General features: G+C 48.6%; 4 protein-coding genes across 9 annotated transcripts; 1 reads left to right on the top strand and 3 right to left on the bottom strand.

Moving 5' to 3' along the window:
• Window positions 1-94136: 94136 nt before the first annotated feature.
• On the bottom strand, window positions 94137-109284 carry CUNH16orf95 (chromosome unknown C16orf95 homolog). 2 transcript variants are annotated; one of them, XM_055305550.1, is made up of 7 exons: window positions 109038-109284; window positions 107471-107522; window positions 106403-106543; window positions 100510-100656; window positions 99759-99795; window positions 96429-96633; window positions 94137-94398 (listed from the first exon to the last, which is right to left on the bottom strand). In XM_055305550.1, the coding sequence occupies exons 1-7, from the start codon at window positions 109160-109162 to the stop codon at window positions 94380-94382; spliced, it is 726 nt and encodes a 241-aa protein (XP_055161525.1). In that variant the 5' UTR covers window positions 109163-109284; the 3' UTR covers window positions 94137-94379. The 2 variants fall into 2 exon arrangements, with proteins under 2 accessions (XP_055161525.1, XP_055161526.1); XM_055305551.1 differs by lacking the exon at window positions 100510-100656 and having other exon boundaries at window positions 109038-109282.
• Window positions 109285-120442: 11158 nt separating this feature from the next.
• Window positions 120443-162651, bottom strand: FBXO31 (F-box protein 31). Of its 2 annotated transcripts, XM_055305547.1 has the most exons (10): window positions 162289-162651; window positions 149502-149573; window positions 146504-146590; window positions 139338-139414; window positions 133841-134008; window positions 133086-133160; window positions 127161-127270; window positions 126360-126513; window positions 124666-125066; window positions 120443-122099 (listed from the first exon to the last, which is right to left on the bottom strand). In XM_055305547.1, the coding sequence occupies exons 1-10, from the start codon at window positions 162632-162634 to the stop codon at window positions 121877-121879; spliced, it is 1713 nt and encodes a 570-aa protein (XP_055161522.1). In that variant the 5' UTR covers window positions 162635-162651; the 3' UTR covers window positions 120443-121876. The 2 variants fall into 2 exon arrangements, with proteins under 2 accessions (XP_055161522.1, XP_055161524.1); XM_055305549.1 differs by lacking the exon at window positions 146504-146590.
• A 6547-nt stretch (window positions 162652-169198) lies between these two features.
• On the top strand, window positions 169199-183686 carry MAP1LC3B (microtubule associated protein 1 light chain 3 beta). Its single transcript, XM_055306432.1, has 4 exons — window positions 169199-169372; window positions 177776-177831; window positions 180785-180891; window positions 181922-183686. Exons 1-4 carry the CDS (start codon window positions 169333-169335, stop codon window positions 182094-182096), a joined length of 378 nt encoding a protein of 125 aa, XP_055162407.1. The 5' UTR covers window positions 169199-169332; the 3' UTR covers window positions 182097-183686.
• Window positions 183687-185072: 1386 nt separating this feature from the next.
• On the bottom strand, window positions 185073-242493 carry ZCCHC14 (zinc finger CCHC-type containing 14). 4 transcript variants are annotated; one of them, XM_055305151.1, is made up of 13 exons: window positions 241866-242493; window positions 218757-218880; window positions 208797-208870; window positions 200277-200348; window positions 197429-197538; window positions 196609-196703; window positions 196472-196526; window positions 195286-195565; window positions 193470-193561; window positions 192678-192805; window positions 191684-191824; window positions 190130-191599; window positions 185074-189046 (listed from the first exon to the last, which is right to left on the bottom strand). In XM_055305151.1, exons 1-13 carry the CDS (start codon window positions 242451-242453, stop codon window positions 188991-188993), a joined length of 3285 nt encoding a protein of 1094 aa, XP_055161126.1. In that variant the 5' UTR covers window positions 242454-242493; the 3' UTR covers window positions 185074-188990. The 4 variants fall into 4 exon arrangements, with proteins under 4 accessions (XP_055161128.1, XP_055161124.1, XP_055161125.1 ...); XM_055305153.1 differs by having other exon boundaries at window positions 185073-189046; window positions 190130-191824; window positions 242001-242493; XM_055305149.1 differs by having other exon boundaries at window positions 185073-189046; window positions 190130-191824.
• Window positions 242494-285731: the final 43238 nt, after the last annotated feature.

The following is a 285731-nucleotide window of genomic DNA, read 5'->3' on the forward strand; positions in this document are numbered from 1 at the left end:
TCTAAGCCAGCGCATTTAGTCCTTATTTCAAAATCTAAAGTATGAAAAGATGGGCCTGACAATATGCCAAAAAGTAACTTTAAAATCCAATTTCATTCATGATGAGGGGAGAGAAACATTTGACCACATGGTATAAGCTAGCTGGGCATTTACTTATTGAAGCACATATTATGAATAATATTTTATTTCTCCCTTATATAAGGGCTACAGTCTCATTCCTGAAATTGTGTCTGCTGGCCGATTACGTTTTGTGAATTCTATTCCAGCACACCCCAGGAGGTGTGGTAAAACAGCTGTTATAAAAAGGAAACATGGGGTCTGACAAAGTGGACACTGAGCCACACGGACTCGGGGCCCTGGTGCTATCCAGGATAAGCCCAAGTTTCCTGAAAGAGCCACAGGGCCCTGTTGATGCTGTAATCCTCTTTTGCTCACCCCTCCTAGTAAAGGATTGTGATGATGACAAGGTTCACATCCAGAAATCATTAGAAGACAGAAACAACACTTTGCTGGAGAGTAAGGACTAGCAAGATGAGCAAAGATCTTTATGCACAGGTCAACCTTCTCTGGCATGATGCTGCTCTGACTCCCCCAGAGCAGACCTAGCTGTAATCCCCACTGCCCAGCTCCTGTGGGACCCAGGGCAAGTCAGGCCCCTCTCTGAGTGAGGTGATATAAAAACACCTCCCAGGGGACAGAATCCCAGCAAGAAGGGAGCATGCTCCTCTGCTTGGGGAACCCCTGAAAGATGGCCCATCTGCCATCACCTCCCTCAGCTGGTGGCTGGCCCTTCCATACGGGGCCAGAGTGAGGAACAAACAGTCCAGGGATCAAGCAGGGAAGGCAGCAATGTCCCTCTTCATCCTCAAAGTCAAAAAGCACCATTTCAAACTGACCAATATTAATGACAGAAAAGAAAAAAAAAATCCCACAACATATTAATGGTTCAGAACACACATGGCAAGGTCACTTCTGGAGAGAAAAAGTGAAAAAAAAAAAAATAGGGCTTTTCAGCCTGTGAATAAAAAGTGTCCTTTAACAGGCGATAATTATATACAGGAAGGCAATTAAAGTTTTAATAATTTAATTACCTTCCTGCAAACCCATCAAGGGAAAATATGGAGTGAAAACATTTTTGAGGGCCCGCAGCCATGACGAGGTGCGATCAAAGGCCTCTGAGATAGCTCAGCTCTGAGGCAGTTGACACATTAATTTTTACGGGCTGACCGCCGTTATTAATAGAAGAAACTAGATGGAAGTATTTTTCCACAGTGAGGGGGCCACATCATCATTTGATGCCTGATGTTACAGCAAACATAGTTTTGGCTTCTCTCTGGAAATAAATCTTGTTTTCTTTGACCTTCATTTGGCTTGAGGCAGGGCCAACTTTCAAGACCGGGCTTCACAGAGAGGGCTCCCCACTCAGGGCTGCCATTTGGGAACATCAACAAGACCGTGAAAGCAGATCAAAGGGGTCCGGCTAGGAACCCAGGGCAGGGCTGGCACAGCCACACGGTGATGGGAGACACTGTGGGTGCACACCCACCAGGGATGGGCTGCGGGTCCAGCCAGCGCCCGCCACGCATTCACCCCACCAGGATCACACCCCCGAGGCCCTTGCTGTTATTTACCCAACATCTCTAAACACTTCAGTCACCACTTTGTTGTCGTCGTTGTTTTTATTATTGTAGAATCAATGTAAAATGTACTGTTTTTACCATTTTAAGGTGTATAGTTGGGTAGGATTTGGGACATGTGAGATATTCAGGACATTCATGATGTTGTGTAACCATCCCCTCCTGTCACCCTAAAAGGAACCCCCAGGCCCATGAGCTCTCACTCGTGCTCCCCCTGGCCCCAGCCCCACACAACTGCTCATCTGCCCTCTGTCTCTGGATTTCCTATCCTGGACATGTTACATAAATACACTACGTGGTCCTTTGTGACTGGCTGCTTTCACCCGTTGCTCTTTCAAGTGAAGGCAGTGTATCCTCAAAGGAAGCTCTGTGTTATCATCACCAGTGGAACACCTGCATGAGAAATACAGACATGTCGTCATACCGCTCAGTAGAGCAGCCACGAGCTGAGCTCCTCCTGTGAACCCATCACTGAGCTGTCTCTCTGGGCAGTGGGGACTCAATCCAACTAGGGGTTCCTGAGGACCTTTTTGGCTTCCCTGAGTTTTTCCCCACATGACAGGTGGCAGAACTGACCCCCACCCCCAAGTTGAGGGAGACCTCCTGGGGAGCCCATCCTACGCATCCCTCCTGGCTGCAGCTTTGGAGAAGCCCCTGAGGTAGAGTGTGAAGGGATGCGGTGGGCACACAGGGGACCGTCCACCAAAACCACAGGTGTGTCTGCAGGATGTGGCGCGACGCCCTCAAACGGTCTGCTCCAAGGAAATCACCATACGGCGTAGGTAAAGTTCTGCTCCGTCCTACTTTGCAGCCACATGGTATTCTATCATATGACAGAGCCATCAGTTATTCCCTAATATATTTTCTATTGATATTTTTTATTTTTTTTTATTGGAGTTCGATTTGCCAACATATAGCATATCACCCAGTGCTCATCCCATCTCAGTGCCAGTCACCCAGTCACCCCATCCCCCCGCCCACCTCCCCTTCCACTACCCCTTGTTCGTTTCCCAGAGTTAGGAGTCTCTCATGTTTTGTCTCCCTCTCTGATATCTTCACTCATTTTTCTCTCCTTTCCCCTTTATTCCCTGTCACTATTTTTTATATTCCCTGTATGAGTGAAACCGTGTAATGATTGTCCTTCTCCGATTGACTTACTTCACTCAGCATAATACCCTCCAGTTCCATCCACGTTGAAGCAAATGGTGGGTATTTGTCGTTTCTAATGGCTGAGGAATATTCCATTGTATACATAAACCACATCTTCTTTATCCATTCATCTTTCGATGGACACCAAGGCTCCTTCCACAGTTTGGCTATTGTGGACATTGCTGCTATAAACATTGGGCTGGGAACCCTCCTGCACTGTTGGTGGGAATGTGAACTGGTGCAACCACTCTGGAAAACTGTGTGGAGGGTCCTCAAAGAGTTAAAAATAGACCTGCCCTACGACCCAGCAATTGCACTGCTGGGGATTTACCCCAAAGATACAGATGCAATGAAATGCTGGGACACCTGCACCTACCATTTGCTTCAACGTGGATGGAACTGGAGGGTATTATGCTGAGTGAAATAAGTCAATCGGAGAAGGACAAACATTATATGGTCTCATTCATTTGGGGAATATAAATAATAGTGAAAGGGAATAGAAGGGAAGGGAGAAGAAATGGATAGGAAATATCAGAAAGGGAGACAGAACATGAAGACTCCTAACTCTGGGAAACGAACTAGGGGTGATGGAAGGGGAGGAGGGCGGGGGGTGGGGGTGAATGGGTGACGGGCACTGAGGGGGGCACTTGACAGGATGAGCACTGGGTGTTATTCTGTATGTTGGCAAATTGAACACCAATAAAAAATAAATTTATTATTAAAAAAAAAACAAAACAGTGGGCTGCAGGTGTCCTGGCATTTCACTGCATCTGTATCTTTGGGGTAAATATATTTATCATGTTTCCTTTTTTTTTTTTTTTTTGCTATTACCAACACTGAAATTTGTTCCTTTGTAATCATTCCATCTATTATTGAGTATGATCTTAATATAAATTTCTAGGACTGAAATTGCTGGAGCAAGGGATTTGTGTATTTTACACTTCAATTGGTATTTACAAAGTGCTTTCTTGAGAGGTGGTCTCCATTCACCCTTGTAGCAGCAATGTATGAAAATATCCATTTCTACATTTAATCACCAACATGGTGAGTTATCTGATTTCTGGATCTTAGCTAATCTGATAGGTAAAGAAATGCATACACCTACCTCACTGTGGTTTTAGTTTGCATGTGATATAAGTATTCCTATTTCTATCAGACAGGTGAGGAAATAGACTCAGAGAGGTTAGGTAATTTGCCCAAGGTTACACAGCAAGTAAGGGCAAAACCAGGATTTTAACTCAGGTCGTGCTGCCTCCATTTTCAGGGCTTGTCCCTTTCCTACAGCCTCTCATAGCTCTGATGGGTTCTGTCACTTGTGGATGTGGCTTGTTGACAAACAGAGTGGAAGCTCCTAGTTGGCAGGTTCACTATCCCTTCCATAAGCTCCGCTATGCCTGGTTTGACGCACAGGACATGAACACCCCACAAACATTTCTGCTGGATTGGGTTCTCACACCTGCGTGCCCACCTTGCAGCCTGGCATCAATGAAGCCATGCAAAGAAAGGGGAACCATCAGGAGAAAACAGTAAGTCACCCTGGGGATACCCCTGAGACTTCACGGTTGCTGCTATATTCCCAGAGTTCCCTATGGGCCAGGGAGGGCACAGCGGGGCTAAAGGGTGATTTACACCAGTGCTCATGGGCATCCCCAAGGAAGGCACGAGCACTTCAATAGATAGAATTTGGAGAAATAACTAGAACTATCTTCCACCAACTATACACTCAGAGCTGCTGGGTTTTATATCCCTCTGGTTCTGGCAAAAGTGAGCCTGGATTTCTTTCAGGGTATCAGATGCTTATTACAACTTATGTAAGCACTCGTAAAGCTCCAGTGATCCAAGTGTTCCAAAGCGATGTGAGCAGACTGCACAGCCCCAAGGACACAGAGGAGGGCAGAGGGGAGCAGGTCGTCACACTGTGTGTTTGAGGGGCTCCTGACAGTCCTGTGTAGCACACACTTCTATTCTGTGCCTCTTGGCACAGATGAAAAAACAGAGTTTCAGAGTGACGATGTAGTTTGCTTGAGGCCCCACGGCTAGTACTGGCTATACCAGAAGTGGCCTGGAATGGATTCAATGCTCAGCAAGTATTCCCAAAAGGCCCCTTCTCAATACCTTTTCCTGCAGACTGGGGGTCCCCCAGGGCTTTCTATTTCAGCGACAGCTCCAGGTCCTGACCCCTATTCCCACTGGGCCTCTTCTTGCCACTTCTCATGTTGAAGAGAACATCTCCCATGTCCTGGAATGCAATTTGGCGGCAGGGGGCTCAGAGGCTGCCAGGACCTCCCTCAGCACCCCTGCCCCCTCCCAGCCCTGAGGTCTGACCCACACCATGGGCTGGGCGTTGGTGGGCGGGTGGGACTGCACACCACTTCCTCCCCTCCTGGGCTCAGCAGGTGCTGGGCGTGGGCCTGACAGCATGGATTCTGAGAGATGCTCCGTCAGCCCCAGCCCTGACCCCAGGCACAGCTGGGCGGGTCTGGGATGAGGGGCCATAGTACCAAGTCTGGGCCCCATGTGGTCTCAGCCCTTATGTGACCTCACAGATCACTGTGAATGTCTGGGCCCGGCTCCAAACACCCCCTTCACAGTCTCAGGGGCAGGCTGCGATTTGAATCTATATCTGAAAGACTTTAACAGGGATGAGCCCCCCTCCCCTTCCCCGACCTCAGGGCCCTCCTGACAAGATGGAGGGCCCCAGAGAGCCACCAGTGGGAGGTGGGCCCATTAGTGGAGCAAAACCCACTGAGTCTGAGGTCTCCTTAGCAGCCACACCCCTCTTCTCTCCAGTTTTCTAACGCACCACCCTTCTTTCAGGGGTTCATCCCCAACAGGTGGCAGGAATGCCAGTCAGCCCCCGACCCCAGCTGTCATGGGATTTTTCTAGAGAAGCAGAGACACCGGGACCAGCGGCAGTAGGGACCAAGGCCAGGATGTGGACCCAGGCCTCCAAGCTACCCTGACAGTTGGCAAAGCCTCGCAGTAGGCATCACTACAGTAGGCATCACTACATAAGGCGCAGAATAAATGGGGCCATGAAATCCACAGTGGCGACAGAACAGGAGTGGAGGTGCCGAACTCCCTGTAGGAGGAAGCAATTCGTGTGCGCTCTTCAGTGCTCCTCTGCCGAGCCTCAGGGTAGTGGAAACACATGCTAATGTGCCAGCGCCTCCAGACCAAGGCAGCCAGGATGTTGAGCAGACTCACGGGGGGGGGGGGGGGGGGGGGGGGGGGGGGGGCAATCCTCAGGAGCCAGAGCCACCCACGGTCACCTTTGCATCAGCAAGACATCAACACTTGTCATCCTTTGCCACCAACAAACAATTCAAGCATTGTTTCCAACTGCAGAAGAGCCTAAGCCATTCTGACCAATAAAGAGTTTGTCTGATTTGCAAACAAAAAGTCCTGCATAACCACTTCAGGGCAGCAGTAGCTCCTGTCCCTCCCCAGTAAGCTGGAATGCCCATCCAGTCCAGTTTGTTTTAGGAATTACATCAGTCTCATAAAGGAAGGCTTCCCCCCCAACCCCCTGCCACCACTCAGGGTGGGGACAAGGCCTCCTCAGTGCGCAGCAGCATCCCTATGCTGCGGGCTGCCTGTCAGGACCCAAGTGAGGGGAGCCTCCTGTTTCTTACCTCTCCAAGGCCACTGCAGCAGTCATGGTGACTGGGAACGGAGCCCCAATTACAGGCTCAGCTACTACAGAGAATGGCCCCTTCGGAAGCCTAACAGTCTTTCATTAGTACAATCACTACCAGAAAATGACTCCTCAAAACCTTGAGGTGGAAGTGACTAGAAGGAACCATGGTGGGGGCACCCAAAACTATGAGATAGGCTTAAAATGCAGGTGTCAACCACGTGGACCCACAAACACCACGGAGCATCCAGTTTCAGTGAGGGATAGTCCATCCCTACAAACACACACATGCCACTTTGCATACAGTGTGAGGGGCTCCCAGACATCCCAAGTAGTATCCTTGGACTCATGTTACTGCAAGTCCTTCCTCAGGACCACTCTCAGTAATAAAGCCTCAGATGCCCAGGGTAGTTCCATCCAACCTTCACAACATCAGAACTCACCTCACTAAACCACTGTGGTCAGTAATTCAACAGGTATTAGGCACATCCTGTGTGCCCGGCGGGGCTCTAAGCATTAGGAGCACATCAGTGAACAGAAACCAGCCCTCAAAGAAGTCATGGTGTGGAGGGGAGGGAGACCAAGTCATGTACACATACAACAACAGGATGGGGGGATCCACACTGCAGGCTGCATCAGAACAGGGTTCCTGGTCCATGTGCCTGGGTCTCTGAGCCAGAACCATCAGGAGGGAATCCTGGAGGAAGGGACATTGGAGCTACAACCTAAAGAGGAGATAAGCTGGGGTGCCTGAGCCGCCTATCACAGAGGCTCTGCATCTCCCGATGCCACTCTGGGCCAAGTATGGGCTAAGACAAGAGAAAGGTAAGCTTGTTCATTAAGAATTTGGACACCAGATGGATTAGAGAATAATTCCAACTATCACTGCACTAGTAGAAAGCCTCCCACCTTTTCCTCCAGCATCCCCAGTCTGGACCCAAAGTGTCCTGAAAACTGGACATAGGTACGAGGTTCAGAGAGGGTGGAGGAGCACCAGCACTCCAGGCTCAAAGGGTGGGGAAGCACCAGCACTCCAGGCTCAGAGAGGGTGAGGGGAGCATCAGCACTCCAGGCTCAGAGGGTGGAGGAGCATCAGGACTCCAGGCTCAGAGGGTGGGGGACCATCAGCACTCCAGGCTCAGAGGGTGGGGGAGCACCAGGGCTCCAGGAGAGGAGGAAGAGAGTGGTAGAATCCTGTTGTTCTTCTATTCTCTTCTCCTGAGTTCTCAGACAGCCCCGTGGCTTAGGAAAGACAGCAGCCACCACAGTAACCTATGAGACCCTAGAACTTCACAGGGTGCAGAACCTTCCTCACTGATCAGAAAAGCTATAGTTCCAAGAGATGGGATGCATCCCAAGCACTTTTTATCTCTTCGTCTTCCTGCCTCCTGGCCTGAACCCAGGCACTGTTATGAACAGTGTGTATTGCACAGCAGGGTAACTGAAGTCCCGGCTCTCTGAATGGAGCACCCATAGGGAGCCCTGAGCACTGAAAGATACTAGGTCACACAGTGAGGGGAGGTTGGGAAAGGGACATTGGGTTCACCTGAAACATGCTCATGAGCTCCTGGGCCTATCTCTAAGCTGCATGCAGGTATATGTATCTGACATGCCTAAGACTCTGAGAACTGAACACAGTATGATCATTCCTCTGGTCCCAGACTGACCACTGGGTGGTGCACACTGAGGGCAGCTTTGACTAGCAAGGCAGAGGCTTTGGAAACTGACCTTCTATTAGAACCATAGCTCACGAAGGCTGGTGGGAACTTGCTGCCTAAACCCAACCAGGTCGATCGCCTGATAAACAAAACTGGCAAAATCTTTTGTGCCATTCAAACAGGACCTAACACTCCACAATATAATATTCAGAATGTCATCATGGATACAGATGAAATTACTCAGCACAAGGAAACAGGAATATCTCAACTTCTAGCAGCAAAGGCAAGGGTCAGGCCCCCACACCAAGATGACACAGATGTTAGAATGATCGGAAAGAAACTTTGGAGCAACTACTATAAAAAAGGATCCACAAAGTAAGGGTTAAACACTCTTCACGTGAATGGAAAGATAGGAAGTCTCAAAAAAGAAAGATTTAAAGAGCCCAACTGACATTTTACAACTCAAAAGTACAATAACCAAAGTGTTAAAACTCACTGGATGGGTTCAATAAAAGAACTGAGATAACAGAGGAATGAGTCATTAAACATGAAGACAGATGAATAGAAATCATCCAATCTGAACAACAAAAAGAAAAGGAAATAAAAATTTTAATACAGATAAAACCCCAAATGAGCAAGAACTCAGGACCTGTGCCAGAAAGTCTCGCGTGCATGTCCTAGGAATCCCAGGAGGAGAGAAAGAACACAGAACAGAAAAATATCTGAGGAACAGCTGCTGAAAGCTCACATTTGTCAAAAAGCAAAACTTACAGATTGAAGATCAGTAAATCCTAAAAAGGATAAATTCAAAGAAACCCACGGCTAGATATAATATAATTGAATGCTCAACACCAAAGGCAAAGTACAGATCTTGAAAGCAGCCAGGGAGTAACAACATGTTACTTCTAGGAAAACAATGAAGCAAAGCCTGACAGAACTGAAAGGAGAAACAAACAAATCCACAACGATAGTGGAAAAAGTCAACAGTCCTCTCTCTGTGCAAGGGAACACACGACCCAGAAATCAACAAGGATATAAAACACAACCCCAGCATCCAGCAGCGGGGCCTAATTTATAAAACACCAACAGCAAAATGAACTTTCTTTTCCAGTGCATGCAGATCAGAACTCAAAGGTAGACAGCCATTTCCTGGCTCATAAAACAAACCTTAATAAACACAAAAGAACTGAAATCACACACAGTACATTCTCCGATAATAATAAAATTAAACTGGAAATCAATTACAGAACATTAACAGGAATACATCCCCAAAACATGGAAACTAACACATTTCTAAATAATCCATGGGTCAAAGAGGAACTCTCAAGAGAAATCAATAAACAGTTTTAATTGGATGAGAATGACAGTATGATGTGATGGTGCTTTGTGGAATTGTGCTAATGCAATGCTGGGAGAGGCATGTGTATCCTCCAATGCCTGTGTTAGTGAAGAGAAGGCTTAAACCAAGGATGTAAGTTTCCATTGTTAGGAACTAGAAAAATAATAACAAAATGCATCAAAGAAAGCAGAAAATAAATAAAGAACAGAAATCCATGAAATTGAAGAGAAAAAATAATAGAGAATGTCAATAAAATGAAAAGATGGCTCTTTAAAATAATAAAATTTACAAAACCCTAGCGAGAGTGACAAGAAAACACAGAGGGGGACATAAATTACTAACATCAGGACACCAGAAAGTACATCACTGCAGACACTCAGACATCAAAGGTATAATAAAGGAATACTATTAAAAACTCTATGCCCATAAATTAAAAAATTTAGATAATAAGGAAAAATTTCACAAAAACTAGAAACTACCAAAACTCACCCAAGAGGAAATAAATAACATGGATGTTTTTAAGACTATTTTAAAATTTTAATTCATGGCTTAAGACCTTTCAAAAAAGAAGTTTCCAGGTGCAGGTAGTCTCCCTGATAAGTCTACCTAACATTAGCACCATTCTACACAATTTCTTCCAGAAAACAGAGGAGGAGAAAACACTTACCAATTAATTGTATGAGACCAGTATTACCCTGATATCAAACCGAAGACAGAGGAAGTAAATCAAGAAAAAAACTACAGACCAATATCCTTCATCAGAGACACAAAAATCCTTAACAAAATACTAGAAAATTGAAGCTATCAATATACAGAAGAACCAATATACTAGAACCTAGTGGAGTTTACCCCAGGAATGCAAGGCTGGTTCACTGGTCAAAAGTCAACATAACCTACCTTATTAATAGCCTGATGAAGAAAAATCCCATGATCACATGAATCAACACAGGCATATCTTTTGATGAAATTCAATATCCATTCCCAATTAAAAAAAAAAAAACTCTCTGCAAACCAGAAATACGAGAGAACTTATTCAATCTGATAAAGGGGATCTAAAGACTGGACACTCTTCCTACAATAGAAAATAATCCAAAAATGTCTATCTACTCTCAACACTTGTATTAAGTATCATCCTAGAATCATCAGCCAGTGTGACCAAACAAGACAGAACAATATAAGGCATACACGCATTGTAAAGAAAGAATGAAAATGGTCCCCATTTCCATTATGGCTAAGATAGAAGGTGTGACCACACCAAGTGTTGTGAGGATGCGGAGAAACTGGAATCCCCACTACACTGGTGGTGGAGACACAGAACAAGGCAAGTTCTTCAAGAAACAGTTTGGTGCTTTCTTAAAAAATAAACATTAATCTACCATATGATCCACTGTACGAGTCCTGGGTGTTCGCCCAAGAGAAAGGAAAACGTACATCTGCACAGGACATATACACAAATGGCAACAGTAGCTTTCCCTGTCACAGCCCCCAGCTGAAGACAACCCAAATATTCATGAGCAGAGGAACAACATGTTGGAATCCGCACGCTAGAGCACTACTCAGTGACCTGGACATGCACCAATCTTGAATAATCCCGCTGAGTAATGTAAGCCAGTCAAAGAAAATGAGCACATTAATATAGAAGGAGGAAGTAAATACACAAGTGATACCTGAGGAAAGGCAGGTCAGTAGTTGCCTAAGAATGAGGTAGAGGGAGAGTGAGGGATCAGAAAGGATATAGGAAGCAGGGCTGGGGAGCCGATGTCATGAACTTAATTTTGACTGTGGTGATGGTTTCACAGAAGGATGTGTCATGTCAAAACATCAGATTGTAGGATATAAATGTATGCGACTCATTATATATCAATTATGCTCAAGTTGAATTTTAAGTCTTTAAATTATAGTTAGTTAACATACAGTGTGGTATTAATTTCAGGTGTAGGTAGTGATTCAGCAACTTCCGAATATCACCCAGCACTCCTCACAACACATGCTCTCCTTCATCCCCAATACCTGTTCCCCCTTCACCCATACCTCCTAGGAGGTTCCTCTGTTACATTCAGCCGATTATCAGAGTAAAATAAATTAGCTGAAAGATTGTGATCCCTCTGACTATTCCCTCGCCCACCTGGGATCTTCAGGGGTGGGTGAGGGACATCAGGAGCACCACCGAAGCCCTGGACCCAGGTTACTACAGCAGTGAGGAGACATACCTCCTATCCTCTGGTGACCTGCACTGTGTTTGCTATAGTTAAGAGTCTGTTTCTTGGTTTCTCTCTCTCTCTCTCTCTCTCTCTCTCTCTCTCATTTGTTTTGTTTCTTAAATTCCAGTATGAGTGAAATTATATGGTATTTGTCGTTCTCTGCCTGACTTAGTTCACTTAGCATCAAACTCTAGCTCCATCCATGTTATTCCAAATAGACATATTTTTTAAACTCAATAAGAATGAAAACAAATAACCTTATTCAAAATGAATAAAAAGACTTTATTTTTTTAAAGACTTCAACAATACTTCACAAAAGAGGGTACATGATGACAAATAAACACATGATAAGGTATCTAGCATCGTTACCCATTAGGAATCTGCAAATCAAGACTGAGATGAGGCACCACTACATACTCACCAAAACAGTTAAAATTTAAAATACAGACAATGCCAAGTGCTGGTGGGGATGTGAGGAAGCAGGAGCTCTTGCCCACTGCTGGTGGGACTATGAAGTGGTACAGCCATGCCAGAAAACACTTGGGCAGTTTCTTAACAAATGAAACATTCCCCTACCGTAAATGACGCAGCAATCTCACTGCTCGTATTTTACCCAAGAGAAATAAAGACATATATTCATGCAGAAACACACAAATGTTCACAGGCACTTTATTCATAATCCACACAAGCTGGAAATAACCCAAGTATTCTCGACTTGCTGAATGGACAAACTGTGGTGCATCCAAACAATGGAGTACTACTCACAAAGGAAAAAGCATACACACTGACATACACAACAACTTGATTAGATCTCAAAGGCAGGATGCTGAGTGAAAGAAGTCATGCTCTAACGGTTACTTGCTCTATGATTCCACTGGTACGAGAGTCTGCAGGAGACAAAGTGATTGTGAGGAGGAGCTGATCAGGAGTTTGCAGGGGCTAGCGACGAGGAAAGGCATGACTGTGTAGGGGTAGCATGAAGGAGGGTTCTGAAGCAACATGGCGCTTCCCTATCCAGAGGGCAATGATGCTGAAAAAGCGACACATGTGTAACATTCACAGAACCATACGAAAAAAAGAAAATCCATGAGAATCAGCTCTCATCATTCTCTCAATACAGGCACCAAGCCTGGGGCTCCATGCTTGAGCTTAAAATATGTTTGGACACTCAGCTTAGCGCTCAAAATGTATGTTAATTTCTTATTAATTTATTAAAACTTATTGTTTATTTAAATTATTAATATTTTAGATAATAATGTAGGGAAAAGTGGTCAGTGTCAGACCTCTGTAGCCCTCCACCCTAGACTCTATGCTGATGAAGAAAAATGTCCCGAGACCATGTGACTCCAACTCAGAGCAGTATGATGTTGCCTCCTCATCGATCCAGGAAAGGAGGAACCATCCTCCCTGTGCAAAATGGAGAAAATTCATATTTGCTGGAAATTGCATAACCGTAATTCTCCTGTTCAGTCAATTTAGTCCTGAACCTCGAATGAGGTAATAATTACAGAGCCTGAGGAATCTTAACAGCATGGAGGAAAAACCCAAGCAAAGCCAATGAGGGAGAAGTTCTATCAGAGACGGGAAATCTGAGCCTGACCAGAGGGCTCGTGGTTGCCCTCCCCCCGGAGGATGTGAGTTCTCAGCCAGGGCACTGTCAAACCCCTGGAGGCAGGCTCTGAGCCACCAAGTCCGCAGCAGACATGTGCTGCAGAGGCCGACATTGTGGGTAAAATCTCCAACGAACTGTCTCTCATCAAGCACCCCCAGCATTGTGGGTGGGACAGTTCTCAACTGCGCAGAGTTGCCTCCCACAGCAGGACATTTTGCATTCCTGGCCCCAATCCCTAAACGCAGTAGCTCCTCCCAGGCACTATGACAGCCAAAAACACCCATCCCTTTGGAAGTCCAAACAACCCTCAGGGTGGTGCCACCCCCAATTAACCACTGCTCAAGTGGTCGGAAAAGACAGTGACATCCAGTTGGAAGCAACTGCTCCCCTCATTGATACGGCAGCATCCCCAAATCCTTGGGCACGATGCCATTTTCTGCAATGAGCTGAAAACCACTCATGTACAAATGCCCTCAGCAGTTGTGTCCCATCTGTGAGAAAGGATGCTCGTTCTGACCAAGAAGCCCCTTCCCTTTCTTGGTGCCCTATGCGGAGTGGTCTGTAACCATCAGGATCCACATGGTGGAGCCTCTAGTAGGGTTGCATGTGGGCCTTAACACCTGCAATCCAGACCACTGGCAAGAATGCCCTAGATTTGGAAACACAAAACCTGAGTCCAAGCATAGACCTCACCATCGTACTCTCTGAGCCTGTTTCCTGATGTGTGAAGGGGGTAACAGGTCACGCTCTTTCCCACATCACAATGTTTTGCACATTCTATTCCCTCTTCTGGGAATGCTCCTTCCAGCCTGCCCTATGGCTGGTTCCTTCCCATCCCAGAAGTTTTCTTCCAAGTGCTGTCTCCTCAGACAGACCTTTCCCAACCAAAGCAAGCCCCCACCCCTGTCACTTGGTATCACAGTGTACTGTCAGCTCCCACCAGGCATCCATCACTCCCAACCCAGCTCTGTCTCCTTCCTGACTGTCCTGTTCCAGACAATAGGTGAGCCTTATCAGGGTGGCACCCTGGTGTCAACTGTGCTCCATGCACCAGTGCCCACTATCCAGTGCCTTCTCACTGCATTCTGGCTGGAGAAAGGCCTCATCTCTAACTTCTGGGCTGCTTCAAGAGTTGGCAGAGAGCCAGTGGGAGCAAACCCTGCATCCCTAAGCTGGTCTCACTAGGTAGACCCTGAAGAGACCCATCCAACCCTCCCTTGGAAACCAATAGCAGGAGTTTTGTGTAAAAATCCCCAGACCATAAGATTCAGAATGCTGCATTCTGCAAGATTGGCAGAGTACAGTCTTGCTAGGAAATAAAAAGGGACAACGTTGCCACAAAATTCAGAACCAGTAAGAGCCCCAGTTCATCAGTCAGACCAGATGCACCCCTCCCTCCAGGTCAATTATGTTCACCAAACACTTGAGAATCAGCTCTCATCATTCTTTCAATACAGGCACTAAGCCTGGGGTTCCATGTTTGAGCTTAAAATATATTTGGACACTCAGCTTAGCACTCAAAATGAGACTGAGCCTCTCCATGGTGTCTCAACATCCACCCTCCCAAGAGTGATCTATCAGCTGGCATGCGAGCTGTGAGAACAGAGTTCCTGCTCTGTATCAGCTAGACTCCTGGTGCTACACTCTCAGTGCCTTAATGGGACCCATCAGTAAAGTGGAGCGAGTTCTCACTGCGGAAATAACTAAGGGGAGACCAATGCTTACAACAGCACCTTGCACACAGTAGGCACTCAGTAAATGTTACTTATGACTAGATTTCTCACTGGGGGGCTTTGAGCAAGCCATTTCACCATTTGAGCCTCATTTCCTAGTCTGCAAAATGAACACAAAAATCCCTTCCTGCCTGCAAGGTTGTTGAGACAGTCCAATTAGGTCATGTCCAAGGATGTGGTGGTTCTCTTGGGATGTCCAGCTCTCCCTTTGCAGGGGAATTAGAGAGAGGCTAATAATATTTTTTAAACATTTCTTCTTTAAGAAAAGCTATTAAGATGGAACCTCTCTCAAACTTTAATCAGAGCTATGAACCAAGTTCTAAAGGAAATATGGAGGAAACGTACGATTATAGTCATCACCATGGGAGTATTGGGCCAGCAAGATGAAGTGGTGGCTAAGGGTGCAGGCTCCAGGCCAGCTGGAGTCGGAGGGATGGAGTTACGGATTTAGGGAGTCTAGCTGCATAGCACCAGAGCTACCTTACATGCCATCCCTGTGCAAATCTGTAAAAGACACCTAATTCCCCAAGACACTTTGCTGCCACTTTATATAATCTATAAATATTATTATATTTATATAATATGCAAATCTCCACTAACTGTTATATGAATGGTGCCTAGGATTGTGCAGTACACAACCTGCACAACTGTATTCAGCAACCCAAGGAGTTCACACACTCAGTAAGGCTTAAGGAAAGCAATAGACTATAGATATATGGATTTAAAATGGTTACAAAATAGAGTATGCAAAATGACCTCAGAAGATACGGAGAAATCGGAACCCTTATGCATTGCTCATGGGAATGTAATATGACTCAGTAACTATGGAAAAGTTTGGCAGTCCCTCAAAAAGTTAAACAGAGAAGTACCATATAACCCAGTAATTCACTCCTAGGAATATAACAACAACAAAAAAAAAAACCACAACAAAAAGTTGTACATGATCGCTTCTCAGCATTTTGGCTAAGATAAGTGAAAAGCTGTGCACGAATGTTCACAGGCGCATTGTTCACAGTAGCTAAAAGGTGGCAGCAGGCCAACTGTCCATTAGCATAAAAATGGATGCGTAATATGTGGTTTAGCTATACAATGGAACATTAATCAGTCATAAAAAGCAATGGAGTAATAAGCCATGCTAAAATGCAGACGAGGGCAGCCCGGGTGGCTCAGAGGTTTAGTGCCACCTTCAGCCCAGGGCTTGATCCTGGAGACCCGGGATCGAGTCCCACGTCGGGCTCCCTGCATGGAGCCTGCTTCTCCCTCTGCCTGTCTCTCTCTCTCTCTCTCTCTCTCCTTTCTGTGTCTCTCAATAATAAATAAAGTATTTAAATATAATAATAATAAAAATAAATAAATAAAATGCAGACGAGCCTAAAGGATATTATGGTAAATGACGGGAGCTAGTCACAAATAACCACATGATTCCATTTCTATAAAATGTCCAGAATCAGTGAATCCAAAGAGACAGAAAGCAGACTGGTGATTGCCAGAGCCTGGGGGAGGAGGCTAGAGTGACTGCTTAGAGGTTATTAGATCTCCTCTTGGAGTGACAAAAATGTTTGGGGACTAAACAGAGGTGACAGTAGGATAACACTGTGAACGTACTAGATCCCACAGAATTGAACAATTCAAAGTGGTTAATTTTGGGTTATCAGAATGCTGTCACTTCAATTTTTGAAATACTCAGCAGTTATATTTAGGAAAAACATACAATGACAAAGAACACATGGACCAGGTACTCACCCCTTATGCTGGGAGGACACATAAGCTCTGGCAGGAATTTAGATGCCCCCTGGGGGTAAGGGAAGGATGAGGGCTGCAGAGGAAACTGACCCGCCAAGCCCAGAGTCTTAATTCAGATGTAACTCAGTTCCTTGGAATTGGCAGATTGGATATTCCTGCACTCAGGGGAAATGGAATCTCAAGAAATAAGTGTGATTAGACAGAAGAAATAAGGAAAGGCACAGTTGTGCACACCTCACTTCATAATTGTGAAAGTCAATGTTTACACGTGGACTAGGATCCTGTTGTATTCTCACTATAAGGATAAGGACACCAAGGCCCGGGGAGGCCAAACCATTTGTCCAGGGGACACAGCTAATACCTAATACATGAATCTGGGCAGCCTAACTTCGGAGTATCAACTCACTCCCACTACCTTCTCTAATGTGAAGAGATGTCACCAAGCTAAATACAATGCATGCTTATGGGAATATGCAAAGCTTAATTCATGGAGATGATGATGGTGGTGATGGTAGTGGTGATGATGATGATGATGACGGTGATGGTGATGATGATGGTGGTGATGGTGGTGATGGTGGTGATAATTGTGGTGATGGTGGTAACGACAGTGATGGTGGTGGTGATGGCGGTGATGGGAATGATGGGAGTGATGGTGGTGATGACCATGGTAATGATGAGGTTTTTTATAATGATGGAGACGGTGACAGTCTCAGACAGTTTGGGCTGGTATAACAAAATACTTAAACAACAGACATTTATTTCTCATGGTTCTGGAGGCAGGGAAATCTGAGATCAGGGTGCCAGTAGGTCAGGTTGTTGCTAAGGACCCTCTTCCTGGCCTGCAGATACCTGCCTTCTTGGGTGTCCTCACCTGGTGGAGAAAGAGAGAGTTCTTATCTCTTCATCTTCTTTTAAGGACACTGATCCCATTATGGAGGCCTCACACTCATGACCTCATCCAACCCTAATTTCTTCCCACCTCCTAATAGCATAACACTGCAGATTTGGGCTTCAACATATGAATTTAGGGGTAAAAACACAAACATTAGGCTCATAAAAGTTATGATGATGGCAATCATGACACTGATGACAATGACAGAGGTGGGAACAGGGTATACATTACAGGAGAGTTTTAATGATTTATTCCAGAAAAAATTTTTTTTAATTTTATTTATTTATTCATGAGAGACAGAGAGAGAGAGAGAGAGAGAGAGAGAGAGGCAGAGACACAGGCAGAGGAAGAAGCAGGCTCCATGCAGGGAGTCCGATGTGGGACTCGATCCCGGGACTCCAGGATCACACCCTGGGCTGAAGGCAAGAGCTAAACCACTGAGCCACCCAGGGATCCCCAGAAAATGTTTAAAACCCTGTGCATAATTTCTGGCATATGATAAAGACCTCCATGAATGCCAGCTATTATGAATTTGTTGCTATTATTATAAAGTTCTAGATTTAAATCTGACTTTCTAAGCAATTTTAAGCAGATTTGTAAGCGTCCCTCAGTCTGAAACCTGTATTAATTAAGAGTTCAGGTTATAGATTACAAAGGCCTACTTCAAGCTGGTGCACACCCTACCAAGGAATTAACTGTTTGTCCTGGCTACATGAGACTCTGTGTTGCTGTTAATATGGACCAAAGACTTAGACAGTATCTCCAGGTCCTGGACTCTCTTCTTCCTTCTGCTTCTTATCTTTGCACCAGTTTAATTTTGGGTAGGATCTTGCATGAGGGTGTTCAAATTCTCACATTCAAATCCTCACAGGACAAAGAGGCATCTCTTTTACTGTGTTCCAGCCAAAGACCCTATCAAGGGCTCTCACTGGATTTGTCTGGATCACAGGACACCTCCAAATCAATCACTGTGGTCAGAAAGGATGGACCTGTGTCTCGTGCTCACCAGAACCAGATGGACCAGGAGGGAGAAGGAAGGAACAAAGGAGACATGGATGCAGAGTGGGTAAAATCAGCAGATGAGCCCTTTATGCCTAAGAATTTGGGAGGTCCAGGTGTGGAGCAGCCTCCTCAGTTGGGGAAAACATCTATTCATTTGTATATACTGAGGGCTGGCAATACAGCATGCAAGTTTACTGTGCTGACTGCTCCCTACAGGAGACCCAGTCAGAGCTACAGAAACTGCATCCCTCACCCAGCCCCCAGGAGAGAGGCTGGGGTCCTCTGAAGCCTTGGATGAGAGAAGACACCCCTGCCTTGGCTCTCCCATCACAAGAAAGAGTTAACAGTGACCGGGAGGACCACCAGTCCGGCAGTCCAAGGGGAGGGAGCCCACCCACAGGCTTCCTGCAGGGGAGGGAGAAACTGGGTGGCCTACAAGCAAGGTATGCTGGGTGGGTCTGCTTCCTAAGAAGGCCCAGAGCCAGCAAGCTGTCGGGTCAGAGTTTGGCCCCCAAGAGCCACTGGGTTGAGTTCATTCCTCTCAACTGATATCATGAGGCATCTTCTGGAGGAGGAAGGAAATTATTTCCCAGATCACAAGTAAAGATGATCTAGGGGGTGTTTCAGGGATCAGGCAGTGGTGTTGGAGAGAGAGTGTATGTGAGAGCGAGTTGTGAGAGTGTGTGGTGTGTGTGTGTGTCAGGGTGTGCATATGGATGTGTAAGAGTGCCTGTGGTGAGTAAATGTGGGGGGGTGATCATGTGCATGAGTGTTTGAGAGTGTGTGAGGGTGTACATGCACTGACGTGTGAGTGTGTAAGCTTATGCTGGTGTGTGGTGTGTGTGGAGTGAACAGCAGGACAAAGGCTGCAGACACTTCCCCTGCTCTCAGCAGCTCACCCTCTGAAACCAGCCAGGACCACAGCAAGGCCACAGTGAGTGCACCTCACCTGTGCAGGCACTGATTCCAGCCTGGGGGCTCAGGGAGTCAGGGAATGGCCCCTGCTCTCTTTGGAGAAGGGGACTGGGGCTCTGAAAAGCTAAGCAACACAGTCAAAGGTGCACATCTGTGACTCAAACTCAAATGTGCCCAATTCCAAAACCGCAGCCTCCCCACAAGGGCCTGTGGCCTCTCCACCCCTGACAAATGGCCATTCTATGTCTCCCTCTCCAGGAATAGGAAGCTCCCCGAATCTGAGGAAAACAATCATCCAGGCCAAACTGGGGGCCCTTGGGCTGGATGTACCCCTCATGTTAGCCATTGTCTTGTTTCGCAAAACTTTGGATTTCATTATCTTTAGGCAGTTCATCATAGTCTCACAGGCCCTGTCTCTTTATACACCAAATTCCACTCATTTTTATAAAGATTTTATTTATTTATTCTTGAGAGACACACAGAGAGAGAGAGAGAGAGGCAGAGACACAGGCAGAGGGAGAAGTAGGCTCCATGCAAGGAGTCTGACATGGGACTTAATCCCAGGTCTCCAGAATCACGCCCTGGACTGAAGGCAGCACCAAACCACTGAGCCACCGGGGCTGCCCCCAAATTCCACTCATTGATGCCATCTGCCCAGCCACTCCAGGCTTGGGACCAACTGTTACTTCCAAGTGTGAGACAGCTCTTGTCAGAGCAAGCTGGGACTTCATCATCCTCCACCACTCCACCCACCTTCACAGAGGTGGCCTGATCCATCTTCCCGTGACCATGGTGATAGTGAGATGGAGTGATGAAGAGGATGGTGATGGTGGGGGGGGGGGGGATGAGGAGTTGGATGGGCATCCAGGCCCTTTGTTAAAATGGTTAAGGCAGACTTCTCAGGACCATCACAATAGGTGTAGGGTGCACTGCAGTGAGGTTATTGGGATGCAGAGACTGGGATCCACTTTGAATTCAGCAAGAAAAAGGGAGAATTTACAGCCAAGAAGCAGGTGGGTCAGTGGCTGGGAAAGTAATAGGAGGGAACATTAGCGGGGCAGGTCTGGCTAAACTGACCTGATAGGATGTTTACGGAAGGCAGGCCAGGAGGTCAGAGTCCACCCCCAGGGGATAATGGGGCTGAAGCATTTGGTCATCTATCAGGGGCAATCAGATGCCCAGGGTGGGGGATACTGGCTTAACTGACTTAGCAGGGTTCTTGCTAAAACTGTGCTCTTGAGGACATGCCCAAGCATAGAGCCTCATTGGAAATGAGGTCAGAATTTGGTCAAGGAGAGAGTGGTTCAGTGACAGGCCCCAAGTCCCACAGCTACAGAACTTTGGGACCTACCCTCTGCACACCCACCATCCTAGACCATTCAGGTCTAATCCAAGACAAGGACAGCTTTGGGTTGTGCCTGGATTTCAGTTAGAAAGACATAGTTTCAACATTGAAAGCATGCACAGGCCCTTCTTCGGCACCTCTGCAGAATCCCTGGGGTCCTAGGGCGCCACTGGGACATGCTAGCCCAGAATGAAATTCTGTTCTGGACACCAGCGGCGGGGAGCATGTCCACTGGCTGTCTGCCCCTCGGGGACAGTCCCAGCCACACAAGGATGCCTGGCCCAAGCCACTAGGGCCTGGACACTGATGGGCTGTCTTCACTGCAAGCAGCCCACACACTGGCCTAGGCTTTGTGAGGCTGAATCCTCACAATCCTCACTGAAATTTGACTTCTTCCACCCAATCTTGCTCAAACTCCGTGCCAGGATCTAGTTGCAGAGACCCCATCCTGTGACAGAGGCAGTGGAGAACTTTGACCTTGCCTCCCCCATCATACAACCACAAGGCTGGGGTCCTGGGCACATCTGCCAGACCCCACAGAGCCTATATCTGAAGCCCTCAGTTCTGAGAGCCAGAGCAGTGGGCCTGAGGATGGAGGCGGGAGGGAGGGGGCCTCTGATGCCCCGACACCCTCCTGGCTGAACACACTGTGGGAAATCAGAGTTCCCCATGGCTTTCCTCAACAGAAAAGAAAAGCCTTAAAGACCAGAAAAAGACATTAACACGGAGGTCTTTAGTCTGTGCCTGGCAGCCAGTCAGCTTGCCGCAAATCTCAGCTCCATGTGCCCCTCAAGAGGAGCTCTCCAGACTTATTTCCATGGCTCGACAAAAACAAATCAGACTCAAGCCTCGTATCTATAAAGTTTCACTGAGAATGATTGTTTTCTCGCACAGACAGCTCTTTCTGCAGGCGTGGGGGTGGGGAGACCAGTCCTCTGTTGCGGGACTTGACTTCCGAGTCCAGGTTGCTGCTGTATCAACAAATCCAACTTTGTTCAGCAGTGACAAGACCCTCACCCTTCCTACTTTATTAACCTGCTCACTGGAGACTTGGCACAAAAGGCCTTTAGACTCCACACTCTCTGATGAAGGAGAAAAACATCCTAAATCTCTGGTGGCTTTCAGGCCCTGTGTCCTCTGCAGAGGTTGAATGGCAGACATTGTCAGCCTCAAACTGGAGTTTCAGACAGAAACAGCTCCAAGATCCTGGAACAGGTGGACAGGGTAGAAAGGCAGGCACAGCCTTGTAACAGGTAAGTCACCAGAGTGGTGAGACGCGGTCCTGTGGGTGCGTCTCACCCACAGGGACCATGTTTCCCATCTTCCAAGGGAAGAACCATCTGCATCATCATTCCACGCATAGTCCAGAGACCCCATAGCTTTTCCCTGGGTGTCTCCTCAGGCAAGCGTGGTGGCTGTTCCATAAAGCACTTGAGTGCACAGAAACTGAAACTATCAAGAGTCTGCACCAGAAGGCGGGTGTGCTTGTATACACACACACACACACACGTCCAATTCACACTTAAACTTCCCCTTGGTGTCAGCCAAAGAGGGTGGGTGGAGAGGTGACACTCAAGGTTGGAGGGTGATTGACCCGAGAATGCAAGGAGCAAACATCCTAAAGCAGCACAGAGAGCCTCTGGAAACTGATTGGAACCATTTGTGTGGTCAACAAGGAGGGCCGCAGAGAGCGGGAAGGCCAGGACAATATCTGCTCTGTTCTGAGGCATGGAACAGATGCCAGTGTTCCTTCTGACTTTACAGCTTTTTCTTGGCCTGTGCGGGTGAGAGAGGCTGATTGAGTCGGGCCCGCACTGGCTGTGGAGCAGGCTGCCAGAATGCGGCACAGAACATGGGCTGGAACCCTCCATCGGAGCCGCCTCCAAGGCCCAGAGGCTCCTGGGGTTCTTCCTCATGCTCCCACCCCTATGCCAGGAGGCAAGCCCAGGCTAGGAGCAGAGCAATACCCATACCCCTCAGCCTTCCTCCAATTAACGAACCCCCTTAGAAAAGGACAGAAAGACACTCAGCCCCCAAACCCGTTTCTTCCTGCACTGATATCTTAGGTAAAAACCGAGTAAGCCCCGGGCATTGAGTTTCACTGGGCAAGTCACTGTGTGGTCTGCTCTGAGAGCCAAGACTTTCCAACCATACATTTCAACGGCGGTTACTCAAGTTTGGGTAAGAAAACACTTACCCAATTTCCGAGCAGACGGTGAACCGCGGGGCCTGTAACAGATACGGAGGAATCGAGTGCGCGTTTCCCGGCAGCGCTCGGCTCCCGGGCCCAGGGCACACGTCTGCAGGGCTGATACAGGATGCAGCGGGCCTGCCAATTAGCCTCTGGCCCCTTCCCTGGGAGACAGGGCAAGGTTCCTCGCGTGCGATTCGGAGAGTTTCACACGGTGCCCACTCCCCTGCTGCAGGGGTCAGGGCCCAGGGGAGGAAGCTAGAATGTGGACTGGAAAAGGAAAATACTCTGTTAATGAGGAGCCAGAAAAGACTAGAAATGCCAGAGCTGGAAGGGGCTTAGAGAAGGGTAGACTCGGGTCTCAGGGCCTCGGTGGCCTTGCCCATAAAATGAGGAGTGGGGGTGGAGGGAGGGTGACTGAGGCCCACCTTTCAAGGCCACCCAAGGTATTCGTGGCTCAGCTATACCCAGACCCCTGACCCCGATCCAGGGCTCTCTCAGCCATGGCATGCTCCAGTCCAGAATGGAGCCCAGTGAGAGCACTCAGCAGGAGGCAGCATCCCTGCAAGTATTCCTTCTGCTACACCCAGGGGGTTCCCTGTCCAGAGGATCATCTAACCATCCTTTCACATAAACCCTCTGAGATGGGTGTGATGCCCCAGAGCCACATCTGACTGAGTCTCCTCCATTCATTCCACAGTGTTTGGAGTTGTCCATGCTGGGGGGAGGGGGGGAGGGGCAGTGCACACTATTTACTGAATGCCCCTCTCCCAGCCAGTGACGTGCTGCTTCTGCACTGGGCTCCAGGGACACAAGGAGGACCAAGGCATATCCCCACCCTAGCCAAGTTCCAATCCAGATGGAGAGGCAGATGCTGAACAAATCATTGGAATGTAATGTGATCCTCACTTTCCCATGGACCAGCAGTTCTCTGAGGATAGAACAACATGCTATCTCCTTCAGATGACTGATAGCAATGCACATTGTTGTTTAGACAGGGGCTGGTTGTTGATTAGCTGATTGGTTGGTTGGCTGATTCACTAATTAGTAATTGGTGGTTACTGGTTGAGTGGATAACCATTCACTAACTAGTTGGTTAGTTGTTTGGTTGGATGATTAGTTGATTACCTATTACCTATTGGCTGCTTGATATTGATTGGGTGAGTAGTCATTAACAGTGGTTGGATGGTTGATTAGATGGTTACTTGATTAACTAATTATTAGTTGTTTGTTATAGGTTGGGTAGAAAGTTGTTCATCAGTTGGTTGGTTAGTTGATTGGTAGGCTGGATGAAACAAAAAACCAGCTCTAAACCACCCTTTAGCATGTCTAAAGGAAACATGGACTTTGGGGTCGGAGAACATGGATCTCACTCCCAAGTCTGCCACTTCCAAACTTTGTGACCCACAAAAAGTCTCTTCTCATTGACATTTCCAAAACATAATAGTATCTACTTTTGTACCTAACATATGTAAAGTAACTAGCACTGGGCACCCAGCAAATGGAAGCTATTATCATTATAATTATTTACTGTGGAACTGAAGGATCAGATTATGTAACTTGTAAGGCATCTTTCCCACAGTCTCCAACATGATGACACCCTGAGATTTTGCATACTATCACACAGGCCTAGCCCCTGTAATGAATGATGAACCTGTGTGAAGAGCCCAAAAAGAAATAGAGTTTATCATAGCCATTGCATAATAAAAGCCAACCTATAACTTACAAAGTACACAGAACCCTTGAAGGAGTTTCAAATCCCACCAGCAACCGAGGCTCCCCTCCACTGGCCATTTGGGATTAAAATGTGCTAGCCAGCACAAACACAAGCCCCTGAATAGAGAGAGGACTCCCCAAAGCTCACCTACACTTAACTTATAAGCATCCAAAACAGCTCACAAGTTTGCAATGCATATTCACATCTATTATATCATGTGATCCTCAGTATACTCCTGAAAGGTAGTCAAAGCTCAATTAGTTTCCTCAGCCTACAGATGAGAAAACTGAGGTTCAGTGAGTTTGAGTTACCCAAAGAAGTCACACAGCAGAGCCCAGAAGTCCTATGCCTTTTCTACACTAGGGCACATGGGTAAGGTCTTAGGGCACAAATGGGTACACACAAGCAGGAATCCTTGTTCCCAAAACATCTCTGATGCTGAGTTCCCACAGTTTGGAATCCAAGCCAGGTGCTTTCGTCAACATGTTTTCCAAGGAAAACCCACTACTCAAACACACAAATGTTCTAAAACCAGCATTTTAAAATTTTTTCCATGAAAATCACGAAGAGTTGGAAATAAAAAATAAACACTGAATATTAACACTAAGTCAAATATCATACAATCCGGTAAAATACCAGGGTAACCAGATGCCTCAAGTGGAATTGGCTCAGGTCACATCACACGTGTGACAGGGAATCCCTGTCCCACCCTCTCTCTACAGGACTCCAAGAAATGGGTGTGGCTTCCCTCTCTTTCTATCTGGCTCCAAACTCTCGTTTGCACTGAAGTCTTTCATTTATGCCTCATCTAGTCAGCCCACATGAGACCAGCCCTGTTCTGCTAGCCTAGTAGATTAGACTCAGTGAAGAAGAAAACTAAGGGACGCCTGAGTGGCTCAGTGGTTGAGCATCTGACTTTGGCTCAACCTGGCGTGATCCTGGGAACCAGGATCAAGTCTCACATAGGGCTCTTTGCAGGGAGCCTGCCTCTTCCTCTTCCTCTGCCTATGTTTCTGCCTCTCTCTGTGTCTCTCATGAATAAATAAAAAAAATATTTAAAAAAAGAAGAAAACTAGTAAATTAGAAGAAAGGCTGAAAGATCACATAGAATGCTAAGAAGTGGAAACCAAGAAGGGGAGCTCAGAGACCTAGAAGACAGAAAGAGTAGCTCCATCAAATATTTAATCATGTTCTTAAAGAAGAAAACAGAAAGAGAGAGAAGTAATTTTACATAAAATAACACCTAAAGTTTTTCCAAAATCAAAAAAGGACACATATTCAGACTGAAAAAGCATACCAACTTGCAAGCAACTTGGAATGAATAGATGAGTAGATAGATGGATGGATGGATGGATAGATGGATAAAAGGAAGAATAGATGGATGGATGGATGGATGAATATCCTAATGGTGGACTTGAATAATGACATATCTATGAAAACACTCTCTTAGCTTAAAATCAAATGATAAATTCCTAACTTACTTGCTGCCATGTACATCTCCCAGAGAGTTAAAGAGATCTAATGCCCTGAAAATCACTCTGACCAACAAAGAGGAACTAAAGGATTTCTTAGAGATGCAGCAATGTAAGAATTCCATTACATTACAGACTAACAAAGATGAAATCCCTGCAACGTCTCATAGGCAAAGTAAATTCCAGATGTGCTAAATAGTTAAATATGAAAACTCAAATATTAAAATGTTTAGAATAAAATATAGGAAAACAGCTTTATGAATTTTGAGAAGGATTTCTTACCAACAGGTAAAGACACAGATCATAAAGGAAAAATTATAAATTTGGGGATGCTGGAGAAGGTTCAAGCCTGAATTCCAATGAACAACTCACCAATGGTGGGACTTCAGTGATAAGCGAACATCTAAGAGTTGCTTAGTTCCTTCAAATCATCCTAGAAAACAATCATCTATTCAAAGTATCCATACCAGCAAAGAATGCTTATTGTCATCACCATCATCACTATCACCATCACCATCATCATCACTATCACCATGATCATCATTATAATCATCATCACCATCATTAATTACCATAATCATCATCATCCCTGTATCATTACCATCACTATCATCATCACCATTACCACCACCATCACCATCATCACTGTCCTCATCACCATCATCATCTATATCACCATCATCACTGTCACCACCATCACCACCACCATCATCATCACCATTACCACAATCATCATCACCATCATCAATATCACCATTATATCATCATTAGTATCAACAACTAATGTGTATTGAATGCTAATCATGCACATTTAATCTTACATTCTACCTGCATTCACTCATTTAATTCTTTTTTTTATAATAAATTTATTTTTTATTGGTGTTCAATTTACCAACATACAGAATAACACCCAATGCTCATCCCATCAAGTGCCCCCCTCAGTGCCCGTCACCCATTCACCCCCACCCCCCGGCCTCCTCCCCCTCCACCACCCCTAGTTCGTTTCCCAGAGTTAGGAGTCTTTATGTTCTGTCTCCCTTTCTGATATTTCCCACACATTTCTTCTCCCTTCCCTTATATTCCCTTTCACTATTATTTATATTCCCCAAATGAATGAGAACATATAATGTCTGTCCTTCGATTGACTTACTTCACTCAGCATAATACCCTCCAGTTCCATCCACGTTGAAGCAAATAGTGGGTATTTGTCGTTTCTAATGGCTGAGTAATATTCCATTGTATACATAAACCACATCTTCTTTATCCATTCATCTTTCGATGGACACCGAGGCTCCTTCCACTGTTTGGATATTGTGGACATTGCTGCTAGAAACATCGGGGTACAGGTGTCCTGGGGTTTCTCTTCAATAAATGGTACTGGGAAAATTGGACATCCACATGCAGAAGAATGAAACTAGACCACTTTCACCATACACAAAGATAAACTCAAAATGGATGAAAGATCTAAATGTGAGACAAGATTCCATCAAAATCCTAGAGGAGGGATCCCTGGGTGGCGCAGCGGTTTGGCGCCTGCCTTTGGCCCAGGGCGCGATCCTGGAGACCCGGGATCGAATCCCACATCGGGCTCCCGGTGCATGGAGCCTGCTTCTCCCTCTGCCTGTGTCTCTGCCTCTCTCTCTCTCTCTGTGACTATCATAAATAAATAAAAATTAAAAAAAAATAATAATAATGTTTAAAAAAAAAAAAAAAAAACAAAATCCTAGAGGAGAACACAGGCAACACCCTTTTTGAACTCAGCCACAGTAACTTCTTGCAAGATACATCCACAAAGGCAAAAGAAACAAAAGCAAAAATGAACTATTGGGACTTATAAGAAGCTTTTGCACAGCAAAGGATACAGTCAACAAAACTCAAAGACAACCTACAGAGTGGGAGAAGATATTTGCAAATGACGTATCAGATAAAGGGCTAGTTTCCAAGATCTATAAAGAACTTATTAAACTCAACACCAAAGAAACAAACAATCCAATCATGAAATGGGCAAAAGACATGAAGAGAAATCTCACCGAGGAAGACATAGACATGGCCAAGATGCACATGAGAAAATGCTCTGCATCACTTGCCATCAGGGAAATACAAATCAAAACCACAATGAGATACCACCTCACACCAGTGAGAATGGGGAAAATTAACAAGGCAGGAAACCACAAATGTTGGAGAGGATGTGGTGAAAAGGGAACCCTCTTACTCTGTTGGTGGGAATGTGAACTGGTGCAGCCACTCTGGAAAACTGTGTGGAGGTTCCTCAAAGAGTTAAAAATAGACCTGCCCTACGACCCAGCAACTGCACTCTTGGGGATTTACCCCAAAGATACAGATGCACTCATTTAATTCTTATGGAGACCTTCAGAGGCATAGGGTAAGATCATTGTTCCCATTTTGCAGATGAGAAAGCTAAACTCAGAGAGGTTATGAGACCTGTTTATTGTCCCATGGCTGGGAAATCATGGCACTGATGCCAGGATTGGCATCAAGCCTGCTGTCCTGCCTCTTTAGGTCCTGGCTCATGCCTCTCATGGTGTGGCCTCCACCATTTGTCTTCAATCTGACATCTGGAAGTCCACCTTCCACATGCACCAGCCAATATATATTCATCTATAGATTTCACAGAGTTTGTTAAGACCGACCAGATCCCAGAGGTTCTGCAAGACCCCAAATATGCTGAATTCAATTCCACATGGCTCATTTAATCATAGACTGATGAGAACTAGCAGGGTAAACACTTTTTTTAAGTTTAGAAACACAAACAAACATACTGAATATTTTCCAAGGGTTCCGTCATGAAAGCATCTATGTGGGGGCATTGAGCCTAATGCAAAGTGAAAGATCCATGATGGAGAGGGTAGGAGTGAATAAACCCTCTCCCCATCCCCAGGTTTGCTGGAGAAAACTGTTTTTGCAGGTGGAGAAATGACTGCATTTCAATCAGGATCAAATTCCGAAGGCCTTGCCAGTGCTCACAAGTGCCCACATGGTACAGAGTGCTGGCCTGGCCAACTTCCTACTCAATAACTTATTTCTACAGCTCTTTGGATATTAAAAAAAAAATACAAGATAAATTCAGCTGAAACCCAAATGAATGGATTCATTCCAATTTTAATGCCATTTGAGGGTGTTTTATAGCCTGTACTGTGTATCTTTTACACATCTATTTTTAAATACTGCAAACTTAATGATCACTATAGAATATATAAAACCCTTTATGAAATTCCATCTACAAAATTAAAACAAAATCTAGGTAGTAAAAATGTGCAGTCGACACTGTTAGGCCATGGTGGCAGGGCCCAGGTTGGACTGAATCAACCCTCTTTTGAACAAAGGGCACAAGCTAAACATTTTGGCCTTCTCCTGATGGCCACCCCAGCTGTAGACCCACCTCTTCCATGAAAATGCAGGAACTTACTAGTCATGAGCCACCAACGAGTGATGGGCACTCTATGGAAACTAGGGTCAGTTCATGTTCTCAAAACCACCTTTCAGCCATTTTAATAAAATCAGCTAACACTGCAGGCCAGGTGCTGTTCTAGATGCTTTACATATACTAACTCATTTAAGACTCATGGGATGGCTACTGTCATTGTCACTATTGTACAGATATGAAAACTAAGGCACAGAGAGTTTAAGCAAGTTGCTCAAAAACATACAGTGAATAGGTGGCAGAGCTGGAATATGAAGCCAGGCCAACTGGCAGTGATCCCTCCTCTTAATCACCATGCTTCCTGCCTCTTGTGGATGCCCGCCAACAAGGTCACACTTGATTGTAGATACTTTGCTACCAGATGTACAGAAAATATAATGATCCCAGCTTCCCCATTAGAATGTGGATTCCCTCCCAACCAATAATTGTGCTACTACCATTCCATATAGAACATTGGTGTGAATTAGAAAATTATGCCCCTTCTTCAACCTTCTTCAATCCATCAGAAAATGGTCATTTTTGCTGGAACAAGTCACTTTACTAGCATCTGCCCAAAAATTATGATAGCAAGCATCCATAACTATGATATCTGTGATGTGAATGGAGCCCCTAGGGTTGGGCAGTGCACAATTTAAGGAACAGCATATAATGGCCCTACTATCCATCCCTAGCCAAGTCAAATCATATGCAGTTTGGACAGTGTTCCTGCAAAGTCAGCTGGCACCAAAGCAGCGAGGAAGAGTGTGGTCTCTGAAGTCACACCTCTCATCTGGTCACTGTTAGGATTCTGTGAAGTAACAGAATTAAAGTGTTACTAGAAAGTGCCCAGCAGATGTTAGTTATTGCTCTCATTCATCCATGCCATCTTCAGTTGTAGCCCCAAATAGCATTAGAGAGGCTTCAAATTTCTCCTCCGGGGGAGCTTCTCCACCCAGGCTAGCAATGCTTGAAAGAACTTGCTCCATAAGGAGGCTCTCAACCACGTTTCCTTACATGTTTGGTTAAAAGCTCATCAAGATGTTTCTTCCCCATTTACCCTTCAGGGAAATGCTGGTCTGTTGAGAGTAAAATGACCTAATATCTGCCTTGATTCTGCCTCCCCAAGCACAGTGGGCATACAATCTTGCTAATCCTCCAGGCAACCCTCCAAGGGAGGTATCTTTATCTCCATTTCCCAGATAAGAAAAGTGAGGACCAGACAGAGGAGGTGCCTTACCCAGAGTCACAAACCGTGTAGGGAGCTGGGCTGATGACTCCAACCTGATACATTTGGACATCATAGCTATTACTTTTACCCAAGTCAAAATTCAGCCAGAATAAAGCCATTTTGTACATTTTACAGATTAAGCTGACAGCGGTCAAGTCATGGTCCTGACATGCGTACCTGCAGATGAAGTCGTTCTCTCTGGACAAAAAGCACTTCTACTTTCCATTGAAAGAAATAATGAGGGATCCCTGGGTGGCGCAGCGGTTTGGCGCCTGCCTTTGGCTCAGGGCGCGATCCTGGAGACCCGGGATCGAATCCCATATCGGGCTCCCGGTGCATGGAGCCTGCTTCTCCCTCTGCCTGTGTCTCTGCCTCTCTCTCTCTCTCTCTCTCTGTGACTATCATAAATAAATAAATTTTAAAAAATTTAAAAAAAGGAAAGAAATAATGAGAAACAGAATAGCTGCCCACCACTCATGGCATTTGGTTTCTCATGGAAACACAGCCTAGGACTCATGGTGCTCTGAGCATTTTATCACGTGGTCAACTCAAACCACCGACAGAGGGCATGTCATATGTAAGGAAACCTGCTTTTCCACTAGGTGTTTCCCCCTAAAGCAGGACTCCATCACCCCTTTTTTAAATACAGCCTTATTGAGATCCAGTCCACACCCTGCTGGACTTTTTTGTAGCTGTCAGCTCCCCTAGCCCATATCATCATCCCACGGCACAGACTTGGAAATCAAGGCTTGCAGGGGTAAGTGTTCCAAGGCCACCCTGTTGCTCCATGGCAGGACTAGGATTTGAACCTAGGTTCTGCCTGAGTCTGACTCCAATGCCCTCCCCACTCCTCCACATTCTTTCTGTAACAGGGATGAGGCTGAGGGTGCCGTGGACAGCACTGCCCTGTTATCACCGCTCTGTGATGCCCTTTGGAGACAGTGACAGCATTGCACTTTTGTTGGATTTACATAAACTCAAATGCAGGCAATTTATCACTTCATTCATGCCTGTCCTTGAGGTGGAGATGTGCCCACATCTAGGGAACCCCTAGGAACAGGACATAAACTTTGTTCCCTACATTTCGCTCTGATTCTTGGAGCTGCTGAGACGGCACACCAATAATGCTATAATTTTTTAAATCCCACATAAGGAAGTCAGTGTAGAACACAACCCTCTGTGGTTTCCAGCTACATCCTAATCTTCTCGCCAAACTTCTGAACGGATGGGGCGGTCTGCCCGAGCACACCAGTTAGGACAGCTTACCCTAAAACAGAAGGCAAGCCAGGGACAGGAGTGGAAAACGAGGGAGACAGGAAATCTCAGCAAACGTCCATCGTGTGCCTGACGTCCCAACCAAAGTGGGGATACATACAAACCATTATTAAAACCAATCACTTAAGCCAGTAAAATACCGCTAGTTTATGTTAAATTAATTCAATGCCTTAAAGCCAATTAATTTGTTTTACAACAAATTAGAGCCAATAAAACACCTTTAAAACCAAAAAATTAATTACCTTCGGCACAATCACAAAACACCTAGAGTGTGGTCTAGATACAGAGTTCTTAAGTGGGGGGGTTCGTGCCTCCATCCCCACCCCAAGCCACCCACCAGTCTTCTCGTGGATACCACGGGACATGGAGTGTGGGCAAGGCTGTGTAAGCAGCACCACACCTTTCAGATACACGTCATCATTTCGAGAGAACACTACAAATCTAAAATGTCGCTTCATATGCTGCAGTGAACGTGGGACTGTGGAATCCAGGGATGGCGTGAGGGTCTCCACACTACTTGGCTGATGAGAAATGGATGCTGTGCTGAGGACTGAGGCCAGATCAGGGCCCATGGGACTGAGCTCAGACCTCGAAGCACGCTCTGCAAGAGTTGGGGTGGGGTGCATGCATCAAACAAATGATGTCAGCTCCTTACAAAGAACAAGACATGACCGTTCTCCCCAAACTGGGGTGATTTTCTTTATAAAAACCTCCAAAGAGTGAGGCTTTGAGAACATATTACAGGCATTAGCCATTCTCCACAGGGCATGTCCTGTAAACTAGTTTAATTCTTGTGAACTCTCCGAGGAAGGCCCAGATTCCTCTTCCTCTGCTCCAGACCTGGCGCCCTCGTGGAGCAGGCGGCTGGCATCTCTCAGGCCTCCTACCTTTCCAAACAGGACACAGAGATGAGCTGTTTTCAAAGAATTTTTCATATCCGTACAAAAAGAGCAGATTTTCCCATCTGTCTGGAGGTTGCTTTTGGGCTGCAGCCACGGGAATCACAGGGAGCACAGTGACATTCCTATGAGTGCCCCCACCATAGCAGCTTCACCCTAGCCAGGGGGGAGGGACCCCCACTCTGCATCTGCAGGGGCCACTGCCCCAAGGCAGCTCGGTTCTACTCTCAGCCCCATGCCCCACGGGCCCCAGCAGGCCGGCAGTTCCCCAGGCCGCCTCCTCCTGCATGTGGGGCTGGCGCTGCTCGGAAGGCCCACATCTGCTGCCCTGGCCACAAGCGACTCACGCTCCCTACCGCCAAGGCCTGCGGTGCCAGCCCCACATCGAGAGCCGGGTTGGATTGTGGTGGTCTGTCTGTGTTTGTTGAAGTTGGGCCGGGAGAAAGGGCCTCGCAGTCAAGACGGCCTGGAATGCACGCCCGAGCGCTGCACAGACGGCTCTGTCAGCAAGCTCAGGAAACAGGCTGGAAGGGCTGGGACGAGGCCCAGGTCTGGAGCAGCGTGGCTTGCCCAGGAACACGCTGTTGGAGGGGGGAAACCAAGGAGTTGCCTCCAGGACAGAGGTCTCTTCTGTGCGGGGCTGTCCTGCCCTCTCTTGGTTTGCAGCAGGAGGCCCTAATCCCCTTGACCAGGAAGAAACCGAGTAGGAAGCACTGGTTTTCTTGTTTGATGACTAGGGCCTTCTCCAAAAGGAAAGCTGAATTGTGGTGATTTTCTGGAGACTGATTGCACATCATTTTTTTCTCAAAGGCACAAACCCTGGGTGCCGCCCCCCCTTAAAATAATAGCAAAAGCAAACAAACAAATCCATTAGTAATAATGAAAGAAGTTCCCACAATTGAACACTGACAAGGCAGGAGAATACCTTGCAGAGTGATATGCAAAATATTTAGCAACCAGTCAATATGTAGCCACAGACATCAGTAGGTAAGAATACACAGGACAGGTCTCAGGACCCCTGCTATGCCAAATGCTAGCTCTCAGCTGCTGGATCACAAGGAGGTCAGGAGGGGGTGGTCCCCAAGGCACAGCAGAAGCAACTGGCTGGTGCCTGGCGCCTCTGGGCAGCAATTCTGTACAAACAAGTGTGACCAAACTCCAGTGTTTAACCAGTCAGAGTCCAGCACCTGAGTGCCAGCCCAGTGCAAACCCCTGTGCAAGGTGATCTCCAAAATGGCCCTAAACACTTCTGCCCTGACCTCTATTCCCATGACTGGCCGAGGCCATGTCTGCTTGGCCAACCAAGTGTGGAGGATGTGATGTGTGGCTTGTTCAGCCCCAGGTGTTAGGAAGACCTGGCACCAGGGGCCCTGAGTCTCCTGCAGGAGAGCCCTGTGGCTGGAGGGGATGGCTGGGGGCAGGGAGCCCTGGAGAATGACAGCTACACTATTGGGCCACAGTCCAGCCACCATCCCAGTGCGTGACTGTGAGATGCTGGAAGAGCCGCCCAGCTGAGCCCCAGCTGGCCCAGAGAAGCATGGGCCTCCACACGAGGCTGCTTTGTTAAGTCCCCATGTCTTGGGACAGTATGCTCTGTAGCACTAGACACCCAGAATGGCACGTTCCCTTATTTGTTTATCGTCACTGTGAAGTGGGTATTATGAGACCCAGTTCACAGACTCCAAGGGGTTAAGGAGTTTGTCCAAAACACAATAAATCCCAGAGACCATCTCAGTCCAAAGAGGCAAGCCACAGCCCCTTGCCCTCCAATGCCCATGCTCAGTGACCCTCCACAAGCATCTGCGAGCCCTGTGATTGCTACTCAGGACCTGTCAGCTTACCGCTCTGCCCATCAGGGCCTCTCAGCCCCTGTGCTGGGAGAGCCAGCAGGCCTGCCATCCGCCTGCCCTCTGGGAGGCTGTATGGCCTCTGCCCGAACCTCTTGGGAAAGCCACCCAGCCACAGGACAAGTTCTGTGGTACATTTAGCTGCCCGAAACTCCTCAGGATGGCACAGTAGATCCTGGCCCCTGCTCCTCCCAGTGAGGGAGCTGTCACTGCCCACTCCTCATGTTTTACACCACGAGTGTCCCTGAGAAACACAGATGTTATATAACATTTATGAGCTTTATTCCTGTCAGCACTGATGGAACTGAAAAAAACAGAAAATTCTCATTTTCCCCCTCTGGAAAGTACTTTTCCACATTTTTCTGTCTTTGTCATGAAATCTTCCCAGCTATGTTAGTTAATTATTCAAAACACAAGTGCCCCATGAGAATGAGACTGCTCTGCTGCACAGCTGTCCCTCTCTGGGCCCCACACTCCCCAGGCCTCAGGACAGTCACTCTGCCCAATGAAAGTAATTATGAGCTGAAGGAGAGAGAAGCATCCCTCGTGTTCCTGCCTGACTCTTCTGCTGTCCTGTGCTTGTCCTTCTAGGCTCTGTTCAACTGCTGCCACCACCAGAAAGCCCTCAGGGAATGCTAGTCAGAAGACTTCATCCACCATGTTCCTACTGGCACCTCAGATGCAACCCTAAATTCCAGCGTCTAATTTAACCTCCCCTTTTAGGCCGCATCTCTTCAGCTGCATCCTCCGTGATTCCAGTCTCATGTTCTCTTGAACACGGCATTATGGTCATCACAGCTCAGCACGCACTTTGTGCTCAGAGCTGGGCCCTGTACTTCCTGTGGACTATCTTATCTCATAACAGATGCAGTAACAAACCCAGTTTGCAGAGGAGAAACCGGGGCTTCAGAAAGGTGAGCTATAAGGCAAAACGAGGATGTGAGCCCAGGCAGCTTGAAGTCAGGCTCTGTGTTACTCCTGCTGTCTGAGTATCTCCCAAGGAAATGAGCAAATGTGGCTAATGGTCTACAAAGCAGTGGTCACCCTGGCAGGACAGCTTGCTGCATGGGCTGGGAAACAATGTGGCTAAGCAACAGTAGGGACGGACTGTGGAAATCTGGTTGATGCTCACTTCCTTCTTTCATTTCTCAGTATTTCCAAATTTCTTCAAAATGCAGGCACTGCTTCCATGATTGGGGGGGGGGGGGGACTTTGAAGACACTGCATTCCTGGCAGCAGAGGACAACCTTTTGAGGACATTTTAGCAACCCATGTCCCATCCCTGTGGTTCTCCCACTAGGAATCCATCGTACACACCCTCACACAGATGCACCACAGCACACGAGTAAGCAGAGTCTCTGAGGCATGGGCTCAAAAGTTTGCCCAAAGGGGATGTTTGAATCAGCTATGGGACAGCAGTACCAAGGAATATAGTGTGGTTCGAGAAAGACTAGGGGCTCCAGCGTGGAGCACAGGTCACGATACACTGCTGAGTGAAGCAGGCAGGTCACAGACCTGTGTGTATAGCATCATCCCATTTGTGGTTGTTTATGCAGGCGCTGGAAGTCTAGAAGAATCTAGACTACATGCAGAGCCAGCGGTTAGTTACCTGGACGGGCAACAACGGGAAGAATGAGGAACTTTCATGTTTTACTTAGCTTTTATATTGCTTGAATTGTTTTCAAAAGCCGCACTGCTAAAAAAAAAAAAAAGCCGCACTGCTTCAGGCAAGTAAACATATTCTTTACTTTCTGTTATGGAAAAATTTAAACATACGCAAAAATAGAACCTGTCACTCAGCTTCCAGCTTCCAAAAGGATCAGCAACTGTCTGCTCTTACTTTCCCCTGACCTTGTTCCTCCAGTTCGAGTACTATTGCCCCAGCTCAAAAACAGCCATTGTTCAATCTCATCAAATAGCCAGCCAGTGTCTGCATTCTTCATCTCCCGTCATGTTAGGAATCATTTTTTAACAGTTTGTATCAGGTCCAAATCAGGGCCACAGATTATGGTCATTTGATAGGACTTTTAAGCATTTTTATACAATGATTTTCCCTCTCTCTCACTAACACAGATACACACACATGTACATACATGTATGCATGTCTGTGAATATGTGAGTAGGAAGAGGGAACCTGAGCCACAGAGAGGCCAGGTTACTTGCTCTGTGTAGACCCAGGGGCCAAGAGGGGAAGAGGGGAAGACAGAGATGCTGCAGACCCCAGGAGCTCGCCTCAGAGACTCCCTACAGTCTGGGTTCAGCCAGTTGTGCCCCTGTGGTGTCATTTCACCTATTCTTCTGTCCTTTAGTTCCTGTAAATCGTGGTTGGATCAGAGGGCCTGATGGAGCTCAGGTCTGAGGTCTGGAGCAAGACTGCTTCTGAGCAATGCTGTGCTCTGCCATCGAGGGTTTCCTTGTCTCATTCTATGATGTGAGCGGCACTGACACTCTGAGCCAGTAAAGCACTGGCTTGTCCTGGTGCATGAGACATCCCTCCCATGCTCTGTCACGCACATATCGGCCTCCCTGCTCTGATCAATGGTTGAGGGAGCAGACACATATAGTCCTTGTAATCATAGGAAGCTTTTGTCAACCTTAGTTCTCTGCTTCTGGCTCCCCTGAGTTTGGTTACATGACCCCCAGAAGCATGGGGAAACGGCACATACCCCACACTACCCATGTGCCCTGTTGCCAGTACCCGTATGAGCCATGGGGATAGCACCTTCCCATCGTGTTTACCTTGTGGGGGTGCCTGGGAGGCTGAGGCATGGTGGGGAAATGAGGCAGGGGGCTTGTTTGTACAGGTGCTTCATTCTACCCTCTGATGCAGCTCCGTGAAAGGGATGAACTCACAGACCCTGAGGAGAAACTGAAGACCTCTAATCAAGGCTGCCTTGCTTCCTGGCTGTGTGACCCAAGACAAGTTACCTAACTTCTCTGTGCCCCAGTTTCCTGCCATTGAATGGGAATAAGATCACCCACTTCCTAGCGTGGTGGCAAGAACTGGGCTTGGTAACACGGATAAAGTGCTGAACAGCATGCTGGCACATGAATGCTAGCTCTGATTCCATGACCTCTGAAGGGGGTAGGGAGGAGCCAAGCAAGCACATGATGAGTTGGCAGTCCCTAGGACACTGCACAGCAGGGCAGGTTGCATCTGGAGCAGCCAATCATGGCTGTGCTGCTTCCCAGCTTGGTGATATGAGCCAAGCTATGTCAGCTTTTGTATCCGTGAGAGGAGGCTGTGATAAAGCCCAGGCGTAAGAGAGGGTAGAAAAGGTCTGACCATGTAACACTGAGAACTGGTGTATGTAGGAGGATTATTTGGCTCTGGGCACGCTGTCCCAAGCTTGCTGTCTTACTGCATTCAGTGTCACAACTTCCCTAGAAGAAATGGTCAATCTTTACTCCTTAGAAAGTTTCCAGCACTATGACAAGGATGCAGGACAATCACTGGCCCACTATCCCTTATCTGCAAGCTCTGGGGTTGGATGTGCTTCAGAGCTCAGAGTTTTGGGGATTTTAGGAAGGCCGTGAGTTATACACCATGCGCTGTCTGAACACTGCCATGTCTGGAGCAGCAGGTGTGATCAATGCCATTGCTACTTCTGCAGCAAAACATATAAACGTGCTCCGCTAAGTGAAATAAAGACATAAACAGACTCATGTCAGTCCATGTCAAGTTTTGCCACCCACTTAATTTGCAGGAAACTTAGGGAAAAATGTTTTTGAAATTTTGGCACTGCATATAAAAGTGTGTACACCAGCAGTGTGTCAGAGAGACCACACGTGGGTGTACTGGCAGCAAGGACAGCTCACACAGGACTTGGTGACAAGCAGTAAAGTCAATACGAGGCTTTATGGACCCCTGGGGACTTTCACAGACAATCCTGGGGACCCAAGATTAGCTAATTCTTTGGACTGTGTGGAGGGCTGGCAGTAATGGTGTCCAAGAAGGCAGAGATGAGGATGTGGACAGTTCTTTACCACCCTTGGTCTCCTGGTCCCTGCCCTCATTGCCAGGGGTGTGGAGGGGGGGCGGTCAAAGGACTGGGGTCCTTGAGCTGCTAAGTGGCCAGCCAGAGGTGCTGTGGGCTCATTGGCTTGAGCCCCTAGGAACCAGATAGTAGCAGGACCTTGTCAGAGACACACAGTAGGGTCTCTAGGCTGTTGCCCTGGCATCCTTCCTTTCTGCCAGGACTCTGACTCAATGGCCATGGCTGATTGGCCCAGGGACGACCCCATGACCCAATCAGACTGCGTCCCTAAGGCTGTGCATAGCAATAAAAAGGAGCAGAGATTCCTCTAGTGCATAACCTCTGAGAGCCTGAGATGAAGGCTTGCAGGTCCCTCTCATCTATGGCCCCTGGGAGCCTGAGATGAAGGAGCAGATGCTGTCTCTTGTGCCCCCATGTGGAGGAAGCAGTTTTGGAGAGTGAGAGAAGAGACTGGAGTGCAGAGAGAGATGGAGGAGAGAGAAAGCCATTTTCACACTGCCCTGGCTGAGCTAACAGAGGTGCAGGTCCATGCCTGCCCTCTTCATGGCTTGGATTTCCTCCTTTCAATAATCTCCCATGTTTACCATGGAGCTGGGGTAGGAACAGGGTGTAGGGGAAAAGGGGTCCAAGCAGCTGGCCATGAGCAGCTACCTGGCTTGTAAATGGGTGCTGTGGTGGAAAGCAAATTCCCCCATCCATATTTGTTCAGGAGGTGGGGGTGTGGGGTGGGTACATCCCACCCTAAACCCACTCAGCACCTGTTGAGAAACAACAACCCCACTGCGGAGTTTGGATTTACGCAGACTCTGCATAACACCTTATAAAGAAAGCCACTGGTGGGGAAGATCACAGAGCACCTTTAAGTCTGTGGTTTTATTTCTTCTGAGACCAAACAAAAGCTGAAAGCGGGCAAGGAAACATTGTGGAGTTATTGACTCTCTGTTACCAGGGGCATGTACCACCCCACACCCCATGTAAGCAGCCCCAGTCAGGTCATGGCAGTGGTTTATAAGGTGCAAATATTGAGGGGGAGCCAGCGCCATCCTGGAGGGAAGATGGGAGCAGTTGTGAGGGTCCAAATGGAAAGTGCCTAAAAAAGCTCATGGGGCCAGCCTGGCATCCTGGACCTGGTGGGACCATAAAGGTGGCCTGCTCAGTTCCATGGTGTCCCTCTCATTCCTGAGTGGAATGTGTGGCAGGCCCTGCCTGTTTCAGCTAGCTGGCTTCTTTATGAGTTCTGCAAATCCCTGTCTGGAGCCTGAGGCATGCATTTCAGGGAGAAAGCAGACTCTTACTCTGCTGGCTGCTGTGCAGTGTGTCCTCGAGGAAGGAGGAATTGTGCTCCAGGATCAAAGCATGCTCATCCTACGCCCATGTGTGTGGCTATCTGGGCTTGTGGCCTCCCCTTCTGCTTGCTCCCTGGTTATCTGGATTTGGGGAGCTACATGGATCTTGATAAAGCCCCTGGGAGTAGCAGGTCACAGAAAGTGACTTGAGCCAAAGGGAGAGATTTGTTGTAAGGTGACACAGGCAGGTCAGGAGACACTCAGGACTCAGAGGACAAGAACTGGGAACAAGAGGCCTTCAGAAATTAGGGCAGACACTCTCAGCCTGTCTCTGCTCTCCGACTAGATTATTCACATATGCTTCTCACACTCTTGTGTGCTGTCTTTAGCTCTGTGACTCCAGCCATCTTTCTCTGGCTCTCTGTGTGCACAGCAGGAAGGAAATGCCCCGTGGCTCACAAGTGATACACTCACCAAGCAAGCCACCCCCAGGGAGCAGTGTCTCCAAATCCCAAATTTCTAAGTGAGAGAATCTGGCCAACCTGCAGCCAAGTGTCCATTCCCTGGCCCAAATACTCATGGCCAGAGAGGGTCCCACAAAAAAAGGTACCACCCAGGGCACCTGGGAGGCTCAGTGGTTGAGCATCTGCCTTCTGCTCAGGGCATGATCTCGGAGTCCTGGGATCAAGTCTCTGGGTCCTGGGATCAAGGCTCCCTAAAGGGAGCCTGCTTCTCCCTCTATCTATGTCTCTGCCTCTCTCTGTGTGTGTGTCTCTCATGAATAAATAAATAAAATATATATTTTTTAAAAAAGGAACACCCTGGGCAGCCCAGGTAGCTCAATGGTTTAGCACTGCCTTCAGCCCAGGGTCTGATCCTGGAGACCCAGGATCGAGTCCCACATCAGGCTCCCTGCATGGAGCCTGCTTCTCCCTCTGCCTGTGTCTCTGTCTCTGTCTCTGTCTCTGTCTCTCTCTCTCTCTCTCTCTCTGTCTCTCATGAATAAATAAATAAAATAATTTTAAAAAGGGACCACCCTGTTCCTTTTTCTTTTCCTAGAAGCCATTCCCACATCTGGTCAGTTAAGAAATACACCCTGAGCCCCTTTTGCATGCTAGTCATGATGCTGGGGGTGGGGGAGGACATCATGATCAACAAGAGATCTGGTCTTTGGCCAATGATGCCACTGTCCCAACTACAGAGGTAGATGGGAATTTAACAAGCATACCAAAGGAATTCCAGCCTGTGGAAAGGGCCATGATGAAGAGAAAACCTATAAGTGAGGAGGGGTCAGGGGAACTGACCTGAGACCTAAAGTGACATGTGAGTTAAAATCTAAACACTGTAGAAGTTAATCAGGCAAATGATGGAGAAAAAGTCCCCAGGCAGAGGAAAGAGCTCAACCAAAGGCCCGCAGGTGGAGGGGCCAGGCTGCTGGGAGTGTTGCTGGGCGACTAGAATAGCAGGAACAGAGTGAGGGTACGGTAGTGATGGGGAAGGGTGCTCAGCAATGCTGTCAAGGAAGGCCTGGCAGGAATCTCAGTGTTCACACTCACAGCAGTGGGCACCACTGGGAGGCTTTTGGCAGAGAAGCATCAGGTGGATGATGCTGGAAGGATATGAGGAGTCTACCTGAATCCTGTCTATATGAGCTAAACCCCCTCTATGCCTTCATTCTCAATCCCAGAGCTTGCCAGTCCACCATCTACCCAGAGCTCTCTGCTCCAGGATCCAAAACTCTTCCTGGCTCTCAGCACCACCCATGGTGTTCCTGTCCCTGGGTCTGGGAAACTCACCAGCACAGAGAACAATATTTATCTTATATTTAGCCACATCCCCACCAGATGACTAATATCCGGTCCCCACGCCACAGTGAAACACAAGACTCAGCACAAGGACTGCGGGACAGCAGGGCTGCCACAACCACAGGGACAGGGTGGAGGAGGAGTGCTGGGCATTTGTCACGATACATCACTGGCCAACCCCCCACTCTGCCTGTGAGGACACAACTTCAAATCTGCTTCTCCAAGCCCTTCCAAGGAAAACCGTGATAACAGTGTGACACCACCTCCTACAGCATACACCACAGGTCAGAAGCTGCTCAGGGCACTTGGGGAGAGGTAGCTCACAGCCATAAACTGCAACATGGAGGGGCCTATTACACTGCTCAATGTATTGATGATGAATCAAAAGGCACAGGTAGGTCACACAGCCAATGGGTGATACAGCCAGTCTGAACCCATGATGGGGCCTCCAGAGCCCCTATTTGCACCACTACAGTCTACTGCCTCCTACAAGACACCCCACAAATGCAGCCCAGATAGACGAGGTTGCTGTTTTGTTAATTATGTCCCTCCTGAACATCCAATCAAATCCACACTTGTGATGGAGGCCTCCAGGGCCTGCATGACCTGCCCATCCTGCCCTCACTGGCTCCTTTCTACTTTGTGGCCAGGTGACCATGCCTGCCCTGCTCACCCTCAAGTCTCCTACTGAAACTCACTGCCAAAGACAGGTCCCCAGCCCAGAGCCCTGCTTCCACCTCTCACCACCCTTTACATTCCCTCTGGGACACCAACCTGCACCTGTAATATTACATTTACACGGGTGCTTAATTCTTTCATATGACCCAGAAGTTCCAAAAGGCAGAGTGTGGTTCTGTTCCACTCACTGCTGACTTCTCGAACCTACTGCATGGCTTGTGGCACAGAATCATTTATGGGGGAATCCCTGGGTGGCGCAGCGGTTTAGCGCCTGCCTTTGGCCCAGGGCGCGATCCTGGAGACCCGGGATCGAATCCCACATCGGGCTCCCGGTGCATGGAGCCTGCTTCTCCCTCTGTCTATGTCTCTGCCTCTCTCTCTCTCTGTGTGACTATCATAAATTAAAAAAAAAAATTTAAAAAGAATCATTTATGGACAGAAGTGGGGGAGAGGGAGGGAAGGAGGACAGGAAGAGAAACCCAGTGCCCCAGGAGCACATGGTGTACGTGAGCATGCACAAAGCATTCGCTTCTAACTGTCTCCCTGACTGATGAGTCGTCAACACATATTTAACATGGTTTTAACTTCTTGAAAATTATACTTGAACAACTGTCATCATGAATGGCTTCTTAAGGAAGATCAATAGTGACCTGGGCTTTGAAAGATGGCTTCGGGGCATGGGTGGGAGAGGAGTACTGGCAGAGACAGGGCAATGTGCACCAGTCCCCATGGGGACAGCCACCACACATAGGGCATCCCCCCCCCACTTGGGTGGTACCTACATTTTCCATGTTGGTACAATGAATGGGAAGATACTTTAGAGGAATGGTGTAGATGTTTCTATAGAAAGACATAGGATTAATCTGGCTCCAATGGGAAAGATCGTTTAGTGGGAAAGTAAACTGGAAGAATTTGTAGTGGTTAAGTAAGTATCAGTGCATCTGGAGAATGGGTGCTCTGCAGCATGGGCCAGAGTGAGGAGACTTGCACATGATGATGCTTTGGGCCCTAAGATGCCATAGATACATTGCATACCTCACAATACCTGGGACACAGGTCTTAATGTAAAAAACAAAAAAGGAAAAAAAAAAAAGCATTGACAAAGGGAAAATGGTATGGGTGGAAATGATACCATTTATGCTTAAAATTACATAGATGTAGATGTAAATATAAATGTGATTTTATACATCAAGAAAACTGCTACAGAGATAGTAATGAAAAGCTGCCCCAAACCTGGTCTTAGACAGAACCCTCTCAGGTGTCATTTGCAACCTCCTGAGAAGAAATGGGCATTTCTGACAAAATGCTTACAGAATTTTCAAATAAATGTCAAGCTGACCCTCAGTGAAGAATTGATGATTATCCACCCATTATTTGTTATTCCAGGGTCCACGTTAAAGGCTCAAGAGATGAAGAAGGCTGATGGCCTTCATGACCTATGCTTCTCTAATCTCTGCCTTGTATTGTTTTAACAAATGCTTTTGAAGATTTAAACATGTATCATGGCCAGGTAGTAGAGGAGCTTAAATGCCACATGGGAGTATCTAAGAATTATCACACAAACACTAGGGAGCCATGGAAAAACTGAGCCAAGAACTTCCTGGACAAAAGTGTCATTTTGGGAAGATTTATACTGAACTGGTGAGGGCCCCCCTTCCCTGCCTGTGTTCTCCTAAACTTCTCCTGAAATGAGGTTTTAGCCCTGTTGAAGTCTCATTGAAATGAGGAAACTGCAGTCCTCACATGTGAATATTCTGAGTAGATTTAAATAGAAAGTGTTTAGAGAAACTAGGAAACACTTTGAACTAGGCTGAAAGCATCAGTGGGTCTTACCAAATCGGTGACACTGGCTGAACAGAAAACAGAAACAGCACCTTGCCAGGAGGCAGACAGCAGACTAGGAGCCAGGAGAAGGCTGGGCCACAAGCCCTGGGTGTTGAAGGACACAGAGCCACACCGACGATTCTCACCCACGGAAGTGCAAACTCTGTCCTGTGGAGACACGGCTTGCTCACCCTGTCGGGAAGCTGGTTCCAAACACACATGTTCTGCCCAATAGACATAAACAGGCGTGTGCCTGGGAGAGCGCCACTGCAGTTTCCTGATTGCCTACAGACACATCTGTTCTTCACATTCTCCCCTCGACAGGCTTTACCGTCCTATGAATTTATTAGTGACCTCAATAAAACCTCTTTCGTGTGTTCATTTTATCTTTGCAGGAGGGTCACAATTTTGTCTCCTGAAAATGAGACTTCAACAGGACCAAATCCGAATGGAAGGAATGAGGCGATGGTTCTGCTCCACGCTTATCATCTGAGCAGAGAGGAATCAGGGAGGACCACAGGTTGGGAGTTGAGTGCTTCACCACTGAGCATATCAGGCAGCCAGCACCGGAAAGGGAGATGTGATTTGGAAATAGCTCAACAGTCAGTTGGGCATGGAGTGGCAGGGGACTGCTCCAGGTGTGGCACAATGGGAATGGAGTGGGGAGCAGATGGAGGAAGAGCTGGGGACAAGGGAAATCTGATTATCAGATGTGCAAGGCACTTACAGACATGTTTCTGTAATTAGACGATGCTGAACAGGACAGAGAGAGAGAAAGGAAATAAATGAAGGTTTGAGGGGGCTGCATGTGGGGAAACTTGTTATTCTTGAATCTGAACAATGAAGTGCTTTCTTAAAAGGTAATCAGATAAGAGAGTGAAAGGGAGAGTTGTTCCAAATTGCACCCGAGCCCATGATCACACAGTATTTACATTAAATTTAAAAGCTAATGAAATTCCAGGTCAGTGATCAGCAGAGCTGTGTTTGCCTGCCAGTGTACTGCACACTCAGGGACAAATGGGCAGGCTGTGTTTTGAATAATAATAGCCCAGAACAGAACAGGGAAGGGGTGAGCCTTTGAGAGATGATCCAGTCTCTGAGGGTCTTTTCAGGGCTACAGTAATGGGAGGTCTTTTCTTCGGGGAGGAAGAATGGGGAAGCACTCCAGACTCAAGTCCTCTCCTGGACTAGAAGAGGCTCTAGGGTCCTGATTCCCTGTAATGTCACCAACTGTCATACTCTTGGTGGGGTGTGCCAGTGGGGGTGAGGGAGGAGGAGAGGAACACCATTCCTGCACCCCTCAACCAGAGTGCTTCAAATGAAAACCTCCTGTTTTTTTTTTTTTTTTTTCACATAATACAACAACTCTCTCAGTTCAAAGCCCACATCCAAGGGACAGAAAGACAGCACTTTGGCTAAGCCCAGAGGTTTTCACATCAAGGCTCAAATTCTTGCAGTTTCTGCATGGTGGGCCTGGGTGGGCTCATCTGTCTGTCCTTCGGGGTCACACCCGCAGAGAGCTTTGTGTGGCACACAGGTGTGTGCTGCACGCTCAACGGATGTCAATGATCACTAGTAGCCATCGCAGTGAAGTCGAAACATGCCAGCTGAACATAATGGTTGCATTAGGTTAGTGGGAGATGACCAATTATTGCTTCTTTACATTTGTCTTGAGTTTTGTCACAGGGTGTCTTCAGTTGTAAAATGCAGTGAGACTTGGACTTGGCAGAGAGGGTAGGAATAACACATACAGTCTTTTCCGTGGGCCGGCCTGGCACTGTTGTAGTTCACCCTCACAACAAACCCGTGCAGGTGGCACTGTCCCTTCCCCATCTGACACACGGCGAAGCCAAGGCCCAGAAGGCATGCCGAGCCTGCCAGGGGGACACAGAGAGCAAGTGGGCTATGAATCCAGTGGTCCTGCTCCAGGGATGGAATTTCCCTGCATGGGGAAGGCACACCCATAGATAGACCATGAAGGTGGAACCCCGCACAGAGGGAGACATAGATGGAGGGCCATGAACCTGCCCCTCGGCACACCAGGCCCCCATGCCCACCTCAGAGCTGAGTTAGGGATCCCCCAAAGATGACCCCAAGAGGACTCTCTTTCCTATTCCTTCCAACTGGCATTAAGACCAGTTCTGTTCTGGTGGCCAGAAGCCCACAGCCTCTCTGTGGCACCAGAGAACTCCCCAGGTGCCTTTACTAAGAACTGAACACTATGTGAAGGTAGTGGCACCCTGGCCCAGCTGGGCAGAGAGAAAGACAGATTTCATCTGGGACAGACAGCTTGTGTCCTGCCCCGAGGACAGCCCATGCCAGCCACCAGGTAGGGGAGCAGTTAACTTATGAAGTCACCTTTCGGGACCCCCACTGGTGAGACCAACATCTACACACACAATTTTCCATTTGTGCAGGAAGTGGCTGCCACGCAGAAAGAGCCGAGCCAGGAAGTCAAGTCAGGTTCAGTGATTTTATTGAGCACCCAAGAACGCTCACCAGCTTCGCAAAAGCCATGGCTCCCTCGGGACTTGGGAAGACTTAGGGCAGTGTCCGCAGATCGGAGCATGAAGACATCCCCAAAAAGCAGTGTTTGGGCACAAAAATTATGCTTCTGTGTGAAGCTTCGGAACGCCCGGGCTCAGCTCAGCCAAGCTAACAGAAAGACCTTTCATGAGGCTCTCAGGAGATGTTTCAAAAAAAGAAAAGTAAAGTAGGGCCTTTCAAAGAAGAAAGTTCAGCCCTCAGCAAAAACTGGGCTTTTTAAAAAATTAATCAATTTTTGTGGTTTCAATAAAAGCAAAGGGTTTTGTGGTTTTCCCTCAAAGTTTTCACCATTTTCCATAAAAACAAAAGCCAATATTTGAAACCATTTTCCCCCAATGAAAGTGGCAATGTTTTTGCTCAGGGACAATTTCTTGGAAAAACATCTCTGCAGTATTTCCGCCTTGCGACAGCTCGGCTTGAGCCCCAGCAAGCCGCCACTGCGCCTGTCCACCCAGAGCACTTCACCAGTAGCCAAGCTCAAACCTCAGCTCATAGACATGCACTTCCACTGGCAAAACCCCACATCATGAGAAAAGATCTTTTCTCTCTCAAGAAGTTAGATTGAATGGGGTCATTTTGCTTTCCAAAGGGATCAAACCTGAAGATCTAGGATGGTTTCTGATACACGGGGGTGGTACCGTAAGCAGGTCTGATGGCAGATGTCCCTCTGATAACCATTAGAATCTTACCAGTAGAACCATCAAACCTAGGACCTCAAAGGAAACCAGTCTGAGCCCTGTGGTCTTACAGGTGAAGAAACTGAGGCCCAGAGAGGCTGTGGGGCCTTCCCTAAGACATAGATTACTGGCAGAGCTGTGATTCAAATCCAAGGCTCTTGACCTCCACCCAGTGGTTTTTTTTTTTTTTTTGTCTTGGTTTGTGGGTGGCTTTTTTTTTTTTTTTTTCCATATCACACATTCTCTCAGTAAATTTACTTATTTTCAGTTCTTAATTCCTGGAACAAATATCATCTACACATCGGCCAGCAAATTTTAGTATTTCTTGACCACTTGGAATGGAAAGTCAGTAACTTTCAGACTCTTGGATGATTCCAAACTCTCACACAAATCTTTCTCTCGGGGTGGGATCCAGAATTTTCCAAGAAATCTGAAGGGCTCATCTTGGTTAGAGAACCAGGACTATCAAACCCCTCTTGAATTCCTGCCTCCCTACATTTAACATTGATAATAATGCTCTCCTGATTTTGTTTTTTGCCTTGGCTTCTATGAAACTCAGAGCTAATGTGTACACTTAGCTGCCAGAAGTTCCCTCAGTCTAGATTTTTTTTAATAATTTCTCTCTGAAAAAAAAATATATAATTTTTCTCTGTCTCTACACCTTTATTCTCTTCCCTTTTGCCTTTTATTCTGAGTTAATGATTTTTATGCTTTGTATTTTCAGCTTTAGTCAAAATGCCTTCTGAAAATGGATAAAGAATAAATACTAAAATAAATACTTGCTCTCTCAGATCTTAAACAAAATAACAAAATTATTCAACAACAGACAAAACATTGCAAGGGAAACACAAAAGTAAATATGAAAATAACTTTCTCCCAAAAAAAGCCACCAAGTGGCAATTGAAATGTTAATGGTCAATCTTTGAGAAACACCACGTTGTCATGGTGGGCATTCTATCCTGCTCTCGTTGTCACAGGCCACGCAGAGGCCGGGAAGCATATCTGCAGTTCTGAGTCTCAAGCCTGAAGACTTACTCTCCTTGTGGTGGCCCAGGTGTGAGAAGTGGTGGGACTGGAGAGGGCATCAACCTCAATTCCACCACTTCATAAATAAGGACCGAGGCCAAGGGACACCTGGGTGGCTCAGTGGTTGAGTCTCTGCTTTCAACTCAGGGTGTGATCCTGGGATCCAGGTTCGAGTCCCTGTATCAGGCTCCCTGCAGGGAGCCTGCTTCTTCTTCTGCCTATGTCTCTGCCTCTCTCTCTCTCTCTCTGTATCTCTCATGAATAAATAAATAAATAAATCAAATAAATAAATAAATAAATAAATAAATAAATAAATAAATAAATAAAGCTTTCTTTTAAAAAAAAAGGGGGGGGGGGAACTGAGGCCCAGAGAGGGTGAGTGACTTTCCCAAGGCCATACAAACTAAATAAGATAGGCTTAAAAATTTAATTCACTGGGCAGCCCGGGTCGCTCAGCCCGGGTGACTTTAGCACCGCCTTCAGTCCCGGGCCTGATCCTGGAGTCCCGGAATCGAGTCCCACACTGGGTTCCCTGCATGGAGCCTGCTTCTCCCTCTGCCTGTGTCTCTGCCTCCCTCTCTCTCTCTCTCTCTCTCTCTCTCTCTCTCTCTCTGTCTCTCATGAATAAATGAATAAAATCTTTTAAAAAAGAAAGAAGAATTTAATTCACCAACATGAGCTTTTTTGCTTTTTTTCAGGACAGCCTAAAAGCGAAATCAAAAGAAAAAAGGCTAAGTTTCTACTCACTGATTTATGACAGTCGACAAGCTGTGTGTTCATGGTGGGGGGCAGGAGGCGGGAGTCGTGTCTAGGTATCTTGGCTGGGGTAGAACAGATGATCTAAAATTCTGACAGGCTTAAAAACAATAATAAAACTAAACTAAACTAAAATAAAATAAATCAAAATAAAATAAAATTCTGACAGGCTTTTGGGATGCCCAGGTGCTAAGGTGGTCAAGTGTCCTACTCTTGATTTCAGCTCAGGTCCTGACTTCGGGGTCATAGGCTCAAGCATAGGCTCAAGCCCTGTATTGGGCTCTGCACTCAGCATGGAGTCTGCTAGGAATTCTCTCATTCTCTCTCTGCCCCACCCCCGCTCACACTCTTGCTCTCTCTCCAAAAAAATAAATAAATCTTTAAAAGAAATAATAAAATAAAATTCTGAGAAGCTTTATAGCTAAAATTTAGGAAACTATTAGTGAAACAAGCTCTTCTATCTATTCAACAGTTTTTTACTCTATAAATACTTGACAAGGGCCTCGTAGGTGCACTCAGACCCACAGAGGGGAGGGAAACAACAAACAGAGCAGAGCTGAAGTCAGCCCAAAAAGCTCACGGGTGAGAAGAAGCACTGATCTCCAGCCCAGTACCTCAAAATGAGCTCTGACCTGTGGGACAGTGAAGCAAAAGGAAACCCACAGCCTTTCCACGAGGCTGGCCTCTTTGTGAACACAGAGAAGAAAAGTTTCACTCTCCAAAAGGAGTTAGTTGCCTCTGTGAAGTGAATTAAAGCAATACAATCAGAAAGTGTGGTGGCCTGGGAGTATGTGTGTGTCTCCCAGAAAACCCGGGATGGCTGTGCCCACACAGTCTGCCCGCCATCTTCATGGGATCCCTGATTTTTTAGCATCTCCTGAAAATGTAATGTCGAATTAAACTGCTTCCCCAAAATGTGGGACCACAAATAGGCCTGGGATCTAGAACATTAGTTTTCTGTGTGCTCATGGAGAAGGATTGAATTAAATATATTGAGAACGTCTTAGTGGTAAAACCGAGTGGATTTTTTTTTTTTTAAGGAAAATTTTATTGGGAATATTTTTTCCCCTTAGGTGTGAAATTTGGCAGGTAACTGCATTCTCTGATGGACTGTTGAAGACTCAGTTAATTAGAAATAAGATTCAGATCCAAGGTAAACATCTTGAGCCTGCTAAGTCTTCTTAGGATGTTTGTCTGAAATACTTCTGAAAATAGTATAGCTTTCTATAAAGAAATATTAACCGGTGTTCATAAATGGAGTTGACTACGTTCTAACCCAACCCTTACTAAATTGGTATTAGACGAGGGATTAGTCTCTGATTTTATTTGAAAATCCCAAGAGGAAAGCAACTCCAACCACTGCTTTCTTATCCATTTTCCAGAAACAAGGCAAAGGAGCCTCCTCTTTCTTCAGTCAGAGCCATGGGAGACTGTGGAGCAGCCCAATGGCTCCATGCAGAAAATGAACACAGCTAATTGCCTGCTGTTTGTTGATACAATCAACCACACAGACAGAAGGCAAACAGCAGCACGTCCTCGGAGCTTCACTTGGGTTGGGATGCTCAATCTTCATTTGTGTGTCCGTTCATCTTGCAGTGGTGGCGGGGCAGGGGGGACGGGGGTGCCTTTGGGATCATCTCATCTTTCCCTCTCAGTTTCCCCCACTTGGTCTTTCAGCCGTCACACTACAAAGTGCTAGGAGGGATGTCAAGCCCCTCCCCGAACTTGCACGAGGTACCCATAGTGAGGACGGTCCCTCTGATTTGGGGGAACAGCACCCCAAGGCAGCTGTGGGATGTCCTGCCCTGCTTGGAGGCTGAGCCTCTGCTGGGCGCCCTCTAGAGGCCATACACCAGCAAGCACCATATTCCACATTTTCAGATGAGTAAACCCCAGGTGCAGAAAAGTTCTGCAAATGTCCTCCGGACCAATAGGGTTCAAGTGGGAATCTGAATCCAGACATTTGAAGAAAAGACAAGATAATACAGAGGATGAAGGGGTGCTTGTGGACACAAGTCTGGAGTGAGCTGAGAACACAGCTGGAAGTCCAGAGTGAGAGCAGAGGGTTCCTGCAGCCACTGAGCTGAGTAGGCTCCCTGCCCGCTGCTCTGATGATCAGGAGGTTCTGGGGAACCTTCGTCCACACTTGTGCTCAGCCAAGAAGTCCCCTCCTTCCCTCTGACAGATGCCAGTGCTTCTCCCATCTCCTTTCCTGACATTTACCAAACTGTGTGAAGATAAATGAGTGAACACCCACAAAAATTCCATTTCCGTGTGAGCCATTATTAATCACTAAGCGTCAGCCCCACACAGGCGGGGATCTGGGTTCATTCAACCCTCTGTACTAATGATGCCCAGCACATAGTGTTTCGTAAATACATATGGGACAAATGCATTATGCAAAAAAACATTTAATACTAAGTCTTTGTTGAATGATAGGTTGAGGACCCAGGTCTCCTGGGTATCAGTGCTAGTTCCATGAGACTCTGTCATCTCCCTCGGCCCTGAGGGGAACACACTCCTGCATTTCAGTCTCCTGAGCCTCTCTGCCTCCTTCCCATTCAACCTCAAGGCTGCAGGAAAGAGGAGAAGCAGAGGTTGCTCCTAGTCTGTCCCCAAACTCCACACTCAGCTGGAGTTTCTGTGAGAGGCTGCCACACCTGGCAGGCAAGGACTGGAGGTCACAGCCTCCTGACAGATGAGGCCCAGGACTATGCTTTACATCTGGCCTGGGTGAAAGGGTCCAGTCCCCAGGGCCCACACATGGCCTGCTGTCTGCCTGCTTCTGGGGTGCCCCCAGCTGCCCAGAACACATACTTGTCCATCTCCCACAACACACTGTTCTGTGAATGGGGAAGGCTCCCTCCTGCCCACAGGAAGCTCACAGCCTGATCACACTTGTGGGTAAAAAGAATGAGGCATCATGCCCCCTGGGATCTTGGTATCTTTGTTTTCAAGTATTTTGCTCCTCTTGATGCATCACAAAAACTCTTCCATCACCTCCTTTTCCTGTGTATCTCTCCTCCCTCTTCTCTCTCTGGGACTGCTCAGGCACAAATGCATAATCTGGAGTGATGAGTGAAAAGCAGGGCAGGGAGAAAAGTTTAAAAAGAAAGAAAAAGAAAAGCAAGAAGAGCTGCCTGCACCCTCTCTGCAAGCTCGCACGCCCGCAGGCAAGGTGCGGCTGGTATTCCAGGTGGAGGAGTTGTCAGGGGCTAATGTGTGACATGTCTAGTGGTGCAAGGATTCTGATGGGGGGTATGACAGCCTCCTCTTGATGTTGCTTCAAGACCCCCCAAATCCAACTTCAAGAGGACCCCCCAGGTTGCTCCACCAATCCCTGAGAATTCATTCACTCGACAAGTAGTTACTGAGGGCCTACTATGTGCCCGGCACACGCAGTCCAGCAGTGACCACAGGGACATGAGCCCTATTCACCCACAGGTGGGGTGAGGAGGCAGGCCCCAAACACCAGGAATAAATGGTTTGATGTGTATGAATGTCCTACAGCTATCAAAAAGGTGCACGCAACAGGGCCTCACTGTATAGAAATCTGTTCTTTCAGTGTGCAGGCAGGCCCACCTCCCTCTGGGCCCTGAAGGGGAAAACTTAACCGTAGACCTGTTGCTCAGCTGGCTGTCCTGGACACTCCCTGGCTTGCAGACACATCATTCCAAGCTCTGACTATGATGTCACACAGACTCTCCCCTGTATCCTGTGTTTCCCTCTTCTTAGAAGGATACCTGTCATTGGATTAAGGCCACTCTAAAGACCTCACCTTAACTGATCATCTGCAAAGACCCTATTTCCAAATAGGGTCCCACTCATAGGTACCAGGGGCTAGAACTTGAATACATCTTTTCAGAGAACATAATTCAACCCACAGTTGCGTTTGGAGAAAATAAAACAGAGAAAGGAAGAGCCAGAATCAGGGGACAAGGACAAGGTGTGGCTGTGTGTCCAAACAGTGACACTGCCAGCATCAGTGGTCTTAGTGGGCCAGGACAAGAGTGACCTCATCCCCTTCAGACCCTGGGGACTCTGCAGCCACTCTCATCCCCCTTTCTTTTCACTTGGCCCATTCGAAAGGGAGATGAAAGTCACCACGAGTGAGCACCATTTGGTCACCAAGACCCCTGGCGCCAATTTTCTCGACCCTTCTCTGTGCCCAGGGCATTTGTCTGGCTTAGCAGAGTAGGGCTCTTTCCAGCCTGTGCTTCAGGCGAGAAGTTGACACATCTCCACTAAAGCTGCCTCATAAAAGCTGGAAATATATTGAGCAAAGGATTCCATTTCCTGTCCTCGGCCAGCAGGCGCATGTACCAGGCTTTCATTCTCCGCCAAGTTCTCCAGGGAGGTAACACTGCAAACCATTTTTCTGCATAAATGTTTACACTGTATAATTTTCCTTTGGTGCAAAGCATTTCATATATGTAGGGAAAACAAGATACAAACCAGCACAGTGGAGATTCCTGAAGACAGGGGTCTCGGGATCTGAGGAGAGAGGACAGACTTTAGGCCTGCTTCCTCACACAGAAACTGCAAGCAGGCCTCACCATCTTGGCTTTTGGAAGAGTGGAGAACTTCACACACTCGTCCCGCGTCCCCTGGGCCTAAGGGTTGCAAACATCTTAGATAAACTTCTCTTTCATTAATGCCATCTCTGTTTGAGTTCTGAACTGGATCATAATTGTCTCAGGTCCTGAACAGATCAGGAAAAATAATTTTTTTTTTTTTAGGAAAAATAATTTCTTAAATTAACAGACTGTGTTCTTTAGAGCAGTCTGAGATTTACAGAATCTTATAGAGCAGAGTTCCCACATGTTCAGGCCATGGGGCTCAGAGCTCAGGCTGGTGCCCCATACAAGGTAAAGATGGCTGAGGATGTCCGAAAGGGTCAGGTCCACAGGACCTGCCCCTCAGCATTTCCATTTGAGAGGACAGCACACAAGCAAGCAAGAGAAGTTGTGGTTAATGAGTGTGGCAGAAAGGAGATGACCAGGACGGTGTGGTAGAGACTAAGACGAGACACCTGCTTTGACTGGGTGTTCAGGAGCAAAATTTTTACACATTGCTGTTCATGGCCGTGTTTTATTAGTAATGCTGAAAAGTGAGAAACAACCTCAAGGTTCAAATATAGCAGTGTGGTTCATTAACCTCAATAGTCAATGGATGAAATAGTATGTGGCCACCAAAAACAATATAAAGAGCATGTAACAAATGGGGAAATGCTTACAATATAATTTCAAGGAAAAAAACCACAACAGAAGATAAAATTGTACTTTCATGTATTAACCTGGAACATATAAAAATATACATACATTAGAAAGAAACACATCACATATTAGTGGGGTTTGTCTTTTGCAGCTAAAGGGATGGAAGTGCATTTCTTTATCAAATACAAATCCTTATGTAGTAAGTGAGAAGTTTAAAACAAAGAAATGATCTGAAAGTTCAAATCAATCCATACGTCAATTGGAGGTTATGATTAAATGGTCAGTATTTAAACCAGTATTACTGTCTTTGACATTCAGCAATTTCGATCACTCAGTACAAACTAGCTGAGAAATGACTTCAGGATAATTTGCATGTATATTCATATGTATACCATACATCTATATTCATATATACATACGAGTGTATTCACACATGGATAGTATGTATACAAACATACACACACACACACACAGATACCCATATATGTGTGTGTATATGTGTGTGTGTGTGTATATATATATATATATTATATAATATATATATATATTTCCATCAGGATTTTCTTCCCCAAGGAAAAATTACAAATCTTGTTTGGCCAAAAAAAAAAGAAAATAAATCCCTGAAGGTGGGCCCCACATGGTCTTATAAAAACAGATGGCCAGTTGGGATTTATGAATACATGATAGAGAGGAATAATTTTACACATGACATGTTCCTGGCAGAGTGTCAGCCATACATGTTCAAAATTATTTTTTAATTAATTTCAATAGTTTAAAAAAAGTCATTGAGTAAATCCCCTGCCTCTAAGCATTTTTACTTAAATAGATCCATTTGTTTTTTAACTGACTCAATAGAAATTCATAGGCCAAAAATATGAGGTCTGAGCGAGTAGCCTTGGCCTCAGACCATAAACCTGGCTGCTCGGAGCGCTAATCCAGGCCCGGTTTTAAACTCTCCCTGTGGTCCTGGGTGAGCTACTCAGGTCTGGCTTTCCAGTTCTTTGCAGAGAGTTAAAATCACCATGCATTCTGCAAGGTGGGTCCCTGGCTAGGGGGCTGGGACTGGCCATAGGGTGAGGCTTCAGAGAACCAGCTAAGCACTCTGGGGAGTACCTGAGGCCACTGGTCTGCCAGCCCCTCTCCCAGCCTCACACTCCCCATCAGAAGGACAGACATAACAAAGCACCCCTCATCAAGGCTGACCAAGATAAAGCCCTCAAGTGCCCCAGGTCTGCCCCCAGACTGGATGCCACACTGTGGTGTTTACTCCTCTCAGGCCCTTTATAATAACCAACTCCCCAAGCAACTCCCCATTATGTTTTTCCCTTCAGCAAAGGCTGTACTGAGCATTTACTAGGTACCAGGCACTTCCCCAGACAATCAGCTACTATGTTATTTTCCACTGAGACAATCAGCAGAACTGGGATTTCTGCACAGGCAGCTGGACCCCAAGTCCACAAGCTTGACCCCTCCCCTCTGTGCTACACGTGAATGGACAGGAACAGAGATGTGGATACCAAGTAGGATCCGAGATCCAAAGGAACCCATACAGCTGCCCTCTCCCACCAGGCCCAGACTCAGAGGCCACCATTTTCAGGCTGTGTGGTCCTGGGTAGGTTACTGGACATCTCTGTTCCTCCTTTTCCTCAGTTTCAAGATAACAACAGCACTTAATTATATGAAGTGAAAGAAAGCACCTAAAGTGTTCACAGTGACAGGTCAGAAACTGAGATGCAGAGATGCTGCACAATTTGCTCACGATCCACAAACAAGCAAGCCCCCACCCCTCACCACCTGCAGGGGACGCTGGGCAATGAAGACACAGGGTCACCGGGTTTAACTTGGACCTGTGGTTGGCAAAAAAAAAAAAAAAACAACAACAACAAAAAAAAAAACCTGTGGTTGGCAAACCTTTTTCACAAAGGACCAGGTAATAAATACCTTTGGCTCTTGACCCATACAGTCCCTGCTGCCACTACTCCACTCTGTCACAGACAACCATCAATGAATAGATGTGGCTGTGTTCCAATAAAATTTTATTTACACAAAGAGGCCCTGGCCCTCAGTTGTAGTTTGCAGACCCCTGCCGCAGATGGGGATGAGTCAGAGTTCTGGTAGGAAGGATGCAGAGAGGGACAGATGCAGAATGTGCCACAATCGCTAAGCTAAATCTATGCAGCAAGAGCTGTCAAGTGCAATAGAAATGAAGGGCTGGGAAACTGTCAAATGGAGAAAGAGCTCTGACCCAAGTTTTGGTGTTTCTAGAAGAGGCCCTCCTGCCTTGCAGCTCTCAGGAGTGTCCCACAGACCCCAGCTCCAGGTCTGCTCTCTGGGGTAGAGACTCAGCTGGTTTCTAACATGGATGTGGATGGCTGGAGGGGGGATGCCACTCCTTTCTAGCTGGGGTCTCCCACTGAGGGCCGGCCTCCTGGGCCAGTTTACACCTGTGGCACGGATATGAGTCCAAATCCCCATGCTCCTTCAGATGCAGGGCCTTTGCACATGCTGTTCCCTCTGCCTGCAACATCCCTGCCCACCTACTTTCCACCTGGCCAACTCCCTCCTCCTCCAGGCCTCAGCAGAAGCACCAGTTCCCAGGGACAACTTTCCCCAGCCAGACACCACCTCCTTCTGGCTTGGGGCCCCCCATATGCAAAGTCCCATGCACTTGCACCTCCTCTTGTAACTGTAACCACACTGTGGCTCTACAATATTTACTTGTCTCCCCCACTGGACTGGGTGGAGCACTGGGCGAGGATGGCCCGCACTGGTCTTATTCTCCATGCTTTCCTCAGTTCCTAGCTCAGGATCTGTCTCAAACATTTGTTGAAGAAATTAATAAACAGAAAGAAAACTAAATGTGCAAATAGAAATCTCTCCTTCCAAGTAAGATGTTAAACTCAGTGGCATTACGTCACTGAAATGAGTATGTTTTAATTCTTTTTTCCCTCTTCTAACATTTTCCCACTTTCTTGCTTTCCAAATTTATAAACTGGGGTAAAGTGAGTTCACATAAAGGACTAAGCTCTGTGTTAAAAAGTGCTTCACTGACTGATGTATTTCATTAGCATTGAAAACAGTGCAGTTATTTTATATGTTTCATACAAACTACTAATCCACATGTGTGCAAATTTGCCTCTAAGGACAGCTTAGTATTTTTATGATTTGCTTTCAATATTTCCCCATTGTTCCAATGTAATATTTTTTGCTATTAAAATTCATAATAAACTTCTGGAGGGGGAAAAAAACAGGGTCACTCCAAGCAAGTAAAAGCAAGAAACTAAGGACTCATAACCACTTTTTCTTTGTCTCCAATGAGGAAAGTTTCTGAAACTAACTTTACCTCCTCAGTTGTAAAAATACATGGAAATAGTCATTGACAACCCTCAAGATTAACTCAGACTCATCACACTGCTTGAGCTTTGTGCCCTCCTCCTGCTTTGCAAAGAGTGCTGTGCACTAAGTGCCTAAAAACCAAGGAACACTGACTAGTAGTGTTTACTGACTGCTTGCTGTGTCCTCACATGGTAGGGAAGCTCCAGTCTTTTTTTTTTTAATTGAAGTATAATTAATATTCAGTGTCTTATTAGTTTCAGGTGTACAATATAATGATGCCACACAGGTCTCGCCATCTTTTTAATTTTTTTATTTTATTTAAATTCAATTTGCCAACACATAATCTAACACTCAGTGCACATCTCATCAAGTGCCCTCAATGCCCATCACCCAGTTACCCCATCCCCCCACACATCTCCCCTTCTAAAGCCCTTTGCTTCCCAGAGCTTGGAGTCTATAATGGTTTGTCTTCCTCTCAAATTTTCCCCACTCAGTTACTCCCCTTCCCTTATGGTCCCTTGCACTATTTCCTATATTCCACATGAGTGAAACCATATAATTGTCTTTCTCTGATCGACTTATTTCACTCAGCATAATATCCTCCAGTTTCATTCATATCAATGTAAATGGTAGGCATTTATCCTTTCTGATGGCTGAGTAACATTCCACTGTATATATTTTATATATAGACCACATCTTCTTTATCCATTCATCTGTTGAAGGACATCTCAGCTCCTTCCACAGTTTGACTATTGTGGACGTTGCTGGTATGAACATTAGGGTGCAGGTGTCCCGGCATTTCACAACATCAGTAACTTTGGGTTAAATACCCAGGAGTGCAGACGCTGGATTGTAGGGTAGCTTTATTTTTAACTTCTTGAGGAACCTCCACACTGTTTTCCAGAGTGGCTGCACCAGCTTGTATTCTCACCAACAGGGCAAGAGGATTCCCCTTTCTCCACATCCTCACCAACATCTGTCATTTACTGACTTGTTAATTTTAGCCATTCTGTTATGAGGTGGTATCCCATCGTGGTTTTGATTTGTATTTCCCTGATAGCAAATGATGTGGAGCATTTTTTCATGTGTCTGTTAGCCATGTGTAGGTCTTCTTTGGAGAAATGTCTGTTCATGTCTCCTGTCCATTTCTTGACTGGACTGTTTGTTTTTTGGGGTGTTGAGTTTGCTTAGTTCTTTATAATCTTGGATACTAGCCCTTTATCTGATATGCCATTTCCAAAAACCATCTCCCATTCTGTAGGTTACCTTTTAGTTTTGTTGAGTGTTTCCTTTGCTATGCAGAAGCTTTTTATCTTGATGAAGTCCCAATAGTTCATTTTTGCTTTTGTTTCCCTTGCCTTTATACACGTCTTGCAAGAAGTTGCTGTGGCTGAGTTCAAAAAGGTTGCTGCCTGTGTTCTCCTCTAGGATTTTTTTTCCTCTAGGATTTTAATGGATTCTTGTCTCACATTTATATCTTTAAACTATTTTGAGTTTATCTTTGTGCATGGTGTAAGAGAATGGTCTAGTTTCATTCTTCCGCATGTGGCTGTCCAATTTTCCCAACACCATTTATTGAAGAAATTGTCTTTTTTCTAATGGATAATTTTTCCTGCTTTGTCAAAGATTAGTTGATGGTCCATTTCTGGGTTCTCTATTCTGTTACATTGATCCATGTGTCTGTTTTTGTGCCAGTACCATACGGTCTTGATGATCACATCTTTGTAATACAGCTTGAAGTCAGGCATTGTGATGCCCCCAGCTTTGGTTTTCTTTTTCAACATTCTTCTGGCTATTTGGGGTCTTTACTGGCTCCATACAAATATTAGAATTATTTGTTCCAATTCTGTGAAGAAAGTCCATGGTATTTTGAAAGAGATTACATTGAATGTGTAAATTGCTCTAGGTAGCATAGACATTTTCACAATATTTATTCTTCTAATCTATGAGCATGAAGTGTTTTATCATCTCTTTGTGTCTTCCTCATTTTCTTTCATAAGTGTTCCGTAGTTATTAGAGGACAGATCCTTTACCTCCTTGGTTAGATTTATTCCTAAGTATCTTATGGTTTTTGGCACAATTGTAAATGGGATTAATTCCTTAATTTCTTTTTCTTCAGTTTCATTGTTTGTGCACAGAAACGCAACTGATTTCTGTGCATTGATTTTGTATCCTGCCACATTGCTGAATTGCTGTATGAGTTCTATCAATTTTGGGATGAAGTCATTTGGGTTTTCAATATAGAGTATCATGTCATCTGCAAAGAGGGAAAGTTTGACTTCTTTGCCAACTTGAATGCCTTTAATTTCTTTTTGTTATCTGATTGCTGAGGCTAGGACTTCTAGTACTATGTTGAACAAAAGTGGTGAGGGTGGGCATCCCTGTCGTGTTCCTGATCTTAGGGGAGAAGCTCTGTTTTTCCCCATTGAGAATGATATTTGCTGTGGGCTCTCATAGATGGCTCTAATGATATTGGGATATGTTCCCTTTATCCCTACACTTTGAAGAGTTTTAATCAGGAAAGGATGCTGTATTTTGTCAAATGCTTTCTCTGCCATTAGTTGAGGGGATCATATTGTTCTTGTCCTTTTTTTTTCTTAATGTGATCTATCAATGTTCATTGATTTACAAATGTTGAACCACCCTTGCATCCCAGGGATAAATCCCACTTGGTCGTGGTGAATAATCCTTTTAGTGGACTGTTGGATCCTATTGGCTAGTATCTTGGTGATGATTTTTGTATCCATATTCATCAGGGATATTGGTCTGTAATTCTCCTTTTCTGGTTTTGGGATCAAGGTAATTCTGGCCTCAGAGAGTGAGTTTGGAAGTTTTCTTTCCCATTTCTATCTTTTGAAACAGCTTTAGTAGAATAAGTATTGTTTTTTCTTTAAATATTTGGTAGAATTCCCCTGGAAAGCCATCTGGTCCTAGACTTTTGTTTCTTGGGAGGTTTTTGATGACTGCTTCAATTTCCTTGCTGGTTATGGGTCTGTCTCCATCTTCTTATAAGGACACTGATCCCATCAAGGAAGACCTGACCCCATGACCTCATCTAATCACCTCCCAAAAGACCTGATCACCTCCAAATACGCGTTGCACTGGGAGCTAGGGCTTCAACACAGGCACTTGGGGGACATATATATTCAGTCCATAATACTCACTAGCATTTTTAATATTGATTACAAGTTCAAAGGATGCTATTTTGGATATATTGAGTTAAATAAAGTATATTAAATTAATTTCACTTTCACTATTTATAAGGTACCTATTGGAAAATTTTGGATTATACATGCAGCTCAAATGATATTTCCGTTGGACAGACCTAGTTCACAGACTGTGGATGTGAACTCCATCTGCATGATGGCTGTACGACCTTGAGCAACCAACTGCACCTCAAGTTCCTAATCCACAAAATGGAAGTTGTTCTGGCACAGAAATGTGAGCTGGGCTTATCTGCACCATCACCTGGCAAACAGGTCTTCCAAATGGGCCGTTTTCCCCAAAAGCAGGTGTGTCTGCTGGAAACCTTTCCCTAGTAGAAAGTACTGCCCTGCTCCCTTTAGTCCTAGCAGAGCCTGGGGGATCACATGGGCTTTGTTTGGGGAAGAACTGTTTGCCAGGAGGCTCTAGGCAAGAAAAACAAACAGGGCCCCCTCTCTGTGTGGTTATTCAAGAGAAATGCTTGAAAACAAGCAGGCAAAGAAAGAAGTAGCCAAGGGAGAGAAATCACAGCCATTCAGGAGATGCCCTTACAGCTCACTCTAAACCCCAGACAGAAGTGGGCAAAGCAGAAAAGAGCTGCACAAGGTGAAGAGCACACCGGGCAGGAGATGGCAAATGGCAAACGGAGCACCCCACTCAAACTAAGCTGAGTCCGACAGAAGGAGAAAGTTGATGGGAGTTCAGGTGAGGGGAGGAAGGAGGTCCCCACATGTGGAAGTAATTACTGAAATATTCTGCACCTTTCCAAACAGCAGACTGCCTCTCCAGCTCAAAACATCTTTGCATCCCCCAGTAGAGCCTCCTGAATCCAGCTGGCAGAGGGGCACTTTTGACATCAGCTCTGGAAGCCAGAGGAAAACATCCCAGCTTAGGCTCAGGGAAAGGGGCATTCTGCTGGGGCCCTTCTGTGTGCTGTCCCAGGCTAGGGGCACGGAACAAAAATGCAAGGACGGTTTGTCTGCTGCCACTGGGATGGAACCAGCTGGAACCTGCTCACATCCTGCACCAGCTGACAGTCACATTGTGATGGATGAGGGTTAAGAACCCGCCCCTGACCTGTGTCCTGAGGACTGCAGCTTTCCTTAGTAGTTCTGAGCCCTCTGCAGGGAGAGGGATGAAACTGGCAGAGCCACACAGCAGCAGCTCCTGAGCCACTAAGAGGCCTCTGTCTGCGGCACTCTATGGATATTACAGTGAGCAGGTGAGAGCCACTGGTTCTGCAGAAATAAGAGTCCTACATCCTACAGTTCCAGGAGGACTCCTGCCCATTCACCACCTAGAAACACAAAACTGCTGAGCGACCAGGCCCAATGGGATCATTCACATGGCATGCCTTTTTGAGAGGTTCTGATTAAGAACCTGCCCAGGTCAAGCTAACCAAGTGCAGGCTGCTCTCTGCCTCCACTCACCTCCCAGAGAGCTTCCCAGAAGACACTGTATATGCCATTCTCTCCACCCTGAGGGCACCCCACCATCACATCTTCCCAGCAAAACCCCCATCCTCCCACTGCTGAGCCCCTGGAGGAAGCTTCCCTGACACTGTCCTCCTTCCATCAAAGTGACATGTGCCTCCTCACCTCCTTGGCCCTTCTGCAGTCCTACTGCACATCCTGGTCATTTGTAGATGTACTCATTCCCATGTCTGGCTGCCATGAAGGACCTCTATCTCTATCACCTTGGCATTCACTGGTGAGGCAGACAGTTCAGAGCCATTCTGAGCCCTTCCCCTGTAATGGGGAGCAGAGGAGAGCCACTGGCATGAGTCTGAATCCCAGCCCAACCCTTCTCCTCACTGTGACCCCAAGCAAATGACTTAACAGCTCAGTGCATAATAACAGCACTCACCTCCTAGGAGCAACCAGGTTCCTCTAGTTAAAGCGCTGAGAGCAGTGCCACACACAGCAGGACCCAGGACACTGCAGTGTCAGCTGCAATTTCTCCCCTGGCACAGAGCACAAAACCAAACACTTTTATAAAATTCTGGTGTCAACTCCAACAACCCACTTGAAGCCTTAAAACAGGAGGCTGGGGTTGAAGCCTCCAGCCTCAGGACAGAGGGATTAGCAGCACTGTGTCTGCTTAGTTACTCAGCTCCTGCCTCTCCAGAGGACAATCCCCTTGAAAGAGGAGATTATGCAGTGCAGAGAAGAGCACAGCTCAGTCACCTCCCAGCTGAGCTCGGGGCTTAGGCTAATTTCCCGCAGGTGGTCCGGGCCAGGTTTCCTGGAGGCCCAGGGACAGAACAAACAGCCTTTCCTGTCCCCCGGGGATTACAGCGTGAAAACACATTTTAAACCTTAAGAAGCTAAAATGCCACATCCGTGTAGGACACTCCACATACTTAAATTTTAAAACAGCAGCATGCCAAGAGCTCTCACAAGTGATGGGCCCCTGCTTTGAACTATTGAAAAGTATTCACCTTCCAGAAAAACAATTCAAGCAGAATGACACGTGCCTAACAAAATCACTCAAAGGGTACCTTCCCTCCTCTGGAACAGTCCTCCCTTCCCTGGGTGTCAGGGTTGTGCGAGATGTCGGTGACGGACATCTGGAAATAGTTCCTACTGTGATACAAAGTTCCAAAGAAGTCATGGCTTAGCAACCCTGCGACAGGAAAATGCCTTGTTCCAGGTATGAAATCTACCACTGCATGTGAGGAGAAAGGGCCCATCTTCCCAGGGAAGTTTGGAGATGCTCACGTGCTTGCTCTTCAGATTTAATGGCACAGAAGCCAAATGCCAGATACAGTTCAACTGGAGAGTGCTCAGGCACCCATCACAAGGCCTGAATTCAAAGCTCTGCCCCTACTGCTTCCAAGCCGTGTTGACCCTAGACCAGTTTCTTGATCTCTCTGAGCTTCAGTTTTCTCATCCACAATATGGTAGAGATATCAGTACCTGCTTCCCAAGCTAGTAGTGAAGACTTAGTGAGACCTGGTACTTGAAGGCTCTGCTTCGGAAATTGCAGTAACACAGTATTCAAATACAACTTTCATCTATCCGAAGGCCAGTGTGTTTGGTCTTCCCATCCAAACAATCTTTAAATCTTATAAAACACCCAGGTGTTCAAAGAGATGGAAAGAAAAGACCTTTGCTGCTTTGTTTTTCATGATAGCATGTCAACTGGAACTCAGTTTGTATGCATCAAGATTTAGTGTGACCCACAGACATTGAAGAGCACAGGGAAGATGAATAATCAGAGCCTTGGAGAGGACATCCAGATGTTTTGTTATGTGGGAGGGAACTACACCCCAACACAATGCAGCCACAGCCTGTGTGTGGTGTGATAGCAGGGCTATTTGTGCTCAGTATCGAATCTGCAGCTCCCAACATCATACCTGGCACACAGCAGGTGCTCAGAAACCTTGGGTGAATCAATGAATAGGCACAGTATTATTCAACACATTGAAAGCGGCATTGAACAACACAAGTCTTACTATCCATACACATATGTGAGTGCCAGGAAGGGACTGGGGAAGAGGCATCTAAACCACGCAGGGTGACTCACCGAGGACACAAGGGCAGAACATTTTGGTCTGAACTTCAGTAGCATTTGAATCCCATCCCGAAAATACAGTTGACCCTTGAACAACATGAGGGGTGGGGGCAATGACTCCCACACAGTCAAAAATCCATGTATAACTTAACTTCTGACTCCTCCAAATTTATCTACTGATGGTCTACTGTTGATCAGAAGCCTTACTGATAACAGACGGTCAGTTAACATGTATCATGTATGTCATATGCACTACATACTGCATTCTTACAGTACAGTCAGCTAGAGGGAAAAAATGTTAAGAAAATCTTAAGCTGGAGAAAATACAGCTACTAGACTGTATTTATTGAAAAAGTCAGGGGCACCTAGGTGGCTCTGTCAGTTGAGCATCAGACTTTTGGTATCAGCTCAGGTCATGATCTCGTGGTCATGGGACCAAGCTTTGTGTCAGGCTCTGCACTAAGCATGGAACCTGCTTGGGATCTCTCTCTCTCTCTCTCTCTCTCTCTCTCTCTCTCTCTCCCTCTGCCCCTTCCCACCTCGTACTCTCTCTAAAAATATATATAATCCACATATAAGTGGACCCACAGTTCAAACCCATGTAGTTCAAGAGTTAACTGTATATTCTTGCATAGCTAATATAATCTATAAAATAATCTATAAAGTAATAAACTCTCTAAATAAAAAGCAAAATAAAAAAGAAACTCGGGCAGCCCAGGTGGCTCAGTGGTTTAGTGCCGCCTTCAGCCCAGGGCATGATCCTGGAGACCCAGAATCCAGTCCCACGTCAGGCTCCCTGCGTGGAGCCTGCTTCTCCCTCTGCCTGTGTCTCTGCCTCTCTCTCTCTCTCTCATGAATAAACAAAATCTTTTTAATTAATTAATTAATAAGAAACTCATGTATAACTAATGCCCCCTATTATATCAGGAATCATTAGAAAAAGAGTCTGGTGACTCATAACTTAAAATTAAAATTAGTCAAATCAGAGGAGAAATTTGCACAGGGAGGTCCACCCGCCCCCAGGAGCAGGAAACTGGTGGAACATTTAGAACAGAAAGACACTGTGTCCAGATGAGTAATAATAAAGGGGCTGAAGCTGGAAGTCAGGGAGCTCCTAGCTCTTGCCTATGTATCTTTATTAACCAAGATCAGTTTGGGTTAAAAATAAAATCCTTAGGCAGCCCGGGTGACTCAGCAGTTTAGTGCCACCTTCGGCCCAGGGCCTGATCCTGGAGACCCGGCATCGAGTCCCACGTCAGGCTCCCTACATGGAGCCTGCTTCTCCCTCTGCCTGTGTCTCTGCCTCTCTATCTCTCTCTCTCTCTCTCTGTTAGTGTGTGTGTGTGTCTCATGAATAAATAAAATCTTTGAAAAATAAATAAATAAATAAAATGCTCAAGTCACACAGGTAAGGATGGCCCTGGTGTGGAGCCACTGCAGAAACAAGGTTCGGGGACTGTGCAGCTCTATACTCCTACTCTGAGGCCGCTTCAGGGGAGACGCAGAGGTCGGGGAGATACCCTTGGTCAGGCCATCCTCAAGATACAGAGAGAAAATGGCCGATAACCACAATCAGAGGAACAAGACAACACTTTCCTCTTGCACGCATGCTCACACGCACATACACACACGGACAGCAGCCAAGGAACTTCTAAAACAAATTAATCCCAAAATTAAGGTTGGGAAAGAAATCTCCCCCAGGACAGCAATCATATTTGAAGTTGGGTTTTCTGTTTGTTTATTTTAGAGTTCTCACAATCTCCTTCCTGAATAGTAGGTGAAACTATCTTTGGGGATCAGGCAAGGAGATCTCCCCCTGGCTCTCAGGCAAAAGCTGAACAGATGTTCCTGCAGCTGGAGACCCAGGTCCAACCAGGACCCATTATTTAGTCGGCACCTATGGACTTGCAGATCCATGTAGCTCTCTCTGCACACCTGTGGTATCATATCACTTCAGATGATTAAGACTACAAGCCCATGCGGCCCCAAGCCATCTGCTACTTGCCCCATTCTCCGAGGGACCCACTGGGCCATCAGGATCGTGCTGTGGAGACCTACCCCATGGTCTTGCCCCAGCATGAACACTCGGGCTTAATTCTAGAAGCACCTCCCCTTATGGCTGTCCCAAACTCTACCAGGCATGACTCTCCCAGGTGTGCCATGTCCTTATCTGCCTTCCCACCTCCCCCATGTCGGGGGTTCTACATCTTTGGTGAACTCTGCCAGCTGGTCCAGGTGTTTGTAGGTATTCAGGAGGCTTTGGAAGGGGATGGAAATAACAGTTGCTCTGAATAAGTCTGAAGAAGACACAAATGGAAAAGTCCCATGGAAAGTTGTGATGTTGCTGAGGAACCTTAATTCCAAAAGACAGTGGAGACAGGCACTCAGCCACCCATTGACCAGTGATGTGGGGCATGTGGCTCTGAAATGCTGCCCCCCACCCCCAAGCCCAGATACACACAGCTGTCTTCTAGGACTGCTCCCCCCAAAACTAAGTATGTAGTCCCATCAGAAGATTCCACAGCCTTATTTCCCAATGGGTGGCAGCTGGTGGTAGTGACAGATGAAAAGGACAGGGGCAGAAAAGCAGAAATAAAGGTCAAAAGGACTCAGGATTGTGCAGGAGCCCCTTGCTGTAGTTTGGTTGTCCAACCTCACCATCAACCCCACAGCCAACTATCTGACCTGACCTTGTGCCTCAATCTTGTTTCTGTCCCACACACCCAGAGTCCTGCCACATCTGGTCTGCATAGGAAGTGCAGTAAAATACACATAACATACAATTTACCATTTTAACCGTGTTTACAGTATACATTTGAGTGATATTTAGTACATTCACAGGATTGCAACTATCACCTCTGTTTCCAAGATACTTTCATCCTCCAAAAGGAAGCCCATGCATGCTGCCACTATTCCCTATTCCCCTTTTCTCCCCACCCTGGCAGCCCCTGGCTATCCCTGTACTACTACCTATTCCAGACATTCCATATAAATGGAACCATTCCATATGTGACCTTTTGTCCAAATCTGGTCTCAGGGTGACACAGTGGCACTCAGCCTCCCAACAAGGCTCTCTATTCCAAGGGGACGGCTTTGCAGCCTCTCCTCTCCATGCACCCTTGCTGATGGCAGCTTCCATCATGGAAACCAAGTCAGGGCTTGAGCCCTCCCTCTTGCCTTCATTCATTCCACATTTGTAAGCATTTATGTAGTACCTCCTGGGTGCCAAGTGCCGTGTGCAACTGCATGGCGGCCACTGCCTTCCAAGAGCCCACATAATCTGGGGTGCTGAGGCAGGGTTGCAATCTCTGTGACCTGGACCAGAGGCCCATACCTGGCAAAGCCAGTGTGGCACTCACAGGTAAAGTGAGGGTCAGGCTTAGGATAAAGAAGGCAGGCACCCAGGGTACCAGGTTTCAGGTTGCAATCACTCTCAGGGCCAAGCAAGTGCAGGCTCAGGTGGGTCACACTGGGTACCTGACTCTGTCCTCATCCAGGTCACACCCTAACAGTGCCCAGTGGAGCAGGTGTATTGACATTCAAGGGTTTCCTATGGGCTGGGCGGTGTACACAGTTTTCTATCTTTTAACTTACCCATTACCACAAGCCTAGGAAACAGTGTGGGCTCCTCACCTCCCTTCTCTACACCAGGCTCAGAGGTCAAGGAGCTGGCCTAAAGCCACAGAGCTGTGTGTGGTGTGGCAGTCAGAGCTTCAGCCCAAATCTAAAGAGTCACAAGGAAGGAAAGCGTCATGTTAATGATGAAAGTATGTGTCCTTACGCAGCATCTCAAAGTGGGTGAGCTTTTCTCAAGGCCTCATCCACATCAACATGTCCATTGCCCAGAACCCTAAAGGCAGGTTTGGCCCCTTTCTTACACCTGCAGCCCAGAAGGGCTAACCAGCTTGCTAGGTTTCAAGCTTGAGGAGGAGCTGGGGGCGGGCAACGTGGCTGCAAGTCCACCTGAACAACGTCTGTGTTTTGTTGCATGGCATGGCACTGCCTGCCTCTGATTTGTTTTGTGCTCATTGGTATTTATTTGGCCCTTGTCCATCAGAACTTCTCTGGTTCACCCAGAAGGCCACTGTCCAGGGCGTCCTCTCCTGGGCCCCTCTGTCCATGGCCCCAAATGCGGGTGTGGGAACTGGTTTCAGGTGAGGTGGGCAGTCGTGACTGTGGAGTACCCACGCACTGATGCATATCTTGAATATCTGTGTCACGGGTCAGTGCCCTGACCTCCCAGCACAAACACACAGGCTTGCTGGAAAACAACTCAAGATTCCTATGAGGTCCTAGAGAGGCACAGAGCAGCTCATTTCTGATTTTCACAACCTTCTGCAGCCTGAGACTGCTGCCCCTGTACACAGGCAAACCTGAAACCCCTCCTCTCAGTCTGCATCGGTCAGGCAGCTCTCCAAAGGAACAGAGTCAGCAAAAGATACATACAGTTGACCCTTGAATGACATGGCTTTGAACCATGTGCATCCACTTATACATGGATTTCTTTCTTTTTTTTTTTAAGATTTTATTTATTTATTCATGAGAGAGAGAGAGAGGCAGAGACATAGGCAGAGGGAGAAGCAGGCTCCACGCAGGAAGCCCAACGCCGGACTCAATCCTGGGTCTCCAGGATCATGTCCAGGGCCGAAGGCAGCGCTAAACCACTGAGCCACCCAGGCTGCCCGGATTTCTTGATAAAAATAATACAGACCGTAAATGTATTTTCTTTTCCTTGTGATTTTCTTAATATCATTTCCATTTCTCTAGTTTACTTAAGAATACGGGATGTTAATGCATAACAAAATAGGTATTAACTGTTTAGGTTATCAATGAGGATTCAGGTCAACAGTAGACTATTAGTAGTAAAGTGTCGAGGGAGTCAAAAATTATACATGGATTTTCAACTACATGGGGGGTCCACACCTCTAACCCCCATGATGTTCAAGGTTTGACTATATAGAGAGACACTGGTCTTGGGGTCTGACTCATAGGACTCTGGGGGCCAGCAAGCCTGAGACCTGTCTGGCTGACAGCAGGCTGGAAATTCAGGCAGGGGCTGAGGCTTCTGTCTTGAGGCTGAATTTCTTCATCTCAGGGAAACATCAGATTTTGTTCTTAAGCCCCTCACCTTATTGGAGGAGGCCCGCCCAGATTATCCAGGTTACTCAAAGCCTACTGACTGTAGAGGTTGACCGCATCTGCCAAAAGCCTTCTCAACAACAGATAGTTTGGTCAGAGAACTGGGTACTAGAGCCTACCCAACTCCACACATGAAACTGACCATCATGCACCTGCGGGGGGGGGGGGCAATTCTCAGCCAGGTATCAGATCCTGCTCAGGTGTCAGACCCACTCAGGTGCCAGATCCCAGAGCAACATAAACCAAGGAGCCGTAAAGGAGACACAAACAGGTACCACCCATGGAAGGAAGGGTGAAAGGATCCTGCTCCAATGTGTGCACTGCTTTCTTCCTACAAAATGTTATGTGGGGATACTCTAGCACACTAAACAAAATGTAAATGACGGCTTTGGACATATGTGGATGTGTGTCCTTAGAAAACACAGACACGACAGTGTGAGAACCTTCTAGGCACTGTCGGGTCACAAGGCTATCTTGCTAAGTAACTGCTTCTACAAAGTTACTAAACAACATAAAAAAGCTTCAAGTTTCCAAGTTTAGGTAGCAAATTGTCTCATCGAGGACATGTCATTTTTTAATAAAATGACTACAATGAAAACTCCCCTCTGCTAAATGACAGAAAAGCTGTCTGACTCAAAACATGGGAGGCATAAGCCCGGCCACATCAATAGAATAAAATGGCATGGAACCATCCCCACCAGATCTGGGCCCTGGCAATGAGATGTGTGTGACTCTCCCTATGACATAGGTTGGGGCAGGGGGAGAAGTCAGCAAAAAGATACTTAAACTAAAACCTAGGAAGTCAAGCTCTCCTAAGCAAGGCCCTTGGACATGTTCAGGAGGGCTTTGTAAGCTGAAAATACATGAGAGAAAAGCCATAAACACACTTTTCTTTATGGTTGGAGGAATGGAGGAATGGAAGTCTACTTTACCAATGGGGTGGGAGGCCAGGGAAGGGAAGGAAACATTTGGGATTAAATATTGTCATCTGAGTGGCGCAGCTGATGAAAGCCAGGAAATTTGAAATGTGCGCACCGACAATCTGCCACTCCAGCTTTACACTCTGGACCCCGAACAAAAGCTGCACTGTGAGACGCCTGGGGATGGCAGTGGGCGTGACTGTGGAGGGAAGGGGCACAGGTTTCCTCTCTGCTTAATGGCTTTTCAGTGCTGAGCATAAAAACCAAAACGTTTTCTGCAAGGCCAACACTGGGCCTCCGGCCCTCCCCTCGTGTTCCAATGAGACGGTTCGTGATGAGGGACAGGTCTTCCAGCCCCTTTCTTCACATCAAAACAGTTCACTTCAAGGGATGCTGTCTGTCCCCATCTGGACAGAGCCAGGCAGCCAGGACATCTCTGTCTGGAGCCCAAACACCACTGGCGCTGTCCCTGCCACAGTAAATCAAACCTGGTCATGGCTGCTGCCCGCCCCTTGACAACAAACCAAACACCAGCATGCAAAGAATCACCTCAGGAGGGACTCCAGGTCTGGACCGTGTGTGTGTGTGTGTGTGTGTGTGTGTGTGTGTGTGTGTGTGTGCGCGCATACATCCACAGAGAAAGAAAGAGCCCCTGAGAATGACAACCACCATTGGCAGACTCAAATTCTGGGGGAAATGACTGAGGGACCCCAGAGTTCCCACATCTGTTTACTGAGTTTAGCCAACAGTCTTTGAAACAATTTAGACAGCCCTCCAGATAAAAGCCTGAGAGATTCATAATGGGCTCTGACAAGCTTAACTTTGCTGGGTGGGGCCAGGAGGGTGAAGAGGCAAGGAGAGGCTGGGAGGCAGGGCAATGGGCCCAGGGGAGACAGGCCAGGCTTTTGCCTGAGTGAGGGGCCTGAGAGCTCCCTACAGGAGAAAGAGAAGACATGCCTTGAGAAGGAGGGAAGGCATCAAGTAAGGTGCAGGAGGCACAGTAAGTGTGAATAGTAGATTCACTGGATTGGATCATTCTTCCCCTTTCATACAATTTAAGGCTGAAATTCCTAGGTTCTGAGAAAAATCCGTGGGAACCTGAACTTCTCATCATGTTTCCAGAAAGCAAATGCTGAAGCAATGCAGCTTTGTCCCCAGCGCTAAGGGATTTCTTTGCCATGGTTTAAAAGTCCCTCCTGGAAAACAAAAGGTGTTGGTGAGGATGCAGAGAAAGGGAACCCTCCTAGTGCACTGTTGGTGGGAATACAAGCTGGTATGACCCTCTGAAGAACAGTGTGGAGGTTCCTCAAGAAGTTACAAACAGAGCTCAGACAACCATTGACAAATGAATGGATGAAGATGTGGTGTATATACACAATGGACTACTACTCAGCCATCAAAAAGAATGAAATCTTGCCATTTGCAACCATGTGGATGGAGCTAAAGGATATCATGCTGAGTGAAATATGTCAGTAAGAGAAATACAAATACCATATGATGTCACTCAAGTGTGGAATTTAAGAAACAAAACAGAAGATCATATGGGAAGGGTAGAAAAAAGGAGAGAGGGAAGCAAACCATAAGAGACTCTTAATGATAGAGAAGAAAGTGAAGGTTGATGGAAGGATGTGGGTGGGGGATGGGATAGATGAGGGATGGGCATGAAGAAGGGCACCTGTAAGGGTGAACACTGAGTGTTGTATGGAAGTGATGAATCACTGAATTCTACTCCTGAAACCAATACTGCACTGTATGTTAACTAACTAGAATTTAAATAAAAACTTGATAAATAAGTAAATAAAATAAATAAAAGTTCCTTCTGGAGGCCCTACCCCAAGCCAATGTACACATTCACATGGACCTTGGCTCATCTCGTGCCATGCCTGAAGCCTCCCCACTCCATGCAGCTCCTCCATGATGCCTATGAGAGCATACCCAGGAAGAACAGATTCCTCTCCCTGTCCCCCTAGCACCTCAGCCAGAATCCAGAAGGACTCACATACATCCCTCAGGTCTGAGAGGTGGGGCTGGGCCTTTCTTCCTTGGGAGCTCTGTAAGTGTTGGATCCTCCTCCCTGCAGCAATAAGGATGGTCTGCATTTACCAGCAAGGCCTCTTGGTAAAAGGAGCAAGTCAGAGGCGCTGATCACCACCAAGACTGCCCCCCCAGCCCCTGTGGTGGTGAGTGCTTTCTACCTTGCAGGCACAGGGTTAAGGCTTTACGCTCATATCTCACAAATTCTCAACAACCCACTGGCATCTGGACTTCTACCTCCACATCTCAGATGAGGAAACTGAGCCTCAGAGTGCTCTTATAACCTGCTCAGGGGCCTAAAGCAAGCCGACTTTCTCTATCATTCAGAAAACAGAAGTGAGTTCTCAGCCCCACCAGCCTTTCCTGAGGGATTTCCAGGCAGAACTGAAAAACAAAAAAACAAAGATACAAAACAGAACAAAAACTCTTGTAACCATAAAATAGGTTCTCGGGCAGCCCGGGTGGCTCAACGGTTTAGCGCCGCCTTCAGCCTAGGGCGTGATCCTGGAGACCCAGGATCGAGTCCCACGTCGGGCTCTCGGCAGGGAGCCTGCTTCTCCCTCTCCCTGTGTCTCTGCCTCTCTCTGTGTGTGGGTCTCTCATTAATAAATAAATAAAATCTTTTTAAAAAATAATAAAATAAAAAATAAAACAGGCTCTCATATGAACAGAACTCAAAACTCAGATATAGAATCTGAATGGAAGCTTTGACTCATTTTATTTTCAGGATTCTTTTTTTCCTCCAGATAACCAACCCAAATGCCCATAATATCCCCCTCATCTTAAAGTAGCATTTTGGGGATAAAACAAGGATTTCTCTGCTCTCCTTCCCCTTCAGGGACCATAAAGTGTGGGACAGCGCCACCTCCTGGTCAGCAGGCATGGGACAGCTAGTGTCCAGCATGGAGGTGTCCTGTGAACAGGCAGTCCTGGAGACCTCCTGAACAGTTTGACCTCTCAGTTCTGACTACGAAAGGAAATAAATGTGGATGTGAGATGCTCTAACTGGCCTTCCTGGACTCATCTGCTGCAGTAGCACAGGGCTTCCAGGGACACTTACCAGCATATTTTGCAGGTTAGCTGCCATGGACCCATGAGCCAGATACCGGTCCTCCTGGGGCCAGCACCCAGGAGAGCAGCCCAGGGCAGCCCCACACATGAGCCAGATTGGGGGCCCAGGGGAAGAAAATGGGGACATGGGGCAGGTGCTCGACATCTACTAAAATACCTGGCACAGAGGACAGCCCCAATAAATGTATGATGAAGCAGAACGAGGTAAGTCGATCAGGCAATAGGCCTGCCTCTCAATCAGCAACAGAGTCATAGCTGTGGGCATGCTGAGGGTACAGTGCTTACATTGGGCAGTGGGCAGGGCAGTGGGGGACATGAGAAACACACAAGTAAAAACACAGTAATATACTCCCACATAGTCTGTTATGGTAAGTTAAAGTTTTCAGTTAAGTCCCTTTATAGAGTTTCCAGGAAACACTTATAGGAGGAACTGGGGTCCTCCAGAGATAAAGGCCACCTGAAACTTTTATTCATTCATCCATTCATTCATTCATTCATTGAACATGGACTGAGCATCTATGCAACAGCAGGTACCACAATAAACACTTTATGTATATTGTGTCAGTACATTTTCACCACAATCCCATGAGGTAAGAATAGAATGTCATCTCATAGATTCAGAAATTGTGTTCCAGAGGTGCTAATTAATTTGTCCAAGGTCAACACAGCTTTTCAGCAGCAGGATCAGAATTTGAGCTAATGTTCCAACCCAATGCCCACGTATTAAGTGTGCTAAGTCCCACGATGGTCCTTCCTTCAGAAGATACGTAGTGAGTTCCTGTCATAGTGCAGGCACTGAGCCAGACTGTCAGGATCTGTCAGCAAAAAGAGCAGAATGAGGGTCCTACCCTCTAAGAGCTGCTGCACGGAAGACAGATCACAGATTGGTGAACAAGAGAATGAGGTGCAGGGGAGAAAGGCAGACAGCTCACAGGCAGAGCTGGACAGACCCACTGTCAAAACTTTGTCTCTTATTTCATCTCTCTGGGCCTGTTTTCTCATCTGTAGGACAAAAATAAGATCTAGTAGGTCAATGTGAAGATTATAAAATATCTGGCATCCAGGACATGCCCCACAGAAATGGTTGTTTTTGTGAGCAGCTCAGGGGAAAAAGGCAGCAAGCCCCAAGAGGCACCAACATGAGGCTTAGAGGCAGGTGATGCCAAGAGAGGAGGCACTTGCTTGGTGTTTAAGAGCAGTCTATTGGCTATGCTGGGAATACTGGGGCCAAAGTGACTAAAGCAGCCATGCAGCAAGGCCACCAGATGGCAACTGATGCATCAAATGCCCTGTCAATGACATTTGCTGAGATGCTCAGGTGTGCTGTGTTTTTTTTTTAAGACAGGGAAGATCCTTTCTTTCTTAGACTTCTTAGTTTGACACAATTTCAGATTTGTAGAAAAGTTCAGGACAGTATAAAAAATTCTCATATCCCCTTACCCTGGACAGCACCAATGTTAACATTTTCCCACATTTCTCTTATTTTCTTGTCTACGTGCATTTATTTTCAGAGCCATTTATGAGTAAGCTGTCACGCAGACATGATGACCCTTCAGCCTCTAAGGACATCAATGTATATGTTCTTGAAACAAGGACATTCTCTTTCTCAACTACGGTACTCAGTACATGGTGCCTCACTACTAGAAATTTGTCACAATACAATATCACTGTCTAACCTACCAAGTCTCAAGGGTTCTGACCCGTGTCCTTCACATGCAAGACAACCTCACACCACACACTTGCATTCCTTGGTCCTGCCTCTTTAGGCCTCCTCTCATCAGGAACATTCCTTAGTCATTCTCGTCTTTCTCAGGCCAGCTCTTGTGTACCATGTCCTTCAGTTTGGGTTTGTCTGATGTTTTGTCATGATTAGAGCCAGGGTACAAATTCTGGGAAGGAGCTCCAGAAAGTGATGTGTGGTCCTTCTATAGTCCTTGCAGCTCTGACTGCATGGCCAAAGAACAATCTGATAATGTTCTCAATGTTGACTAGATTCAGTGAAATCACAATCTTCTGATTCAAGTAAGTAGGAAACTACTGTTGTGCTGTCTATGAGAAATAATTTTTAAATATAAAGACATGGACATATTTTAAGTAAAAAGATAGCTCTGCCAATAATAATAGAGTACTGAGTTCCAGATTTCTCTTCATACTTTAGACAAAAAGGAGGAGGAGAAGTACATGAACAGTCATTAGTCCAGGAGAGTCACGCCTCAAACAGTGGAAACAAAGTGGGTGAGCCTTGTGAAATAAAATACATGGTACCCACAAAACAGAACATCTTCACTGAGATCATCATCAAACTATTACAGCTGGGAAAAGAATCAGTGAAGACAGGTTAACAGAAATTGTCCAAACTCTAATACAAAGAGGAAGAGAATGAGGAGGGAGAAGGAAGGGGCAAGGGAGACAATGCCCATGATGACAATGAGGAGTTTTAAATATACTTGGGACAATATGAATAATTAAACATATAACTAAAACCCCAGAAGGAGGAGGGATAAGATGGTGTAGAAGATATATCTGAGGAGGTGACAGCTGAGAATTTTACAAAAGTAATGAAAGATACCAAGTCACAAATCCAAGAAGATCAGAGAACCCTAAGCAAGATTATTTATTGGGGGAAAAAAAAAGACAAGAGACACATCATATACAAAATATTTTAAAAGAAAAAGAGAAAATCATTAAGGCGGACCAGAGAAATTAAGGAAATATAAGAATGACAATGGACTTCTCTGTTCAATCCAGAGGACAATGAAGTGCTATTGCTTAAGTGCTAAGAACAATGATCAACACAGAACTCTACCCTTAGCAAAAATATCTTTCATAAATGAAGGTAAAACAAAATTTTTTTTCAGAAAAAATCTGAGGTAGTTAACTACCAGAAAATCTCCACTATATTAAAGTCAAGTTTTTCAAGTACAAAGAACATAAAACAAGACAGAAACTTAGATCTACACAGAGAAATGAAACTGGAAACTGTTTAAATATAGGGAAGAGGGGTGCCTGGTGGCTCAGTTGGTTAAGCTTCTGCTTTCAGCTCAGGTCATGATTTCAGGGTCCTGGGATCCAGCCCCATGTCAGGCTCCCTGCTCAGGGGGAGCCTGCTTTTCCCTCTCCCTCTGCCTCGCCCCTAACTCATGCTCTCTCTCTCTCACTCACTATCCCAAATAAATAAATATTTTTAAAATAAAAATTAAGAAATATGGGACCCCTGGGTGGCGCAGTGGTTTGGCGCCTGCCTTTGGCCCAGGGCGCGATCCTGGAGACCCAGGATCAAATCCCACGTCAGGCTCCTGGTACATGGAACCTGCTTCTCCCTCTGCCTATGTCTCTGCCTCTCTCTCTCTCTCTCTCTCTCTCTCTGTATGACTATCATAAATAAAAATTAAAAAAAAATAAAATCCAGATGAATACGTTTTAAAAAAATAAAATAAAATAAAAATTAAGAAATAAACGAAGGGAAGACCTTCTTAGTTATTCTAAAATATTAAGTGTCTAAAGCAAAAACAGAAGCAAAGGACTATGGATATATAGCCTATGTAAAAGTAACATGACACCAATAGCACAGAGGGTGGGGGTCCATGCACTATACATGAAACGATGCATTATCTGAAGGTCTGCTCCAACAGTTTCAGCAGCAGCCAACTGTGCACAGATGCAGCCCAGGGGCACCTTGCCTCATTACACCGTGCACATCTTGCTTTCTGCTCAGCTTCTCTGCCACTGCCTGGGGCCGGAAGTCCATTCATCATAGACGTTCCAAAGATGCATCACCTCTGGGACTGCCCTTCACCAACAGGAGGTCAGAGCCAATGGGTGAGCACTCACCTCTTCCGTCTCTAGCAGATAAATTCTAGGTTCATTCTACACACTCTCTCAGAAAGTCCCCCAACAGAATCAAGTTCCCATTGCTCATGGCATGGGCTAACAGTAGCCCTAACTAGGTCAGCTGATCTCATACTACTTTCCCCAAAGAACCCATTTGCTCTACAACCAACTAACTTGCACAGTTTACTAAATTTCACAATGTACCAAAAATTTCCTTATTTTGTCTCTTTATAACATTGGTAACGTCCGGGCTGCTGATCCCAGATGGGTGGTGGGGAGACAAAGTGAAATGGGAAGGGAGGTTGCCTCAATTCCTGCAGCCCTGGTCCCACCACCCTCTTAAGCCCTTAGAGATTCTTCTAGGCTGGGAGCCTGTGCCCTGGGGCACTGCAAGGCTTCAGTATCAACAATAGTGCCTGACAGTTTTGGGCTCTGGAGAAGTAACTTGTTTCCATAACCTTCTCTATAAAAGGGTGACAAACTTCCCACTCCAAAGGATTACAGAGAGGGAGAACTAAGATGGCATTTGTTCAATCCACAGTGCAAGAGCACAATAAAATGGGAGTGTGCATCATTGCGTTGGCCACAAATATAGCCTAAGAAGCTCCTACAATTCTGAAGAAGGAGCTGGAAGACATAAAATTCCTCTGGGCTACAGACCTGATCATTTTTCAAGAGACACTGATTTACATACAAACTGGGTGAACCACTTATAGTCAAGCTCCAAGAACAGAGACACAGTGCAGTGTCCCTCCAAAGCAGTCTGCATGGTTGCATGGATTACTTGATTATGTGGATTACTTGATCAGGTGATCAGGTGATCAGGAGGAGGAGGGTGTGGGATGAGATGGAGAGCCTTGGCGAACTCTGCCTTGTCCAGAGAACATGGGGTTCTCTTCAAGGGAAGTAAACAGCTGTGGGAGCCAGAAAAAGTGCCTTATCTTATCTGAGTCCTCGTTTTGTCACCCATAAAATGGGCAGGGTAATTGCATACCATCTCACAGAGCTGCTGTAAGGAACAAGTGGAGCAGTCATGTGGGACAGTTAATACAGTGCCTGGTACATATAAAGCCCTTGACAAATGGTACCACCACCCATGGCTAAGCGGGGCTAGTGTAGTGGAAACACCCCATTTCATAACCCAACATTCAAATATGGGTGCCTCTCCTGGACATGTGGATGAAACACTCAGATGAGAAACATTCTGGGGTCCAATGGCAGACACTGAGTACACCCCTCTATTTCCATGCCTATGACAGACACTGCTGGCAGATCCTAGAGCTGAGACGTGCTCTCATCCTCATTCTTGACACAGGCTTCCAGGTAGACACATCAACAGATCAGAGCTGGCCCACTGAGACCTCCACGCCACCTGTGGAAATGGGCTTTTAAATTGCAAGAAGTAACGGGGTTGGTGTCAAAGGATGTGCTGAGGGGACTCCTGATTAGCAATCGAGACTTCAGCTCCAGGCCCAGGGTTTTAAGAGCAACTTCAGGTTCATTCAAAGAGGGTGAGAAATGTACTGTGGTATCCTGAATTGAATCCCGGAACAGAGAACAAAAAAACATCAGTGGAAAACTGGTGAAATCTGAATACTGCCCAGTCTAGCTAATGGCCATGCTTTTCAGTTTCTTAGTTTGGGCTCTTGCTGGGAATAGGTAAGCTACATTAGGGAAACTGGGTACACGGTACCCGGGAACTCTCCACTAAATCTAAAGTCATCACAAAATAAAAACTTCACTTAGAAAATTAGCCTGACTGACAGAATGGGCAGGCACTGAAGCCCAGCCAGCTACATTACCTGGAGGAAGGGGTGGCTGAAGCTCCAGTCCCCACAGCTCCCCTGGAATATGCAACTGTGACAGCCATAGGTGCCCAGTCTGACAGGGTCATCCCTAAGTCCAGTATTCAGATGTGGTCTTGATTAACATTGAGAGGTCCCCATCTTTCTCGGTAATTTGTGGTCTCCCTTCATGGAATCCTCTTCTTCCCAAAGCAGGCAATTTATTAAATGTAGGATTAAACACGATTCAATTTGACATTTTGCCAGTCTTATGTCTCGATCATACTTGTTTTTGAGAATATGATCACAGTCTGTGGAACCTCAGTGCCTTCAAGTTCTGAAATCCTGTCCCTTCCATATCTGTTCACTCCTTTGCAGAGACATCCCTGGGCTGAGCCCACACTCCCTCACTGCCTGGCTGTGTGACTCTGGGCAAGTCACTGCAGCTCCTGGGCCCCTAGGTGCCTCGCCTGTTAAAGGGAGGAAGAGGAAGATCATGCATGTTTTAAAGTCAATGGAGCAAGCAGAGGTAGCACATAGTGAATAGTAACTATTCTTATTAATGTGCTCAAAGAATACCCAGCTGTTTCCCTTCCCCTTTTCCATGGTAGAAAAGCAAAACATGTTGTCATAGTCGTCAGTAACCTCAGCAAAGGTGGCCCTCCAGTTCATTTCTTGGAAGCATCTTCTTAGACTTCTGAGCATGCATCTGATCATTCTCCCACATGGGGTGGGCGTTAAGTGAGAGAACATCTCTGGCTCTCACCGCATAAAAGATACTGTCCTGCAGAAACATCAGTGGAAAAACTGGTGAAATCTGAATACTGTCACCTAGTTACCTAGTGCTGCATAACAAATTCCCCAAAAGTCAGCAGTTTAAAGCACCAACTGTGGGGCATGTGAATGGGTCAGCCAGCGAAGTGTCTGCCTTCAGCTCGGATCATGATCCCAGGGTCCAGGGATCAGGCCCCACATCGGGCTCCCTGCTCAGTGGGGATCCTGCTTCTCCCTCTCCTCCCTACTTGCGCTTTCTCTCAATATCTCTCTCTCTCTCTCTCTCTCTCTCTCTCAAATAAATAATAAATTTTAAAAATAAATAAAATAAAATAAAGCAGTGAGTGTCTGTTATCTCACACAGTCTCTGAGAGTCAGGAATCCAGGGGCAGCTCACCTAAAAGAAGGAAAAGGAGCAGGGAGGGAGAACAGGGAGGAAAGGTGCCAAGATGGAAACCACAGTGTCTTTTATGACCTACCCTTGGAAGTGATATAGCAAATTCCATTAGTCACACAGACCAAGCTGGTACTGTGAAGGGACTACACAGGGGTGTGAATTCTAGGAGGTGGGACCACAGGGCATCATGGAGGCTGGCTGCCACAACCTATGGAGGTCTGTTTCCAAAAACACCACTTGGGAGCACAGGTAGGGGCAGCCACATCTCCCCAAAGTACACTGTCATGTGGCTGCCATCAATTAGGGCAGAGAGAAGGGCCAGCAGTCCCTGAAAGGCTGAGACCTGGTGGGTAATTTCTCTTCCCAGCTGCAAGACAACTGGTAGGGGGGTGACAAATGCATTAACACCTCCCTCTGGCCAGGGTAATCATTTCCACACATTAGCAGGCTCAGGCTTCACGTGCATGTCAGAAACTCAACCAAGAATCAAAATTGCCCTAAGTTCAATTCAGGAAGTCTCAATTTTATTTAAGAAGAAGAATTTGGGATTGCACAAACAAAGGCTATCTGTGCTGGATCGGGTCATAATCAGCTTCTCTCTCACCTGGCAGGACAGAAACAAGAGAGAAGCTTAGAAATCCCAAGCACACCTTGTTTGGAATGGTTTGAGGGGAGTGGGAAGCAAAGTAGCTATTTTAATAGGAAAATAAATGAAGTGATAATCTTTTTGTTTTTAATCTTTTCACTGTTTCCAGAAGTAGGCAATTACCACATCTGGTTTCCTCCCAGGCCAGCCCATGGAACCTGACCCTAAGGGTCCCCCAGGGATCTAAAAGAAGTCATAGTCACAAGGAGTAAAAGGCAGTTCCAGGGGTCCAGCCCAACTCCTGCACAATTCACATCTGCATTCTGAAAGAGTCACAGCACTCCACCTCAGTTTCCTCCTCTGTAAAATAGGGTGATAATCATGCCTATTTCAGAGTATACTATTATTATTGATGATGATGTCTGTCCTTGCTAACTATAGGCCAGGCATAGAGCTAAGCATGTCACTAACATGGTCTCATTTGACAGTTGAAGAAATGGAAACTCAGAAAAGTGACGCTACTGACTAGACACAACATTGACCCCGGGGCTGGTGAAATACAGCAGTCCTAGGCCTATGATAGCTGAGTGGATGTATGGAAGGAAGGAAGGAAGGAAGGAAGGAAGGAAGGAAGGAAGGAAGGAAGGAAGGAAGTTGGAAGGGAGGAAGGAAGGAAAGGAGGGAGGGAGGGAGGGAGGAAGGAAGGAAAGGAGGGAGGGAGGGAGGGAGGAAGGAAGAACGGATAAATAAATGGGTGAGTGGGTGGGTGGAGGGATGGAGGGATGAATGGGTAGATGGGCAGATGGCATGTGGATGGATGGATGAACAGGTGGATGGATAAATGGACAGAGGGAGGGATGAACAGATGAGTTGGTGGGTAGGTAGATGGACAGATGGGCAGATGAGTAGATGAGTGTGTGAATGGATGGATGAATGGATGGACAGACATTATAGATTTATCTATAAATGGAAAGATGGATGGAAGGATGATGGATGGATGGGTGGGTGGACTGATGAACAGATTAGCAAATGGGGGGATAGGACCATTGTTCTAGTTATGAAGAGTCCAACTCCTTCCTTTAGGAAAGCATTGGAAATTTCCATGTGTTTGCTTTCTACAGTCTCTGACAAATGTTCCACAGGAGAACAAGGTTTGGCTGCAAAATACCTCTTCTTTTCCTGAGGAAAAACAGCACCTCTTTTTTTTTTTTTCTTGGAAGTGACGCAAAACATTTCACATGGCCCCAAACATATCTAGCACCTAAGGGTCAGGAGCTGGGGACTCCACCAGACACATACATCATTAATGTTCCCCTAAAATGAACGTAACCACTGTTTTGTGCCCATGAATAAAGCATTGAACAAATATTGAGACTGAGACACCTCATTACCCAAGGTCGTTAAGTAACTCAGGAAGACCGCAACTACGTTTGAAGCCAATTAAGAGGCCTCACGCTGGGTGTTAGAACCACATGAGGGGCTGGCATATCCCCTAGCACATAGTAGGCACCTCATAAAATATGTAGAACAAGCCAACAGGATGCCCCTGCCCCAGAGATAAGCCAACTCCACCAGAATGCTCTTAGATCCCACCAATCAGGTTACCTACAACCAGAACACTCAGAGCTCATGACAGCTGTGCATGCAGAGCAAATGACCTATGCTAATGATAAATACCAATAATTCAGTTGTTTTCACTTTTTTGTGTGGTAAAATACACACACATAAAACTTACCACCTTAACCATTTTTAAGTATACAATTCAGAGGTATTTAAAATACATGCAGAATGTGCTAATGTCACCACCATCCATCTCCAGAACATTTTCCTCTTCCTCAACTGAAACTATTCGTGGTCCTTAAGGATTCCATATGAATTTTAGGATGGGTTTTTCCATTTCTGCAAAGACTTTATTGGGATTCTGATAGAGATTGTATTGAATCTATACATCACTTTGGGTAGTACTGACATCTTACGAATATTGTCTTTTAGTCCATGAACATGGGATGTCTTTCTAGTATATCTTCTTTAATTTCTTTCAGCAATGACTTGTAGTTTTCAGTGTTCATACTTTTCATCTCCTTGGTTATGTTTATTCCTAAGTATTTTATTTTTTTAAAGATTTTATTTATTTATTCATGATAGATAGATATATATATAGAGAGAGGCAGAGACACAGGCAGAGGGAGGAGCAGGCTCCATGCCGGGAGCCCGATGCGGGACTCAATCCCAGGACTCCAGGATCGCACCCTGGGCCAAAGGCAGGCGCTAAACCACTGAGCCACCCAGGGATCCCCCAGGATTTTTTTTTTGATGGTATTGTAAATGGACTGTTTTACTTCTTTCTTGTTAGTGTACAGAAATACAACTGATTTTTGTGTGCTGTGCATCCTGCTACTTTGCTGAAATAATTTTCCAGTTCTAACAATTTTTGTGAAATCTTTATGATGTCATACATATAAGAGATATCATCTGTGAACAGAGGTAAATTTACTGGACTCCCAGAAATACACTGAATAGAAGTAGTGAAAGGAAGCATCCTTGACAATGGAAAAGCTTTTAGTCTTTCACCAGTGGGTATGATGTTCATTGTGGGTTTTTCACACATGATTTTACTATGTTAAGATAGTTTCTTTGTACTTCTAGTTTGTGAGTGTTTTTATCGTGACAGTTATTTGTTTTTATTGAACAAACGTTTCCTTAGTAACACCTGACAGGTACTTTATAATTATTAACTCAGTGAATCTCCAAAGCAACCATATGAGGTACGAACTACAATTATCTCCATTTTACAGAGGAAGAAACTGAGGCATGGACTGGACATACGGGAAGCTGTGGAACCAGGTTTCAAACCAAATTATCCAGCTCAGAGTCCAAGTTTGAAACAACCAGGAAGCAGAGCAGAAACCAGAAGGATGAGTATAACTATTATGCTAAAGACAATTTATCACATTGTCTAATCCTTCCCCAAATCATATGATGTAGATATTTGTAGACCCATCTCATCACTGAGGAAACTGAGTTTACAGACACTTAGGAAACCTCCACAGGGCCAAACTATTAGTGATAGATGAAGGCTAGGTTTGAATTTAGAACTTTTAGACTGTTGGGGAATCCCTGGGTGGCTCAGTGGTTTAGCGCCTGCCTTTGGCCCAGCGCGCGATCCTGTGGCATGGAGTTCCAATAGCCACACCCACATATCCACATGCCCTCTATAGCACCTGCGCCTTCCTCTGCTTTCTCGGCTCAGTACCTGACAAATCTCGGGTTTCGAGGTGCCTACTCCTCCCCTGCTCTCCCACCCCCAGCCACCCATCAGCAAATCCTGTTGTCATCCTCAAGATACACCCAGACTTCAACCTCCTTCCAGGCTCATTCCTGAGTGGCAGGGAACCTCCCCAACATCCCCTATAGCCAATTCTCAGCACAACCACTAGAGGGAGTGTGTTATAATCCAAGACTGATCAGCCACTCTATCCAGGGGCTTCCTAGGTCTACCCTAATAAGAAAAAAGCTGAAGACTTTCCTGTGGTACCAGGCCTGAGCCGACCTCCAGACCTCCGCTCCTGGGCACTGACCACTTCTTTCTCCACTCCAGTCACACTGGCCTCCTGCTATTCTGCACATTCGCCACATGTCCACCTGCCACCCTCTGCCCAGCCCTCTCTCCCCCAGGCCCCCCATTCTATCCTCTGCAGGGTCACCTCATCTGAGAGCCCCCACCCTCTGCCATCACAACCAATCCCTCTACTCTGCTTCACCTTCCAAGCATCCTCACCATCCGACAGAGTTTATCTGCCTGGGATCTTGACCTCAGTCTCCACCATTTCATGCCACCTAATGGAAACACACTCTTACAGCACAATGGAGTCCAAGGACATTCCAGTTAAAGATAGTATCGCCCTCTTGTTTTGTTTTTCAGGATGTTGGCTGGCATTCTCAGCTGTCCTCAGATGGAACCATGAGACAAGGAAGGGACAGGTGAAGGTCATGGACAGACCATCTTAGCAGTGGCAGTACACCTGCTAACAAATATGTGGCAAACTGTGCATACCTTAATTAAATACTGCAAATTAAAATGACACAGCAACAGTGTCATTTTACCTGTCAGGCTGGCAAGGATTCATAAGAGGAACAAAGCCCAGTGTAGGTGTGGCGGAGAGAAAAACTCAAACATAGCTATTGGTTCACACCAACATGGTGCTCCTAGAAACAGCTGGGACACCCGTGTCTATACAGAGTGTGCTGCATGCAGCACAGAGTGAGAAACGCATCCCTCGCTGGATACCACATGACTCACAAGCCTGTGTGCACAGGTCCATTCAGACACATGCATACAGACACAGTCCCAAATGTATCTGATAGTGGAACCCTCCAAGTACACCAAACATGCTGAGTGTTCCATGGAATCCATTTTGACAAGAATTGCTATCTGGAAAACTTCTAGCAAGAGGGAAGCAAGATATAGGCAAAAAAGTGTCAGCATTAATAAGCAAAATAAGTCAGTTAGACAAAGACAAATACCATATGATTTCACTCATATATGGAACTTAAAACAGAGGATCACAGAGGAAGGGACAGTAAAATAAGACAAAATCATAGCGGGAGACAAACCATAAGAGACTCTTAACTCTAGGGAACAAACGGAGGATCACTTGGCGGGGTGAGGGATGGGTAACAGGGTGATGGGCATTAAGGAGGGCATGTGATGGAATGAGCACTGGATGTTACATGCAACTGACAAATTACTGAACTCTACCTCTGAAACTAATGATTCATTATATGTTAACTAACTTGAATTTAAATTTTAAAAAAAAGTCCAAAAAACAGAAAGTTAAAAAATAAAGAAATGTTTAAAAAAAGAAAGAAAAGAGAAGAAACAGGGTCCTAGAACAGATCCTGTTCCCATGTGGTCCCATGTAACCCCAGGTGATTCCATGGGGACCCATCTCACCCCAGGCAGCCACGTATGGCCCTGTGTGCAGCCACTGCCACAACAGACCCTCTCTTGGGATTTCCTGTTCTGCAAAAAAGAATGTAACAATAATCTTAGCTTTCAAGAATTAAATGTGAGAATTATAAGAATCAACTGAGGTCCCAGGGACAAAAGTACACAATTTCCTAAGTTCTAAACCCATATATTCCAAATCCCTCTCCTGATGAAATAGCAGATCTAGTCCTTGACTGTCAAGGGATGCTAAAGCTACTAGGTGGGGCTCTCCTGGACCAGGCTGGCCCCTCTGGGCTTCAGAGTCAACCAGTCATGATATATGAAGAGTGGGACGGCCAGCACCAGGGGTTTCCAGACACAATTCCACAGGGAGCACACAGCAGTGCCTAGGAAGCAATCGTGCAAAAATACTGCCCCCCAGTCTGTTAGGCCTCTAGATCAGGAAATGCAGCACAGAGCAAGGAGGCATTGTGTTTATGTTTTGAAAAATCTTCACCTTTCTACACTTTTTCAGAGTCCTATGCCTGTTTTTATTTTTTTTATTTTTATTTTTTAAAGATTTTATTTATTCATTCATGAGAGACACAGAGAGAAAGGCAGAGGCACAGGCAGAGGGAGGAGAAGCAGGCTCAAGGCAGGGAGCCTGATGGGGGAATCCATCCTGGGACTCCAGGATCACGCCCCAGGCCAAAGGCAGGCACTAAACCACTGTGCCACCCAGGGATCCCCTATGCCTGTTTTTATATGCAAAATGGTTTCTAGAAGGGAGAAAAGAGGGAGGGAGGGAAGGAGAGAGGGAAGGGAGGGAGAGAGAGGAGGGAGGGAAATTGAAGGGAGGGAGAGGAGAAAGAAAGGAGGGAGGGTAGAAGGGAGTGAAAGAGAGAGGTAGGGAGAGAAGGGACTGAGAGTGGGAGGGAGAGGAGAGAAGGGAAGGATAGAGAGGAGGGAGCAAAAGAGATAGAATGAGGAAGGGAAAGGGGGAAGGGAGGGAGAGAGGAGAGAAAGGAGGGAGGGAGGGGGGGACCAGAGGGAGAAAGAGGAGAGGGACAGAGGAGGGGAAGGAGGGAGGGACAGAGAGAGGGAGAGGAGGGAGAGAGGGAGAGGAGGGGTGGAGGAAGAGAGAAGGGAGGGAGGGACAGAAGGAGGGAGGAGAGGAGGGAGAGGGAGAGGAGGGACAGAGAGAAGGGAGGACGGAGAGGGAGGGAGTGCACTTGCTGGGAAGGAGAGGAGGGGTCAGATGAGGGCACAGGAGAGGCAGAAGCCAGGGAAGCACACACAGGCAAGAGCACAGGATGTGCACCCCTGAGACAACCTGCCCCACCTAGAAAGCACCTCGGAGCCCAGATACCTCGACCCCCCACAAAGCCCACACTGTTGGCAAGTGAGAGGCAAACCCAGGCAGCTCAGAGGCAGCACAGGCTCCCAGCCCCACCGTGCTCCCTACCTGTGAACAGGGAGTGGGTATGCTGCAATTTCTGGAATTTCCCCCCTTCAGATGTGGGATGTCTGGAAAGGATACACTTGCTCTGCTGGTGCTGAGACAACAAAATTCCCCAAACTCTGGAATGCCAGACTTGGCCTCCTCTGGAATGCCACCACCTTCCACTGCTCATGGATCAACCCTGAGGTTTGTTGTTTTAACATAAAAATGGTGCCCTCAGACAGAGCTGCTCTCTTGGAAACGGCAAAAGTGAAAAGTTCCCCATGACTCCTAAGGCCCCCAGACCCCACAGCGGGGCACCCAGCAGAGAAAACAGTGGATCCCTCAAAATCAACAAGGGCTTATGAAACATCTACTGTGCATCAAACACAGGGAGAGCTGCCGGATGGCACAAAAACCCACGAGGACCAAGAGGACCCATGGCCCGACCTGGGCCATGGCTGACATGCCTCACTGACTGCAGAGCTCTCTCATCAAGGGCCTACAGGACTTCTGTGTGGCTGCAGGGCCCTGACCACAAGACTGACCCCATGTGAAACCAAACCCAATGGCCATTCCTATAATGGAAAGGATTGGGAGGACACCATGCCTAAGGAGCTCCTCCATAGAAAAGAAGTGAATTGGAGACACCTGGAGGCAGGGAGTTTCTTGAGAGAGAGGTGACCTGCATTGGATGCAAGAGAGCTAAATTTAAGTCCTGCATCTGCCACCAACTTGCCGTGTGGCTTTGGATGTGGCACTGCCCTTTCTGGGTCTCAGTACCCCATCTATGAATGAGGTGGTCAGACTAGGTGTCCCCCATAGCCCCTGCCAACTCCCAGGTTCTCAGCACACGGGTACCCAAAGCTCTCTGAGAGTGGAGCCAGGCAGGGAGCTCACCCAGGACTGGAGGTGGGCTGGGCAGACAGCTGGGGCCTCCATCCAGCCACAGCAACCATACCAAGCCGTCAGGGCTCTCACCTTCTCCTAGGTAATCCCAGATGGGCCCATAAGTCCCAGGAAGCCAGATAGGAGGCTGGAGCAGGTGCAAGGTGGGATAATGTGGGCAGGCAGGACACCAGACCCCCACAAGACCCTTCCCCAGTCCCTCAGATGCAAGCTGACCTCCCAAGGCCACACAAGCACTCGGGTCTGAGGTATCCGGCCCCATCAACAGGTCATTTCCAAATAAGAGTGTGATGTGTCCTAACACATAGCTGGAGCTCTGTAATTCATTAATTTACTCATTTATTTAACACAACACCTACCGAGTACGCCATGTGAGCCAAGCTCTGTGTTAAGCACCGTACAAGGTACTGACTTGGTAAATTTGGTCCAGCTGGCAGAGAAGGTTAATCCCAACCAGTATTATCAGGAACCTGTAGCACATCTTCCATCTATGATGGAGACACAACCCCAGGCAAGGGCTGTACGAGTGGAAATCCCTCACAGCTGCCTGGCAAGAGCCCAGCACAGTGTTATTAGATATCTGGGGTGTGGGAAACAGGCTTACTATTAGTTGCAAAATTCACCCATATGGGCTTCCCGGAACTAGGACCCACAGGGCCATGTTAGGGGAACCAGGGTCAGATGGAATGGCTTTGAATCTCAGCTCTGCAATTACAGCTGTAGAACCCCAAACAAGTCACTACACCTCTCTGAGCTTGACACTCCTCACGTGACATGGATCTAACCCAGCCGGGTTGCTGCACATCTGACACAAAGGAGAAACAGTGCAGCTCAGTTACTGAATTACAGCTCTGCCTCTTAGCAGCTGGGTGACCAAGGAGAACTCAGCCTCTCTGAGGCTCAGCTGCCCCTTCTGTAAAACAGGCATGATGACATGGCAAGTGGTCTCCTCTGAGCCCAAAGTAAAGCAGGGGGCATCACTGCCGAAAAGGAAATCTGCATGCCCAGCCTCCCTCATCGGAGGTACAGCCACAGAGATGAAGGCCTGGCTTGAAGTGTAGGAACCTTCCAGAAGAGCCACATAAGTTAATATGCTATTCAAGGGAGCTGCAGTCAGAATACTGGCCCCCAAAAATGTCCAAGTCCTTCTCTCTGACACCTGAAGATGGAGATGACCACTGAGTGAGTAATGAATAATAAAGTAGATACACTGTTGAATTCGGGGGGGGGGGGGGGGGGGGCTGAGTGGGGGACAACCCTCAACCAGAAACACTCACCCCTTAAAGGAACCCTTCACACTCTGGATGTGAGGTCTCCAATCAGTGTTTTCCAAAGCCTGGACGCTGCACTCCCCATCCCACCCCTTGGCCGGCTCCCCCAGCGTGGCCCACTGTCGAGCAGTGGCATTTGTTCCTTGGATTCTGTAGCCATTGAGAGAACCAAGACAGCTCTCTTCAGAACGCTGCATTTCTTGGCTGAGGAGCACTATGTCACCACCACCCCCTGGGATCTCCTGTCTAACTGCACCTCCCAGAGCACATGGCTGCTCTACATGGTCCCCTGGGAGTGAGCCATTAGCTAGGCCACCATTCTCATGAGGGACCAGCCATGTACTCACCAGATGGGAAAGCCAGTCATCCCACCCCCCGAAACAACCTGTAGGTTCTGCTCTGTCCACGGCTAGGAAGAACTCATCACACACAGGAAGCTGACCATTGTTCCAGAAGCCAGGAGAAATGGGTTTACAGCAAAGGAACAGCTCTCAGTGGACTGTAAAAGACTTCTGGAAAGGGAATTCAGGGGATTTACCTCAGGTTGAAAGAGATTCTGTTACAGGATCCTTTAATGTCTTAGAAATCCAATGCTCATCTTTAGTTCAGGCCCTTCATTTACATTCTAAAGAGCCAGACACATTCCCAGGAGTTGTTTTTCCCTCTGCTCATTCTGCCCTGCTTGCTGAGTGCTTCTGTTCCCCCATTTCAGTGTTCCTGCCTCCTGAGACCTTGCCCTAGGCATGTCCCATTGTCCCCTAGGCTCCCCACCCCCACCCCCCACTCTGCATGCCTGTCCCACAGTACTGGAAGGCTTATTGTCCCACCTCCCCAATCACCAGGCTAGGACAGAAGTCTAGGATAAGGATGAGGACAGGGGCCAGAGCTCCAGGACGGGTGGAGAGAATTCCTTCCTGATAAAGGCTGAGGAGCTCTTCAGTTTCCTTGTCAGTTGGGTGTGGCTGCTTTGATGCATGGCAGTGGCTTGGCCACATTCTCCAGCACATTTTTTCAAAGGATGGATTCTCTGATGGCTTGGTATCCTTGGTCCCCCGGTGGGCAGCAGACAGGCTTCTTCCCAAAAAAACAGAGATAACCATTCCCCCGTTTCGAAGAGCTTCCAGGCCACAGAGGTCCCTGGGAGCTAGCTTGGTTCTGTGTGGCACAGGCAGGGTGGCAGATCACCTCTCTCTCAGGGTTCGGGCCTCTACACTTGTACCAGAAGTGAATGCTTGCTCCACCTGCCAGGCCATCAAGAGTCTTCAGCACACCTGGGAGCTACCAAGTTCTTGGGGTGGAAATGGGGTCCCAGGGAGCCTGTTGCCCTTACCCTCACAGCAGTAACAAGACTTAGGAAAGTGAGAAGCAGACCAGCATATCTAAAATAAACACTGTAACCAGGCTCAGGTAAACATTCTAGATGGCCACTATAGCTCAGGACTGGTCAAAGGCAACAGTCACAAGACCACATCTTTGCTGTCCAACATGCTAGCTGCTAGGCACACATGGCTATTTAAAGTTAAATTTAAGTAAATTAATTTAAACTATAATTCAGGTCATCAGTTGTAGTGGCCATATCTTAAGTGTTCAATAGCCACATGTGGCTTGTGGCTGCTGTACTGATCAGTGCAGATCTACAACATGCTATCACTGCAGAAACTTCTACTGGCTAGAGCTGAGCTACGTAACTACTCATAAGTGGTATGAGAAATGGAAAAGGATAGGAGGAGAGAGAGAGAGTGAAAAGGTAGGGAAATAGAGTAGTAGGGGGGTGGAAGAGAGGAAAGTGGGAGGGGCAGGAGATGGGGGGCAGCCGGGGAGGCAGGGGAAGGGGACTAGAAGAGAGAAGGTGGCAGCTAGAAGAGATGGGGAAGCAGAGGAAGCAGTTTCTCTGGACTCCCTGACTTGAATCTGAAGTGCCAAGGACCACAGGAATGTGTTTCTCAAAACTCCTTAAACTCCTTGGAACACATTCTGCCTGGAAGGTTGCAGATTTCCAGGCCTGGCCTAGACAAAGCAATCAGCAACAAGGGAGGCTGCAGGTCAAAGGAGGGCCTGACTAGGCTGGGCCCACACATCCTGACCTCCTCTGGCTTCTCCAGCATTTTTAAGAGGTTTCCAGGCGAGAGACTTTTGGACAGTGCCCTCTCGTGGTTCCTTATGTCCAGCTTCAGGACAACATGCATAGGCAGGAGTACCCAGGCTGGGCCAGCCCAGTGTCGCTGCTGCATTAACGACAAGTGCATGTCACCCCCTGGGAGTGTGTCTGGGGGATCTGTGAACAAAGGGGTCACATACTCTTCTACTACCTCGGCAGCAGGCTTAGGCACTCCCATCCCAGCGTCATTCCTGCTGTCTCTGGGCAGGACTCCATTCAACTTGCTTCAGCCAGGGTGGCTTTTCAAGAAATAATACAGAGAGACCCCATGTTAGCCCTCATCCAGTTTGCCCCAATTAGTAACATCTTGCAAAACTGCAGCATATCACAACCAGAAGATCAATAAAGTCAAGATACGGGATGTTTCCATCACCACAGAATGCTTCGTGTTGTCCTTGGGTGGTGGCACCTACTTCCCTCCCACCCACCCCCATCCCCACCCCTGAACCCCTGGCAACCACCAGTCTGTTCTCCATTTCTATAACTGTTATGTGGAACAACTGGATATCCACATGCAAAAGAACACCATATACATGTATCTCACGCCATATATGAAAGTTACAAAACTAACTCAAAATAGATCAAGGCCCCAAATGTATGAGCTAAACTATAAATCTCTTCAAAGAAAACATAGGTAAGTCTTTGGACACTGGATTAGGCCACAGTTTCTTAGACATGACCATCTGACCTAAAGCACAGCAACCTAAGAAAAAAAGAAAATTGGATTTCATCAAAATTAAAAACTTTTGTATTTTGAAGGTAATCAAGAGAGTGAAAAGGCAACCTGCAGGGAAAAATACCTGCAAATGATACATCTAATTAGGACCTACCATCTAGAACACAGAACACAAACTCAACAACAATGAAAAAAATGGGTGATCCAATTAAAACACAGGCAACGAGTCTGAACAAACATCTCTCCAAAGAAGACATGCAAACAGCCGATGAGCAAACAGAAAGATGTTCAACATCACAAGTCATTAGGGAAATGCAAATCAAAACCATGACGAGACAGTATTTCACACCCACAAGGATGGCCATCATCCAAACAAGGCTAATAATGAGTGTTGGCAAAGATGTGGAGAATCCAAACTAGTTTGCCTGGCTGGCAGGACTGTGAATATGAAATGGTGCCATTCTGCACTGCAGAGAAAAGAAGTGGCCTCACAAAACAGTAAACAGTTACTCTATGACCTAGCATTCACACATGCCGACCCAAGAGAAATGGAAACATGTCCACACAAAGGCAAATGTTCAAAGCAGCACTAGTCACCATAAGCCAATAGGTGTAAACAACCCAAAGGTCCAGCAAGCTGTGATGTATCCACATGACAGAGTGCCTTTGCCATAAAAAGGAATGCAGTGCTCACACACGCTACAACGCGGCTGTGCACCACAAACACTGCATATGTTGAGAAGTGTCAGACACAACAGACCCACATGCTACAGAACTGCATGCACATGAAATATCCAGAACAGGAAAAGTCAGAAAGTAGGCAAGTGGTTGCCAGAGGCTACGAAGAGGAGGAGGAGTGATGCATGATCAGTGCAGGGTTTGTTTTTTTTTTTTTTTTAACCAAGATTGTATGTATTTATTCATGAGAGACACAGAGAAAGAGGCAGAGACATAGACAGAGGGAGAAGCAGGCTCCCTGCGGGGAGCCCCATGCAGGACTCCATCCCAGGACCCTGGGATCACAACCTGAGCTAAAGGCAGACCTCAACCACTGAGCCACTCAGGCGTCCCCAGTGCAGGGTTTCTTTCTGGGGTGACCACATGGGTATGGAATGAGACACCAGGGGGAGGGTTGCACAACTGTGCAAATACACTGAAATCCACTGAATTGTATGCTATAAAAAGGTGAATTTTATGGTATGCAAATGACATCTCAGTTTAAAAAACTCAATTCACATAATTTTATGCTACTTACTAAAGTGTGAGCTACCTGACACTGGTGCCACCACCACCTTTGGCCCATCACTGGGGCAGAAGGAAGAGAGACCCAGAGGCCCTCCCCCCACCCAGTAATGCCAGCTGGAGAACATGCTCCCCACCCCCCTCTCCAAAGCAGAACCAGTGTCACCATCCAAATAGGGTCCACTTTGGAGTTTCACAAATAACATTTATTGGCCGCATTTACACCGGAGTCTCACCCGCACCCAGGGCAGCTGTGCACAACCAAGCACTGCCTGATGAGAAAGAACTTGGACTCTACCCCGGGTGTGAGCTAGATGACCTGAGAAAATGGCTGTTTATCACAGACTCCTCCTAATATGACAACTTTCCTTAAAGACCTTGATTATGACTGAAGTTCTCGTTGATGTTCTTGGCAGTGGCTGAAGATTCCAACTTCAAACCCAGAACAACTGTCTGGAAAACAAAGAATAGGCAGTTACACCGAACTGTGCCCCACACTTAAGCCCATGCTGCCCTGGCAGGACCTGTCAGGGAGCCTCCATGGGTTGGTAGTAAGGGGGACCCCCACCATGAGTTCCCAAGGAGCCCAGGCAGGAAAGATTGCAGTAAGGCAACACCAGGGTGTATTGTAACTGGCTCACTTCTAGCCATGGATCTTTTTTGTTTGTTTGTTTGTTTATTTATTCATGAGAGACACAGACAGAAAGAGAGGCAGAGACACAGGTAGAGGGAGAAGCAGGCTCCACGCAGGGAGCCCAACGTGGGACTCGATCCCGGGTCTCCAGGATCACACCCCAGGCTGCAGGCGGCGCTAAACCGCTGCGCCACCCAGGCTGCCCTAGCCATGGATCTTCTGATGAGGTATTCAGCCCCTAGAGCCCACTCTCCCTCTCAGGGTGGAGAGTCTCAGCCTTGCACAGCTGTGAAAGGGACCCAATTCAAGGAGGCTGCAGCAGGCCCCACCGAGAAGGTAAGTGTGACTGTCAGGGCCCTTCAAGGGTCCCTGTTGGGAAGGTCCTGAGCTTGCCTGTTCTACAGCCTTCACAATTCTAGCAAATCTCTGCCAGGCCAGCCCACAGGCAGCCTGCAGTTTCTCCTGAGATGTGCTGGTCGTGTAGTTTGGGGAATCTCACAGGCACCCCGCAGACACCCCAGCCAGACAAGATAGTTCTCTTGAACAGCTGGCACTTCGGCCCTAAGAGCCTGGCTCTGAGGCAAACGCCTCCTACACGATCATTTGCACTTCCCTTTAGCCTACCCTGACCATCTACCTCATGTGTTATCTGCAGCCAAGCTTCTTTCTTTGCTCTTCCCAGAGTGGGCACAGGAGAGTCTAATTCACTTTGACAGTCAAGTTGGCAAACACACAAGAACAGATGAATTTTCATGCAAAGCAAAGAAGGAACAATCTCACGGTTTCACAAACCCCCTCATACTCACAGATCACCCAAAGCTCCCAGACCCTTGCCTCAGCCCTCTTCTCAAAAGCACATGCCCCAGAGAGGCTATGGGTCCATGCAGGCACTCTCATACAGATGTGCCCCGTGGCGTTGTTTGTAATCACAGGATCAGAGGCAGCACAGGTGCCCAACACCAGGAAAGCAGACAAACAGGGTGCAGTGGGGAGGGCCTTCTGCTTCCCGCCAGGACCAGAGACAAAGACAGAGCTACCCCCCTGCTATGAACGACAATAACGAGGACACTGGACAGACATCTACAACCATTTTCAGATACTGGACACTTTCTAGAATATTCCTCTTACAATTACATGAAGACAGATGATTAAGAAGCAAACAATATATGTAAATTGATCTGCATGCATTCACACACCCAGTTTTGCACATCTTCTACCCACATACATTTGTGTGTCTGCATGTCCTTGCACACAGGTGTGATCAAAGAGCCTGAGTAGACCAAAGGAAGCAGCCCTGCCTGTCCCTGGGCAGGGGTGGGGAGCGTGCCCTGGAGGCTTCATGGGAGCAAGTCTGGGTGGTGTTCCAGGTGACAAGGCCTGGATGAAGCTAGTGGGTCGAGGCTGGGGCAAGGGTTTTCCCAGATGTAGCCTTGATGGCTGGGACCAGGCTGGGGGAGAGGTCACAGGTCTCCAGGCCTGAAGCTGTGCTTACTCCCCAGCAGGATGCCTGGGCAAACAGCAGCTACCTTCAATCTTGATGTGTTGGAAATGTGCATAAACTGGAACCAGTGGTAGGCCAACAGAGGACCTGGGGAAAGTGATGAGGTGAGGAAAGAAAGGCAGGCAGCCCCGAGATGCCCAGTGCCCCACTGTCAGCTCTGATATGCCTGGATTGCTCGTTCATGAAGCGTGTGGTAGAATAAGATCCCAGTGCAACTGTGTACAGTGAGAACAGCACCATGGTGATCCCACTGCAGCCATTCCTCACCCTTTCGTTCAGCCACAACCAACTGCTCCCAGCCCCTGACCAAAACAGTGCCCCCACTGCCCCCACTCCATGCCTGCTCACCGAATGGCCACCACGACCCTCAGGACAGCCTGCAGGAGGGTCAGGAGGCTGCGGGGCAGGAGGGAGGCCGGGATGCTTGCTCCCTTCCCTGGGGCCAGTGGTTCATGCTGGTGAAGGGCCTGGAGCTGCTGCCACTTGAGGAGAAGGTGCCCATCACAGCAGATCCGCCAACGGTTGTACCAGGAACGCAAGCCCAGGGCAGGTTCTAGGCAAGAAAGCAAGTCAGGCCCTGGGCAGAGTGGGGACAGAGTGCCGCATTTGCATACCACACATGAGAGAACCCTCCAGAACCCAGGGCAAGGACGCCAGGTGTCCCAGAGAAGCTGGTCACAGCCCCGAGCACATGGATGCTGGCCAACATCCATGGAGATACAACGAACACTGCTGTTTACTTATTTCTGGGCTGACTACGGGGCTCGTGCCAGTGTCTTTTGAATCTTTATCCCTGACAGCCGCATCATGAACTAGTTATGAATGAAAGAATACAGAATTTAGCTGCGACCTGTTTCCCATTAAGCTTTCTTTTTTTGTTGTTTTTTTGGAAGGGTGAACAAGTGGGTTAAGCTCAGATGAAACCAGACTGGCGAGAAGCTGATCAGTAGAACTTAGTGATGGAAACATGGGGTTTATTTGAGTATTTGAAAAAACCACAACTACAAATGGGACTCTACTGTTTCCATTTCCTTGATCCTGGCTTTTGAGATCCGCTTTGGTCAACATGTGACTATTCTGGTATCATATTTATATTATAGCACTAACATGCTACTACTACAAATTATGCTATATTTATACACTATGTAACATATCCTACACATATACTGCATTGTATTATACACTGTATTACTACTCTGATTATACCAATGTGTAAAAGCATGATTAATATAAAACATATTATTTTCTTTATTAAAAAATCCTGCTGCAAAGCATAGGGAAGAAAAGCAAATGAGCCCTCTCTTTACAAAAAAAAATACAAGATGAATATACAGATTTTCTCTTTAAAATGGAAATAATCTGGATTTGAGGGTATAGGAAATATTTTTAAGCCACTTTTCTTAAATCATATTTTTAAACCTCTCTCTACAAAGCTCAAGGGGAGACAGATCCCAATTGTCCTGATACTAGTGAGACCTGGGCTCTCAATCCTGTCCTGGGAACACCTTCTGGACTGAAAGGGTTAAGGCTAAATTGCCCAAACTATTAACAAGGACTGCAGTGAAAGCACAGCTTTTGAAAACGTATCAAATTGATGCATAGGATTCAACAACAAACTGAGCTTTTGGCTTTTCTTAAAGATGCAGAGTATTCGAAGCCAAAAACAACCAATAAAAATAATCCGTAAGTGTGTGGTTATACAGTTAAAAGAGCAGTTTCTCCAACTTTATTGTCCTACCACTATGGTTTCTTTCCTAAGGTGATTTCTGGCTCTTCTCTCCCAAACTTGAGCCAATGTGCTGCTTCGTGTTTTGTTTGTTATACAGCCCCTAGTCTTGCTCTTCTGGTTGTTTACCTCCTGTCTTCCCCCACCCACATGGGTAACCTGTGACTGTCAAGCTAGACACACTGCACCGAATCCACATCCACAACCAAACAGGGCTTTAGCTTTTCTCTGATGCACATGGATGGAGTACTACTGCACAGACTGAAGCCACTTGTTTTTCCATGCTGCAACGTGTCTGGGGCTCCCTCCCATCCTCCTAACAGCTGCACACTCTATGTTGGCAGGTGCCACATTTGAAACACATCTCCATATATGTCCATCCTCCCACTGGGAGACGCTTCAGCTGCTTCAGATACCTTGCCAAAGATACTGCTGCTGCATACAGGCATGTATGTAGGAGTGTCTACCAGACATTACCCGGACATGGGTTTGCTGGATTCAAGATCAAGTATATTACAAAAGTTGAAAGATGAGAGAAATGGATGAAGTGGTCAAAAGATACAAACTTCTAGTTATAAAATAAATAAGTCCTGGGGATCTAACATACAGCACAGTGATCATATTTAATAATACCATAATGTATATTTGAAAGTAGCTAAGAAAGTAGATCTTAAAGGTTCTCACCACAAAAAATAAAATGTGTAACTGCGAGGTGACAGATGTTAACTAGACTTAAGTTGGTCATTTTGCAATAAACACAAGTATCAAATTGTTACACCGTGCACCTGAAACTAATATGTTCTACGTCAATTATATCTCAACAAATATTTGATAAATGCCTCTAAACTGCCCCCACAAAGGCTACGTACATCTATGCAGCTTCTAATTATTTTTATTATCAGGGAAAATATGCATTTTTGCAGCATTAAGAGGTAGGCATGCTGGCTGTCAGCCACTCATTTCCTGGGCACTTTCCCACCCAGCCCTGTGCTCCTGGGCTCTGGGCAGGCCGCTCAAACTGCTCACCCATCACAAGAACCCAGCCCCAGCCAGGCATCCATCCATTCCCTCCATCACAGATTTCAGGGAGGGGTGCTCACCACACAGAGCATGGGCACAGCTGGGCCAGGGGAGGACCCCTGTTGCAAGCCACACAGCATGTCCACTCCTTTGCTCACACCAATGCAGAGGAAGCATACATGTTTGCTATCAGTGCCAGAAAACACCTTCAAGAGCAATCCAACCCACTTGTTTTAGAGACAGAGAAAGTAAAGGTGGGAATGGAGGTACCATCTCCTCAACTGCTGACATGAGTTCATGAGTATACACTGGCTCACAAATACATAAAGCCAAGAATACACTTTGTTACAGATATATACTGCATCATGAACAGATGAATATATGGTATGTACTACATCTGCCATAATTATATGAACATACATATCCTAGGTTTCAAGTATATAAATGTTTTACAAATATACTCCAAAATGAATATATGCCTAAATATTATGTCATGAAAATATAGTGTCCTGCATATGTACATGTAGGTATATGTGCCATATCGTTAGTAAATACATTTACTAGGTCATAAGTGTACGCGTGAGTGTATATACCAGACACACAGACATACACTATGTCATGAACTATACAAGACCAGAACTTAAAAGAAAATATACTTTAGATAACATCTAACTCCAGGCTGCAAATTGGCTTCACTTTGAAAGCTAATGCAGACAGACTGTAGAGTCTAAGGCTTCTCTAGGTTCACTGAGGAAAAATGGTAGGTAGCCAGTGATGCCTGGCAAGAGAAGGGAGTGAAGATGCGGGATGTGTGTCACATGTCCATCTTTCTTTTACAGACATCTCGGGATGAAAGAAGTCTCCCCATCCCCACCATGAGACCCCGCCTTCCTTGGGGAGTGGGAGAGGATGAGACGTGTATGGTCTGTTACCTTGGATGCCTGTAAAACTCTGTTGCCTTTTCACCACCTAAAAGAAAAGAATGGGGGCAAATGTGTAAGCCCGGCCTGGTGATTTACCAGAAGGGTGGGCCTAGTGATTTGGTCAGAAACAAGGAAAGGGCCAGCTCAGAATGCAAGCCATAGTCCCCTTTTAAAAGTCCTCTGAGTCTTAATTCTGGGGACAGTCTGCTACTTGATGAGAGAAAACTAGCAAATGATATGTAGGTGAAGGCAGAAAGGAAGCCTCTACTGACCACCCAGGACACCCATAAAGTATGAGAGAAGAGGGACCATGGGGCAGAGGAGCGTTGGACCTAGCCAACCACTCCAGCAGTCACTGCTCTGGAGTCCAGAGATATGGAGGGGCAGACAGAGCTGAAAATCCAGGACAGAAAGTCAGAGCAACGGTTCTTCCCAGGTCCTCCCTCTGCCTGCCAGGATGCCCAGAGAACTAGAAAGGGTGCTGAGGCAAGGTGAAGGGGGTGAAAGAAGAGGGGAGAGGAGCAGGAGGCAGGAGCGATAGCAATAAAGGTGGCAGCAGTGATGGGGGACCGCCTTCAGACAGCAGTGCGACCCACCCTCCCAGCACACCAAGCTGTCCCCGCCCCTGCACACACCCACCTCCTGCACTCTGCTACCCAAACTCCCTTCCAGTGGAGGCCACTGTGGGGAAAGAAACCAGCATCCTCCACCCCATCTCTGGATCCCTCTTGGACCTCACTGCTGTGAGCCTCCCTCTTACCTTCTTGTGAGGCCTCAGGACCTGAGGCACCCAGTAGGGCATCACTGCCTGATCCCTAGGCATCGGGAGGCGGCCCCCAAAGCGGTGGCATGGGCAGGGGCATGCCTCGGAGGTTTTAGGGATATAAAACTGGACCATCTTTTGGATCTAACAGAGAGGAAGGGAAGAGAAGGTCCAAAGGGGTTGTGCTCCAGAAACCTTCACCTTGGGACAGGGTCCTAGGGGGCTCCTCTTCTGTACCCTCCCACAGGCACACCCCAATCACCCAGCTGAGGAAGCTTTCTCCCCTCCATGACATTCCCAGGGGCACCTGCACCTCTGCAGTGTGAAGAAGTCAGGAGATGTGGCTATCCTAAGTCTGGAGGCCTCCAGGACTAGCCCAATAGGGGCACAATATCCAGCCCCTCTGAGCCTCAGTGTTCTAGGCTATAAAGCAGGCTCTGCCAGCTTTCTGAAAACATGGGTCAGAATCAACAGCGGACAGTGTTTGATCCACCAACTCCACTCTGGGATATGTGTGCATCTGCAAAACGACACTTGCAAAGAACATTAGCTACAGTGCTGGCTGTAGAGGCCCAAGAGCCCGAAACCTCGTCTGTAAGGGATAATAAACAGGGGATATGGGGACAAGGGAATACTGCAGCCTCTGAAAAGCATGAGGCAGACCCATCTGTCCGCGCAGAGATGTGAAGTTAAGTGGGAAACAGAGCGTGCAGTATGTACAGGTTTTTTTTAAAGATTTTATTTATTTATTCATGAGAGACACACACAGAGAGAGAGAGGGAGGCAGAGACACAGGCAGAGGGAGAAGCAGGCTCCATGCAGGGAGCCCGACGTGGGACTCGATCCCGGGTCTCCAGGATCACACCCTGGGCTGAAGGCAGCGCTAAACCACTGAGCCACCCAGGCTGCCCAGTATGTATAGGTTTTATACAGAATCTACATGCCATACTTTCTGTGCATGAGTTGTGGGGGGACCATGGCCTTGCCCCATTCTTTTTCCCCCCACACAGCCCTGCCCATTGTCCTGCAACCCCAGTTTCTTCCAGCAGAGGGGTAGCATGGAGCCCGTCCCTGGACTGGAGTTAGGCCATGCACTGGTTTGGCCCACAGAACGAGAAGGAAGTGACAACAGCCAGATCTGGCCAGGCAAAGAGGCCACACTGGCCTCTACAATGTCTGGGCTGGCACACTGGCCCCAAGATCAGGGACAGGTGGGGCTGGGCCACCCAGCTGAGCCCCTCAGACATCTGAGTGATGACATTGACTGCTGTTTCAAGCCAGGCATTCAGGCAATGTGTTACACATCGCTAGTGGAAGAGCACACACATAGCCCATCTCCAGGCCACGCAAGGAAGCCTCAGGGGAGGCGCAGGCAGGGTATTCTCTTTCTACCACCCTAAGTTCCTACCATACACTTGTGAGTGGACCTGCTGACTTCCCAAGGCCAAGGAGAACCAGACCAGAGTATGTATGTGACGTGCTACAAAGCACAGGATCCCAGAGGGGAGGGCCAAGGGGTTGAAGGCTCACCCAAAGGAGGAGATGGAACAGGTTCTGAAGAACCTGAGAACCTCCATCCACCACTACCTCCTTTGAGCATGGCCTTGCCCAGCAGGATAAGCACACTCCGGTCAGGTCTGCCCCCTCCGCCAAGCACCTGCTAATAAGCACATTCTCTGCAGCATGCGTGGTATTAGGAGCAAAGACCTGCCCTGCCCACAGCAGTTCATTATGCAGCACTGTCCAGCTGTAAGATAATGCCAGGATGTGGGGGAACAGCAGGAGCTGGGAGAAAGCTGCAGGCCAGAAAAATCTGTCTAGAAACATCACTGAGCCACATCACAGGGGGCAGGCTAGGTGAAGGCGGGACAGCAGCAGGTACCTGTCTGAGAGGCCTCAGGATGTGGACAGAACCAACGTCCCAGGCAGACCCTGTCAATTGCCCAGACAGCAATCATTTACCAACCCAAATCCCCTTCTTAAAAGAACCCAGCTTTATTCAAGGGGCAAAGTGCCCAGATCCAAGGGATCAGCATCAGTCAATCAGGGCTTTGCCAGGAATGAGTAAGAACGTGAGGATGAAGAGAGGAACAAGAAGTACGTCAAGGCTTCTGGGAATGTTTTATCCCTGATAAGAAGGGAACAGGAGGGTAAGCCTTCTATGCCACCCTGGAAAAAGGAGGACCCCAGAAATGCTCACTTTCTGTCATGTGTATCATGGTATAAAACAGAGACCCATGGCCACCATCTCGAAACACTAAAGGTGACAATGCCAACACTCTGAGTAAAGACTCTGGTCCTTAGACATGCTGGTCAGCATAAAACCAATCCTAGAAGAGTCCTCTCTCTACCAAAGACCTGGATGAACCCATGGTGGGTCCATTTTCTGTGATTTGCACCTAACACTCCCCTCCACTGGAACAGGAGCCTGAGCAGCAAGTGGAAAGGAGGCTGGAGATGGGGGTGGGGAGGCAAGATCAGGAAGGACCCCAGAGACTGTGTCAGGGACTCCAGTCCACACTCAGGAACTGGGAGCTTCAGAGGAGCAACAGGACCAGATACACAGTCTTCAAAGCTTATGGGGCTGCAGCTCAAACATGGACAGCCAGACTAGAGAGGATGGAGGCAGGGAGCCCAGGCGGAACACATGAGACAGGCTGGGCACACTGTCTTCTATAGTCCTTCCATCCTGCTTAGGGTCACCTCCTCCCTGAAGCCCACCAGCACAACTCAGTGAGGAGAGTCCTGGGTTCTAATCCCTCATCTGCTATGAACTGACACTGTGACCCCGGTAAAGCCTGTCCTTTCTAGACCTCAGTGTGCCCATTCTTTAAAGGGGTACAATAATACCTACCCTGCCTGACTCTCAAATGACACAGTGACCAACAGGAGGGACTGAGGCCATCATCACTGCCTAGGACAACATGACTCAGTCATCTTGAAGCCAATGACCCCTTTGAGAGTCTACTAAAAAACAAGAAACGAGAGAGAGGGCCTCATTTCAGATTCCACTGGTATTAAAAGAGTGATTAGAGAACATTATGAACAACATTGTGCCAATAAATTTGACAATGATGTAATTAACAAATTCCTTAAAGCTCACTAAAAAAGAAGCAAACAACCTGAATAACTCTGTTATCTATACAAGAAATTAAATTTGTAGTTAAAAAAACCTTCCCACAAGGAAGCTCTGTCCCACATGGCTTCAATGATAAATCCTACCAAATATTAAAGGAAGAAATAATACCAATTCTACACTAAGTCTTCCAGAAAAGTGAAAATGAGATAATACTTCTCAACTCCAGATCGGCGTCATCTGAATTCAAAGGCAAACAAGGACAATGCAGATCAGTAACCCTCATGAATATACAAGCAAAACTTCTAATCAAATATATGAAGGAGAATGCATCCTGATTAAAGGGGATTTCTCCCAGGAAGTGGTTTAACTTTGGAAAATCCATCAATGCAATCCGTCATATTAACAAACCAAAAAAAAAAAAAAAGATGCTCTGAATAGACACAGATAAAATCCAACATTTATTTTGGATAAAACCTCTCAGCAAACTAGGAATAGCCAGGAACACCCTTAGCCTGATGCAGGGCATCTAAACCAATGGCTAACATCATGCTTCATGATGAAAACCCGAGCTGTCCCTTGAAGATGAGAGAGAAGATAAGCACATCTTATCTCCCCACTCCACTCTACAGTACACCAGAAGTTCTAGCTAGAGTTCAGGCAAGAAAAATAAAGGCATCCAAACCAGAAAAGAAGGAATGAAATCATCTCTCCCTGCAGATGACATGATCATCTATGTAGAAAACTTGATGGACTCTACAAAAGAGCTCCTAGAATAAAGGAGGTAAGCATTACCGTAGGATGCAAGATCAAAATACAAAAATCAGTGGTATTTTTAGTACTAGCAATGAGCAATCATAAACTAAATTTTTAAAATGATGTCATCAAAACTATAAAACACTCACAGATCAGTGAGACAGAAGGTGTGCCAGACCTGTGCATTGCTGACTGCAAGACAACCCTGAGAAACACAAAAGGCCTACAGGGATATAGAGATCACCAAGTTCTCAGGTCAGAAGAGTCAGTGTCATTAAAAAAGATGATTCTCTTCACACTAATTTACACAAAAAATACCAACCAAAACCCCAGCAAGACGTTTCTTTAGAAACTGGCAGATGGGATTCTAAAATTCACATGGAAATGCAAGGAAACTAGAATAATCAACTTTAAAGAAGAAAACTGGCATTGGAGACACACACTATCTGATCTCCAAGTTCATTATAAAGCCACAGCAGTAGAGACAGCATGACATTGGCATGCAGACAATTAGAAGAGTGGGATGGAACAAAGCCTGGAAACAGACCCACAGCTACACAGCTGATTTCTGGCAAGGTGCAAAGGCAAGCCAGTGGAGAAAGCATGGTGTCTATGACATGTGGCATTACAACAACTGGACACCCACAACGGGGAAAAAAAAGAACTTCAGGCCATACCTTAAGCTACACACAAAAATTAACTTAAAATGGATCACAGACCTAAACACAAACTATAAACTATAAAACTTCTAGGAAAAAATACAGGAGAAACCTTTCTGATCTTGGCACCTTGGCTTACACAAAGATTTCTTAGGTATACTTAATACTGCTAAAAAAAAAAAAATACTGCTGTGCTGTGGTGGGGGGCAAGGGGCACACCTAAGCAAGATCCAGGAAAGGTCCAATTGATAAACTGGACTCCCTCAAAATGTAAAACTTATGCTAGTGAAAGATATTGATAAGAAAACAAAAGAACAAGTCAAAAACATGGACAAAATGTTTATAAATTGAGTATCTCATTATACCTAGAATATATAAAGAACTCTCAAAACTCAATAATTTAAAAAAAAAAAGCAAACAATCCAGTTTTTCTAAATGGGCAAAATATCTGAACAGATGCATACATATCAAGTAAGACATACAAAGCCAACAGCATAGGGAGGAGCCACTCGGCATCACCAGTTACTGTGGAAATATAAAGCCACAAGAGGACACACACCTATTAAGACGGCTAAGATCTGAAAGACTGACCAAACCACGTGTTACTGAGGATGTGGAGGACTAAAACTCTATACACTGCTAGTGCAAATGTAAAATGATACAACCACTTTGGAAAACAGTTGGCAGTTTTTTAAAAAGTTAAACATACACTTACCCCACGATCCAACAAGTCCACTCCTAGGTATTTGCCCAAGAGAAATGAAGGTGTGTTCATACAAAGATTTGTACACAAATGTCCACAATAGCTTTATTTGTGATAAACAAAACCTCTGAGATGGTGCAGATGTCCTTCAGTGGACAAATGGCTGCACTGTGGTCCAGTCATATGATGGATACCCAGTGCCACTCAGCAACAGCATGGATGAAGCTCAGAAATAATTACACTGAGTGAACGAAGCCAAAGAGGGCCTACTATACGATTCCATTTATATAAAATGCAAGGAAATGCAAACTGATCTAGGGTGACAAAAACAGGTCAGTGGTCACCTGGGCACAGCAGGGTGGGGAGGATGGGGGCAGTCACAAAGGGCCATAAGGAAACCTTTCAGGGTTGCATGAATGCACGTTAGCTCAGCAGCAGTGGTAGTTTCACAGATGGGTATGTATGTCAAGACTTAGCAAACTGTACATTTTACATATGTGCAGTTATCACGTCAGTCTTAACTCCACAGATCTGGTTTTTGAAAAAATATGAATCAAAAAAAAAAAAAAAAAAACACAAACTGTCCCCTAGAAATTTTAAGATACCACTCTATACCACCTATGACTTTGAGGGGTGACTGGTCCCCTGAAGTTCACTGTGGACTCAGATGAAGAAACCCTAGTTCAAGTCACCTACCTGCTTTCGGGGTCTCAGGGACAACGGGACCCAGTAAGGCAACGCCGCCTCAAACCTGGGCACCGGCAGGTAGCCCCTGCATTTGGCCTGGCACTCACAGCAGATGGGCTCTTGATGAACAGTACTGGGGACAGGACACATCTGAGCGAGAGTCAGAAAAGAGAATTAAATTTGCTGCTGCATTTGCGAATTAAGCCAAGGAACTCTCTGGAATAGTAAACCAATGCTTGGAGAGAGCCAAGGTTGAGGCAGGGTGTCCAGGGGCAGGGGCCCCAGCTCCTCCTGCAGCTCACAAAGAGGGAGGCTACCCTGGCTCACTCCAGACTCATCTAGAAGGGCACCACCAGAGCCTGTAGACCAGGTGTATTAGGATTCCCAGCCACTTACTGCTGCATCACCATGAGCAAGTCTGGGGAGCACAACCAAGTGCAGTGGGGAAAGGGTTGTTCTTTTCATGTACCAATCTGCCATCATGTTTTACATTTGCAAAGTCTTCCACATCCATCCCAGGGGATCCTTGCCATGCCCACAGGCAGGCAGGAGAAGGGAAGTCATCCTCCCCAGGGTCAGATGAAGAAACAGATGCCCAGAGCAGGTACTTCAGGGGGCAGTGTGGTACTCCCAGGCCTCCCGAGTCCCTGTCTTGAAGTGTCTTCAGGAACCAGGGGTGGGGGAGGCAGTGAGTGACCCTACACAGAGATATTGGGGGCCCAGTGATAGGCCCTATAACCGTAGACTCCCATTTCTTTCTTTTTTTTTTTTAATTTTTATTTATTTATTTATGATAGTCACAGAGAGAGAGAGAGAGAGAGGCAGAGACACAGGCAGAGGGAGAAGCAGGCTCCATGCACCGGGAGCCCGACGTGGGACTTGATCCGGGTATCCAGGATTGTGCCCCAGGCCAAAGGCAGGCGCCAAACTGCTGCGCCACCCAGGGATCCCTAGACTCCCATTTCTGACTCACCCTGATGAAGTGCTGTCTGAGGACCCACCCACATTCTCCACTCTCCCAAATTCCACAGGGTTGGTGGAGTTGGGGCAAAATAGCTGAGAGGTTGCTTTCCTTACCGACTGATCTATGAAGCACACTTCTTTCCCAAAGGTTTGAAATGTGCTCTTCCTAGAAAACAAGAACAGGAAGGCTTAGAAAGTTCTGAGCTTTGTGTAAATTGTGGTGGGGGCGGGGGGGGGGGAGGATAGGACTGTGGGGTGAGGATCCGGGCCAGCTTCCTCCTCACCTGGCATGTCACTAAGCCCCAGGGAGAGGGAGGTCATTGTCCTGACACTGAGAGAGGGAGGGGGCTGACCACAGAAGCAGGTGTATGCATGCTCCTCTATGTCCAGAACGTACTCACTTGCTGCACACTCCAGCTCAACACGCCCTGGGCCCTTTGGGAGTGAGAAGAAGGCTCCTGCCAGGGCCAAACCTTCCAACCACAATCCCCAGCACGCCCAGGGGCTTACTTGCAATACCCAAGGCAAAGACGGTGAAAGCCGTATGTTAAATGAAACTCCCTCCAGTAAAGAAGCTGTGGTCTGTGTGTACAGCGGAATATTCCTCAGCCATCAGAAACGACAAATACCCACCATTTGCTTCGACGTGGATGGAACTGGAGAGTATGATGCCGAGTGAAGTGAGTCGATCGGAGAAGGACAAACAGTGTATGTTCTCATTCATTTGGGGAATATGAATAACAGTGAAAGGGAATAAAGGGGAAAGGAGAGAAATGAGTGGGAAATATCAGAGAGGGTGACGGAACATGGGACTCCTAACTCTGGGAAACGAGCAAGGGGTGGTGGAAGGGGAGGAGGGCGGGGGTGGGGGTGACTGGGTGACGGGCACTGAGGGGGGCACTTGACGGGATGAGCACTGGGTGATAGGCTACACGTTGGCAAATCGAACTACAATAAAAAAAATATACTAAATAAATAAATGAATAGCAACCCCCTCCAGGACAGCACGGGTGCCTGGGGTGGGGTGACAGAGCATCTGAGGCCGTGCAGGCGGCCGCACCACCTGCCGCCACCACCCCAGGAGCTAACTGCCGGGGTGTGATACGGGGCCCCCAGGGGCACAACGCGAACACAACGCAGAGGCTGACGCGTCCGTGTTCTGTAACGTGGAAACCCTCGGCGCCGCACTGCGCTGCCTGTGCTGTGCGTCAGCGTCAGCGTCAGCGTCAGCGTCGCTGCTGCTTTATTCCAGCAAGAGCCTCGGGTCGTCGGCTCTGCGGGCGCAGCCGAGGCTGCGAAGAGCCGCGCAACCGCCCCCACGGCCCAGGGAGCCGGAACCCCCAGTCCCCACCCGCAGGCAGCCGCCCAGCTCTCTCCACAGACTGGCTGGGGGCGTGAGGCGGCGCTGGCGGGAGGAGGGGGAGCGGGCCACGACCCCTCCCGGGACTTCGGAGCCAGCGCCGAGGGGGAGGTCTGCGGTGGTGCGCGGAGGCGGTCAGCCCCAGAGGGAGGCCAGCGCCCCACAGCGCCCACGTCCTCGGGCCGGGAAGCACCACACGGCCCTCCGGCGCTTACGTCAGCGTGGGCGTGCCCTCTGCCCGCCTAGGTGCTCCAGCCTCCGCGGGGCCCAGGGACCCGGCGGCGGCGTCCGCGGCCCGGCGAGCGGGGCTCGGGCACGCACTTGCCTGCCACGACGCGCTCGGGAGAGTGCGCGCTGACTGACGGACCCAACGGACACCCGAGGGCCCCCGGAAGTGCCCGCCTTGGCTCCGGCAGGGCCGCCGCGGTGGAGGCGGTGGGGACCATCCTGAGGCGGGTGACGACAGCAGGGCCCGGCCTTACGCAACCGGCTGCTCCCGCGGCCGGCGCGCGCACGCACCGGCAGCCGCGCCCGGGCCACCCCGCCGGGCCCCTCCCCTTCCTCCCGTCCGCTGCCTCAGGCCCCGCCCTTCCGGCCGGAGGGCCCTGGCGCGCCACGGACTCGCCGAGCTTAGCCAATCAGGCGCGGCCTTCTAGGCATGTGCCCTTCTCTGGCGGCTGACTGGCCCCAGGCGTCGGGCTCCGTGGGTCACGGGGAGGCCTTGGGGCGGGGCCGGAAGCGCCCCCTCGCCGCCGTCCGCGGGAGCCGCTGGTCCCGGAAGCTCCGGCTCTGTGCGCGCCCCGCTTCAGCGCGCGGGTCGTGACGTGGAGGAGCTGCCCGGGGCTCGGGAGGCCGCGGAGCTGCCGCCGGCTGCCGTCCGGAGGGCCCCGTACACGCCTGGGCTCTGGCCCGCTTCCGTCTCCCTGTCGGCTCGGGCAGGACGCCCGGACGTGTGTTTGGATCGGAGGCCGTCGGCGCGGCCCCGCTCCCCGAGACTCCGGCCGTGGAGCCCGAACCCAACTTGCGGCCAGTGCCGGAGAAGCCAGGCACCACCCCGGCGTGTGTCTAAGTCGGGTCACCCGCCTCCTCCCAGCGAATGGCGGTCACCAGGAACCTCAGCACGACCCGAGCATTTCGTGCGCGGCCGTCCGGTCCCTGCCCGCCCGCCTCCTCCGCGCTCCTCCGCGCTCCTCCCGAGCCCACCGGAGCCCTGCTGTAGCCTCAGTCAGGCTGTGCGGCCGGACGCTGCGACACACTGACCCTGCGCCCCCTCCCAGGACGCTGGGGCACACTGACCCTCCGCCCCCTCCCAGGACGCTGCGGCACTCTGACCCTCCGCCCCCTCCCAGGACGCTGGGGCACACTGACCCTCCGCCCCCCTCCCAGGACGCCGGGGCACACTGACCCTCCGCCCCCTCCCAGGACGCCGGGGCACACTGACCCTCCGCCCCCTCCCAGGACGCTGCCGCACTCTGACCCTCCGCCCCCACTCCCCAGGACGCTGCGGCACACTGACCCTGCGCCCCCACTCCCCAGGACGCTGGGGCACACTGACCCTCCGCCCCCTCCCAGGACGCCGGGGCACACTGACCCTCCGCCCCCTCCCAGGACGCTGCCGCACTCTGACCCTCCGCCCCCACTCCCCAGGACGCTGCGGCACACTGACCCTGCGCCCCCACTCCCCAGGACGCTGGGGCACACTGACCCTCCGCCCCCACTCCCAGGACGCTGCGGCACACTGACCCTGCGCCCCCACTCCCCAGGACGCTGGGGCACACTGACCCTCCGCCCCCACTCCCAGGACGCTGCGGCACACTGACCCTGCGCCCCACTCCCAGGACGCTGGGGCACACTGACCCTCCGCCCCCTCCCAGGACGCTGGGGCACACTGACCCTCCGCCCCCTCCCAGGACGCCGGGGCACACTGACCCTCCGCCCCCTCCCAGGACGCTGCCGCACTCTGACCCTCCGCCCCCCTCCCAGGACGCCGGGGCACACTGACCCTCCGCTCCCTCCCAGGACGCCGGGGCACACTGACCCTCCGCCCCCTCCCAGGACGCTGCCGCACTCTGACCCTCCGCCCCCCTCCCAGGACGCCGGGGCACACTGACCCTCCGCCCCCTCCCAGGACGCCGGGGCACACTGACCCTCCGCCCCCTCCCAGGACGCTGCCGCACTCTGACCCTCCGCCCCCCTCCCAGGACGCCGGGGCACACTGACCCTCCGCCCCCTCCCAGGACGCTGCGGCACTCTGACCCTCCGCCCCCTCCCAGGACGCTGCCGCACTCTGACCCTCCGCCCCCTCCCAGGACGCTGGGGCACACTGACCCTCCGCCCCCTCCCAGGACGCCGGGGCACACTGACCCTCCGCCCCCTCCCAGGACGCTGCCGCACTCTGACCCTCCGCCCCCCTCCCAGGACGCCGGGGCACACTGACCCTCCGCCCCCTCCCAGGACGCCGGGGCACACTGACCCTCCACCCCCTCCCAGGACGCTGCCGCACTCTGACCCTCCGCCCCCACTCCCCAGGACGCTGCGGCACACTGACCCTGCGCCCCCACTCCCCAGGACGCTGGGGCACACTGACCCTCCGCCCCCACTCCCCAGGACGCTGCGGCACACTGACCCTGCGCCCCCACTCCCCAGGACGCCGGGGCACACTGACCCTCCACCCCCTCCCAGGACGCTGCCGCACTCTGACCCTCCGCCCCCACTCCCCAGGACGCTGCGGCACACTGACCCTGCGCCCCCACTACCCAGGACGCTGGGGCACACTGACCCTCCGCCCCCACTCCCCAGGACGCTGGGGCACACTGACCCTCCGCCCCCCTCCCAGGACGCCAGGGGACATTGACCCTCCGCTCCCCCTCCCAGGACGCTGCGGCACACTGACCCTGTCCCCTCCCCCTCCCAGGGGCACATTGACCCTCCCCTCCCAGGAATGGCCAAGAGGACTAAGGACCAAACACCAGGTTCATCGAGGGTGTGGCAGCTGGAGCTGGCACCTGTTGCTAACGAAGTTGGCATAGGTACATTGGCAACATTGACAAGACCTAAACCTGTGACCTAATACCCTCCAACTCAGTGGTTCCTGGGGCAGCCCCACACACCATAGAAATGAGAACTCAGTCCGCCAGAAGCATGTTAACAGCTCCAGACTGCAAGTGACCCAATGTCCATTCATAGCAGAAAAAGTGAAAGAAAGAACCTGTGGCATTTTCAGGTGGAGGAACACCACCTAAGGATGGAAAAGAACACACAGCTGCAAGACCCGAGACTCCAGAGCAGGCACATGATTCCACACGCAGAAGTTCCAGTGGGAAAGCAAACGCATCACCACAGTCCACTCTGCCCTGGGTGTTCAGAGTAACCAGGGCCTGCCTCCGACCCTGGCCCTGCCTCTCCCACACTGTGCATCCTTCTCCAGGCCTGGGCGCTGTCTGTAAAATAGTCATAACTACAGACCCAATTCCACAGGCAGTTGGGGAAGATAAGTAGGACGCAGCATACAGGAAGCCTTCCATGCAGGTTGGTTGTCATTAGGTGAGTGTGGTAGATCCTAGCTTTTCCCCTATATTTTCGCTTTCCCTGTCCTACTTCAGGCAGGGGGTTGGCTCACTGCCACTGCCTCAGAGGAGGTGCCTGTGGCCACCAAAGGTTTATGTCAGGCTTTTGTTTCCAAAGCCCTCAGGTAGGAGGAGGAGAAGCAGAAAGCTTGAGTCCTAGAGTCATGGTGCAGTGTGTTCACCAAACAAGGGTCCCTGGCTGAGAGCACGGCAAGTTGGGCTTGCATTCCACCTACATTGGGCCTGTGGCTGAGCCTGCCCCTGCTCCCAGTGGCCACCTTCTGTGACCTGCCCAGGAGCACTCTAGGCATCCCCCTCGTCCCAGCCCCCACAGCACTCACGTGCTGATGGCTGTCAACTCCTGTAACTGCCCAAAGATGACTCTCTGGACCCCTGTCTGGGGGCAGGCCAGGAGTGCCAGGGATTGATGCTCCTGGGAGCAGCCCTCAGCCGTGACAGGGAGGGTGGACAAGTGTCTGGGCTTCTGTGCCTGCGGGTGGGATGGTGCTCCGCACACCAATCCCCAGCATCCCTGCAGGCCTGAGCCCCAGCTGCCCCCTTGATGATGCTCTGCACCACCCCTCACTCCCTACACCGTAGCCAAAGTCATCTCCCCAATAGTGTATTTGCAGATCCTTGCTCAGGGCTGGCTTTTAGGGGAACCCAGCCAAGACAGCTATTTCCCACCACCCCCATGACTATCATCTGCAGCCTGGAACCCAACCAAGACTGCCCTTTCCCACCACCCCTGTGACCATCACCTGCAGCCTGGAGGGACTCTTTTCAGGTTGTCATGAAGCCTCGTGTCACCTCACTGGAGACAGAACCCAGGACTGGACCACCTGTGCCCTCCGAGAGCTGGTGGCAGAGGGGGACTCTCCCCAGTCACTCCTGCATGCAGTGAGGGTGGCAGGCTGCAGCAGCATGAGCCTGAGTGAGCGCTAACAAAGGCTTTAAAAACAAAACCTAGGCAGATGCAGGGAGACCAGCATTAGGAGGGCAGTGGCAGCCATGCTGGGGCTGCAGGCAAGACGAGGACGGGCCTCCAAATGCACAGAGATGGGCAAAAACCTCCTTCAGTCCCTCATTCCAGACTGGATTTCCCAGGGAGGAGAAAAGGGCCTATCATCTACTTGAAACCAGGACCTGACCCTACATAAGCAGGCTTTGGGGAGGCCGAGCCCCCAAGTGGGGACACCTCTCTGTAACCTGAGAGAGCTGGCAGCCAAGACACAGGGCCTGACGGCAGGTCACCCCTGCCCCTGTGGGTGGACAGAGCAAGTGAGAGGCCATCCAGCAGGAAGGGCACTGTCTCAGGGCCACCACCGCGCAGGTCCTGGGGACCATGGGTGGAGGACTGTCCTTCCCACATATACACATCCGTATCTTTGAGAACATTGCTACTACAAAAGCATGTATTACTGCTAACCCAGAAAAGAACCCAGAATTTGTGATTTTGTTTGGAGGTTTGTTAAAGGAAAACCTTGCCTGATGGACCTGTGACAGGTAGGGAGACAGAGCTCCACAATGCTAAATCTCGTGGGTTTGGTAAAAACATGATTTAAAAGAAAAGCCACTGGGTGCCTTCAGCTCAGGTAGTGCTCCCGGGGTCCTAGGATCAAGTTCTTTTTTTTTTTTTTTAAAGATTTTATTTTATTTAATCATGAGAGACACAGAGCAGGAGAGAGAGAGGCAGAGACACAGGCAGAGGGAGAAGCAGGCTCCATGCAGGGAGCCCAATGTGGGACTCAATCCTGGATCTCCAGGATCACGCCCTGGGCTGCAGGCGGCGCTAAACCTCTGCGCCACCCGGGCTGCCCCAGGACTCCCTTTTTCACCCAGCCTGGGGCCCTGCATAAGTGACCGGTCCCCACTGTGCAAGTTGGCTGCCCCAGACCCTTACCTTGTGAGATCGCAGGCTCCGTCGTCACCCCATATTCTCCCCATCTCTCCAACCACAACATTCTAGAGCTCTCTCTGATGTGCTATGGAACATCAGCATCTCAGTCTCCCTTTCCTTCTCCTTCACCATGTCCTGCACTCTGCCAGGGCACATGGCACCGCCACCACCACTATCCTTATTGTCAAGCACCATAAAAGGGATACAACCCGAGCCAGACAGCCAGGCTCAGGGAGACAGCCAGGCTCAGGGAGAGTTTGTTCACTTACAGATACCCGTCACTGTCTCACCCCAGCACTGAGGACCCACATCCCAGTGTTTTCCGTGAGATCACTGGGGCTTCTTCTAGAAGACGGGCTCCACACTGTATCTCCCCATGCCTGTGGTGCTGTGGGAGCCTGCCTCCCAACAGAACTGTGGAATGTAGAAGCATGAGAGAAGCTCCATGGTGATGAGGGCCATTCACCCAGGCTCCATAGCCTGTCCCCATCCCAGGTCCTGGGGGGAGACCAAGGAGAGGACAGGAATTGGGTCTAGGTCCTCATTGGCCTCCTGGGCCCTATCCATGGGTGTGCTCAGCAGCTTCTCTCTATGGCCTGACCTGCCCATCCACTGCAGGGCTCAGGGCTCCCCTCCTCTACCACCTGGACTCCCAGATGGGGATGGCAACAGTCCTGAGCCAGTTGTTTAGGCATCTGTTGTCCAAGTGGTCACAGAGGCTCTAATGAGGTGAGCCCCAGGGCTGAGCCACTAGCACGTGGGACCCCTGAGACTGCATTTGGCCCAGCACCCAGACAAGAATGGAATCAGATCTACACCCCACCTGTCCTGTCTCATGCCCCCACCCCATATCCAGCTATGTGTGACTCCTTATCCAGAATGTGGTCACTTCCCAGGCCATGCCAGTTCAAACTTGAATCCCCACGGAAGCTTCCCATGGGGTATCCCCCCATCTCCAGTTTCCTTACCAGCAGTCCCTTCTCAGCATGGCAGGAAGGACTCATGGGGGCGCTGAGCTAGAGCCCCAGGCCTCCCTCTGCCCACAGGACACTGTGTCATCTATGCCTGTGTAGATAAAAGCACACACGTGCACACACACACAGAGACCCACACAAATGCATACAGTCTATTTGTGGTATTAAAATGTCATGGGGAATATTACGGGAAAAAGAAGTCTAGAAAGGCTCCTTGGAGGGAGAGAATAGTGAAGGCTGGAAATCTGACATTCTAAGAAAGGCAAAGCTATAGGGATGGAGGCAGACCAGGGGCTGCGGGGTGGGGTGCTGGCTATGAAGATGGATGGAACACTCTATATCCTGACTGTGGTGCTTCTTCATAGCTCTATGGACAAAAGACACACTAAAGAGCAAGGGACAGCTGTTTGTTTAAAACCATGTTCCTCTGCATCTTCCTCCTAAAAGATGCTGGCAAAGGAGATGCTTGTTATGCAGCATGGAGGACAGCCACAGAAGGGCTGCCATGTTGCAGCATCAGAACCCTGGGGGGTTTTGGAAGCCACAAATGCTCAAATCCTCTACCCAGTGGCTATGGCTCAGCATCCCAGGGCCAGGCAGGCATCTCCCTCTCTCTAAGCTCCCTGGTGATGCTGAGCTTCACACCCAGCCAGCCAACAAGGAGCCATCCCCTTGGTCCAAGGGGCACCCAGCACTAGTGCTAACACAACGGCCATCACCTCCTCCTACCTACTAGGCACCAGGGCAAGTGCGCCAGGGAAGGCAGGCAGTCCCAGTACTGGGAGGAGCCAAAACTCTAGAGTACCACAGAGACCCAGCTCCTGGGCCCCTGCTGGATTGAGGGAGACAGGTGAGGACACAGCCCCTCACCTACCACCTGGCCCTGCAGATGCTGGATCAGGCACCACAGGTCCAAGTGCGCCCACTTCCATGATGGCCTTGGCCCCCCACTGCACTGGATATAGATCATACCCTAATATGGTGCCCCCAAGTGTCCAAAGGAGGCTACTAAGCTCATTTTGGGGACATTTCATGCTATGACCTGTGCAGGGCTGAGACTGCTGCTTGTTCACTGTTGTGTCTGTGACATGTGGCACCATGTTTGGGGCATGGAGGTGCAGGCACTAACCCAGTGTTTCTCCACAAGGTGACCAGCGCACCCTCCACCAAAGCAGATATCCGAGAGGGACAGCAACTACCCCCCACCTCACCTGTCAGCTATCAGGGCGTGGGATTTCAAGATCAAGCAGCATAAATGTGTTTCTTCTCCAAGTAGGCTGTGTGATCTCAAATAGCAACCGAAAGTAAAACTAGGCTGAAAAAGCAAAGGTTCTGACTCCTTCATATGTTTTGGTGGGTCTCCCTGTGAGCACAGAAAGGGCCCAGAAGACTGGCCATGTCCACAGATATTTTGGGTTGCCATGATAAGGGAGACCAAGAATGACGCTCAGTGCCTTACAGTATGGGATGGCCCCAGCACAGAATCCCATAGCCCCAAACACAGAAACTCAGTGCCCAGTAGAGAGTGTGCCAAACAAGCAGCCAGGGTATGGAGCAGCCCTAGGGGTCATGAGGTGCTGAGCCAGCAGGGGGGGCTGGTCCTGGTAAGGATCCTGGGTCTATGGCTGGGCCTGGGCCGCAGGCATGTGCCCACAGCAGGAGAGCAGGACCATCTGAGGAGGGAATGCTGGGTCACTTCTCAGGCCTACCTCTAGGGCTCCCTCCTTCCCTGGTTTTACTCCCCCCGAGAAGCACCTGTTCATCCCAGGACTGGGCATCTACATAAGGACCAGTGGGTGAGGGAAGGGACCGCAGATGCCACCTTCATGAGCAGAGCAACTGTCTCCTACAGCCATGTTTCCAAAAACCAGGTGCTGGGAAGGCAGCCTTCCAGCACTCCTGGATTTTCACATGCTAGCCGGGGTCATATGTGCATGCAGCAACCCTAAATTCTCACCAGAGCCCAGGCTACAGAAAGCGCCATGCGGGGGCCCAGGGAGATGAAGGGCACACAGGGTGCTTGGCCAGGGCCCTGCCAGCACAGCTTCCCATGGGGGAAGGACCAGGCAGCCTTTCTCCAAGGGGGGTAGCGGGGCTAAGCCACCACCCAGACAGAGGAGGGGAATTCTTTTGTCTGTGAATGGGTATATGAGGTACCTTTACTTCCTGTATTAAATTCTCACATGTCTTTACAAGAATATTACCTTTACAATCAAACAAACAGAAAAAAAAATCTCAGCTGTGTGCCCACCAAAGAACACAGCCCCTGTCCTCATCTATCCCATTCTTATCCTGTTCTCAGAAAAACACCCCTTGAATTTAGCCTGAGAAAATCCTACTGGGGCCCCCACTTCCTCAGGGCCACCACGTCAGTGATGGGGACACATATCAAGCCAAGGTCAGAGGGAGGAATTCAGGGACCTACCACTGCCTGGGTTCCAAGGGAGCACTTACCGCTTCATTCTACACCCGAGTAAATAAACACTTTTGTCAAGTCCAGGTGTGAGAGGCTCCCGGGGGGGGGGGGGGCACCCTCCCAGGATCCAGACCCTCCTTCAGACCTCACCCCCCACCTCCCGTAGCTCACGGCTCTGGTCTCCATCTGGATCACGTCCCCAAAGAAACAATTACAAAGAACACAACAGGGTTTCAAAAACTGATTTATGGAGAAACAGCCCCACACAGTGGTCCCATCTGGGTGACAACACTGGGCACAGGCTCACAGCAGCCACTTCCTCAGGTCCTGGCCCTGCCAGGGGTGCATCATCCCTGCTCCAGCCCACCTTGCACCAGAGCAGACACCCGAGAGGAACAGCAGCTCCCCCCACCTCACCTGTCAGGGCGTGGGATCTCAAGATCAAGCAGCATAAACTCGTTTCTTCTACAAGTAGGCTACATGATCTCAAATAGCAACCAAAAGTAAAATTAGGCTGAAAAAGCAAAGGTTCTGACCCCTTCATGTATTTTGGCGGGTTTCCCTGTGAGCACACAAAGGGCCCAGAAGACTGGACGTCCTCCAAGTCTCAGGGTCACTGCTGGCCACCCACACCTCCTGAAGGCTGGCCTACAGGCCACCACACCATGACATGGAACACTCAGTAATTTGGCACTGTCTTGTGCCCATTCACAGCTTCAGGCAAACTGATGGTATCATGGCTTATTTCTACTCTCTCAACACTTCTGAGAATGTACAGCCAGATTATATTCCAGACCTCACAAAAGTAAGAACAGGGAGATCAGCCTAGGTTACCTCTGGGATTGGCCAAGGACTAGGGTGCACGAGCCTCAAGCCAGGGGAGGGCTATATGAGAACACTCCCATAAAGGTTCTTAAAAGTTAGAGCACGAGGACAGAAGACAGAATGAGGGCTTCTGATGGAACAGGGCAGCTTCCTCAAAGTACCAGGTCTATATGGAGGTTCATTTTCAACACACTGACATTGTGGGCAGGAGTTAGAAATTCCCGTGACCGAGTTCACCAAATAAAGGGACTAAACAGGCTCCCCTCTGTCACCACTCAGGAGCACTACAGTGACCGCACTGCAGCAATGAGAGAACACATAGGCAACCCACAATGACCACTGCCGCTGCTGGAGCACAGATGATCGGCTGGCTGATGGGAGGGCCTTGCTCGACCAGGCCACAGCAGTAAATCCCAGGTTCTCAGGAAAAGAGAATGTCAGATGTGCCAACTCCAGCTCATAGCCTGTTCTCCAAGACATAGGAACAGAGGCCTGGCCTCCTCCTCAAGTAAGCCCACTGTGGGAGCTCTCCTACCTTCTGCCCTGGCCAAGAGGAATGCCAGGGTACAGGCATCCAGCCTAAGCTGCTTGTGTTGGGGGAGGAGGGGATGGAGGGGTGGAAGCTGCAGCCCTCAGCATCAGCCACAGTCCAGATGGCAGGACTAAGGGGTGATGCCAGGAAGGGAGGCCCAGTCTGGAACATGGGAGGAAGGATTCTGGAACTCCCACCACCATGAGGCCTCCAAACCTGCTCCCACCCAACAGCTGACCACTGCAGGTCTGAGGTGGTTAGGCCAACATAACCAGATAGCCCAAAAAAAAAAAAAAAAAAAAAAAAAGTCATTTACATCAGCCTCATGCAGTGAACATTCAGCCTCAATAGAGAAGACTCCAATGACTCACATTTGAAATCTCCAATCACATCATTCCCCATCAAGTAGCAGAACAGCACATGCCCAGGTACGCAGAGACACACCTGAGGCTCCTGCCACTCACACAACAGACTTATCCAACCTCACAGCAGCACAGTGGCAAATGAGGTGGTGCCAACCAGGGGAAGATGTCCAGACTGACCCAGGGCCCGGTAACCCCTTCCTGGAATCAAGCACAAGCAGACAGTCCCTAAATCAGGTCATTCTGGTTCCTTGTGGGGACCTGCTTTATCAAATCCCAGCTGTCTTCAAGCTTCCAACCACAACGGGAGCCATTCTGAATGCTCACCAGCCAGAAGTGGCTCCCAGAAGCCGGTTGCCCACTCTCCCCTAAGGCATGCCCGCTGGGGCTAGTTTTACATAGCTACCCACTCACCTACCAAACTGGAAACCAGAACTGGCCACAAATACACCAAGTGGGACACAACACGTACTCTGAATGACCAGCTGTGCAGGTGACAAGCCCTCACCCTCCACCACTGCAGGCCCTACCTGGCATCACCCAGGCCACAACCAGCTGTTCGGCCCCAAAGGTCCCTGGGGCCTGGCCTAAGACGGAGACCAATGTGAATGCAGCCAACAGTGGAAACCATGGGGCCCCTTTCTGATGAAAAGGCTCATCTTCAATCTGAGTGGGTGTCACAGACAAGGGGAGGCCTCGGGCCGAGTAGCCTTAAGAGCGAGCCTCAGGCTTGGGCGAAACATGAAGCACGGCAGCTGTCACATTGCTGGCCTTCATTCTGTTCTCCGTGAGGGTTCATGGCCGTGGCTACCCCATGCAGGAGCAGCCACACCTGGCACGGGTCAAACAGCAACAGCCACAAGGGGGTGGGGGTGACAGCACTTGAAAGCTCAGTCCCACAGAAGACACGCGGAAGACACAAAAACTGTGACCGCAACTCAGGTCCTACTAGAAAGATGTGGGAGGTGAGCTGTGGTGCCACCAACAGCCAGCCAGCGGGGACCCCGCCTTCTTGGCTTGCCTCCTTCCCGAGTCGGAGTCCGGAAAGAACCTCCTAGAAGGTCTGCCTTTTAGGGACCATGCCGCAGAGCTTATCAATCCTACAATTCTGGGAAGCAAAGGAAGTTCAAAGTTGCCAAAAGTACTGAAGCTAGAGCAATAGGGATTTTTTTTATTTTTTTTTTTTAAAAAGGCCAGTCAGGGAGAAATTCGTCAGGAAAACACATTTCATGGGACATCTCATGTTGGTCTCTACATGAAGGCACCACAAAGCTGCCCCCTTCCCTGGGGTCCCTTACCTCCCCCCTGCATGAGGGCTCAGCACAGTTCACCCAACAAGAGCAAGCCACACAGAGGGAGACAAAATCTGCATGCCTCCCAGGTGAAGCCGCAACCCATGGAAGGCGAACATGGTGACAGCTCTCTGCAGGCTGGAGACAGAGCTGCAACTAATTCTTGGGCGTCTACGTGCGTTTCGGGCTGTTCTCAGCAGAGACCTTACGGAGGGCCCCCAAATGCAGGTGTCAATGGGACACAGGCACACCACCAGCAGAAGCATCCATGCTCAGGGTCTCCATCCCAGAGGCTCCCAAGAGGCCCTGGTCTCCAAAGTGCATTCCATACATAAGGGGTGACTTTTCTAGAAAGCTGCCCTATTACCCACAAAGGGGCTCCAAAGTCATCTGTGCAACCACTCTGCTGCTTTGACACTTACAAAAACAGCACCTGTGTACAAATGGGCAATATAGGGCTGTTTGGGATGTAGCCCTGCCAAATCCTGGGGCAGGTTCTGGGACAAGTGGCTCAGCTCAGGGTTCTGACACCACAGCGTGTGCAGGAGGTGGGTAGGGGTGTGCAAACAGATGCCCTGTCTGGAACTGGCTGCAGCGAGGGTCTTAACTCTAAAGCTAGAGAGAGGCCAGGGCCCCTAAGCTGTTCAGAGGCCCACTGTGCCACTCCCTACTGGCCTGCATCACTGACCCCACCACACCGATGCACAAACATGTCAGAGGTGAAATACTTTTGTCCAAAATCCAAGCAGGTTAGTAGAGAAACAAGAATTCAGTCCAGGGTCCTGGCCCAGCATCCCCGACCCCCCAGGACTCCCTCTGAGCACTCACTGCCCCAGCCCCTTGCCAGCCTGCAGCCGTTTTCACTTGCCTCCTGCAAGGGAGCTGGCAAAAAGCTCATGCACAATCAATCCCCCCTAGTAGCCCAGAGGGTCGCTCAGCCTGTCCCATGAAAATTGCCTACAGGCCAAGGGGACACCCCATTTCTCCACTCAAGTTGTTCACAAGACTGTAGCCAGCCCTCTCCATCAGTCCTTTCAGCTTTTCTTCCTTCTTTTCTTTTCTTTTTCTTTTTTCTTTTTTTATAAGACATGCTCAGTCAGCCTTCCTATGAGCTCCTGACGAGGACCGGGGCAAATGTTGTACACTCTATACAAGAATCTTGGGGTGGCTAGGCCAAGACTCTTACAAGGTCGGTATTCTGATCAGAAGGCCAAATCTCCAAAGTGCATGCTGCTTCCTTTCGCAGGAGCAGGGTCCAGGGCCCTGGGAGCCACCCTACAGGGCACTGGCCCATCAGGAAGTCAGGGACTGGATGTTCTTGAGCATCTCCTCGAAGGCCTGTGGGGATGGCGCCTCTGCGTTCTGGAAGGTGGCCTGCACCCTGCTGTACAGGCTGAAGGATTTCAGCTCCAACCAGATGAACCCGAAGCGGTCCTCGTCGAACAAGATGAAGACCCCAGGTGTGCGCTCAGGGCTGGTGAAGCCATGGCCAGCGATGAGGCCTGTGCCATAAAAACTGCACAGAAACAAGAGGGACAGCACAGGGGAGGAAAGTGAGAGGAGCCTGGAAGGAGCAGGGAGGGCTCACCCCAGCCCCCGCAGCACTCCCACATCGCAGGCCCCCAGTCAGGCTCCCCCTGCTGCCCACTGCTCTCCACCAGCTCACCCAGCTAAAGGAAGAGGGTCTCTGGTAGCATCACTGCTTAACTGTCCCAAAATACACCTTTGTAAAGCTCTCAGGACACTTATGTCAGCATGTGAATGCCTCAAACAATCAATGAAGACTTACTGGCATGCAACTATCGTGAACTCCGAAAGCAGAAATTTCAAATCATTAAGGCCAAGTTTCAAATTTCAAGAACAAAGTGAGACGGAGATGCATTTACATCTTTCTTGCCAAGAAACTGGCACTCCTCCAGATAACAAGGAGCTGGGGGCTGGCTCGATCTCCCAGTGCACAGAGGCAGCCAGGACCCCCAACCTTCAGCCACCATGCCGAGGCTCTCCTGGGTAGGAGAGCAGAGCAGGCCTGTCCATGAGGGCACCTGGTTTGCAGGTATTCTCAGGTGGAAAAAGCACCAGAGCCTACAGGGAGGCAAAGTTATATCCACTGAGCTTAGTATTCCAGGGGGCCATATCCTGCATGCACACTGTGGCAAGCCCTCGCAGACACACAAACCAAACAGGGAAGGGACCACAGCATGTCCCTCCCAGTTCATGGACACCTATGTGGGGCGGGGCTGGCCTGAGAACACCCCCTAGGTGAGCCCACTGGGCTCTCGACCGGCCTCGAGACACTGTGAACTGTTAAGTTTCCTAAGGACAGCACAGTCCTTTCTTTTATGACCACTAAAAAGTTTGCAACAGTTGAAATTACACTGGAATACCACTTGTAGGTCTCCTCCAGGAAAACCAGAATTCTGCCACTTTTGTGGTAATTGTGTAACATGAAGAAAACGGAAATGGATTTTTCCCCAATGTGAGATAACAGAAGAATACACGCACTGATCTCTGTCCTGGTACCTGGCACAGAGCTCCTGAAACCCTTGTAAAACCCACTAGGAGGTGACACCCTCCCTTCTGGTGACCAGCCAGGAATAGAAGCTTAGAATCTTCAGCAGCCCCGCCATTCTCCAGACAGGAGAGGGGCTGGAAACAGAGCTAATGATCCACCGTGCCTATGTGAGGAAGCTCCACAACATCCCCAAGTATGGGGTTCAGGGAGCTCCAAAGTGGGGAAACCTACACCCCAGTTCCACGGGGGTGGGAGCTACTGGGCTCGGGACCCTACACATTTCTTCATCTGGCTGTCCACCTGCATCCTTTCTCACTTCCCTGAGTTCTATGAGCCACCCCAGCACCTCAATCAAACCTGGGGAGGGGATCACAGGAACCCCCCAACCCATAGCTGGTTGGTCAGAAGCACAGGTGGGATTGGTGTCTGAAGGGGCAGGGGCAGTCTTGCCGGGTCTGATAGCGTCTCTGGGGGACAGAGTCAGGAGAGAGTCAAGTGGCCCAACACCAAGCTGGTATTATGGAGAACTGCCTACTGGTGTGGGGGGCACCACCCCACCAATTGACACTGTGTGCTCAGAACCAATTAACCCGCCAAGCCCACAAAGATACCTAAATCCTCACTTCGGGTGAGGTGCTCTGCCCACACTTATTCTAACATGATGCACTGATTAGACCACCGCCGGCAGGAGACAGCAGTCAGCCTGGAAGTGAGGGAAACAGGTCTTTACATGTAACTGGATGAACATGGAGGCCAGGCAGCTGAGATGCCAAGAAATGGACAGGTCATCCCCTCAAGACATCCCCTGGACAACTAAGCAGAACTTTCTGCAATGATGGAATGTTCAACACCTGCACTGTCCAATACATGTGTGGCTGCTGACACCTGAACTGTGGCCAGTGTGATGGAGGACCTGAATCTGTAGTTTTATTGATTTTGGCTCATCTACACCTAAGAAGGCCTGAAGTGCAGAGAAGAGAGCTGGGGCAGGGAGGGCCTGAGTGGCTGTGGGCAGTGGCTCAAGACAAAATAGTAAGAATAGATGTCAAGTGAAAAGCAGGCTTTCTGAGCCAGGAGAGAAACCACAGGAGGAAAGGGAGGCTAATACTGGAGTGTGCTCAGACCTGCTCAGCAGGTACCTACAAGGACATCCAGGTAAACTCAAGCCGGCTTCTGGGGGACAGGTACAGGAAAGACATCTTCTCCCCAGCTGTTTTCAATGCCACCTGCAGACTCACCTGTCTCCCTTTCACCTAACGAGGCCACAGGAAGGCACTGGGAAGGAAGCCTCATGCCTGGAGGTTTAATAAGGCCCCCTCGAGGCTCACCTGGGGGTGAGAGGTTGGGAGCCTCCCAAGTCTGAGTTGTGGCTGTGCAGCCCAGAGAAGGGCACTGTTCATTGGGGGCCAAGCTGGGACTCCACCAGAGTTGTCAGGGTCTCCCCACCCGAGTGCAGGGAGCCCCCACACTGGCCAGCACTGAGCCTGGCCCCCACTGCCCATCTCTGTGCCAGGTGGTAAGGCAGGACTCCCTGGAAAGCCTGTCACGCCTGCCCGGGCATTCTTACCACATCCTGCAGGTGCGGGGATAGTCCTCGTTCCTCGAGCTCACGCCCACAGGCAACACGAACGGCTGCCCCTGCCCTGACTGGGCGGGCTGCTCAGGTGCAGGTGGAGCTGCAGCCTCGGCCTCTCCATCCCGAGACTCCCCGCCCTTCTCGGCAGGCAGCTCTGCGCTGGGCTGGACAGGGCCCCGCTGGGGCTCTCGGGGACTCTGCTGGCCTCGGCCCTCACCATCCTCGGGCCCGTTCTCCTGCTGCTGCTGCTCCTGACGGACCTGCTCCCGAACCTCCAGGACGATGCGCGAGAGCTCATTGAAGTTGCGGAGGCTCTCCACATCAGGCAGCTGAATACGGTGCATGAGGTCGATCTCCACTGTCTGCTGCCCAGCAGGGATGTTGGGGTCCCCCTGAGGAGCGAGCGTGTGGCTGTCAGCAGGGCTCAGGGACCAGCAGAGACACACTGTGCACAGTTTCCAGCCTAGATCACACTTCTGGACAAATCAGCTCACTCCAGCAATCCTACTGACTTAGCAGCAACCCCTCTGAAGTAAGACTATTTTAGAAGCCCTTAAAAGTAAGTGCCTACAGCAGGCACCCTCATCTGTGAAGGAATCTGTGAAAACAGGGGCTAAGATCTTGTACGTGAACTCGAGAAGGACACAAGCACCTGGCACAGTGGCTCACAGGCACTCAAGAACTCCAGATATAGGGCAGCCCGGGTGGCTCAGCGGTTTAGCGCCGTCTTCAGCCTGGGGCCTGATCCTGGAGACCTGGGATCGAGTCCCGTGTCGGGCTCCTTGCATGGAGCCTGCCCCTCTCTCTGTCTTTGTGTGTCTCTCATGAATAAATAAATAAAATCTTAAAAAAAAAAAAAAGACTCCAGATATAAAAACCTCCCCATTCTAGAAGACTGAGGGTAAGGGAAAGGCACAGACCCTTCCAGGGTCAGGCGGCAGCCCAGATCTGTTTGGAACACACACACACCTGAGCCCGAACCTAGGAAATGCTCCAGGCCTCAGTCCCACCAGGGGCCCCAGTACTGGGCTCTGCTCACCAGGAGCCTTCCCAGGGCACAGGGACCCTGGCCCATCAAGGTCTAAGAGCAAAGCTCCCTGAGAACAAAGGAGAGGCACTGCTCCCCAGGAGACTATAGTGCACCTGTGAGAAATGCACCCCAACTACGTGTAGGATGGGTGAGCACGGTGTGGATGGTGCCCATTTGTTCAAGACCCCCGTTCAGCTCAACAACCCTCCCACTGTTTGTGAGGTGCTGAGGCCAGGATGGGAGCCTGTGTAATAATGCAGGACATCTCCAATGTGGCCACACCTTACAGTCCCCAGGGAAGCTCATGAAGCCACATACCCAGCCCGCACTCGCCGCCCCCTCCGAATCAGAGGGCCCAGCATCAGGGTCTCAACATCCCCAGGGATTCGGTGTGTGGCCAGGACTGAGAACCATGTGGTAAAGCCACCTTAGAAATGCTGCAAATCCCTTGGAGGTCTTGTAAAAAGCAAAGCCTGGTTCAGTGGATCTGAGTGGGGCCCAACACTCTGCAGTCCCAACGACCTCCCCAGTGCAGGGGTGCCATGGGTCCAGAGCCCACTCTGAGGAGCCAGAGTGCAGCCCAAGTCCTGCTACCACAAGGCTAATAAGATGGAGTTCACAGAGGTGAGCCCACCAGGGCCACACCCAGACTCACCGTGATCTTCGTGCCCCTGGCACATTTTCCATGGAAGCTGAGCATAACAATCTCTAGGCCATGGCTGCCATAGGTGCCTTTGAAAAGGCCGGGTCTGATGAGGTCATCCGGGTGGCTGGGCGGGAGGTAGATGCGGCGGTAGGTCAGGCAGTTGCTGTGCGGGGAACAGGGGGCATGAGAGCAGCTTGGCGGGCAGGAAGGCCTAGTATAGCCAGGCTTAGGTTCCTCTAGGCCAGTGGGGAGCAGGGACACCCCACGTTCCTGAGCCACAATCACTCCCCTCAAAACACACGCAGGGTACATCTCACACCTCCTGATTCTGACAGGGCTTAAGAGCTCATGTTCGCTCCACCAGCACAAGGGAACTGCGGGGGTAGAGCTCTCTACAGAGGGGAAGGGGATACTACTCCCACTCCATCACCCTAGCATAGGAATCCCCAAAACTGCAAAGAGGATATTCACTGCACAAGGGGCCATTTAAATGCATCATGGGGACAGGGGCAGAGGCTGAGGTAGGGAGAGCAACTAAGAGCAGAGGCCTCCCCCAGTAGACGTGGGGAGGCTCTGGCACACAGGCCAGGCTTGTTAGAGCACACTGTTAGTAGATGATGATAAATCAGATAGCAAACAGACATGGAGGTAGGGCAGGGTGGTTGGACACTGTGTTCACAGTACCCAGAGAGAGCAAGACTGTGCTCACAGTATCCATAAAGGGGGAACTCAGTAACCATGAAAGAGCACTGGGCTGACAGTACCCAGAGAGACTGTGCTCACAGTACTCACAGGGCAGACTGCACTTACTCATACTGACTCGTGTAGATAAACTTCATCAGGATGAGCTCCTGCATGTGCTCATGGAAAATGTCCTCCAGTGTCCGCCCCCATTCTTCCCTCAGCCACGTTCGGAATTCCTTCCAAGAGAATACAGATCGTGAAAACCAACATTACTCGCATGGAGAACTCACTGTGGCACTAGGTAGATAAAAGCAGCATTCTTACAGCTGCAGGTGATGCCTTGGGTGCACCTGTGCCAGAGTACCAGGAGGGTGGACGGTATGGAGATAAAGGATGGGAAGGAGGAGGGGGCTGCCACACTTTGGTCTCCCAGTCCTTGACCTACTTCCTATGGAGGTCAGCCACCAATGAAAAGTGAGGGGCAGGGATCCCTGGGTGGCTCAGCAGTTTGGCGCCTCCCTTTGGCCCGGGGCGCGATCCTGGAGTCCCGGGATTGTGTCCCACGTCGGGCTCCCGACATGGAGCCTGCTTCTCCCTCCTCCTGTGTCTCTGCCTCTCTCTCTATGTCTATCATAAATAAATAAATAAATAAATCTTTAAAAAAAAAAAAGTGAGGGGCTCTGGTCCCCACCTTCCCAGAGCACTCAGGCCCAGACTTCAACAGGCAACAACCATGGGATCCCTCCAGGCAAGGCTAGGGCCACAGCCCACGTCCAGAGCTCCCAGGTAGCAGCCATGTAAGCCTCACAGCTGTGGCCACCTAAGGGGCATGTGGAATCTACACTGAACCTGGTTATGGGGCTGCTGGTCACACTGGCTGGCTGCTTTCTGCAGCTGCCGATAAAGAACAAGATAAGTATGGCCAGAGGAGAAGGCAGGTGCCTTCACAGTTGTTACACATTCAAAAGTTCATCTGTAAAAAGGAGTTTTTATAAACACTGCATCCTCAAAGTTCAGTCATTCATTACAGGATCAATGCAAAGAATGTTTAGTACTTAATAGCCTGATTCTGTGCATTTAACTTAATCCATAGCTCTGAGTTCTAGCTCAATATAGCATTCCTATTGACCATCCATAGTTAGCTCCACAAACAGAAGCAAAAGCAATTTAATAACAAAAAAACCAAGAGAGTTGTCATCTGTTGGTTGCTTTTGTTGTTGTTGTTTGCTTTAATATGTTCCTTGCCCAAACTCTGGCCAGACACAGAAACCCCTCCCTGCAGTGACTGGAGCACACAGCCAGTGAGCCACAAGCTCAATATCCGCAAATCAACTGAAAGTCTCTGTACTAGCAGAATGAAGTCGGAAAAGGAAAAGTTTTAAGTCCTATTTCCAGCAGGCTCAGACAACACATGACTTGGGAATACATATTAGAAAGTATGCACAGGACATTATGAATCACTCTAAAGCCACAGTAATCAAGACAGTGATATGAACATCAGAGCCAACAAATATGTCAATGGACTGTTTTGAAACAGTCCAAAAAACAGACCCATTTACCTGGTCAGTCTCTTTCCAACAAATACATCCAAGCCACCCAACAAGAAAGGAAAAGTCTCTTCCACAAATGACACTCCAATAACTAGACATCCATGTGGAGAAAAGAAACCACAATCCCTGCCTCACACCACACAGAGGAAGTCACTCTAGATGAGCCACAGACCCAGCGTGAAGCTACCAAACTTCTGAGGAGGGAGCCTCTCTGCAGCTTAGGGATAGGCAAAGTCTTTTAAGACACAGAAAACAATAACTATAAAAGAAAAAACTTGACAAATTAGACTTTACCAAAGTCAAAACCTTCCACTCAAATGGAATAAGGCCCTAAAAAAATCAAAACAGATAACAGATAAAAATGGAAGTGAACAAAGGTAATGAGCAAGGATTTTATGTCACCACGGTAAGTAATCAGACTTGAGCTAAATACTTGAAGCTGGGCTTGTGAAGAGTCATAATCTTGTTTACTTTGCATGAAAAGGTCAGAGTCATTAGAACCAGACCCAATTACTCAGAACAAAGACCTCTGAGATATGTTTATTATGAAATTACCTCATGAGATATGCATGCACAAGGAAAAACAGAGGGGCCCAGAGCATACATTACAAGAATAATCTTTATTCAGCGCTTGCTCACCAGGTGCTGGCACTACAGAATCATCACCTTCATTTACACAATGGCCCAGGCTACAGGTGCTCACACCTTCCCTGTACTACAGATGTGCGGGGGCTGGGAGAGTTTGAGAAAACTTTCTAAAGTCACCCAGCTAGGAAGCAGTAGAATCAGAGCTACTCTGAAGTTCACAAACTAACTGGCCTTGTTTCCACAAGGGCTAACTCAAAGGCCAGCAGGAGCACAGGAGTCAGGGGGCTCACCCAGCAAACTAACAACACATAATAAGAATTTAAAAAACCTTCAGGGCCTTTTACGTGGAAATCCCATTTCTGTATGATCCAAAATCCAGGGAAGGTTTTTGTATAGAGTTCAGGCAGCTATAGGAATAACACCTGGTGGCTCTGCCAGGTGGCTACGGCCAGCCAGGCACTAAGGCATTCCCATGAAGAGCCCTACTCAGTCCTCCAAACCACATCGGTGTCCACAGGTAATTCTATGGCCCTATTTCACAGATGAGGACTGAAGTTCTCAGAGAGCAGCAAGTCACTAGAGCAGGAGGTCAGGATGGCAGCACAAACCCCATGTCTGCAGTTACACTCATGCAGTCAATCACCCTACGGATGGAATGCTGTGTTAAAGTTTCTAAAGAATTATAATGAGACTGGAAAATATTTCTGGAAGAGCTAAAAAGCTTAAAAAAAAAAAAAGATCCAAATTAGATGGAGTTAGATCGCAGTTACATAAACAAAATTTGGAGAACAAGAAGGTATGACAGAGGATGGATGTGGGGCTGCTCCTGGGTAGGGCTCCCATGATTGCATGTTTGATGGTGAGAAGATACTTCAGTATATAAGACAAAGAAGCAAAAGCAACTTGTGTCCAGTCAAGGAGTCTAATGCCAGAGCCTCTCTACGGGACTAAGTGCAAAACGCACTGTGAGCAGGGCCAGCAGAAGCCCACGGCCTAGTCAGGAGGAACAAGAGATGCCCACAGCATCACAGGGGGTGGGGCCTGGCCATCCTCCCTCCTGCCTCTCTGCGCAGTCTCTCCTCCTCCAAGCAGCCTCTAGGTTTCTAGAAGCCTCAGGTTGGGGGTTGGACAGGCACAGGATGAACAGGGAAGATGGCGGCTGGGCCTTACCTCATCTGTGAAGAAGGCCAAGAGAGATGAGTTTGTGTAGGCCTGAGGGCCTGCCCTGCTCACAGGACCCCAGGAGAGGGACTGCAATGTGCAGAGCACACAGGAGGTCACCCAGGAGGTGTCATGAGGGGCAGGCTGAGGGCACCACAGCCTCAGCCATCAGAATACACCACGATAGTCTGGACCTGGCATTCAAAGGTGGACACAGCAGGTTTAGAAACCCGGGGACTGGAGCTGCGTGTGACAAGTGGGAGAGATGGTGAGCAAGACACAGTGTATCAGCCAGAGACCCACAGAGCAGCTGTGGCCTTCACAAGAAAATGGATGGACACTCACTGGTTCCTCTGTGGGCACAGGGCCACCAGGGCATCCCCAACAAGCTCTTGGTGCCACGGAGAATGGAGGAGATGCAGCATCAGGCCATCCCCTGGGGGTGTGAGAGGACTCCCTCCTCCCCTGGAGGAGATGGTTCTTGCCGCCCTAGTTCCCTCCTAGCCCTCCTGGCTGCCAGGAGCCCTCCGTTCCCTTGGGAGTACCACGTGGCCCTAGAATTTTAAATGACCATCAGCCATCCGAGCACAAGGCAGCCAGAGTGCAGGACTCAGCCTTTCATCTCAATGTCAGAGCTACTGGGACACATGGTGATGTCCTCCTACAGCCCATCATCTCTCCCTGGGGCCTGAAGCCATTCCCTGGATCAGAAAGATTCCACAAGAATGTGCAGACATTTCTGACTGACTCACAAATCCACAGAACCCATTCGCACATGGCCGAAGTGAGAGACAGGAGAGGGACAGAGAGAAAAGCAGCAGAGAGACCGCACGCAGCTGAGACAAAGTGACTGCAGGGCCAAACAGCAAGCTCTCCCACCACCTGCTGCAGGCAGCCCGGCCCTCTGCTCTGCCTGGAAACACAGCGTCTCCCTGCCCTTCCACTCTCCATGGGCAAGGCAGGGGAAGACGGACCTCTGACGACAAAAAAATTTCTGGATAAAAATATACCATGAATCAAAAAAAATAAAAAAAATATATATACCATGAATCAAACTAAAAGAGAGAAACATAAGAAAAAGTTATTTGGAACTCACACCAGAAGGACTGATGCTCTGATATGAAAAGAAAGCTCCTACAAATCAACTAGAAACCTACCAGCACCAGAGAGAGCAGTGAGAATGTTTACTAACGTCACAGAAAAGGAGCGACGTGGAGCCCTAACCATGCCCTAATCTCAGCCTCGGTCAGTCTGGATACCAGCAAAGTTTTGTTCCTACCCACAATCCATGTGTTCTTATAGTTTCCACAAAGGGCTAGTGTTATACTTTTATAACCAGAAAATATACCATTCCACTTCAAAATCAGTGAGCCCACACACAGAGGCAGCTTATAAGACCTCTTCCTGATGCCTGTGTGTTTCCAGAATTACACTACACTACATGGCCTTTTTAAGGTCAACGGCTGAGGAGTTTCTATTCTCAGAATACATGTTGACCTTTCTCGCTGAAACATGGACTGGAGCAGTCACCTGTATGCTATGTGTGTGACCATACAGGCAATCCTCAACGGCACTGTTGTAAAGTGAAAATGCATCTGCGTCACCTGTCACCTTCACACACTGTATATTTGAGCAAATAGGGCCTCATCTACCTGCAAAGGGTTCCAGCAAGCATTTGTGTGCACTCTTCAGACGCAGACATACATGCATATGATTTTTATGTTACACCTCCCTGCAATTCTCTGGCTAACAGGGAAACCGTCAGACTCAGAACCTAAGAAATGCACACCCAATAAATAAATATAAGCTCAATGAGCATCCTACACTTTATTTTTTTTTTAAAGATTTATTTATTTATTCATTCAGAGAGAGCGAGAGAGAGGCAGAGACACAGGCAGAGGGAGAAGCAGGCTCCATGCAGGAAGCCCGATGTGGGACTTGATCCCGGGTCTCCAGGATCACACCCCAGGCTGCTGGCGGCGCTAAACCACTGCGCCACCAGGGCTACCCCGCATCCTACACTTTAAAAGTTCAAGTTTCTGTTTTGTTTTTTAAAGATTTCATTTACTTATTTGAGAGAGCATGAGAGAGTGAGAGCACAAGCAAGGGGAAGGAGAGAGGGAGAAGCAGGCTCCTCAGTGAGCCAGGAGCCCAACAGGGGGCTCGATCCCACAACCCTGTGAGCCAAAGGCAGATGCTTAACCAACTGAGCCACCCCAGGTGCCCCTAAAAGTTCCAAGTTTTTCTTAAGAATGTTTTGAAAGGGCAGTATGACTTGGATCCTCAGAAAAGGAAAACTCAAAGGCAATGGAAAACTATCCATGCAAATAAAAGGAAGTACAAAGAAACTCAGAGGTGTGGCTCACAGGTGGCCTCCCGGCTGCAACGCCAAGACCTAGAAATCTCAGCCGCCAAGCCCAACCATGGGGAGAACACAGAGGCTCTAAAAAGCCCCCTGGTCTCCCTGCAGACTTACATCCAAAAAGACTTACATCCAAAAAGATGTGTCGCCAAAGGGGCAAAAGAGAGCCAATTGGAGGAAAGGATTTCTCTTGGGTTTATACATTCTAAGGAGTGACAGGGAAGAAAAGCCTGGGCGCAGATACACACACACAATCCTTTCTGATGGAAGGGTCAGACGCACATGTCAGGACGAGCCGGGGGAGACAGCCCTCTGCTGGGGGCACACTGGTGATGTCAAGGCGTTTAAATTCACATGTGCACCATGTGAACAGAAGGGGTACATGCTCACCTCTTGCCTCCCACCAGACATCCTGTGGTGGTCTGTCTGGTTGCACTTCGTGGAGAATTCGTCCTTCTTCACAATCTTGAGCATTCACAACAAAGGAGAGGGAAATGAATCAGTCACGGCACCCCCACCAGCCAGAGCAATACGGTCAACCGCTCCCACACCAACATAACCCACATGCACACAGAAGCCCAAGATGCCACTGAATCCTGGCCAGTCCAAAGAAGGGAGCTCAGAGCCACCTGAGCATGCACCTCCTCCTCAGGAGACAGTGCATGTACGTTTGCCCAGGAGGGCATCTTACAGCAAAAAAAAGGGACTGGTGCTTTCACAGTGTGTTAAGTAACACACATGCTTATTGGGGTGGCCGTCTACCAAACTTTTATCAGAGAGCACAGTGTCTTATTCCAAGTTCAAGTTCATATTCTTGCAAAAAAGAAACCAGGGAGCACTGACGAATCATGGCAAAAACAACAACCCATTTAAACTGAACACAGAATCCATGGAGAGTCCGAGCAAGTACGTCTCTGAGGGGCTGCATCACAGCACCTGCACATTGATAACGCACCCCAGGGTGGGGCTGAGCCCCCACTTCCTCCCATGATCACTACTCAGTGTGGACACAGGTTTGTAACTGGGAATACCACAGCCACTCAGCCAGCACTGTGCCCCGGCTGCCACTGAGACCAGGGAGGACAGAGGAGCCCTAGTTCCTTGTCTGCACACAGCTATACACCTAGGGAACCCCGAGCGCTCACCTGGATGTGGCCATTGTGGGGCCCTCTGTGGCCATACATGCACTCCACCGTGGCAGACTTTCTCTCCATCAGGTGGACTCTGAACAAGGGCTTGAATCTCATTGGGTCATCCACATGAGGGTCGTGAGGAGGCAGGTACATCCAGCCAATGATGAACAGGCCATCAACCTACAGTGAGGAGAAAGAGCACAAGTCCACGCAAGGTTCAGGAGGAGGTGCTGGGGCAGAAGGTCCCACCCTACTCTGTTCACAAGAACCATTCTCATCTCCATACTGCGGCCCCATGGAGGATCTCAGGGCTGGTGAGCATCATGGTGCCCCACCTAGCACACCACAGCAAGCATGGCCCACCTACCAAGTGTCTGTTCATTAAAAAGCAGCTCTCTACTGCAAACACGGGGACTGTCTTTGACAACACTGCAACCTAACTGAAATCTTCTAAGAGATTAGAACTTAAATGTTTTCACCAAAAAAGAAGTGGCCTATATGTTAACCCCAGATTTGTGCACAGTGTATAAATACCAACCACCGAGAAGTACTCGTCATGCGCCTTACACTTCTACCTGCCCAGTGTTTCTCAATTAAGCTGAAAATAAAGAGAAATGTACCTGCAGCATTATCCACAACAGCTAAGATATGGAAGCAGCCCAAGTGCCCACCAACACCGATGAGTGGATAAGGAGGATATGGTATATATACACAATGGACATAAAAAAAATGAAATCTTGCCATTTGTAACAACATGGATGGAGCTAGAGGGCACAGTGCTAAATGAAAGAAGTCAATCAACAAAGACTAGTACTGTATGATCTCACTCTTATGTGGAATTTAAGAAAGAAAACAAACCAAAGTAGCAGAAACAGATCAATAGAAAACAAAGGATATTTTCCAGGGTGGGGGGGGCACGGGCGAGATGGGCAAAGTGTGGGGAAGTACAGGCTTCCAGGTGTTTGAGGAACAGTCATAAAAGTAAGACAGTGAGAACAGGTAACAAGTCAGCAGCTCTTGTGAGCACAGCGTGCAGACTATGCCACACAGCTGAAACTCATATAGTACCATGTTCAGCTACACTTCAGTAAAAAGATAAATTTTTAAAGAAAAAAATAAGCAAATTTTGTTTTAAAAATTGAAAAAAAAGTAGTTTGACTTTTGGAGCAAAACATTTGCAAGTTTTAGAGAGAACGGCCAGGTCTGAAGTAGGGGACCAGGCCAGATGATGCTAGAAAAAGGCCAAATAACTCAGGATAGGAGGCACCTAGTCAGCATCTGACCCATCAGTGAAAATGGGGGGCTAGTTCTGGCAGCAGAGACCCACACAGCACCCACACAGATGTCACAGGGGGCTGCTGCAGACCCAGTTCCCAGCAAGCTCCTATGCCTAGGCAGTTCTCCTGGCCTCAGGGAGACAGATGCAGACTGGGCCTCAGGCCGCATCCACCTCTATACTGTGGTGTAAGGACAAGGCCCACGTGCAGGGAAACAGCCACATTCTGTAAAGATACACACGGTACAAACAGATGAAAGGGCATGGGCCTGGGATCTGCTTTAAAATGCCTGAAAACCAGAGGCAAGGGAGGAGACCAGTGCTGTGGGCTTGCCGTGCTCAACAAGGAGGGATTGTCAGCGCTGCTGTCACTACTCCAGTGAGCGCAATGCGGTGGCAGGCAGACAGTGGCGGAGATGAGGTCAGAGCAGGAGTGGTCCCCAGGACGGCAGGCCGCACGCTCCCCAAGGCCAGAGGCCCTGCAGTCGGGGGAGCCTGGGTGCCTGCGGCTCGCTCCAGCTCACCCACTTCTGCAGCGAGCCAACCTGACGAGGCTGAGCTGGCACTGGTCTGCCATCTCCCCCTAATTATCCTCTTTCAGAAGCTGAAAAAAATTTTTTTTTTCTTTTTTTACTCTATTAGTCATTGCCAGTAAGAAAAACAATTATCACTCTCCCTGCCTAAAGCATGGAAAGCAAAGCAGTCTGCCCACGCTGGGAGCAGTCTGGTTTGCCCTGTAAGAAACCTTTTAAATGCAAGGCTTTCCCCAGTGACGTTAAACATAAATACAAAGCGTGTTTCTTAATGGATGTTTCCACTGAATCATAAAGAATACGAAGCACTATTTATCTCTGTCCAAAACCCCACCTGGTGAGCGAAATACAGAGTGACAGAGCACCCAGAGCCTCCAGGTGGCCCATGTGAGGCAAGTTTTCAAGAGCCCACCCTGAGGCCATCCAGAGGCCCCAACATGCCATTTTTTAGATGCGCTTGTGAATGAGGCATGGACTCAAGCTTCCAGCCTACCACAGCTATATGCAACCAGAGGGAAGCAAGATCAGAACACCAGGGCTCCCTGAAGGCACAAGACTCCATTCACGCTACAGCATCAGCCGCAGCAACATGGGGGCTAGACACCTGGACACCCCCAGTCCCAGGGCTTCTGCTCAGAGAGCACACAGCAAGCTCGAGGAGTAAGGAAGAGCCACACTACAGAGACCCAGAAAAGTGACACATCCTATGATACAGACGCCCGTAAAGCACTAAAAATGAGCAGCTACATTTCAAAACATGACAGGCAAGCAACTGAGCAGCATATAAAAATGAGACTGCAAGACTTTCCGCCTGCCTTGGACCCAGGGTCTTAGACCGAGCAGCCCTGCTCTAACACCAGCTGTGAAGTCTGCACACATCACAGTTTAAGTGCTGCCTGAAGACACCAGGGAGCACACACAGTGGCCCCAAAACAAGGACCAAGAGCCTGAAAAGAAGGGACAGGCTTGAGATGAGCCGAAGGGTACAGAGTGTCCCACCCCTTTGCCCCAGGTCCCTGACTGCTGGTGGCTGGGCAGAGGGGCAGTGGGGCGCTGGAGTCCCCAGGGCTGCCACAGAGACCAGGGGTCTAGGCCAGGATCCCAAAGAAGCTGGGAACACAATGTATACAGCTCAGCCCTTGAGGCATCTTCTGGATCCTAACCCATGAGGGGCTATAGATAGAGAAGCCAACCAGCCATGAGAGTCATCAGCGGTGTCCCTTCCCTGATAGGGGAAATGCAGGCTCTGGAGAGCAGGTGGTGCCCAGGCTGTGGATGGGGACACCCTGTGGATGGGGCCACCAGGAATGAGATCAGCGCTCATTACACCTGGTCAGAGCAAGGCACTCTGTGACCCCAGGCCACAGAACAAGCACCTTCCTGGGGGCAGCATCCATGGCCAGATGTGCAGGCACCCTGGCAGCCCAACTGCCATGCCTGAAAATCCAGAGGAAAAAGGGAGACTGTAAACTGAACTGGAGGTCACAGACTCTAAAGGAACTTTGACTAATATTCAAGACAACTCAATACAAAGGAAAACATCATCAAAAAAAGAACAAAAAAATGAAGCCAGACTTACATCCTGGCCATCGTGGAGTAACGGGGACTGCTGTGATCACTAAAGTGACCCCGGACAGCAGGCCATGCAAGGCTAGGACCCCACAGAAGAGAAGAGGTGACCCTGCCAGAGGCACCTTCTAGACCAGGGCTCAGAGGGGGTCACGTGGAACTGGCAGTTCTGACCGGAGGGAACAGAGATCAGGGTCCCAGGTGGCTGGTGAGGCTGGAGCATGAGGGTCAAAGTCCCAGAAAGGAGGGAGCTGTGCGAAGACAGAGCCCCAGGACCTGCTGAGGGGCCCAAGGCTGGCTGAGCAGCATGAGGGTCAATCCAGCTCCACGAAGCCAAGGATGGGGGTCCTCAGAGAACTCCTGGGGTGGGTATAGAGGGGGGACCCCCAACACTAGGAACTTAAGACACAGAGCCATAGCACATCCCTACAAGACCTGGTGGTTGAGGACCATCTGACCAGCTTGACCTCATCTGAGGAAGAGAATCATCCAGCTGGTAACTCCTTAACAACGTCTACCACTGCAGGAAAGAATAGGCAGCGAGAGCAACCAGAAACTCTGCTCTCAGTAGCAGCCTGGCAGGGAGGGCCCCTCATGGGACTGCAGTCAGGCTACTGTCAGCACAGAGTGCTTGCCTCCAAAGCAGCCCCTGCTCCCGCCAGGCAGGCCGTCCCCTCTGGTCCTCTTCTGCTGGCCCTGACCCCCCTTGTTCCCGGTGCTCAGCTCATCAGCCCTTCTTGCCTTCGGTGAGCCTGATATTCAGAAGGCGGAGGGCAGTGCTTCTGGGGCTCAACCCTCAGGGTCAGTCTGTGTGAAGAGGTGCCTGTGATTGGATCCAGGCTGTGTATTTTTGGCAGGAGATCCAGAGAGGAGGGGCTGTGTCAGAGTCCCACTGCTGGTTAGTTAACATGGATCACCAGGATGGGCGCTGCTGGCCACATCTCTCCCCAATAAAGGCCCTTCTTCCTTCCCTGTCATCTGGATCGCTAAGTAACAACCCCCAAGGAAGTCCACATCCTCTCTGGAACCTATGAGCATCACCACTGTCCATGGCAAAAAGAGGGTTTTACAGATGTGAAGGAAAAGCTCTTCAGAGGCTTCTGGGTCACCCAGGCAGGCCCTAAACGCCATCACCTGCACCCCCATAACAGGGAGGCAGACAGGTCTGAGACACAGGAGGGGAGAGCAGAGGAGGACGGAGGCAGAGGCAGGAGGAGGGAGACCACAGCAGAGGGCCGCCTGAACCCCGCAGCTGCTAGAGGCAGAAGGATGCTCCCCTAGAGTCTTCAGAGGGAGAGCAGTAGCCCTGCAACCTTGATCTCAGCCCAGGAATGCCGACTGGGGACGTCAGGCTTCCAGAAGAGTGACAGAATACATTTCTGCTGCTTTAGGCCACCTGGTATGTGGTCTTTGGAATGTCGGCCCCTGGAAGCTAAGACAGTGAGTGTACAGGCTCTGTGGGGAGATGCTTCTAGATGGTAGAAACACGGTTTCCCACAAAGTGCTCACTGCTGTTTCTCCCACCCATCCGGGATGCTGACCTGACACCAGTATTATTGTGGTAGGTGAGAAAATATTTAAAACCAGGGCCTCACAGCCCCACTTTCTGACTTTGCTCTGAGGCTCCTGGTCCCGAGGCCAGGGTGCCTGCTGTGTAACTCACTCTGACACAACAGCACGTCAGCATGCCTCCCTGGCTGCTAGATATGTCTTACTCATAAGGTAAGTACTCATAAGCATTTGTGGAACAAAACAAGGCACACAGAGCGAGTCACAGCTGGGGTGTGCCTTGGGGCTCAGTGATGGGTCACCTGCTCCGATACCCCATGCGGCCCCGAGGGCCAGAGGGCCAGCATCCGAGGCTCCCAGGGCTCCTCATTTAGAACAATAAACCAGTGCACACCCCAAAACTAGAGTGTCCTGTGGGCGTGCACAAGGGCCTGAGGTGTCCAGGGAGCAGGGACCAGGATACAGGAGGAAAGACGCCCTTGTGCCAACTGGTGGCTCCTAACCACAAAGTCCAAGGATGCAATGAGAAGGCTAAGAACCAATTACAGAACAGCATGTGGCCCCTAATGATTGCCATGCCATCACATAGGCGACAGTGGGCTTGCCGCACTCCCAGACTTACCACCACATTCAACAATCCTCCGTAGGGCCCGATGTCCGGCTGCCACAATCCCAGAATGTGTCTGTATCGATGAAGCACTACAGGGAGACAGAGAAAAAAGAGAGAAAGACTTGACACTGAAGGCAGCCAGTCTGCACTTCACAGGAACCAAGGGAGAGGATGAGACACGGAGCAGGGAACTGTGCACAAGGGACTCCTGGAGGCCGGGAACATAGCCTTGAACAGAAAGGTGGATTTCAGCAGATCTTTAAAAGTTTCTAAAGAATTCTAAGAAGGAAAATGTCTCCTTGAAAACCGTAACAAGGGATCCCTGGGTGGCGCAATGGTTTGGTGCCTGCCTTTGGCCCAGGGCGCGATCCTGGAGACCCAGGATCGAATCCCACGTCGGGCTCCTGGTGCATGGAGCCTGCTTCTCCCTCTGCCTGTGTCTCTGCCTCTCTCTCATTCTGTGTGACTATCATAAATAAATAAAAAATAAAAAAAAAAAAAAGAAAACCGTAACAAAACAGACAACCAGGCTGCTTTGAAACCCAGCCCCTAAGTGATCAGTGCCAAAGACACTGTCTTGAAAAACAGAATGAGCACCCTTGTAAAGTAGTGAGCCCCCCATCAGTGATGGAATCAACAATTGAGACAGGTCCTTCCTAGGAATAAGGCAGACAGGGCCTAGATTCTTCTAATGCTGGGATACTGGCATCTGTATGTGACGTGTGTCTATAAAGCAACTGGACCAAAAACCACCACTACAGTGAAAAGCTTGCTCTGGGCACACAAACCCAACAGCCCTGTGTCAGTGACAGTACCACCTGTGACCTATGACAACACATTCAGTCAAATGTTATTCTTGGTGTATCTGTGAAGATGTTTCAGATTAAGATTAGTACTTAAGTCAGTGCAATGAGTAAAGCTGACTGCCCTCCCTAATGTGGTGGGCCTTGTCCAATCAGTTGACAGCCTGGAAAGAAAAGGCTTTTCCACAAACAAGGAAAGTCTGCCTGTGTGAACTTCAATATCAGTCTTCTTTAACTTGGAACTTGAAACAGAAAGGTAGGCTCTTACATGGCGCTGAGCCAGCCAGATTTCAGACTCTAACGACACCCTCAGCTCCCCTGGGTCCCCAGCTTACTGACAGCAGATCTTGGGACTTTTTAGTCTATATTAATTGTGGGATCCAATTCCTTACAATAAATTTATCTAAAGAAGCTGGCTCTGTTTGTCTGGCGAACCCTGGCAAATACATAGCAGGAGCCAGGGATGGGCTTGAGCACTGGAACTGCAGGATTACGCCATTCTGTGGGAAGGAAGCCCCAGCCAGCAGGGCCAAGTGGACACTGGAGACGGGACAGCGGCTACCAGGTCACCACTGGCTTTAGGGTACAGGGAATAGGATGCTGAGGCCAGAAGCAGGCCAGGCCTTTGAAGTATGCAGACATCTGGCTGGCAAATACTGCCACCTGAGGTTTCAGCCTAGGCACACAGGTTTCCAGATGAGCGTGTACGGTCTCCAACCACCTGCCGTGCATCCTGTGTGCAATCTGATTCGGTTTACAAGTGGCACAGCAGGCAATCTGGTTATCTTACTGGCATACGCTGATAGTTTTTGTGATTAATAAACAAGCAAAAAAAAAAAGGGGGCAGATCAGAAACCATAAGCAAATAGTGAACTCCAGACAGTGACAAGTACACTCAAGGATTTAGGGATAAAATAAGAGAGGATCTGGCACTTACTTCGAAATGTACCAAAAAGTGGAATGATAGAGACAGACGGATGGACAGCTGCGTGATAATAAAGTGCTGCTGAGGGCTGTAGAATCTGGTGATGGTAAGTGGGTGTTTGCTCTACAATCCCCTCTATTTTTTTAGTAGGTTTTCAAAGATTCATGATAGAATATTGGAGAGTAAATAAATGGGCCCATTCAGCATGACGACCATCCCCTCTTGTCTCCTCCTTCCCTAGTCCCCAGCTTGACTGCTTAGCAATGGTCTGGTTCTTTCCAAATCCATCTACCATCTTGGAGACCCTGGATGTTCAAAGAACATGAAAGATTCTTGGCAATTTTGAAGGGAGAGTTCCCTGTTTTGCTTTAAAAGCTACAGCTCTTTAAGGGTACCTAGGTGGCTCAGTTGGTTAGGCATTTGCCTTTGGCTCAGGTCATCATCTCAGGTCCTGGGATCCAGCCTTAATTTGGCTCCCTGCTCAGTGGGGAGCCTGCTTCTCCCTCTCCCTCTGACCCTCCCCATGCTTATGCTCTAATAAGTGATAAAAACTACAGCTTTTTTTTTTTAAGATGTATTTATTCATGAGAGACACACAGAGAGGCAGAGACACAGGCAGAGTGAGAAGCAGGCTCCATGCAGGGAGCCCGACATGGGACTCCAGGATCACGCCCTCTGTCGAAGGCAGGCACTCAACTGCTGAGCTGCCCAGGCATCCCTTTATTTTTTTTTAAAGATTTTATTTATTTATTCATGAGAAACACGGGGGGGGAGAGAGAGAGAGAGAGAGAGAGAGAGAGAGAGAGAGGCAGAGACACAGGCAGAGGGAGAAGCAGGCTCCATGCAGGGAGCCCGACGTGGGACTCGATCCTGGGTCTCCAGGATCACGCCCTGAGCCAAAGGCAGACGCTAAACCGCTGAGCCACCAGGGATCCCCAAGCTACAGCTCTTTGAAATAAAACACCACCTCCCAGATGTCTGCTTAGAGTGGCAGGGTCTCGATGTATAAGCTCTGCACGTGTTAGAAAAATCACTGTGCCCCTCATGACTCTTGCTGACACAACACTGGCTCACTCAGCCTGAGACCACCCTCCAGACCGTCCAAGAGAGAATCAGAGACCAGCACTACCCACCAGGCTATGAGCAGGCAACCTCTGCACTAACCTCTGGGCAGGACAAGCCATTTCCTAACAGTCTGTGTTTTAGGAGATATACTTTAAAAAATACAACCATCTAGAATCAAGTCCAGCTTGAGCCCAGGGTGCCTCCAGACTGAAAGTGTCCACCTGAATCACACACAAACACTCTGGGTGTCCACACCGGGAGAGGGGCCACGTTTGGAGTCATCTGCTAATGCCTGGAGCCCTGCTGGGAAGGCCAGCCTCTTAGCAATACAAGGAGTGTGCATGTGTTCATGCACTTTCCCTCATGCTCCCCGGGACCCTCAACCTGCCCCTGCACAGTCAGAGGACGAGCCTGGGATGAGATGTCCTGGTGCAAGGCACTCCCCAGACCCAAAGGGGCATCTCACCTGCAGGAAGACCCCCAGCTCGCACAGAGCCTCCCCACAATGCTTCCAAACAGCCGCTGACCATGGGTCAGGAGAGAACAGGATCAGGTTACAGTCTGGGCAGAACAGGATCAGGCCTGAGATGGGGAGGTGACTGCTTCAGACCCTTTGGGTGCTTTACTGTCATGGGCGTTAGGACACGGTAGAGCTTCAGTTCACATGCAGAAAGAGCCTCAACACGAGGGAATTCCATTACTCGTGAAAACCAAGAAAATGCTGCTGCTCCAGCCCCACAGAGCAGGACTCAGGTTTTTGTTTTTTTTTTGTTGTTGTTGTTCCCAAGGTCAATGTGGCCATCTTCAGAAAAAAACATAAGAAACCGTCCCCTGTTCCGCAAAATGGGAAACAATCTAAGCTGGCTAAGGGACCTCTCCACCCAAGCACTAACGGGAAGACACCCTGTCCTCATCAGTGCCAGCGATTCTCATCTGCTAACAGGAAGGCCGCTCAAGAAGGCAAGCGGGAAACTCCTGGCACAAGACAACACTAAATCCAAAAGATATGACTGTCCTGGGCGCAGCATGGGCTGGGAGCCGACTCTCTGCCGCACTGTCGCTATTGCACACGGCTGCCGTGGCCTCACATGGGACAGCTGGCTCTCCACCAGCACGGCCATTGGGCGTTCCTAGACCACCACTCCTGACACAGCAGAGTAGGGGTTCCAGGTGGGGGTGCTCCCATATGTCCCTCCTGTCCAAAGCATTATCATAAAGGCAACTAATGTATCTCCTGTCACTTGCTAGTAGCTTCTGGTAAATTAAAACAAAATCGGAGGAGGAAACATGTCCAAACTCATATCGTAAGGCCAGAATGACCCTGATACAAGAGGGCCACAAGAGGAAAGAGAATGAGAGGCCAATATCCCTGATGAATGGGATGCAGAAATCCTCAACAAAATACAAACAGATCACACTCAACAGTACATTAAAAGGATCACTAACCATAATCAAATGCAATTTATCTCAGGGATAAATAAATGGTTCAATGTCCCACAAATCAATGTGGTAACACCACATTAACAAAAAAACAGATAAAAATCCTGTATCTTCTCAGTAGATGAAGAGCATTTGATAAAATTCAACATCTACTCATGATTAAAAAACTCTCAACAAAGTGGGTCAAAAGAGGAAACATACCTCAACATAATAAAGGCCATATATGAGAAACCCCCAGCTAACACCATACTCGACAGAGAAAAGCTAAGAGCTTTCCTCTCCTAAGGCCAGGAAAAAGGCAGGGATGCCCATTCTCGTCACTTGTATTTAACACAGCACTGGAGGTTGTAGCCTCAATGACCAGGCAAGAAAAAGAAATAACAGGCATTCAAACTAGAAATGAACAAGTACAGCTGTCACTGCCTGCAGATGACTTGATACTGTATGTAGAAAACCCCAAAGACTTCATCAAAAACCCACCAAACTAATAAAGGAACAGTGTCAAGGTGCAGGACACAGAATCTACATTCAGACCAAGATGAGAAAGAACATTGCACAGGCTCTAAGAATTCGGCCAGGTGATGGGCAGGCTGCCGCCCTCTCTCAAAGGCACTTCCTGCTGGAGCCGCCTGCACTCTGGAGGAGGAGCACCTTCCTGTTGCTATACTTGCCAGTGGTCTCCCCCTTCCTGAGGATGCCCCGTGTGCTCTTGGCAGTCTGGACTCTGGAGGAGCCTTCCCGTCAGGCTCTACCTGTGCAGCCAGATGTCTTGTCATCCAAGCCCAAATGTTCAAAGTCGCCTACCCATCTCCTCCCCAAGGGGTGCACGATGTTCCATCAAACTTCTTTATCTACTAGAGCCATCTGGAGCACCGTGAGAATTCTAGGGGGGATCCTTAAAACCCAGAGCCCTGTGGTTACACAGTCACAATCAATTCACACACAAACACGTTAGCTATGTTGTGAACACAGTGCATCCCCGCAATGCTCCTAATGCCCTACATGGGACTTCCAAGAGTATCAGGCAACATGTGGCCTGATAGAATAAGCAAAAGTGATACAGCAAAAAGCAGCTCATGTGGGACCACAAAGCTCCTCAAAGGTTAGCCTAGGTAGGCTGACTTGCCTCTCCCCGGAGACAGTGTCTACACTCAGTCAACAGAGATCACAGAAACCAGGGGACCAGTGAACATGGGGTCTCAAGAGCTCCAGGAAAGGACAAGTGGATAAGGGAGACAGAAACAGTGTCAGGTCCCAAGGTCCTCACAAGCCAGCCGTCACAGTGGACATTTCTGGGAGGTTGGGCTGGATGAGGCACCGTTGCTCACTGACTGTTAAGTGGGAGGGTGGGTGTGGATTAATCTATGACAAAATATGCTAGAGGCGACCTCAGACAGGGTTCAGAAAGAACCCAATTCATGCCTCAGACTCCAGACCTGACCCATCCGACCCCCTTGACAGCCCAGCCAGCTCCTTACACCTGCTCTTATACACTGACAAGCGCCCTTGTTACTGGTCTCCATTTAAGCAGATGGGCTCTGGGCCTGATGATACGGAAGGAGGTGAGTGTTCTCAGGAGCTATGCACAGTTGTTGTACACACTCCAAAGGACGCTAACTAGGTCCAGGCATCTTCGCACTGGCACCAGGATGGTATCCGAGCACCACAAGACCAGCAAGCACACTTCAGCTAAATGTCCACAATCTGACAGGAGTTAGAAGAGATCCTGTAAGCAACTCTATTTCCTCTGCTCCCATAGGTTTTGTTAGAAATTGTGTATCTACAATGGAATATTACTCAGCCATTAGAAACGACAAATACCCACCATTTGCTTCAACGTGGATGGAACTGGAGGGTATTATGCTGAGTGAAGTAAGTCAATCAGAGAAGGACAAACAGTGTATGTTCTCATTCATTTGGGGAATATGAATTATAGTGAAAGGGAATATAAGGGAAGGGAGAAGAAATGTGTGGGAAATATCAGAAAGGGAGACAGAGCATAAAGACTTCTAACTCTGGGAAATGAACTAGGGGTGGTGGAGGGGGAGGAGGGCGGGGGGTGGGAGTGAATGGGTGACGGGCACTGAGGGGGACACTTGATGGGATGAGCACTGGGTGTTATTCTGTATGTTGGTAAACTGAACACCAATAAAAATTAATTTATTAAAAAAAAAAAAGAAATTGTGTATCTAAGACTCAGGAGCGGGTCTGCTCCAGCAGGCCCTCCACAGAGGGTGGAGGGTTCAGAGGGGTATGAGCAATAGCAGGGAGCAGTGTGCTTCTAGGAACATAAAAACGTCCTTTAGTGTTAGCAGACACATGTGATGTCTTCTTGACAACAGACACTCACTTTCCACCTGAGTTCAACCTAACAGAGCTAAGACTTGTGTAATACAGTTCAGGGAAATTTCCAGACTCAAGAAATGCCAATCAAGAGAGGAATCAGATTATTTGCCAATCAGCAAATAATCAATTGCTTCTACTCACTCCTGCCCAGTGTTGTGTATCTTGTATAACATTTTTTAATTCACATATGCTATTATAATGTGATGGACTAATGATATCTAGAAGCAAACCACTTACATTTAATTTTGGAGCAGAAGTGTTTTAAAGTTTCTACCCTGTCCTCTCCCCTTAGCCTCAATGAACGATAAGTATTAAAACGTGCATCAACAGAGTGGTCTTGTTGGTACTATCCAAAAACCCCAAAGCTTCTGTGCAATCCCGGCCTATGTGTGTAGCCGACCCAGGGCCACAGCTCAGGTGTGGCCTCAGCTGTGGCTGAGCCACAGAGAACAACAAAGGTAAGAAAACAGCAAAAGCCAAGGAGGGCAGCTTGCTCTTCACACCCAAGCAGTCCTTGTGCCCGGAGTTAGAGGTCCCTCTCCATGCAGCTTCTCGGCCGTGCTCACCCGCAAAAGCCAAAGCCAGCAGGAGGTACGTACGGCAGGTGTAAACATCTCTGTACTCCATGTGCTCGTAATCGGGAAGAATTTTCATGAAACGTCCCGACTTCACGCGAGGGTTTATACCTGAACAGACAGCAGGGAAAGGGTAAAGATGGCTCTGCTTCCAGGATGGTATGATCAGTTTCCATGACTTAACACCCTCCCTCACTGACAATGGACACTTCCCATTACATAAGCAGCCCCCAAAACCTCAGGATGCAAGTATTTGCCTGGGATGGCCTGTCTTCATTAACCAATGGAGCCACACCAGAAACTCATAATGGCGGGCAAGCTCAGGACCCTCCCTCTCAATGGCCACAGATCAAGGGAACAGATGGAGGTGGGAGACCCAAGGTTATGGCTGGGGGATACTTGGGGGACCATTTAGGGAACCCCTGTGCCTGACTGATCTCTCCCTTGTCTGGTCCACACCTGGCGTTCTCCTTGACCATGTGCTGTCTGTGTGTGTTTTGTTTCTGATTAAGGGGGATGTTTGCCTGCCTCCTAACTCAGGCCTACTCACTCTTGAACCTATCTCTGCCAGGTACCAACCTTGATTTCTTTCCATCACCCATTTCAGAAGCTAAGCAATCTTCTCCTCGATAAGGCCTTCAGAGCAAATTCTCACACACACACACACACACACACACACACACACACACACACACACACACACACACACAGTTCCTGCATTGTGAACACAAAAACTGAAGCCGCCAACGACTGGGGTGGATTCAGCACTTCCAGACACTGAATAAGGTAATCATTACCTGGATTTTGCAACCATTTTTAAGGGGTCAAGGTATCTCCAAATGTTCTTCTGTGCCTGTCCATGTGCCCAGTATACCAGACGCATGTGTGAGCGTGTTCACCTCACCCTGGCCTCGTCCCCTCTCCCTCACCCCACTCCAGCTCACCCCCAGCCACTGCCCACCTGCCTGCCCACCTGTGTTCTTCGGGACAGCATAACTGAGTTGAGTGAGCTTCATGGGGGCCTTAGTTCCCACATCTGCCCCCACACCCGGGAGGTATTGGCACCTGCCTTCTTCCAGATGCTGTCTTGAACGCTTACTCAACTCCTATATAGAGAACTGTGCCTTCAAACTATTTTCAGATGATATTGTCAAATGACCTAACAAATTCAAGCAGTCCAATGATAAAAACTTGAATAGTAGATACTTCTAGAAACCAGCTGACTGTCCAAAAAAGCCAGGATACCTTTGTTTCATGTCACACACAGAGACTGCTGTGGACAGAATGGGGTCCTGCCCCAGCACTAATGCTGATAGCCAGAGTTAGTCCCTCCAGTTCCACACTCTGGCTGGATTAAGATACTGAGCTCTGGGCAACCATAGAGGAACCAAGGGTGGAGCCAGGGCCATGTGGCACCCATAGAATGGAGGACAGGAGACAGGGGGCAGAACTGGCTTTCTGCTTCTGGAATCTGGGCTTTGCAAGGTTCAAAGCAGTATTGTTCTGGCTGCGGAGATGAGCAGACATGGAAGGGATAAGGCTTTCAGGATATATGACTGCTAGGGCCCCCTAGACCCACGTCCCATGACACGTGTCTTTCTAGGCTGGTAGAAAGTGAAGCAGAAGCAAAAGAAGAAAGCCAAGTCTGAGTACCCACAGAGAAGGAGGAGCTGGCAGGTCGTCAGCAGTGGGGGCCAAGGCCAGGGATCAGGAGGGTGGGGGGGGGGGTCAGAGGGCACAGCTGAGCTGTGCATGTCATGAGCACCCTGGCACCCCAGAGGAAGGTCCATGAAGAACCTCCAGCTTGCTGATGGAAAAGCTCCCCAATGTAAGCACAAATCCTAACTCAGAACACCAACCACCTCACAAACCCAAACTGCCACGGATCACAGTGTGGACAGAAGGAACTAACAGGACGACGACGACATCCACCACATCCAAGGAGGAAGCACTGCCAGTGCCTCCCACCGAGCCAGCTCTACATGGAAGCTCCATGCTCCCCTGCAGCCATGTGAACGAGGGACATCTCAGAGGAGAACCTGAGTGACAGACCCGCTAAGAACGGGGACATGGAAAGGCAGCAGCCCATGCCCCCGACCCTGGAGGAACTTCCAGGGCTTCCACTGGCTGTCAGCAACCTGCGTCCTTCCGAGTCCTGAACCAGACATGTTCCGTGTAGACTGTGGTCTCAGCTCCCAGGTCTGAGCACCCTCGAAGGAGCACTACCGGTTCTGCTTTCAATGGAGAACATTTCCAAAGAATGTGAATCTACCAAGAATCTAGCAAGATGGATTTAGGATGAAACCTTAAGGCCCTTTTAAGAGCAATAAACAGTCTACTTTAGGCCAAAGAGAACTGGGTCACCGTCTTACTCCCCTCTTTGATCCCCAGCCCTGGGGAGCTAATACTGCCCAAGGCAGCCACTGAGGGGTGAACCCACAAGCTTCTCCCTGCGGCTCAGTGCTGGGCCGCAGCTCCTGAGTGGTGTCAGGCCAACAGCGATCTTCACAGCCTCACAACAGGAAATGGGGTCTGAAGACTCTACCCCACTTGGCAATAGACTGCAGGGCAGACAGAGCCCCAGAAGGGGGACCTGGGGTGGGGCTGCAGGGAGGCAGGGTCTGAGGAGGCCAGCCTCGCTGGCCAAGGAAGCCTGCGGGAACGGCCAGACTTCTCAGTGAAGCTGCTGTCCACGTGCCCGGAATCCAGACAAAGGGATGCCTCTGAAGCACCCCAGGGTTGTTTTCCATACAGCCACGTTTCTCAGATCTAATGGTCTTCAGCACCTAACAGAAGACACCATTACCTGTGAAAAAGAAAGACGAGACACCCCCAGAGACAAAGAAAAGGCCTCCCACCCTTAGTGCTGCAGCTACCAGCACTGTCCATGGTGCATCAGCTACAACACCGGGGATCTGAGGAGGGAACGAGGGCTGGGGGTCCCATTCTTTGAACTCCTATCATGGGTGCTCGTTCTGCCTTTGGAACAAAGGGGACCACGGAGGGCAACAGGGTCACTTACGCTTGGCATAGACATCTCGACAAGACACGCCGGTGATGTCCAGCTTCCGCAGGTTCTCACAAACGCCATACTCTGCAACAAGAAACATTGCTGGAGATCAGAGTCAAAAAGTCACAAGACCACAGAAACAGACAGACCAACAGAAGGGAGGGAAGGAGAAGGGGAAGGCGCAAGCTGAAGTCTTGGCCCTGTCTTCCCAGAGTCTTTCCCTTGCTGGGGAGATTTTGTGGGACTTCCACATGCCGTCAGCACCCGCACTCACCAGGAAAGCCATTATTCTATGTTTAGACCACACGTGACAAAACAACTATCTGCACTGTCTATTCTGATAAGCTCTAGAAACCTAATCGCATAAAACCAGTCAGACAATCCCCAGCTTATGAAGATGGCACAGCACAAACTCAGCGGTCCAGAAACATGTTTCCGTGGAAATGAGATCATTCTCGGTGTCAGAGTCCCATGAAGTCCCCCTGAACCTGCACTGTGGCTCACCATGCTACTCGTTCCATTAAACAAAGCCACAGGCCCGTGATGGGAGACCAAGTGAGAGCCTGGAAGGAGGAGCTACACACTCACGTCCCTCTGGCACCAGGGCCCCTAGACCCCAGCCAGCAACAGAGATCCTTGATACCCTCTCTGCCTCCCCATCCTCACCTGGCTGACCGCACCGTCCTGCTTCTTCCTCCCCATCCCTACCCCAACCCACTTTTCTAAGTCACCCACCGCAGCTTTCCAGTGGAAACCTCAGGTCCTAAGGGTTGGGTCCAGCAGGCTTTGCAAGGAAAGCATGTACTGAACTAATCACCACAAATCCAAGACTGCCAGCAGGCCAAGAGCTACAGTGATGTCACATGCCTGGTACCAACCTTTGCATGGGCCAGGCACCATTGCATTTGACCCTACTGGCAAGCCTGAGAGAGCTGCTACTGTCTTGTCTGTTTCAGTGAGGAGAAATCACAAAGAGAGGCCTGTGGCTTGCACAAAGGACCAGAGTTTGTGGTGCAGGACCCCCAGCTGAAGCCTGGATGGGGTGCCTTATTGTGGTAGCACAGCCCTAGCATGGAGTGTGCTCAGCGCCCCCCTGCCCAGGCTCACACCATCCCCACCAGGACTCACACCATCCCCACCAGGACTCTCCCTGTGCTCCTCCGGGGTACAGGTGTTCAGCTGGGGCTTCACAGGACAGCCACCTCTGTGATCAGCACTACACCTCCATTACAGGAAGGGGCGCCAAGGCTGGGCAAGGCTGGCATCTTGGCAGTCCACCTGAAACGTGTACTGATGAGGTATGGCCAACAGTGGCCGAGGGTGGTCCCTTCATCACGTCTCTCCTAATGGTGCCTAAATCCTCCCACGGTCTAGTCTGTTTTTTTCCAACAGAATGGATGGTATTAGCCCAAATGCTTCTGTGAACTGACAGGTTTCCCACAATACACCAAGTAAAGCTCCAGATGCACACAGAGGGGAGAAGGTATTTGGGGCGAGGCACCTGCTCAGCAATGTCTCTCCCGACAGGGCCTGCCTGGAGGACACCTGCTTTTCTCTTCCTCCTCTGCTGATGAACAGACATGAAGTTAAAGACTCCTAAGCCATAAAATCACAGCCTTGCTCACTACTGGGCAGAAAAATAAAAAAGTATATGTTTTATCCTGCTGCCAAGAAGAATATGGACTCCATTGTGGAGGATAATGCAAGTGGTAGGAACCTGTGAGGACAGATGGATAAAATAGGCTGTGAATCTGGGGAAGGGACACAGCAACACCTGCCTGCAACACAAGTCTCAGCATCTGAGAGACCACCACTTATCAAAACCCCTACAGGACACCCCACGGACCAACTGAATGGGCCACCCCCCACCCAAATCAGTAGAACACACTGAAGCAACTGGTCTACCCTGCTCTCACTAAGGGCTCTGTTCATATTCTCTATCTTCACCATCTCCTGCTGGCTCTGTGATGTCCATGACGGCCACGTGGCTTCTCCTGAAAGTCCCTGGTCAGCGGTCACTACTTTGTCTGGCTCTCTTTATTTTTTTTTAAGATTTTATTTATTTATTCATGACAGACACAGAGAGAAAGAGGCAGAGACACAAGCAGAGGGAGAAGCAGGCTCCATGCAGGGAGCCTGACACAGGACTTGATCCCAGGTCTCCAGGATCACACCGCAGGCTGAAGGCAGCGCTAAACTGCTGGGCCACTGGGGCTTCCCTGCGTGGCTCTCTTTAAAGACACTTTGGCTTTCTCTTGTGCAAACAATGCACTTCAAAATTGTTACTGCATAACAAGGTAGAGGCTTCAGTTTGTTTCCAGGTGGTTTTGAAAGGATAGCTCCCCTTCTCGATTCCAGCATGCTACTGCTGCAGGCGCTGACAGACAAGGAAGAAAGAGTCTCTTACTATCTCGTTGACAAAGTACTATGACAGTGGGGAAGAGGTCTTCTCCTCTGAACTGCACTTTTTTAATATGTGTGATTCTCAGTGCCAGTGGTCAAGTATGGGGCACAGCCCTGAAAATGCATCCAGGCGTGCTCCTGAGGCTGATGCACCTGGAAGACCATAGCCAGGCCTTTGTGAGGCATTGGAATTGCTCCTTAGGCATTTCTCTGGGCCCAGGCTGCTGACCTGCCCTCTGATTTTTGTTATCAGAGTCCAATGCACACTCCAACCTGTCAGTAACAATGCTTCTAAGTGGCTATGAGGATTTTAGCCAGGATGGCTAGCTCATCATAAATTTCTGTCCACTGTGTCAAGAAATGGTATTGCTCATATGGCATAGGATGTGAAGTTGCACAGGCAGATAAAGCATCCACAAAAACACCATGAACAATCAGAAAAAGGCAAAATTAGGATGTAGTGCTAATAAATGGAGCAATTTTTAGTAGGTTTTCCTTAATGTTCCCAAAAGGTCACAATAAAGGCACCAAAGAAGAATAATGTCATTTTTACCCAACTGTTCCTACAAGAACTGTCTGGTATTTTCCACCTGACGGGAAAATCTTTTTTTTTTTTTTTTTAAATAGGGGCTAAGAACAGTGCCACATCCTCTAATGTTCTATAAACGTTCCCATAAGTCATCAAGGGAAACTGCTCTTAAAATAACTTTAAGGTGGGATGCCTGAGTGGCTCAGTGGTTGAGCGTCTGCCTTTGCTAGGGGTGTGGTCCCAGAGACCTGGGATCGAGTCCCACATCGGGCTCCCTGCATGGAACCTGCTTCTCTCTCTACCTGTCTCTCTGCCTCTCTCTCTCTGTCTCTCATGAATGAATAAACAAAATCTTTAAAAATAAATAAACATGTAACTTTAAGGCCGTACTCACCAGTACCACATATCTTTCCTTCTAGAAAAACCACCAAGTGTGAACTCTACCGTTTGGCACAGATCCTGTCTATGATGACTAAAAGCTAGCATACCACACTGTGCTGCCTACAGATGCTTCCCAAGTACTGGATTTGGTGTTACAGGCTGTCAATTCAAAAAGTTTCCTTGGGGGCGCCTGGGTGGCTGAATGGGTTGGGTGTCTGCTTTCAGTTCAGGTCATGATCCCAGGGTCCTGGTATCAGGTCCCACATAGGGCTCCCTGTGGGTACCCTGCTTCTCCCTTGGCCTCTGTTTCTCGTTAATAAATGAGTAAAATTAAAAAAAAAAAAAAAACGGTTCCTTGATGGGGCCCCTGGAAGCTCATTTGGTGGAGCATGTGACTCCTCATCTTAGGACTGTGTGTTCAAGCCCCATGACAGGTGCAGAGATTACCTAAATAAAAATTAAAAAAAAAAAATCCCCGCTAATCTATTATAAAAAAGAGCTTAAACAATTCTTTTTTGAAAGTGTTTACTCTAGGGATCCCTGGGTGGCGCAGCGGTTTTGCGCCTGCCTTTGGCCCAGGGCGCGATCCTGGAGACCCGGGATCGAATCCCACATTGGGCTCCCGGTGCATGGAGCCTGCTTCTCCCTCTGCCTGTGTCTCTGCCTCTCTCTCTCTGTGACTATCATAAATAAATAAAAATTAAAAAAAATTTAAAAAAAAGTGTTTACTCTAAAATGAAAAAAAAAAAAAGGCTGAGAAAGGAGAAAAATGAATAAGCTGGACTTGAGGAAATTTCTAAAACAAAACGGTCCCGCTGTGGAGAACAGTATGGGAACACAGAATTACCGTAGGACCCAGCTCTCATTCTGCTATGGCAGGGCTCCCAAGGAGTTGGAAGGGGGGACTCAGGTATTTCTGCACCCGTGCTCTTGGCAACAGCCTCCACAATATCCAAAAGGTGGAAGCAATCCCAAGTGTCTGCTGGCAGGTGAACCCATAAACACAACATAGTCCATCCACCTGATGGAATGTTATTCAGCCTTAAAAAGGAGGTAAACTCTGTTACCTGCTGCAGTATGGATGAACCTTCGGGACATCGTGCTCAGTGAAATAACTAGGACCCCACAAACAAATACACTGTGTCCTGACAATTCCATGAGGTCCTTGGAAGCTGGGGTGTAACCAGAACAGAGCTGTACGTGGGCAGGATGAACAAGTCCTAGAGGTGGACTGGGGGCAGGTGGGAAGGGAGAATGGTTGCACAAGTGAATGTACTCAATATCACAGGACTGTACATTTAAAGATACTCCACAGGGTTAATTTTTATTGTATGTATATCCTCATAAGAAAAAAATTAAATTACCACTTCAAATATTCCAATCAGAAAATTTCCAAAAAGCTATTTGAAAAATGTTTTGCCAAGAGGGAAGAACAGGGTAGTAGTTTGGCTCGAGTCAAGTCAACACGTAAGCCTCTTGTGATCTAACTGCCTGGGGCTGCCAAGTGCTCCTCTCCAAGGAGCCCGGGGATGTGTGAGGGGTTCTAGTGAAAACTGTCCTCACAGCACATTTCTGATCATGCATAACTCTGATTAGTTTCTATGGGGGGAGTCGGTTAGAAGTTTCCTCTCTCTCCCTCCCTGCTGCAGAACCCCACAGACACACCTCAGCTTGAGTCCCCTTCCCTGGAAGAGAAGGTGAAGACCCATGACTGACATATGCACACATGTCGGAGCAGAATGTGGCAAAGAAAGTAAGCACTAGTCTCCTGCACACTGCATCGGTACTGAGAGGCTGCCAGAGGGGACCTGGTCTCATTCTCCAGGTAAATGCGAAACTGGACAGGCACAGCACTAAGACGCTATCTACAGCAAGTTGGTGAGCATACAAGATAAATCTGGTTCTCTCTCAACCCTGGAGAGAGGTGGATGGCAGAGATGGGAGTCCACAGGCATCACGAAAGCATGGAAGAGTCTTAGGTAGAAAAGCAACATGGACAGAGACTCCACAGCAGACTTTTTTTTTTGTTTTTTTTTTTTTTAATGATTTGGGATGCCTGGGCGGCTCAGCAGTTGAGCCCGATGTGGGACTTGATCCCAGGACCCCGGGATCACGACCTAAGCCAAAGGCAGACGCTCAACCACTGAGCCACCCAGGTAACCCACACTTTTACTTTTGAGGCTTAAAAAAAGTCAAAGGAAGGGCAGGGGCTGGTGGGAGAGAGGACCTCCCCCTCCTTTAAAAAAAAATAATAATAATGTACCAGATCTGGAAAAACACTCTGCAGCAAGCTCATTTTAGGATGGGAAGACTGTAAAACCCAAAAATTGGACATAACTTACAGGTGTCTCCTATTAAACACCTGGACTATTTGGGAGGCTAAACAATTCTCCAGGATGGCTGAAACTGCCTACAGGATTAATGTGACTCATTCTCAACCAATTCAGTTCACACAAAGATAAACAGTTTCTGTGCCAGTGGATGCTGTGAGTAGCTGCACTCTTCCAGTGTGAAGACTCTGACCCCAGTCCAGCCCCCATGACATGCACCTGCTGGCCAAGGGACACCCACTCCAGCTAAGGCCCATCTGTCACCCTGAGACACCCACCCTTCCTGAGTGTGCGCACACCCACTGTCCCACCACCCACGTGTGAGACCAGGAAAGAAGCCTGGAGCCTGACTCTGCCATCATCCGCCCCTAGAACGTTGTCTAGTGTTTCTGACCCTTCCTGCTCCTTGGCTAATACTCCACACACAACACAGGCCTGGCCCTGCTCCGGTTTACCAGCCTCTCCGTCGCCACCAGGTGGACAGTGATGGGATCGCTGGCAAAGGATGCTGACTCATGGGTTCCAAACCCTGCCCATCTCAGGAAAGGGCCTTCATTTTCCAAGAGGACACTTGTTCCTCTGCAAAGTCCCAAAGACACCTTTGTGTTTACATGCCCTTTAGAGCCAGAAAGACAAACCCAGAGCCTCAAATGCATTACGTAATCATTTTATAAACACAGGAAAACAGTAACAATGGCAGTGCCTGGTCCTCTAACAACCAATCCATTCTTTTTGGCAAGGTACCAGTGTCTGTCTAATTAAATATGGTTGGGGGAAATCTTTACTGGATGTTCTCTGGGTACCAGGCTTACTTTCTAGCTTACTTTTTTAAGTTTGAAAAAAAGGAGATCTGAAAAATGCTCCCCTATGAGGCACCACTGTCTACCCTTTCCTCCTCGGTAAGGGAAAGGAAGAGGTTTCTCTATAAAGCAGCAAACGAGATTCATTTTGAAAAAAATATATATACAGAAAACTGCAGTCCTTTCAAGTGGCAAAGTAGAAGAAAAAGATAAAGGTTTTCCCTCAAGTTCTGAGATCCTGTTCCACATCCAGGAAGGGGCTGGCTTCCCCTTCTTGTGGTTAAGACACATGCATTACTACGATGTACAGTTTAACCACCTGCCAACCTGCCCACCCCACCATCAAAACCAGTGGGTTTAGCAAGGATCCGCTTTACAGGAATCATAAAAATCCCCAAAGCCAACCTTAAAACGAACAACTTGCCAAGTTCACTTCTTCCCAAGTCGACCTTCCAATTTCAGTTGTATTAACAAAAGCTTCATTTCTCACATTTCCCATCAGCATATCATATAGGACAGAAACTGTATTTCCCTCTGCTTGCAAAAACAGAATTAATACTGGTTTTTAATCCTACATTTCTGTCATAAAGATCACACATTATTGGAAAAGGATTATTCCTAATTATGAAGGAATTTAAACACATTTTAGACTTAGATCAAAATATTACACAAATATCATTCTATACATCAAAAAACTTAACACAAGGAAAGAAATGGGCAAATTATATATTATAAATTTAAAACCTGACACTGACAGATACTGACCCGAATATATGAATTCCTTGTCTGAGTACTTCTAAATATAGGGACACCTGGGTGACTCAGTGGTTGAGCATCTGCCTTTGGCTCAGGTCATGTCCCAGAGTCCTGGGATAGAGCCCCCCCACCTGTAGGGCACCTGCTTCTCCCTCAGCCTGTCTCTGCCTTTTTCTCTGTGTCTCTTGTGAATAAAATCTTTAAAAAATTTTAAATATTCCTAACTCAGTGTGGAAGGGGAAATACACATATGAGCGTTTCCTTTGTTTCTAAAATTGTCTTTTGTTATTATTTGAATATTTTTATTTAAAACCGTGGTCTGAACATAGATTTCAAAAATCACTGAGTAAATGGTGAAGTGTTAATGAAGAAAAGCCTCATCAGGGTCAAAGGCAAAATAACTCACTTGGCTTCTACCCTCAGAAGTCTGAGAAACGATGACTTATTTATAGCCCCACATGCAAGTAACTGCAGGCGGCCCGTTGCCAAAGGAGTGATGCATCAAAAAAAGTGTTTACCCTCACCCTGGCCTGCGCTTGTCCCAGAGGCTGGGCATGGTTCAGTTGGTTTCCTGTGAGAGGATAAATATCACCTAGTTGTTCTGTGCTCACCCCAAAATCAGAAGCACAGACTTAGCTTCTCACTAGCAACCTTTCACCTGTCCAGAGATATACCACTGGAAAATATTTAATCCAAAAGATCCAGCACACAGTGGGCTACAAAGGCCAAAGTTCTATAAAAATAACTGATTTATTGCTAGGACACTGGAAATTGTGAGCTTCTGACAACATATTATAAATAGAGCTACCCCGTTTTAAGTTTCTAGTGCTACCCCTCACACACCTTCGCCCCATGAAAAATCATCCAATCATTTTAGGAAGGGCTATTAAACATGCATACATTGGCTGCACCGTGAAAAGCCAATCATGGTCCCAAATTCTTTGAAGCGATAAAACACAGGTGTTATATTCTCTTTCCCACTCCCATTTTTGTAGCTTGTCTTTTGCTCTGGAAAATCCAATTATCAAAAGACAGAGAGCAAATATGTAAACATGCAATTCACTAGTTTTACTCCTCCTCCCAAGACACGAAAAACTGGAGCCACCATTATACCCATCAGGACTGGATGGGACACAGAGGTTCCAGTTCCAAGACACTTAAGAGGCTAGGACAACTCACCTCCTCAACCAGCCTGAGATTTGGCCTCCTGCTCACCAAGGCTGGGGGGGGCTTTGGTTCTTACCTAAAGGTACTTGGGGGCACTGGCCTTCTCAACATTCACCTTAACCCAATCTAGTTTAGGAAAGATGAAACTTGGAAGCTAAAAGAAGCTCAGACTCACCCCATATATGACTGTTCTTATACATAGAATGAGACAACCCTAAGGGACATCTATAAATACCATATGGGATCGTCAGCCAACCGATTTTTGACATAGATGAGCTAGAAATTGAAGCTACCAGAATGAACTACTGAAACTGAAGACCTAGCAACCATCTTCATAACCTTTGGATGAAAATCATTCCTTAGGGGCAGTGGCTCAGTGGTTGAGATCCTGTCTTCAGCTCAATTCATGATCCCAGAGTCCTGGGATCAAGTCCCACATTGGGCTCCCTGCAAGGAGCCTGCTTCTCCCTCTGCCTGCGTCTCTGCCTTTCTCTCTCTCTCTCTCATGAATAAATAAATAAAATCTTTTAATAAAATTAAAAAAAAAATAAAATGAATGAAAGAAAGAAAGAAAGAAAGAAAGAAAGAAAGAAAGAAAGAAAGAAAGAAAGAAAGAAAGAGGGATCCCTGGGTGGCACAGCGGTTTGGCGCCTGCCTTTAGCCCAGGGCGCGATCCTGGAGACCCGGGATCGAATCCCACGTCGGGCTCCCGGTGCATGGAGCCTGCTTCTCCCTCTGCCTATGTCTTTGCCTCTCTCTCTGTGTGTGTGTGTGACTATCATAAATAAAAATAAAAAAAAAATAAAAAAGAAAGAAGAAAGAAAGAAAGAAAGAAAGAAAGAAAGAAAGAAAGAAAGAAAGAAAGAAAGAAAAGAAAGAAAGAAAGGCAGCCCGCCCTGGTGGCTCAGTGGTTTAGCACCGCCTTCAGCCCAGGGGTGATCTTGGAGACCTGGGATCAAGTCCCACATCAGGCTTCCTGCATGGAGCCTGCCTCTCCCTCTCTCTGTGTCTCTCATGAATAAAAAAATATAAATCAGAAAGAAGAAAGAAGAAAGAAAGAAGAAAGAAAGAAAAGAAAGAAAGAAAGAAAGAAAGAAAGAAAGAAAGAAAGAAAGAAAGAAAATCATTCCTTAGATCCAAAATATGTAAATTTGACCAACATTGTAACTTTCAAAAAAGTCATTATAAATGAGGTTAAATTGTAAATCACTATAGGCTACTAAGGAAATGTCTTGCAACATATTAAATCTATCTGGACTAAATAAATAAAACCCACAAATCAGTAGAAAAAAATATAGGGTAGAAAGTGGGCAAAAGATTAAAGATAAACAAGGAAGAAAAATCCAAATTGCCAATAATGATATTTTTAATTTATTTTTTTAAAAGACTTTATTTATTTGACAGAGCACGCAAGCGGGGGGAGCTGCAGGCAGAGGGAGAGGGTGAAGCAGGCTCCCCACTAAGCAGGGAGCCCGACGCGGGCTCGATCTCAGGACCTGGAGATCATGACCTGAGCCTAAGGCAGATGCTCAACCGACTGAGCCACCCAGGCACCCCTAATAATGGTATTTTTTTAAATGTGCATCCTCACTAATTATCAGGCACATGCAAATTAAAATATATAAATATGGATCGTTTAGAGTAGAGAGAATTGAGCAGATACTGTATTAAAGGGAATAACCTAGAGTAGCTGGACCAGAAATGACAGCTGCTTTGTGATAACATGATGCATATTAAACATTTGCATGTCACCTTTTCTGACTTTCCTGTTCATGCTCCAGTATCAGGAGGGAAAGCAGCTAAAATCACTACCGGAATAACCAGGCAGTAAAAACTGCAGAGCTCACAGCCCACCACCCCGCAAGCACTACTTCTGCATGTATTCTATCTGCATTCAAACAGACATAGAGATTGTTCACTATACACTGTATTTAACAGAAAATAAAAATAAAAATAAAGGTAGGAACAAAGTGTGGTCTCTTCAAATTATGAACCACCACATAGCATTTAAAAAGACTGAACAAGGACAGCCCTGGTGGCTCAGCGGTTTAGCGCCGCCTTCAGCCCAGGGCATGATCCTGGAGACCCAGGATCGAGTCCCACGTTGGGCTCCTGCATGGAGCCTGCTTCTTCCTCTGCCTGTGTCTCTCCCTCTCTCTCTCTCTCTCTCTTATCATGAATAAATAAATAAAACATTTAAAAACATAAAAAAATTGAAAATTTTTTTAGAAACTAAAAAGGTAAAGGGATCAAGAGCAAATAGAATATTGGGGATGACTAGGAATATGTCTTTTTTACTACTTTTGTCTTTTTTTTTTTTTAAATTTCTCACAATTAAAATTTTCGTAGTATGTCTGCCTTGGCGGACAAGATCCATCACTTCTAATGTCACATCGTCTCTTGACTGGGGAAAGCTGAACTGAGAAGTGCCCCAGCAGGAAAGGACTGCAGTCTTGTTGTCTGTCCCCCAATTTCCTTCTACACCTTCATCAGGACTTTTTGTACTTCCATTAGCAACTCTAAGAAATCACCCTGACCTCTAACCCCAGGGAGTTTTATTCTATGCCATACCTTCAGATTTTTTGGATTACATAAATGTCTTCATTATTCTGTTCCTATAGTTGAGCTAGACGCGTTAGAATTCCCCAGAGACAAACCCACCAGAAACCATTACACAGGCTGGTTAACCAATGGAAAAACTTCTCAAAGCACAATGGAACACCTGCAACGAATCTGGGTCTTACAGGTGTACAAGAGGCAAAACAAAGCAAATGAAAAGGTAGAGTTCACAGAGAAAGTGGAACTTTCTTTGCCTCTATTTTATTTTTTTTAAGATTTTATCTATTTATTCATAAGAGACACACACAGAGAGGCAGAGACACCAGCAGAGGGAGAAGCAGGTTCCATGCAGGGAACCTGACATGGGACTCGATCCTGGGTCTCCAGGGTCACATCCTGGGCTGAAGGCGGCAGCCGAGCCACCCGGACTGCCCTCTTTACCTCTGTTTTAAAATGGCAAAAGAAATGCACTTGCTACATATATGACAAAAAGGTTAATACTGCTAATACTCAGAGTTCTTACAAATTTGTAAGATAAAAATAAACTCTCGTAGAGACATACAAATAAAGAATCACAAGAGATTAAATAAAATGGCCAAGAAGCCTCACGATAGGACATGACAATTCAGGGGATGAGCACATAACCTGCATGATCTTATTTAACCCCCAAGGTGAACCTACAAGAGTAGCACTTCCCAGAAATAGTTGGGAAGGTAAAGCAGCAATTCCAGGATTTCAAAGCACTAAACGGAGCCTGGCCTGTGGACTGACACTCTGGACTCTTGAACACTGAGCTTCACTGCAGAGATAGGATGACTGATCCACTTGCTGAGGAGGACGTGGGGGAAGAGGCCTTCTCATGTACCCCCTCTGGGGATGCAAATTCCAACAGCTGGGTAATGGGTATCTCTGAGCTATTATCGGTGTGCATACTCTACTAACAACAACCCTGCTCCGGCAGGAAGCGCACCCTAGGAGGATAACCTCAGGAGTCCTAGAAGGCACAAGTAGACACCACAAATTTCTACAAGACTGCACAAAGGCAGCCTTGACAGCACTGTTTAAGACAAGAAAAAGCTGCAAACTCTAAGGTCAATCAGTAAGGGACTAAGTGGTCAGGTGGCCTACGAATGCAGCAGAACCCCACCAAGCTGGCTTATACTACACCGTGTGGAGGGCGGTCTACATGGTATGATCCGGTCCAAGTAAACCTGTGTCCGGGAGTCTACGTGTGCATATCGAGACGTTTCCCAAAATCTTGAGAGTGGGTTATCTTTGACTGCAAGGGTCTCTGATGATTTTTGTACTTTCCTGCCGCTGCTGTTCTGCATTGTTTGGATCTGTTTCCCATCTGTCCTTTTTGCCAAAATAGGAGACCTCACGGAACACCTGGGATCAGGCAACGTTCACACGGAGAGAGCCCTGAACCCGGGATTAAGTAAACCTTTCCTCCTGGGAACTGCTACAAAACTATTCGGCACCGTCCCTCCGAGGGAAGTCAAGCCCTGTCGGCACTGCCCTGCTCCAACTGCCCCTGCACAAGCCCGCCCTCAGGGGACCCCCGCCCGCGCCTGGGCTCCGACTGCCCCCCCCAACCGTCCAGCCTCCCCCGTCGGCCGTCCCCGGCTACGCCCCCGAGGCCTGGGACCCGCCAGGATGCCCACCCGCGTCGGCGTCCGCCCCGGCCCAACCCCGCCGCAGCCCCAGGGTAAGCGCCCCCCGCCAGGCCGGCTCCCAGGGCCCCCGCCAGGCCGGCTCCCAGGGCCCGCAGAGCGCGGCGCCGCGGGGACTCCGCCTCTCCCGGAGTCGCGCCCCGGAGTCGCCGCGCCCCCGCGCCCGGACCCCCGCCAACCGCCCCCAGCCCGCGCGCTCACCCTCGCGGCAGCGCCGCCTCCAGATGGTGTCGGTGTGCAGGATGCGCCGGAACTTGGTGCACACTTGGGCCAGGCTGGGCAGGTCGGTGCCGGGCAGCGACGCGAAGATCTCCACCAGCAGCTCCGGCGGCAGCTCCAGGAGCGAGCAGCGCGGGGGCGGAGGGGGGCCGGCGCCCCGGCCGCCCGGCGCCCCGGACAGCGCCCCGCCCGCCTCGATGCGCTCCTCCTCGGGGTCCGTGTCCGGCTCGCTGTCGGCTGCCGCGGTCTCGGCCGGGCCCCGGCGCTGCTGGCGGCGCCGGCATCCCCGCGACGGGCCCACACCGCAGAGCCGAGCGCACACCGCCATGCCGGCGCAGGGGACCAGCCGCGCCGCCGCCGCCTCTGCGCACGCGCCGCCCCGGAGCCCGGCCCCGCCCCCGGAGCGGGGCGGGGAGCGCGGGCCACGCCCCCTGCGCCCTCGGCCACGCCCCCTGCGCCCTCGGCCACGCCTGCCGCGCGGGCCCCTTCCCGACCCAGGGCGTGCGCGAGGGCCCGACTGTCCACCTCCCGAGCGTGGGCCGCGCTAACCCGGGCCGCGGCGCTCTGGGACGCTGCGAGGACCCCCGAGGACCCCGCAGGTTGTCCCCCCATAACACTCCCAAGGGACCCCAGAGGTTGTCCCCCAAGTACTCCCGCAGGACAGTCCAAGGAACGCCCCCCCGGAAGTTCCGCCTCCCCGAGAGCCTCCCCAGAACAGCCCAAGGACCCCACAGAGGTCTCCCCCAGAACTCCTCGGTGTGGACTGAGGATTCCCCTGGAGTTCCCACCCCCCAGAACCCTCCAAGATGGCCCTAGGTTCCCACCCAAAATAGTACCAACGACACCCCCCCAGAAGCCCTCTCCCAAGCCCCTAGCATTCCTCTAGAGATGTCCCAAGAACACCACCACCACGGCCCTAACACCACCCCAGGATGCCCCCAGGCCCGCCTAAATCTGATTAGGTGGCCAGCAGAGCGCTGCAAACTTCTCTAGCGCTTGGAACCACTAACCACCTAAGCCAGATAGAACCCTGAGGTATGCCTATCAAACCCCTTCCTTTTATCTAAAATCTGACATTCACTCAATTCTACTCTTATTGCAATGAAAGGGGAGATCATGCTATCTGATAAATCAAAGCACCAACTCTGGCGTTGTCCATACCAAGCCTTGGGGTTCTGCCTTAGTTACCTTGTTTACTGTGCCCCAGGGCATGTGTGTTCTAGAAGGCGGAGAGTATATGTAAAGCCAGCTTGTGACAGTACCTTACCTTAAATAGCTCACAACAACAAGAAACTGTAGTTATTAGTTGTTTCCAGAGAGTCAGGGAACCGCTCTACAACAAAGCCCTAAAGTGCAGGAGGAATTGCCCAGAGTCTAAAGGGAAGTATCTAGCCCAGTGTTTGAGGGGAGCATGGAGGTCTTACTAAAAAGAAAATTAATGACCCTGCCAGTTCCCACAAATTCCTCACTACTACTCACTACTGCCTCTGTAGGGAGATCTCAAGGCAGGAAAAAGGGAATCCAGTAATCAGGGAAGCGCAACTCCTAACAAAAATAACAATACAGTGTGTCTTAGATTAAATCTTGACCCACTCAGGTCCACACAGCTGAAAACAACACCTAACTGATCTTTCTGCACCTAGTCAGTCGGCTTTCCAGTCCAGCCTCCACGCTGGTATCACAACTCTCTTCTTGCAAATAGTAACACATAAGCAGAAGCAGTCTTGTGGCACTCACCTATTTAAAGGTATTTAATGGCTCCAGTGACTCCTTATCACGTCACACAGGATTTCCCAGTCTGGCCTCTGGGCCTGTCCCCACACCCATCTCTCCGGGGGAGCCATCTGATAATCCAGAGGTCACCAGCTTAGTCACATCTCTGACTGCTCAAGCAATCTTCTCTGTCAGAAAGACCCAACTCCTTACTCTGTGCCCTTAAAGAGCCAGCCTCCTTCTTCTGTGTCCCCAGATGGGATCTCCTAGGAAGGATGTTCCCTTTTTTCTACAGCACCATCATTTTATGACAAACACTTGTTTCCTTTTGTACCAGTCTCCCTAGATGTATCTCTTGTCGTGTGATAGATATTCTAACACATGGGATGCCTGGTGGCTCAGCGATTGAGCATCTGCCTTCAGCTCAGGGCGTGATCCTGGAGTTCCAGGATCCAGTCCCACATTGGGCTCCCTGCATGGAGCCTACTTCTCCCTCTGCCTGTGTGTCTGCCTCTCTCTCTCTGTGTCTCTCATGAATAAATAAATAAAATCTTTAAAAATATATATGTGCTAACACGCATCTTGCAGTCAATGAATGGTTATTAAATGTTGAATGAAAAAAAAAGTAGCTAAAAGAGTAAAAGTGAGAAACATGAACCAAAGAGATTTAGAGAAGCCTGGTGGATCAGCATTTTAGTACAAGCTGGTATTTCTAAGCAGAAATGCATGAACTAATGTGATAAACTTTTGCAGAATGCCAGATTATCCTATGTGCCGTGTTCTGCTTCAATCCATAGGTTCGTTCTAAAGGATAATCTGCCACTGTTACATTTTAGTTTAGTTTTGTTTTTAATCTTTCTACCCTTCAGTAGGCAGTTTTCTCCCAGAGGAGCTTAGAGTTGTTGTCATATACAAAATAATGTTAAATTTCCATCAGAATGGTCAAAGTATTCTTTTTTATTTTATTTAGTAACAAGAGAGACAGAAAGTGCACACAAGCAGGGGGAAGGGCAGAGGGAGAGGGAGAAGCAGGCTCCCCAGGTGAGCAGGGAGCCAGACTCAGGGCTCAATCCCAGGACCCTGGGTTCAGGATCACAACCTGAGCTGAAGGCAGACACTTAAACCGATGGAGCCACCCAGGTGCCCCAAATGGTTAAACTATTGTGTTTATAGTTTGGATTGTGCACCTATACAGTTATGAAGACCTATCCATATCTGTATATCCTTGAGAGCAGGACTAACAGAAGGCTGTGTGTGATAAGCCACCCCAAGATCTAGAAGAATCAAATTAGTGCTAACCAGAATAGAAAGAAATATGTAGCTATGGGAACTTGGGTAACCCCTCTTGGCAGGAAGGAACTCAAGGGGAAAAGTTGAGGGTAGCAGATAACTATTACACATGGAACCCCAAAGCTTGGTGTATCTTGAACACTGTTATAGTCCCTTGTACAGAATGTATCCCATAGAGAACACTAAGGAGGTTGCGGTCATAGCAAAATGAGAAAAAAAAAACTAGATAAAAGAGATCATTTGTTTTAACGCTAGATGAGACTATAATAATGAACTCTTTGTTATGGAGAACTGATAGCATCTAAGGAGATGAGCGGATTATAGGGCAGGATATTTCTCAATTTGTTACCACAGAAGTCATAGAAACTAGTATTTCTTGGACCTGACTAAACTGTATTAACTTTACCCAGGCTGGTTCTCACAACCCAGAAGTAAAAAGTGGCATCTTTATCCACTGCTCAGAAGAAACAGCCAAGGCAATGGAATGAAAGGAAAATATCCAAAGGCCAAACAAGAGGGCCTGTAGTGTCTCAAGAGATCCCTCCCTTAATAGTCCCACATAAGGGCAAAAGTTGGAAAAACAGCAATCCTTGAGAATTTGCTTAGAATTAAACAGAAAAACCTGTGGAATGCTGAGTCAGCGATTCATGCTCATTTCAGAAATAATGTTAGATTGTGATTTGTGATGGCTTTCCTGCATGCACTCCCTTGCAGATTTCTAAAGTTGTTCATCAGACAGCTTCACGGGGAGAGGAAGCACTGCAGAACGGTGCCTGTCCCCGCTGCTGATAGTGACTCCGAGGAGCCAGTGAAGACACTTCTAAACACTGCACTCTATTGAGTGTCGACTTCAAAATCCTCCTGACTAAATCCTTTCTGAGAATAGCTCCTGCAGGTCCTCTTGAGCAACACTTGTTTGTTTACTTGTTCTAAAGAGCAGAGAGATGACACAGGAATGATAGGAGAGCAGGCCAATAGTTGCCCAGACACCCTCGAGCCTCAGATATCTCTTCCAATCAGAAAAAGGAGAGGCGGGCAGGGTCAGGCAGGCCTGTGGGGCTGAACAACTTCTTGGTGTGACTTGTCCTCCATGTTGTGTGTGTCAAAAATAATGTGTCCTGCACTGCAGGTTGATGTTCCATGCCACATTTAACAGATTCTTAGAAATAGCTAGGCAGCATGGTTTACAGCCATGTTGCATCACTAATGCTGGAGGCATCACATTCAATTTTTAACGGTTACCTTATTTTCTCCACAATTATGGTCATTTCATATTATGGAAAAGGGAAGAGGGTCGAGTTATATAAAACTGACACCATCTGGCTTTTGAGAATAGTAGTAGCTTAAAGGCATCATGAAATTTCTAGAGAAAACAAATTTGAATGAAAGATGTGTCTTGTTTTTCTACTTTATATGGGTTATTTTAAGGAACAGTAATATTTATGTTATTTATTTTATTTTTTTTAAAATTTATTTATGATAGTCACACACACACAGAGAGAGAGAGAGGGGCAGAGACATAGGCAGAGGGAGAAGCAGGCTCCATGCACCGGGAGCCCGATGTGGGATTCGATCCCGGGTCTCCAGGATCGCGCCCTGGGCCAAAGGCAGGCGCCAAACCGCTGCGCCACCCAGGGATCCCAATGTTATTTATTTTAAAATAAGTCATACTATGCTTATATTAACTGGCTTAAAATAATTCTTGAGTAATATTTATTTACCACTCTGAAAATTGTTCACATCAGACTTCTATTATACTGCAGTCTGAGGGCACATGAAATTTTTCATATGTACTCAAACGTTTGTTTTCATTTCTTTTTAAAATATTTTATTTATTTATTCATGAGAGACACAGCCTGAGAGAGAGAGGCAGAGACACAGGCAGAGGGAGAAGCAGGCTCCATGCAGGGAGCCCGACACGGGACTGGATCCTGGGACCCCAGAGTCACGCCCTGAGCCGAAGGCAGATGCTCAGCCGCTGAGCCACCCAGGGATCCCCGCATGCTTGTTTTCAAATGTTGCACTAAGTTACTTCTTTATCTGTATGTTAATATGAATCAATACATTTTAGATATTATTTATATATTATGAATATGCTATTCCTATATGGAGATTGAGACACTCTTACATGCCCACGCCCTTGTTTATGAGACACCCTGACATGTCCACAGTTTTCTGAGAAACATGTAGGGAGATGTGGTTTTAGATGCTAGTAGGAATTCAAAGTTAGGAGAAGACTTTAGCAGTCACTGTAAATGTGAACCTCAGTACTTGAAAATCACAGAGTGATCCTGTCCCATCACTAGCACAGCCCTTGAAGCCTGTCCCTCCGTCGCTGTAAACTCAAGGCCTGGGGTAATTTGGTAAAGCTTTATGGATGCCTAAGGGACTGGGGAAATATGAAACTCTCCTTCCCCTCCCCCAACCTCCATAGGCCAGATAATTGATTTTCTTCCTCTCTTGCATTTGGAACAGTTGTCCAACAAGAGAACGAAAAGTCCATTTCTTACAAAATAGCAATTAAGCCAAGAAAGCAGCTCACCAGTCAATACTTAATATACAAAAGAAATCCAGAAAAAAAAAAGCAGCATACAGTACACACTTTTTTTTTTAATGTTTATTGATTTATTTGAGAGAAATGGAGGAGGGGCAGTCAGAGATAGAATCGGAGAATCTCAAGCAGACTCCCCACTGAGCCTGACACTGGATTGCACAACCAGGGGATCTGATCTGAGCCAAAATCAACAGTTACAGGCCAACTGACTCAACCACCCAGATGCCCCGACACTCTCTTTAAGACTTCAATCCAGATCATTTTGTTTGGCAGAAGGTAGATAAAATAAACACTGAATTTTTTTTTTCCAATTTTCACAGAATAAATACAGAGCAATGAGGATAGTAAGTACACTTGTAGTCTGAAGCCTTCCTTTGGAACTTCGGAAACCAGAGAGAATGCGTAAATGCTGTTTAACTCAGGGTTTTCAAGGTAAAGAACTAACAAAAAGGGGGAAACACCTGACAGAGAGTGACACGTGGACAAATGCACCGTTGTCTAGTAAACAGTAGAACAGAATGGAGCTAATGTCATTGTTCGGGTCTTGGGAAATAACTATACAAGGAGCTGCAACATGTTTGGCTTCTCTGTAAAGAAATCCCAGCTACAAAAAAACCCACCGAGGAATATATCTTAGTATGTCTCGTATGTCTGCATAATAACGTATAGAGCACAATCCGAGGACTCTATCAAACCACCATATAAGAAAGGCTACGGCGCCGGACCTCGGGCGGGTTCCAGGGCGTCAGGCATTCCGCGGCAGCTCAGCGCGGGGCGGCCACGCGGCCCCCAGGTGCGCGTCCACGCACGGGCGGGCACGGCGAACCGGCCGGCTGCAGTCTGCAGGCGTCTCTCCATCTATGCGGCGCACCTGCGCGTTCCGAGGAGGACGGTCAGCGGCGGGAAGCCCGCGGGGGGTAAGCAGGTGGCCGCCGCGGGCGCAAGGGCGCAGGTCCCTAAACACAGCAGCGACAGGTGCCCCCCTATCTGGATGAGCAACCGGCAGCCCCCAGGCCCGCGGCGCTGTGGCGGGAGCACGGAAGGAATGTGCTTCCGGAGCGGAGCTTTCTCGGCCGTGGGCTCACGGAGGCGACACACAAGTGACGCGCGGTCCGCGGGAGCCGCTGGGCCACGCGGGATTTGGGCTCGAGAGGCTTACGCCTGGGGTCTTCCCCGCCCGGACGCGCGCTTCCTCCGGCCCGCGCGCCTGCGCATCGCGGGCTCTCCGCTGCGCACGCGCGCAACCCCGCTTCCGCCACGCCCACCATGGCGGCGGCGGCCGCCGGCCTTGGCCCCGCCCCCCCAGGACGCCGCGCCAGTCACCTGACGCGGCTGCGGGTTGAAGAGACACAAGGGAAGTCGCTGTCGCCACAGTCGGAGCCTCCGCAGCCGCCGCCGCCGCCACCGCCGCCACCACTTGTAGCAGCCAGGACCCTCCGCCTCGCCGCCTCCGTCTCGCCTCCCGCGCCATGCCGTCGGAGAAGACCTTCAAGCAGCGTCGCACCTTCGGTGGGTGCCGCGGCGGGTGGGGGGAGGGGGCGCGGGCTGGCGGAAGGGCTGAGGCGCGGACCCGGGGCCGCCAGGGTCGGTGACGGCCGGGGCACGGGCCGACGGCGGGCTGCGGGGGAACGGGGGCTGAAGTGGGGCTCGCGGGGTGGGACCTAGGAGGGGCGGAGGCGGGCACCCGGGGCCGTTGGGGTCCGCGGCGGCCGGGTGGGGGGCCGAGGGGGGGCTGAGGGGGGCCGAGAGGGGCTGAGGGGGCCGAGAGGGGCTGAGGGGGGGCTGAGGGGGCCGAGGGAGCTGAGGGGGCCGAGAGGGGCTGAGGGGGCCGAGAGGGGCTGGGGGGGGGCTGAGGGGGCCGAGGGGGTCGAGAGGGGCTGAGGGGGGGGCTGAGGGGGGGCTGAGGGGGGGTCGAGAGGGGCTGAGGGGGCCGAGAGGGGCTGAGGGGGGGCTGAGGGGGCCGAGAGGGGCTGGGGGGGGGCTGAGGGGGCCGAGGGGGTCGAGAGGGGCTGAGGGGGGGGCTGAGGGGGGGCTGAGGGGGGGTCGAGAGGGGCTGAGGGGGGGTCGAGAGGGGCTGAGGGGGCCGAGAGGGGCTGAGGGGGGGGCCGAGGGGGGGGCTGAGGGGGCCGAGGTGGGGCTGAGGAGGCTGAGGGGGCCGAGAGGCTGAGGGGGGGCCGAGGAGGCTGAGGGGGGCCCAGGGGCCGGGGACCGACGGCGTTTGGGGGCGGGGGTGGCCTGAGGGCGCCGGGGCCTGAGCGCGGTCGGACCCTGGGAGCCCCTTCCGCCCCCCCCCCCCCCGCACCCTACCCTACCCCGGGCCGGGTCTCGGGCGAGGGCGGCCGTCCGTCCGCTCGGGGTCGGGGTTCGGGGGCCGACGTGGGGCTGGGAGGCCGGGGCCTGAGCACGGTCGGACCCGGGGAGCCCCTTCCGCCTCCCCGCGCCCCGCCCCGGGTCGCGGGCGAGGGCGGCTATACGCCCGCCCGCTCGGGGGTCGGGATTCGGGGCCTGAGCGGGGTGGGACCCAGGAGGGCTGAGGGCGTCGGGGTCTGGGGTTGGGGGCCCGGGTCCTAAGCAGGGTGGGACCCGGGGAGCCCCCACCCCCCTTGGCCGGGTCGCGGGCGTCTGTCCGTCCATCCGTCCGCCGGTCCGCTCTGGGCCGCGGCCAACGTGGGGGTGGGGGACCCACGGAGCACCCCTTCCTCCTCTGGGCGGGGTTGCGGCAGACGGCGGCGATCTGCCTAGGGGGGTCGGGACCTGAGCTCTGTCGGACCCCCGAAGGTCCCCCATCCCCGCCCTGGCCCCGGCCGGGTCGCCGTCGAGGGCGGCCGTCCATCCAGGGGGCGCCGCAAGGGAGCTGCTGAATCACCTTTTGGTCTCCCGCGGTCATGGGCGGTCGGGTCAGCCCTGCAATCCTGGGGGTCTGTCCCTCTGGAGGTGCAGATTCGGTAAGGGTGCCTTGGGGAAGGCTGGCCAGGAGGCCAGGCGGTGACAGGTACTTTGAAGTAATGACACTAGTACGCGAGTGAATCATCTCCAGGTAAGTCGCGCTGGTCACACGTGGTCGCTTACAAATGTCCCTACCTTGCCTGAGGAGGAGTGTGCACACTGGTGAGCCCTGGAGGTGGAGCATTGTACGTATCCCTGCACCCTCCAGTGTAGACCTGGTGTGGCGAATCCTCTGGATCCTTTTTGCAGCAGAACTAGGGTCCGGTGGCTTTTCTTTTTGGTTTGTTATATCCATACTTTTCCCCAGCGGTAAATCAGTTCTTTTTCCCAGTTCAGGCTTAGAAACCCAGCTTGGGTTCCCTGGCATTTGGTGAAACTGAAAGTAACCATCAATATTTACGCCTCCACAAAAATGAGGACAAGGCAGTGACTGGTGCTCCGTTGAAGCAAGAAAGTTGTGCACTAGCAACGTGGACACCACACTGTGTTGGTGGGGGTGTTTATAGCAGCACAGGGGAGTTCCCAGGGTCATCTTCTTTAGGGTCTAAGGCAGCAACACTGTGCACTCCTTTTGTTTAGTTGCCTGAAGTCCACAAAGAGCCCAGCGTTCACACAGCTTCTAAATGGTGTCATAGATCACGTTACTGATAATTATTTGATTGCTTGGTCCTGAGAAGCTGCCAAGCATACCGTTTCAGTCTCTTGAGGGTTTGTTAGCAGACTTGGACGTGCATTTTTGTTGGAAATTTTCTCTTTAATGACCTCTGTGAACTCTCAATATTGTTTAGCTTTTATGCAGCCCTGAGAACAGCATCTGAATCAGATTTCCTCTTGTATCTGGCTTCAGTCCTCACTAACTCATGCATTTTATTATTATTTTTTTAATTTATGCATTTTAAAGTTAGCTGGGGGTTGCATGGCTGGCTCAGTGGATGGAGCGTGTGACTCTTGATCTCAGAGTCGTGAGTTCAAGTCCCATGTTAGATTTAGGGCTTACTTAAACAATAAAAGTTAACTGCGGACATCTGTGTGGGAAAGATGCTTATTTTCTTATGACTGAAACTAGTTACTTTTCTTTTGCTTATTTTTAGTTATTCTAGAAAAACCTCAGAGTAGGTGGTAAGAGTAGGAAAAGTGAGATTAACGTATTTTAATGAATTAGAAGGAATTCACCTGGAATCTTTGGCCCTGTGGGTAAATGGGGTTAGCCAAGAATGCCCCATTTCCCCCCCTGTAAGTACATGTTAAATATACCAGTTTTGGGCTTGCCCCTTATCTCACCTTTACTCTCCCTCCCCGCCCCCCCTTGTTAAAAGATCTCTTTAATAATCATTGCAGAAGAGGATCAGGTATCAGTTAATGGCTACTCTCCTTCCTTGCTCTAGCACTGACAATTTTCACTGATTTGTAGTACAGTGAATGAGGGAAATCAGTTCTTTTTTTTTTTTTAATTTTTTTGTTTATTTATGATAGTCACGGGGGGGGAGAGAGAGAGAGAGAGAGAGAGAGAGAGGCAGAGACACAGGCAGAGGGAGAAGCAGGCTCCATGCACCAGGAGCCCGACATGGGATTCGATCCCGGGTCTCCAGGATCGCGCCCTGGGCCAAAGGCAGGCGCCAAACCGCTGCGCCACCCAGGGATCCCTGGGAAATCAGTTCTTAGGAGAGAACCTCTTCATAGAAACTAAGAACAGACCCAGTTAGCTTGAGCAGTTCTTTCTCTTTCCAAGGGAATGAGTTTAGGTTAATTCAAAATTGAATATAGATCTGCTGATATCTTCTGCCAGGATTGAGAGGGTGGAAGTGGACCTTGGGGCTCACCCAAAACAACCCTCTACCTTTTGTAACTCAAGAAAGTGGGTGGGGCCCAGAGAGGTGAGATCATGGTCCACCTAGTGGCGGAGTCTGGACTTGCAGTTTATTTTCTGCGGTGTATTTTCCCAGCCTCCAGTAGGTAGCCATCATCTCGGTATAGGAGATGGGCCAGTGCTTAGTGAAAAGCATAGTGTGTCTTTGCAGGTATGTGGGAAAATATTATGAACTTCCAGCATTGTATTTGAGCAAATAATTCTGGATTTGGTCTTCTCAAATGTAATAATTTCGCTTCAGCTTCTGGAATTGCCAAGGAATCACACTATTCTCCTGCAGTTTAGTCATGAGCAGGTTTAAACTTGTCCATTAATATTCCAAAAGTTTGCATGTCTTGGGGGAAATTTATATGTTGGTCTAGAATAAACAGCTCCATCTACTCTTAATAGGTAGACTGTAGAGAACAGTTTATACCAAAACATAGGTAGCACTCCATGAACTGAAGCAGTGTTACTCATTAATGGATTGGGTATTACATTTATGATTTATAGATAGTGGCAATATTTATTATGCTTCCATTTCACTCAGTGAAATAAAGTTTTACTTTAAGTGCAGCAGGGAATCTCAAAGCAACTATGCAAATGATATGTTGGTAAAAATAAGACGCCTTAGATTCCTATCCTGCTTTTATGTTTGTAGGTCTTGTATGAGTTCTTAGAGACAGGAGAAAAGGAAGGAGTCTGGGAAGTGTATCTTGGTATGCATTTGGAAGAGTATTTCCATTTTACAACTTTAATTCGTTTATTAACCATTTTCTGTGCGCAAGGCTGAGCCCTTGGTGAATAAACAGGGCATTACAGTGTTTAAAAAAAAAAAACTTGATTAAAAGTGTTGTTCACGCGTGTCTTTGATCTGTGTTGGTAATGCTTTTGTTAAAATATACTGTTATCCTCTGAAAATAACTGTCTACTCAAAAAGAGTGAGGTATATACCATATTTGCTCACTCAGGTACACCACTGAGTTCATAGAACTGGCCAGGACACTCATGATGTTCCTGTGAGACTTTGGTACTACTTGTTTTTACCTTAAGGAAGTAACTTGTCTTCATACCTGTTTTCCCACCTTTAATAAAAATAATGATTTTTTTTTGTCTTTGGAGGGGGGCATATTTTGGGGATAAATCAAGATAAAGAAACTTGATACTATAGTATCGAAATTATAGTTTCTGATTTGAAGCCTTACATTTAAAGCATATTTTTTTTTCATTTTCCACATACCAGAACAAACCTATTTCCTTTATTAAAAAAGCTCCCCCTTCTCTCTGAATGTTTCCACTTTCAGATTTATTAGAATGAGCTTGCCTTTTTTAATTTGAGAGAGGTTCTTTTTTTTTTTAAGATTTTATTTATTTATTCATGAGAGACACTCAGGCTGAGGGAGAAGCAGGCTCCCTCTGGGAGCCTGATGTGGACTCAATTCAGGTCCCCAGGATCACGACCTGAGCCAAAGGCAGATGCTCAACCACTGAGCCACCCAAGTGCCGCAAGAGGATCTTAAGCAAACTTTGCACTGAGGGAAGAGCCCCAGATGGGGCTTGATATCATGACCAGAGCAGAAATTGAGTCATATTCTTAACCAACTGAGCCATTTGGGCACCCCAGTTAGGAGAAGCTTTTTCTTTTTTCTTTTTTTTTAAGATTGATTGATTGATTAATTGATTGATTGATTCATTCATTCATTCATTTATGAGGGGCAGAGACACAGGCAGAGGAAGAGGCAGGCTCCATGCGGGGAGCCCAGCCTGGGACTCAGATCCCAGATCTCCAGGATCACACCCCAGCCTGCAGGCGGCGCTAAACCGCTGCACCACCGGGGCTGAGGTTAAGCTTTTAAGTGTGAAGCATATTCCCAGGTATATTAAAGAATTATTAAAGAGCCACACCTGGGTGGCTCAGTGGTTGAGTGTCTGCCTTTCACTCAGGGTGTGATCCTGGGGTTGCATCCCACATCTGGCTCCCTGTGAGGAGCCTGCTTCTCACTCTGTGTCTCTGCCTATCTCTCATGAATAAATAAATCTTTAAAAAAAATTCATTTGATAGAGTGAATTGTGATTTCCTCTAATTTCTGAAATCTTCCCTGACACACGAGATTTTTATTGTGAAGCAGATTGATAGCTAAGTCTAGATGGTAGAGCACTTTCTCCTGGGGTAGGACAGACATATAGGGACGGGTCTTAGACCTGAGAGAGGCATCGAAGGGGAATCAGTGACACCCTCAGAAATAGAGAATGATTTAAAGGATGATGCAAGTGAAAAAAAATTCATCCTGTGTTTCCTCTACTCTCCGTATTCTACTAATCAACTGCTTCACTTTGGACCCTGTTTGGGTTTTCCACACATCAAGCAATTCAGCTGGCTGTTGTACAATTTTTAAACGGTGTGGGGTTGTTTTTGAGTAATCTCTACACGCATTGTGGGGCTTCAACTCAGGACCCTGAGATCAAGAGCCAGATGCTCAACAGACTGACAGCTGTCCTAAAATTTAACTCAATTCTAAATCACCTGGTGATAGCCTCAGATATGACAGTTTAAGTGTTCAGCCCCGCAATATTGCCCCTCCCCACCCACCACTTCGAACACTAATTGCAAGTGCAGCTTGTTACTTGTGCTTCTGACTGGCTATAAATCAGAGGTTTATAACGACCCCCTTATGTTTCATTGAATTGCTGGCGTAGCTCACAGGAAAACTTTTGTTTGCTAGACTATTGGCTTATTACAAGGGATATTAAAGCATACAGATGAACAGCTTGGTGAAAAGTACATAGGGTAAGGTTAGAAGAGTCCTGAGCACAGGAGCTTCTGTTGCTGTGGAGTTCGGTGTGTGCTACTCTCCCAGCACCTGGAATCAGCACCTGAGCCCCATCCTTTTTATAAATTTTTTTTTTTTTAAGATTTTACTTATTTATGAGACAGGCAGAAACATAGGCAGAGGGAGAAGCAGGCTTCCTGTGGGGAGCCCAGTGCAGGACTCAATCCCAGAACCCTGGGATCATGACCTGAGGCAGACCCTCAACCACTGAGCCACCCAGGCGTCCCAGAGCCCCATCCTTTTTTTTTTTTTTTAAGATTTTTATTTATTTATTCATAGAGATGCGGAGAGAGAGAGAGAGTAGCAGAGACACAGGCAGAGGGAAAAGCAGGCTCCATGCAGAGAGCCCAACGTGGGACTTGATCCAGGGTCTCCAGGATCACGCACTGGGCCGTAGGCGGCGCTAAACCGCTGCGCCACCAGGGCTGCCCTAAGCCCCATCCTTTTGATGGAGATTTCATTACATGGGCATAACTGGTTAAATCATTGGCCTTTGGTGATTAGTTCATCCTTCAAGCCTCTTTCCCCTCCCTGGTGGTTGGGGTGGGTCTGAACATTTCAAACCCCAAATCACTGTTGTTTTCCCCCCTGGCCACCAGTTCCCCATCCTTAGGAGCTTTCTAAAAGTTACAACATTAACATAAACTTGTATGGTTGATTGGGGTTTGTTTGAATAACAAGAGATAGCCCTTATCAATACCACTCTTAATCATTTAGAAAATTCTAAGTGTTTTGGAAGCTCTGACAGGACCAGCTACATATTTCTTGTTATTAATCACTATATTATAGATTGGGAACCACTAGGTTATGCTTACTAACGGTAACTAAATTAATCTTTATTCTCATATACTGATAGGAATGCACGCTGGTAGGAATCCCTGTGTTTGCCATCTTCTTAGTCTATGGCAGATATGTTTATATGTAGTAATTTTATCTTAGAAGCTGATTTAGATATGTTGGATGGGAAAATAGAATTTACTTTTTTTTTTTAAGATTTTATTTATTTATTCATGAGAGACACAGGCAGAGGGAGAAGCAGGCTCCATGCAGAGAGCCTGACGTGGGACTCGATCCTGGGTCCCTGGGATCAGGCCCTGGACTGAAGGCGGTGCTAAACCACTGAGCTGCCCAGGCTGCCCTGTTTTTGTTTTTTTTTTTTAAAGATTTTATTTATTCATTCATGAGAGGCACAGGCAGAAGCAGGCTTCTCGCAGGGAGCCCGATGTGGGACTCAATCCCAGACCAGGATCATGACCTGAGCCAAAGGCAGACGCCCAACCGCTGAGCCACCCAGGTGTCCCAGCACTTACTTACATGTTTGTATTTGAACATGAGAATGTTCAGTCATTTTTATGAAGAATGATACCAAATGTTTTTTTTAATCCAAAAAAATTGGCAATGGTAGAATATATGTAGATCAAAGCATCTTTTTAAAAATTTTATTTATGAGAGACACAGGCGGAGACATAGGCAGAGGGAGAATCAGGCTCCCTACAGGGAGCCCGATGCAGGACTTGATCTCCCGACCCCGGGATTATGCCCTGAGTGAAAAGCAGACACTCAGCTACTGAGACACCCAGGTGTCCCTACATCTTTTTTTTTCTGAAGCCACCAGGACTTCTCAGGAAGTCCATGACATTGATTATTCATGTATGATTATATTAAGGGAGAGAATAGAGATATTCTCAAAAAAAAAGTATTCAACAGTAGACTTAGTGCTTTAAAATTTTGTCTAGTGATGTTGGGCAGTGGTGGGCATTGAGAAAAACTGAAAGTCAAATAGGGCGTTCTTTTGGGTGTTTTCTCTTAACCAATGTGTCATTGAAAAGCAGGAAGTAATAAGAAAATCACATTGAAGAGCCTATGGTTTAACAGATTCCTGTATCAACTGAAGTTTTGGAAAATTGACACATAGTGGGAGTCCTTGGAGAAAAGATTGGTAATGCCATGCAGGTAATCTGCTGATTATATTTGACTGCAAGCCTGGGGTCTCAAATTCTTGAAACTAGGAATTCTGTACTCTTGGTCATATGTCGTAACACCTGCTAGAGCCATGTAATTACATGTTGGTTTACATGGAAGTTGCATTTGGCCTTATATATCAACTTGTGCCAGATATGAAGTGCCACTGTGTGCTTCCTCTCAGTTCTCGGGAACATGTCCTTACTGCTCTGCTCACCAAAGCTAGGGATAGGTGAATTTAAATATGGAAACCACCAGTAAAAGTGCAGGAAAGAAGCTACATTTTGGCCCTTAATAATGAATGCCTGTCTCTTCCTTTCGTTGCAGAACAAAGAGTAGAAGATGTCCGACTTATCCGAGAGCAGCATCCTACCAAAATCCCAGTAGGTAGTCTCCAGCACCTGTGTTTTATTATTATTAATATTAATAACATTATTAATGTATACAGAAGAGAGCACTGCTTAAGTATTTTAATACAGTGCTGCTATGTGTAACTGTGTGACAGGTGTTTCTACAGAGGTCCTCAGAAAGTAATCTCCAGTGTCAATTTCACGACCTAGAATTGAGATATCTTAATATACAGTTCTTGCATCTAATCACATTCTGTTTCCTCCTGAATGAGTTTTCTGCCTTAATGTTACACACTTCACAAGTCAAATCTATTTTGGGGGGAAAGAATAGAGGGGCTAGAACTGTTAGCATTTTATCAATGGAAGGAAATATCCACTCTGTTGAAGGAATCCTGCAGTAGGAAGATCAGTAGCTCTCAAGATTTTTTTTTTTTTAAGATTTTATTCATTTATTCATGAGAGACAGGCAGAGACATAGGAGGGAGAAGCAGGCTCCCTCTGGGGAGCCCAATGTGGGACTCAATTCTGGGATCACTCTCTGAGCCAAAGCAGACACTCAACCACTAAGCCACCCAGGCGTCCCAGTAGCTCTCAGGATTTAAGTGTAACTGTACATTCTAGGCCATCTTTTGATGCCCCAGAGAAGTCTGTTGTATTTGGCTTCTTTACAAGAGTTAGAGGAGACACTGCTCTTTCTTGTCATATGTAGGTACTTCAGATGCTTTTTGCTGTGCCCAGGCAGTAACACCCTCTACCCCAAATCCTTTGCTGGCAGACCCTAAAGAGTTTTCTGCTGAGGTACCAGTTGTAGAGAAATGTGGTTAAGAGGAACTTGTGGTTTCAGGTAGAGGCTGAGTTCAAGCCTTAGGCTTAAAGTTACTAAGTGATGTTGAGCTAGTTACTAAAGTTCTGAAAGGGACTTGCCACATCCTTATCTGTAAAATGGGAAGAGAATCCCATTCCATGTAATAGTTGGAAAGATTTGCCTAGTTTTGCATATGTGGTTGTTACCTCCTATGAATGCTACAGACCACTTAGAAAGACACTTCACTGTTAAAAATTTGGTAGAAGTTTTCATTCTTGGCTTTCTGAGCTGCCGTCTCAGACTAAACTAAGGTCAAAGGAGAGAAATGGTCCAGGGGGTTGGGTCTGTAAGGTACACAGAAAAGAGAAGATGGGTCTGCCCAGCAGTTTCCAACTGTAGGATTCTACAGTAAAAGATAGTCTCTTTTCCTTGGACTATTAAAAATTTTAGTCTTTCCTTATATTTGAGGTCAACATATGGCCTAGAGAATTCTCTTAATTTTAAGGTTTTCTTTACTTTTTGGTGCTAGCTGTTAGAAATGAATAGTTGAGCCGTCTGCCAGGATTTGTTCTGCAGCCTCCTTTTGAAACATGAATATCTGTGTACATTAGCAGTCCTCTTTTCTGCTAGTAGTTCTAAGGGTTTTTGCAGAAAACTTGTACTTTGTCATATGGGCTTGTAACCCCTGAATAAGTTTGAGAAATACTCTCACAGGCACTTCTTGATGGGAATAGGATGGATGGACTGAGAAGGCACAGGCAGCTTGCTTGCTCTCCACTTCCCAAGAACAGCTTTTCTCCTGCACTTCCGTCCATAGCACTGGTGTCTAAATGCAACACTCAGGAAGGCACTTTTCAGGTGTAGCCAAATGCCTTACTCATGACTTAAGTGTTGTCTTTCCCAAATGAGAAAAGTACAGGAAAAAGAGGAAATAACTGAAAAGTCAACCAGTAATTTGTAGTGGATTGCTTTCAGGGAAATTACCAGCACTGGGGAGTCAGGGGCACCTGAGAGCAGGAGGTGCCCAAGGCCATGCTGTCTGCATCCCCAAGCTGCTGCTATGTCCTCCTTATTGATGGGAGATTTTCTTCTCATTCTTACTGCTTTCTGCCTTGTCCTGGACCAGGAATTTAAGATTTCTGTATTGCCTCTGATCTCTGTTGTTAGTCAGAATCAGGCAAAAGTAGTCTGTCTATTGATTCTCCCTTGTGAATGCCATGTTCTAAACATACACTATGGATAAATGTCCTTGATCTTACCAAGGAAGGGAATAGCAGTTTGATTTGGCTTTACACAGAACCTTATGTGGCCCCATATAGTAGAACAATGTACAGACAAGTATCTTCCCCTTTTCTAGAGAAATATTATGAAAAGATTGCCATTACTGTCTCAGCTTACTATTGTTGTGGCAGGGTGGAGTTGCTTTGCCTAGAGAAGAGTGTCTGGTACGCAGAAGGTGACAGGGAGGCCCAGTAAACCCTGTGTGGCAAGCTTTTGCTGTGGCTTAGAACTAGGGGAAAAATTGTTTTTCTTCTATGGAAAGGAAGTATGGCAAGGGGCTAACAGATCTATTTCCATACATGATGTGGAACTATGAACTGTTTTTGTTCCCTGCATAGTGCAAGTTTCTTAGCTCTTAAAACTCATTACTGAACTACCAGGAGTATATTGTCAAAATAAAACAATCTTCAAGTCTTTCTGCATTAAATTTGTCTCCAGAACTAGCTGACATTGTCTTTTCGTGGACTTTTTCCATGTCAAGTAGAGAAACCAGTCTAGCATGAAAAAAAAAAAATTCAGTGTATTACCATAATTAAGATCTAACACATTTCAGAGGAAATGGTATTGCAATTGATGTAGATTCAGAGCTTTACACTATAAGCTGGTACCTAGCCTCTGCTTTTATTTTTCTGACTAATGAGTGTATCTTCAACAAAAAGCAAACTACTTTCACCACCCTGCTCACCCCCTTGGAGGCAGTCACTTTGTCTTGTGTACTAGATTCTGTATGGGATAGAGTCTAAGCTAATAAATGATCACTCTTAATAGGAGATCTGTGGGGAAACCAACACATGTGCTCTATTTCAAACCCCATTTTGGTATGTCCTAGTTATAACATAAGTATTTCAACTCTTCTTCACTATTAATGGTTATTAAAATCTTTCTTGGTTACTTTTCTAGGTGATAATAGAACGGTACAAGGGTGAGAAGCAACTTCCTGTTTTGGACAAAACCAAATTCCTCGTACCTGATCATGTCAACATGAGTGAGCTCATCAAGATCATTAGGTATTTAATCACCTTTTTAAAAAATTTCTTTGGGTAACTTCTCTTTCTGTATCAGACTTAGATAAATCTTTAGTTCTGATTAACATTTTTGCAAGCGTAACAAAACCTTAAAGATGTTCCTTCCTTTCTGATTTACCTGCTGGATCTCCTATCCTCTGATTCTTTTATTTATTGATTGATTCTTTAATCATAACATCTAGCATATCTAGCATAGATGTTTTCTCTAATCAGAAAATTGTACAAATTTGTATGGTAAAATTAGTAAAAGACAATGGAGTCTTTTAAATGGTAATAAGTAGTCTGTAAATTATATATATATTTTTAAATTTTTATTTATTTATGATAGTCACAGAGAGAGAGAAAGAGAGAGAGGCAGAGACACAGGCAGAGGGAGAAGCAGGCTCCATGCACCGGGAGCCCGATGTGGGATTCGATCTCCGGTCTCCAGGATCGTGCCCTGGGCCAAAGGCAGGCGCCAAACCGCTGTGCCACCCAGGGATCCCTGTAAATTATATTTTGAACTATTCCTCTCTTTAGACAGCTATTCAGAGAGCATACTAGTCTAAAACCAGCCTCAGGAATATAGTATGAATAATCTTTATATACATATATATATTTTTTTAAATTTTTATTTATTTATGATAGTCACAGAGAGAGAGAGAGAGACAGAGACGTAGGCAGAGGGAGAAGCAGGCTCCATGCACCGGGAGCCGGATGTGGGATTCGATCCTGGGTCTCCAGGATCGCGCCCTGGGCCAAAGGCAGGTGCCAAACCTCTGCGCCACCCAGGGATCCCTAGTAAGAATAATCTACCAAGATTACCGCTAATGTCATTCATGAATGTAATCATAGGAAATGTCCTATGCTTTATGGGAAGTTTTATGAGTCATCAGTAGGCATACACATTGCCAGAAGCAGCATTTACAAAAGCGTTATACTTTTAGATCAGTGGGGGTGGGTGATATTTTTACATGTCCCCTGCATATTAATGTGTTGGTTGGCATCTCTTCACATTGTTTTCTTTCAATAGGAGGCGCTTACAGCTCAATGCTAATCAAGCCTTCTTCCTGTTAGTGAATGGACACAGCATGGTGAGTGTGTCCACACCGATTTCTGAAGTGTATGAAAGTGAGAAGGATGAAGATGGATTCCTGTATATGGTATATGCCTCTCAGGAGACATTTGGAATGAAATTGTTTGTGTAAGACTAGAAAGATGCATCTCTTCTAGAATTTTTTTAAACCCTTACCAAGGAGAAAAAAAGGGATATTACCAGCTAAGATTGATCAGTTCATCTAATCACAGATCATCAAAACAGTAGTGTTCCTGCCTAGGAGTTTTAGGAAGTTGTTTTGTACTGCAAGCAGAAAAACTGAGCTCCAAATGAGCACATTCAGCTTTGGAAAACTATATTATTTAACCTAGGCTGTTTTGTTTTCAAATTTAGGCGTTTAAAAATAAAATACTTTGCATTGTAAGTTGCCAATAAAATAGACCTTCACGTTATTTTAACGCTCTTTATCTATTAGGAACTTGCAATTTAAGCATTCAGAGAGACATGAAGTCTTTTCTAGGTTCACTGAACCAGCCAACTTTTTGTAGAAAAAGGGTTTCTACTCAATGGGAGAAATCTCTGTAAGAGGATCCTTAAGCCTAAGTTGTCAAGCATAACTCCCACCCCCACATTTGCCATAATAGTTGGCAAAAAGGGAAAATGGGAGTAAGAAAGGTTCCTGATTCTGGTGTAAGTGTACCCTGAGTCAGCACTCTCACAGTGCTAGGGAGGTCTTGTTTGCTGCTTCTCTAGACAATAAAGAAAAGCACCACTGCTCAACAAGACGCTTGAATAATTTAAAATTTTTGTCTAGTTTCTCAAAGGGCCCAGAGAAAGAAAGTGTGACATTAAACTGCTGTCTGCTTTGGTAAAGAAACAAGCTGTTCTATCAGTTTCATTCCTTAGGACAGTGCTAGAAACTACAGAACATGGAAACTAAAGCATTACAATGCAGATGCACTCCCTCTACCCTTTGGCCTAAAGCTGTAGAGATCCATGTTTTATGTTAAGTGTGTGACTCTGTTATTAAAAAGTTACATTTTTAAAGAGTATTTCAGTTGTACTGTAGGTCAAACAACCATCAAAGTTTCTCCACTCTTGACTGCACGTCAGTTGTGAAGAAAACAATAGCAAAAGGAGACCTAACACTCTTCACAGATATTAATGTCAGAAGTTTAAAAATTTTCCAAGTTTAACTAGAATAACCAATGCTTCCTACTACCTGCATGGGGTTCACTATTTACTATTTTTGTGGCAGTAGCACAGAAAGATCACACATCACTTTAGACTGTACTGTAGCAGGTCACAACTTACCTTTGTGTATTTTAGATGTGTGTGGAATACCTATACTTGTTAGTGGAAGTTACTTATTAACGGAGGATGGGGGGGGGGGGGAAGCAATAGTACTGCATATGGGCACTTGATCCCCGACTTTCCAACTACTCTTTCTGCTGCATGCATCTGTCCACATGGCTAACTTTTAATATGTGTATTTTTACATTATGTAAATTCCTAATCAGCTTGTCTTGTTTAGATTGTATACATCATTATATCTGACATTCTTGTAACTACTGTATGATCAATAAGATTCCTAGAAGAAATTCTGCTTTTTTAAAAAAACAAAAGTACCATGTGGAGAGGGGTGACTTTTATCCCACGTTACTGGGTGGTCACTAGGATCTCTAAACCAAGTACATTTTTAATGAACTAAGGTGAATAAAGGCACAACTAAAAACTGTCATCAAGCTCAATTTAATGGATGAGTACTTGGTGCTTGGCAGTGCTGTACACTGTCTGTACTGTCCCAAGCCAGGGGGTGGCAGCAGTGGGGGGAGGGCCTCTGAAGGTCTCTTCCTCATCCCAGGCACCTTCCTCGCCTTGGTCAAGGTTCTGCCATCTGGTCGTCTTCGCACAAGTAAATTTTCCTGAGAACTAAAAGACAGGGCACAAAGTAATGGGTGGATGTGGGACCTGGGTGTTTTGTGGGAACACTTGAAAACCTGCCCCTTTAAGTGAAAGTAAAACAGACGCTAGTAAGACTATGTGAGTGGTCAAGGAGGCATTATGTGGTTTTGGGTACTTCTTGCTGCATCAGGGAAAGATCCAGTACACACACAAGCCAAGTAGTGGCCAGCATTACTCATTTGAAAAACTCAACCCATTTCGCATCGAAGCAGGCACTTAAAACGTTTGTGGAAGAATCCAGGCAGGAAGCAAGATGACGAAATGTTCTGCTTCCCCATGTTTGTTGCTCGGTGTGTGTCGTCCCTCTCCCCCTGCCAAATCTTCAGAGGGGCTGCAGTTTGTCTCCTGACAGGAGCCCTAGTGGCTGGAACTGTGTGTACATGAGCATTCTCCTCTGGGTAGCCACAAGCCTGACAAGACCCAAGCGGCCCTGGGGACCTCAGTTGGGAAAAAGGCACCAGGATTCTCCCTCTGGTGTCCGGCACTGCTCATGAGAACACCAGTCCTGGGTGAGCTTGTGCTCATTAGGCTGCCACCATCCCCAACCCAGAGAGAAGACGGAGCTTTAAATGCCAGGCCATGTTCATGCTATGTGTATCACGTGTTTAGAAATGTTCCAAAGATGGTTCACAGATACCTATTTGTGCCAATCTTGATTTTTATCTTGATTTTATTTTTTATTTAGTTTTTGTTTTTTTACAATCTTTTTTTATGGAATCTAGAGATGGAACATCTTTAAACCCCAAATCAAGAGATCATGTTTCTGGTCATAGTAAAGATATTTTTTAAAACATGGGAAACTTGATAGGAAATGGATTTAAAACCATGTATCTCTTGTCAAATTGAGAAGGCATGGGACGCCTGGGTGGCTCAGTGGTTTAGTGCCTGCCTTCAGCCCAGGACGTGATCCTGGAGTCCCAGGATCAAGTCCCACGTCGGGCTCCCCGCATGGAGCCTGCTTCTCCCTCTGCCTGTGTCTCTGCCTCTCTCTCTCATGAATAAATAAATCTTCAAAAAAAAGTTGAGAAGGCAGAAAAGTGACTCCCCTAGTGTGCAAACCCAAGAGTTGCAATTTATTTGAAAAGATGTGTGCTTCATATTCTGAGACAAAGACATAGTAAAATGAAAGTTTTTTTTAATTTTTATTTTCAGTACATTAAATTTACTCATAAAAACATTCTAAAAATGTACAATTTTTCTTTTTTAACAAAGTATAATAAAACATAAAAACTTCAAAAACAATACTTAACATTTACAATTCAAAATCAAATTAGCAGAATATTAAATATTTACAAAACTATATCTTTTAAAAATATTTATAAAGTTACATGCAATTTTGTAGAATTGACATAAAAGAATGGCTCAAAAATGGGAGAATTTTCCTTCATTCCTAAAAAGAAAATCTGTCCAATATAAGCTGTGAAGATTCTTGAGTACACAAGGGTCTTCGGTTTCGGTACCAAAGCCTTCATCTTTGTGCATGTAAAAACTTAATGCATGTGAGGGGCTTGTTACAATACCTGGGACTGACTTGACAGAGATGCACTGAGCTCCCCTCCCCCCCAGAACAGTGTAGTAAAATTGACCTTTGGCCTCAACCAGCAAGTATGTGGTTTCCAGAGTGTTGATTAAAGATTTTTTTTTTTCATTCAGAACCTAGGGACTTTGCAAATTGAGCCTCCTCAGAGCCCATGGCTTTAAACTGTTACCTGACTCATCCTTTGGGAGTCATCTGCGCTTTGGAAAGGACATCCGCCCCTTTGGGTTCCACAAGCCCATCCTCTGGGAAGGACAGTTTCCCTTAACATCCTTAAGACTCCATGTATACACCATCGGTAACCAGTATGTAAAACTAGCAAGGCATCAAATAACCCACCACAGAAGCAGGAAGAGTACAAGATGCTAGGGAGTGAGGAGGGGTGCAACCTGATTCCTCCAGGCCAGCACGCTCCAGGGATACTGGAGCGAGCCCAGAGCAAGCCTCCATCAGATCTGGATGGGTCCGATCAGTCTGTGCTCCAACTGGGAGGCGCGGCGCAGTTGCTGCTGAGGCTGCGCCGCACCTACACAGTGAAGTGCAAACTAGCTACGGTGACTCCTAAATAGTGAATTAAAACACTGAACCTATTAACTACTATATTCACAAGCTGACTCCTGTAATCTTCTAGAGATTATTCTAGATGATGCTGGTTGCTTTTTTTTTAAAATACCCAATTGCATACGTGCTTTGAAGAAAATGTTATTTAAGTGCTAGTTCCCATTTCCTCAGTGCTCTTTAGCAATTACAAGTTTTAACATTTAAACACTTTCCAATTTTCAATATTACCATGACATAAAAATTAGAAAGTAGAAAATTGAGTGCTTGCTTTAAAAAAAAAAAAAAGGATTAAATAGTTGTTTTATCCCAACGTTGTATTCTACTTCAATCTGTACATTCCACTTCCCCCATTCTTGGAGACAAAAAAAGATGGGGAAACTCTGATAATATAACAGACCACACAGAGCAAAGTGGCTGTGCCACACCTACCTGGCTGCTACAGCATTTGGAAACTGAGCCCATGATTTCTGGAAAATGACTACATAGTTGAAAGGGTCAGTCAGATCCATGTTTCTGAGAAGATGAGGACATCTGAGGAAATGCAAAATGCTCTTCAGGCTTACTGACTTTGGTTGCTTTTGGAGAGAAATTCACCAGAGATTACACTGCCAGCAAATATTCCCAAGTCCAAGTAGTCACTCAGGAAGAGATCTCACCGATCGGCAGCTGGATGCTTTGTATCCCGTGTGGCTCACATTGATGTTTTACAATTCTCACCTTGGTATGGCCACACTGGAGACATCACAGCGCACATGCACTTTCAAAGACAAGTGGGAATTTTTCTAAGACCTTTGATGACTGGAACACAGCCGCACAATGTCTGGACTTATTTACCTCAATTTGAATGTCCTACTTCAAATCGAAACTCCTATTTTTTGTTGTATGGAACACACTAGCCTCTAATATTTGTCAAAATAGTCGTAAGGGTAACAACAGACACTTTCAGTCCCCAATACTGACCACTAAAACAAAAACCCTAAATATGATATTTTTCTTTTATGAGACAGTTTTCAACAATTTCACTGTGTTGAAATAGGATTTATTTAAAATATTTCTTTGTTTAAAAAAAACCAAAAATTTTAAAAGTTTGGCTTTCAGCACATGTCCAGGCCACCATAACGGCCTTCAGAAATATTAAAATCGTAAACATCAGCGGACACCCCCAAGTCTTCCTTAAACATCGTATGACAAGTTCCAGGCTCCTACTCTTTAAGGCAAAGTTGTGTCAGTTCTCGTTATTTTGACATTTTGTTTATAATTATGAGATCAATATAACATTCCCCAAAAAAGTTGTTGTAAGCGTCACCATCACTTCAAAACTGTATATAATACTGTGTACCAGGAAGAGAGATAGCATACAGAGGTCTGTCAATTCTGCATTGCATAGAAATGAAACTCTACTAAAATAAAACTCTAAAAAACTCTACTAAAAGCCTTTCATAAAAAAATGTAACAACTCTGCTAGTTTCCCTCCAGCCAGGAAACTGATCATAAAATTTGAAGCCTCACATCACAACGCCTCAAATTCTAGGATATTCTTTTACACCAATCGGGCATGAGGCTGATTGTCCCATTTTAAGAAAGGTCTGAATATTATGATTTTTTTTTTAATATTCATCTGCAGAATCCCTGGGCAAGGCCTTACCAAATATTTTAATATTGAAGGCTTTAGTGTTTAAAATAACAATATTTGAGCAGAAAATTCCCTTTTAGCTTTAAAGATTTATAAGTCCCTCAATTTCAGACCAAGAAGCTTTCATGGTAATGGGGTGACACAGAGCTGTACGGTGAGGATTTCTTTCCTACTTTGGATAAAACTAGATTCCTGCAGATCTTGTAGCTCTGTCCTGTTGGTGTGGTCTCTTTTAGAGTCTTACCACTTTCTATTGTAGTTTTCGGGTCATTTTTAGCAGAACTAACCATTAATACACAGCCTAATACAAAAGAAGTTGACAGGAGAACATTTCGAATCTTTTGCTCGTGAATTATAGGACTGTATTGTTGAAATGTCTGTCTCAAGTGTGAATCCGTTAGCAGTAAGCCTTGGGGTCCTTGGGAGATCCGTGTGAGATAAAAGAACTTGCCAACTTTGCCAAGGACGTGGAGCATCCCTCAGAGCCAGCTCACGAAGGCTGTGCGGTCACCATGTCTCTGCAAGAGCTCCGTCGAGGTGGAAAATGACAGGACTTCAAGCTATTGATGGGCCGAGAAGGAAGGGATTCTCTGGGACTTGGACCCTTAGATATTAAGTTGTTGCGAGTAACTATTTCTATTTAATAACATAGTTTAAATTTATTCGCAGAAAAAAAATTAAAAACTTGAGACTGCTACAAGTGTTTTAAGGAGGGAAGGAAATGCTAAAATCTCTGCTGTGTACCAAGTCACATAGCCTGCTGGTGCCAACTCCTTAAAAACGGATGTCTTGCACTGACTGGTCTCAGGGAGTCTGTCTCCCAGAATGGCAGAGATTGACATCAGTGTACATTCTTCTGTAGTGCAATCCTTAAAAAGCCCAGAGAGATTAGTGTCTAACCACTGGAGGAACAAAACAAAACCAAACAACGAAACGAAACAAAGGCGACATGTCCCCTCACCCAGGGTATCAAGAGTCCGTCTGGCGGAACTCCACGTGGAGAACTACAACCTGCAGTTCTGATTCCGATCTTGCGTAGCTGCCCTGGAATTACATGTGACCTGGTAGAACCGATGACGGCGATGCTCCTCGGGAGACGGAGGTCTCCACATCACAACCGTGGTGGAGGCACCAACCAGGCGAGTCCTGACGTCAAGCTCCAATCTAGGATTTTGGCAATAAAACTGAGTTTGATGCACTCCTACGCTAGGTTTTCTATCCAGTCTAGTAAAGTAAAGCACCTTTGGATTAAAAATAGTAAGCTCAACAGCAACTAGACTTCTCAGTTTTGGATTTAATTTTCCTTCTGTTTCCATGGCTTAATAGTGTTCTGTTGCCAGAGAAAAATGTCAGTCTGTGGAGTCCAGACTTTCTGCTGGAGGGGCATATTTCAACCTAAAAGTACCTATAGAGAGGGAGGAGGAAAGAGATCAAATTTAAATCACCGTGCAATTACTGCCAACAACTGAGCTGTCCCAAGTTCTTTCGAGAGTCACTGGTCAAGAGGTGGGTGCTGGAAATCTGGGCTACCTATTGGACCCACCTCCAGCTCCCCACTCACAGTCCCAGAATTAGACACTACCCATAGATCCACACAGAAGAGGAGTGACCTGGCAGTCCCTGGTCCCACTCTCTAGTCTTCGGGCAATCAGCCGGGCCAGGGAGGCCTGACCATCACCATGGGCCGAGGCTCCCAGCTTCAGAAGATACAGCCCCACCTCTGGCCACAGGGTGAACACTGCCCACGGTCACCCCCATCTGCCCCCAGAGTTGTCACTAAACGCTCTCCAAGTGACCAAGATGCACAGGTGTGTTTCAGGATCCCAGGTCTGGGGCAACCATCAGAAGTGTACAGAGACCAAGTGACAGACTTTTCAAGGCTGCACAGTGAGTATCCCAGAGCTGAGAGAGACCCTCGGGCCTAGTTTAACCACCTTCCCAGAGCCAACAGCAAGAGCCTGTGTCACCACATCGGATACACACCTGAAGTGGACTAGAGACCAAAGAGCAAGTGGGAAAGGGGCGGGGGCACGTGGCAGTATGGGTGCCATCATACAGCCACACACCTCCAGCCTGGCTACCTAGGGGCAAAGAAGACGGGGACAGTCCGACCTACCGGCAGCACCCATGCTCACATGCCACGCCCCTGGCCCTGGCTTTCAGCTGAATGTGGGGTGAGGGTGTCAAGTCACCCCCACATGCGACCAGGCCACACAACCCCCTCCCCAGCTCGCTAGTCCCTGGAACGAGGAGCAGGCTGAAATCAACGGCCAGCGTAGGGACAATGTAACCCTTTGAGGGGCAGGGGGGCTTTAGAGCCTATCAAGAATTCACGCTTTTCCAAATAGCATTCAAAAAACTGGTTTCTGCTTTAAAAAGAACATTTCCTATTGTTTCCATAAAGAGTAAAGCTCTGTGAGTGTGTCTCCTTGGGGGTGACGCTGTACCACTAACCAGGGCAGCCCGCTCTGCAGCCGCCCACCTTTACCTTGCCGATTGAAGTCCATGGACGGCTGCTTGCAATCCTGAGCGCGGTGCCCAGTGGCCCCACAGTTGTAACACGACAGATTGCCACTCTTCTTGTGGCTGGCGCCGTTGCTGCTGCCCACTAGTCCTGGGGCCTGGTACACACCCGCCGCGCCTGCCATGAAGCTCTGCATGGGTGGCACGGTGAACGCAGACTGGCCGCCCAGCACAGGCTCGGGAGGCACACTGCCACCGTAGGGCGAATGCACCACGGGGAAGGCGCCACCACCATACTGCTGGGCACCCACGTAGCCGCTGCCACACACAGGGCTAAAGGGCAGGAAGGGGAAGGGGAACACAGACGGCCCCGAGAACGGGTGCTGGAAGTAGTTGGCATAGCTGACGGTCAGGCCACTCGAGCCACAGCTGCCGCTGCATCCACAGGACGTGCACACAACGCAGCCAGGCGGTGGGGCCGGTGTGGGCTGCTGGGGCGCCGATGGCTGCTGATGGTGGTGGTGGTGGTGGTGGTTCTGGGTGGAGGCAGGAATGTTCCCGGGGGAGCCGCTGCCACCTCCGCCGCCGCTACTGCTGTAGAAACTGCTTTCGGGGGCCGAGGAGAGCGCGGGGCTGGAGCTGGGAGCTGGGCAGCTGGGCACAGTGGCCATGCTGGCGAAGGACGTGGAAGGGTGGCTGCTGGAGGAGGCAGTGTTGCTGTTCGCACAGAAGCTGCCCTGCAGGGGCCCCACGGGCACACTGCTCATCGCAGAGAAGGCAGCTTTGGTGTTGGCGGTGTACAGAGCAGTCCGGGGGTTTATTATTGCAGGGGGCACGCTTATTTGCACGTTATTAGAACAGGGAGTTTGCCCAGAAATGGCAGAGTCCGCGGGGACAGATGAAGACACCAGAAGTTTGATGGGGGGCCGAGCCACGTGGAAGACCGTGCTCGACGTCCCTGCGGCGGCCGTGCTGCTCTCCGCCGCCAGAGCTGACTGCGGGGCCGGCTTCATCACCCGGTCCAGCGCAGACGTGTGTACGACTTTGGCACGGGGACCGAAGGAGACGCTAGGTGACACGGAGCTGCTCTCGGCAAGGGCGGAGAGGACCTGCAGGGGCTGCTGGGGGGTGGGTGCGGGTGCTGCGTCGATCACTGCATGGCCAAAGTTCTTGTCCACTTTGATGCCGCCTCTTGGTCCCGAGAGTTTACTCCTTTCTTCTAGAGACAGCAGCGAGTGCACGGAAGGCGGGAGGAGCTTCATGTCCGCACCCCCTCTTTCCGACTTGTGCACGGAATTCAGCATCCGGATGGGCGCTAGGTGAGAGGCTGCAGCCATCATCTGGGGGGGCAGGGGGTGGTGGCCCGATGGACTGGAGCCTGCCTCATTCTGCACGGGGAGAACCTGGGCCGTGGGTCTGGCAGAACTGGAAGCGAAATGATTCAGTAGCATGACGGGCTTCTCCTTATCCGAGCCCTCCAAGTGAATCTCCACACCTAGGGATGGAAACAGGGCGGTCAGCACAGCCTCACAGGCCAGGGCAGGAACAGCGCAGTGCTCACCAGGCCGCATGTCCTTACGTCTGTCGTTCTCCTCGGCGCTGTCCGAGCTCTCTTCCCGGCCCTGCACCCCCATCGGGCTGGGCGAAGAGCTGGAGCATTCTGAGGAGCTGCCTTCCCGGGCCGTCTGGTGAGGGGCCTGCTCCACTTCTACCCGCAGCGCTGTGGAAAAGGGGTACCCACGTGGGTTGTGCTGGCCAACACCTCTTTGCGCCCTCCCTGCCCACCTGACCTGGATGGCAGCCCCAGGGGGGGGCAGATGCTGTCACTCCCACTGCGGACGGACAGGACCCAGAGGTTCAGAGAAAGCAAGCTGCCCAAGTCCCCACAGCTGGTCATCAGCAGGTGTGAGCACGGCCAGGCTCTCGGCCAGGTGCCACCATGCCTCCCTACTCATGCTGGAGAAGGGACAAGGATCCCCAGCCACCATGGTGTGACAAAAGTCAGCTCCCCACACTGAGAGACACCCCTATTCTACGAGGCTAAGGGATGTAAGACCTCTTATTCAAATAACCACTGAAAAGAGAACACTAGCATGTTTTCCTCCCTGGCTCCGTTACTCTGTCCTTCAATGCCTTCTGCCCCATCTGTGGAGGCGAAGGCAGGGAACACAGGGGAGTGGCTCCCCAGGCCCCACAACAGGGAGGCTGCTGCACTAGGCACACTGGGGAGTTTCAAGATGGGCCTCCAGGGCAAGGACCTACACATGACCTGTCTGCACCTCCTGGGGGAGAGTATATTCATCTGTTTGGGGTACTTCCTTCTCTTCTCATCATGTAGCTTCTGGATCTAATTCTTTTGCCCAAACAACTTCAGGCGAGTCACCGGTCTCCAGCTTCTAATCCAAATGTCCCTTCTGTTTTCTAAGGTAGACATGATAAAAGCTAAACTAATGAGCAATAACTGTAAATTCTAAAAACAAGCAAATGGCCAAAAGTGTGGGTATCGTCTACGGTCTTAACTATTCTCAAAAGGAAGAGCCAGAGATCCATCAAGGCCGCCTGCCCTCACCCACCTGCAGCGTGGGTGCCTCGCACTGTCTGCACAGGCCCGACATGGCTGGTGGGTGGGACTCGGGCCACTCCGCTGCTGGTGACTGGGGGTGGGGCTGCGGGGTTCAGGCACCGTTTTTCTGACTTCTCCCTGTGTGGCAAGAGAGCATGTGAACAAGAGAGCATTCAGGTCTTCTGCTAAAGAACCTTTTGACATTTCCCAAGCTCTGCTTTAGTGCAGATTCCATACAAGGGTGACTGCCCCACAAATATCCTCATAGATGGAAAACAATTCATTCTGACTTGTTGGATTCTCTGCAAAGGTCCTTCCCTAGCACACCAAAAACCACATCCGTAGATTTGTAAAAGCATTAATGAAGCTTTGCTAAGCAATCAAAGTGATCAATCAATGGCATTCAGCTGTAACTGCTAGCACCTGTTCCGTGTCGAGGCGCTTTCAAGCAAACAGGCCAGAGCAACCCGCTGGCTGAACACAGGCCCACCTCAGAATATCCATAGGCCCCAACTGACCACTGGGCTACTTACAACCAGCACAGTTACTAAGAAAGGGAAGATTCCACACCTCCTCACCTTCCCTTTTTAAATACAGCCCCCACACCCACTGCCTCTAGCTAACAGCCTCTGCTCAATAAACTTCTGTCTCCTTTGTACACTGCCTCAGGAGAATTCTTTTGCCTCCCAGGGCACCCGATTGTCATCCCACATTCAGAGGTCCCTATCCAGTCCAAGACACCCCATTTAGATACCACATTCAGTATATTAGGAACAAAAAGGAACCGATGTTTCACACTTACTTCTCCAGCTCCAGCTGAGTCTTGAGTTTTTTCTTTGCTCCCATTGTGAGGGATTCAAATTTATTTAGATCTTCCTCAGTAAGGCTCAGAAACTTCCACAGAAGAAACACATTACAGAGTTATTGAGAATCAATTAAGACTCAGAAAACAAAGAACTTGGAGTATCATTTAATAAATGTATCCTACCATTAGGACATGCAAACAGATCAAACCTAACTGGATAATAAAAGGCAAATAAAAAGCTTGGAAACACCAAAATAGCTCGTTGCTAAATGATATCATGATGTTCCTTGTTCAAAATATGAAATGTTCACTTTGCATAGAAGGCTCACAGACCATGTCCACTGGGCCTTCCCCACAGCCAGAGAAGATGGTGCACCTGCAAGGTCTGCACTATGGGGCAGGCAACTGAAGAAAATGTCTTTAGTTTCCACTTCTAGAGAGACTGGATCTGTTCAAGTGTTCCCCTCCTATCCATGGAAGTGTCTGAGGGATCCACCTCCTTGGATACAAGCCATTTATCCTCCTGCAGACAGGAGAACTCTTAACAGCTCTTTTTTCTCAAAATTCACTGTCATTTTAGGGGCAAAGCAACTTTGTTGAGAAGCAAGTGTTCCAGAAAAGATGATGCCATCTGAATTAAATGGCTAACTAACTGGTGGTTTTATACCGGGCAGGCACAACACGCTGGTTCTCACAACAGTCTATAATGCGATTTGTGATTTTTATGGCTAAAATTCAACTCCTACATTATGTTGAAACTTTTTAAATTGACCATGAGACAAGGTTGGCAAAATCTGTGGTTTTTAGGATTTATGTATCCTAAGCCAAGAATATTACAAATATACTTAAAAGCTGTTTGTTTTGTTTTGTTTTTTATGTACTCAAAGCTTGATTTCTAGGTTCACTTGCAGATTTTTGGACAAATGAGATTTTTTACATAGATAAAAGTGCCAAGTGATTGTATCCAGCAGGGGGCATCAGAGCTCAAACACGGCCATGGGTCAAATTTAGTTTTTCTCAATGATGCCACTAGCTCAGAAATTTCAAATTTTAACAACGAAAAAATGCTCATCAGAACTCTCTGTTGTAAAAAATAATTTTCAAGGCTCCTTGGCTCAGTTGGTTAAGCGTCCCGACTCTTGACTTCAAGCTCTGGCTTCGATCTCAAAGTCCTGAGATCAGCCATTTCACAGGCTCTGTGCTCATTTTGCAGTCTGTTTGAGATTCTCTCCCTCTCCCTCCGCTCCTCCTACCACCCTTCCCTTTCTCTTAAAAAAAATTTCTATGTAGGACTGCTTGAAAGACATAAAATTCATCTATTCTTTTCAGCTGTATGACCCTCAATCAAGCCAGATCATCAGTGGGCTATTTCCTCGGATCCAAGTATCTGGGCATCTTGTAAAACAGGCCCTTAGGCACTGACCTCCTGCGTATGCACAGCCTAAGCTGAAGGGCATCTAACAAAGGGGGCGTGCACACCCCAATTCACCGTTTCTACTGAAATGGCTGCTGGAGATACAATGTCCTTCATATCACACAGTGTATCTAACACATGAAGACCCCAAACTATCTTTAAAAAAAAAAAATTTGTTCATAACTATGTTCCAGTTTTTGCTTCGGCTGCAGGGAGCCTTCAAATCCAAATGCACTGCCACTCCTCCTCTGGTGTGTGTGGGACTTAGGGCATATACATACAGGTGTCAGATACCGGGCTGTGTGATTTCCACATCATGGACAGTCTAGACACCCAACTCAAGCCCACGAGGAATAAGAGCAGAAGAAGACTGTGTCACCTGCCCAGTCATCCACATACCTTCTCCATTGTGAGCTGTTTGAAGACTGGGTAGTACTTGTGCAAGCGCAGTTTCCTAAGCCAGTCTAAGATCCCATTCTGCTCCTGAGTCTGAGGGGTCTGCAGACTGGAGGGCATCAGGATGGCAGGCGAGGTGTCCATCTGGGCCCGGTAGGCCAGTGCTGAGCCTGTACCCCCTGTGTGGGAGCAGTGGGGCAAGGTGGCTGCACTGGCCGAGTGCTGCATGTGGTGCTGGGCGCCGCTCTGAGAGGATGGGATGCCAGCCACACCACACACAGGCCTGTGGAGATAGCAGGCAGACAGGTGGTTTTCACAAGACTGCAGCCTCCACCACAACTGGGTGGGAAGCATGCAGTAGCCAGCTCTCAGGTGCTGGATGGCATCAGAGGCCATGCCTACTGTCAGCACCAAAGCCCTTTCCTGCTGCTGTGCCTCTGTGATGCCACCCCCCTGAAGGTGTCTGTAGGCATGCTTCAGAGTATGCACATCTGTGTGTGTGCGTGCATGCGTGCGTCACCGACTCCTGGCTGAGCGGCCTAGTTTCTGTTACCCTATCATAGCATGATACTGAAAATCTTAAATTAAAACGGACTCCTTAAATCTTTTATTTGAATGGACTTTTTTTGAAAGGGAGTCTTGGTAGCAGGCAGGAATGCTCAGCATTCTGCTTTCTGCCCTGCCCCTTCCACCCAAGACTGTAAACCCAGAAAGTCAGCACTTTCAAAGACCTCGTGACCTGACTGCATCTTCACATAACTATATGCGTGTGTGTCACTGTCCATGATACTGACCCATTTTAATGACAGCCTGTTTGCCACCCAAGCACTGCTATAATCACTGTCAACCCGAGGCTGACAGGACTCTTGGAGCAGTGCCTCTGCCACCTCATGGGCAGTTGTTCCCTGGGAGCTCGGAAAAATGAATATTCTCTGAAATTCTAGGATGCACAGGGCCCAGAAACTGGCACTTGCAGTAACAATCCTTAGGAATTACAAGTGCAATGGCTCAGAGAACCACTTCTCTTTTTACATGGAGAAATCATAAACTGGAGTATCTCTACCCAGTTCCCCTCATAATATTATTCAAGACTAAAACCAAAAATGACTTCACTCTACAATTATTTACACACAGTCAGAAGTAAGCTCTATGCTGATCTGAAACACGCTGCTTACACAGGATGCCTCACCTTCCAGACACGCCCATCATGGTACCCACTTTAGAGAGGGAGGGGGTGCCAGGACCTGTAAGTTAAGATAGATGTCATAAAGTTTACACATAATAAAGATGTTTCTATCTTTATGTAATTACATTTCATAAACTCACTTGGACTTTGAAGCTGTTGGGTGGGAGATGAAGTGCTGAAAAATCTCTTAACGTGGTCATTTTTTAATAAGTGAGAAGGTAATGAGGCCAAATACCTACAAATTAAACAATGCAGGTTTATCAGCATTAAAATGGTTATTACCAAAAACTAATGGGGAGAGAAATTGTAATTTTCTGTTAAGAGAAATACAAGAGAGAAAAAAGTAAACAGAAGTGCCACAACCTATGTTCTCCCTGCCTCAATTCGACTCCTGAGTCCTTTCGTTCCCCTGAGCCCCTTTCCCCACACCCATAGCATCTCACAGTGGGAGGTCGGCAGCAGGCTGGCACAAGAGCTGTGCCCGCTGTGCTGCCTCTAGTTGCTGGTGCTGGGATGCTGGGCCCGGGCAGCAGGCCTGCCCCGTCAGTCATGGACTTGGCTGGGAGATACCAGCTTTCGGGACTTTACTGGGTCCTAGTCCCCTCCTGCAAATCTCAACTTCCCACTACGGGACAGAAACAGTACTTGGATTTTATTTGGTCAGAATGTCAAAATCACATTAAGTGGTGGCATGTACCGTGAAACTCCTTTACTCACATCCTCAAAATCATGCCTACATTACTAGCTCCACCAAATTCTCCGTAACAGATGAAAATCCCCAGGGACAGACAGAGACCCGGGCCTCTGGGAGCAGCATGTGCCCTCACAGCTGCTGGGATGACCAGGCAGCCCAGGTGTGCACCCGCCCCACTCTGGCTATGTCCCACATCGCCAAAGGGTGGGCCCATGGGCCCACTGCCAGAATTGCATCCTTGGCCCGCAGGTGCAGGATAGCATTACCTCAGGTCTGCTTCCAGATCCATGTGATTTCGCTCTACGTAAAAGGAATCTGGGCCAGCTAAGCAAGGAATGAACTTCTCCAGATTTTCTTCAGGGTACAGCTGGGGTAACTGAAAGAGATGGAAAAGCATCGGACGTCTGTCAAAATTCACCTGACACTGGCCTCCCCCAGTTGAGAAGTGGGAGGGTACTAGATGCTGACACCTGTAGGACACTATGACCCACCCTGCTCTCAGCTCCTTGGGGTTCTACTTCCACTTAGGATGTGGAAAGCCACAAAAGAACATTGCTCCCACCCACAGCATCGGTAAAAACCTCGATAACCTACACGATCGTACCTTCCATGAGCCCATCGGGAATTCATTTGCAAGGTCACCAAGTGAACTGAATTTCAAGAGGGACCTGTCCCTCCAAGGAGAGACAAGACACACAACCCGTCTCTGTTGCAGCAGAACACGAGGAAGAGGTGGCCGCCATGCCAGCAGCCAGAAGAGGTCAGAAGATGGACACTTCCCACGGGCTGAGTGTGGGCCACACAGTGGTCAGCCAAGAGCCCAGACACAAGGGGGAGTGTCCTGCCTTCCCAAGCTTGCTTCCAAAGGAGACTGGAGAGAGCCTCCAAGGCAGCGGAGGTGTGGGCTGGCTGCCCCTGGGGGCCTGGCAGGAACTTCTATGCCTTTCCCTGGAGCTTTCTCTAAATCTGAGGCAAAATCCTTAAGCCTCTGGGGGAGGGACAAGACAGCTCCTGCTCTCAGAGCCCAAGCAGACCCTCTGTTTCTGGGGATGAAGCAGAAGCACTACTTTTCTGCCTCTGCGGGAGGGGAGGGAGTCCTCCTTGCACCAGGCCATGGGCAAAGATGCCCTGCTCCCAGGAGAAGGGACAAGCACACCCCTCTGGCCCTGAAGAAAGGGCAAAAGCCTCACGGGCTGAGGATATACTCCACCAGTACAAAGAGGAGGTCAGCGGGTGCTGGGGAAGAGAGGGGCGGGGATGCCGGGGAAGCCCCCAAAGACCCTGTGCCTGGGACTGGGCTGGACCAGGAGGATGGAGAACACTTCACCCCCACAAGTCTGTCATCAGGCTGTTAAAACAAGCAACCGTACTCTCCCCGGGGCTGAGGAGGGTGCTCAACAGAGCAGGGACAGCCCCTCCAGGCCATGGGCATCCAGGACTGCTGAGGGCCAAGGGTGAAGCCAGACCCCTGACAGAACTTCTGACACTGCGGGCCCCTCTCCCGGGACTCAAGGTATCAGCTGCCCTCCCCCAGAGGAACCTGAAGCCCGCGGGGTAGCAGCAACAAAACCCAAACCCGGCCCAACTCCTGATTAGGTCAAATCGAGGACCCCACCGAGGGCTTGAGAGAAGCAGCAACATGCCCATTTCCAAGCAGACATACTGCTTCCTTCAGTCTCCTACATTTTCTAAACATGATGTTTAATACTCAATAAAAAATTACAAGACATAGAAAAAAAAAAGAATGAATGAAACCTGTTATCAAGATAATCATCAGAGCGAGACTCAGAGATAACTGGATGTTGGAACTATGAGATAGGGATTATAAAACAACTAGGTTTAACATACTGAAAGATTGAGAAAAAACAGACAACATGCATGAACAAATGGGAAATCTCAGCAGAGAGAAGGAAACTTTATTAAAAGTCATGTCAAGATGGAAAAGCCAGGAACAATAGGAAACCACGGTCCCAGAGATGAACTCAGCACGTAAACCAGGCTCAGTGGCAGCCTGGGCAGAGCTACAGACTGAACATCAGGGAGCCTGAAAACAGGACAACAGAAATCGTCCGACTCAAACACACAGCAAGAGGAGCAAGAAAACAGAAGGCGCCCCCAAGAGCTATGGATGATGTCAAAGGTCCAGGTGCATGGAGTTCAAGTCCCGGGGCAAGAGAGAGACAGGGCAGAAGAAATATCTGAAGAGAGAACACGGAAGAATTCTCCAAAATTAACAGGAGACGACAAACCAGACGTCCAGGAAGGTCAGAGAACCCCACAGCCAGGCGAACATGAAGCACTCTCAGCACCCAGTGGGGTCAGAATTCCTGCCAGCATCAGTGCAGTCCAGAGCAACAGATGTTCTAGGCACGCAGGAGAGGAAATGTAGCGCTCTCAGGGTTACAGAGGAAAACGTGAATCCCAAGGGGAATCAGTAACCCCAGAAAGCCTGGCTTACAGGCCAACAGGAGAAGAATGAGCAAACAACTTCTACCCAAGCTTTGAAAATATGATCCATCCCCTGGATTTCCTCCTACAGGATTACAGCCTTGGTTTTATAGTGAAAACCTCAGACTCATTTTGGAGACACTTTAGCTCTGTCAGCTCATGAAACAAAGGGGATGAATTAAGATGCACCACTTTGTCACAGCTACGGCCCGGGCCAGTGGACTAGAAACACATACTGACTGTGGAGGTGGGTACGTATGTATGTACGTATGTATATATGTGTGGACACACGTCTATGTAGGGAAAGTGGTTATTTATCTAGTAGTGGGACCTTCTGTTTGGATGACATTTGTTTAAGCCAGCTGGAAAGGACCAGGAAGCCCTGCAGATATGACAGACCAAGCTGGGACCATGTGGACTCTCCCTCAGTCTCCGCTGCAGAGTAACCAAAGCAGACACCCCTCCGCCACGTGCGCAGGCCACAGCGTCCTGCCTCTTCTCGTTCTCAACAACTGCAAGCAGCGCAGATCAGGGCGTCGAGGACCATGCTTTCATGGCCATGCACGAGCTACTTGCTCTGCCAGCTGAAGGAAGCAATCCACTGGGATCACTCTGCAATATTATTGAGAGCCTTTTCATTCTTGTAAGAGCCCTTAATCACCTTACCTTTGAAATAAATTCAGTCACTTCAGAGGAAGATTTGGTTACTGATGTTACTGAAGAATCAGACCACAAGACCTTAAAAACAAACAAACAAACAAACCTTAAAAACAGACGCCACGTACGCCCCTCACAGCACACCTGCCCAGGTGCCGTGAGCATGCTGAGCCCTGAGTGTGGTGCGCCTTCTGAATGGGGTGGTTCCACATCCCTTGACTTGTGAGAGAGAAGTTCACACAAATCAGGTCCTTTAAGGCTTAACTTCCTGTTTTGTGCAATTATTCAAATATCCCCAAATTATTCAAGCATGGAGTCTGAGGCTTGCTCCACCACATTGTAAGCAGTCACTGACAATCACGATTGCTTATGTGTGCCAGTGCACACATCCTCCAGGGGACCTCCTCTCAGGTGAACATGAGACAAGAGCCCCCGCCCTCGGGCACCTGACACAACGGGGGTAGGGCAGTCAGCAGCAGGGGAACGGCAAGGGTGCAGACAGTTTCAGGAGAAAGCAGTCAGAAAGGGCTCTCTGCAAGCAGCTCCACAGCACCAGGGGTGCCGGACACCCGAGCACACAGCTAGTGTGTCCTCACTGCAGGTGGCAGGCAGGCAGGCAGCCTTATTTCATCACCGTGTCGCAGCCAGTCCCCCCTGATGGACGGCAGGTGCTCCGGGGGGGGAGTCTCCTTCCTCATCTTCCCAGTGCTCCTCCAGTGTTTCCTGATCACACCAGGGGCACTGGGGACACTGAGGACTCAGACACGGGAGCAGGGCAGGAGCTGGGCTGGGAAGCAGGGGCGAGGTGGGAGGGCCATAAGAAAGGTGAGGTAGTGAAGCGGGAACTTTGCTCTCAAATCCAGAAGCCACCGGTTTCAAATCAGGAAGTAAAATGACCAAAAAAGACAGCATTATATTCGCAGCAATGGAGCAAATGGAGCATGGTGCTTGGGAAGACCCCTCTGCTCCCGCCACCCGTCTGCACCTTCTGAGAGGCAACCCACCATGGTCGCACACGGACCTCGTGTCCCCTCCTCTGCTGAAACCCACACGAACTCCGTCCCCACAGCTGCCACAGCACGAAACCACCGCGAAGGTGGCTGTCTCCTAGAGCAACCAGGACACACAAGCCAACTGAGGAAAGGGGCTCCTCCTTCCCTCTGATCTTGGGGCTCCCGGTACCCAGGACTCACCCATGGCAGGCGCTGGCACTCCTTGAATGAATGTGCCTTGCCACCCAAAGGGACCTGCACCAGATACGGACCCCAACCTGCCTCTGTCGGAGACAAATCTCACAACAGCATTGAACACAAGTCCAGGCAAGCTGCTACTCAGTGAAATACCAGCACCATCTATGGCCAAAATCAGAAACTTTCTGGTCCTTAGATGTTGGACCCAAAGCACTGCTGACATTTTGCATTTGTCAAAGTGCAATACATGGTGGAGGATTTCTCTTTTCCTTATGACGCATATAGCAGGATAACCTGATTCCAGCTGGAGTCCTTCTCTTTCTGTCCACATTCACATGGCATGAATGCTCTTCAACCCCACAAAAAATGAAATCCAACGCCCAAGCAACAAGTGCAGCACAGACAAATCATGTTATGTTGAAACAGACAATCTGTTTCCCCAACAATGATGTGCTTTAAACAGGCACAATTACTACCGTAGGCTGTCAGCTCCTGAGCTGTTTGACACTTTTACTTCTTTTTTTTTTTTTTTTTTGACACTTTTACTTCTAAACGAAGCTGATACCTCAGTCTAAGGCAGGCAGAACTAAGGGCTCACTTCTGGGCTGACCTCAGCACCCCCATGCTCTGTAGCTGATGCAGGCTTCACAATCACCCTAGGTCTCACCAGCCAGGCCATGTCTCTGCACCAGAAGAGGGGCATGGACACAGAACAGCCTCATGGCATGCCACATGTTACACACACATTCTGTGAAATCTGAGGTGGCACCAACTGAAGCTACCCCATCATCTTACGTACCACCAGGAAAAGAGTTGCCAAATAAATTATGATGTCACTTGGACCTATGTCACTTTGCATAGCAAAGAGCTATGCAGCCCAAGACAGACCATAAAATACCCTAAGCTTATGCCAAAAGCAAAACATGCACAAACCAGATACTTAGGACTACATCACACTATATCTCAGCTCCATCCCCAATGCCCTTGAGTCACACACAGCACTCTGGAGCGTGTGGAGCAGTGAGCCAGAGGCCTGGCCCATGGCTCGTGCTACGCCGCAGATGTGAGTGGGCGGCCCAGCACCAGAACATCTAGCATGGAGCCTTCAAGAGCTCAAGGCAGCCAGGTGGAAACACAGACCACGTATGGAAAAGAAAACGGTATTAAAAAACTAAAAACTATCATTAATATTCTCCATGATCTAAGAGAAGAAAAGCATAGCCAAGAACAGGACGCCATGAAAAAAGAATCATCAGAGAACAAGCATTCTTTAAAATTAAAAACAGGACAGGAGTGAAAAATCCCACTGATGAAGAGGGGAGATGACGCAGTCCTCCATAAAGTTTAGATCAAAATACCAAAGGGAAAGAAAACAGAGAAAAAAATAAAACAAAGGACCAGTCATGAGGTCCAACAGGCAGACAGCAGGAGTTCCAAAGCAAGGAAACAGAGAAAAACAGAGCAGAGGACACTAAAAGGGAGGAATTAGGACGAGGCCCTCAAATTACAGACGTGTGCTTTCAGTTTAAAAAGGCCCACCGAGTCCCAGCACAATGATGAAAATAGACCCACAGCCAAGCATGGGTGAGGGGCGTGCAGACACCCAGGACTGAGGAAACCTTCAAAAATGCCAGAGCTCAGGATCAGGAGGCGGTAAGTTAGCACTGCTCTCTGATTCCTGAGAAAGAGTGATGCCCAGCCTCCACCTGTGTTCTCAGTCACATGTTGGGGGGTAGGGGGGGCATTTCCAGACACCTCCCGGGTGCCCTTTCTAAGAAGTTATCAGACAGAGAAGGACATAAGAACAGGAGGTAGCGCCTGCAAGGAGGGAGGGGGCCCCGGGCACGCGGGAATAAACGGAGAGAGCTTGGCCCATCAAGGGCCATCAGGTCCACGTGGGCGCAGAACCACAGCTCTGGATGGAACAAACAGTGCTGGGCATGTCTGAGCACAATGGGGGGACTTTCAGGAAATCACAGGACTTTCAGGGTGAAATCATTTCGAAGCACTTTCCCTAAGCAAAAACACACCAGCAAACAAAAAGAGACGACCCTAGGGAAAGCCCTCAGCATGCCCTATGTGGCTCCTGGATCAGCACCCATCATGCTGTTGCACTAATGCCACAGAACCACTGAGACAGACGTCAAAACAAACCGTTCCCCACTGCTCCTGGCATGTTCACAGAATTACTGGGCTCTAAAGTCTGCACAAATCACTGATGAAAAAAACTAAAAAAAAAAAAAGTTGTCAAGACTCCTCCTTGCTAACGGCAATAACATATTCAAAGCAGTTCAGATTATCTTGAAATGTAAAAATAAAACTTTCAAGGAAAAGATTTAGCACTAAAGTAAATGTAATACCTGGGTTAAGAAAGAGCCACAGCTCTTTCTAAGCCACTAAAATTCTACAGTCTAGGGGGTGCTTCAAGGGTTCGGGTCATCTTCTGCTATTTTCTCTATCCTTCACTTTTAACAAAAAAAAAAAAAATCTTTTTGTTAAAAAAAAGTTTTTTAGTTATTGCAGTTTCTCAACAGTGAGTCTGGAAAAACAAGTAAAATCCAGACACTTCGTGTGTATGTAGTTACATGCTGATGTTAAATTTGCAGTCGCTTGCTTCCTGCACACCAATCTGATCCCCTCGGTAGCCAGTGAGGAGCACCCATGACTCCAGCAAAAACATGATCAGCCCCATGGAAAAGAACAGGAAGTGCAGGCTCCTATTTGCAGTACATGTTTACATACTGAAAGCATCTCAATCCAGCTACATAGGCCTTCCTATAAAAGAAGCCTTTCATTTGTATCCTGGAAAATACCGATCCACAAAGAGTGAAGCTAGAGACAAACAGGACTGAGGAAACAGTGGGCAGAGTCCACAGATCCTCCGGAGCCAGGGAGGCTGGCAGGAGAGAGCCTTCTCTGTGGCCAGCATGGCCGTCCCATCAAATCCCAGGAAGCAGTTTGACAGCTCTGGTCCCTGATGGGTAGCTGTTAACTTCCACATAAAAAAGACCCCTTACTTAAAGGGCAATTAATTTAAGCTTCATTTTTTAGAGTTCTGTGGACAAAAGGAGAGGCTTAATCCTCAGATGACTTTCCTTTTCTTTTTTTTTTTTTAAAAAAAGCTTTACTGAGGGGATTCCTGGGTGGCGCAGCAGTTTGGTGCCTGCCTTTGGCCCAGGGCGCGATCCTGGAGACCTGGGATCGAATCCCACGTTGGGCTCCCGGTGCATGGAGCCTGCTTCTCCCTCTGCCTATGTCTCTGCCCCTCTCTCTCTCTCTCTCTCTGTGACTATCATAAATAAATAAAAAAATAAAAAAATAAAAGCTTTACTGAGTTGTAATGGGCGGTAAGCTGTGCCTATATAAAGGGCATGATGTGAGAAGTCTGGGCATATGTGCATGTTCAGGATACTATACCACTCCCAAGAGTTTCTTCCTCCTCTCCCCAAGAAGCCACTCTGTGGCTTCTGTCACTGTAGACAGTTGGCATTTCTTACAATTTCACGTAAACAGGCTCATATCATATCTACTCTTTGGCAGAGGTTTTTTTTCTAAACTCAAGGACTTGAATTTTCTCCACATGCTAGTATAAGAACAGCTCAGTCCTTTCCACTCTGGCAGGTGTCCCACGGTGTTTAAGGTACCATGTGGGTCTCTCCATTCTCCTCTGGACATTTAGAGGTTGTGGTACATATAAGCCATATATTTCTTTCATAAATTTTGAGCGTTCACGTAAATATTTATATTTGTGTGAACAAATGTTTTCATTTCCCATGGATTAATACGTGGGAGAGAACTGATGGGTCATACTTTAGAGAAAAGTTTAAGCTTTTGTAAAACTGCCAGACGGCCTTGCAAAGAGGCTGTAGCTCTGAACATACACACACCATGTGCGCGCACCCTTGCCAGCAGCTGGCCTGCTCAGGGTCTCCGGGTGCAGCCATCCTGTGGCCACACAGCACCACTTCCCTGTGGCTCTACCTGCCATTCTCCTAACGACTAGTGAGGCCAAACATCTGCTCACGTGGGATATTGGCCCTCTTAACTGTTTTCTCTGCTAAAGTGTTTCAAATCTTGGGCTCGCTTCTTAATGTTTTTTTTTTTTTTTTTATTGCTGAGTGTTGAGAGTTTTTGTATATTTTGAATGAAAACTGTTTATCAAATATGCATTTCCTAATCTGCATCCTGTCCTCCCATCTCCTCAGGGTGCTTTCAAGGAGAAGTTCAACCCTCTGATTACGTCTCACATACTCACTTTTTCTTTTAAAGATCATGTTCTTTGTGGTGCAGCAAAGAAGTCTTTGCCTAGCCATACAGTCTCATATGCTTTCTTCAAGCACTTTTGTCGTTTTAGGTTGTACGTTTAGGACTATGATCAGTTTGTTTTTTTTTAAAAAAGATTGTATTTATTTATTCATGAGAGACAAAGACTGAGAGAGAAAGGCAGAGATACAGGCAGAGGGGAGAAGCAGGCTCCATGCAGGGAGTCCAATGCAGGACTCGATCCCAGGACTCCAGGATCACGCCCTGGGCCGAAGGCAGAAGCTTAACCGCTGAGCCACCCAGGCAGGGTCCCCTAGGACTATGATCAGTTTTGAGTTAACTAACTATGAGAGGTGACGTTTGGTCAAGGGTTCTGGAGCCATTTGTTGAAAAGACCATCCTTTCTTCATTGAACTGCCCGCCTGTCAATTGGCTGTCTACCTGCAAGTCGATCTCTAGACTCTGCTGGCCTGCTGAAAGGTGCCCCATGCTCACGGCAATCCCACGGACCAGCGTTCCCCATAGGTTAACAGCGAGTCTCCAAGACAGGCTGCGTGCAGCTTCCAACTTCCTTCTTCTCATAATTATTTTGACTACTCTGTTCTTTCCACACACATTTTAGGGCTAGTTTGTTGATTTCTAAGGCAGAAAAATCCTACTGGGGCTTATTTTTGAGAGGAGTCCCCTCAGATGCCAGAAGGTGGGTAAGTTTAGGTGGGCTCGCTGCTATCCTCAGGCTGCCCACCCTCAGTTCTGTCATTGGAGTGTGGCGCTGGTAGCAGCTAGCTGGAGCCCTTGTGCTCACCTGCCCTCAGGCACATGGCCTTGAGACCGCCTCCTTTCCTCGGTGACAGAAGTCCCCAACCTGACACAGTAACGACAGCCATCAGCAGCAACCTATGCAAGCCCCGCATAAAACAAGCATGCAGTTTAAGCGGCGCAAATGAACAGTGTTTTGCAGTAACAAAAGTAAGATTTCTTTTTAACGTTGATCATATCTTTCCTTTATGCCTCGAGTAACCATTCAACACACACAGTTTGGGCTGTGGTTCCCTCAGGCCATTATCAAGTTAGTACCCCAAGGGTCACCCGGATGGCTCCGTCGGTTAAGCATCTGACTCTTGATTTTGGCCCAGTTCAAGATCTCAGGGATTGGGCTCCGTGCTGAATCCACATGAGAGGGATCTCTCTCTCCCTCTGTCCCTCCCACTATTCACCCATTCTCTCAAATAAATAAATAAAATCTTAAAAAAGAAAAGTTAGTACTCCAAAAGGAAAAAACTACTTTGGACTTCCAGGTGAGAGATGGATTCTCAATTTCCTAAACACAAGAATATTTTTGTCACTTATCACTTCAGGAAAAGTAAGATCCCCAGATAAGTGAAGCTTTTGCATTAACTGTTAAAACCTTCAGCTCACCCACTGGGGTACAAATGTCTTCAACTACATACCTCACCCGTGTGACACTGTCAACACCAAGTGACACTTTGGAGTCTAGGGCCGCAAGCTCAGAGCTCCAGGACCCTTCTGGAGTTGTGTGGCTTGCTTGCAGAGGACCCCGGACACCGTGTCCCTGTCATCACCAGCCAGTTACCTCCTGACTCCTTTTTTTTTTTTTAATTTATTTATTTATGATAGTCACAGAGAGAGTGAGAGTGGCAGAGACAGAGGCAGAGGGAGAAGCAGGCTCCATGCACTGGGAGCCCGACGTGGGATTCGATCCCGGATCTCCAGGATCGCGCCCTGGGCCAAAGACAGGCGCCAAACCGCTGCGCCACCTAGGGATCCCTACCTCCTGACTCCTGACCATAACTTCCATCTCCTCCGAGAGGCCACATATCTATTTTGCTAAAGCTCATTTCTTCAGAGAGAAGCTGCAGGCAGTCACACTGGCCAGAGTCACCATATCTCACACTGTACAAGCCCGCAGATAAGGGTGGATCAAGGCTCAGCACAACCAGACAGTGAGTGGGGCCCACCACCTGAGGATGGCTCAGCCCAGTGGAGGCAGATGAGCCTGAGGGGAGGTCCAGCCACGAGACAGAGCATGCTGGAGGGAGAAACAACACGCTCAGGATTCCAGGGACCTGCTAGGCTCCCATCCTTATGAGGCCCTGAAGATTTTGTGACTCCAAGGTTCTCCAGTAACTGAGACCTGAGTGCTCGTTCCAAGTTTAAAGAGCCTGAAAACTTTAGGTGAGTCTTTCCTGTATGTTCTGAAGACACACGCATAGCTTATTGAGGGATTCTCACAATGCTGTACACCTCCTGAATCAAATGAAGATTTCATCCTTTTAGTGATAAAACTATTTAAGTCTCTGGATGCAGCTACACTTTGAAAACTTAGTGAACCACACAGAGCATCACAGCATACATACTAGATACAAACCAGAGGCTTCTATTCCTGAGAATACTCCCTAGTAATGCAGGAAGCAGATTTTCCTTGTCAATCAGTGTTCAGGCACATGGTCAAAGGAGAACCTCACACAACATAATGAGCAAGTAACAGGACCCTGGAGACATGGCCAGCCAGAATACATTCCCCAGCCTCCTCCGGAGCCAAGTGGGGCCAAGAAACCAAATTTTGGCCAGCAAAACATATGTGGAAGTATCTAGCGGCTGCTTTCAGAATGTTCCTTAAAAAAAGAGAAAAGTAAAAAAAAAAAAAAGAGAGAGAGAGAGAGAAGTAAACTTTTCTCTTGTCTTCATCCTGTGTCTTGCTACCTGGAATGAAAACGCGAGGACTAGTGCCCTGGCTGCCAACCTGGACCATGAGGCCGAGAGCCGCACCCCAGGGATATCAAAGTGGTCAACTAGGGGTCACCTAGGCCCCCAAGGACCTCATGGAACACAGCTGCTGGGACACTCTGAGCAGCACACGTCTTCATTTCAGCCAACTCTGGTGACCAACCAGCCGCAGCTGAGCACACCAGTCTAGACAACAGTCGGCACATAGGCTGGAGGTGGCCGGCCCATGGCCCATCTTCCATTTAGATCAATCTCAGTATCTACTCAAGGCAAATGTTTCCTTCCTACCCCACAGAGGAGAAAAGGGAGAAAAAACTTGGCATCTTACCTCAAAGGAACATTCAACATGTCTTTCATTTTTTTTGTGTGATAATCCCTTCAGGTCTATCTTTTCAACACTCACTGTAAAAGCAAAAAACAACAACAACAACAAACAAAATTATAAAAATGAAATAAAACCTTGAAGTACATATTAGTTAGCATTTGATATTTTAGCAATTTTCAAAACAAAGCTTTCGACGCTGGCGTGGCTGACTCTTTTGCAGTGTGCTCGCCTGGGAAGAGGGGCCGGAGAGGAACGCAGAAATCTGTCACACTCAGGAGTGGAGGCGAATGCAAAAGTAGAACAGAATAGGCCAAACATAAAAACAAATCCTAGAAGAGGAAGAAACGGCACTTGGAAAAAGAACAGGAGTGATGTGGATGCACAAGGGCACAGACCTGGTTATTATCGCAGAGCGGGCAGGATCTGTTCTGGCTCCTGAGAAACTAGTGCTCCACATTCTGGGCTGACGGTGCCAGACACCAGCGGCCAGCCAGTGGTGGCGCTCACGGCAGGTGACGGAAGCAGCACCAAAGCCTTCCAGCACCGCCTCTGAAGGACATGACGGGCTGTCAGAGGCCACAGCAGCACAGCCAGAGGAGACAAAGCTCCGCCGGAGGCCTCTGCATGCAGCAGGCTCGCTCCGCCCTCCTCCTGACATGGGTACCTCCTCTGTCTCCTCAAAACTAAAAGGGCACAATGAAGTTCTTATGCACTCAAACTTGAGTTTGAAAATCCAAATATCTGAGCAAACATTATGTCAAAGATAAAATAGCCACTTACAAACGTGATGCAGTTCCCAGGCCACACTGAGGTGTGTGCGTTCTATTTCCGATTCATATGTGAATGTTTCCCAAGCACTAACATAACTGATTTCTGAAGCATCTGTGCTGTTTGCAGACACCAGCAGTCTAGTAACTCCTCTTTGTGGCTAAGAAAGTCCACGACCAGCAAGGAGCTTTAATACGTGCATATTACACACGTCCTCCTCCATGCTAGCATTCACTGTCCCAGACAGCCCTTGGCCATGGACTACGGGGACTTCCAGACCCTGAAAACCTAACTGTCCAGTAGGAAGCACTTAACATAACCTCAGAAACTATTAAGCTCCAAGCCCTGCGGATGCCCAGCATTCTGGCCTGCCTCAAAGGAGCCTCCCAAGGTCTTCTCCAAGAACGCCAGTGCCCTAGGTGTTCAAGGGCACCTGCAGAAAGCTTCATGGTCAAACAGCTCAGGAAAAAAAAAAAAAAACTAAGACTGGTAGGCTGTCTGTGTACATTAGCACATTAAGGGCTCTAAGCAGTCCTGAAATGAACAAATATGTTCTTATTAACAATTCCTCAGTTTTTTGAGCCACAGAACTTTCTTCCCGTACTGTGTACAGACCTCCAGAGAACAAATCGCTCTGTGCAACATGCTTCAGGGAAGGTTCTAACCCTGCAACACCCAAGACTGTAGCCACTAACCACATGTGACTACTTAAATTTGTATTAATTACAACCAAACAGAATTAAAAATCCAATTCTTTGGTTGCACTAATCTCATTCTAAGTGCTCAACAGCCAGATGTGGCTAGTAGCTGCCATGCTGTACAGCACAGACACAGAACACTTGCTCATCACAGAATTCTACTGGACAGTACAATCCTAAGTGGGCCTGGCAAACTAGAGGCTGCCCTCCGCCTGTTTGTGTACATGGCTTTGTTGGCACATAGCCATGCCATTTGTTTACATATCGTCGATGGCTGCTTTCCACCCCAAGGCAGCAGAGCCCAGTCGTCTTGCCAGAAACCCTATGCCTCCCAAAGCCAAAAATATTTACTATCTGAATCTGTGCAGAAAAAATGTGTGATCCTTGTAAAACCAACAATTGTTCACCCACCAACACGTCCTATCAGATTCCTGCTGGGCGCAAGGTCAAATTCTAGGCGCTGGGAACAGAGCAACAAATATGACAAATGGGTCCTCACACTCTCAGAGGTCACTGACTGTGGCGGAAAAGACCCTTCACTCGTTAAACTGTTCTCTCCTAGGCCTCCCTAATTTTGTAAAGTGGCATCAGGGTCGATGTGCATCTTGAGAGATACGAGAACCTATTTGGTTTGAAGTATTTTAAGCTTAAAATAGCATCTTACAGGAAGGAATTACTAAAAACAAAACAAAACAAAACAGTCAAGTGTTTCCTTTCTGGCAAAACAAAGGACACACCACATTTTGAGGCTGCACACCTCCCTATTTTCACTAAGTGAAGCCGCTCGCTGTTCCTGCCTGGCTTCCTCTGTCAAACTGTCAGCAAACAAATAGCTTTTATGTTTTCCCAATCAGTATTTTTTAAAACTGACCCACAATGACATCTTCCCCTTTCTTAAACAATAGAACATACGAAGTCAATGAACACAGAAAAATGTAGTCAGCATTTTCCCTGGCCACAGAACAGCAACGTGCACCTAAATGTTCCAGGACTGAGTAATATTAGAATTTACAAAAAAAAGTAGAGAGAAAACCCCATCTGGACTGATAACGGAAGTGACTCATCCTTGGACAGGAGAATATGAAAAGCAGACGAACATTATCCAGCTGTTTGCAAGTAACAGGCATCTAGAAGTCTAGGGCTGCAGTCTGAGATGCCTGTCTAGGAGCAAACGATGCCACCACCCCACCTGTGGGCAGCGTGGACAGCTTGGGCACCAGCACCTAGGGACGACTCTGCTACTTTGCCTGTAGTGGTACTGTCCCCGTGGAGCACCTGTGGTCACAGGGGGCCCCCTGAAGTGGGTGTGGGGGCAACAGTGGCTGACATGGAGTGGGGCTGTGGGACCTTTTTTTTTTTTTAAGATTTTGTTTATTTATGCGTAGAGACACACACACATACAGAGGTAGAGACACAGGCAGAGGGAGAAACGGGCCCCATACAGGAAGCCGGACGTGGGACTTGATCCCGGGTCTCCAGGATCACAACCCAGGCTGCAGGCGGCGCTAAACCGCTGTGCCACCGGGGCTGCCCTGTGGGACCTTTAATAAGGCTTCAACGATGGTGAAACATGTTCTTGATTTTGGAACTTAGGTTAAAGACCATGATTAGAAAAACAAAAACATGAAAACGGCTTGTAATATTAACTAAAAAATTACAAACTGTATAGTTGGGTTTTTTTTAATTAATTAATTTATTCATTCATGAGAGACACAGAGAGAGAGAGAGAGAGAGGCAGAGACACAGGCAGAGGGAGAAACAGGCTCCATGCAGGGAGCCCGACATGGGACTCGATCCCAGGTCTCCAGGATCATGCCCCGGGCTGAAGGAAGCACTAAACCGCTGAGCCACCGGGGCTGCCCCTAGTTGTTAAGAATAGGAAAGAAAGATGAAAAGTTATCAAAACTGACAAGGATCATTGTGCTTGCTGGTGGAATTATGAGCACTTTCCCCCAAATTTCCATAACGTAGTTTCATGAGTTTAAAGAGTATTCGTTCCTATATGCACACGAACTTCTATTTATGATCCACTTCTCTCCTGGTTCATACAGTGACCCCTGTCCCATATACCACCCCAGTCAGTCCTGCAGGCAATTATCTGGTATATAGAAGCCTCACAATTTTCTGAAGAGTGCAAACAAACACAGCTAAGTCTGAGGGGCTAGAAATCAATCCACCATGAAGGGATGGGATTTGCACTGCCCACAAAGACTCCAAGACAAAAAGGCCACAGCCAGAGGGGTAGTCGGAAGGTAGACCGGGTAGGGAGGGCTCCTATGTGGGGAGAAATGGGCACCTGAGTCTAAGCCAGCCTGCTCACTCATGCTGAGCTGAGAAAGCAAAAGTGGGATGTGTTATCCTTTTAAAATTGTAACTTTCCTTTTCTCATTCAAGACGCACATGAGGAATCTGCCTCCAGTCCTGCAAGTCAGACCACATGGCCTTCAATAAAACATCTAATTGCACTGAACTATCACTTTTATAATTGGATCCATACCTAATTTCAAAAGCTAATACACGAATGTAATTGGAAAAGGCAGGAAGGAATTCCTGTGGAAGGCATTGCTCTAGCAGCACAGGCAGGGGTTCCAAACATCCTGAAGCAGGACTGGACATCCGAAGGGGGGAGGGGCTAGCAAAAAGTCATAGACAGTTTAGGACTGAGCTGAACCCAAAGGCCTCTCAGCCAGCAGCGACAAACCCATGAACACATTCTCACCATCAAGTCCTGGGAGCTGCCACACTCTAAAGTCATCTTCACTGCCATGCATCTTCAAGTGACTCACAAGAGTGGACTGTCATGTCATACTTATGTATCAGACACCTGTAGAAAACAGCTTAGTGTGTTCCACAAATGAGTCACTCCTTTGAAACTTCTTCCCTTTCTATTCTAAACTCTTCTGGGAAAAAAACAGGTAGTTGGTACTTTTCTGCCTCAGAACTTTTACTTGATTTCGACATCTCTCCAGTCAAATAGTTTAATTTCTATGTGCCCCACATAGGAGACTGCTTCAAAACTTAGAACTATGCTACAAGCCATCACAGTCAGGAGGGAATCATTTATGACTTTGGGAAAGGACGCAAGATCATCCTCTGGCATGAACACTTCCTTTTCCCGAGTCCTGTACAATACAACTCAATGCTTCCTACTTCAAGAAACCGAAGCAGAATAACATTTAAGATGTTTCCTGCTTAAATTTTTATTACTGAAATCTAGCTTTCACTTACAAATTGAAAAAAGTGTATCTTAAAAGTCTCAGCTGAATAATAACGTTCCTCAAATATTGACTCACTTTCTCCCTTTCTCTTGGTCGTTCACATTAGTGGGGATCATTTTTAGGAGCAGTTCTTCAGCTGTTGTTAAAATCTGAGCATTCACAACTACAATGATTAACCTGAGCTTCCTCTCTGACAACTTTCTAGGATAGAACATATTATATTTAAGAATTCCCTAATTTGTTTTTCTTTGATTTTTTTTTTTTAGCATCTAGCTACCTTGCATTAATTTGTTAGTTCTACAGAAATAGAAATAGAAACAAGAGTAGTACATGGCATGATCTAGAAAACATAAAGCTGGTAAAAGGTATTTCTCAAGTAGCAAAAACAGGAAATGAACATATACACATTCCTTTTGAATGGTTAATGATACAGCACTAGAATCTAAGAGCCTAAGGATTCTCATTTATTTATATATTAAGGCAAGCATTTTATTCAGCATTGGTATGTACCAATATAACCGTAAGTTACAGACTAACCATAAGTGACACAAAATTTACAAAGTTCACAGAGCTGTGACATGTGAGCTCAACTTCAAAGCGAAAAGCCCATCTGGGCAGAGGGATGTGAGGATCGAGGCCCAGGCAGGACAGCACACAGTGTCTAACAAGTATGCTCTCAGCTGGAGCCAGGAACTCAGAATTGTGAGAGACCAGAGTAGCGACATGAGGACAAGTCACAAGGAGGGGAGGGCATAGATGAGGCTGGCCCACAAATCCCACAAACCCCACAGCAGGCTTCCTCCAAGCAAGTCAAGGTAAGCCCATGGGCTCTGCTTTCAGATGGGCTCAGTCTGAAATGTGACACTTTTCAGCTTGGTGACCATGGGCAGTCACTGAACCCCTGAAAAAGAGGAATACAGGTTCCCACTTCACGGGACTGTGACATCAATGAGGTGCACACACACTGTCAGGGTGGACCTGGGGCTGATCAGTGCTGTGACAGCAGCTGCAGCCATGAGCACCATGACAAGCTTCCTAAGTAAAGGTTACTGTGGTCCAGCTGCAGGTAGGTCCCTGCTTGGGGATGGACTGTACAGAAGAATCCACAGACAGCAGGGGGACCGAAGCCTGATCCAGGATGGTGGCCTCAGTGAGGGGAAGAAGAATCTGGGACGACCCCGCAGAGCCACAGCCCCCAGGGCTGTGAGGCTGAGCCTGCTCATGTGGACCTGCAGGCGTGGCTCCAAATGCCTGAAGGCTGGCACCAACCACAAACACTGGAGACTCATTTCAAGGGCGGCCATAGAAGTGATGGGTCCACTCTGGGCACACGGGCAGAAGCACCAGCAGGCCACCTCAGTGGAAATATTCACAGGGATTTTGGGTCCCAGGCAAGGGTCTCAGCTGAATTCTCAGATATGAAAGTCATCAACAGATGAAGAGAAGACACTCAAAGTGGGAGTAGATGCCAGAGAGGAGTGCAGACAGAACTAGCATCTCAGGGGCAGGGATTTCATAGGATACGAGCAGACAGAGAGGCAAGAGGAGAACTGGGAAGTGTGTTACCAGGAAACCAAGGGAACAAGCCACAGCAACACTTCTCTATGTAGGATGGTCCAAAGTTTAAGAACAGAAAGGAAAAATAAAAAATAAATAAAATAGATAAAAACAGAAAGGAACCAAGGGAGGACAGAATGGTGGTGGAGGGTCAGATATGCCAAGGGAAGATTAAGAGCAGATAGGTCTGTCGTGACCCCTCACAACAGCTTCAGAGAGGAGGATGCTGAAGTCAGGATGCAGGGAGTCCCAGGTCACACAGAACCACCTGCTCTTCCTGGAGCTGGGCTGCGGGCACACAGCATGTGTCACGTGATGGACAGAGATGCATGCAGCAGACAGGACAGGTCGGGGGCTCCTACAGTGGCACTTTGCAAAATGTGTCATAGCTGGCTTGGGGGACAGCCCCACATCTATGACATGTACGGACTTCCACGGTGTAAGTACTTCCGACCATGGCTGGTTTCCAGCCATCAATAGGACACTGAGAGGCTGAAAATCTCCCTGCACTTTTAACAACTGGCTTTGAGGGCCAGCACGTGCTGGCTCAGTACACCACCGAATACACTGCAAGACACTCCTGCTCCACAGGAAGTGGTTTGATAGTAATTCGAGGTAAGGCCTGACAAGTTACAGACGTTCACTGTAAGCCCTGTAGCTTCTCTCCATGGGGACTGAGAGACAGCTGAGCCCTGCTATCTGAAAGATGCCACTGCGGGATGGACCAACCTAACTCTTACCTCTCCAAGTCCCTCCTTCTTTAGGGGATGACGAACAGTCACTTAGACAACTCTGTTCTGTGGTTGAAACGAGAATCATTGGCTGAGGAAGGCTGCAACAACCAGCTTTCAAAAAATAATAATGCATGAAAGCAGCAAAAAAAAAAGTGAAAAGAACAACTTACTTTGAAATGTACCCCAAAATGCAATGTCTTCATGGATGGAGAGGCAGACAGAGAAGGACAGTTAGAGAATAAGCAGGTAAAATAAAATGGAACTACGGAATCTGGAAGGTAGGTAGGTATTCACTGTAAAATTCTCTGAACTGTGTTTTATTTTTTATTTTTTTTAAATACTTATTTATTATTTATGATAGACATAGAGAGAGAGAGAGAGAGGCAGAGACACAGGAGGAGGGAGAAGCAGGCTCCATGCCAGGAGCCTGACGCGGGACTTGATCCCGGGACTCCAGGATCGTGCCCAGGGCCAAAGGCAGGCGCTAAACCACTGAGCCACCCACAGATCCCTGAACTGTGTTTTAAAGTCTTAATGAAATGTTAAAAGAGCCAAGAGAAAAGTTAAAATGATCAAAATGCCTCAATTCCAAATGTACCTTCAAATCCCGTGCAGCCCCAGAAAGGCAGCCAGAATCTGGGTTTTACTGTCATGCTTCTTATCAGAATTCCTACTCTAATTCTCTGCAGTGGGTTTTGCATCACCAAAAGGACAAGACTTTTGGAGCTTGACCTTGATGTAACTCTGTGTCATAACGCTGCTGCACGAGAAACACAAACACCGCAGCGGCACACAACAAAAAGCATTCATTTAGGTTAAAAAAAAAAAAAATCCCAGTTTTAAGTTCTAATATGATAAATATCTAGTTATAACCTCCATTTAACAGAAGCTCTTTGGAATCGTTCCATTTTAAGAATGCAAGGAGGACTGGAGAGCAGGTTTTTGGACACTGGTAAGCGGTCTGCTGTGCTACCAGGCTTACTGCGATTCTTGGTCTCACACAAGGATAATTCTGAAAGATAACTAATCCAACCCAGAAAACCAAATTACAGAACTCCTTTCACTGAGAGCATCACTAAAAGTAATTTCAACCTTACCTTGTATATTATACGTGTTTCCTCAGTAACACAAGTCTGGACGTGTGGGTTTGGGGAAAACTGAGCTCTCTCAGAGCGAACACAGCTGTGCTGCTCAGCGGTCCTGAGGACAAGGCCTACTACCCGCTCCCAAAGCCAGATGCTAGGAACTGCAGTCCCCTTACCTCTTTCACACTTGAAAATCTTCACATGAAAGAGCAGAGGAAAAGAGGACACTATCACTTTCAACATGTACTTTGCAGACCACCACCTTGATTGTCATCTGTTGGGAACAGCCAGTTTCTGGCTGTCCTCAACACTGCCCTCTGAAGTTTTTATACAGAACAAACGTAAGTCTGATGTCTTATTGCTGAAGACTTCCAAGGAAGCAGAGAAAAATCAAAACACAAGTAGAATACAGAAAAGACAGCGAGAAAACTCTAGTAATAACACTCGCGGTGACTTTAGGCTTTGCCAAGAGCAACCACCCAGGCCTGACAGAGCATCACGAGAAGCGTGACTAAGAAAACCAACTTCACTTGCTTGCCAAGTTCTAGGCAGAAGAAACGTATTACTTAGAACCACTGAGTGGAGACTGTGGTAGGCAGCTAATAATGCCTGGGCCACTATGCTTTGCTATATCTGATGCTAAAGCCCGCTGGTCCGTGGGCTCTCTGCCCCACAGCACACGGACAGGGAAGCAGAGTGAGATTAGTCCTATATCTTGCAATTATATTGAAAACATAGGAACAAGGGGTCTTGATGATTATGTGTCAAGGAAAAAGCACTATGGGAAAGAGGATGCTGTCCTCCCACTTTAGGAGGGTGCAGGGCACAGGTCACATGCTGGACACACCTCCTCCTCCAAAGGCACTCCTCCCAGGACGACGGTTATCAGGAGAAAGGGCAGGGGCAGCTTCAGGGTAGAAAAGTCTCTATGCCTGAGTGACAACTATCCATCCCGGGAGGGGAGGCCTTGCCATGTCTTCCAAACAACAGCCCCATCCAGGAGCTCGGTGCTCCCAGGGTCACTATGAGGGTTCACGGTTTTAGTACCAGCACGTATATATATGCATAAACACGGTACGGCAGTCAGGATATCTCTAGCACATGACTTAAGTCAGGCATGGCTGGCTCTGCGATATTGTCAGAATGGGGCTTTATTTTAAAAACAAAGTATTTATTAAACATCTGTGAAGTACAATGGGCCTGAGACATAAATAAAAGGGAAACAAAGGACAGGGAGGGAGGGGGTGGTGGCCTTGAGTGCCCTGGGGCTCTGGATCAACGTGGCCCTCACTAGGCCTACACATCACCTGCACTGGTCTCCTGGGAAGTCCCCACACCACCACTCCACCCACCAACTGTACACTAAGTGCCACTCTGTCACTGTCCAATGGTGCAAGAACCAAGAGACTCAGCATCATCTAAGATGTGCCCTCTGTCATCTCCAAAGCAGCGCTGTGCAGTATAGTGGCCACTCTCTACACTGAGCTATTACAGTTCCAAGTGAAAGGAAATAAACTAAAATTTCAGGTCCTTGGTTGCATGAGGCATGTTTCAAGTGATCAAAGGCACATGTGGCTGATGACGGCATTAGTGCACAGAGAGAACATCCCATTATCTCCATAGAAAGTTCTACAAGACAGTGCTGCTCTAGAATTTAGGACTTGCCGTGGTGTGAGGCAGGGAAGAGTGTAACAACTGTCATTTTCCCCCTTAACAAACAGTGTTTGAGATTCTTACAGCCAAGACCCGCTCATGTATTACTTACAGAATTTAGAAACAATGTACCTTACTAAAAGACTATAGGTGATGAAAGATCTGAAAAGTATATAACCCAATAGCATCACAAAGATCTGCTTTCCACTGGTGTGCACCTCTTCCTCTCTGAGCCCTCGCACAGACTCACCTTTGGAGTGTTTCCCCACAGTCCTCTTGGGCAGCGACTCCTCTGTGGAATGTGCTGACGTATGTAGTGCATTCTCCAAACTATTACTCACACTGCTGACGGGGGCCTCGGTTCTTGGAGTCACCTGGGAGGACAAAAAAAAAAAAAAAAAAAAAAAAATCTTATTTTCTTCCATTTGGTTCACGTGAAATGATTTTTTGTTGTTATCAGAAAGTCACTGATGTTTATGGTAGTTTCAAGTTTTATATAAAATATAAATTTTCTATAAAAATTTACATAAAATATAAATTTTATATAAATTCTTTAAAATTTTTATATAAATTAAAAAATTTATATAAAATGTTTATATAAAAATTTTTAAACACTACACGGTAGTGTAACAATTAGTACTTCCCACAAAAGAGGAAGACATCACCAATTTCCTAGGCATCATGGAAACTTGAAAACAGCCAGGTGAGCGTAAGCACATGTGGGAGCTGGTATCTGCACCCGGGCCCCACTCGCCAGCGTGGGAGCTGTGTCAGCCAGCCTTCCGCGAACTACATACCTCTCTCTGAGGTAAAAACTTGGATTTTATTTCTTCAAATTGTGTAATCCCCTATAAAATTAATTACATAGCTGGACCTGACACTGTCCTATAAATCTTAAAGAAGTCATAAAATGCTCTAAACAGAACAGCCAGGGAGAGAGCACGACCGGATCCACGCGGGGTACATGTTCTAACATGACATTACCATCCCACTTCTAGGACTTCATCGCACAAAGTACCCAGGCAGGGAGGGCTGACGCGACAGCTGTGACAGAGCTGTGGCAGATGCCGGTGGGTGCAGGCGGCTGCGGCACTGCGGGCACCGGACATAGCAGCCGTGCGGCGCGCAGCTGGTTCGCACGCCCAGTCAGAGCGGGGCTGCGGCTCCTGCGGCTCCTGCAGCTCCCGGCAACACGCAGATGGAGGCCAGCGGGCAGCAACCCGGGAAGCGCAGGGGACCTCGGAAGAGAGAGGAGCCCCCCGGGGGTGCCTGGGTCAGGGGCAAGAGCTTTCACTTTCCCCCCTCAACACGGATCAGTACCTGAAATGCTTACAGCCAACATCCATTTAGAGCTTGTAGGATTCAGAAGAATGAAAGTGACCTATAGTTTTACCTCCTCAGAATCACAACTTAATGTACGTCAAAATTTCAAAGAATGGTAAAGTTAGGATTTTAAAGGTTATCAAGAGAGGGGTGAGTTTTAAGAAGTGAGAAACACTACACTCCACACACAAGGAAGGGGACAGGTTTGGGGGAGGAGGGGGACTGCTGACCTCCATCCTCATGTGGAGACAGTTGTGAGAGATGCACACCTCACCGGCCCTCAGTTTTCCAGCCCGTTAGTTGGCTTCCTTACCTGGAAGGCAGAGGACAGCCCACGGAAGGCACAAGAGGGGGCAGGGGGATGGGGGGCATGATGGTAGAGGCACAGAGCCACCAGGAGAGGACAGAGACGCCGCTGTGCCTGCAGCACAGCAACAGTCAGTTCCAGCCAAAGAGCATCTGCTGGGTACCTGACAAGCCCTCTCTTCTTCAGGCTGCATCAAAGCCACAGCGGGGAGGCCTCCCCCAACACACAGCACAGGACCTACATACAAGTCCTACACCACACGAGAGATGCCACTCGAGAAAAGCCAGCCAGCACAGTCTAAATGTGCAAGTTCACATAACTCAAGGAAATAAATCCTAACCACCCAATACTCCTCCAAAAAGTCAGTTTTTTGGACATTACCAAGATTTTATTAAGACAGCTTAAATTTTAAGTTACTTTTATTTGTAATTTAACTAAGTTGGATTATTTCCCTCAGATTTGGCAAAGTTTCATCTAATGATCTGAATATTCCAGAAATGAACTTCTTTCTTATTAAATAAGATAACACAAGCAATAGTTGAAGTAATTCCTGAAAGAGCAAGATTTTTAGTTCCAAATAGTAAGGATTACTTGGGAAGGAACTCAGGAGGTTAACATTTTTTTTAAGATATTTTATTTATTGATTGATGATAGACATAGAGAGAGAGGCAGAGACACAGGCAGAGGGAGAAGCAGGCTCCATGCAGGGAACCCGATGCGGGACTCGATCCAGGGACTCCAGGATCACTCCCTGGGCCAAAGGCAGGAGCTAAACCGCCGAGCCACCCAGGGATCCCAACATTTTTAACTCTTGTAATAAACTTAACCACAGCAGATACCACCAGGTCTGGCCTGACTCACGGGAGCCTCCATGCTCCCAGGCCACCTTGGTCAGTACATCTAAGTCCTCGTCTGAAGAATGAGGCTGAACTGTCAGAACCACCAACCAGAGAAGTGCTAACCTTGCTAGCGACAAACCTCTTCGGCACAAACAGATGCCAGCACAACCATGAGGTCCTGCACATATACCAGTGCCCACCCTAAAGCATCCTAAAGACACAAGAAGAAAACCAGCCTTCTGACTCCGCCTCTGGGATGCAGATGCAGGGGTGGGGAGGAAAAACGCACCACGGCCAGGACACTTCCAGTGAGCACAGCCTGTAAAGTACCAGCAGCTGGACTGGATGGGTGGTCCTCAACCCTGATGCATGCGGAACCTCCAGGGCCCGGCAATAACAGTGTCACCCAGCCCTACACAATCAGAATTTCCAGAGTGGGGCCAGAACACTGGTCACCGTATTCTTTTGTTTTGTGCCCGGTGCACTTCAGCCAGGGTGTGAAGCACAGGAGGCTCGTGGTCTGGTCCACCCTGTAAGGACCAGGTGTCACCTGAGGGGACAGAAAGGTTCTTTCATGGGCTGACAGGAAAGCTAACAGGTATTAGGTCCACATGCCACAGCTTCCAGAAGGGGAAAGCCTAGGAGTTACCCTATGGAAGCACATGCCATGCTAACAATGTAAACATACGAAAGAAAACTCTAAAATTATAACCAGCAGAAAAGAAGTATCTATTTGGCTCACTGTGTTTTACCAGAGTGTCTCTTCCTGGTTTTCCAGATGCTCACTTTTTCCAACCGAGCCTTTATCTTGACTTTGCTCCTTTGTTTACATTGAAAGCTCTCTTCCCCTGCATTTCCCAGAAATGCTGTGTTTGGGGTTATTTTTGGTTAAGTTAATTTGCCCCATGTGACCTCCACAGTTCAACTCAGATGCTCTCTGACTCACGCTCACAAGCAGAGCTCCAGTCATGAGCCTGATGGACACAAGAATAAAGACTTGATCAGTTCCAAATGTCGCCTCCTGCTATGGCTAGAAGGGCAACAAGAAGATGCTCTCCAACAATGAGCCTGACTCTGCTGTTTCCCTGAAGTTCAACGTCCTCTGTCCTGTGAGTACCACACCTTCTCACTCAATGGACACTCACTCTGCCCCCTGGACCAGCTTGTCACTGCCCTACCTCTACACAGAATCTGCCATGACCTACGGGGGTCCTGCCATCTCTCACTTCTCCCCTCTGCCCAACCCACTGCAGCCACTGGGCCTGGAGCCAGGATCTTCCTGGGGTGCCCCTAGGGGTCCTGTATCTATCTACATGGCCCCCTCAGGGATGTCACGCTACACTCGTGCAACCTTAGTATAAGGACCTCTCAAAGCTCAACGAAGTGGGGACTTTTTTGTCTGTTTCATTTGCTGCTATACCCTCTGCACTTCAAACAGTACCTGATGGGTATCTGTAAAATCTGATCATTTTACCAAGTTTTAATGAAATCAGGATTAACCTGACAAAAACAGTTCTCCTTCAAAGAAAACCATCTGCGTTCTCATTTATACACAACACTGCCAGCATCTCACCAGATCTAACACAGGACCAACAGAGCTGTGAGCATGAATGAAATCGGATTCTGGAGTATGTTTCTAGCCATGAGGCACACACTCCAGTCCAGTGCCCCTCGGGGAAAGCAACGTGGTCCAACATGTGCCGCACACCCAGGGACATGGTGACAGGCCAAAGCGCCCGGCCCTGGACGCAAGCAGCTGGTGTCACAGCTCTGAGCGCTAGCTCTCTGGCTGGCACAGCTGTGTGAACGGAGATGAGCTCTTGGCCTCCAAACCCATGGTCTTCTGGTTTCTAAAGTGCAGGTTCTGATGTCGAGGGTCAGATAGGACCCAAGACACTGCATTCCTCTCAGGTGCTGCGGGCGCTGCAAGACTGTTTCAAGATGAAGAGGCTCACCACGGTCAGAAGCCCAAAAAACAACCTCGCCTCGGGTGGGATGCAAAACAGGAACTCCAGCACTGCCCAGAAAATGAGATCAGATGAACTCTGAGTCCCCTCCCAAGGGTAAGGGTTGAAGGTGCCAAAGTGTCACACATCAGCCCTGGAGATTTGAGGCCAGCTAGCAGCGAGGCTCCAACAGAAGCTTTCCTAAGTGCTGGCCTCTGACCAGAGAGACCAGAGGGACACAAGCTGCCCAAGGCTCTGTGCTGAAAATTCACTTTTATACTCATGGACCAGAACTACAACTGTTAGGAGAGAGGTTTCACTTTTAAAAGTCGATTTCATTAAAGATTATTCAAAGTCATCGGATGGGACAAAGGTAGGCAGAGGGCAAGGCATATGGCATGTGTGCAACATTCAACATCTACATGATAGCAGGGAACTTTTAAGAAAAACCTGGTAAAAACAATAGTGAATATGCTGAAAAACCAAAGCCCTAGTATTCAAACTATGCTGGGATGTAAACTGATCTTTAGTAATCGAGGTAAGAAACTGAAGCGGCTCAGCAGGCAACATGAGAGCCCCATGTGTGTGTAAGGCCATGGTTCTCAATGGGGAGCCTCCCCGAATCTCTTGAGGAACCTACAAAAAGACAGCCTTTCCCAGACCATGAAGTCATAAGTTCCCAATTCTACCCTCAGATACACCCAAACACATTCAACACGACATCTCTAGGTTTTCCTCTGCAATGAGACACGCAATAACAACAATAAAGTGCTGGTCCTGACGGCTGTAAATAAGACAACGGCTGTGCACGGGGTTGGGAATGAGATGGTGAGCCAGGCTGTGCCACCAAGAGGCAGTTAAAATAGCATTTCAACTTCAAAGGCAGATGCACATGGAATGCCCAAGATGTGAACACATGGGAAGATGCCATGGAGAATAAAAAAAAATGCAAGCGACTAGAATTATGAACATACTTTACTCCATTCTTATCATGGATGCAATCTGCTTGTAACCACACCAACCTACTCAACCCCTGTAATCCTCTCCACTTGAACAGTAGGAGCAACTGGCCCTCCATCAAGAATTTCCCTAAGGTCACCAGACCAGTAGGGGCAGTCCTTCAGCTACCAAGCTTTGCTAGTTGGTTGTGCAGGTCAGCTCCCAGCACAGCAGAGTCTGCCTACAGAAGCCACAGCGTTGGCTGAAGCAGCTCATGCTTGCTGCAACGATGGCCAGGATCATTGAGTCCTCACTCAGGTCCAGTCTTCCCCAATGCAAAGTGGGGATAAAGGTGCCTGCCTCCTCAGGGCTTTGTGACAAGTATAAAAAATACATTGAAAGTAATGTGCTGGGATGCCTGGGTGGCTCAGCGATTGAGTGTCTGCCTTCAGCTCAGGGTATGATCCCAGGTCTGAGGATCAAGTCCCACATCTGGCTCTCTGCGAGGAGCCCGTTTCTCTCTCTGCCTATGTCTCTGCCTCCCTCTGTGTCTCTCATGAATAAATAAATAAAATCTTTAAAAAAAGAAAGAAAAGTAATGTGCTGGGCAAACAGTCAACATTCAATATAAGGTCAACTGCTATTGCTCCTGTGGCTGCGAGTCTGGGTTGGGATCCAGTGGAAGAGGCGCAAGCCCCCTGGCAGAGACCAGCTCTGCAAGAACACCTGGAAGAGACACCCACCTCTGACGTCCTGGCAGAGAACCTCTTCCAAGAGGCTGATTCTCCCTAAGGGCAAATCAACTCAACAGTCTATGCCTGCAGCAGGACAGACAGGCATAGACATGCTGGCGACACACACCCTGGGACGAGCTCCAGACAGCCAGCCACCTGTATCTATGGCCCCTTCGCCAGAAGCTGGAGGCTCCCTTCTCCAAATAGACATGCCACTTAAAAATGGACTCTACCATGACAAGTGATCACCTATTCTAAAACTAGCACATAACAGCTAAAAAGATCATTTATCATTTTTGAAGTACAATTCGACAGAACATTCTTAAGAGTTACTGTTCCTACTGTTGCAATGGGAGCAATCTCAGCCCCAACTACCAAGTGCAAAATGGGTCAACTGTCTTCACAAAAATTAGGTGTATGTAGTAATCTTTAATGACACCAATACAGCAACTCTGGATCTACTAATCCCTCTGGGAATAATAACCTATCCTAAGCCCAGCAAATGATACAGTCACAGCTTTGTGCACAGATGTTCATCGTAGCTTTATATACCCAGCAAGATTAATATCTAAATATGTAAATAATAATCATTTATTTATTTATTTATTTATTTATTTATTTATTTGTTTATTTATGATAGTCACACACAGAGAGTGAGAGAGAGGCAGAGACATAGGCAGAGGGAGAAGCAGGCTCCATGCACCGGGAGCCCGACGTGGGATTCGATCCCGGGTCTCCAGGATTACGCCTTGGGCCAAAGGCAGGTGCTAAACCGCTGTGCCACCTAGGGATCCCTAAATATGTAAATAAATTCACATCCAGAGGATTGAATATTATGCAGCCTTGAAAAGGTAATTTTAGAAACAAAAGGCATGGGAATGCTCACGCTCAGTTCCTGGGAATGAGGCAGAATGTAGAACATGTCAATAGCACATATCCAAAGGCAATGAAGACAGAAGAAAATGTACCACAATACTGACAGAGTTTATGATCTTTGGGTGATTTTCTACAAATATTTTTCTATTTTCCAATTTTTCCACAAGGAACAGTTACTGTTACAACTAGAAACAAGAGTTAGACGCTATTGAGTCTCAGCCTAAGTAACTTCCTATGAGACAGGAACACAACACAGTAAAACAGAAGCAGCTTCTAAAACCAAAGGGCTCACCCTGAGGCTCTCAGAGGTGCTCAGGGCTGGGACAGGTAGGGTAGATGCTGCCAGGGGACCGGACATGCAGGGCAGACAAGGGAACAACTAAGACAATCGAAGGGGTGGGGCATGGACACTGGGTCCAGGGACTGCACCGCTAAGGCCTTAGGACCTTCCAGGCATGGAACGGACGGTGTGGAGCGCCAAGGCAGAAGGTCTCCCTGCCTCCCTGCTTGAAGCTTATAAAAGCCAAGGGGCAGCAGGGGCCAGAGCCCTCAGGCACAGACATGAGCTCCAGAGTGCTGACAGACACACTCATTTATTTTCAGTTTGTTTTCCAAGGAACCCACCTCCATACAGGAAAGAGTATCATCTGTTAAATACTTTTAACTCAGTGGGAAAAAATACATAAAATCAAAAAGAAAAGTGATTTGTAAGCATTTTACTAAAATAGTAATTATGCGTCTCTAAAAACCAGAGAAGGAAAATAGATAGTTTAGTAGTGAAAGCTATTTGCTGACTTAGGCCAAGTGAAAGCCAATGCTAACCAGAAACCGTTCTCTATGTAAAAATATTCCTTTTAAAAATCTCTTACCCTAGAGCTGTACTCATTACAAAAGACAGAAAAAAGATCGCCGCTCAAAATCTCGGCAAAAGGTACCAAGTACTTGGCCAATTAAGTCCTGGCAAAGTGACTATAAAACCAAATCCTTCCACCAGCAGCCTTCAGAGCAGAGCAGCCTCTACCAGGAGCTCCCAGCCCTCAATGTGCACACTTGAGAAGCCCTTGTAAATTATGACTCCAGGGCACCCCCAACAGGCCAATTAAACTAGAATGAGGCGAGGAGGGGGCAGACACAAACAGCTCTGCAAACCCAGAGACTCTACAGTGCAGACTCAGCATGGATTCAAAGTCAGGAGCCCTAATTGGCTAAAGAGGAGACTTCCAGCTACACAAACCTATAGACGGGCATCAAAGCTGCAGCCTAAGCCACTTCCTTGGCTTGTGCAGGACCAGAGCAGCTAGTACCTAGAAAGTGGCTCTTCTGGAACCCATCACATAGCAGGTGCTCAGCAAACAGAGGCGCAGCTGAGGAGCAGGTGTAGCACAGAGGCTTCCATTCCAACAGCCACACTGCCAGCGTCTCAGTCAGATATGCACTTTAAATACAATGCCAGCAGGCTTGCTGTATTCTCCAGAGAAGAGGCAGCAAATTTAAGGTGTGAGGAGGGGAGTAAAAGAAACTGCCGGTTGCTAGAGAAAGGTACAAGGTTAGCAGGAAAGAGCGACGAGTGACAGGAATTTAAAAGGCGCCATCACACGAGAACAACCCAATCTTAATAAATTCAAGGGCAACACTGCATGTAAATATAAAACAATACATTCAGGAAGACAATCCCTCCGCCTTCCAGGAAAACTTGAATCCCGTGATCAGGGTTGTATGGAAGATGGTGAGGAGTGGCCATGGCTTCAGGAGGACGGGCCACAGCCTGCATCTGTCCCAGGCCAGCTCAGGCAGGGCTCCACTCATGCACCCCACCTCCAAAAGGTCAGCCTCAGGCACCCATTGCGGGCTGTGTCTACCTTCAGGACTTCAGATGTTAAGTGCATATATACCCAGGGCTGTTATTCTACATATTTTGGCCAAAAGTAGTTTAAATATTGGGGTTTTCTTGAAGAAAATGGCTCAGTGTCTAACAGAAGTAAGTAAACTGTGCTATAATGACCATTTTGGTTCCCCATGTAATATTCAACTGCTAAGATGAACCATTCAGAGCTGTTAGCACATTAAAATGGTTGCTTTATGACCCCCAAGAGATACTGGCCATGATAGTTCAGTTACAGAGCATTCACACATCCAGGATGGGAAAGGATAAGCACTAAAACCAGCTAGAAATGAGCAGGAAGCATCTGGAGGAGAACAGACTGTATCAAAGGTCCAGAAAGTCAGTAAAACATGCCCCTGGGTTTTAGGTCCTTAGAAGCCACAAATTCTATTTAATGAGTCTTGACTGGACGCCTATTAGGAGCAAGGCAAAGCTGCTCAGGGAGTCAGAGACCAGGCCCCTATGGTTAGCCATGCAGGGAAAGGTCAGGCCAGAAAGGGCTCAACTGGACTGAAAAGAAAAGACACTGAGGTCAAGAAATTAAAAATTTACCTCCTACAGCAGTTATAACCAGACCCTGCATCCAACAGGGAAATGGTATTTGCCTACAGGAGCCCCAGCTGCCCTTCCACATTCCCTAGCCCAGGTCACTCTCAGCTCCTCAGCACCTACTCAGGACAAGAACACCTAATAATCACCCCACTTACATTTTCAAACGGCACCAGGCCAGCTCCTTTCTCCTCCACACAGAGCCTCATTCTTTGTAAGGACAAATGTCACAGTTACTGTAAAACACTCCTTCAAGCTACACTTCCTTAGAGAAGAGTTAATCCCTTCTACAACACATGGCCCGTATTTACAACACGTGCATTACCAAAAGCAGGTGGTTGTACTTTTGATCATGGCTGATTATTTGGACCAACTTTCTTGCAGATAACCATAAGCTCTGGACAAAGTATAAAAAACAATAAACTGAACATGACCCAAAGCAGGCAGAAACTAAAAGAAGGTCTACACTTGGAAAAGAGAGATTTGCACTGGTGGAGTGTTATGTGCTGCAGGCCCAGTCCTCACCAGAAAAAGCAGCAGATGAAGCTCAGATCCAACTTGAGGAGCCTAGCAATTTGAGGAGCCAGAGATCAGAATCTGGTAAATTCTGCTACCAGAATCTGGTAGCAAAGTGAGGGACCAGTCCTTGACAAAGGAGTGCTTCAGAAGCAGAACATGTCTGGGGTGTCTGGGTGGCTCAGTTGGTTAAGCATCTCAGGTCATGATCCCAGGGTCCTGGGGTTGAGCCCCACATGGGGCTCCCTGCTTAGTAGGGCATCTACTTCTCCTTCTCCCTTTGCCAACCCCTGCTCCCCTGCTCATGCTGTCTCTCTAATAATAAAATCTTAAAAAAAAAAAAAAAAAAGGATAAAAAAAGGACGGACCCAACAAAATCCAGATAAAAATCCAAGAAGCAATCTATAATTCCTAGACATGTAGAGAAACAAGAACATGACCCATACAAAGAAGAAAAGGAGACCAGGCAGAAGATGAATCATATGCTGGAATCAGAGGCAAGCAGCATTAAGTGGCCATTATAATCAAGCTCAACAACATAAAAGAAAATGTTTGTGATACATAAACAAAAGGACATCTCAGGATAGAAAGGGAAATTTAAAATATGAAAATTCAGGAAGCAATCAAGATGTTCCACAGTAGGTGAACACAAATGAACACATGGACACATGTGTTCACCCACACAATGGATTATTATTCAGCAATTAAAAAAAAAAAAGCAGCTGTCAAGTCATGAAAAGGCATGGAGGAAAATAAAATGCATACCTGAAAATGCCTACACCCAGCACGACCCCAAATGGATGGTACTCTGCAAAAGCCAGAACTATGGAGAGGGTGAGAAAGATCAGGGGCTGGAGAAGTGTGAACAGGCTCAGACTAAGGACTATAAGGACAGTGAAAATACTCCATGGGATATCACAGTGGTGGACACCTGTCATACATTTGTCCAAACCCACAACTTCTACCACACCAAGAGTGAACCCTGATATAAACCACAGACTTTGGGTGGTTATGATGTTCAATTTTTCTGTGCACTTAAAACTGCTCTAAATAAATAATAAAGCCTTAAAATCATAAAGAAGAGTTAAAACAGAAATCCTAAAATGAAAAAAAAATGCTATTCCTGAACTAAAAAAAAATCCATTAGATAAGCTTAACAGCAGTTTGGAAATTAACAGAAGACTTGAAGAATTTCTTTTTTTTTTTTTTTTAAGATTTTATTTATTTATGCATGGGAGACACACACAGAGAGAGAGAGAAGCAGAGACACAGGCAGAGGGAGAAGCAGGCTCCATGCAGGGAGCCCGAGGCGGGACTCGATCCCCGGTCTCCAGGATCAGGCCCTGGGCCAAAGGCAGGCGCTAAACCACTGAGCCACCAGGGCTGCCCCAAGACTTGAAGAATTTCAAGACAGATCAAGTCAAAGTATCCAATCTGAAAAAAAGAGACAACAAAATTGAAAAAGAAAAGAAAAAGGTTCTGGGACTTCTGGGATAACATCAGAAGGCCTAATATTTCTACAGTGGGAGTCCCAAAAGGAAGGAGACACTGAGGCAGGAAAAACTACAAAGAAATCTGAATGAAAATTTCCCAAAATTAGTAAAAGACATGAACTTGCAGATCCAATAATTTCAGAGAACACCGAACAAGAGCGATTCAAGCAACTGGCACTGGGCCACATCATAGCCTGGCCGCCCCACACTGACAGTGCAGGTGGGCACACATACTGGGCCTCGGCAGGAGCCAGGAAGACATGCCAGTGGGCCTCCCTTCTTCTAAATCCTGGAGTAGGGCTGTCAACAAAGACACCTACATCCAGTGAAAATGCCCTGTCATGACACAGGTAGAAGCAAAACATTCTTGGATGAAAGAAATCTAAGGGAATTTGTAATCCACAGACCCAGACTCCAAAAAATGCTGGAGGAAAGTTTTCCAGACTGAAGGGACATAGTAACAAACTGGCTCTTCAGTGAGGAACGGAAAGCACTGGGATTAGCAAATATGTGGGTAAACATAGGACTGTATTTTCTTAATTTTTAAGAATACATCTGTATTAAAGCAAAAATGCTGGGATACCTGGCTGCCTCAGTAATTAAGTGTCTGCCTTTGGCTCAGGTCTACATTTGGGATCCTGGAATCAAGGCCAACATCGGGCTCCCTGCAGGGAGCCTGCTTCCCCTTACGCCTGTGTCTCTGCCTCTCTCTCTGTGTCTCTCATGAATAAATAAAATCTTCAAAAAATAAATAAAGCGAAAGGGCTGTGGTATCTATTGCTGGGATGTCCAGCACATGTAGAAGTGCAACATATGATGGCCACAGCACGAAGGGCCAAGAAGGTAAGTAGTCACAATTTAGGTCAAGAGTCTTACATTTCACGACAAGCAAGGCAGCTCTTGCTCCATCAAGGTGGGTCATGGAAAGTTAAAAATACGTGCCATGACCCCCACCCAGACAAACCATAAAAAGAATTCAATGTGGCATGCCGAGAGCCAAGAGCTAAAATGGAATTCTAGGATTCCACTTAAAATGAAGTTCTAGCACAGGCAACAATGATCAATGCTGGGACATCATGGAACAGAAGAAACCACCATTAAAGGTGGGAGGAGGAGGCCTGAGAACTGACTGGGAAAAGGTGGTGACAGGAACGTTCACCTCAACAGGGCTGGGATACAGAGTTGCACACGTTTACAGAAGCTCAGAAGATTGAAAAAAAAAAAAATACCCTGAAAAGGTACAGTGAAGGGTGTGTGTCTCACCAAGCACCGGCTGCGAGGAGCTGGGGCGCTGAGGATCCCCCTGCGGCAGCTGGAAGAGCAGAAGTGAAGACTGTAGGTGGTGTGGGTAGGACTGTGCTCTCACGACAGCACACGGGGAGTCCACACATACCACGTGCACTGCCAGTGCCAGGCCACCAGGGCCACCACACACCCCAGAAGCCCTCTTCTCCTATGACCATCTTTGCTTCTCCCGCTCACCTTTAACTATAAAGTGAAAACATTGTTATAATAAAAATAGCCACTTACTAATGTCACCTTTGGCAAAATTACTTACACTTAACCTCTTGGTGTCTGCCTTCTCACTGCTAAAATGAGGACAAAGACAGATGGGGACTCAGAGTTGTTCTGAGGACTAAAGAAATACGTGGGAAGCTCGCAGAGCAGCGCCTGCGCATGGCAAACACTGGCATCATTCCCTCCCACTACCTGTTCTCTCCTTCCTCTATTGATAATTCTGAAAGAAGAAATCGGTTTGATCGGCAAATCAGTCTCCTCAACACAAACGTCAATAGTAGTACACCAGCTTATGAGCCTCATACCTCATCTTTCAAATAAAGAGAATCACCCCCACAGCCAGTGTTCTCAGAAGTCCCACACCGTGCAGAAGTGCCCACCCAAGAAAACTCACCTGCCAGGAAGCTGCAGTGAGGAGAACCCCATGCTCAAATCGTGTGTGGGCTCCAGATCGCAGCTGAGCATGAATGGTGTCCAGGTCTGGCACACACACCACTCAGTGCCACCACACCACTCCTAGACCAGGGACTTTCAAAGTGTCTCACTGATTTCATTAACTCTACTAGGGCTAGATTGGTAGCATTATTCCCAAGATTTTATATTTTGTTGAAATGCCCAAAAGAGATGGGAGAAGGGAGCCTCTTACCCATAAATTAATTCTCCTCCTTTCACAAAGTTATTTTTTCTAGTCTAGACTGTATTTCCAGAAGTAGTTCCTACATATACATGTTTTAATTAGATTCACTGTGACTCAGTAAGAAACCTAAGGATACAATTTCTTTCTAGTAATTCTACTGAAGCTTGTACATAAAAGTCCCAAATAATTAGGACATGACTCTGTAACACTCCCTTCTAATTAATCTATGTTCCTATTGAAAGCATAGAAAAATACAAAATACACTTTAATTGGCATGATGAACAGTTGTTTGGTTTATTGTCATTCCATAGCAAACTATAATACCAAGCCTTAACATGATCTATACTTCTGTAAACCCGAGAGAACTATAATCACAACAGCCTTATTGCTAAGGCTGCCAACACCACTCCACAAGCAAAGTCATAGGACTCAGGTCTACAAAGCACCAGGGAGGTAATGTCTTTCCATCACCCAGCAGACTAATCCATACACTTGATTCTGTCATGGGGTAATACCAATCAAACTATCATGCACAGAGAGTTGCTCCTAGGGGAAGCTTTTACATGCCAGCTTTTGAAAAATAATAAAGTAGGATACTGATGTTAAAAAAAAATTCACTAGAATTCACAACTATGCAATGCATAAAAGAAACAGCCACAAAAGCAATTAAGGAAGAGTGTGATTTGGTAACATGCATTACTGACAGGACCACAGAAAAGCAAAGCAGGAAGGAAAAAAAATTTTCACTAGAGTGGCCTTTCATAAACAACCAACACCTTCCTCCCATTTGGCTCTCACAGATGTTCAGGACACATCCCCTGTTGGTGGCAGGGATCACAGGGCTCTGGACTGAGAGAGACAGCCTCTGTCCTCCAGTAAGTCAAAGTCTGGTGACAGAAATTTAATGAAACCCACTTCAGTATAGTGGAGGCCACAAAAGGCTTATAAATGTGAGTCAAGAACTGGGGGTTGGGGAGCCCCAGGTACCAGGTGTCCTATCTGAGAAAACAGTATCTACAAAGGCTCAGAGGAAAGAGAGACTGCAGTAAACATAAAGAACCTCAAGTATAGACAAAGGTGAGTATAGACAAGTGGCATGCCATGCTAAGATCTGCATGTAAGAGAGCAAGAATTCTGTAGGCATCTTACCAAGAGCATTTCAGGGACACCTTGGGACCCATTGTAAGAGGCTAAGAGTGGAGCCAGGGGGCCGGGTTGTCACTGTAGACTAGAATCAGGCCAAGGGTGGACAGGTTATCATAGTAGACTAAAATCAGGCCAGAGGGATAGGTTATCACAGTAGACTAGAAACAGGCAAGGGGGATGGGTTATCATAGTAGATTAGACCTAGGCCAGGGGACAGGTTGTCATAGCAGACTAGATCCAGGCCAGGGAGGTCGCGTTGTCATAACAGACTATAGGCCAGGGGGATGAGCTGTCATAGTAGCTTAGCCTTAGGTCAGGGGGACAGGTTGTCATAATAGACTAGACCCAGAGCAGGGGAACAGGTTGTCAAAGTAGACTAGACACAGGCAAGGAGGATGGGTTTTCAGAGTAAAGTAGGCCCAGGCCAGGGGTGACAGGTTGTCATAGTAGACTACACCCAGACCAGGGGGTCGGGTTGTCATAGTAGACTAGACACAGACCAAAGGCACAGGTTATCATAGTAGATTAGACCCAGGCCAGGGGGGACGGGTTGTCACAGCAGACAAGACCCAGGTCAGGTGACTGATTGTCATAGTAGACGAGACCCTGCTCAAGGTGAGAAGGTGGACATGTCAATGTTATTTTTAAGAGTTAAGGTACTAAAATTTCTAGATAATTAAAAAACAAAACAGCAGCGACAAGTTGTTTCTTGTAAACTTTAAACAATGACATCAGCTTAATTCTAAAAGGAGGTGATCACTCACTTGCATGCCAGTGTGCGTTCTTGACTCAGGGGAAGGAATGGAGTTACACGAGGCTAGAGTTGTGCTTGTTCCCTGAAGACTATTTTAATCTACGCCCTGGCTCTCTGGCAAATGGCCCAAAATCTAAGTCCGCCTCCACAGAAGTGTGCCATATATGGGACCATCATGTCAAATGTGATGGGATAAAGAGACAGAGAAGAACAGACAGGGGAAACACTGACTTGGGCAGTGGTGGTATCAGCAGAAAAGAAACCTGCAAAAATGTGGAGGGCCTGGTAACTGACTGGGGGACCAGGAGAGAAGGCAACTATAAGAGAGGCATGCGCTTCTGGCTGAGGGACTGGGGTGCAGCAGTCAAGGAGAGTTAGATGGAAGTATGCCTTTGGACATACTGAGCTACCCAGAACCTCCAGCTGGAGCTCAGATCTAGTTGAGCATGCAGATTTTATTTTATTTTATTTTTTTTAAATATTTTATTTATTCATTCATTGATAGAGAGAGAGAGAGAGAGAGAGAGAGAGAGAGAGAGGGAGAAGCAGGCTCCATGCAGGGAGCCCAATGTGGGACTCGATCCAGGGTCTCCAGGATCACGCCGTGGGCTGCAGGCGGCGCTAAACCGCTGTGCCACCGGGGCTGCCCGAGCATGCAGATTTTAGATTCATCAGTGAGAACATCAGCATGAAAAGGGCAGGAGAGCTGAGAGAAACTGAGAACACTCAGAGAAATGAGAGGAAAATCAGCAGTGTGGGGGAATGAATGGGGCAGGAGACTCTCAGCAGGGTGCTCAGGGCGCGCCCAGATTCCTGAAAGCTAGCATCTGGGGGAAGCACCTCCACAACCATACTTGCTTAAAACACACACACACACACACACACACACACACACACACACACACACACACACAAAACACCCACCCTCCCTGGGGTATTCCACCGTATGGGGAGATAAGAAAGATAAGGACTGAAAAGCATGCAATGAACCCGGCAAATCAGAGGCCATCCAGATAAAGACATCAGTGAAACCAAATACACACTGTCTAGAGGTAAACCCACATCAACAAGGGGATGGCAGGCAGCATGCAAGCAAAGGTATCACTTCAAATGTGAGAGGGAAAAGATGGATTATTCAACAAATGGCACTGGGACAACTGGGTTTTCATTCAGAAAATATAAAACTAGCTCCCTACCTTACACCAAATAAATTCCAGATGGATCTGTGAAATGTAAGATGAGAAGCCACACAAGTTCTGTACCAGAAGACATCACAGGGAATGCTTTCACAATATACATTGCATAACGCGTGCGTGACCATAATCCATCATGCATATCATGATCTGTGCAATGCATAAAGTAGAATACAAGTCTAATTATGACACAAAACCCAGAAGCCGTATGAGATGGGTAAAAGGGACACAAAAGAGGAGCTTCATGTTAAAGTCAAGAGGCAAGAAAAAAACCAGGAAAACAGATTCTGGCCCACTTCTACTAAAGATAAAAAGATCTTTTCCTTGAAACTTAAAGTGATCCTAACAAACAATAAAGAAAAGACCAACAACTCAACAGAAACAGGCAAAGGATACGGAGAGCTTGCCAAAAAAAAAAGCTCACTTGAAGAAACGTTCAACCTCACAGTAAAACACAAACCTGGAGCACCCTTAGCACCCCAACAGGTTCTTCCTGGCAGCCACGGGCAGGACATGCACCCCATGGTGCTCAGAGGCATAGGCACAGGCACTCACGTTCACACTGCTGTGGGGGTACCAGAGGTGGGCTACCCCAGGATCTAAAATCACTAGAGGCACACACCCTTTGGCCTGCCATCAATCCCATTTCCAGGATTCTAGTCCACAGATACACTCGCTGAAACGTGAAAGGCCACCCATCCTGTTTGTCATGTGACACGTACATGATCCGTAGATGACGAGTTGTTTGTGACAGTAACATGGGAACCAAATGTCCACCAGCAGGGATTCACTAAAGTAGCTTGCCCTAAACCAGAATGAAGATGCTCCCAGCCTGATGTGGACTGTACATCTAGAACAGCTGCCAGGAGAAGAAAGCAAGGCACAGACCCGTGTGGGGGTACCTACAACAGGTACCTACTTGTAAATACAGAGCAAGTTTCTCTGGAAGGTTCTATAAGGAACAAAGAGGAGCAGAGAACCAGATGACTGGGAAAAGGGTACAAAATCTTGTTTTTTAAAATGTGAAATAACAGGCATCAGCATCAAGGTAAAGAAACAAAAAACTGCCCACACCTCAAAAGGTCCTGTGTACCCTTCTCTGATGTGTGTGTGTGGAGAAGGGAGATGTTTCACTGAATATCCTTTTGTATTTTTTTCAATATTTACCTCTGATCATATTATAATTTTTCTTTTAATATAAGAGATTACTGAGTTCCCTTTACTAAAAATATTTAACCAAAGAAGTTGGGGGTAAAAGCCAGATTCTAGGAGGCCACGGCATAAGCTGAAGGTGAACTGGCTCTAGTCTATCACTTGGGGGGTGGGGTGGGTAGCGTGCAGAACAGCAGCTGTTGGAAGATCCTGTATTTAAATATGGACGCAGAATGTTTTAGAAGAACATGTGTATGTTTACATGTACATTAACATGTCAGAAGGAGACACACCGAATTGTTAAAATGGGTCTAGCCCTGGCAAGTAGGAACGAGGTCAGCTGGTGGAGGACTTGGCGAGGAAGGAAGACAGAAGAGCGGCTGACGGTAGCGGACAACCTGGGAGGAAGGAGCCACGACCACAGTGATGCACCCAGTGGAGAAATGGAGGTCGGAGACTGACGTGGGGGGAGGCAGGAAGGTCAAGAAATGACCAAGTTCAGACACCTGAGCTAACAATATCCCCGAGGAAACCGAGAGATGTGACCAGAACAGAGTCTGAGGGACCAGCCTATGACAGAAGGCCCAGAGAGCTCATCGCTGTTTCAGAGATAGAGCCACACACAGGTCTGCGCCAGTCCTGTGGGCCCGGTGGCAAGTCCAGGCCCACTTCCTTACGCCCAGATCACAGATTACAAGTGTCCGATAGAGCATCAGTTTACAGGAAAGATATTCAGTCGTCTTTACTCTAAATAGCCTCAGGCTTCGTAACTCAGAACAAAACAAACTGCCTAAGAATGAACCTATTTTATGCCCATCCATTTAATAGAAGAGTACCTGAATAAACTCTGGCTGTAACAACAAAAAGAACAAAAGAAAAAGAATTAACATATCTCATGAAGCTCTCGATGATGGCTTTCCACCATGACAGGAAGCAGCTCTAGAACGTGGGGGGGTCTCTGCACACACGAAGCTCTGTGGAGAGGGGAGAGGAGCCAGCTTGCTGATACTACTCCGAACGTCAGGGCTAGAGTCCAAAATCAGAAACCCTCAATGATCTCTAAACTCACTGGAGAGCTTGTGGCAACAGTTCTCAAAGTCATGAGAGAACTGGTGTCCTGAATGGTGGTTTCTCAAAAGAAAAAAAAAAAAAGAAAAAAAAAAGACACATCCAAAGGACCTTTTTTCTGAAATACAATCTAAGATTGAAAAAAAAAAAAAACAACACTTACATAGAAACTATTTTCCTTAAACATCATAGGAATTCTTTGTTACTAACAGTCTCTGGGAGGTCAGCAGCCACCAAATGAACAAACAGAAATGTTCTACTAGCTTGCTTCTGAGGTCAAAAGACGCCTCTGTTGATTTGCCGGGGAAAAAATATATGAATCCCAAATGTCCTCAGTCCAAAAGAAAGATAAATGAAGTCTGGGTGAAATGAAGCCAAGCCCAGGGAACTGGTGGACGCCCAACACTGCAGAAACAAGGCCGACGTGGACGTTTATGTGTGATCACCTGCTAACCACATAAGGAACACCGCATCATTCTCCCTAGTAGAAGCTAACAGGAGATGTGCAGTTTCCACAGCTGCACTGCACAACGCCAGCTAGAGCAAGAGCCCTAGCGGTAGCAAGGTTGGACAGAGCAAACGGGCACTAGCCCACACAACGGTTCGCAGCCTGGATGCCGCCGGAGGCCAAAAGGCAGAAATGGAGGGCCCTGTGGGCGGTGCAGCCCCAGGTGGATGTGATCAGGGGCACAATTCCATGGAGGGGCAACACTGCCACCGCCAAATAATCCTGCATCCCAGCTCATCTCAATGACCCTATCATGGACCTCAGCAGAAAGAGGGCAGTCTGTGGGCCTACAAAAACTGGCCAAAACCAGGCTAGGACATCATCCCCCATAGCGTCATAAACAGAGCAGGGGAAGCCAAGGCAGCCAGACTGGGCTCAGAGGGCAGGCCTGAGTCTACGCGCCCAGTCCTCCCAGGCTCCCTGATGCCCAGGGAGCCCGGAGCATAGGCACTGAAGGCAGAGCCACCACAACGCCTCGAGATCACAGCTCCTCGGGCAACCATCAGCGAGAACAAGAGCTGCCCGGCCAAAGTCCCTTCCTGTGGCCTGCTACATCACTCTTGGGGCACCAGGCAGAGTTTCGGGGAGAGGCCAGGAGGGGCCACCAGAGCACAAACTCCTGAGATGCCACCTTTGAACCTCCAAGATTTTCAACAGCTTGTGGGAAGCAATGCGACAGAGCCAGCTTGGCGCCTCGTTAGCAACTGCACTCACAGGATTTGTGTGCCACCCCACCCCCACCCATGGCACTTACCCTAGAGCGCACCAGGTGGAAGCCACAGGAGCACACCCCATGGAGGACCACCATCCCCACGGCGGGCGCTTTCAAAAGGTGCAGCACCACTCAAAACAATCAACCTCATCGAGTTACCCGGTTGTGACCCTGTCATGAGATTCCGAAAACACCGTGGTGGGAGCCGTTTCCTGCCACCCTGGCTCCCCCAGCATTGCACCAAGCCCATGGCACCGCACCTCCCTCTCAGAACAGCACGCCCTCTGCCACCATCAGCCATGGTCCTGGGGGGCCACGTTGTGCCCAGTGTCCCCCATGGGCTCTTACCACCACAGGGGAGTCCCTCAGCATGGCCACACATGGATGATATTCCCAAGGTGACTCGGTAACTGTCAGATGTAAGGGATGAAAACAAGAGCCTACTAGCCACAGGAGTAAAAAATGCCTAAACATAAGCACATGCAACAAGCCCATTGTCCATCAACAAACAGATAAATGAAACAGGGTCCATCCATATCGTGAATGCTATATGACCCTAAAAAAGCAGAGAAGCACAGATACATGCTAAAATAGAAATAAACTTGAGAATGTGACCCTGAGTGGAAGAAGCCAGACTTGAAAGACCACACACCATGTGTTTCCACCTCCATAAAATGTCCAGGACAATCAGACATACAAAGCAGAGAACTGGCTGCCAGGGTCTGGGCACAGGGAATGAAGAGTGACTGCAAACAGGTACAGGGGTTTGTTTGGGGAGTGATGAAAATGTTCTGGAAGTAGGTAGCGGTAATGGTTACACAACTCTGTCAGTACATTTAAAACTAAATTTTTTAATAATATACTTAAATATATTAAAAACTATGCTTCAAAAGGGTGAATTTTATGTTTTTTAAAAAATTAACTCTCAAAAACTTAAAAAAACAAGCATTTACCCATAGCACATTATCATTTACATAAAAGACTACAAAGAGTAAAATTAAACTTTTTCCAAACTACAGCTTTTCACTTAAAAAGGAAGGGTGAGAGTCCCAGGAGACCTTTATCACTAACTACAGGGAACCCCGAGGAGCAGCATACCTATGGCACCTGTCAGCTGCTGAGTGCACCACAACCCAACACCTTTGCTGCTCCCAACTGTTTCCTTTCTGGACACGAAAATGTGTATTTTACCTCACACTCTTAAACACCTGCTCGTCCTCCAAGGAGGAAGGATTATCAAATAACAGTGAAGGTGTGGAGATGCTGTTGCAAATCATGACTCTTGTCAGAAAACATCATTGTAAGAACCATCGCTTTTAACAAAGAAAAAAACCAAACTCCAGTCTCTATCCCTAAAGGATAAACACAAAGCCTCTAAGCTCAAAAAGTTAAAAACAAAATACAACAGCTTACAAAAGAAATGCAAGCAGAACTTGAAGGGGGCTGCTTTCCAGAATCACAGTAAATGTCAGATTCAGAGATGCTAAGGCAAAACGCTCAAAGTTAGATTCCACCAGAGGAGCCGCCTCCAAGCAGCAAAGGGTGCGTCAGACCTAAAAGTTACATGAATGGGGAAAGCTAGACGCCATGGCTGGTATGAAATATGGAAGCAACAGCCCTTAAGGTAACTTACCATAATGTCATAATTAAGGGTCAGAACTCTCGAATTTCCCACGGACAAGGAGAAAAAACTGTCAGTTCCAAGTAACTACTTAAAAATCAATTTAGAACACAGGAACTTTCTGAGATGTAAATATTTCACTCTCTAACAACGTGCCTTGCCTAAGGCAGCACTCCTCTATAAAAACCCAGAGAGGACAGACCAGGCAGAGAACGGAGGACTCCCTGCACATCTGCTGGGCATGTCACACGTGACCTCATATAGTGCTCCAACACACCCAGGAGGCAGGTAACCTGCCCTCTGCTCCACAAACACACCAAGAGGAGGCAGGATTCTGGCCAAGGTCACACAGCTGGCTGGTTCAGAGTGTGTGGGCAGGGGGGAGGGGGAGGCCAGCCTTTCGTGTCATCAGAGGGATTTCAGACTAGACAGAAAGGCTCTCTTATAAAGCCTATTTTCATTCTAGGGCTAGCTTCTGCCCCATCAAAATAATAATGGCCATCTTTCCCTTTTGTAACAGTATAAATCTGTATACACAAAAGAATCCCCTTCAAGAGCTGACTAGAACAGGAGAAAGCACCCCAGCCGTGAGTGCTCAGCATCTAAACAGAGGCTGGTGGCACATGGACCGGGCCATCGGAGACTGAGATCCCACAAACAGGTGATGTACCACTAGCACCCCAAAGCTGACTGAGCCCCCTGCAGACAAGCACATTTCCTGGGACACCACTTCCCCTCTGTTGTAGCTAGAACACCATTTTTCTGGGCACACCATGAGATTCATAGCAGGACTCGAACACACATTTAAAGAGAAACCACAGTCTCGGAGCTCAACATCACCAAAAAGAGATATGACAGAGATTAAAACCAACGTAGGTGCCACAGCCACATCTTAGAGACCTTAGAGGAAACAAAACCACAAGCCGGGGTTGAGAGACAGCTTGAAAACCACAGCAGCAAACCAGAGGAGCCAAGTGTCCACTGCAAGCAGCTGAGACGTGGGAGAAAAGCCTGCAGAGCTGCTGGTCCTGACTGCAACCTTTTCCCCTAGAGGCCCAGCGTCATCCAAGCACCCGCCACACTGGGTGAAAGACAAACCCTTTTCCTTGGAGCACCATCTTGGCAATGGGTCCCAGAGGGCTGTGAAAAATGAGTTTGAGCCCTGATCGCTGGATGTTTATGTAGTTTTGAAACATTGAGACAAAGTTCACATGGCCAAGTGGATGACCACAATGCCCTTCCTGTTTAGTTTGGAGACAAGAGCCGTGAATCTAACATTCCTGAGAAGCCCAGCATCCTGGGACCCGGGCAGCCCCGGGATCTGCTCTCACAAAGGCGGGCTGACTCCACGCATCTCAGGCTCCAAACGTGTGTTCGCACCCGTCACGGGGGCAGGGACCCCCACCCCAGGAAAGGGCACAGGCCACAGAGGCCGCCGTCCGCTAAGGTTCCCGCCCCCACCTGGACAGCGGCTTCCCTTCCTGCTCATAAAGCGACCTGGAGAAGCCGGGCACGAGGTGGCTAACTCCTCTGCCGCCCCAGGGCCCGAATGGCGGGGGCAAGAAGGCACAAGGGGGCGGCGAAATCTGACCAGGCAGAGCGTCCCCGTGCCCCAGCGCCCCGCGACGGCCCCCGGAGGCGCGCACCTTGTGGCAGGCCGGGCAGGTGGGCAGCGCGCTCTTGCCGCCGCTGTGGCCCCCGCCGCCGTGGCCCCCGCCGCCGTGGCCCCCGCCGCCGCCGCTCAGGCTGCTCTGGATCTGCGTGAGCTCCTGCCGCAGCACCTGCTTCTGGTGGAAGCTGAAGGCCGGGTGGTTGGAGGCCATGGTGAAGAGCAGCAGGAACTCATCGCCAGTGCGGCCCTCGTTGAGCTGCAGCCCGTAGTTGTGGATGATGGAGTCGATGTGCGTGAGCGTGCGGTACAGCACGCCCGCCGCCTCGCGCTGCTCCGAGCCCAGCAGCGCCAGCGACACCAGCAGCTTGCTGCGCACCACCTCGTCCGTCAGGTTGGTGAGGCTGCCCAGGTCGGCGGGGTTGTTGGCCTTGATCTCCGAGTCGCGCAGCGAGTGGTAGTCCTTGCGGGCCAGGTCCTCGAGGCACGAGCCGAGGAAGCGCAGCTCGAGCGGGATGCACAGGTCCAGCAGGCCGCACAGGAACTCCACGCGCTGCGGCGACGGCAGCTCCGAGAACCAGCGGTACACGCCGTCCCTCTGCAGCGGGCAGCGCTTCTCCACCATGCTGCCGCCCGCGCCGCGCCGCGCCCCGGGGCCGGAGGCCGCCGGCCGGGGCCGGGGGCGCGGGCGGGCGCGGGCGCGGGCGGGGGGCGCGGGGGGCCGGGGCGCGCCGGGGCCGGGGGCGCGCGGGCCGGGGCCCGGGCCGGGGCCGGGCGAGGGCGGGCGGGCGCCGCGGGCCGCGCCGGGGCCGGGGCCGGGGCCGGGGCCGGGGGCGCGCGGCGCGGGCGGGACCCCCGCCAGGGGCCGGCGGATGGGCGCGCGCGGGGCGCCGGGGGGGCCCGGGGCGGCCGGGGCGGCCGGGGGCGGCGAGCGGCCGCGGGCCCCCCGCTCACGGGCGGGCTCCTGGCCCGCGCCCGTCCCCAGCGGCGGCCGGTGCGCGGCGGCGGCGGCGGCCGCTCCTCGTCGTCGTCGTCGTCGTCGCCCGGGAGGCGGCCGCCCCCATCTCCCCCCGCGCCGCAGGGTCTGTCACTGCGGGCCGCCCCCCGCCGGAGCCGCCCGGGCCATGCCTCCTCCTCCTCCTGCGGCTGGGGCTGCTGCTGCTCCTCCTCCCCCGCCTCCGCCTCCGCCTCCGCCTCCGCCGCCTCCGCCGCCGCCGCCGCGCCTGGGCCGGCCGGCCGTTGCCGGGTCGGAGGCCGCGGGCGGCGGGCGGGCGCGTCGGGAGCGGCGGGCGGGCGCGGGGCGCGCAGGGACTGGCGGGCGCGGCGCGGCGGCGGCGACGACGGCGGCGGCGACGGCGACGGCGGCGGCGACGGCGGCGGCGGCAGCGGAGCGGCGGCAGCGGCGGCGGAGGGATCTGCGCCGGCACTCGCGCAGCCTCGCGCTTCGGCCTCTCCCCGCGCCGCGGACGGATCCGGGCCGAGCGCGGCCGCGTTCGCTGCTGACAGGCGCCGGGACGAGGCGCAAGTGGGCGGGGTGGCCGCCTCTCGCGACAGCCGCGCCGGCCAGGCCCGCCCCCCTCGCTGATTGGCTCGCACTGCCCCCTCTCGGCCCGTGATGGTTCCGCGTGCCCAATGGGATTCGGCGCCGCTGAGGCCACGCCTCCGAGGAGCTGCCGATCACGCCGGACCGCCCCGTCCCGCCCCTCGGCTGCCGGCGGGGCCGGGAAGGCGGAAAACCTGGGGCGGATTCCCTCTCGCTTTTGTTCCCGCAGATTTGCGCCGAGCATTGTTTGAGGCGAGAGCCGGCGTCCGGCCTTCGCGTGTGGCTCCCGGGCGTCCCCGAAGGCCGGCGGCGGGCGTCTCCGGAGACCTTCGGGAGCGGGGCTCCTACCCCGAGCCGCGCGACCCGGCGCTCCTTCGGCGAAGCTGTGTGACCTTGGCCGAGTTGCTCGGCCTCTCTGGGCCCTGGGCGCCTCCCCGAACCTGAGGGTGACCCTAACTGCTGGGGGGGGGCGGGGGGCTCACCGGAAGGTCGTGAGCTCCCAGGGGCCGCGCCCGCCCCTGCGACCCGGCGGCCTACATTGGGGTGCGCAGGGAACCCCGTCCTCCGCAGACCTCGCCCAGATGGAGCCATTGTTAAGCCAGCCAGCCTCCTGTCCGCGCCCCGGGAGCCGAGAGCTCAGGGGCGCCGCGCGGCCTGGGGGCCTGGGGGCCTGGGGGCGCTGGGGCCGGAGCATCCCCCCCCCCCGCCCGGGCCTGTGTGTGGCCCCTGGCTGCGGGCCGGGCCCCATCCCCCTGGACACCCTACCCTGCAGGCCGTGGGTGCGGGAGCCACCGCCCCATCCTCCCGATCCTGCCGCAGGGTCCCGTCTGTGGGTGTCCTGTGCAGGTTCGTTGTTCGGCCCCCATGTGTGCCAGGTTCCGAGGCCTGGGGCCCGGGTTGCGCGCCGCCCTTCCCTCCTCGCCCTGCGGAGCTCCCAGCCTGCTCCTCTGGCCTTGCACGAGAGAGCACGGACGGACCCATGCTTGGATTTCTGCAGGATGTGGTTCAAGGGGCTGGAATTGACCTAGCAAGACCTTCTCCCGCCCTGGGACTTCAAGGTTGGACAGATTTTGCAGAGCCACATCAGCGACAAAAAAATTCTGCTTCCCACTCCCTGACTCCTCTCTGCTCCTTGAGCAAAATTTCCCAGAGCCACTCTGGGGTTCTTGGCCAGGGATAGGAGAAGTAGGCATCCAAGTGACAGTCCCAGACATCTCAGCATCCAAGTGACAGTCCCAGGCATCCCAGCATCCAGGTGACAGTCCTAGGCAACCCAGGAACTGGTGACAGTCCCAGGCATCCCAGCAACCAGTGGCAGTCCCAGACATCCGGGCAACTGATGACAGTCCCAGACAACTGAGCAACCAAGTGACAGTCTCAGATATCCCAGCAACCAGGTGACAGTCCCAGATCTCCCAACAACTAGGTGACAGTCCCGGGCATCCCAGCATCCAGGTAACAATCCTAGGCAGTGTAAAATCCACATAGGAAGCAGGGGAGTAAGACTGGCCCCCTTGGGTCTCCCTGCCTCAATTCCCCAGTACAGGCTAATTTCTATAAATAATTAAATTAATCTTTGTTCTCTTTAACCTCATCTTTTCAAGTGATTCTGGGAAAGTAGCCACATTCCAAAATCTGTGATATGAGGAAGTAAAGCAATGTGAGAATCAAGGCAAGTCAACACTTTTGCTTTCTCTTGGTTAATTAGGTTCCTTGGAACAGAAAGATCTCGGGACCTTCAGGCGCTGAGGGTTCCTCCAATCCAGCCTGGCCAGGTTGCAAAGCCCCCAAGCGATGGTATCAAGTGGACCTGTGTCCCTGTTCCACCTCTAGGCAGCTGTGTGACCTTGGCCGTTCACTCAAGCCTTGGTTTTCTCATCTGTGAAAGGAAACCAGGACCGCACTCCCAGCTGGCAGTGGAGGTCACAGGTGTTAACAGGGCCTGGGATGGCTGGGATGACTGAGCCTCTAGTACCTGAATCAAGGCCTCCCAGCTCCTGACTATCTCCTTGCCACTTTTCGCTGTACTTTTTGCTATTGAATGTGTGTACTGGGCTGAATAGTATCCCCTAAAATGTCATGTCCACCCACAACCTCAGGATATGACTTTTTAGAAATAGGGTCTTTGCAGATATACTTCAGGTGAGAATCCAAATAAGAGTGTCCTTGTAACAGATAGAAAAGAAAAGCAGAGACTCAGGGGATGGGAGATGCCCCTGAAGACAGAGGTAGAGATTTGAAGCCAGGGGATGCCTGGAGCCCCCAGGAGCTAGAAAAGGACCCTCCCATAGAGCCTGTGGAGGGAGCGTGGCCTGTGACCCCTTGACTGTGGAGAGAGCGCGGCCTGTGACTCCTTGACTTTGGGTGTCTGACTGCAGAAGAACGCTTCTGTCGCGGGAAGCCCCCGGACACTCTTACAGCGTGATTTCCCCCCAACTTCTCTCCAGTGCAACTTAATTCAGCTCCACCCATAGTACATTACTACACCGTAGGACCAGACCCCACTAAGGACTTGGGGGCCTCCAAGAAAAATGAGACCCAGCTCCTCGACTTTAAGGAACAGATGGCCTGGACTCCTGTCTCCGAGCAGATGGCCACCCATCTGCAGGAGCTTTCTCTTCGCACACTGTTCCCTTCCCCAGAAGGCAACCAGGAGCCTCCTGGTGGCAAGAACGGACGACGACCTGCCAGTTGCTCCCAACGCTATCCCTCTGGCCTGGCCATGAGGCTGTGGTCCTCTGAGCCAGCCAGTGCCCTCCCTCCCCCCCAGGGCTCCTTCCCTAAAACAGCTGCTTGGAGCTGGTCCCTTTCTCTCCCTCTGCAAAAGGTGACCCCTCGCCCCAAGTAGGATTTGGACATTTCTTCACCTCCTACAAAGTGGAGGGCCTGAGGCTCTAGGGGAGGAGGCTGGGGAGGGAGAGTAAGTCATGTGGTAGGGCACTCTTCCACACCATCCAAGAAGTTCAGGTAAAAGGGAAGCAGGCCATGTGTTTAGACAAGGAGAGATTCCCAGTAAGACGCTGAATGGGACAGCAAGTTCCCTCCCAGGAGTGAACAGAGCTGCTGCATGCCTAACTCAGGCAAGGGGCTGACGGTAAAGTGGGCCCTGCCCTCAGGAGCTCACTGAGGTCCAGGGCAGAACTGTATGTCTATCTACATTTTCCATAGAGCTGGAATAGAGTATAAATACTATTTTTGAGAAAGAGTTCTCTCCTTGCTTGGGGCCTCAGCTCCTGAGAGCCTCGTGTAAGCACCACAACATTGAAGGCCTGCTTCTAAACTCTTGCCCTTGTTCCCCTTTTATAGGTATGGACCAGTCATCTTGGGCTCAAGGCTATGCAGTCTGTACATGCTGGAACCACCTTCCGACCTAAGTCAGTTACCCAGACTCTGTCCCTCCTGGAGGAAAGCACAAAGGTGACGTGTCATTTATTCATGATTTCTGCAAACCAGGGACTCTAATTGTATCAGTTGCATGCCAGTTTTTCCTAGTCTGGACTTGCTGACAAAGTCCACCTGGAGTCATAAATGGGCAACTGTCCCAAACAGTGCCCAGCACTCTCTCTTTCTGCACTGCCACAAATTTTCCTCCAGGGCAGACCTGCTTCTTTGGGTTTCTTTGGCCTTTGGCCAAGTAGAGCATTTCTACTGTACCTGGGAATTACCTGGACTCTGATTTAAGATGGACGTTCCTAAGCCTGACACCCGGGGGTGGGGTCTTGGACTCTGCATTTTGCTAGCTCTCCAGTGACCCTGGTGCACACTAACATTTGAAAGTTGCTTTGGGGAATGGAAGTTTTGCTTTCAGGCATCTAGCCTGCTTCTCCGGACCAATAGCAACCACCAAAATAATCATTTAAGTTCGTGTCCCAGGCCTGCCTGTGGACAAGGATCCTCCCTGTTTTACAGCCCCAGAAGCTGAGGCTTAATAAGGTTGCACTATCAGTGGCTCAAGGGTTCTTGTTAACTCCTGAGCCTTATTTCTTTTGTAGGTTTGTTCATTTTTCACATTTCTACCTTTCTCACACCATAATTATATCCTCTGAAAGCCAACAATTAATTCACTGCTGCTTTTGGTTTTGTGTGTTTTATCTTTGTACTATGAAAATTTTCAAGCATACCCAAAAGTCATTTGACTAGTGTGGTGACTCCCCGTGTCCCTGTTGCACTACTTCCAGAGCAATTACATTTGCTGTTCCTAGCTCACCTATTGCTCCCACTGCTCCCTGGCATACATACATTTTTCTAATGGACTATTTTAAAGCAAATAAATTAGGGGTTTTGTACATATGTAAGTAATAGCATAGGTATATATTAGTGTTGTTTTGCCTGATTATGAGGTAATACATACTCATTGTATCTATTTAGGGAGATTATATTTCACTAAAAAACTATGTAGAAGTCACATATAAGCTTGCTTCTCAGTCATAGCCAATGTTAACATTTTAAAATACATCCTCCCAGACAGTCTTGTAGCCACACATATTTATGCACACCTGTTTTTACGGAAGTGGTTTTCACCACAAAGATAGGGCTGTTCCCACATTTTATGATCTCTTTTTTCCATTTGACAACATATCCCAGATGTCTTCCCACACCATGGACTCTCTTCTAAGTCCTGGTTTTCAAGGGTAGCCCAGAATCCTGTTGTTTGGCTATACCACAATCTATTCTACTAATCCCCTACTGCTGGGCATCCAGGTTGTTTCTACATTTTGCTGATTGAGTTTTAGAAGGCAGCTCTGCTTATCCTCGACCTTTCACCAGGCTGAAACCTAATCTGCCTCCTCTAGATCCCCCGAATGTTTCTGAAAAGTTCGGGCAGGGCTAACGCAGAGGAACTGGGTTGTTTCCCAGTGTCATCCCAGTCAAGGCTTCACCACTTGGCTTGAGGTCTCAAGACAGGACACACCCAGACTCAAGTCTGGTTGAAAACACATTCCAAAGGCAGATAACGTACTGTCTGGGTGACAAGGTGTAACTGTAAAAGATAGGAGGAGCCAGAGCTCACCCAACCCAGTAACACACCGTCCTTCAAGGAGCTCACCCCAGAAGGCAGTGCTCCTGCTGTGATAAAACTGTGATTGCTTAAAAATATAGACATAAACTCCTCTTACACACAACTGTCTCCACACTCCATGTAGGTAATTTTTGGAGATGCTATAGGCTAGAAAGTCTTTATGCTTCGAGGTGGATTTATATCTGGAAACACTCTGTGCTTATAAAATAAACTGCATAGAGCAGAGTCTACTCTGCCTGGTTTGAGGAAAAACACGTTTATTAAATTATATCAGGGGACTCAGAGTCTCTAGCTTCTTTGGAGAACCAGATGTGGATACCATTTTTGTATCTTTTTTTTTTTTTTTAATGAGTTGCCTATTCATGTTTTTTGCACATTTTTCTAGCAGGTTTTGGGTCTTTGTTTCCATCAATTTTTTACTTATTTAAAGATTTACTTATTTTGTTTTAGAGAGATGGAGAGAGAAATAGAGACAGAGAGAATGAATAGGGAGTGGGCAGAGGAGAGAATCTTTCAAACAGATTCCCTGCTGAGTGAGGAGCCCAACACAGGGCTCAATCCCATAACCCATGAAATCATGACCTGAGCTGAAACCAAGAGTTGGGTTTTTAAATGACCAAGCCACCCAGAACCCCCTCCATCAATTAAGAGTTTTTAAAATATATATTAGAGTTAATAGCCCTTTATCTGTGATTTATGTTGAAAGTATTCTGTCCAAATTGGTCAATTGTCTTTGACCTCATTTATGGCGTTTTTACCTTGAAAAGGTTTATTTTTTATGATCATTTATTACATCTGGGTTTTTTTGGTTGTGATTAGAAAACCCCTCCCTATACCCAGGTTATAAAGAAATTTATTTGTTACATTTTTTTTGTTTGTTTGTTTTTGTTTTTTTGTATTATATATATGGTTTCATTTTTTTCATGTTTAGATTCCTGACCCATTTGGAATTATTTATTTATTTATAAGATTTTATTTCTTTATTTCAGAGAGAGAGAGAGAGAGCACACACAAGCAAGGAGAAGAGGGGCAGAGGGAGAGGGAATATCTCAAGCAGACTCCACACTCAGCACTAGCCGATGCAGGGCTTGACCTCATGACCCTGAGACCAGTGACCTGAGCCAAAATGAAAAGTGGGATGCTTAACAGACTGAGCCACCCAAGCACCCTGGAGTTTATTTTTATGCATAATATGAGGTATTTGCTTTTGAAAGCCAGTTTTATATTTAATTACCACAGGGGTTGGAAATTAAAAGGCTTTAAAGTGGTTGGCAACCACTGAATGTGGTTGGTATAAAATAGGGTGAGGGTTGTAGGTAGTCAGGATTCCATTTAAAAAACATGAACACACCTGGGGCGCCTGGGTAGCTCAGTTGGTCAAGTGTCTGCCTTCAGCTCAGGTCATGATCTCAGGGTCCTGGGATCCAGCCTTATGTAGGGCTCCCTGCTCAGTGAGGAGTCTCCTTCTCTCTTTCCCTCTGCTGCTCCCCTTGCTTATGCTCTCTCTTTCTCTTTCTCTCTCAAATAAAAAAAAAAATCTTAATAAATAAATAAGTAACAAGCACACATAGTGGGGTATTAGTTTCCTAGGGCTGCTGTAGATAAATTACCACACACTGCATGGCTTAAAACCACAGAAATTTATCCTCTCACAGCCCTAAAACTGGATGTTTGGAACCAAGGGGTCGGTAGGACATCTGCCCAGGCATCTCTCCCAGCCTCTGGTGGCTGCTGGCCATCCTTGGTGCTCCTTGGCTCATGGCCACACCACTCCAGCTCTGCCTCCATCTTCACGTGGCCACCTTCCTTTGTCTATGTCCAAATGTCTGTCTTCTCACGAGGACCCCAGGCTTTGGGTTCAGGGCCTGTCCAATGCAGTATGACCTTGTTTAACTTGTTTACATCTGCAAAGACCCTTATTTCCAAATCAGGTCACATTCTTAGGTGCCAGGTAGACATGGATTTTGGGGGGACACCATTCACCCTAGTACAGTGAGGGAAAGTCAGCTGTCCACAGCCCCCACAGCCTGCCTGCTGAGAGCGTGGGAACCCTCATGGGTCTCTTATGCTGCTGCAGGGGTCATCCATGCCTAGTGATGAAGGGTATCTATATTGAGAGTCTCATTACACTTCATTCTGAGAATCAGTTTTGAAAAGCTCTGACAGCTTGTCACTTCAAAATGTCCTGACAAAAGGAAAAAGAAATCTAATGGCTAACTCTTCCAAGTGTGACCTAATGGGTGGCCTCCTCCACAGCCTGCAGAAGGCAGATTTGTTCAGTATATTTGGGTTTCCCCTTGGAGGCCAGGTCTCTCATGTTTTTTCCTTCAGGGTAAGGAGTGAATTTCTGCAAATTCCTCTGTGCCAGAAAAAGGGCCCATTTTATACCAGAGGAGGAAGATGGTTCTTTCCTGCCTAGGGATGGGAAGGGGACAGGGAGAGAGGCTCTCACAGCTAATCTCCCTGTAAGACCTCTCAGAGTAAGCAGAATTCCAAGGATGGTTCCCCCAGGATTTCCAGCCCCTGGTTATCCAAGCACTAATCTAGTGAAGAGATTTTGCAGAAGTAAAATCCCAGATCAAGTGACCCTAACACACAAAGGTGATCTGGGTGGGCCTGGTCCAATCAGGTGAACTTTAGAAGTAGAGCATTTTCTCAGGCTGGTCAGCAATCTTAGAAGGATCAGGAGGATGGGAAATGTTGTTGCTGCTTGTAACAGGACCACATGGGAAGGGAGCAAAGGGTGGCCCTGACGTATAACCAGCAAGGACACAGGGACCTCAGACACACAGCCTCAAGGAAGTGGCTTCTGCCACAATGTGCTTGTGCCTGTAAGCAGATTCTCCCGCTGACAAGAGCTCAGCCATCGACACCTTGATTTCTGCCCAGGAGACCCTGAGCAGAGAGAGCAGAGATCCTAGATGAGTCTGTTCAGATTTCTGGCGTATGGAGCTGCCAGATGATACAGGGGTGCTGTTTCAGGTCTCTGAGTTTGTGGTAACTGGTTCTGCCACCACATAAATGAACGTACCTCTGCTCCTACGGAAGGTCTGGGAGTGGGGACTCTGCGAATGGTGAGGGGGAGTGGAAGTGTGGGATCGGACAGTCCCATAGTCTCCCTCCTACAGCCTCTGCATGTGTTCAACCACTGCCCGTGAGATCCACGTCTTTGCGGATGTGGTCGGGTTGAGGTGAGGGCATGAGGGTGGGTCCTAATCAAGCAGTGGTGTCCTGCTAAGAGACAAACAGAGGAGAGGCCACGTGATGATGGAGGCAGAAGTGAAGGGACTCCGGGAGCCTCTGAGGGAGGCTGGAGGGAAAGGGGCCCTGCCCCCCCTTGACTTTGGCTTTGGCCTCAGGAACTGCGAGAGAGCAAATTTCTGTTGTTATAAACACCACCCCTACCCTACCACCTGCTCCTGGGTTTTTGGCTCCAGGGCACGGTTCTGGTCTTCGAGACAAGGGTGGGGACAGCCCCTTGGGAGTGTGCCGGGCTGGTAAACCATTCCCAGTGGTTCTTTCTCACTGGCTGTGGCTACAGAGGTTGGAAAACAAAACTTTTACGATGCTTCCCTCGTATCCAGGAGTGACCTTGTGATCCAGGCTGGCCAGTAAGACTCGGGTGAAAGCCTGACGAGGGGTTTCTGGAAAACTGCTTTTCAAATAGGAGGGGAAATGTGTCAGGCAAACCCCTCCACCCTCCCCACCGGAGCTCTCTGGTGTGGCCGGGGCATTGGAGGCCACGGCTGCCATCTTGTCACCTTGCGATGAGGAACACGAAGGACGCTCGCCCAGACCTTGAGCCTGGCACCATCCGACTGCTCCACCAAGCTTCTTGCTTGAAAAATAAACCCACGTTTGTTCAAGTGAGTTGGACTCTCTGCTACCTGCTGCTGAGTGCGTTCCTAGTGCCTACTGTGGTTTGCCCAAGGGAGCTTCTCAAACCTATCTTCCCTGTGGTGGACCAGAGAGGTCGAGGGCAGGAGCTCTGGAAGTCAGAGGGAGCAAATTTTAATCCTGGCTTTCACCCCCAGTGTGCAACTAACCTCCTCTCCCATGTCTCCCTCCCTCTGCAAAATGGATGTAAAAGTATCTCCAAAGGGGGCTGGGGAATTAGATGAGATACTGCTTAGCAGGCGCTCAAGAAATGGTAGCCACCAGCACCTCTGGGAAAACCTTCATCCTGTGTTCTGATGACGGTAGGGGTCCCACAACAGGCTCAGGGCAGTAAATAGTGGAAACGGGCCAGGGCTTCCACATCACCCGGACTCTCAAGCAGCTCTCGGTGCCGGATGCATACTCCTGACCTCAGCGGGTGTTTATAGCACAGACAACCCCCGGGTTGGCCCAAGCCATCTCCATGTCACAGAACAAAAATGATAGGATGTTATCACACCTACTATCATTTATGCAGTGGGTTCGGTGCATAGGGCACAGAGTGGCAAGTCCATTTTAAAGGACAGACAGCGAGCCAGCGATGGAGCCAAGCCTCGAGGCTGGGAGCTCACTGTGCCTCCTGCCAAGCCCAGCCAAGCTAAAGGTTTTGGCACCAAAAGCAGGAAAGGCAGAAATGCCAGGGGACAAAGCACTTTCATGCCTCATTTAACCCTGTGACATGCCTTTGAAATCAATAGATCCTTATCCTCACCTGGCAAAGGAGGCGATCAGGCCTTGAGGAAAGAGAGCAGATGCCGGCAGAGCAGGACTGGAACAAAGGTTTCCCGGTCCCTGGTCCTGCTGCCCTGTCCCCTCTGGAATGGCACAGTTGGAAGCCGAATAAGGATGACAAGTCCATGGACGAGGAAGGTCATTGGACAGTGTCTCTTTGACACGGCTCAGGTGACCCTGGTGTCGTGGAGCTCATAGCTCTTTTGGAGACCTGCCGGAGGCTGGGTGCTTTGCATCTTTTCCCTAGATTCTCCTTTCACAGATGAAGAGACTGTGGTTCTGAGAGGCTACCTGTCCTCTGCACACAGCCAGCAAGGACAGATCCCATGTCCTGTCCACTCTGTGACCCTAATCACACTAGAGTTTTCCTGCCTTGCCCTCACGTGTTAGCTACAGCAGCTTGGATACTGTATGTTTGTATGCTTGTGTATGTAGTGTGTATTTGACTTTAGCTTCTGTTTGAATAGTTGTTTCTATAGCTGACATTTTTTAAAATCACTGGTCCTTCTGTCACACATGTGATTCTTTTCATGCATTGGCTTCTTGGTCCTGAGACTTACTCTCTTTTACACAGGGACAGCATTCCAAGCAAACATCTGTAGAGAACCATCAGAACCATCCCTGGCTGTAAAATATGATAAGGCTATGCCAGCATGTCCCTAGGGAAGGTCAGTCCTGTGGACTCACACCCACTGGCTCCTTAATTAAATGCTAAGCTCCCCAAGAACAGGGACAGGGTCTGATACATTTTTGTCACTTTGGGTTTTCAGCTCTAGATGGATGCCTTGTATACAGTAGGCATTTATTAAATGTTTGCTGATGGGGGATCCCTGGGTGGCTCAGCGGTTTAGCGCCTGCCTTTGGCCCAGGGCGCGATCCTGGAGTCCCGGGATCGAGTCCCACGTCAGGTTCCTGGCATGGAGCCTGCTTCTCCCTCCTCCTGTGTCTCTGCCTCTCTCTCTCTATGTCTATCATAAATAATAAATAAATAAATATTTTAAAAATAAAAAAATAAATGTTTGCTGATGGTCATTCTGACTTCCCAAATAAGTTTTTGCAATGCTGCTTCCAAAGCTCTCTAATTCTGTAAAGATTATGGCATCATACTAATTTCTCCAGTTAGTACATATCTTATCTATCAGTGATGATTTGTTATGTGTAATTATGTTTCTACTCTAGTAGAAATTCCTTGCAGAGTGGAAATTTTTGCCAAAATATTGTTAATATTTCCTTACAACATAATGTGAATCCCAGAATGGGAAAAGACTTGATCTGAAGAGAATCTGGCAGTCATGTGAGATTAACATCTTAATTAGCAGATGAGAAAAGTGATAAAGGGGCCATCAGGGATCACCCAGCCAATCCACTTATCAACCTGTGTTTGAGAGATGATTGCTAACTGTAGAAAATAGTTGGTATGATTTACAACATCTACATATTTTGGATCACCTTGGTTTGGCCACATTTTTGTGTGTTAAATGTGTGATAACATTTTATGGTAATGCACTCTATTCACTATCCATCAGTGCTTCTGACATTAGATGTGGCATTATCCATGTAACCTGCTAACTAGCAGCTTGAAAAGTCAAAAAGTCCTGAGATAGGAAGAAGGTTCCAGGGTTGTTTAATGCCCTGGCTCCTTCTCTCTATACATTATACCCTCCTCAGGGTGTCAGCCTTGACCTCAGGCTGGTTCTCCTCATGCTGTGGTTGCAGGTGTTGCAGACATCACATACAGCTTCTGACAGAAGAAGAAAGATTATCTTTCTTTCTGTATGAATTTTAAGGAAAAAAAAAATCTTCCACTGTAGCCCCTTGGCTTATTGGCTAGGTTGCATCACATATCTGTGCTGCAAGTAACCACAGACAAGAGGACTAGAGGCATCTAGTGATGGCCGTTGATCAATCAGAATATGACTTCTGTGGCTGGAGCCTGCCTTTCCTAAAGTCCATGGATGAGCAGAGTGTTTGGAAGCCAGAACAAAATAAAGGTTCTGTTTGCAGATCAGGACTGGGAGGCTCAGGAGGTCACCTGTGGCATGCTGTAGTACCAGGTTTGTAACTTAGCTCTGACCCCAGCTGTGTCTCCATGAGGCCGCACTGCCACATTACATGAGGCGTGGGTATAGTGGGGCTGATACCATTACAGGGTTGTTGTCACCCTTTATCATAATCGTGGAGTCATCATACTCCATTCGAGCCAGCTTGTGATCATGTGTGTGCTCTGTAATCAGTAATTTCACAGCTGGGCAGATAACCACCTGGGTGCATTCCGGCATTGTCTGAGTCCAGGTGTGCCCAATTAGTGTCCTTGTCTTCTGGGATAGACTCTATGGCCTCTCGGTGTACTTTCTGCCTTCCCATCCACCCCGTGGTTGGTTCTCCCAGAGTGGGGCAAGGGGCTTGTTTGTTCTTTATCCCCTGTTAACCCCTCTGGGAAGTTAGCTCAGGGGCGAGGATGAAGGGGCTGTCTGTGGTGAGACGGGACTATCCTGGGCTATCTCACCATCACTGGCCCATTGCCATGGGTAACTGAGGGGCTGGCACCTCCACGACACCCTTCTCCTCGCTCCCTGGGCATGCATACGGCACTGCGCATGCCCCGCCTGAGTCCTGTGGTGACCGTGCCAGCACCCCCTTCTTCATGTCCGCGCTCATTAGCAGTTGGCTGTGTTGGAAATGAGAGTGAGCTAGAAGAGCCCAGAGCCTTGGGGACCTCGGTTTGTGGCTGCATGGCCCTGGGCACGCCACTCAGTCTCCATGAGGCTCACTTTTCCTGTCTATGTAATGGGTTGCCTTGTGGCTCAGGGACCGTGAGTGCTGGCACCCAGGAGCCATGGCAGTTTCTCACAGTGATCACCTGACATCTTAGCATTCTCTGAAAGGGGAACTTAAATTTTCCGGGGGGTAGAGGGCCTCCAGTTGTGTGGGCTTGCCTGCTCTGTGTGGGGAAGCCGGGAAAGCAGCCCCGAATGTATGCTCCTGGGCAGGTGCCTTGGCTTCCTGTGGCTGCTGTAACAAATGCCCACAAACTCCAGAGCTGAGGACATGCATTTCTACCTCCCCGTTCTGGAGATCTGAAGTCTGACACGAGTTCTACAAGTTTAGAAATGGAACTGAGACTGGAGCTCCCAATAGCCAGAAATGTTGGGGGCCAGGCCTGGCTCCCTCACCGTGCAGAGTCCTGGTCCTGCGCGCACAGGGCTGCTACAGAGAGAATGCACTTCTGGTCCTTCTCCCCTTCCAGGCTGTGGTAAGAGGTAGAAATGAACATCCTTCCCTCCCCTTCCCCTGAGGACTGTGCTGGCCCAGGGATGCAGGGTGGAAGGCAATGTATTTGGAGAGATTCTTATCAAAGGCCTTCGAAGAGAGCTTGACCTCTCTGAATTTAGCTGCCACATTTTGCATGAAAATCCTGTGCACATTTTTTAAAGCAAGAGACTCTGGGGCTTTCACAGTGTCCCCAGGGGAGTTGGAGTGAAGAGGGTTGGGAGAGCATCGTTCTGAGCTCAGGCTGTGTTCTGGCTGTGGGGCTGTCATTCACCACTCTGAGCCTCAGCTTCCTTCATCTGGACAATGGGACCATCCTGCCCCGTCGTTGCCATGGATGCACAGCCTGGTGCCTCGAGGAGCTCAGTGGTTGGCGGCAATGCCCAATGCCGGCTACCAGCGACCCTGGAATTTGCTGACTACATCCTTCTCTCCCGGGGCTGCAGGGGCTGCCCTGGGTTCCCTGCCACCAGTTTCCCCAGCAGCCTTTTTGTTTGTTTGGAACAGCTTCTTGGGGTCTCCTAGAGAAAAGATTCACATCCGAGTTCCAGCAAACCAGTACGCTCCCCACCCCCGTGCTTGGAAGGCTCCCAGCTGCTCTCTTGGCTGCCCAGCTGAGAAGAAATGATATCAGGAATGTTTATCTCTTGAAGAAGCTAGAGACTCCTTTCGGGGGGACAAGAAGACACCATGAAAAGGGGTGCAGGGGGGTTTGCCAAAGCATCCTTGTGTGGAACTATGGGAATATTCATTTCCTTCGTTTGCCTCCAGGAGGGGCTGGGAGGGCTGGGCTGGGTCTTGGTCTTGGTTTTCTCAGCCTGATTGCACTCGTTTTATCCCACAAAACACGTTGGTGGCTCAGGACCAAAGGGCTGGGGGAGGCCTCAGCCCCAGTCCAAGCCCCTAGCTTTTGGGTAGCCGTGTGAGGAGTCCTCTCTGGGCTGCACATCAAGGCCTCCCTTCCTGGCCAGCAAGGAGGTGGCACTGTCCTTAGATGCCCTGCAGTGTGAAGACCCAGAGCCCGTGGTGAGGTTCGTGTCTGCACATAATGGTTAAGAGCCTCTGCTCTGGAATCGGGCTGACCAGAGCTCCAAACTGGGCCCCGCCACGCTGGAAAAATTACTGGTCTGAGTCTCAGTTTTCCAACCTGCAAAATGGCAACAGCAAGGATTCCTGCCACCACAGGTGGTTGTGAGGCCCTGTTGTAGGGCGTTCGGCACAGGTGGGTGTGGACACATGGAGAGGTGGTCAGAAGCAGGAGATGCTGTCATTTTAGTCACGTGACCATGAAATCAGAAAATCGGAAAATACAGGAAACCTCAAGGAAGAGAACCCACAGCGCTCACAGCCCCGGTGCCTGGAGACACAGTGCTGGCTTTCGTTACGTGTCTCTCTGCCTGTTTCTACGCTTGCGTGTTTCACAGACTCAAATCACTGTTGAATGAGCACAGCGTACGTCTGTATATGCGTGCTAGTTTTTCTTAAGCCCGGGTATGATGTTGCTTAACCCACTTCTTTTAAACTTAAAAATGTATCCAGAACATTTTCTCCAAATCATTTCATTTTCCCAGATTGCATATTTTCCCACACTTTGATGTTTCTGAAATAGGGATATGTTTTAGAATCATTGTCAAAAGAAACGTGCCAGCTGCTGCTTCTCTCTTTTTCTCCCCTGAAGGGGGTTATGGAATGGGCGATCCGTGTGACAAATGACAATGTCTCAGACTAGAAGAAACAGGGCGTTCTGAAGATGCTTCTGGAAGACCACATCGTATTCTTTGGTGCCTCCACCATAATTAACTTGATTGACCTCTATTTTTAGATGTTTTAGCTCCTTCTGGTTCTTCACTATTATCAACAATGCTGCAAAAGAAAACATACGGAAATGCAGTCAGGTGGCCCAACAGGGCAGAGGCTGGATGGAGGGGTCAAGGTCACAGCCAGCCTGTAGTGACCTTCTAGGGAGGAAAGTAGGAAATGAGTCGATTCCTTAGGTGAGTCCCTCCTTCAATTCCTGGGTGCAGAACGGCCCTGGGTGGGAGGGGTGATGCCCAGTGCAGCAGCCCCATTGAATCTTGGTGCTGGCTTCAGGCCGGGGAGCTTAGCACATGGGCTTTCCTTTCTCCACGAGGAACAGAAGGCAGGCACGGCTTGCTTAGAGTCCACGTGCAAGGGAGGAGATGCTTTCTCCTTTTCTGGAGTTCCGTCTCATGCCTACGTTTCGGGTAGGATGCTATTTTTAAGTGCCTGGCACTGTGGGTTTCTACACCCCAAGGGAGGAGGGGGACTCGACACAGGGTGGGGCTGGGCAGGCAGCAGGCAGGGGAGCGGGCGGGGGGTTGCATTTGTTCTGCACTAACAATGAGACTGCGGGCTGGCAGGCTGGCGGGCTGTCACACCCACGGCCAACATTAATCACATCCTGCCTTGCCTTCCCCGGCAGCTCTGACACATGAGGCCACATCCCACTTCTGGAAAGTGCCCCACTCAGGCTGTAAGGGTGCTTCTTGGCCACACTTCCGATGTTGGGTTCGTTGGTCCCCCGGCCCCCTCCTGCCAACATTGTGTCCCTTCCGCCTGGCTCTGGAGACGGTATGCCCTGGCCACCACCAGAGCCAGATAAAGCATGTTGCAGGCTCTGAGGCGAGGATGCCAGTCCCCTTTGGAACCTAAGCTGTTGTGTGGGGCGGGACACACGGCGCAGGGCATGATGCCCAGCTGGGCCGCTCTGTCACCCAGGGTTTTGGGGTTGACTCTTGCTAGCCATGTTGGGTTCAGGGGTGGGGGTTACTGGGTGCAGACAGGCTGGTTTATAGAACAGAAAGGAAATATGGATACCAGATTATGGGTTGGACAGGAGCGGCAAAGTACCCAGGGTCCAGGGGTAGGAGCCAAGAGCCACCTGGGGGTGGAGCAGGCCAGGGTGCTGTGGACATCAATTGGCTCCATTTTATACATGAGTGACTGAGAGTCAGAGAGGAAGGGACTTGCCCAGGGTCAGGTGGCTCACTGCAGGCACCGCCAGCCTTGGACCCTAGCCCCCTGATGTGGTGTGGTAGGACCAGCCCAGGTCTCTAAAGACTGGGGCCCCTGCAAGGGTCCACTCTGCAAAGCTCGAGGTCCTCGCAGCAAGAGTGCCTATCCCATGGCTTCTTCGACTCCCAGATCCTGACCCCTTGGGCCATGCATTGCTTATTTTGAATTGGCAGGCAGCCTGCGCCCCAGGCAGAGGGAGGGGGACTCAGGCAGGACCGGGGTGTGACTCATTTCTGTCTACCCAGCCAAGTGCCAAACAGAGAGGCTGGCAAGCAGGAGCCAGTCCACAGCCACTAACTAGCAACTGAAACCCTGCTCAGAGTGGCCAGGCCTCAATTCACTCATAGGTCACCAAAGAATGGCCTTGGCAGGACACCAGTCCTGTCCTCTCTGACCACCAGCAAGCCCCCTAGTCAACATCTGCTCCCATGATGAGCCCCTCCCCTCCTTGCTCCGGCCACGTGACAGACTTGCTGGCCCTCCCTCCCCACACAGAGTCAAGCATGTGGTCCACCTCGCCTAGAACGCCCTGCCCCGGTTTCCTCCCAGCGCCACTAGCTTGGCATGAAAGAATCCCGGCAGTCAGAAACCCACACGTCTGGCTTCACGGCTTCCTGCCGTGGATCTCAGGCAAGTTGCATGGCTTCTCTCTGCCTTGTTTCCTCCTTTGTAACATGAGACCTCCCTCCCTTGCAGGATTACTGTAAAGATTGGAAGTAAGGTGGGCAAACACCAATGCCTGGCACAGAGCAGATGCCAGCTACAATGCTGTTACTTTCTGCCTAACGCCTGGCATCTCCCTGCAGGACCAGCCTGGAGGAATGTTCCAGGCCCGAAGGTTGCTCTCTCTTGTGCAGACAATTACCTTGATCTGGGTCATTTGGATAGCACTTTCTAGATGCTACCCTGTATTGCACTCGTGGCAAACAGGAACGTTTTGGCTGCTTAAACCCAAGCCAAACAAAAAACTGACTGTAATCAATTCTTGCCCTCTAAAGGGAGTGGCAAATTCATACTGGGGATGCTGGCCTGGGGACTCTGGTTAGCCAAGAGCAGAGGAAAACATGTCATTTCAAAGTACCGGGGAGTATTTCACGCTGCTAACTACTGGAGTCCTGCCTTAGCCAAGGTTTTTAGCGCTTATAGTCTGTATGTTGCTTGGTATTCTTTTGGCTGCAAATGATAGAAATTCCACTCAAATCTCTAAAGCAAAAATAATGTTTATTGGCTTACTAACTGGAAAAGACAACCTACAGGTGAGCCAGGCTTCAGGTACAACTGGATCCAGGGGCTGTCCTTCTCTTTGCTCTGCTTTCCTCTGTGTTGACCTCATTTTGTAGATATCTTCAACATTTGGCTAAGGAAGGTAGTAGTTCTAGGTTTCTGTAGTACGTTGTTGTGTTTTCCAAATTTGGCCACATCCACACACGTTGCATCCCACAAACTGTTCTAAAATGTGATGTTAACATACTTCCATCAGGAGGTAGGGTTCATATTCCCTCCTTTTGACAGTGAATGCCCTTTAATTGCCTCAATCAAGACAGTGGTGGAAGTTACATGTAATTCCTGATGCTAGGCCTTAGAAGGCATACAGCGTCTACCTGGCTTGCTCTCTTTGGGGTTGCTAGCCCTTGGAAGCCAGCAGGCATGCTATAAGGAGGCCTAGGCTGGCCTTCACAAAGAGACCACAGAAGAGGTCCACATGGAAAGGATCTGAGGCCCTGCTGACAGCAGCCACTGCCACTATGCAAGGCTGGGCCTCCAGTTAATTCCAGACTCTGCCTTTCAAGATTTGCAGTCGAGGCCCCATACATTGTGAGGCAGCTGGGGCATCCATATTGGGCTTTGTCCTGACCTATGGAATCCATAAGCCCAGTAAATGGTGGTCTGTTTTCACTAGGTTTGGGGCCATTTGTTATATAACTGTAGCAACTGCAATGCAATAGATTTTATGATCACTACAGCTCAAAATCTCAGGTGAGTTGCTAGATCAACATCCAATATCAGTTCTTGGTAAAAATGCAGATTGATTCAGCTTGGGCAGGAGTCTCATCTCTAAAGCAGTTGTAGTGGCCAGAGGGATGAAGAGCCCTGATGCTTAGGCTGGGTTGTGAGCCATGCTCTGGCCTGCTGAAGCATGGGTATAAAGATGGTCTGCCTGGCCGGGACCATAGGGACTTGGTCAGGGGAGACTCAGGAAGGAAAAGAGGGGTGCAGCTGTTTGATGAAGGGGGGGCCAATCTGGGGTATAAAGGCAGGTCCACAGCTTCTTTATGAATTGTTCTCCCTACCAAGTAAGTGTTTTATTTGTTAAGGTATGTGTGGTGGAGAGCTGGGAAAAGGAACCCAGAAAAATAAGAGTCATGCTACTTTTCCAGGATTTAGAGAAGGCAGGAGAATGTCAAGATAACAATGGATGCCTGAGTTACTCGTGTTTGTGTGAGGAACTGGCTTTTCTTCCAGGCTGCGCTGTGCTCAGCACTGCATTGGGTATTCTATATACATTCTCATTCGATGAGCCCACAACTCTTGGAGGGCAGCATCTGGCACATAATATGTGTATTAATTAGGATTACATCTTGGCTGCTAGAACAGAGGCCAAAATATCAGTGGCTTAAACAAGAAGTTTCTTTCTTTGATGCACAATTGCCCACGACTAAACAATTTAGGCTAACGTGACATCCCTAGCTGCTCTTTTATATTTTGTTTTGTTGCTCTTCCAACCCCAACACATAGTGTCTACCCTAACATCTAAGATGGCTGCTCCAGCTCCTGCCAGCGTATCTGCATTCCAGTCAGGGCAAAGAGGGAAGCAAGAGGAGGGAAAGGGTGCCCCCTTCTTCTCTGCAAGGACAAGGCACAGGAGTTTCACTCATTTCTTCTTCTTACATCCCATTGGCTGGAACTTAATCACATGGCCCCAGCCAGCCAGCTGCAAGGGAGGCTGGGAAATGTAGTTCAAAGCCAGTGACCAGGTGCTCTCTGAAACTCAAGGTTTGTCATGCTAAAGAAAGAGGGAGAGAATGGCCATTGAGTGGCAGCCAAGAGACTGCATAAGACTCTCAAAGTTGTAGGGTTGGTAGTATTTCCCAATGGGAGATTCAGTGTGTAGTCTAAGAGCTCAGGTCCCAGAGCCAAACTTTCAGCAGCTTTCATCTTGGCTCTACCATTCACTCATTCATTCATTTAGATTTTATTTACTTATTTGATAGAGAGAGCACAAGCAGGGGGAGGGGCAGAGGGAGAGGGAGGAGCAGACTCCCCGCTGAGCAGGGAGCCAGATGTGGGATTCCATCCCAGGACCCTGAGATCATGACGTGGGATCATGACCTGAGCTAAAGGCAGATACTTCACTGTCTGAGCCACTCAGGTGCCCCTTGGCTCCGCCTTTTAATAGTGGTGTGACCTTAGCCTTGATTTGCGATTCTCATATCCATAAATTAGGGATGGTGATGCCACCACATTTCATTGATTCAAAGATTCACATGCTAACATCTCTAAAATTGGGATGTGTGGGTTTTTTTTTAAAAGATTTATTTATTTATTTATTTATTTATTTATTTATTTATTTATTTATGAAAGAGAGAGAGAGAGAAAGACAGGAGGAGGGAGAAGCAGGCTCCATGCCGGGAGCCCGACGCAGGATTCGATCCCGGGACTCCAGGATCGTGCTCTGGGCCAAAGGCAGGTGCCAAACCACTGAGCCATCCAGGGATCCCGTAAAATTGGGATGTGTTTACAAGTAAGGACATATTTCACTGGAAGTTTCTTTGATTCTAAATAGAACATAGTGATGTATCTTAACAACTATTGACATTAATATTTGATGAAATAATTGTTTTAAGGATGAGATATGGAGGGATCCCTGGGTGGCGCAGCGGTTTAGCGCCTGACTTTAGCCCAGGGCGCGATCCTGGAGACCCGGGATCGAATCCCACGTCCGGCTCCCGGTACATGGAGCCTGCTTCTCCCTCTGCCTATGTCTCTGCCTCTCTCTCTCTCTCTCTCTCTCTCTCTCTGTGTGTGTGTGTGTGACTATCATAAATAAATAAAAATTAAAAAAAAGAGATATGGCGTAAACGTGCTTTATTTATTAATAAAGTTATCAATAGAATATATAGATTGTAGAGATCAGTATTCATATTTTTCACATGGTTATGCCGGGATTGTAGGAAGGACTCTGTAAATGCCAGCCACTGTTATCAAGCATCCCCTGTGGGGAGAAGGAAGTGGCTCAATCAGCTGGGGCTGACATAATACCCAGGGCTTAGGGAATCTATAAACCACCCATCTTTCTGAAGGCAAGAGACCCGCAGGTCCTTCGTCCATCCCACACACCACTTGGGTTCTCCAAATCAATTTTGCAGTTGATGGCTGGATGGAAGGGATAGGGACCAGCCTAGTATCATCTTAGTCGATTGCTCTGCTATAACAAAATACCACAAATTGGGGTGGAGGGGGGTTGGAGTGGTGCTTATAAACAACACATTTATTTCCCATAGTTCTGGCAGCAGAGTGCAGCATGGTGGGGCTCTGGTGACCTCTGAATGTATCCTCACAGGACGGGGGGGGGGGGGGCAGTCAGGCAGTAAGCCACTCCCGACTTGCAGATGGGTACAGCTCCCATTCCCGGGGCTCCATCCTTATGGCCTCATCTAACCCGAAGCACATCTCAAAGGCCTCACCTCTTCATGTCACATCTGGAGTGGGGTTTCAGCGTAAGAATTAGCAGGGGGGGATACAAACATTCAGTCCACCACACTTACCTTCTCAGTTTTCCATCATAAGCCCTGGAAGACTTTCCTGAGGCTGCCATACAAATTATCACAAACAGGAGGGTTTCAAAAAGAGAAATTCATTCTTTTAGTCCTGTAGGCCAGGGTCTGAAATCATGGTGTGGGCAGGACCATGCTGCCTCTAGATCCTCCAGGCGAGGGTCCTTCCTGCCCCTTCTACCTTCTGGGGGCTCGTGGTGTCCCGTGGCTTGTGGCCACATCCCTCCACCCTCTGCCTCTACTGCTACCTGGCCTCCTCTCGTATCTCTCTGTGTTCTTCTTTTACGAGAAGTAGGCCCACTTTAGGGCACACCCCAATCCAATATGATCCCCTTATAGCCTAACTACACACCTGTGAATACCCTGTTTCCACACAAGCTCACATTCAGAGGTTTCAGGTAAATACAAACGCTGGGGGGCACAGTTCAACAAGGAGCACCCCTCATCACAGTCTGCTCCCTGCCTGGCTTCAGATGCGGCTGCTTTTCACCTCCTCACTTCTGCTTTTTTCCACTCCCTGGCACATCTGCCAGTTCTGTGTGGCATCCCTGACACCAACTGTTCAGAACATTCTGTTCCACGCAGATGGGGAAGGCGGTACCCAAACCATTCTGCTAGCTGCCGTGAAAATAGAATAAGCTATAGAGAAGAGATGAGGGAAGATAAGCCTGGGAGAAATAATTAATAGGAAGGAATGTCACATGGCGTGAACTCACTCAAGCACAACAAAATTTGTTACCAAAGACTTCCTTGGAGCTCTATTTATTTTTATTTTATTTTTTTTCTTTCAGTAAATATTCTAGTTCAGCAGTAAACTTGTCAGAGCACAAGGAAATGGCATAAGAAAGAGTCTGAGTTTAGGGTATCAGCCTTTTTCTTCCTTGAGTTGAGAAGGAAGCACACAAGGCAAGTTGGTTGTAAGCGTGTGGGTTTCGATGAGCTGGCGTTCTACCCAGAAGTGGAGGGAAGCCTCTCGTGAGTCCACAGGGTCAGTTAGTGGAAATCAACTTCTGGATGCACATGGGCCACTGTGGTACAGCAATGTTTTTGGAATTGTTTAAAAGGTACCACAGGCTCGGTTTTATGAGAAACGTGGAAAAAGTTTTCTGAGTTCAGGTTTCATTATGTAGAAGCTGGATCTGAAGAAATCAAACATAGCTCTGTGGTCCCCAGATGTATCTCAGCATTAAATAACACCTTAAAAATTTTTTTTAATGCTCCTTTTCTCATTTTTTTTTATTTATGATAGGCACAGAGAGAGAGAGAGAGAGAGAGAGAGAGAGAGAGGCAGAGACACAGGCAGAGGGAGAAGCAGGCTCCATGTACCGGGAGCCTGACGTGGTATTTGATCCCGGGTCTCCAGGATCGCGCCCTGGGCCAAAGGCAGGCGCCAAACCGCTGTGCCACCCAGGGATCCCCCTCCTTTTCTCATTTTGAAATGAAATTCATAGAAAACATTATCCACACACCTCTTGGGAAAAAAAAAAACAACCAACATGAGGCCCTGACTGTAACATAAAAGAAAAGTCGCCTAAAATAAAATGGTATGGATTTCAAAGATAAATGTTTGGGCCTGACTGTACTAGACAGCACAGTGTCAGTCGTGTGTACCTGCACGGGGAATCTTGGTGACATGGGTGTGTCCCATGGAAGTTTGAATGAAGGCATTGCCACTGGCAGTGCGATTTTCCAAAATGGTGAACGACTCTTGGCCAAGTCCAAATGGAAGCGACGAGTTCCTCTCAACCATGTGGTACTTGCAGTCCTGGACCCAGCGTATAGTACAGCTCTGCATTAAGCAGACCAGCAAAATGGAGCAAGGTTCTAGACCTAGAAATTATGAGAGGATTTTTCATTTACATGGAAGTGTCTGGTGGCACACTGGAAAGTGGAAGGGTTGGGGGATTCTCCATTTTGGGGGATAATCCCACTCATGGAAGCCCTGCAAACTTCCAGAACGCTCCTTAGGGGGCAGCACTGCCCCTGTTAGGCACCAGGGATATGTGGGGTCCCTCATTTTTTAAGATCAGCAAAATGAGAGAGAGATAGGAGGGGGCTTACCAAGGTCCCACAGCACGGTAGCCACAGGACTGAGTGTCAGAGTGGGGACCCTGTCCCTTTAGCACAGGCTTCTTTCTGGCAACAGAGGGCCTTTCCCTCCTGCTGAGAGATGAAGGGCTGTTCCTAGGCTAGGGAGCCTTGTGAGCTGCAGTCAGCTGAACCAGCATCCTGGAAAGATGAAAGAGCAATCCCCCAGGAACCTGGACCTTACTTTTGGACAGTGAGGCATTTGGAACACTAATTTTGGAGTTAGATGGGCCAGGGTCCAAGTCCTGGCTTTGCTGTCAGCTGGCCGTGTGCTGTTGGGCCAGTTGCTTAATTTCACTGTGAGCCTCCGTTTTCTCACCTGTGGGTTGGGTGAATAATCCTACCACTTGGAAGGGGGTTGAAGTACTTTGTGGAAAAGAAGTGTGTGAGGTGCTTCCTTAGCTTAGGACCTGGGTGACTTGGCCAGTCCTGCTCAGTGATCACCGGAGGTTTGTAGAAGGCCCTCGGACCCCCATCTGAGGGCCTTCTACAAACCTCCGGTGATCGATGGGGGTGGAGAATCTCTTCTCAATTAATCCTGCACTTTGTTTTATAATTTGTAATTTGGTGGCTTTTAGGGTATTCAGACAGTCGCATGAACATCATCACTACCTACTTCCAGAACTTTCATCATCCCCCAAAAGAAGCCCCATATCCAGTAGCAGCCACTCTGCACTCTTCCTCCCTTTAGCCCCTGGCAACCACTGAACTACTTTGTTTCCCTGTAGAATTTCCCTTTCTTTGCCTATATTGGATGTTTCACGTACATGAAATCACATTATGTCGGTCCTTTATGACCAACTGCGTTCCACTCAGCATAATGTTTCAGGGGTTCAGCCCCACTGCAGCCTGAGTCAAGACTTCATTCCTTTTCCTGGCTGAATGATATTCCACTGGATAGACCACACTCTGTTTATCCATTTATTAGTAGTTGCTGGATTTATTTTCCCCCATTCATTTTCGGCTGTTATGAATAATGCTCCACTTTGATGGCAGTACCCCTGATATGTCACAGGTGCTGAACAAGAGCGAGCTGAATGTATTCTGCATCTGGGCCTTTGTTTGGGGTGGAAGGACGTGGATGGGGCAAGCCTGGTTTTGGATACAGTTCCATATAAGTCCCTGTGTGCCTTAATTTCTCTGTATCTCTGTTTCCTCATTGAGCAAATGGATGGTGATGAGAAATCAAGATAACATTTTGTACATGACTAGTCCATAGTAGGTGTTCAACATGGTTTCTCATTCATCTGAGGGCAGCCCTTTTAATGCCTTAATTATTGCTCTCTGGCCAGGGTAGGGCATCTTCCTTCAACCCAGCTCACGTTTATAGGATCCATTGGGTTTTTGTGAGGAGTGCTCTGGAACTGGCTTGTGCACATCACTTCCCAACTTTGCAGTTACGGACATTGATTGGTAGCTTGAAATTAACCAAAGTGGGAGTATTTACACCCTGGAAATCAGCAAACTTTCCAATGTGGGCTCTTCCCCTTCCTGGGCCCCCAGAGAACCTGTTGTGAAACTACCCAGCACACCACAGGTGCTAGTACTTTCCATCAGGTGGGCCCAGGGTGGCAATAGGCCAGAAAGGTCAGGAGGGGGCCAGGTGAGACAGTCCGTGGGTGAAGTCCAGAGGCACTGGGGCAGACAATTTTCTGTCCAGGGCCCCCCTACTCCTGGCCACAGGGCCTGCCACCCACTGTAGAGGTGGAAACCTCCATTGTGAGCTGACTATTGGCAATAGGGCCTGGGATGGGGGGTGGTTTGGGGAATGTTTTCCTTCTTAATAAGTCTTGTAAAGCAGGAGATGCCCCTGTTTCTGGGTCTTCACGTCCACATATGTGATGCCTACAACTACAGCGCTGTCATGTCCCATGTACAGACCAACGTGCCCAGGTGAGGGAGCAGAAAGACAGAGATGGAGTCCTCAGGGGCACGATTGATCCCCTTAATCAGCCAGCCCTGGAACTGCCTGACTCGGGACTACTCACATGAAATAGTAAAAATTCTTTGTTGTTTAATCCAGTCTTAGTCAAATGTTCTGCTATCTGTAGCTCGAATCATCCCGACTCAGACGCCAACACAGGAAGAGAGGAGCAGAAGGAGCCTGGGTTTCTGAAGAGTTGGGGGCAGCTCAGAGATGCTGTCCTCGGATTCAGGAGGCAGACCATCTTCTATAGCTGGCCAGACGAGGATTCTTCTAATTCAGGCAGTGGTAGGGAAATGGAAACATTAGGGAAAAAAACCTATCAGCCAAAACCACCTCACAAAGGAGTAGGAGGTCTGAACAGTCCTGCAACCAGAGATGACTTTGAGCATTTCCAATTCCTCCTACAAAGAAAATAGCCCAGTGAGTTTTACAATTTTAGTTCCTTTTTTTTTTAAGATTTTAATTATTTTTTCATGAGAGAGGCAGACACAAGGGCGGGGGTGGGGGGTTTGGGAAGCAGGCTCTCTGTGGGGAGCCCAATGCGGGACTCGATCCCAGGACCTAGGGATCACGACCTGAGCCAAAGGCAGATGCTCAACTGCTGAACCACTCAGGTGCCCTACAGCTATAGTTCAATCAGACATTTGAAGTCTATCATTGTGGTCTCATAGGAATTCTTCCAGGGAATATGGAAAGAAGGAATATTTCCAAACTCATTCTCTGAGGCTACTGTACTCTTGATACTGAAAGAATAATGACACCAATGGCGTGAGAATGGAAAATTCTATGTCAGAATTACCCACGAAAATAGACGCAAAAATCTTACTGTATTGGCAAAACCTATCTTTATGAAATGGTAATGCTTCAAAACAAATGTAAACTTATACCAGGTATACAAGAGTGATTTAATACTTGAGAATCTATAAATGCCATTTATCACAGTAGCAGATTAAAGGAGAAAAACCCTGTGATCATCCACACAGATGCAGAAGGAACAGTGGCTGAAACTCAACATCCTTTTATCTTAAAAACTGGTAAATGAATAAAAAATTAAACTTTAGCTGGGGCACCTGGCTGGCTCCGTCGGTAGAGCACGCGACTCTTCATCCCAGGGTTGTTAGTTCACGTCCCACATTGGGCATGGAGCCTACTTAAGATAAAAATAAGACACTTTAAAAATTTTCTTAAAAATGACAAAATTAAATTTTCTTAATATGATAAAGCACATCTATCAAAATGCTTTCATAAATGCCATTCTTGGCAGCCCTGGTGGCTCAGCAGTTTAGCACCGCCTTCGGCCCAGGGTGTGATCCTGGAGACCTGGGATTGAGTCCTGCATTGGGCTCCCTGCGTGGAGCCTGCTTCTCCCTCTGCCTGTGTCTCTGCCTCTATCTCTCTCTCTGTGTGTCTCATGAATAAATAAATAAAATCTTAAAAAAAATAAATGCCATTCTTAACCAGGCACATTTGAAGCAGTGTCTTTAAAATCAGGGGCAAGACAAAGATGACTCTTGTTTCTGTTCAGCATTGTATGGGGCAAGCTACCAGCATAGGGGAATGAGAAAAGGAATAAAAACCATCAGAGTTGGAAAGGAAGAGATAAAGCCATCATTACTCTAAGATGGTATGACCATTAAAAATTTGAATCTACAGAAAAAAATAATTAGGAATGATAAGATTTTAATAAGGTTATGTCCAGTAATTACAAACTCAAATCCAGAGCCAAGTAAACAGAGCAGCAGGCAGCACGGCTTAGCCAAGAGGCACAAGAGCATAGTCCATCACTGAGCCACTTGTCCTCAGGATGTGTTCTTTTTTTTTTTTTTTTTCTTAGAATGGGTTCTGCCCAAGGCCAGAGCTGGTGCAGGAATGTGGGTGGGTCTGGTTCCATCTGGTTGGAGAAGAGGCATGGCAGAGTGGGAGTAGACGGTTCCTGGTGCTAGCCACATGAATCTCTTGCTTCACTGTCCACTGGTCCCAGAAATACTGTCTCTGGGTTTTTTCCAAACCAGCTAGCCTGCAACCAAACGGTCAGCTTAGATTGTTTCATGTCCATGAGAAACAGGCATGTCAAGGCCTTGCTGTGTTCCCAGTGAGCCCGGCATCCTCCCGTCTCCCTTTGGCCCTCACCTCCCCAGGAGAAAGGATCTGCTTGAGTACACCTGTCCTTCACCTATGCTTACCTCCTCTTGTTCTACTGGTCTGGTGCTGCCTAACAAGCAACCCCAAACCTAGTGACCAGAAGACAAAAATCACACATAATTGTAATTTGAGCAGGGCTTGGCAGGGACAGTGCATCTGTACTTTATGTGGATTGAGGTGTAGCAGCTCGGCACCTGAGGGTGATTCAGTGGCTGGGACCTGGGATCTATCGAGGGTTCTCTCACTCACAGGGCTGATGGGACCTCACGCAAGCACCTAAATGTGACTTCTCCATGGTGGCTGGCTTCCAAGAGCAAGCACGCCAAGGCAACCAGGTGGCAGGTACATTACCTTCACGACCCAGCTCCATACTGGGATAGAGTTACTTTGACCATTGTCACAAGCCCACTCCACCTCAAGGGAAAGAGATCTAGTCCCCACTTCTTTTGGAAGGAGAAGAAAAATCTCACTATAAGAAGAGCATGTGGATGGGAAACAGTGTTGGGAAAACACAACCTGTAACTCCTTTTCCCTGGTCCTGGCCTCTCCTTTTGTCTGGCAAACCCATCCTCTGTCCATAGAGGAAGCCCATGACCCAAGCTGAGCCAACTATAATGCACGGCCTCTCCAGCCACAGGGATCGGGCCAGGGGTGGCCACATGACCCCGACCAGCCCAGCAGAAGCCAAACCCATGGCCACAAGCCCCGCATCAGGAATGGACAGCAAGGCAGAATGACACAGATGATGCCATTCTGCTGCTGTGTCAACCTAGGACTCTTGTCTTCAGGCTCTTATGAGAAAAATTATGGCTCAGCTGGGTAAGCCACGGGAGTGGGTTTTCTGTAACAGCTGAGCACAATCCTAGTTTATACTCAGAACAAACAGCCACTTTCACATCCACCCCATGTTCATCACTGAAGCGAGCACAAAGCCCAGGATCACCGTGGATGGTGACTCTATTTGAATAGCTATTCACAGATGGACCACGTCTCTTTTGTTCATCTTTCCAAGCACTGGACATAAAAGACTCTCAATAAACTTGTCTTGGATGCATGAGTAAGTGGAGCAGACTAGCAGAAGGCTCTGTGGGTCTGGTGTCCGATAAATCTGGGTTCAAAGCCCACTCCCTCCCCTCACCAGCTTTTGGATCTTGAGGAGGTCCATGAACCTCTCTCAGCTTCATTTCCTTATGTGTAAAATGGTGATACTGTGATCAACCACATCTGAGGGTTGTGGTGAGGATGAGGAGGTTGAATGAGAGTTCGCTCTCATTGGCTGGAATGAGGGCCGCACTGCGGACAGAGGAGGTGGAGAGTGATGGGGAGGTGCCCCCACCTCCACATCTAAAGGGGTGGGATCTGGTCCCACCCTTTACAAGTTGCTAGTCCTTAGGTGGGGTGGCTTGGGCTGGGCTCAGCAGGTGATTCTTCCGTGGGATGCTGTGGGATCCCTCGTATGGCTGCAGTGATCTGATGGCTCACTGGTGATGCACGGTCAGAGCAGCTGCTGCCACATGCCTGGTGGTTGGTGTGGCTGCACTGATGTCCTCTGCCCAAGGGGCCTCATCTTCCCTAGGCAGATGGGGTCTCCTCATGGCCATCTGAGAGAGTGAGAGTGGGGTCAGAGGTTGCACATCACTTCTGCCATACTGTATGGGCCAAAGCCCTTTGCAGATTCACAAAGTCGCATTGCAGAGAAGCAGTGCACAGGCCTGCATGTTTCAGCTCCATACTGAGAATCACCTTCTTCCAACTGTATCATCCCCTTGGTAACCTATCCCCTAAATCTGCAGCTTTTCCTCTGAATAGTATTCTACCGCTGTTGTCATAGATTACCACAAATCTAGTGACTTAAGCAACACGATTATATTAAAGCTCTGGGGGTCAGAAGTCTTAAGTGGTCTGCAGCTCTGCGTTTCTTCTGGAGGCTCTGGAGGCAAATGTGTTTCCTTGCTTTTCCCAGTTTCTGGAGGTACATTGCTTCCTGGCCTGCGGCCCCTCCCTCCCTCTTCCGTGCCAGCATCTTATGTGTCTGACCCCCTTGCCTGCCTCTCATGAGGACACTTGGGATTGCATTTAGGGCTTGCCTGAATCATCCAGAGCAATCTCCTCATCTCAGCACCATTCATCATATCGACACAGTTCCTTCTGCCAAGTGAGGTAAATATTCACGGGTTCCAGGGACTTGAGACACAGACATCACTGGGGTGGTTATTCTGTGCAGCACAGATTCTCACATGCTTTCTGTCTAATCTGGTAGTTTCCAGACTTTTTCTAACATATTCTAATATGAGCTTGGGAAAAAAAAAAAGCGTGCCCCATTCTATGTAATTAAAAGTCTGGGTTCCTCAGCTAAACTCCCTGGATTTACGTCCCAGGCCCACCCCCTGCCTGCTGCCCTGCACACTCCTCAACCTCCCCACACTTCTGTTTCCCCACCTGCATGATGAGAGGTGCTCGTGTCCTGTGGTGCCTTATCACACGCTGGGTGATTTAAACAGCACACTTCCTCTGATGGCTCTGGAGGCCAGTAATCCAAGATCAAGGTTTCCAGGGAGGACTCTGGCTTGCAGGCCGCCAAGCCTCTTGCTGTGTCTTCACATGATGGTTGGAGCAGGCATGCTGGGCTGTCTGACGTCTGTTCTTATAAGGACACCGAACCTCTCGGGTCAGGGGCCTCCTTAGGAACTCATTTCATCTGCTATGTCATTGCCACAAGTTCAGCCATATTGGAGGTTAGGGCTTCAACACGTGGATGGGGGTGCACAGTTCTGTCCACAGCAGGGGTGATAGCATCTCACTGAAGTGTGAGGAGTGAATCGATGTGGGTCTGTGAGTGGCTGGGGCAGGGCTGTGTAGCGTGGGCAGCACAAGGGCTAGCTGGTACTGTTTTATTTCTCGGAAGGCATGGATCTGTGCTCTGCTGCTGCTGCTTTATGCACGTTGTCAAACATAGCTGAGAAACTTTAAAAGGATGAGATGAATTGAAGTGGAAATTATAATTGTTTCTTCCTGTACTGCCAACAGATTCTCTTACATACGTCTTAGGGCACGTGTGCCCTGCTGTCCTGGCCGGGGGGTTCAGTCAGTTGTGGCTCTTACAATGCAGCTTCCTGAGCCCCCTCGGAGCATTGGGCTCCCTGATGGTGGAGCCCAGTGTCTGCATTTTTAAAAAATATTTTATTTATTTATTTGAGAAAGAGAGAGAGTGTTGGGGAGAGAAAGAAGCAGGCTCCCCATTGAGCAGGGTGCCCCACGTGGGGCTTGATCCCAGGATCCTGGATCCTGACCTCAGCCCAAGGAAGACACTTCACCAACTGAGTCACCCTGCTGCCCTCAATATCTGCTTTTAAAAAACATGTTCATGATGTCTGAGAAACTGCTCTTGCTCCTAGGAAAGTACCTGAGCCCCCGGACATCCCTCATGCTGGCCGGGCTCTGAGTCATGGTCACTCTGCTGATCTGAGTGCAGATGCAGCTGAGGAACATGAAGTTCTTATATCCACAGGGGCCACGCCACCACGCCCACGCCCAAACCATCCTGGCAGCCCCTCACACCCTGCCCCCCCCATTTCCCATCTTTTTTCTTCGAGATACAAAACCATCCTGGAAGTTTGAGATTGGACTGTCACACCCAGGACACTTCCCTTTAAAGGGTGCTTCCCATGGGACGCCTGGGTGGCTCAGTGGTTGGGCACCAGCCTTTGGCTCAGGTCGTGATCCCGGGATACAGGATCAGGTCCCGCATCAGGCTCCCTGCGAGGAGCCTGCTTCTCCCTCTGCCTATGTCTCTGCCTCTCTCTCAGTCTGTGTCTCTCATGAATAAATAAATAAATCTTTAAAAAAAATAAAGGGTGCTTCTCATGTTCTCAGTGTCCAGCGAAGCTTGCCCTGGACTTCCATCACTGACTCTGGTTCTCCCTCACTGTGAGCCCAGCTGCTCGCCAGGGACACCAGTTCTGGAGGCCCACCTGCCTGAGGCCGGCATTCATTTTAGAAATGTGGGAAATGCCAGCACCGTGGGCTGTGGCTGGCTGGCTGGGCGAGGGTAAATGCAGCTGCCCTCCAGAGCTGCTTCCCGTTCACTCAGCTTCTCCAGAATCGCAAACCCCAGCCTCTACTCAGTTGGGGAAAACAAACTCACAGTTTGCCCTTTGCCCTCCAGGAAGCATTTACTAACAGAGCAGGGACTGATGAAGGCAGAGAGAAACTCTCTTTTCTGATTTGCATTTTCATTGCCTGAGCTGGGTGCACAGATTGAAACCACACTGGGGATCCGGTCTGCTGACCTCCCAGCCATGCACCCCTGATATCCAGAAGAGGTGAAGATTCCTGCCTCCCTTCCTGGCTCCCTCCCTTCTTCCTGCCTCCTTTTGTTTTCTTCCCTTCATTGTGTTTTTCCATGCTTCCATTCATCTTTTCTTTTAATTGCAAAATTACAGTATGCAGATGGTAAAACATAACCCAAACGCTACAGACAGGTATGCAATGAAAAGTCTCCTTCTACCCCAAACCTTCATGGTGCCAGACCCACCTTTCCAGAGCCAAGCAAAGTCATCAGTTTCTCCATGTATGTTTTCAGAAACCATCTCTATCCACACACACGTATGCACATGCACAGATCTGTTGTTTGTACACATGATTGTGAACATGTGTGCGCAGATGCAAATGTGTGTTTATAATACGTTATACATCTCTTCTTACAGAAATGGGAGCATCCATATGCCTCATTCCTTTTCCTTCATCTGTCCCAGAGACTGTTCTGCATCACCTTGGACAGACCCACGTCTTCTTTCTCACTGACTGAGAGCTGCGTGTTGGTATATGGACATCAAGCTGAATTTATCCACTGTTCACTCCAGAGGCATCAGGCTGTTCTGGGCCTTCACTCTAGTAAACAGAATTGCATGAAACATCGCTCCTGCACGCTTGTAGGAATGTGCCTTGGCACACATGTGCTGGTGCCATAGACAAAGTAGGGAGCCTCCTCCGAGGCAGAACTGTGCTGGGGGACCTTCCATTGTGCTCCTGCCCAAGGCAGCACAATGTCCTGCGGTCTCGTCACTTTAGGTTTTTCGTGGGGGGACTCACTCTCACCAGAGAGCAAAGATGTTCCATCAGCTTGATTTTCAAATGACTTAACCACAGAATCTACCTTGTCAGCCCTTGGTTTGTGAATGTGAGTCCTTCCCTGGAAGGAAAGGACTTTTTTTATTTTTTATTTTTTTTTTATTTTATTTATGATAGTCACACACACACACACACACACACAGAGAGAGAGAGAGAGAGGCAGAGACATAGGCAGAGGGAGAAGCAGGCTCCATGCACCGGGAGCCCGACGTGGGATTCGATCCTGGGTCTCCAGGATCGCGCCCCGGGCCAAAGGCAGGCGCTAAACCGCTGCGCCACCCAGGGATCCCAGGACTTTTTTTATTAAAAAGAAGAAGAAGAAGAAGAAGAAGAAGAAGAAGAAGAAGAAGAAGAAGAAGAAGCAAAGAAGAGGGCTGGTGGAGAAGAGCATCCTCAGAACATGGCCAACATTGCTCCCTGAACGGAGGGAGCCAGATGGACTAGAACCCAGACCCGCAGACCCCAGTCCCTTTGTTCTGCTGAGCTCCCCCAGCACCATAGGGACATTAAACAGCACCATCTCTGTTAGCTCAGACACAGTAAGATCTGTGCCTGCGCCCCTCTGAGCCTTCCTCAGTTGCCAGAAGGGGTTTGGAACACACACACCACCCCCTGCCACCGTGTAGCCAGTTAGCATCTGAACATCTCTGGGGTTCGCAGAGGAGATGGAACAGCCCCAGATATGTTCTCCAAAGCAGAAACTTCTTCGGGATGGGGCCAGGCCACCCCTGCCCAGCTGGACAGAACAGGATTTTGGGCAGACTTGCCGGCTGCCACCTTGCTTCCCAAGCATGGCCGTTTCTGTGGACGATGGCCTGGCCTGCTGCCACCGCGAACCGCCCTGCCGAGCCCACCCCATTCATACCAAAACAACTGATCTAGAAATTATTTATAGATCCGAACTCCACAGAAACCATTGTGTCCTCCGTTGCTGTGACAACAGGGATGTGGCGCAAGAGCTGGGCTTGGAGGGACCATGGAGGCCAGTGAAGGCGATTGATTTCCAGCCGGGAGCCCCGGCTCACACGCGCCATCGGGGGTCACTGGGAATGAAAGGAGGCTTTCAATTGTGCTTCCAGTGAGGGCTGGCTCGTGTCCCGGAAAACAGCACCACCTGGGTGTTCAGCTGCTGGCTAGGGGTTGGGTTTTGTTCAAACCTCTTGATGAAATCATCCAGAACAAGCCTGGCGGAGCATCGGCCAGCTGTGAAGTCTTCAAGATCTGGCTCCGAACCCCAGGCCAGCTGCAGCAGGCTCCTGGGAGGATGGGGCCCAGGAATCTGTATTGTAGTTTCTGGATTGGTGAACACTAATGGGACGTGGTGACCTAAACCTCTAGAGAGTCACACACACGCATCTGAGTCCACTCGCTGTCCTAGGCACTTTTGTTAGCTTCTCCGTTTCTTCTGGTTTTCTGCATGGATATCAAACACATAGAATATAAGTCCTTTCCTTTCAGAAAATAAGGGTACTGTGTCCCCTCTTATGCACTTTGCTTTTTTCACTCAACAGTACATTAAAAAAATTTTTTTAAAGATTTTATTTATTCATTCATGAGAGACACACAGAGAGAGGTAGAGACACAGGCAGAGGGAGAAGCAGGTTTCATGCAGGGAGCCTGACGTGGGACTCGATCCCGGGTCTCCAGGATCACGTCGTAGGCTGAAGGTAGCGCTAAACCGCTGAGCCACCTGGGCTGCCCTCAACAGTACATTTTAAAGGTGTCTCCAGGGCACCTGGGTGGTTCAGGGGTTGAGCATCTGCCTTTGGCTTAGATCATGATCCCAGAGTCCCGGGATCGAGTCCTGCATTGGACTACCTGCAAGGAGTCTGCTTCTTTCTTTGCCTGTGTCTCTGCCTCTCTGCATCTCTCATGAATAAATAAATAAAATCTTTAAAAAAAAAAGGTGTCTCCAAAATAGTAGCTGCCGCTGCTGTGTTTTTATAACCACACAGTGCTGTCCCTCTGTGTGCACGTACCACATGCTTACCCGGATCTTTTTTCTTAGGACAAATTGCCCAGAAGCAGAACCTAACATGAGGATTTGTTTTCAGGTGACTTTTAGGAGTGTCCATCTGCTGGAGAAACAGGTACAGGTGTGGGGGAAGGAGGCCACACAGGGTGCCCACATCTGGGTGAAGGGCTGCCTGGAGTGATAAACTCCCAGGCATTTCCACTGGTGAGGGCAGAGCAGCTGCAAGAGCCAAAGGTATCTTCCGAACCATCACCACAGCCCTGCCTGTTGGACGTGTCAACACGCCAAAGCTTCTGGTTCACAGAAATGGCAAACATGGATCCCCAAGACCAGGGAGGATCCCTGACATCATCCACTCAACTGAAGCTTGTTCTGTTGAAGTTGATTCAGACAGGCAGCTTCTCAGAGGTGCTCCCCTAGCTCGGGGGCCACCTGTATTTACAGACTGCTCCCGTGAACAAGGGAGTGCAAAGGATCTACGGGGTCCAGAATGATGCTTATTTCCTCCTGAAGCCTGGGGCCCCGCAGGTGGGCGCAATCAGACATGCTGGCCTGCTCCCATCACCCTGCTGCCGGGGCCTCAAGATCAGGAACCCTGTCTGCCAGCACCCTCTCTCCATGGTGTACATGGAGCAACAATGCCAAAATGACTCCGGTCGTCACCACATTTAATAATCTGTGTCATTCATGTGAAATACATTTATTGGTAATAACGTGGTGATTGATTCCCCGCATTTGATAGTAAACGCTCAGGTCTTTCAAGTAAGCAGAATCCCAAACATGCTGGGATGGACTGTGTCATCCCAGGCGTCTTAGCGGTCTCTTCGATCACTGGGCGCTGCTCCCACACAGGCCTGCCTGCCGGGCCTGCTCTGTAAATCATCCTACAGCTGGAGGCCTGGCTCCAGCAGAAGCTGTGTGGTCCCGAGTGAGCCACAGGCTTCTCAGTTGAGATATGTTTCTGGAAGAAGCTCCCTGTAAGGACTTCTGACTCTGCTGGCCACCATCATGCTGTGATGGGCCTCACCGCCTCCCCCATTCTGTGCAGATCCTGCTGTGGGCAGTCCTCAAGCCATGTGGCATGTGGGGCTTGAGCCAGTCTTTGGGATGTCTTAGGGCCAATGAGAAAAAGCAAAGCCCTCTGGGTGCAGGAAGCTTAAAGGTTCACATGGTGACAGGGACTCAGTCCATCTGGGCTGCCCGAGCATCTGTGCAGCCTGGTCTGTTAACCAACAAAGAAAACCAAAGCAGCAGAGGTGGAGGTTTCTATCTGCCTCTCTCATGTCAAGGGCAAGCTGGCACAGTTCAGGCACCCTCTGATTTACTCATAACTCTCTGAGTCCCCTGGTGCTGACTTGTTTGCCGGCCATAGGCTGTAGGCCGGCCCCCAGGGAAGATCTGCATGCAGGAGGGGCCCCAAGGTGCTGCCAGGCAGAGGGAGCACCTGCACTGTGTTGAAGCCTCTCAGGCCTCAGCTGTCCCCACAGCGAGCTCTGAGACTAGGGTGGCCTTTGGAGGTGTCTCAAGCATGGGTGAGGGGCTGAGCCTTCGTCTCCCCGCAGGGATCACAGGGGACTATGGCTCTGGACAAGACCACTGTCTTCAGCTTGAGGGCGGTCCCAGAGAGGGCTGAGAGCGGAGGGCCACCTCCCAGAGCAGTCGGAACCAGGTGGAGTGCAGCGTGTAGTGCCTGACCAAGCTGGCTCACCTCAGGCCGCATCCCAGCCACCAGGAAGGGGTGCAAGGGAGGGTGCTCCCCGGGCTTTAAGGGTGTTCGGGAGCTGTGCACATCACCTCTGCTCAAACTCCTGGCAGGAACTCAGTCACATGCTGTGTCTCCCTGCAAGGAGGCTGGTGGTGCCATGAGTGAGTATGCCTGTTAGAAGCCAGGGGTCTCTGCTATGAGAGGGGCAGGGAGATAGATCATGGCACCAGTGCCACCACAGGCCAGCCCAGAACCCAGGGCCCCAAACATTAATGATGGCAAAGAAGAGACTGAGGCCTGACTCTCTGGGGCAGATAGGAAAGATGGGATGTTCAGAACTCAGAAGGACCATGTGTGTTTGTTTTCTAGGCTGCATAATAAATTACCACAAGCTTAGTGGCTGGAAACACCTGGTAACTGTGGGTCAGGAGTTCAGGCTCTCGGCTGTGCTAGGTCTCTGCTCCAGGCCTGCAGTCTTGATGTTGGCAGGGCTGTGCTCTCATCCCAAAAGCCAGCTATGGAGGCTGGTTCCAAGCTCACTCATATTGTTGGTGGTATATCTTTCCTTGTGGCTGGAGGACCTCACTTCATCACTGGGTATCACCTGGAGGCCATGCTCAGGCCCAGCCTCACGGCTCTGTCCATGGGCATTTCCAGCACGGCTGTTTACTTCTGCAAGGCCTGTGGGAGGCTCTCCCTTCCTCTATCTAAGACAGAGCCTAATGCAGTCCTAGCAGTGGCATCTCATATTCTAGTGGTGAGAAGCAAAGCACAGGGTGCTTGGAGGGGCTCAGTTGGTTGAGCATCTGACTCAGGTCATGATCTTGAGGTCCTGGGATCAAACCCCTCACTGGGCTCCTCACACAGCATGGAATCTGCTCTAGGATCCTCTCCCTTCCACCCCCTCAAATAAATAAATCTTTAAGAAAAAAAAGGGAAGCAAGTCATAGGTCTTGCCCATACTTGCAGGGAGGGGATCCCACAGGGTGTGGTTCATTGCTGGTCACTCTAGGATATGTCTGCCACAGCATGAGATTGTGGAAACAGTTTCAGAAGGTCTGTGTTCCATTCTAGACTCACTTCTGCTACTGCTGTGTGACTTCAGGCAAGCTATGCACCTTTTCTGGGCCTCAGTGTCCTCATCTGTGTGACTAAGCAGTAGAGATCATGGTTAGTAGTTTTGACATTGAAGTAGATGCACAGTTTTCTTTTTTTTTTAATTATTATTTATTTATGATAGTCACAGAGAGAGAGAGAGAGAGGCAGAGACACAGGCAGAGGGAGAAGCAGGCTCCATGCACCGGGAGCCTGACGTGGGATTTGATCCCGGGTCTCCAGGATCACGCCCCGGGCCAAAGGCAGGCGCCAAACCGCTGCGCCACCCAGGGATCCCCGATGCACAGTTTTCTTATGTTCAAAGGGTGTGTTTAGCTGTGCTGTTTTTGTATTAATCCTAAGAATGCTCCCAGCTGTGGCTACAGATGCTAGCAATAAGTGTGCCAAGTTTAAATGGTCCATGTACACATCTGTGTAATTCTACAAGGGCCAGAATGCTGCCCTCACTTCACGGACCAGGACAGCTAGCTCAGAGAGGCCGAGAGACCTGCCCAAGTCACCCAGCGAGAAAGCGGCAGGGCTGGGCACTTGGCCGAGGCAGTCCCAGCCTCAAAGCTTGTGTCCTTCCTGCTGTCCCTCTACTTCTAATTGGCAGCTGTCACTGCTCTCTGATGGAATTTAACTTTCTAGCCGGTAAGCTGGGGGTCAGGGGAGGCTGCCTTTTTGACCTTGACAAAGCACTGGGCGGGGGGATCCTGGGCCACCACATCATCCTGCCTACCCCCTCCCCTCCCTCTGGCCAGCTGCCTCCATCAGAGCTCAGGACACATTCAGGAAGGGATGGCTCGGCGTTCTGGTGGCAAGGTGGGCCCTGGAGTGGGCTGAGCATCACCATACATCTTTATGACATCCCATCTCAAGGAGAACAATGATCCAACCAGTCATCACCAATGAAATTGCCTTTGGAACCCATTGCTGCATTTGCCACCACTGCCTTTCTGACTTTTACTGGGGTTTCCATCTCACAGGAATTGGGGTTTCCGAAGTGGGGGGCATTGCACACTCACAGTAGGACAGCATGAGTAGGTGCTTATGGGGTATGGCTTACAGTATGGTAGGCAGAGGGCCATGAGGATACTGCAGTGACCCCACATGCACAGCTGCAGAGCTGCTTCCACACTGGGCCTGGGGGATGCAGGTGAACATGGAGGGAGCACATGACGCCATTGCCTTGAGTGGGGGTGACCCTCAGTTGAAGGACTTGGCCAGACGCAGCCCTGGGGGAAGGGTCCAGAGGAGTACACACTTGGGGCTCCTTTTGCACCTCACACTCCATTTGCACCAGGGCACCCTAGAGGCATCCAGAAGCCAGAGGAAAAGGATGGCTATCTCTGCAGAATGTGTAGCTCAGCTCGTTGGGCAGACAACAGGGTGGACGGGGGCAGGACGCAGATGTGCAGGGTGGTTTTGGTGACACCTGTGCAGTGGCAGCCATCTGAGCAGGTGTTTGTGCATTTGCACCAGGTTTTGGGGCACGTGTTTGTGGCAGGCTGAGGATGTAGCCAATGTCACATGGTGAGCAAGGAACAGAGCCGACGTGTTAGTCAGACTCTCTGGCCTGGATCTGGGTGCAGGAGGAGGTGCAGCAGAACCATTCTGCATGATACATGGAAGATTGGGAGGTGGGGAGAGCAGACCCAAGGGAGGACGCGAGGAGGGATGGAGGTGCTGGCAGTCTGACTCTTTGATGGCACGCTGCCTTTAACAGCAAAGGGGCCTGTGACTGCAAAAAGCAAACATCTACAACTCTGGGAAACAAAAGTCGTATCTTCCTGACTTTATGGCTGGGAAGGAATTTTTTTAACAAGATCCCCAAAGCACAAACCATGGAAGAAAATGCTGGTGGCTTTGATGTTAAAAATGTAAAAATTTCTGGGGGCGCCAGGGTGGTTCCATCCATGAAGTGTCTGCCTTTGGCTCCGATCATGATCTCAGGGTCCTGAGGTCGAGCCCCACACTGAGCTCTCTACACTGTGGGGAGTCTGCTTCTCCCTCTCCCTCGGCCGCTCCTCCCACTTGTGTTCTCTCACTCTTTTTCTCAAATACATCAATAAATAAAATCCTTTAAAAAACGTAAACATTTCTGTTAAAAAGTGAAAAACTACGAGACACAGACTAAAAGTTACTTGCAATATAAGTAACGGATGAAAGATTAGCAACCAGACCATAGGAAGAGCCTCTGAAACTCTGTATGAAAAAGACAAGGAACCAAGTGGAAAGATGAGCAGAGGACACAAGCTGGCGAGGCGAGGGGAAGAGAGAATGTGCTTGGGCCACGTGTGCTGCGCACTGCGGGACTCTCCAGTCCACAGGACCACACAAGTGAAATCACAGCGTGATGCCTCTTCATGCCCAACAGGTCAGTGAAGCACCGGGTGTGGTCAGGATGAGGGAGAGTAGGTGTCTGACGCTTGGCTGCAGAGAAAGCCCCAACGAGCAGCACCCAGCAGGGGAGACACCGCAGATGTGCAATGACCCAGCAGTACTCATTAGAGTTCAGGCCACATAAAAATGCTCCCAGATGTGCAAAGACACACGCATGAATGCTCACTGTATTATTGTTTGTAATAGCAAGCAGCCTGGAAGTGTCAATCAGTGGGAGAATGAATCACTAAATTATGGTAAATTTGTATAACGTGATCCTGGAGCCATTGCAATAAATGAAGTAAAGCTGATAAATCTCCCAACATAATGAATTAGAAAAGCTTAATGGCAAATGTGGCATAACACTACTTCCATACAGTTTGAAAGGAAGCCCAGAAAAGGTGGTCTAGGGTTTACCTGGGATGGCTCGCAGGGCTGAGATGCAGACTCCTCCCTCCACCCTCCTTCCACCTTCTCAGAGAGCACCACTGCACAGGCTGGGAGGGGCTGGGGTGTGAGGCAGTGTGTAGGGGTGTGTGGGTGTGCGGGAACTTGAGTGTGAATGTGCATAGCACATAGTGCTCAGCTGCGAGTGTGCCAGAGTGTAAGTGGCAGGGATGGATATGTGAGCGTGGGTGTGAGTGTGTCAGAGTTTAGGTGGCAGGGCCGTGTATGTGAGCATGGGTGGGTGTTAGTATGGAACAATGTGTAACTGAACACATGTGCACATGTTGGGCGAGTGTGAGGAGGTGTGTTTATATGAGCATGTGTAGGAATGTGTGTGAGTGTGTGACTGTAGTGCATGTGAATGTGTGTGAGAGCGAGTGTATGAGTCTGACTATGAACATGTATGTGTGTACTGTGATGAGTGTGACGATGGGTGTATGAGTGTGTGCTAAGATGGGGCTGAGTCTCTGGGTCACAGGTGTGAAACCCTGAGCAGCTGGCTATGCTGGTGACTTGGGGGCCATCCCCGAGGTCCCCGTCACTGGGCACGGGTCACTCTTGCAGCCAGAGCCAGAGGGGAGACACCCGAGGAACAGGGTCGCCAGCCTCCTTGGGAGTCACCTTTGAGGGAAGAATTCGGTGATGGGGCCCCAGGCTTGAGGACCTTGTTCCCCCCTCCCCCCCCGCCCCCCCTTTCGGTTTTAGGAAGGTTCCTACCACGTGCGCTATCCGGGATGTCCAGCAGGTGGCGCTGCCCAGGCAGTTTGCAGCAGGATATCTGGGTCTGGGCCCACGGCTCTGGGTGCAAGCCGGGGAAACTGAGGTAAGAGTTCTCGTGCCCCCGAGACTTTTCCTTCCACACCAGGGAATTCATTCGCACAGGCGCCACGTGTTTGTGAGGACCTGCTCCATGCTGGGGGCTGTGAGCAGTGGTGAGCAGAGCAGATTGGGTCTCCCCCTGGAACTCGCATCCCCGAGACAGGACAGGTGTGTGCCTGTGGGAAATGCTTGGCCCTGACACAGGCACAGTCTGTGTCAGACCCCACACCCAGCACAGTCTGCATGTAAGCCCCCCAGTGTTGGCTGGCCCTGAGCCCCATCTGGGTTCTACAGTTATGGCTGTGCTCCTCATCTCTCTCGTTAGCCCTTGGTCTCTTCTGTCTCCATGTTTCAGGGATAGGAAGCACATCCTTGTGCACAAGAATGGGGACATCGATGGACCTGACACACTGTGCAAAGGCATTGGGGTCCCTCCACGCAGGCACCTGGTTTGTTGGAAAGTGTATGTTCAGGATGTGCTCAAGTCTTGTTACCTGCGGACGTGGCCTTCTTTGGAAATAGAGTCTTTGGAGAGGTCATCAAGTTAAGCTGGGGTCATGTTGGATGGAGTAGGGTGAGCTTTAAATCCAGTGTCAGTGTCCTTATAAGAAGAGACACAGGACAGACACACAGCGGAGAGCCCCTGTGGTGACAGAGGCACAGCCTAGAGGGACAGGTCTAGGGGCCCAGGAACACCCTGGGTTGCTGGTCACCAGCAGAAGCTGTACGAGACAGGAAGGCACCTCCTCTAGAGCCTTGAGGGAGTGTGGTTCTACTGACATCTCACTCTCAGGCTTCTGGCTTCTGGGAAAGCCCTGCGGCCTGCGTGCTTTGCGATGGCAGCCCCAGGGCGCTAGTGCAGAGGGCACGCCCAGCACTGGGAAGGAGGCTTCTGACTCACAGCAGCCCTGAAGGGCAGGCTGGCTCCCCAGGCTTGGCAGCCGACACAGGCCAGATGGGTGCCTCCGGGGCTGGAGAGCAAAGGGCTCCCACCCAGACTCAGCCCAGATCTCTGCTCAGCAGCTGTAAGCTGACCCCTCAGCCACCACTTTCATGCACACATGTCCCTGTGTGCACCCCCCTATGGCCAGTGTGTGCTCTGGGCACGCACCTGAGCGGCACTCTAGGCCGAGCATGGTGAGGGGTCCTGTGCCTGCCACTCGCGGAGCAGGGACCGGCCTGTGAGCCTCAGCTGTCTCACCTGCAGGAGCATAGTAATAGCTGGCTCACAGGGCTGTCGTAAGGATGAAGGCAGCAGCCCCTGCTGCCCCGCTGCCTCGCGGGGGAAGAGAGGTGCTCTGCTAACGGTGGGTCCCGACTGTGAGGACTGCGTGCGGCTCAGAACACAGGCTGAGTGCGCAGAGGGACTACGACACCTTGGTTCCCACTGGGAAGTGGCTAGCCTGCAGCAGGGGGCTGGCAGTCGGTCAGGCGGGGTGGGGTGGGGGGTGGGGCTGGAGCAGCCGGGGGCTCAGAGGAGATGCTGCACCCCAGGACTGAGGGGAGAAAGTCCACCTATGCATAGGGCTCACACGTAAAGCTCCGGCACAGATTGTGGGTTGAAACCCCTGCTGGAAGAGCTTTGGACACGGACAGACAGACACCCCATGGGTCCCTGGGTGGAACGTGAATGCTTAGGACGCATTGATTCCATTGGGAAGACTCCCAAAGTTGGGGTAGAGTGTACAGCATGCAGTGGATCACGTGATTTTCTAGCAACTCCTGTCAAGATCCAGTTTCAGACACTGACTAAAATCCATTCATGTGAGGGGCACCTGGATGGCTCTGTGGGTGAAGCGTCTGCCTTTGGCTCAGGTCATGGATGTCATGATTCCGGTGTCCTGAGATCGAGCCCCAGGGTGGGGTTCCCTGCTCAGC

This window comes from Nyctereutes procyonoides, unplaced genomic scaffold, assembly GCF_905146905.1.
Source record: "Nyctereutes procyonoides isolate TBG_1078 unplaced genomic scaffold, NYPRO_anot_genome, whole genome shotgun sequence".
In the NCBI taxonomy this organism is placed as follows: domain Eukaryota; kingdom Metazoa; phylum Chordata; class Mammalia; order Carnivora; family Canidae; genus Nyctereutes; species Nyctereutes procyonoides.

Excerpts from the sequence above, each read along its gene's own strand:
- CUNH16orf95 (XM_055305550.1), bottom strand. The coding sequence starts at position 109,162 with ATGGTCCCCACCGCCTCCACCGCGGCGGCCCTGCCGGAGCCAAGGCGG. Across the intron at positions 100,657-106,402 it reads CCCTGAGACCCCGAAAGCAG|ATCCAAAAGATGGTCCAGTT; the intron begins GTAGGTGACTTG and ends CCTCTCTGTTAG. Across the intron at positions 99,796-100,509 it reads TCCTGAGGCCTCACAAGAAG|GTGGTGAAAAGGCAACAGAG; the intron begins GTAAGAGGGAGG and ends CTTTTCTTTTAG.
- FBXO31 (XM_055305547.1), bottom strand. The coding sequence starts at position 162,634 with ATGGCGGTGTGCGCTCGGCTCTGCGGTGTGGGCCCGTCGCGGGGATGC. Across the intron at positions 139,415-146,503 it reads CAGAGATGTTTACACCTGCC|TGCTTCATCGATACAGACAC; the intron begins GTACGTACCTCC and ends GTCTCCCTGTAG. Across the intron at positions 126,514-127,160 it reads ATCTACACGAGTCAGTATGA|CAACTGCCTGACCTACCGCC; the intron begins GTAAGTGCAGTC and ends TTCCCCGCACAG.
- MAP1LC3B (XM_055306432.1), top strand. The coding sequence starts at position 169,333 with ATGCCGTCGGAGAAGACCTTCAAGCAGCGTCGCACCTTCG. Across the intron at positions 169,373-177,775 it reads CAAGCAGCGTCGCACCTTCG|AACAAAGAGTAGAAGATGTC; the intron begins GTGGGTGCCGCG and ends CTTTCGTTGCAG. Across the intron at positions 180,892-181,921 it reads GAGCTCATCAAGATCATTAG|GAGGCGCTTACAGCTCAATG; the intron begins GTATTTAATCAC and ends TTCTTTCAATAG.
- ZCCHC14 (XM_055305149.1), bottom strand. The coding sequence starts at position 242,453 with ATGGTGGAGAAGCGCTGCCCGCTGCAGAGGGACGGCGTGTACCGCTGG. Across the intron at positions 197,539-200,276 it reads TGACTGAATTTATTTCAAAG|TTACCCCAGCTGTACCCTGA; the intron begins GTAAGGTGATTA and ends CATCTCTTTCAG. Across the intron at positions 192,806-193,469 it reads ACTCAGCTGGAGCTGGAGAA|GGAGAAGTCAGAAAAACGGT; the intron begins GTAAGTGTGAAA and ends CTTGCCACACAG.